The following is a 254,532-nucleotide window of genomic DNA, read 5'->3' on the forward strand; positions in this document are numbered from 1 at the left end:
AATGAGAAGTTGACTGCTTTAGGCTGGGCTGCAGGAAGGATGTGGCTGTGGGTCAGAGGTAAACACAGTTCTGTTGATTACACACAAGCTGTAAACACGCACTTGTAATCAAATACACTGTCAATCACTGTAATCACAAGATTGTAAAAACATTATGTGGTTGTAAAACGCGAAGATCCTACATGTAAATAATGTTTTTGTCACTCTCAATACACTTTAAATTCTCCCAAGGATTCCATTCACAGTGTCAGTCCCCCGACCGACACGTGTTGCCAGATCCTTCAAGAAAAACATTCCACACAGTACGATTAAACAGGCCAAAATAAGCCTGAGCCCTGTTTCTTACGTTGGGGATTTGGATTATGGAGGAGGGAGAATTACTTAATTTAACTGATCAGATGTACTCCATCATAAACCTATATATTATGATAAACTGCAAATTTTTGAGGAGTTAGTGTTTTTTTATTTTAATGATACTATGTTTTTTATTATAATTTGTTTAGTTTATTTATATTTTTTTTTTTATTAGTTTTAATAATTCATATATTTGCGACTCATTACTAATTTATGAGAAAACTAGCCCGAGAAAATTATAACAAGCGGACATGGCAACACTGCCGAGGACGAAAGCAAAGCCGCTAATCAGTATTCGCTGCTCCTACTGGCTCTCTCCATGCTGATCTGGCCAATCACAGTGGATTTCTTTACCACGCTTCACGTGGGACTACAGTGATCTTCTTGAAAGCACAGTAGTACAATGTCCAAGGTTAGTGTGTGTCTTTTTTTGTTGATTTCTACATTATATTTCATTACATTATACTTTATACGTGGCCAGCAACGTTTTCATTATGTTATCGCGATGTGTAAAAATGATTGCGATGAACGGTTGTGACAGCACTGTAATAGCTTTCATTCTTCATTTTGAGCCAGTGTTTCTGAAAAAGAAGATGACAAGATGTTAATTTTGTTGTCATTCTTGCTTGATATACAAAATACATAATTTATTATTGATGACAGTTAATATGTGTTAATATTTACAATGTTCATTCATGCATACTACCAACCTACAACTGCACACGGAGCATCAGTTCACCTGCTGTAACTACTTCTTAACATACTGTAGCAACCAGTTTATGCCCAAACAACATATTTACTACAATGTTTGTTACTACTGTAAAATTGTTTTCAGTTTATATATATATCTTATTCAAACAATGTGAGATAGATAGATAGTGTAACATTGTTAAAAAATATAATTCATTTGCAGAAGTAATGTTATGTAATTGTTCTAAACATAATTAAAATAAAATGATTTCTTAACAGGTTGTTGCTGCAGTTCAATCACTGTAAAATGGGGGTGCTGTCAGCACTGATGCGGGGGCTCGTGAGAGGAGCTGACAGAATGGCTGAGTTCACGAGCAAGCGCGGGCCCAGGACATTCTACAAGAGCAGAGGCGCGAGACCCACTGGAGTCCTCACCGCCAGCAGAAAGTTCATACCTGTACAGGCCATGATACCAGAGTTTGTGGTGCCCAGTCTGGAAGGATTTAACCTGAAACCGTATGTGTCATACAAGACCCCAGCAGGGACGGAGCAGCCCATGACTCCAGAGATGCTCTTCAATCAAGTGCTGGCCCCACAGATCGAGAGAGACATTGAGGAAGGGGTTTTCACTGAGGAGAATCTTGAGAAATATGGATTAGAGAAAACACAAGAGGGGAAGCTGTTCAAGCTGCATCCCAAGAACTTTGTTCGTTAAATGGACTTTGTGTTTCAGTGATTTGCTGATGGACTGTCAACAAGTGTGTGATGTTTTCTTAAACTTTTCAATGAATGTTAGTCATGGAAAATTAAAAACATTTCATATGAAGCTCTTCATCTGGAAATTATTAAAACTACTGGAATGAAAATTGTCCAACCCTTAGCAAAACTGATATGTTGCTAGTGAATAATTTTGTAAAGCAAGGGTTTTCAAACGGGTTGTGGTCAATGGAAATGTTTACAGAAAAATAAATAAACAGATTTAAATAAAAATGAGAAAAATTAGATATGAAAATTAGATGAATAAACTTCTGATTAAATAAATGGATTCAAATAAGTGAATAAAATAAATAAATACAGTACTATAACAGTGCAATGATTAGGAAATGAAAACATAACTATGCAACTTAAAAGAAACAGAATATTTTATTAATAATTGTCAAATAAGTGAATAAAATAAATAAATACAGTACTATAATGTTGAAACATGAGCCGAATCCACAGAAAGGCAGGATGTTGTAAATCAACTCCTAGCACCACAGTCTGAAGCAAGATAACTAACCAACTCTTTCACAGAACAGCTTTCACATTTAACACCATTAGAACAATTATTGACATTTTCAATTCGAAGAAGAGATTGTCTAATTTGGGGCAAGTAATCGAAGCAATGGACAGTCTGGACCTCACATGTAAAGCCATGAGTAAACAAGATCGTTGGATTGACTTCCCCCACCTAGCAAAACCAGACTGAAATTCCTAAGGAGACTTTTAACCCCTCTGGTCTTCACAGGACATATCCTTTCTCCCCAGAATGGCACAGAGAATGCCTTCCAATGCATATATGCACCAAAATGAACTCAAAAAAGACTTCTAAATGGATATCAGTCCATTGCTCAACTCCATATCATACATGAAGCCACCCATTTGATTATAATGTTTCTAATCACTTATTGTGTATGTCTTTTTAAATAACTCTTGAATAGCTTAAGGGATCATATTCATGCTTAGTATGTGTGTGTTCGAATATTCTTGCTTGGAAACGTTTCTGACCATCATTTATTTGTCAAATGTATCATATTCTTGTTATAGGAATCATGTCCAAATTATACCCTGCAAGAGGGGGAAAATTCGGACCTCGAGCTTGATAAGATAACATATGATTTATTGAATGGGTGGGACAGACAATGCAACACCCTGAGAAAAGACAATATCTAATTGGTCAAGACAACATTTGAGGTGTGCCAAAAGGCCAGTTTAAATACTCAGGACAAACATCAATTATGCTTTTAGCCTTTGCTTTTTTAGCTTAAGCTTTTAGTCATGCTTTGTCATCATTTTTAGCGTTCTTCGAGCGCCGTTCCAGCGTGCTTCGGCCTGCACGCCTGCTGCTACTTAGCCACGATGAGAAGAAACACCACCTAGTCTCGTCAAACTTTACTTCTTTTCTTTTCCGTTTGAGAGTTTCTTGTTCTGAGTTAAGTTTTGTAACGCCGTGTCTCCGAGTCTGACCTCGAGTGCCCGTCTGAAAATTCAGCCAGCCCACAACTCCGCATTTTCAGCCAACGCCCAACCACGGGCTTCCCAAGACGTCACTTCAACGACTACTGAACTTCCAGCCAATCAGCAACTTCGAGGAAACCCCCTTTTCAGCGACAACAAAGGGAACCCCGTTAAACAGGCAACGCAAGTAACCTCCAGACTCACATCTGTACTGGTGTTATCTTATATAAATTTTAACCTCATTGAGGAACTCAGTTGAGGTTTAATTAAGTGATTAATGGTTGTTCATCATGTCTATGCAATTTCACGTATTGCTGTAAACTTGGGATTTCACGTTTTTCATTCTCTTAAACTCACTCTTTCCTAACGTTCTATCCTCCTGCAACTTGTGTGAATGTGTGAGTGCGTGTGCTTATGCGTTAGATTAGTTTATATGTCTTAGATTTATCTAATAAAGCCTTATTTATATTGAAAAGAGAAGTATCTTGTGTTTTGTGCTCACAAGTTAATGTCTTAAACCGGCGATCTTGTTACTGTGCTAATTAAAATAGTGTTTTCACTATACTTTGGATAGTAATATCCAGCGCAGATTTGATGTTAAACGGCTCGTTCAGTGAATCGCTGGCCGTTTCATTGATCAGCCGTGAAACAGTGATTCTGTTCAAATTCCCTTTAAAAATCTTAAATGATCCCTTTGAGCTAAATTGACCTGTTTCCCTTACAAGTGTAATGTTTAGGTGATGTGATTATGAATTTGAAACTTAAATGTGAAAGTTTATTTTAAAAGTATATTTTCCAAATCAAAAGATCATAGATTACATAATAAAGTAAAAATATAAAATTTGATTATTAAATAAATAATAAAAAAAAAAGAAACTTTTGATTAAAGAGTAAATAAATAAACCAGTAATATGGTAATTAGGAAAAGAAAACAACTAAATAATGTCCAAATAATATTTTAGATATATAATAATATACATTTTTCATAATGTAAGTAGAAACTATATAGATGCCTCTTAAATTTTATGATGGGAGTCTCATGCAAAGGTATAATCATATTTGGGGGTATTTAAAAAAAAAGAAAAAAAAAAAAAAAAAAAAGAAAGGCAAACCCCTACCTTAGAAAAACACAATTTTACAAAAGAAATTCATTTAGACACTTATAATTATTAAAAGGGTTATGGCTTATTTGTTATAAAAGGTCTTTGTCTGGTTCTCAGTGTAAAACTAGAAAAGGTCCCTTACATTTTCTAGCTAAAATATATAGTCAAAAAAATGACACTCGGTTGAAATAAAGATAAAGTATCTCAAAATTGCATATACTGAATGCTAAGCAATACTGTAGATGTTACAGCAACACAATGCATTGAAATGTGCAGGTCCAAATATCCTCAGCTTTTTAAAGCCCATCATATCGGCTGTGCTCAGGAAGAGGGGTGGGTTCAGACGGCTTCTGTTTTTCCTCTGGGCTCCAGTCCCATCTCCACACGTGCATCATGTGGTCGTAGAAGGAGCAGCTAGCCATCAGGCAGGACAGAGACTGGGAGTCTCTAGCAGGGCTGGTGAAGGGGTCTGGAATTGAACTTTTTTCTGGTAATGAACACTGCTCGGGTATGTACTGCCCCGATTCATCCTCCAGAGAGGTGTCAAAGCTGGCAGTGGGAGATTCATACTGGATCCTGAGATGGCCTCCAGACTCTGTGAGCCCAACGCTGGTTCGGGGAGGTTCTTGAGGAGAGGGGGGTGTGGAGTTGCTTAAGGGGAGTCTGGACCAATCTGCTCCATATGCTAAGGAGTTGTGTAGAATATGGGAGGCCAGAACTGGGCACGGTGCATCTTGTCCCTCTACGAACATGAATATTAGGGACAAAAACAAAGCGTAAAGAGTAGAATTCAAAATCAAGAATTATTTACAGTTGTTCAAAAATTAGGGGTTGGTAAGATTTTTAATATGTTTGAAAGTGTATTAAGAAGTGTCTTATGCTCACCAAGGCTGAATTTATTTGATCAAAAATATATTTAAAATAGTAATATTGTTAAATATTATTACAGTTTTTCTATTTGAACATATTTTAAAATGTTTTTTATTTATTCATATGACGGCAAAGCTGAATTTTCAGCAGCCATTACTCCAGTGTCACATGATCCTTCAGAAACCATTCTTATATGCCGATTTGGTGCTCAGGGAACATTTATCTGAAATAGAAACGTATATCTGCTTCTTTTGATCAATTTAATGCATTCTTGCTGAATAATAATAATACAAAAAAATTCTTGACTCCAAACTTTTGACCAGAAGTGTACATTTTGTAATTTACAAACAAAGGGGCAGATCAGTAAGTGTAATTCTTACCCATAGCTTTCTGGCAGTGGAGAATGTGGAAATCATTATGCATGCATGCAGCTAGCAGCAGGTGCTCTTGACTGGGGTGCCACTTGAGTCTCCACACACCTCCACCCACTGCAGTCTCACTCAAGGGCAGCTTCATGTTCCTCCCGTCCCAGAGCAACATGTTCTCATCATAGCTGCAAGAGGAACAAAAACATTTTTCACATTTGTCATGTCTTTAATTTTTGTGAGGTCAGATGAATTCACCGCTGGCCAACAGGGACCATGTACTTTTGCGTCCATTCATTTTTAATTTTTTAACCTAGAAATGAAATACAGAAAATGTGTTTTTGTTCTGTAATGGTTCAAACACTGATGAATAGAATAAGTAGACACAAAATAATTTTCATTATTCAAAATTCATATTTAATTTAAAAATCGTAAAAACGATATAAAGCTTTTTTGTATATAAATGCTGAATTAAGTTTCTAGCTTTTTTTTTTTTGCGTCTATACTGTATACAGACGCCATAAGCACCCTCTTGTGCTACTGACGTGCAAACTGGTAAACTATTGCTTTTTGATATTTTTATGATCTTGATAATTTTTCAAAGCTAAAAACATGATTTTTTTTTTTTCACACAAAAATACATACACAAAAAATAATGACTCATAACTCCAAAACTATAGCAAAGAGAGTCATTAGTTTGATAAAAAAATATATATTTTTAGGGAAAAAAATATAATAGCTCATAAAAGTGTAAGAAAAATTAGTGTGCCCAAGGGAAATATTTCATATCTTTTTTATTTGACATTTAATATCTCAGGAAAGAAATAAGGTAGGTGAAAAAGTATCTTTTGGCGATATTCCCCAATATGTGGGCTGTATGTGAACAAATTTATAAAATAATCAAAAGTTACAGTATTTGGAACCAAAGTAGCCTTTTTCTAAGCCCCTGACAGTTTTGAAATTGAAGTAATACCTCGCACAAATTTAGTCAAAGCCCCAAACAATTACACTGGTTTTATTCTACTCTGAGAGATCTTACAAATGACATATGACATATGACTATCTGAGCTGTATGATGTTTTGGGGGGGGTCTCGGGTTTAAAGGATTAAGTTAGAATCCACTCAGCGCTCAAAATACCACAGTTTGGATCAGTGTTGCATGCTCAGGAGTCTCATCATAAACAAAGTGTAACATGATGTAAATAAGAGATTCATTGTACAGTGTACAGCTTCACTGATTATAACGGAACTTTGTGAGATCGCAATAAACTGAAACAAGAGAGCTTTTTAGTGATTATGAGTGGAGTGCTCTTTGCTTTCTTTCTTGGCTACAATCCATTCATGAGACTAAGACGAGCAGTGACCGCATACATGCTGCATTTTTAGGAGTGACATTGACATATAAATGCAGCATTTATATGTGGATGTCACTATCATTGCAATGATAGTGATAACCATAATAATAGACAGGGCAAAAATATGTCAAAATAGATGTAGGCTACATTAAGGCTAGAGCACCCTCATTATTTTTTTTTAGAAGTCTCAGTGATTTGATTCTTGAACCGGGCCTGCCTGTATCTGGAGAAGTAGGAGAAATGGTCATTTTAGATATTTCTATATTATATTTCTGTATTTACCATATTAAAGCCTCATGTGTATAGCGCATTTAGCATTTAAAAATACAACAACCATTCTTTTTTCATTCTGTTCGTCATGGTTAAAAACGAAAAATGAAATAATGCAAAAGTACAACCCAAAAGAAAGATGCTTGGCTTGAAAGTAATGTCACTACTGACAATAGACAGTGGACCTTTTTTGCCAATGAAATTTCACAGATGTGACCACACCTTAATACAGCTGCTGAGGGAGTGACTGTAAATTTGACATCTCTCTTTTGACTCACATAATCAGTTTCTCTACAGTGTTTTTTGTATCTTTTGGAAAGTCATGGAAACACATTTCTTGTTGGAGCAAACTCCCATGTACCCTAGGGGTTTTTGACTGAGCAGCACTTACCTTCCTGTGGCTAGTATGTGCTCGCGATGAGGATTACTGTGTATGCTGCATACTCCCATAGTGTGTCTGTGACAGGACAGCAGTATTTACTCACAATGACTGCATAAACACCATGAAACAGTCATATAAAACATATTGAAGTTAAACAGTAACTTAATAAAGACTAAATGTAATGTAAAAACAAAAACATAGCTATTTCCTGACCTCTTGCTGGTGAAGGAAGGGGAAGAGGGACCCATTCTCAGATACTAGATGTTATGTTTGAAGTAATAAATAGCTGTTTCATGAGGTACACAAAAGTTAAGATGGTCAAATCAGAAACCATGAATGATGTTGACATGATTTTCATCGATTAGAGTTCTGCTTTTAACACCATATTACCAAACATACTGATCAGGAAGCTGCTTCAGCTGGGCCTTTCCACTAACATCTGTACATAGATTATGGAATTTCTCACAAATCATCCACAATCTGTCAAGCACGGCTCTCAACTCTCCACCACTCTTACACTCAGCACTGGCTCCCCACAAGGCTCCGTGCTGGGCCCACTGCTGTACTCTCTGTACATGCACGACTGTATTCCTTCTCATACCTCCAATCCTATAATCAAATTTGGGGATGACACTACAGTAGTAAGACTAATTTCAGGAGACGACGAGTCCATCTACAGAGACGAGGTGCAGTGACTGACAGCATGGTGTTCTGCAAACAACCTGGTACTGAATACAAAAAACAAAACAAAGGAATTTATTCTAGATTTCAGGAAGTGCAGGCTGACCCTCCTTCCATTTTCATAAATGGGGATTGTGTGGAAAGAGTACAAAGCTTTAAATTCCTGGGAACCCACATATCTGTCGACCTCTCCTGGTCTGCATCCTAACATATTGCCTCACAGTGTGGTATGCTGGCTGCTCTACAGAACTAAAGAGAGTCACTGATTCAGAGCAGAAAATTATCGGCTGCCCTCCTCCCTCACTCCAGGACACTGCAAACACCCGCTATCTTTCAAGAGCAAAACAGATTGTCACAGATTGTTTACATCCTGCCACTTTTTTGACCTCTTGCCCTCAGGAAGACGCCATAGGTCAATAAAAGTACGGACTTCCAGATTCATGAACAGTTTCTATCTCGATGCCATCCATACTCCTAATCAACACACATAATGTCTCTGCACCCCTAGTTGTCATAGTTTATTTATTAGTATATCTTCCTCTACCTGTCCTGCATCTGTAATTCTGTTTATGCATTTGTGCAATATACAGTACAGTATCAGTATAATTCTATTTATTGATTGTGTGTATGTATTTATGTTAGTGTGTTGTGTTATGCAGTTGGAAGGGCATTCAAATTTGCATTGTATTGTGAATGCAATGACCATAAAGGCTTCTTATTTCTTATCTTATCTCAAATAAATACATTTACATGAAAAGATAAATCAATGCGTGTTATTTTAGTATTGTTTATATCCCATTACAGTATTTATTAATAATTCGCATTATTTTATATTTTCAATTTTAATTACAGTTTAGTCATTTTTATTCCTTTTTGAATATTTCCATTTAGCTTTATTTTTTATCTTTCACTTTATTTTAGTTAGTTGCCAAGGACACATTTTTTAAATTCATGTTTTTTTATCTAATATTTATATTTTATTTAATTTCAACTTTATTTCAAAGAACCAAAATGATTTTAGTAGTATTTAAATTAACCACACTGAATCAATGACCATACATGCAACAGTTCCACAACGGTTACCCTCATACCTGAATAAACAATCTGTGTATCCCAGTAACTAAATGCTGATATCCAGGCTTCGAAGTCATGAGCTTTCCATTGACACACAGTGGTTAAAGTGGCTTCCCCCAGAGACAGCGCTGTGAGAGAGCCGCTCGAATCACTGGACACCACACGCACATCACTGCTGCAAAAACACAACAGTAACCATTACATACAGAGACAATGCAATGCCAAATCATCAATCCATCAATGACAAGTGCACCTTACCTCTCACCTCTCCCTGTGGACCAGTCTAAAGACAAGGCCAGTCTGTCAGGACCCAACTCTGTGCTCAACTCACACTCCAGAACGCAGGTGCCCTGCTACTGGAGACACAGTCCAGACAGGCAGAGGACACTTAATGAAGTACAAATACAGCACAGCAGTAAAACATCTTAACACAGTGTCCAATGCCTAGTGTTTAAAGCAGTGGTTCTCAACCAGAGTACCTCAGCAAACCTCCATGGAGGCCGTAGGATGACTTTAAATTATAATTTACAGTTTAATTTAAGCTTATTGCCACATCAGTTTCACAGGCTATTTCATGGCAAAGATTATAAATTAGAAAAACAATATTGTAGTTCACAATACTAAATAAAATAAACATAAATAAATAAAAACAATTATAAAACAAAGTATTAATGCACATAACATTCTATAAGATACTTTAAATTTACTTTTCTGGGTCCGACTTTAAATTATATATAGTATTATTAATATATTTAAAGGAATAATTTACCCAAAAATGAAAATTCTAACATCATTTACCTACTCTCAGGTTGTTCCAAACCTTTATGAGTTTCTTTCTTCTGTTGAATATAAAAGAAGATATTTTGAAGAATGTGGGTAACCAATCAGCTGTCAGTCCCCATTGACTTCCATAGTATGAAAAAAAATATTATAGAAGTCAATGGGGACCAGAAACTGCTTGGATAACAATATATTTAAAATATTTTCTGGTGTGTTCAGCAAAAGAAAGAAATTCAAAAAAGGTTTGGAACAACTTTGAGGGTGAGTAAATGATGACAGAATTTTAGTTTTTGGGTGAACTATTCCTTTAAAATAATAATTAATGTAATGCCATAAATAAATGATGACAGAATTTTTGTTTTTGGGTGAACTATTCCTTTAAAATAATAATTACTGACTTAATAACTTTTTTTGCTTGATATTTATTAAAAGAGTTAGGCTGTACATTCAGGAGTTCGGGTTTTACATTTCCAACATAATTCCAGTGGCATTCTTTAATTATTGTAAGTTGGAATAATAATTGGTGTCAATGGTCCTTGAATGTGCAGTTCCTCATGCAGCATGAGTGATTTGTCACCTGAGATTCCATAAGCTTGTACAACTGGATTTCTCCACTTGCAGTGGCCATACCCAACAATGGGCGTTCTGATATCGGCACGTGACACCTGAGAAATAAAAAATAAAAATAAAAAATAAAATAAAAATAAATGGAAACACGCAGAATTCACGTGTATTGGCCAGGTCAGTTACATAAAGCATTTAACTCCGCACCCACACCATTGCAGGCCATCTGTCAAGGGTCTTTTCTCTGCCTCAGCCTGCATAGGACAAGCGGTCTGGAAAATGGATGAATGCCATCATAAACAATACACATATACACAGCATGCATGCACAAAATACAGTAGTATACATACGGAGTGTGTAATGTTGTATGTAGGTGAAGAAGAGTGAATTGTAGTGAGCAGAATGAAGAGTGAGATTAACTTACCATTTGACATCGAGTACAGCAGGGGTGTCTATCCGCTGAGTCTCAGTCAGTGGAGGGATGAACGATGGTCGCGGATTACAGTCAAACAGATACAGTCGACCGATTCTGCTCGGGGCAGGAGAATCTTCCGCGGTTTGCTGCAAACAGAAAAACACCGTTTCAATCTAGAACTGACCAGTTGATTCCACACAATACCAGAAACTAAAGCCGAAAATATTTAGCGTTAAGTTACCTTATCATCCCCTTTTTGAAGTTGGTAAATCCCACATGCCAGAACGTGAGACCACTGTGGTAATGGGCACCACTCCACGGTATCAGCGCTTAACTCCGTGTCAAACACTTGCAGGGTTCGGGTTCGAGAGTGCCAACCCATTTAAGCGGCTCGGCATCACATGAAGCAGCTTAGAATGGATAATCACAGTAACTGACCAAGAAATAACTGTACGTGTTACTGTCAGTCTGTGACCCCTAACGTAACACACATGTAGCACACTAGACCATCCGTCATTATATTTAAATTTTTAAATTGACATCATTTATTTCAAATATGTCAAATATTAATTTCCAGGTCATAAACATTTCGTGAAACTTCGCCTTTTATCATTATTACGAGGTAAACAGGACGCGAATGGCACAACAACTTCCGGGTGGCTGAAATCTGACTGGCTGGGCGTTTAAATTGCGCACTTGTTGTTTATGATGAGCGGTTCCTGACTGACAAACACGCAGTTTTAAATTTTTATGTAATTTTACGTTAAATCAGAATGGAACAAAACTCCGAGTCCAAATCTGTCCTTTGCACGTTGCTGGATAAAAACGATCAGTCCAAGTATGTGTTTTTTACGCAGAAGCGATCAGCAGGAGACATAAGCATAGGGTGAGTAGACACGAAATGTCAAGCAGTGACAGCAGTTTGATGTGCTATACTCCATCTAAAACTACTTTAAATAATACTAGCCTACGTGTTTTATTTGATGTGTAATTATTATAAATTAAGGTTAATTACACCAGTTATTTTAGTATAACATACTGCTTTAGTATTTACATATAATGTTTTATTGATGCTTTTATATTAGTTTCATTTTAGTATTTTCACGCGTTTTCGTCATTTATTATTATTATTTAAATATTTATATTTAGCTTTAACTTATTTTTCATTTTTAGTAATTATAGTAGTTAACTTAAACTTACTTCAGGTGGTTGCTAAGAAAACATTTCTAATTTTTGTTTGATTTTTTTTTATTTAACAGATATATTGTATTTTATTTCAATTTGATGTATAACTGTATATCTCATGATGTCCTATATCCTGTAGATTTACCAATGGTGAAGATGTTTGGAAAACATATCTTTCAGAGGAGAATCCGTCTCAGCTTGTAAGGGTTTTTTTTTTTTTTTGGATGGCGTCTTTCCATATGACAGATTATTCCTCTCTTATAACAATAATAAAATGCTTTTATTTCTTTACAGTTTAAGAAGTTTTCATTAAAATCCACAGAGGATTATACCTTCAAACTCAAGTGAGTTGCAACTTGATGAGCAGTTAATAAATCAATAATCTGATTTCTTGGTTGACAAGATCTTGTGTCCTCTCTGAGAACCGTCTCTTGTGTGTGTGGACAGATCTGCGTGCAAAAATGGCAGAGCATTTGTGAAGCTGCAGGAGGACAGTGCTGTGCTGCATTTAGGAGCAGAGCCCACAGACCTCAGTCTGTCACTGTCAAAACTCACTGACTCAGAGGGAAAGACAGAAGTCAAGGATCTGCTTTTTAAAATGGCAGACAGCCTGCAACAGCTAGAAAGTCAAGGCAAGCAATTATTATAATCGCTAATTTTCTAATTAATAAAATCCTGCTTTGCTAAATGTTCACTGTTTTATCATTTTTAGGTTCTACATACTCATTTAATCCAGTCAAGAGCCCTCAGAAGAGGAGTACTGGTAAGTTAAGACAGCACCTTATAAGCTTGTAGTTGGATTTAAATCACTGGTTTAAACATCCAGGGAGCCTAATAATTCTTAAAATTGTTTTGTTATATTAACAATATTAATTAAAATGCTAAAAACCCCTGACATTATATTTTTGAGGGCTTTTTCAAAGTTTATTTTATTACAGCAGAAGTACCAGCTGTATACTGTATATCAGAGTTCTATCAGAATTACTTTTCTAATTGTCTAAGCTCATTTAAAATGAGTGATGACATGTTTTTGTTTTAGAATTTGAACCTAGGAAACAGTACAAGGGTCCAGTTGTAGCAGTTAGAAAACGTCTTCCTGGGGATTCTCTCATCAACCCAGGAACAAAAAGGTGAATATTTTCATTGACTTTGCATTCCAAACTAAATAAATACAAATCTGTCAACACCTTACAGGGGGTATTCTGCTCACTGACCATTTCTGTTTATTTTACAGAAAGAAACCTGCAACAGGTGTGGCCTTTGACGATGAATGATGTCAACACAGCCACATGAATTGTACCTTTTTAACCAACTCAACACTATCTGTTTTTAAAATGTAACTCGCATACAAATCACAATATGAGCTGTTTTACGTAATCATGTATCTGTTTAAGGTTTTATTTAATAACATTGCGAAATGATTTCTTTATATTTTTTTCCTTTTGGATTGTGTTGCTAATAAAAATGGTATTTTTAAATAATTGTGTTCACTGAAAATGGTATTTTAATCAGTAGGCTAAATAATAAAAATAATAAAACAGTCAGAAAATCAATTTAACAATTTATTGATTTAATTAAAAAAAACACCAGTTCACCCCAGTTAGCACAAGATTATGGAAACAACAAAAGTAATTAACAACAAGCTGATAAAGTCCAGTAAATCTTGTTACAAGGGAATCCACCTGAACATAGGTATTACTGGATGAAAAAAAAAAACATTCATAAATATTGAATCATATTCACATGTACTGAAGTTACATTCCAAAGCACTGACTAGAAAGATAAAACTAAATCCCCCCCTTAACCATAATTCTATTTTTATGATACAGAACCACACTCATGTTTGCTGGTGTCTTAAATCACTGCACTGTAAATTTCCAAAGTGAAAAGCAGCTTGCATTGAACTTTAGTTAGGCTGTTGAGGTTCTCCGTTAGCAGGAAATATATTCTGAAGTGGCCCAGAGACTTTTGATCATTATGTAAATAAGTATTCATTAGGTCAGTTTTCACATAGCTGGTCACAATTAATTTACACATTTCAAAAACTATGTTTCATTTCCCTTTGGTCATCATACAAGAAAATGCCCGAGGGCCTCCTTATCGGTCTTTGCTTTCCTCTCTTTGAGCTCAAAAATATCGATCATACTCTTTTACGCAGCAATGTCAGAAAAATAAGACCATTATAGTACTAAGTGCCGACAACTGTGCAAGAGTCAGAGATTAAGCACGGTTAAGGCCCGTTCACACCAAGCACGATAACTATAAAGATATCGTTCTCAATATTAAATAACAGCAAAGTCCACACTACAACTATTACGATAAAGTCACAGAGAAACGATATCGTTGGAATCATTTTCAGCATGATTTTCTTTTTCCAGCTGATGAACAATACAAACATTGACAGCCAATCAGAATCCATCTTGCTATAACGAGCTCGATAATTTAAAGCGGCAGACACACGTCACGTGCGCTTAGAATAAACAGACGATATCGTTCGCTGGTGTGGACGCTAATATCGCGAATACCGTTATCTTTATGGTTATCGTTCTTGGTGTGAACCGAGTGATAGGACCTAACCCTCATGTACATCACTGACATGAAGAAGAAGCATCATTTCATTTCAAACAAACAATATAATTGACTATTTTCAGACCAAAAAACGAAACATTTACACTCGTTTTACATTACAGCGCAAAAGGACAAAAAGTCGAAACCTCTTGCTATTCAAGAAACATTTCAAGGGTTCTCATAAATACAATAATTAAGAGCGATGACCTGATTTCTGTCTATCTGTAATAACAGTGACTCAAAGTTCACCTTTGGCTTCACAGTGATTGCACGACAATTATTATGAATTATTTCTATTGACATCTGGTGCAGGAGTTCTTTCAGCTGACATCTGGTATTATGCAGCTTTTAACCATTAGCAATAATGCAACAGAGACAGACACCGGTATCAATTACAATTAATTTCAGAATTCATTCATCAAACAAAAAGTGGGAAAGCCCTGGTTCAGGAGACAAAAGTCAGCACAAAACACTTATGCCGTTTACATTCAATTACAAGACCATAAACATCTCCGTAGCAAGGCTGGTTCAGTCCGGTTCCACTAAAGGCCTTTGAATCGGTCACAAGTCATTCACTACTGAATGTCCGATTTAAAAACTTCAATGAAGGTGCACAGGTACATTTGCATTCTTCAACAAGAACAACAGGTCTGTTCAACACATGTAGGCATAGTAAAATTTCTTCAACCCACAACACAACAGGCTTGTCTTTTATAGCATGCTCACCGAGTAAAAAAAAAGAAAGATTGGTTTCAACTCAACGTGAGGATAAACAGTCATAAAAGAACAAGTTGCAAAGGCTGAACTCATACAAGTCCTATTCTTTGAGGCATGATTATGTTACGACAGCAACACTACAATTAAAACAATTCAGCATGTGATCAGTTTAAAGAGAGTAGGACCATATTTAAATTTCGAGCGATATCAGAATAAACCACACGGCCGGGTCGTATCTAAGAAAAACATTCTCTTTAATTCCCATCCAGCAGGCTTGAAGATAAAGTACAGTAATACATGATTCCATAAACCATCATCTCCGAAACAAAGGAGGGGAGGCCGTGGATAGAGTACCTCTCTGGCCCGATCAAGTTCAGGCACCGACTGTGTCTGCATCTCTGTTTAGAGTTCCCAGAAGAGCCGTTCTCTGCCTCCGCTACTGAAGTGCACATGGAAACAAAAACAATCCATTCACTGGGCCAGAGAACTTGAGAATCCATTACACAAATTTTTTAACATACAGCTCCGTCTGTGACTTGTTTTTTAACATTAACCTATGTTTCGAACTTGAGGCTTGTTTTTTAACATCGCTCCGTCTGTGACATTACCTGTGAGAAAGCAAAATGAAAATGATTAGAGAAATATTTTAAATAAGGTAGTTTAACAGTCTTGTAATAATTGCTGAACTTCTTATTCATCCAAGAATCCTGAAAAAAAGCAGCAAAACCATTTGATTTGTGATAATAGAAAATATTTCTTGAGCACCAATTATAATTATAATGATTTGTTAAGGATGTTGTGAAATTGAAAAAGCGAGTAATGGCAGCTGAAAATTCAGCTTTGGCATCATAGGAATAAATTACATTTTAAAATATAACAAAATAGAAAACAGTTATTTTAAATTGTAATAATATTACTGATTTATTGTTATCTATTAATTTATTTTTGATCAAATAAAAGAAGCTTGGCGAGGAAAAGAAACTCCTTTCAAAAACAAAAATCTCTAAACCTTTGAACTGTAGTGTAGTATTTTTAGTATTTATTAATGGTACTATTTTGCCCCATTTTTGTCTTCCATTGTTTTGCAAAAGTTAGTTTGTGAGATACATTAAAAATTCAAATTCATTTTTTATTCATTTTACTTTTTTTGACATTCCAACGGCCACAGCCTGATTCTAAATCCATAAAAAGCTCACTTGATATTCTATCTTTTTTTTTTTAATAGAATAAAGCTTTCTAATTACAAATGTCTTTATAAATCACAACCCAATTGGGCTGGTAATAAGAGTAAGAGTAATAAGTCTTATGCAGACTGTGCCAAGCTGATTTAATTGAATTATCTCATCAACTTGAATGTAGTTTTTATGTGCCTGTGTCCCAAGTCTTACCCTCTCTTCCTCAAAGCTGATCAGTCCTTCATCATCATCACTCTCAAGTTCTTCTGGCTCTTCACTTACGAGGGTGCTGAGTTCTGTGTTAGTGGGACGAGGCCTGAGGATGCTGAGCAGCCGCTGCAGTGGTGACTGACCAGCACTAGATGGGGAACTTTCTTGCTGTTCTAAGTTATCACTTTGCTTTTTTGCAAAGTTGACAAAAACCTAAGAAAAGAACAGACAGGAAGAAATGACTACTTTTCCTTGTAACAGTATGTAGTTTTTGGATTCATGTTTCATATATTTAGTTAATCTTTTAGATTTTGATCAACTGAATCATTAACCATAATTTTAGCCAAGTAAACTAATGTCTATTCACTTTTAATAAAGACATTTTTCTTACTCTTTTACATTTCTCAAGTCACTGATGTATACTTACGTTGTCCAAAGTTGTCTGGCTGACAGAATAATCTTCGATGTTCAGCACCTCCACCACCTGCTCCATTTTGCTGAAGACCTGAGCCAGAGAGATGTTCTCTGACTTCAGCTGGTACTGAATCTTTGTGTGGTGCCTCTCCATGTGAAAGAATATGCAGAAGTTTACAATTTTTAACTGCAAGTGAAGCAATCTCAAAATATACTCAAACGTATGCTTAGTTTTGTCAGCACTGCACAAAAACACTTTGCGAGAGCTTCCTGCGTCTTTGAAAACTCATCGTCTTATATACAGTATTACAATCCAAACTGACAACATAGAGGTACTTGTATACTACGGGCATCTGTTTTGGAGAAAGCTGAGCTGATGCACAGCAGCTATATGAAATATCTACATTTTAAGGACAAGAGTTTGACTGAAACGTACCTTTAGGATGGCCTCTGGAAAATTCCTGTTGAAAAACCGTATCACTTCCTTGATGCTAGCTATGGTCTTAGTTCGTACTGTTATCATGTATCCATCCCCAAATCTGAAAGAAAAAAAAAACGGTAAGCCGACCTTTTAAAAGAACACTGCACTCCCGCGTCACACATTTTAGTGGCTGAGACTTTTCAAACCTGTTTTTGAGATGCTGGATGCTACCCAGACACTTGAACCTGCCGTTAACCATGATGCCCAGTCTCGTACACAAAGCTTCACACTCCTCCATACTGCAAACAAATACATCAATATATCAGTGCTATTAAAATTAAACAGAAAAAAAAAAATAAGATTTATATAGTTACCACACCTGTGTGACGTCAACACCACAGAGCGTCCGGTTTTGATGATGTCAAGAATCAGATTCCATAAGAAACGACGAGCCTTTGGGTCCATACCTGTGGTGGGTTCATCCTATAACAACAAACAACAGACCTTTTAACAGGAAAAAAATGCAAAAACTGTCCAAACCTGTATTTTTGTCTTGTTTTAAGGATGTTTTGATATTCCATACTGGAAAACATATTAATTTTATTTGAAACAGTTTTATTAACAATGTTTTGTGTTAATTAAATTTTTCGAACCCTGCTGGCTAATAGCTTTTTTCCTGTTTTAAAAATAAATCCAACATACTTTTGAGATGTTTATGCTTTTAAAATAGTGTAAGAAAAATTAAGAAAATTAAGTCAAAATACTGATTAAAAATTATTTTTCTGAAGCAGTGAGTGTGGAACAGGATAAAAGAAAAGTGTGACAGGCAGATCTAACCAGAAAGATGAGAGAGGGGTATCCAATCAGAGCAATAGCTGTCGAGAGTTTGCGTTTGTTTCCTCCACTGTAGGTGCCAGCAGGTTTGTCAGCATACTTGGACAACTCCAACTTCTCCAGAGCCCACTGAACCACCCAGGACACAAAGAGTGAGTGAATTAGAAAGCGAGACATAAAAAGGTGATATTTTATTTTTAACAGCAAGAGCAATGAATTTCAAACTGCAGTTAATAATTATAGATTGCTAAGTGCTCTTGCACTTTTTAAAACTGATTTTAAGAGAGCTTTCAGGAGCTCTTATCCACACTTGACTATCACTGATAAGTGCATTTTTACAGAACCTTTTACAGAATGACATGTGACTACACCAAGTGTGTGTTTCTGTGTGCTCACCCGTTCCTCATCTTTCCAGGGGATGCCGCGGAGGCGTGTGTACAGCTCCAGATGTTCTCGAGCAGTCAGGTCATCAAACAGAGCGTCAAACTGAGGGCAGTAACCGATGCTCTGCTGCACATGTAAAAGCTCCCGCAAGATACTGCAGGACAATGAGAAACTCACTCTGACCAAGCCATTCACATTAGCAGTATATACGCAAAATAAAGAACAAAAAGGAAATATAAAGAAGCTTTAAATCAACAACACAGAAATGTATTAGGGATAAGTGGTTTTATGCTTAATAAAATTACCAATACGGTAAAAACAATCAGCTTCATTCAAAACATATTCTATATTCTGTCGAAAAATACCTTGAATTTTTAACACTGAAAATTAATCAGTAGTGTTGTTAGCATAGCAACATACCAAAATTTCCTAAATAAAACAAAATAGCATAAGATAGTGCTTATTTATTAACATTTGTTGGAGTTTTAAGCTTAAAGAAATACAAATAGAGTAAAAGCAATAAACATATTTCAAGATCTACTCTACATTCTGCCAAAAATACGTAATGAATAGAGGCAACATGCTAGCATTAAATCTTCCTTACAAAAAGTCAATTAAAAATAATTTACTTAAGAAATAAAATTGTATAAGATTTCTATATTCTGGCCAAAAAATAGAGAATGGTGAAGAAGAAGGATTTAGAAGTCAAAAGCGGTCTGAATGTAGCACCTGTGTTCCTGAATAAAGGCCTCTCCCCCTGTTGTGCTCTCATCTCCTGTCAGCATTTTGAAGGTGGTGGTCTTTCCTGCCCCGTTCACTCCCAGCAGCCCGAAGCATTCCCCAGGACGGACCCCCAGACACAAACGGTCCACCGCCAGGATCCGGCCCATCTTGCGAGACTTGTACACCTGTGAGGAAACACAAGCTCTGAGGATCTTCTGAGGACAGAACGATGCGTTCAGGTCAGACAGACAGGGTTAAGGGAAAGTTTTAAAATGTCATGGAGTGTCCGACCTTGGTTAGGTTGTCGATCTTCAGCATGTCACTGTCAGCATCTCCCCTCAGCACTCTGCGTCTCTCACAGGCCACATCAACATCATCATCCTCAACTGGCTGACAGTTGACAGGCATTCTCTCAACCAGATGAAAACGGTGACCTTTAGAGCACTTTCATTTTAATCTGCCACACACATACTATATACAGTATCACACTCACTGGGCTTTCCTGAGGAAGTTGTACTGGCAAAGAATTGTAATGAGAAAGCCAACGAAACCCTCAATGGTCATTGCCACCAGTCCCCGTGTCACAATGTCCCATTCAAATGGAGACTTCACCTTATCAAACTGGCCTGCAGGGAAGAAAATGCATTTAACGATCTAAAAAGAGCAAAGAACAGTCATCAACAGTGCCCTGAGATGGAGGACGCATAAACACACCTATCTTGGCGTAATACTCATTGATATATTCATTATAGGCCATCTCCATCAATCCATGACCCAGGTTATAGTTGGGAAAGATGAGAAAACAGGACTTCAAATAGCTGTTTACCAACTTCAGATCCTGTGAGATGTAAAAAAAAAAAAAATCAAAAGTATATTAGTGATAAAATGTTATATCGTTGTTAGATGATTTTAATAATTGGATACAGTCGAAAAGAACACTGATGTGGGACAGGCCACCATTTAAATAATTTATGTAATAGAGCATGACATCAAAATAATACATCAAAAAATACATTTGCAAATAAATGTACAGTATATTTGTAGCTCCCCTATATATATATATATATATATATATATATATATATATATATATATATATATATACACACAGGAAATTAATCTATTTACCAAAATTAGTTATCTATTTATGCACCAAAAAAACTACCTATTTATACACAATTTATACACATGGCATGCCATCAGTGATAAAAAAATTTCTCTGTCTGACCTACCTTGTCATGCTCGAAAAGCTGTAGAAGGAAAGTGGCCACCGTGGCTGTTATGCCGATGAAGAGATTGATGACTATGAGGAAAACATAAGCTGTGCTGGGCACCTCAAACCAGAAAGAGGCTGGATACATAATGGGGGTTATAGACCAGCTAGAAAGAGAAAGCGAATTGTCACATTTTATGAAAAAAACAAACAAACTGTATTTACTGTCACACTGTCTGATTGAGTCTTCATACAGAATGAGCTTACCCGTAAAGGAGGAAGAGAGAGAGCACTGCTGGGAAATTTGTAGGTGAGGTGTACGCAGGAAGGTCAAATACAAACAAAATTAGGACACAGCATGTTGCTGGAACCAGGTAGTTCAGCTAGCAAAAAAAGGACAAAAGAAATCTGTGTGAAAACCATTTTAGCCCTCACCAAAACCAAATCCCACATAGTCTCTCCTTCATCTTACCATGTCCCATATGTAGTTTGCTAGCCAGTAAGTCACAGGGTCACATCCACTGACAAACTGCAGGTGTTTGGCTTTGGTGGATTTTTCTGCTACCAGGAAGACCACAAAGCTTGCTGGCACAAAGGACATGGCTACAATGATGAAGATGGCAATAACCACATCAGTGCCCTGGAGCCTAGAAGAAGATGAAAAGCGGATATGAAATCAGAAATAAGCAATGAGTGTTCGAGGATTGGAACAGGAAGAAGAGAGAAGAGATTAGGACTTACAGATAATCCAAACTAAGACTGGCACTGGTTCTGTTCATTGGATGATTGGTCACTGTGATGCCTGTGAACACAAACAGTATTTTTAGTGTAATTAAACAATCTTCATGAAAGAAAACAACAGAATGAATATGACTTAAAAAGAATTCAGTGAAATGTGCACAATTACAGAGAAAAAACATAGTCAATCAAAGTTTTAGGTCAATGTTTCCTAGATAGTTACCTGCAGCTAATTCAGACTCACCGTATGCAGCAGGGTTTCCTTTACTACTGGGCAGATTGGCTCTGAGGATGGCATTGTTCAGGACATTTAGGTAAGTGGGCATACTATGATACCCTTTGTTATTGTAAAGCACCTGTAGAGGAACACAAAAACATTCAACTTAGGATGAAAAATATTAGCTCAAAAAATATGTCCGCTATAAAGAGTAAGGATGCTCTGACTTACCTGTGAGGATCGCCTCACTGCTATTTTGCGCACCATGGGTGGAGTTTTTCTCCCAAAGGATGCTGGGACAGATTTCTGAATGTTTCCTACAGTAAAGCCTCCATATCTACAGGATAAGACAAAAATCATAAAGTTTTTGAGTTATTGTAAAAAATACATATATACATATATACACATTTATAAATGTGTCTTATTGATCTTATTGTTCATGATTCATTAATGCATACGATTTTAAAAAAAAAGTAGTAGTAGTTACATTGCAATTTTTTTTTGCCTTCATCCAATTAAAAACCAATGGGTTGAAACAAAATCACCATAGATTCTTTTCTTTTTTGATAATCAGTTTAACTCGTACTCTGACAAGAAAATATTCAGTATTCAGCAAATTGGTCAGCTCCATCACTTTGCTGGCATTGCAAAGATGCTCATTAAAAAACGTTATTGAACTTGGCAGCAAACCCACAAATTCAGAGTAAGCATTTCACATGCAATACTTTTTATATAAAATCTTAAAGGTACAGTAGAAAAACAGCCATCTTGGTTGCTATGCTACTACTATGAAATTAATTAGGAAATGAACTAAAACAATTAGGAAATTCACTAAAATACGATCCCATCCCTTTGACAGCCTTTCAGAAGATTACCTGTGTAATCTGAGACGATCAGAGGTGTAAAGGAGATATTCTGACACATTGCGACCTGTGATGTCCACCAAGATGTCTCCGGTTACTACCTTCATAAGGGGCGGTCGGCCCCCGACTCCACTGGGGCAGGAGAAGCCTGTGCCCTGCATGGAGCAGATACAGCGTACCGGCTCCCGGATGGTCAAGGGCAGAGTCGGGGGAGATGTTGCCATCTCTGTGGGAGCACAGCAAGGTGCAATAACAAATGAGTGAAGGAATCCATATTACACAGCTTAATGGAAAAAAGAGTCAGCACCTAGGATGTTTTAGAATAATCTACATTATTTAAGGAAATACATTTTTTTTTTTTTTTTAAGTAGTAGTCAGGTGTTGTGCGGAGGAGTTGTTTTTTTGTGTTTTTTATTATATTATATAAAGGTGTGTATATTTTTTGTGTATATATCTATTTTTATTTCTTTTATATCTCTTGGCTGCCAGCCAGTGTAGTCATAGTTTTTTGTCTTGTGATTAAAATTTTTATTAAATTTTGTTTTATCATGTTATATTCATTAACTTTACTCGTTACTCATTTTTATATATTAATTATATTGTTAGGTATTTATATTGTTCTTACACTGCTGTAAGATGTAAAAAAAATAAATAAACTCGGTTCCCACAAAAATATATAGCAGTACAACTATTTTATTAACATTTCTTGAACACCAGTTCTACATATTAGAATGATTTCTGAAGGATCATGTGACATTGAAGACTGGAGTAATGACTGCTGAAAATTCAGCTTTGCCATCACAGATATAATTATTTTTTTAATTTATTAAAATAAAAAAAACTGTTATTTTAAATTGTGAATTTAATGTGAAAGTGCAGGAGTATCCACTTTCAGTTTAGTTTTGTGTTGAGCTTTGTTGAAACAAACTCAAGCACGTTTAACCATACACCAGTCTGTAAACTCTGACCTCGGACAGTAGTGGGAGGAGCAGCAGTGTAGTTCCAAAGGCCATCTTCAAAATGTGCATCTGGGTCATCTGAGGGGGCAGGAGATGGTGGAGGGGGCACAAAATTTGACAAAGGCACACCCTGTGTGAAGGAATCCAGGCACATAGAGTCAAAGTAGCGGGCTGCCAGGGTTTTGGAGTTGTTGGCATATGGATTCAGGGATTGGGCCAGTTGGTCCAAAGTGCTATTAAAGGGAGTCTTCAATACACATGTCGCACCAACTCCAGAGGGTAAACGCAGGGTGTTAACAATCCTCTGTGGACTGGCATCTGGAGAAAGTTTACTCCTGGAGCAAAGAAAGGTTGATAGGGATTGAGAGAGAAAATATCTGTGTCTGCATTATAATGCAAAAGAAGCCTGTAGATATTTAAAGTGTTATTTTGCTGTACATTGACCTTGTGGCTGACCTATACTGAAGCCGGTCTTCATTGGCATAAGGGATGAAGTTTCCACGAGGCTGTGTGTAGTTGTGATACTGAGATGGAGACAGAATCAGTGGGGGGAGGTCACCTAAGAGCCAAAGAGAGAACATCAGAACATCCTTCACTTACAGTAGGTCTAATTAAGATCTGCATCATTTTTTTGTGCCAGTTAAACAGATAAACACTGCTCTGATTAAATTATATAATATCTTACATTTTTAAAAAGATATTGCCTTCTAGATTAGTTTCATTGAGAGTTAGTGGTTCTTTGTTATATTAAATATAATTAAATAAATTAAAAAAATGTATGTCGTATACACTTCTGTTCAAAAGGTTGGGGTTGGCAATATTTTCAATGTCACCTAGGCTGCATTTATTTGATCAAAACTACAGTAAAAACAGCAATATTGTGAAATTGTATTACAATTTTTAATATTGTGAAATATTACAATTTAAAGCAACTATGTAATTTAGTCCTGTGATGGCAAAGGTGAATTTTTCAGCATCATTAATCCAGTCTTCAGTGTCACATGATCCTTCAGAAATCATTTTAATATGCTGATTTGGTGCTTAAGAAACATTCTTTATCAATGTTCCTTATTAATCATGATTCCTTTTTATCCATGATACTTTGATCCCAAAATTTTAAACAGAAGTGTATATAAATTTTTTTCCATTGAATTTCCAGCAATGTTGTGATATATATACAGTTTACCATAATATGTACCTTTATACATCTTATTTAGATATCCTTACATTCATTAGAAAAACAGCATTCCAACTGCTCTGTGTCCTTCTTACCAATCTCAGGCACAGATAGAGCTACAGTCATTGCCACACAGACAAAGAATGCAGGCAGCAGGATCTGTGAGAAAATGCCCTTGGTGTTCCTCTTCGCACAGTGAAACCTTTTCACGATCAGCCCGTGAAACTGCCGGAGTTTCAGCCACCAGCCCTCAAGCTTAAGGCTGCCCTGGTGCTCCTGTATGGTCCGCTCCGGAGAGGATTCTTCATCTGGAGCACAGAGGGTATATAGTACACTGAGGGGTAGGTAAGCATCTTATCTTTATCTGTTACCTCCAGGCCTTTCAGAGATGCATTAGTCTCTGACAGACCTCTGCTTTAAACGTCCAGGTCTGGCAAAAAGCACTAGAATGCACAAAATGTTCTTTCTAAAAGCCTTAAAGCTATAACTATAAAAATAGCTGTTTCCTAGTTTGTTCCTTCACAGTCTACAAACTACCAACTGAGCTATTAATGAAGAAAAGTGTCTACAAATTTCAAGTAATTAAATACATAATAATACAAATAAATTATTAAATAATTATCAATAGTAAGGTGCCTCATTTAATAAAACATTAAAAAAATATTTAATACAAATGATCTGTAATTAACAATTAATTAATGTTTAACTGCCTAATCAGCTTTGAATGTTCAGTTTTTTTTTTAGAAATTTGAGAACTCTTACAGACCATAATAAAAACTGAATAAATTTATCCTAATAACATAAAATGACCAACACTGAATAATAATAATAATAATAATAATAAAATAATAATGCATTCAGTTTTTTTAATAAGGAAATAATTTATGTGAAAACGAAAGCTAAATAACGTGTTAATATATGTTAATGTATGTTTATATTAAAAAAAATAATAATATGGTAATAATTTGTTTCTAATGATCAGTTCTAGTCACTTCTGAATGTTCAGTTTTTAGAAATCACACCGCACAATAAAACAGTTACAATGTCTAATTTAATAAATGTGTTAATATCATAAAATAATAATTTAATTAATTTGATTAAATAATAATAATCATAATTTATATGCTATTTTCCTGACCTCTGAGACTGGCTGAATCAGGGTCTTGGCCATTGTCAAATAGTGGGCAATAGTCTCCATAGAAGTCAGAATAAAGGCCCCGTTCATCCCCTCTTATTGAGCCCAGAGAAGAACCGGATTGTAGGGACGCTTGGCTTGGGCTCAGCCTGGAGCACATCATCAGGTTACTGAGCTCCACCTCTGGGCGGATCACGGCAGCAGCTGGTGCCCCCTCACACTGCGGCCCCCCTAACAGATTAGAGGGCTTCCCAGCTGATGCTCCACCAGGAGAGTCCTTCATATCTGACAGAGAAAACGAGAGGGATACATATGAAATGTGAACCATAAATAAATTTTCATGGCTTTAGATGCATCTCTACAGAATTCTTCAACAGATCTATCTGACCATCTAACCTGCATCGCTGTTCTCCTGTGATAGATCTTCTTCTGATACCTTCAGAAAGACCTCCTCCAGTGTGGTGTCCATCACACCAAAGCTGGTCAAGGCCAAGCTGTCCAAACTCTGTTCCAGAGCCTGAAGAAAATACACCCAACACATGTGCCCATCAGTGAACGCCTCATATTCAATTCCCTAAAGATTTTTACTGATATCAGATTCTGTTTTTCCAGTGTTCTAAAATGTTTGTGTGTACCTGAAACAGCCTCTCGAAACAGCCTTTCCTGACAGCCTCAGACGGTAGGACATAAGAGAGCTCAGTGTTGGAGTCAGACACCAGCAGACAGGACGCAACGTACTGACGGATGAACTGTGTCACTCTGCTCTCTGAACATGGAGATATCGAAGAGGCGGGAGACTGGCTTGACTGATCTAAGAACAAACAGAAACATTTTGTTGGGTCATGGCAGATGAAACAGCAGAAGAAAAACTAGGAGATTTTTCATCTGCTCTTTTGATATTTAAAAGGAACAAACAATAAAAAGAGGAACAGAAGAACCATATAAAAAAAAATGATGGAGATAAAACAGATACAACAAAATTTTCACAGAAAAACGACCAGTATTTTACATTGTAAAACAGATACTTACCAATAGATTGAGATAAAAAGTGATAATTGATTTGATATATTAAGAAAAAAAATCTTTTAGTATTATTTATATACTATTATAGTTTTTATTAATATTTCAAATTAGCTTTTAGTTTTCTATTTTCAGTTTCCATTTTAATTTTAGATACATTTTTAGTAATAGTGTTAAGTTTTTTTTTTTTTTGCTTTTTTTTTTTTATTATTATTTAAGTTTATTTTAGTTTTAGTTAAGTTTTATTTTTCAGTTAATTTTACAGCGTCAACTTATTTCAGTTGGTTGCAAAGACGTTTCAAATTTTCATTTAGTTTAAGTTTTTCATCATCTAACATTTAGATTTTATTCAGCATTATTTCAATTTTTTTTTTTAAATAGTTTTAGTTTAATAACCCTTGTTTATAATATTTTAATACAATATATATATATGGGGAAAATAGGGAATCAAATAGGGAAATAACTTGAGCTGGACTCAAACTCACAATGCCAAGATGAGACATTAATCAGACATTATTAATTAAAAATGTGCAATTCCACAAATGAGAAGACACGTATCCTCACATATACCTGCGGTGTGTGAGTCACTCTGTTTCTTGACAAGTGTAAGTTTGTAGCCGTCTCCATATGTGCTCTTGAGGAACAGGGGGGAACCGCAGCACTTGAGTTTGCCATGAGAGATGATGGCAATACGGTCTCCCAGCAAATCCGCCTCATCCATGTGGTGAGTGGAGAGCAGGATGGTACGACCTGCTCACACACACATTCTAGTTTTGGACTGATCATATATTTGGTAACTGATTATCCACCCCAAACTTTTAAATAGTACTGTTTTTGTGATTAGTAATGATAAGATCACCTTGTTTATATTTAAGAATGAGGTCCCAGATTGCTCGGCGGGCATACGGGTCGACTCCTGCTGTGGGTTCATCCAAAATCACAGCCCGGGACCCACCTACAAATGCAATTGCCACCGACAACTTCCTCTTCATCCCCCCAGACAGAGTCTGAACCAGACTGTGACGCTTGTTGGACAATTCGAGATCCTCTATCATCCTGTGAATTCCAACACACAGGCTTTATGAACTCAAGTATGGGTGCGACTGAGAAAGTGTAAGGGCAAAATGCGAGTGTGATAACCCACTTATCCATCTCCTTTTGGATATCTTCTTCAGCCATGCCCTTCAGACGCGAGTAGAACCACAGGTGTTCCTCCACACTGAGCTTGTCAAACAGAACGTTGTGCTGGGGACACATGCCCAAATTCTGCCTGATGCGCTCCATCTCTGTGCGGATGTCATGGCCGTATATGGTGGCAGAGCCAGAGGTGGGTGGAAACAGTCCCGTGAGTATAGACCTATAAGAGATTCATTATATACTAAATGAATTTTCTGCAGGAAACATTAGTTTCATACATACATCCAATTTTACGGTTGTAGTGTGGCATTGTCAGGCAATAACAAGCACAGTATGGGTCCAGAACCACCCTAACACACACTAAGAAACACAATATCCTAACACTCACATAGTGGTTGTCTTCCCAGCCCCATTGTGTCCCAAGAAGGAGACAACCTGGTTTTCATGTAGGTTTAGGCTCAGCTTGTTTAGGGCCAGTTTGCTGCCTGTCTTGTAGACTTTGGTCAGTTTGTCTATGCATACCACCAGCGGCAAGTGACTGGGTTCTTCTTCAATTCCACGAGTTTCCTCTAAACAACAAACAGACATAAATTTAGCAACATAACATGCCTAAAAATATCTCAAATTACATTATTTATTCACAAAACTAGCTACCTTTAACAAAGAGTTAGTTAGTTTTTTAAACAAAAAGGATGGATATGGAACAAAGTGTACCTGCGCGTCTGTGTTCCATAGCACAAGCTTGGTCCTCCTCCATCACACTTAGCCTGGTGCTGCCACCCCATGGCCACTCCCACGTCTCTATGCGGCCACTTCCTAACCAATAGGATTTCTGCAAGGGAAAATACCATGGCCTGGGCAGTCCGTACATTCCTGAGAGAAAAAAAAAATATGGAAAACCCAAAAGCATATACTTTAATTTTGATGCTGTGTAACATGAAATTGGGCACTGTTTGCACTGTACAATAATGACATCACTGCAGCTTACCTGGATGCACAGCCTCTATATACCAGGTCAGCACACCATATACAATGGCATCAATGGTGAGCATAACCATAGACAGCAGGAGGTTAAAGTCATCGCCCTCTACAGGTGACTGGTTGATAGTGCGCCACTGGATTCCAACTCCAGCAACTTCATACAGGGCAAAGTACTTCGATCCCAGACCGAATGCTGTGGTAGACATTAAAGACTGCACACACATGGAGGAAGAATCACTCATGAGAAATGTTTACTGAAGATCAATAGACTATCAAAATGGAACGTGAAAGGGATTCATGGGATGTCTTCATACCGCTATACACTTCTCAAAGGCAGTGATTTTGTCATGAGCCACCTCTTCTCTTATGGCCACGTACATGTATGGCACATAGCTCAGAAAGTAGATGATTCCTCCACATGCTGAAGCCAGTTTGGCTTTAGAGTACAACACAGACACTAGGAAACTTCCCAAAAAGAAAGTGGAGAGAACATTTACATAACATTAACAACTTTTTGACTACTTTTCTTTGTTGAAAAACAATGTAAATTGAATAAAGCCAGGTAGTGAGCAAGTAAAATTCGTATTATGGCTCCAGTACCAGAACATGATGGTGGCGACGGCATAGATTGTGAGGAAGAGCCAAATGATAAAGGGATCGCTGTGGAGGAGGACCTTGCCATATTTCAGTATGACAGTGAGGGCTGTCACTGAGATCGAAAGCTGCACAAAGCCTGTGATGAACCAGGCCACCCAGTGCACTGCATTATTCAAGCCCATCATCTTCATCACCTGCGGAAAAACACCTTGCATCAACCATAGCACCACTCTCGATCTCTCTGAAGTCTATCAGCAGAGGAATTAGTTTGTTTTAAAAGAAAGTTCAGTCTATTCTCTCACCTCTTTCAGTCTTTGCTCCTTCTCTGCTACGATATGCTGGATCATCATGGCCACAGAGTAGACCCAGGATATGACCATACATAGAGGCATCATGTGCTCGATAACAAACAGGAAACTGCAAATGGAAACACCTGTTACAACTCCTCACCTCCACAAGTTGATATGCAAGCACCTGTAACTACTTATCACCTACACAAAAACATCACTAGCATTAACTTCATTCATCAAGGATGTATTACATTGATCATAAGTAACAGCAAAAACATTTATAATGTTACACATTCTATTTACTTCAAAATGCTGTTCTCTTGAACTTTATATTCTTCAAAAATTAAAAAAAATTTAAAAACTATATAACGGTTTTCACAAAAATATTAAGCAGAACAACTGTCTCCAACATTGACAATAATAAGGATGTTTCTTTAACACCAAATCAGTATATTAGAATCATTTCTAAATGATAAAGTGACTGGAGCACTGCTGAAAATTCAGCTTTGCCATCACATATTTCATAATATTACTGTATTGTTTACCATATTACTGCAGCCATGGTGAGCATAAGAGACTTCTTTCAAAAACATAAAAAAAAAAAAATTACAAACCCCACAATTTTAAGTGATGTATTTTGTGTATGTGTGTCTGCTGCCTTTACCCAGTTTAAGTTTTTTTTTTTTTTTAAATAAGCACTTTTGTTTTTACAAAATGCTGACAACCTAAACCTGCAACCTGGAGATAGAATCCAATTCTAGGTAAAGTGAGTGCTTCTGATCTAGGAGAAAGTTCTTTCTGAGATACTTAGAATACCCTTTTTAAGGATACCTAAAAGTTTGCTTACAGTGGTTAGACTTCTCTTCAGCTGCTTTTTCCCCCACAGTATTGTCTCCAAACAAATGATACAAAAGGCCAAAACACCACAGATGTTTACAGTTTAAGAATTTCTAAATTGGCTTTCCTTTAATAGTAGTAACACACATTAAGGTTGTTTTTCCCTAAAATATACCCACATTTGTTTGGTCTTATAAGTTTTAGAAGCATCAGAAGCATTACAGCACAAAGTCAACTGCCCTAAGATGGGTTTATGATTGTCCTCTTTCCCCTGAAGGAGACTGACTAATGCTGCGTCATCTGCAAATTTAATGTGGAGTGGAAGCAGAGCGTTTGTGAATTTGCCTGGAGCGAGGGATGCTTTTTTTTATATATATACACAGGTATAAGCATCTGTGTTCTTTCTAGCTCCGAGATCATTCAGATACTACTCCATAATGTGTATAACACACACTAATGCAATGCAACTGAACATCGATTCACTGTGTCTTAAACAGTGTTTTAGACTATGAGCAGTCAGACGGAAAAAATTATGAACACAAAATGTACAAAAAAGTAAAGACCAATCTCACTCGTCTCTAGTGTAGCATGGATAGGGAAACATCTGCACGTAGTTTCCAGGCTCAACAACATCATGGCCCACAAACGTGTTAATGATTGCCCGCTCAATCATATCTAAAAGAGGAAGAAACATGGAAAATGTCAACACCCCATCAAGTAAACATGCTGAAGCTGAATTTACACACAGCAGCTTTACGCTGTGGAAAAACTTTGATCCTCTTGCCTTTTCTGAGCTCTTAAATAAGTGCAGCTTCCAGAAACGCCAAGCCAGCACTTTATTGACTGTTGCACCAAGCCATACATAAACAGATACACATTTCACCAGAATAACTTTCATTTTGAATAAAACATCAAATTCATTTTACTTTTCCCATGCGGATTCAGTACTCTGTGGATGTTGTTTCAGAGCAGGCGATTTATTGCTTTGTCAACAGTTTTGTAAAGAATTCTGCACAAATGTCAGAACTAACGCTCAGAGGTTTAGTCTACCACTTTCTAGATGAAAGCTAAATCTTTCAATGCCAATAAAATCAAAACTTTAAAGTGCTCACAGCTAAAGTAGATTACAAATTGTATTTTTTTGGGAAAGGACAAATTCCTGCTTTTTTATCATACCTTGGATCCACACAAAACCGTAAAGGAAGTAGAATTTGCCGCCTGTGTTCGGCCCAGGGCGCCAATAAGCTCGGCGGATTTCATTTGTTTTCTCTGTGAAGCTGGAGTTCTGTCGAATCTTATACATAACATGGGGTGGCAGAGATCCATCTTTATTGGTCTGGAAAATCACACCTAGAGAGAAAGCACAGATTAAACATATGGCTACTGGCTACATTTAACAAGGTATGACTAGGGGCTAAATGAATCATGAAAATGTAGTTTTAATGGGAAATGGATGGGTCAGTGTCTCAAATCTTGTTAAGAAATAGCTGAGTCATATTTCACCCCAAAATTACATGAAAAATCATTCACATAAAAAAATTAAGCCTTCATTGCATTGTGATATCTTCAGGACAATTTTATCTCCCCAAATTCTCATCACAATAAATGCATATATTTAAACATATTTTCAATGATGCTTCTCATTATCACAATAAATATTACTAAAATGTACAGTTATAGGATTTTTAATAAAAAAAAACAAGGAAGAATATGGTAAGCTCAGAGGTTCTGTAAGATATGTTTGAAGGTGCTCTTTGGCAAGGATACATTGCAATCCAAAAAACAATGATCCAATGCAAACTTTTAAAAAAAATCCTTCAACTGGGCATTTCACAATAGAAAACTTTTAAACAAGAGTACCAACAGTGAACACTGAGGAAGGCACTTGCGGCTGAAACAAGTGGGTTAGCAGCCCTTTATTTTTTGTACTCACTCTTTTAAAATGTTTTCTATTATGAAATAGTCTGTTGTTTGTGTTTTTTTTTTTTTTTTTTTTTTTTTTTGTGTGTTTTTAAGTATTTATATATATATATATATATATATATATATATATATATATATATATATATATATATATATATATATATTATAACATAGACACATAAACGGACTATTTCGAACTATATATATATATATATATATATATATATATATATATATATATATATATATATAGTATATATATATGTGTGTGTGTATGTACACATAGGCAAATAATTGTATCAGTCATAAAAAAATGGCTTAATTACTTATTTCATTTTCTAAGCAAAATATACATTTATATTTCTTTGTTTAGATTTGGGAGGGAATTTGACAAGGTGTGTTACAATCACTTTTTTTCACAAAAACTTTTATGAGATCCAGTGATAACTCACTTGCAAAGACTGAGACGTTGTCCTGGTAGGCCTGGTTCAGTGTGTAATTGACGATGCTCTCTTCATCAGGGAAACCTCTGAAGATATCCACACTGACCTGAGGCATTTAGAATAAGCTTTAGTTTTTAGATAAAAAAATGTTGAAATTAAATGAAGAACGCAATTAAATGAAAAAAGGAAATGATGTTTTCATGTTCATTCTAATTCCACCTCAAAACATATTACAAGTTTTTTTTTTAAATGGATATATAAGATAGGATTAGTTAAATCAAATTGTTCTCCTGACCTTTGACATGAAATTTGTCCAGCCACAAGCAGCATTATCGATGGTGTGCAGCTGCTCCAGTAGTGTGGTTGTGTTCGGCAGGGTGAAGTTCTCCTCCAGCAGACTGTTCATCAGCTCACTGTCTGAGACGTTCAGCAGTTCATGGTGCCTCTTCAGGTCTGCAATGAACTACGACATACGGACAAAACAAAAGAGATCAAGCACATGCACAACACAAAGTGCTTTTCAAACTAAAAACTCTTAAATTAGCAGCTGAAAGACAGAACATTACCTGCTGGAGCCAAATCAGGTGATTGTTCAATTTACCCTCCTCTAGGAAGGCCCTTAATTCAGCTGAGATGTTGAGCCACACACGGGCATAATGAGTCACATTCCCCACAAAAGCAAACGTCTCATTAGCCTAAAGAGAAAACAAAAACAATCTGATCAAAATCTTTATAGCTATCCCAAATGATTCTCTATTAATTGGGTACAACCTAAATTAAATGAAAGAATGTCCAGCACAACGTATTAGAAGGTCATTTGGATTCAAGAGTAATTAATCTGCAATTTTTTATTGAAGAACGGTTTGGGCTGCAAACCCAGTTGCTACATTATAAGATTTTTTTTCAGCCTTGAAACACCTTAGACTTGTCTGGACTTACCTTTTGTATGACCTTGTCCACCTCTGAGCCAATGGGAGAGTAGAGGATTTTGGGATTTGTAGTCATGAGATGGACAAGTAATCCCAAGTTTCTTTGTTCTTTGCTGGTAAAGCCCAGGGAACTCATATTGCCCTGTTTCAGAGCTTCTGGCTCAATAATCCTGATAAAACAATAAAGATTTAATAAAAAAAAAAATTGTAACACATCGTAACACTCATATACACACCTGTTATTCCCGCAAAGAATGGGCTGAAGACCTGCCCACAACTGAACAAAGGCAGAAAACTGTGATCTAGGGTTTTCAGCCTCTGCTTCATTTCCTGCGGCTCTGTCTCCTTCCTCCACAGGGCTGTCTGTTGTGTTGAGACCCCATGTTGTTGTGTTGGAGCTCCAGGATGTGGTGTTGGTTATAGGAGGAGGCTGGTGGCCTGCACAGGCCCCTTTAGGGAGCAGTCTGGCCAGACCTGACAACAAATCCACATCCCTCAGGAGCCGTTCTACATCTGCCAGGTTCTTCAGCAGAGCGCCGAGATGGGATTGATCCAAGAGACCAGACATGTTAGACTGCTCCAGACGCAACTGAGGAAGGAGGACAGGAAAGAGTGCCATATAGAAAAAAGGGAAGAGGAGCAATACTTAATCGTAATAGGTAAAAATGTACAGTATCAGAGTGTTTCTTCAACTAATGGGCACTTTTGGCTCTGTAGACTTATAAAGTGTCCCCTTAATAGTTTAATTTGTCCACTAATAATGTATAACTACATGGGAGAAGTCTTTTTTTCCTTTTCATTTTTCCTGAAAGTAATGAAAATTCCTACCACGTGTGTTTAATAGCACTCTGTGACTATTTTTAATTACAGTTGAAATGATATTTTAACAATAATAAATGGAATAAAATGTCTTTCTAAAGCTAGTTTCACAGTGAGCATTTCTATATCCTAAAGCACACTATAAATAAATAAGCACTTTTTGCATAATTTAACAAAATTACAGCTTGATTGGAAATAAGTACTCACAAGTAAAATCAATTATCATTGATTTTTCTTTTTTCAGATTAATGTCTCATATTTAATCTCAAACATGCTTTTCACTGACATTGTTGTCTACCTGCTACAACAAACACACCAACTTAATGAAAAAATCACTGACATTGTTGTATAAATGATATGACAAAGTTGTTTGGTATGACAAAAATAAATAATTTTCACACAGAAATATGAATTGTTAATTTCTTTATGTATATGTATGCATGTATAGGTTACCTTTAATAAAAATTAACCCCTGAGACATAAAATGCAAATACCACATTGTGTCCGGTTAAGAAGATGTGCTGTTCTTCCATGTACCTGATCAAAGACTCTCTGTGTATCAATCTGATCTCTCAATTCTTCACTCAACTCCTTAAACATCTCGGCCCTCTGCTCTGCCTCTCCACCACAAACAGTCGTTCGATAGGCCTGTAAAACTGCTTGTTGTTTCTCAGGGACCAATAGGATTTTGCTTATCTCACTGTTCTCTCCTTCCCCACAAGTGAGTGTTTCAAGCACTGCACCAGTCAACAGAATTCCCAAAAAAATGTAAGAAGATTTGTGAGGTGTCGTCATTAAACTGAAGATTATGATTTTTGCGGAATGAAATTGCAAAAAATGTTTTTAACATTTAAAACACTTTTAAAAGTGGAGTAATGGACCGACCTCCATCTCACGCAGAGCTTGAGGATCAAATTTTTGGCCTCCTCCACCTCCAGTGATCCCCAGCGCCTGGGACAGGACTTTGAGCAGAGCTTGACGGCGAGCAGCTTTAGTGGGGTCTCTCAATGCCTCCTGAATCAGACTACGCCAGCCTCCAAGTAACTGCTTCTGAATATGAATGAAACATTCTGATTGTTTTATAATTGCAAGGTTATAAGCAATTGCATGCCCTAATTGGAAACTATACTACTATCTATATATAGCAGGAGCGTTTTGTCCCTGTTTTGAGTAGGCCATGTCTTTGCAAAACAAATTGGCACAAGAAATTAATCAACAGTAATTTCAATTGGCCCAGCAGCATGAAATGTAACCAGAACCTAAGAATTTATGAAAATATGAACACACCCCCCACACACACAAAAAAAATCTGCCACTGATGCATTGTGAGATCACACCTAACCATCTACGGAATCTAAACGAACAGTATTAGTTTCAATATGTAAACATTTTTTATGGCTGTCAAAATGAATATTGTATAACACATGTATTATTATATTCAACATTTTCCATCCATTAACCATGATAAAAATCTGATAGAATTTCAATCCGATATTTTAACCTCACAACCTCTCTCCAAAACCTCTAACACAAAGACATAACAACAAATCAGCAAACAGAGCAAATGATTTACAGGCAGAAAGCATTGCTGATACTAAAAAAAAGGGCTGGGAGACAGACAGATGATTCCTCAGGACTATCTGTCAAGTAGTAGGTACATTATGTATGTGGTATTCAAAAAAGTTGCTTACAGCAGCTCAACAAGTATGAAATATGAATGAGCTGGCACTGCATTAAGTAAAGTGTGGGACAATTATTATATTATTTAATTATTGCAGACTTGCATTAGAGTAGGTTTAGTGCTTGCACTTTTTGTGCATTTTAATGGAGTTTAAGAAATAAAGAATTAGAGTTTGTTATTTTTAAACCACATTTACTTTTATATTTAGTCAATTAGAAGTTACTGTTATACAAAATATGACCCCAAACTTTTGAACAGTAGTGTATATACACACATGCACAAGGAAATGTGTGTGTTTTTGTCATTCTGTACCTCCAGGTGTACAAGCTTCTCTCCAGGATTGTGGAGTTCATGCTGTCCTTCATCTATTTCTCCTACCTTTGAGCCCACTTTAGGATATGTCCCAAAAATGAGATTATACACCTGAACAGAGTACACACACACATACACAAGCACAGATTTAGAAACTCCTCTCTCACACATATACAGTACTTAAAATAGCCGGAGAAGAGAAGAAACGAAACTCCCTCAGGAAAATTTACATTTCATTCGGAAACTCACAAGAGAATATCTCAACACTAGAGTCTACAGAAAGTTATCCCAACACATTAAAGGGTGTTACGCTGGAGCTCCTCTGTCCTAAAGCATTAGATTCTATCGCACATCCTCTCTCTCTGTTGTCATGGAGCAGAAGCATTAGTGGTGCTGCAAACCCGAGCTGAGACTCCAAAGAGGATGAAAGAGGAAGAAGGCTCAGAGGAGCATGACGCTGAGTCATGATTTGGACTTCAAAAGCACTGCTGTCTGACCTGGGTTGGAGGAAAAAGGAAGTTGAGGTGAGAAAACAGACCTCTTTCAGGTTGATGGGGGAGGAGAGCAGAAGGCTGGCGGTGTCGTTTGGCAGGGAAAGGTTTCTGATCAGGAACTGCTGGAACATCGACTGGTTCCTGAGGACACTTCCCATGGTAAAACCTGAAGCGGAGACATTCACACTAATTTTTCATCAAAATAGTTTTTATTTGATGCAGTTGAAATATGTAAACTACCATTCAAATGTTTGAGGTAAGTATTTTTTTTAAGGAAATTAATACTTAGCAGGGATGCATTAAATTGATTAAAAATGACAGTAAAGACTTTTACATTGTTACACAAAATTTATTTTTCAAACTAATTGCTGCTGAACTCTTTTGAGCTTGCTATTCATTAAAGAATTCTGAAAAAAAAAAAAAAAAAAAAAAAAAAAAAAAAACACCGACTAGGGTTTCAACTAAAATATTGAGCAATACAAAATTTCTTGAACAACCAATCAGCATATAAGAATGATTTCTGAAGTATCATTTAACATTCTGAGGGATACTGAAGACTGGAATAATAGCTGCTGAAAATGCAGCTTTGCCATCACAAAAATAAATCCATTAATAAAGAAAACAGTTATTTTTAATATCTAAAAAATATAAAAAACTTTTTACTATATTTTTGAGAATGTAAGAGATTCTTTCAAAAACTCTCCAAAAAATATGACCAACTTCAATTGAATGGTAATGTAAGATGATTGATTCTTGAGCTCAATATTCTTAATGCAAGTACAGTATAAAGTAATCAATGTGATTATTTAGGTCGTCTAAAGGCCATATGTGTTTAAACTATGTACAGTAAATTTGCAGGATACATCGAACTTTGGTAGGCAGAAAAAGAAGAAACTTTTTCAAATCAACTTCATCTGTAGTCTTCTGCATTCACATTCATACAGTATGAATGAAAGTGAATGGAGCACAAAGTATGGCATTTGTCCACTGGTGTGTAAGAAATCAGCTCCATAACACTTAAAACAGCAGATGTCTGCCGCTTCGGGCATGTATGTGTAAAATATACTCCTGTATGGTTGTTTTCAGTGTGGTCTGTTATTCCCTTCAATACACGGCCAAAAAAATCATCATGTTAATGCATGATTACAGTTGGAAATATACAAAAAGTTACTTTTTAATGCCAAAAGTATGCATATAGAGTCAACAGAATATACTTATGTTATGCTACCCACTGCTGAGCCACATGAAAGCATGCATTTGAAATCTAATAACAATGAGATCTAAACACTAAATCCAGCAGAAACTGCATCACTATTTTACTACAATAGTGATTTGCTTCTAATTTCTAATTTGCATGTAAGGTTATGGTCAAGGTTGGTGTATGTATGTATGTATGTATGTATGTGTTTCCTGACCGTGGCTGTTGTTGTAGTGGCTCTCTAGAGGGCCTTGTGCTGAGCTCAGACTTTCAAGGTGCTGCTGCAGTGACTCCAGCTCCTCTCCCAGACTGGGCCTGTCTGACGTAAACAAGTGATTCTGCTCCACGACTTCGCTGATCCTTTCTAACAACTGAGTCACACTGAAAAACAGGAGGAAAAATAATAAGAAGAGAGGACTATACTAAGAAGAAAGAGGCAAATCATGTGAGCAGAGTAACCAACTGAAAATAAAAAAAAATAGCTTAGACTAGTGAGGTCCAAACTGGCCTATACCGATTAATTATTTAGATTATAGATGAGAGGGGGGAAAACATATTAAGGTATTTTACCTCAAAATTCCACATTTATAACCAAGTTATTTTACCTCAAAATTCCACATTTATATCTCACACCATTTTTGAGTTTTTTTGGTTATGATTTTTAGGATGTATTTATAAATTATTTTCCTAAGTTGTAAATAAAAGAAAGAAAATATTATTTCAGTCTTTCTGCTTCAAAATGTCATGTTTAATTCAATGTGTTACTTGCTATTTCCTTGTAATTATTTGTGAAATTACTAGAAACCCCTGAGTGAAAGATTGTTTGTACATCATTTTTTTCCAGTGTAGTTTTGTGCTGGTGTTTACCAGCAAAATTTGGAAAACATCTGTGGTAAAACTGATCAAGGATTTTCAAAACCCAAGAAATGCTGGTGACTAGTCATGCTGAGGTCACAGTTATGTAGTTATATAACTACAATCCATCAAAAGATCAACATCAAAAGATCAAATCATATCTAAGCACAAAGATAAGATCCATTACACAATCTAACAGCTCGTAAGATCACTAAAACAGGTGGTGATGGTGACCGCTATTCACAACAGAATCCATTAGAGCTCATCTTAGTCATCAAAAGAGAAAAAAAAAAATCAGAAACAGAGCGTAGGTGGACTCACGTGGAGTTTTTATACTGCAGGAAGCCAAACTCATCCCGCTGACCATCCGGACACAAAGACTGCATGATGGGAATGATGCCCGCCGAGGTGAGAGGGGCAGCGCTGTAGAAGGCTGGACAGAACCGGGGAAAACCAGACCACCAGGGTGGAGGGATGGAGAGGATGGAGGTGACAGAAAATTGAAATCCAGTATTGCAAAGAGGTTTAAATGGTTTTGACGAAGGTGCAGTTGTGTTCAGATGTAGAATTGGAGAGGGATATAAAACAGAGCAGTGTATGGATGGAATGTGAGCGTGTGAATAAATGAGCGGGATCGTAGGATGTGGGATAACAGAACAAACAATGGCAATGATATTTTCCAAGGTCCACGGATCAAAGATTTAGGGAGAGATTAAAAGACAGGGAGAGAAAAAGAAGCAGCCGTCACATATCAGAGAACAAACACAGGGTCAGAGAGGGTTTCAGATGTCAGATCGCCTCGATAAACTCCACGTGGACTTCAAATGATTCACTTCATCACACACGCAGAGGTTTACTGGACAAGCTGTCACTGAAGCAGAGAAAAACTAGCATTGCTGTGTTGCCTGGCTATTCTACACCCACATGCTGCCAGTCACGTCTTTTAGAACACAGGAATGGACAGCAGTGTTTAGATGACTCACTTCCTCACTGCAACCTGCTCCTGTGCACACTTGATATGGAGTCAAATCTCAGGGATGGGTAAATGATCATATTTGTCTCTTAAAGGCCAAAAACACTGTAGAAGTGACAACTGTGGATCAGGGCTAGCTCAGAAATCATAATTACATGATGTGAGTGATTCTGGTAAGAATAAAATGCACACTGATAATGTTGTATTTTATAACAAAGGGAGAATTTTTTTTAAATCACCAGATAAAGAGCAAAATAATTAGTTATTTTATGTATTCTCATGATCTACTCATGCTGTTCCAGAGAATGATGGGAAGTGTAGTTTGGTGATGCCTTAATAAACAGTATTTTTATTTTAAGCAAAATACACTACCACTCAAAAGTTCGGGGTCAGTATTCAGTATTCAGTTTTTTTATTGTGAAATATTTCTACCATTTAAATTTACTTTTCTATTTTAATATATTTTAAAATGTAATTTATTCTAGTGATGGCAAAGCTGAATTTTTAACAGCCTTCAGTGTGGCATGATCCTTCAGAAAACATACTAATTCAATTTCGTGCTCAAGAAACATTTCATATTAGTGTTGGAAACAGTTGATTGATTGATTTGGAAACCGCAAAACATTTTTTTTTCAGGATTCTTTGAGAACAGCATTTATTTGAAATAGAAATCTTTTGTAATATTATAAAATGTCTTTACTGTCACTTTTGATCAATTCAATGCATCCCAGCTGAATAAAACAATATATATCCCAACAGTACTAACTTGCTTCCTATATGATTTAATCGATGTTATCAACAGTCAATAGTTTGTCTAATGATCACAAGGGCGGTGATATTTGTTCACTTCACAATTCACACTTCTTAAGTGTACTTCTACCTAGAAGGTTACTTAATGGTAAGTGCTGACTCATTTTTCTTCCCTAAGTGTCACTGCTGCATGTGGCGATGGCATCCTCATCCAACAATGCCCGCTCTTTAAAAAAAAAAAAAAAAAAAAAAAAAAAAAAAAGAGCCCTGCTGCAACATGCCACGTCGCTTCACCCAGAAGCAGCAGAGTTAGCTAAACACCGCTTGCCATCGGCACCTGACGACTCTGCAAAAAACGTACCCCGATTGACATTAACACTGAGGCGTGATATATTTCTGCTGTTCCAGTGACAGGTTGTCTGCTCACAAGAGGTGGCTGTGTTTATGGCCTCGGTTTCCTAACTCTTATATATCTGACATCTGCTCCCGCTCCACAAAGACAGCTGAGGATTAAAAGAGCAAAGATCGGTCAGGGGAAATAACCTGATGGCTCAGTAAGTGGATGAATTCAGTAAGTGTGTGTGAGAGAGAGAGTGTCAGACAATTATTATAACAGCTCATTGGTTGAAGAATACAAATGTGTCGTTGTGTCAAGACGAGGTGTTTGAATAATGTGTTGTCATAAGAAAGATCTTTCATTCACATTAACAGTGGATTGTGGATTATGTTAGTGCTCACAGAGACATATGGGGGCCCAACACCTAAACCTCTTACACCAGGCATGACGCAATAAAATGGCAAGCGATAAAAGCTATGCTAATCCTAGTTTCTGAAATCAGCCATAATGACGACTAGAGCAGCACTGTCAGTCTTGTGCTTGCTGAATAAATGTATTAATAAAAAGAAGTCTTACTGACTCCAAACTTTTGAACAGAAGTGTAAAAAAAATATTAAATAAAAAGGGGCTTGTCTGACTTTGATGTTGTTACTTTATGTTGCCATTATTATGGAATACAAAAAAAAAAAAAAACATTATTACTGGTCTTCAATAATAATAATAAGTTTCTTTAATGCATTTATGCCAAGAAATGGAGGATTTATGCTGATACTATCTGAAAAGTAGGGCATTACCAAACTGTGTGGATGTACAAATTTCATATCGCTGGAATCTTGATGCATCACACCTGGTTATGTTTTTTTTTTAATACATCATGTGCATGTGTTGTGTGTATGTATGTTGACATATGGGAATGCTCCAGTCTGCACATACTGCTGGAGTCATTTGCGCCCTTTTACAATTAGATTGATGCAGTTGATATGACAGATACACAACAGCAGCACGTTAGACACATAAGAGTCCATGAAAAAACACACACTCACAATTAGAGGACACACAGTGAAATGATCCCACAAACTCAAAAGAGTCAAGAAATTCCGCAATACACACAAACACACACACACACACACAAAAAAAAACCATTTTGACTTACACACTGGTCCAGCATGCAGTTAACATGCACGGTGAGGGAAAAAAAGAATGAAAGACAGAAGTAGAGATACAAAAGTATTGAGGACAGATGACAGAAAGAAGCAAAAAAAAAAAAAAAAAAAAAAACATGATGTGATTTCAGCACTGAAAATAACAGACATTGTGATGACATACAAAAATGAGGATGTTCTGAGAAAAAAAAAAACTACATGGCTAAAGCTCTGTCTAACAGCCAAAAATCTTTGCAATCAGTGACAGATTAGCAAAGTTGTATGAACCACATAGAAAAATTATATGTTTTTATATACCACGAACAACATTTATAAGTATAGTTCACCCAAAAAAAGAAAAATCTGTCATTATTTTATCACCAGACCTGTATGTATTTCTTGTCTTCAGTGGAACACAAAAGGTTATGTAAGGCAGAATGTTCTCCCTTTTCCATACAACGAAAGTTCAACATTCACTTTTGGCAAAACCTGCAATCTGAATGTACATGAATGAGCACAAGATTTAAGAGCTAGAATAAGATTTAAGGACTGTTTCCCACACAAATCTATCTTATTGCTTCAGAATACTTGGAATATAATGCAAAAGTTATTGTGGACTACTTTTATGATGCTTTTATGGAGCTTGACATCTTCGCATTGCTTAGAAAAGAAGAGTCAGGACATTCTGCAAAGTAATTCCTTTGGTGTTCTGCAGAAGAAACAACCCCACACAGGCTAAGAACAACATGAGGGTGAGCAAATGATGACAATTTTTATTTTTGAGTGAACTGTCCATTTAATTACTGATGAAGGCTAAAGGACCCAGTCTAACTAATTCAGGCACACAGAACATTATTGCAGTGGGTATGTGAACTTCATAAGAACCCCAGGTGACAACTGAAGTAATCTGACCACTGGAGGGCGAGAATGAGGGTTGGGGTACGAGCCAACTTACTCTTCCTTCCTTCCTTCACATCCTACTCATATTCTTCTCTCTCTGCACTGTTTATGAAACTTACCTTCTTTCACTGGAATGGCTGGCTTCTTCTGCCGCAAGCCCAGGAGTATGAAGAAGAGCACCAGGGGGATGAATATCTCAAACGCAAGAACCCACTGCAGAGATAAACATACAGAGAAACAGGTTATGAAACCCACACTAGCCACAGTGACTGCAGGTGGTTATATACATACTGCGTAGTTAATTCACAGTTGGAAGTCTGATGTGTGTCACAGTTTAACTAGGGCTCATCAATAAAAATGGCCCACTGGACCAGGGGCAAGTTCGTTTAAACTTTCCATCTTGAGCACCAAATCAGCATATTAGAAAGATTAATGAAGGATCATGTGACACTGAAGTAATTTTTGATCAAATAAATACAGTAGTAAATATAAAAATCCATTACATATTTTTCATAATGAGGTCAGTAAAATTGTTGGCTGGCTCAAGAGGATAAGCAAGAAAAAAATCTCAAGTTGAGCCCTGCCAACTGATTGAGTCCAGTGTCAGGGATTGATCCGGTAAATACAGACTGGCAAATTGGAAAGTTTGCTTAACATGCAATATTTGCTAGTGGGTTGGCTAACACACCTGCTAGTGCTTCCAAACAGCCCGTTCCAACAATTATTAAAAGATGTGGAGGAGAAATGAAAGATATCGTATACACACACACACACACACACTCCACAGCAGGTGGCTGCTTTCAGGCACGTTGTTTAAAGTGTGCAAAGTACAGCAGAAAAGCTGCATCTCCCAACATTTACCCCTGCATTATTTCCACTACTTCTTATTTGCTCTCTCCCTCTCCCTCTCTCTCTCTCTCTCTCTCTGCAGGAGGCCTGTCTTTGGACAAATCTGAACTGAAGTTACTGAGAAATAAGCTGTTGGTTGAAGTGTTGACTGTGATTAGAAACTCACATGGTAATAGCTAAGGATGTTATTTATAGCTGAACTGAGATCAGCCTTTTATTCTTCCTCCCTCTACGAATGCTTGCGGCTGCCATCTGTGTTTGACCGAGAGAGGCTGATCTCAGATCAGTATCTAAGGGCATCCTGTCCTGACCACAATGTGACTTTCACTGCAGCACAGCATCACCACAACAACACTAACCCCACATCCCGTCTCTGTTGACAAGTTACAAGAGAAGGTGCAGAGGTTTTTCTCTTGCTGCTAGACATTCTCCCCATCTCTGCAATTTCTGAAGGTCACAACAAACAAGAAGCTTCTTTTACACGAATCTCTCACAATACACAAAGCCACATCTGACACAGCACACAAAGCTTTGCATACGAGACCCTCGGTGCTGAGCACGAAGGGTGTAAACACCAGCCCTTGTTTCTTTCTAGAAAGTCCTGTGGCTTATTAAAGTGGCAAAGAAACATTTTTTTCACTCACAGTCAGTTTTGAATTATAATTTGTATGTTAGAGGCTGTTCATTTATTATGTATGGAGCTATTGTGTCTGCTTATGAGCACTGCTCCTATTCTCAAGTGAAGTCAAGTCTATTTGCATAGCGCTTTTCACAATACACATTGTTTCAAAGCAGCTCTACAGATCGAACTAATTTATTGTGATATATATCTTTACCGTCACACATCACATGGTACAAGATTTTGGTCATATATCACCCACTGTTCTGCTAGAAAGTTATACATAATTTAAATGTGGAAGACAGAATGGGCATGCAAACAATCAATCATTGAGTTATGACAGTATTTTGGCACAAGTTGCTACTGTTGGACAGCATCATATAGTAGGGGGGAGTAGAACATCTGGCTGGATCTAGAAGGCCCTGGTACCAAAATTTTGTGACCTTAATGAGAGTGATGGATTATAGTGGTGGAGAACCCTTAAATGTCTTTTGTTTTGGTTATAATCTTATTTGTCTAAAGTAAATATGCAACAACAGTTACACTACATGACCCAGATTTTTGCACAGATTTACATTCTGGAGAAGTTAAGATTTAATTGAAAATTGCATGGTGTATAATGGTCATAGATTTTTTTTAGCTTCAGACTATAACTGCTTTTCCATGGTCGGATCAAACGGTGGAGGATGTGAAACATGCTTGATATTTTAGCCCGATTTTAGAACACATATTGTTATAGCAACATGTAGTTTCTACATGAAATAGTGAAATGTTTTGTGCTGTTGGACTGCATTTCAACATCTCCTGGAATGCTGCTCAGCCAATTAAATTTGAGGACTACCTGTTGTATTAAAAAAAAAATTTAACTGGTAATTTGTCAAACATGTAAATTATGTAGGTAATTTTAACTTACTTATAGAACTATTGTATAAAACTGATATCACAATCTTCACAGGCTGGTAAGTTTTTTTGTTTTTTTTACGTTTTTATCAGTGTTCACCAAGGCTGCATTTATTTAATCAAAAACACATTAAGAACAGTAATATTTTGAAAAAGGATTACAATTTAAAATACCTTTTTAATTTTCCTTTTAAAAATTACATTATTTCATGTGATGACAAAGATGTAGTTTCAGCAGCCATTTCTCCAGTCTTCAGTGTCATACTTATATTTATTAACCATATGTTATTGTTGTAATATCTTACATCTTTCCACATTCCATTGCATTATTTGTCTATAGCACATCTGCACATACAATATACTGTTTAGTGTTTACTGTCTCTTTGTCTATAGTTTTTTACATATTTATTTTTACTCACTTATTTTTATTTTGTAATCTGTATCTTGTCACAACCTGTCTGTGTACTGAAGATTCTGTCACCAAGACAAATTCCATGTGTGGGAAAGCACACTTGGCAATAAAGCTCTTTCTGATTCTAATTCATATGGCCAACGTTGAAAACAGCATTTTAATGCATTTTAATGCACCATTATGCACTAGAACAGTCTAGTCAGTGTCTTTCAGCTGTCCCCTCTTTATACTTTATCTGCTAAAACACACTTTCCATTCACCAAATGACTGAATTACATCTTTGTGCCACTGTCCACAAAGCACAGCATCCATCACCAACCAACAGGCAAATAATGCAAGCTAAAACACTTATTCTCCAATAACAATGCATGCTTAGAGATATGAGGTTTTCTGTCAAGTAAATTTGAGATAATGTAATTGTTTTTACTGTGCGAGAACTGGAGTACGGCTCATATAAACCTCCATATACACCTCTTTTCTCAGCCCATCTCTCCCCAGACAGCTCATATGAACAGAGCCTGCATAATCACATAAAACTCACATGCACAAAACATCATTTAGCATTCATAATTACATTCTACTAACCAACGCATGCAAACAGGCCCCACAGTCACCCGGGATCGAGACACAGAGCGCTATTTGTGTTTGTGTGAGCTGTGTTTTTGAAATGGGTATGTTTTGTAATTATTATATTGTGCGTGATCAGAAAGTCTTGTGTTTCAGTGAGAGTGTATTTATTGCTTAAAATGGCAGCAATAGCACCACTTTCCAATAAAAATTAAGTTAATTTATTAATTATTGGAATCATTATTGATGCATACGTAATGTAGTAATCAATCACTTTAGCAACACTTTTAGCCATTTTATGACCCATCCAAACAGAATTTAGATTCCATCCCTGTTTTTATATCTGTAAGTGCAAGACCTGGACTTTAGGACACAAACTATGTAAAGCTGCTTTAGACAAATGTGGCTGTTAAAAAAAAACTAAAATGAGTAAGGTGTATTAAAGGCTTCATCTAAAAGGTAATGCAGTTTCTCGTTCCTTCACTCTATCCTCACACTCCAGGCAGCCAGGGCTTGAAGAATGGGTTTGTGGTCATTCACACTGGATTGATTACTCTGTTAATACCCGACAGCTCCAGGCTATAGACATATTTCTCCTGAGACTCACCGGGACATTGCTGCATTTCCATCCCAAGCAGGTTATACAGAAAACATTCCATCCAGACAACCAAAAAAGGACAAGGGACCTCAATACAACATGCAATGCTTTGTTTTTCATATGAATAACTCAACTAGATTACACCCAGATATATAATATCTAATATTTCAGGCTCTGAGTGAAGATCATTAAAGTTTATCTGAAAATGAAACCCATTTCAGTCAGTCACCGACAAAGAAAGCTGAATAAATATTTGTGGATTTGTTCAAATCTCAATACAACATAACATTCAAAAGTGATCAACAAGTGCATTAAGAGCTGACATTTCACAGTGCAGCTCCTTTGCAAAACTATCTCTGAAATCAGACACACCCATCCGAGTTACCAAACCACTGAATTTATTTATATTGCAATTATAACTTATATTTGTTTGCGATTACTGGATTAGGATTTAAAAAAAAACAAAAAACATTTGATACATTTTATGTGTGGGATTGAATGGATTTCCATTTGTGTGCCAGCTACAAATCCTTGGAATTAATGGTTTTAAAAGATTATGCTTAATATACAAATGAATCCAATAAATCTCTCCTAAAATGTCCTGAGGTTTGAAGGCAGTTACCCTCAAAAGATAGATTGATGTTATATCATATCGGCATGACATTTCGGTACCGTATCAGAAGCACCAGATAGTCATAGCAAAGATGGAATTGACCCATTTTTTTTTTTTTTGAAATAGCCTTTGTGCACAGCCAGTCCTGTACTCGTCCATAAAATGCATTGCACAAATTCGAACATTTGGGTTGTGATGCTCTGTTGTAAACAAATCTTAACAATGATTCCTAATTGCATCTACTTCCAGAAAGCCAAAGCGCTTTCGCACAGAAACACACAGCGTCTCCCTGGCAATGGCTGCCACAACACTACTACGGTTCCTGAAACCACGCCGTCTTTCTTTGCATGAACATTTGGGCAGCATTACGCAAATATTTCCACATCGTGACGTAGACATGTGGGGGCGTGTCTGAACAAGGTGTTTAAGCCCGGTCTGGATCAGCCTTCTCTTTTAGATAGAATAAATCCTTTTGTGGGAGACTTTGAGCTTTGTAACTCTGCAGATCGTATACATGCACAAACAGCTACATAACACATTAAAAAAAAGGAAAACAAGAATCGCCTCATATGACCCCTTAAAAATTACTGGTTTTAGTTTTTTAGTGATTTATTTTTAATGTCAAAAAAAGTAAACTATATTATCCCCAGCAATATATTAAATTTTTGATATGTAGCCTAGTACATCCTACTTTACCTGCACACAGTACAAACACATGTAAAGCAATATATAGTATTTAGCAAATCTCAGCTGTCTGATTTTTTATTTCATTGTAAAATGTAACTATATCACCCAGCTGTTTATATTAAGTTGGATACATAATTATGTCAAATTTTTTTCCTCATATGTTCAGTATACTTGCAATGGGATGCTCTGAAACAACGGATATTTTGAAAAGCAATATATAAATACATTGGATGTGAATTAAATTGACGTGACTTTATTTAGACAAAAATCACCATTTATTGGTAGGGCCCAGAATTGTTACAATGGGCTATCCCTAATATTAATGTTATCCATTATTGTGGGAACTCAGATAAACACTGGAAAAAAGGGAGTGATGAACGAAATTGTTTTTCTCAAGGTCAATCCTCTTTATCCTGTCATCCTGCGCACCTCTCACTCAGTGCTTAAGGTATCACTTTCAAAAGACTCTGTTCTTCATCTACTGTGACGTTAGGCTCTATTCAGAGATCCTGTTTCTTTTACTCACAAAGGCAGGACTGTGCCTCACCTTATTGTGTATGTAAGTTTCTATATATGTGTCTGCTTATGCTATATGTGTCTGCTTTGCTAATTTTGACAGACCCGCTTAGAACTGATTAACAAAGCTATAAATTATTTGCTCAGAAAAGTGGAAATAAAATGTAAAAATGACACATAAAATATATACAGATGTAATTGCTCAAAAAAAGTGGAAGTGGAAATGTACAAAAAAACAATTATACAGTATGTTAGATTCACACACTGTATAAACAGCTCACCTAATTTAAAGGTTAATTAACCTCTGTGTTCTTTCAGTTGCTAATTCATCTCAGTGTAATGACTGAGCAGAGAGTCATTACAGATGAACCCGTTAGCTATAAAAAGATTCTGAAAACAGGAGTCAGAAAAGAGGTGGAATGAGACAAGGCATTTATATGGATGTGTTTAAAATTGTATGTAGTCTTCCCTCTCTGTGGGATCAGTGTGCATGTGAAATAAACAGAGTGGGAGTCAACACGATTTAAACAGAAGGCTGGAGATTGCGAGCGAGCAAGAGAGAGAGATTGAGAGAGAGAGAGAGAGAGAGAGAGAGAGAGACAGAGAGACAGAGACAGAGAGAGAGAGGAGAAAGGGTTAAGTACAGGTCACTGGTAGGTGGTGTCTTTATATTTGTTAACTAGCTTTACAACAGCTTCCCGTCGCTCAGCACGACCATAAAACAAGATAACACACATAATGCAAATAACTGTTTAATGAACACCCAGGAAGTACAATATATTGTAGAAATATTTCTTAAAGTGAATGATGCACTATTATTAAATAAAACACAGTGAACAACATATCTGTGCAGTTTTTATAACATAAGTGGGTAGGGGCGAGGTGGACACTAATCAGAAAGACGCACAATAATTGCAATTGATAAATGCAACGAAATCTGCCATTATGATTTCTACGTTATTATTATTATTATTATTATTATTATTTAATAGAGAAAAAATGTAATGACCAAAACACAGGTAAAAACTACACTAACCACAATCCTGAAGTGGATCCAGTCAGAGAATTCGCCGTAACCATAACATCAGCGCTCACTGTGACAGACCACGCTACCATGAATTGTCACTATTGGGAACCTCGAATATCTTTAACGAACATTATCATGATATTTTGTCTGAACTCTGAATGCTAGGGTATGGCAACTGCCCCTGGAATCAACAAATGACTTGAGCTGAATAACACTATTGCTTTCTGCTGAGCAGCTTACAGCTCAATTAATCTTCTTTTTAATAAAATTTGCACTATTAAACTGAATCAACACTGAACTGACGTAAGCTAAATATAGACACTATAATTTTCTGTAGAGCTGCTTTATAGTTGAACTCTCATAACTAACCTCTGAAATTTGTTTTCAACATTAATACCGTTATTTTCTTTCTTTTATTACTGTGAAGCTGCTTTGAAACCGTATGTATTGTATAATGTGCTATATAAATTTAACTTGACTTGACTTTAAGTCACACATTTTTACACAGTGTGAGGGAAAATGGACACAGACAGAAAGAAACATTGAATACAAAATGAGGCAGACATTCATGAAATTCCAGTGGGCATTCAGTCTTTTGTACCAAGACAGGTGTAAGGTTGAGAAAGGGCATATTTTCTAGAAAGGGGAAAACGGAACCCAACTGTGCCACTTCCTTTAAGGGAGAGAACGATAAGGGGTGAAGGACAGCATGTCAATCCCATAATGAAGCCTGAATAGATATGTAACACATACCAGAACTCAAGGCCCAGAGTCCATGGATGACAAAGCAGCTGTAATCTACTGCAGATCTGAGTGAGAATCAACCTCCTAACCTAAATACAATCACCTACTGGAACAACTCCACACTTTCTCAGCTTCCTTTGTTTATAGCATTTAAGTCAAATTTAACTATGAAAAAGAATGGGAGAGAAAGCAAACAAAATGAAAAAAAAACAGTGTTTTGTAAAAGAGGAAAGAACATTTAAATAAGAGAGGACTGTTGAACTCAAATACACTTCTTGATGATGATGCTATTATGTTATTATTTGTGGGCCTTATAGTCAAAAATGTAAAAATGGTGTGACTGTCCAGAGACTTTAAATTAGAAATAGGCTGAAATTAATGAGAAACAAAGAGAAAAAGTCTTCGTTAGTCCTAATCTTTGATTATTATTTTGATGAGAAGTTAAAACTTATACCAGCTAATCAAAGTGTGCCATCTACAAAATGCTATACATTTCATAGGTAATTGAAACTGTTTGTTTAAAAACATTCTTCAAACTATCTTCTTTTGTGCAGAAGAAAGTCAAAGAGGAAAAACCTTAGACGACAGTATTAGGGGTGTGCAATAATGACAAAATTATATAATGACTGGAATTTTGTCTATAGCGATAATTAGACGATATTTTGCTGAGGGTGTTGCTGGTACCTTGGCAGGTTTAGGACGGCTGTAGACTGCTGAATCCCAAACCTTTAATATTCTTCATTTTCTGAGGTGGCTAGTTTGCATGAGTAACAGAAATGAACTTTTCCAATAAGTTTAAATTGATTTTTACCTTTTATGGACAATTTTTTCTAACCTAATTAAATGTATGCATCATCTTTTGTGTCAAATTCTTAAATTTAAACAAATTCAAATAGCAGTATGGAATTACAAATTTAATAATCTGTTTTACATTGTGAAATACATTGTATTTAGCATTTATAGATGACATCAGATGAATGCTTCTGTTAAAGTTTGTAGCAAGAGGTTCCAGTCAGTTCCTGTTCGTTTTATTGTAAATCAAATAAGCCAGATTACTGAAACAATCACCTTTTGTCATTAATACTCTTGGTGCCCCGTCCCATTCTTTAAATAGTTATGATGATTGGATTAGGACTGGTGAAATGGGGCAGGTTGCTATACCTGAATACTTTATTTGCATGCTTTGTGTAAGGTTGTCTCCTAGGTGTTTTGACTCCATTTCTAAGCACTGCCCCTAAATGCATATAAACTACAATGTAACACTGCCTTATGCCTGTTTCACACATACTCCGTCTGCAGTGCGTATGCGGTCCATGTACATTACGCATGCGGTGCAGAAGCAGCACGGACTCATTGTGCTTTCACACAGGACACGTTTGCAGTTCACATACATGTTCGCTACTGATTCGCGGCTGTTTAGGACACAAACACAACATTTATCCACTATTTAGATTTCAAATCCAAACGTTGTTACTGAAAATGCTTTTTCAGCATTGTGATCCTATTTTATCACAGTACAGTAACAATCTTTCATAAACTCAATAAATAGCTATAAACCACGTAGCCTATTATTCATGCATTTGACTTCTAGGTTTGTATAATAAGTTGCTCAAGCAAGTGGCAACACATTTCAACACAGCATATAGCCTACTTTTCTTACATTAAAAGTATTTATCTAAAAGTGCACTTTTCCTTGTTTTAAACCTAGCCAAAAAGCCACGTGTTGACTGTGAAACACAGTAGACTTTAATTATTTAAATTTATTGTGAAATTACTACATTTCCGTGTCAATCCATGTTCATTTTTATCATGAACAATGCGCTGTCACTTTAATTTATCATGTGCAGCACAGCAAAAATAGACTTGGTGCATAAACGATCTGCAGACACGCAAATCCTGGAATGCACTGACGGACTGCAACCGCGTGCAGTGTGAACGCTCTAATCCGTTAACATGGGTGCGTTAAAAAAACCCTGCAATGCATACGCACTGCAGACTGAGTATGTGTGACGCCTGTGTGATATTAACTATATCAGATGATATAAAAATAAAAGGCATATAAAAGTCATAGTTTTTAAAAGACATTTTTGCCCCCTTGTCTTGAATTTTTGAGGAATTCTAAATGTATTTTAATGGACTAAATCACGCAGAAGTCTAACCTACATCTCACAGTATATGTGTGCACTCTCTTGGTGTGTTTTTGTTTGGTTTTTACGATATACTTGATAATTTCCAATTACATTCTTTTAAATAACAATTACAATATTATCGTAGACCATATATATCGGACACCCCTAGACAGGATTTTCATTTTTGGGGGACTTATCCCTTTAAATATCTTTAATGTAGTTGTGATACTAAACTAGTTTTCAGTAGTCACTTTATATCAGTACTTTGAATAATAAGTAGCTTAGTAGTTTAGCAAGTTACAGTTTCAACTTAGATTCCACAATATCGGTAAGCACTGTACAGAAAAACATAGTAAGAAGGGGGAATCTCAGTGGAATCTCTGCCCATCTCTCTACCACAGATCTCTTTCATTTTCTCATCCTTATTCTGTCACAATTTTTCTATGCAAGCAACTCTCAGTCCTTTTCTTTCTCTTTCTCTAATTCATGGCCTCATTTCTGTGTAAAACAAAAGTCTGTCCTAGTCTCTCCCACACAGCATTCTTGAGATTGCAGACCGCTTTGGTCTGTCGTTGTCCCTAATCACATTCCTTCCCTTTCTCCATCCTTCAACGCCACCGAGGGAGATAATCCCTCTATCAGGCAGAACTTAAGATCGTCTCGTGTAGAATAGGAGTCTCTTGGAGGACAGAAGAGTTTCAAAAACTCCTTTCCCTGTAGTTAGTAGTTTTTATTCTAATGGCTCTACGGCCCACAGAGCGTAGGCTGCACTGTAATAATGAGTGCAATTGTACAATCTGTCCTCACAGGATTCAATCACAATGAGAACAGGATTTTGGACGTAAGAGCAATTCAACAAATCTTATTTCCATTTTGAAACAAATAAAGATGAAAGGCAAAAGTAAAGAAAGATTCTTCTTTGAAACTCAGTTTTAACCCATTTAGTTCCTGTATTGATCCATGTAGGATACATTTCGTACATACTAAACCCTCGATAAAATGACCTAGGATCTACTCACAAAAATGAACAATGTCCAGGGTATCTCAGTAAGCTGTCGACAGCAGAAGACAGATCTACTGTAACTATCATTTTTTGCCTATGGGAAGTCAACTGCATTGTTCTGGTTTGTGTCTATAACATCTGTGCTGTTGACACATTAGTCCCTCAAGGCTGTTTCCCACTCTGTAAGTGCACGAAGGAGACAGCAGTGAAGACAGCAGCTGTCATAGGCACACATTAAACCTCATGCCACAGCCTAATTAGAGGAGTAGCATCATTTATTTGAATGGTGGCATATGAGATATGCCCAAATCGTGTACTTACGCACTATTCTATGATGTTTTTTAAGTTTTGTTAGTTTTTGTAGTGTGTTAAATTTTGTAGTTTAAATAGTGAGAGTTGTGTTTTAAATACCCGAATGATGCACTTAAATAACCGAAAAAAACGGAGTATGGAATGTTGGACACTTCATGGACTCAACTGTCACAGTTTTAATTATGTAGTGAAGGGGGAGGGCTATCAGATTCTGTTTTCAGACTTTAATTAATAAAATAAACCTATAATTCATACACTACATTGTTGAGTACATAGTGCAGAAGTACATAATGTATGAGAGTAATGACTGAAAATTCAGTTTTGCCATCCCAGGAATACAATACATTGTAAAATATATTAAAATAGAAAAGTGTTATTTTAAATTGTAATAATATTTCACAATAGTACTATTTTTACTGTATTTATGATGAAATAATTGCAGCCTTTGTGTTCCTGTGCAGCATTGTGCTCCCATTACACCTGCACAACATGACTCTCCTGAGAAAATGTATCATCTTACAACCAGGATACTGACTGTGAATCGAAGATGACAGGATCAGTTACAAACCCCTGAAAGTAGACTGTCCTCCATATAACATTTCTCTCTTTTCTGACTCTGTAATCTCCCTCCTTCAGCTTTTCTCTTCTCCACTAATTCCATTCAGCATGTTTACTTTGTATCTGGCTTGATTAATGGGAAACTGCAGTCTTCTTTTCCTCTGTTCTCTCTATTTCTAAGTGCTAGGCTGTGTAAGGAGAACATCTTGGCACATAAACATGCTCTGCAGAGAAAAGCACAGAACAGAAAAAAAAGGATACTTAAGTAGCCAGAAGAGAGCGAATGAGCCAGGAATATCATGGTTCATTAGCTCATTTTTGATGTGTGATGGCTGGGAAGAATAACACTAGCCAATCAATGACAGAGGCCTTCTGGGAAGCCCTTAACACTTGCAAGCTTACAAGATCTGCTAAGGTTTGAATAAGACTGTAGTACTCTATGTTTTATCACAGTTACTTTTAAATACACAATAAATTAAAATGAAAATACACATAAATGATGAACCTAGTTAATAGAAATATATCTAAATTCAAAATCAATATATATCATATATATATATATATATATATATATATATATATATATATATATATATATATATATATATATATATATATATAATGTTATATATAATATATATATATATATATAATATATATATATATAATGTTTTAAATTTAATATTTGATTAAATATTGGGTAAATAAATAGAAATAAAAAGAAATCTCTAACATTCAATTGTAGGATATCATTTTAATGCACACTAGAGAAATATCAACAAAAAGTCGCTCTGCTATCTATCAACAGTGGAAGATTTATGGAAGAACAGTGCTATTCTTCCATAAATCAAAGCATTTGAGAAACATTCATTTGATTGGTCAAGACTGTGAAGCAAAATTCTGTCTCTGAGGTCTCTGCATGACAAATCACAAAATTTAGTTGAAAAAGGAACATTTATAATAGATGAAAATTTCATGTTTATCAAAGTGCTAAACATTTCACGAAATGCTTTATACATGAGGACAAAATTAGCAATTGCACCTCATTTCTATAAGAACACACTATTTTTCCTCATGAGGAGGGCAAAGAGGAGAGAGACAGAATATGAGAGCAGGAAGAACAAAGGAAGAAAAGAGTTGAAAGAGCAGTTGAGCAGTGGGAAAAGAGAAACTGAGAGCAAGTGTTCTTGAGAGTGAGAGGCCAGTCACAGACTTCACATTCTCCTCATGGAGGATACATCAGGACACGTAAAAGGAATATTGAGGCTGTTTTCTCTTTGATGTTAACACAAAATAAATGAAATTTGCCTTAATAAAATTAATAAATTTGGCTCATTCATTTAATGACAGTCTTAAAGTTTAGATCTTAAACTGTTAAGGAAAAAAAGCAGTCTGTTGATTTTACATTAAATAAATCCCCACACTTAAGCCCTATTCGGACAGTAATTGTTTCTCATGTGAAGAAGCAAGTTCTGTAATCCTTTTATGTCTCAAATTGATGGATGTCATTAAAAATGTGAAGATTAGCAGAAATAAGTTAAACATAAAGCTGCTTGGTTTATATTTTTATTCATATAACTGTACATAATACATATTTAAACATTTTATTGGATACCTGTTGCTGCCATAAAAATGACCATTTCAAATGTTTATGTGCTTTTCTTCTCTTTCTTCTTTTTGTTCTTAACAGTTCCCATTTGCTGTGGTGGAGCAGTTATGAAATATTGTTGTTGTATACTTTTCAGCATTTCAGTAATAAATATGCATTCAAATTACAGCAGTAGTTACTGTACAGGGGTTCGGCAGTGGTCAAAAAGGATTTAAACAATGAATTTTGAATCAATTTCTTCTTGTAAACTCAGAGATATGAATTTTATGCGGGTGGTGGGAGAAAAACACTGACATTCTGGATTCGGACAGAAAATCACTGACTAATGTAAATGCTGAAAATAGCTTATGTTCCCATGAGAAACAATTACTGTCCAAATCGGGCTTTACACAACAAAAGTAAACAGATCCACACTTAAAAAGTAGACTTTCTTTCTTTGTGATGGATAACATGTGACTCACACAGCAGAACAGGGAGAAGAGCATCAATGGAAGGAACATACACGCTTACACACACAACCACACACTGCATGCACACATAAACTCTTGATATCCATCATAAAAATCTCACAAACGCAAAAACAGATCAATACGATGCTTTCGTGACACTGTTTGATGGACGGCTTTGATTCATTTCTCTCATTTTCCAGGAACTGGGACGGGTGACAGTGAGAGAGTAGCATTTTGAAGCATTTAAAAGATAAATGGAGCAAAGAAAAAAGGGTTGGGATTCTGCATTATTTTTTGCGTGATGATTAACGGTCACACAAGATAACTGGGATTTAAAAAAAAAAGTTAATTGATTTTTAACAGAATCTAAACCCAGTATACATGGGTTAAAAGGAAAATACACCTTTAAAAAGAAAACATATTTAAAAGATTTTATTTTATTATACATTTTATATATCTTCAGTATAACACAATTGTCCATTTTCACAAGTTCAAGGTTATTTCGATTATTTCAGTGTTAAAAAGTAAATCTGAAGTAACTGTACTTCCTCACTGTGTAACTACACAAGAAGAATGAGGAAATGTCTCAGTATTAACAAGAATCATAAGTGGGGTAGTTCATTGTTCCTTTTTATTATTTTTACTTCTATTACTGTTTTACTATAGTGCCTCATTTTAACTTCTGTTCACAGTAGGGTTAGGCAAGTCTATAAAACAAGTCTATAAAATTAAATATTCAACTTTAGTGCGTAAACTACTTAAACATCCTGTAATATTTGAGCTAGGGCATGAATAGCAACTCAAATCAACATGTTTAGTTGTGCTATTTACCTTTATAATTAACACAAAGGGGACACCTGATGTCAGATTATGGAATCATTCCATATGTTTAGAAGTCAGAAAAGGCAAATACAAGTCAGAAAGGTTGTGTACTGAACCACTGAAGTCACTAGCCAGAGGGGCTAGACCGAGACGAAACAAACTAGCACACGCATAATTTAACCTCCTCTATCATTAATATTAAATGAAAGATGTCACATCAGTGTGGAGATGCAATGTGTGTTTAGCTGACAAACATTCAACAAGGACACATTAAATTGATCAAAAGCGACAGTAAAGATATAACATTACAAAACATTTCAAATAAATGCTGTTTTTGTAAACTTCTTTCTATTCATCTAAGAATCCAGAAAATAATGAATAATTTTTCCACAAAACTATTAAGCAGCTATATTCAACACTGATAAGAAGAAAAATTTCATGAGGACTAAATTAGCATATTAGATTGATTTCTAAAGGATCATGTGACACTGAAGACTAGAGTAATGGCTGCTGAAAATTAAATTTTGCCATCTCAGGAATAAATTAAATTTGTAAATATTAAAATAGAAAATAGTTTTAAATTGTAATAAGATTTTTTAGTAACTTTTTGATCAAATAAATGCAATCTTGGTGAGCAAAAGAGACTTTAACAAACCTTAACAAATCTTACCAAACCCAAACTTTTGAACAGGTCTGCTTCACTTTATGATATTAAAAAAAACATGTGTGTTGTTTTGTATGTTTTTTGTTTACTATCAAAACTTACATCATAAAGTGTGATGGAATTCTTGTAAAATTCTTGTGATGGAATAAGGATAAAGAAATATGGTTCAAGGGGTCCTATTATGTGTTTTCACTTTTTCAACTTTAGTTAGTCTGTAATATTGCTGTTTGAGCATAAAAAAATATCTGCAGAGTTGCAAAGCTCAAAGTCCAATAAGGGGTCCTATTATGTGTTTTCACTTTTTCAACTTTAGTTAGGTTTTCACTTTTCTCAGCTTTAGAAGCTCAAAGTCCAATTCAAAAGAAGATATTTTATTTAACAGAAATCACTTTTCAAAAACTACAATGAAAAACTAATTTGGGCTACAACGCATATTTTCCGGGATTCGTGATATATCGATGAATAGGACGAGACTTGGTTGAGCTGCACTAGAGAAGGCAATGAGTGTTATCACAATGTCAGAGACACGCTAGCTTTCCCACGGCAGACAAACTTAGAGTGGTAACAATCATCCGGGTTTAAATCGCGCTCAAACTGATTTGATTTTGACAATATTTACACTGAAGTTCGGAGCGGCTATGGTAAGGGGCATGACATTTCCCGACCAGTTGCCGAGTGCTGCCAATCACAACACACAATGACCCAGCTAACCAATCACAGCACATCTCGTATTTCAGAAGGCGGGCCTTTATCTGATACAGGAACTATTCGAGCCGTTCATGCCAGACTGGGAGAGAGGTGTTGTAATAATGAAAAATATGTGAAAAATAATAGTATGAGTGTATGATAGTATGAGAGCCTGTTCAAGTAAACCCACAAAACAGAATCAAGACTTTGTAAAAGAGCATAATAGGACCCCTTTAAGGATTGACGTCAGGTATTTTCTTGTGTAAAGGGTACAGTATGTAGTGACAGACAGTTAGCCTAAATCATTGTTCAGCTCTTGAGTCAGTGGAAATACAGGCTGGTTCTGAACCAGGTTCAGACACTTTGCTCCAGCATAAGAATAAGAACTATTTTGGTGGAAAACTTCAAAACTAACCCGGTTCTCTCCATCTCTCTCTCTGCCCCAATTTATGGCTCCCTGCCTGAGCTTGGTTTTACAAGGTGAACACTGCTGCAATAATTATTATTTAAGCGGGACTGTCCCTGCCTTAAATGCTATTCAGGCACACATTGAGAGGCGTGAAGATCAGGGTTTTAGCTGATCTTGTTGCTGAAATAAAAGATAACTCATTGCCTCTCCAGTTCTGTACTCCACAATCCCTCTTTCCTGTCTCACATCATTTCATGCCCCGTTCACATCTCTCTATCACCTTCACAAACACACTCTTTCTAAAACCTCTATTTTCTCACTGGATCCTCTTTTAACACACTGCCCTGTCCTCATTACAGTCCTCTCTCACTCCAGCACTCATGTCATTAACCCTCGCTTGTCAGCACCGCACTGACAAAAGACGTTTCCATCCATCAACTCTCTCCTACCTAAACCTTGCTCCTGCAGAATGGCTGACCATTATAGTACTCTCTGCCTCATTCCTTTTCTCCTCTATCTCATGTTTATTTCATCCAATCTTTCTTCAGTGCCGCTTTTCTCCCAGGAGTACGGAGAGATCTCAATAATTCAGGAGGCTGTCTGAGCTATGCTGGGCTAGCAGGACAACAATCACTGGACACGGGGAACTTTCAGTGCCCCACTTACTCCATAAGCAGACAGATAGTCATCAATATTGCTCCAAAACACATGATCTACAGTAAACTGTCCATGAACATCTATGCTATCCTTAATGCCGCTTTTTCTTTATGCAACTGATGGATGAGTCACAAAGCTCCATAATCACACAAAATGTTAACAGCATTCACGTCACATAATCATCCTACTGTAGTAAATGTTGCTGTGCAGGACAGTTTAATGTACTGGTTTGCTGCAATCCCACACTAACCATTTCACATCTAATCATATTAATCTTCTTGCAAATGTATAACTGATTCAAAAACTAGATTTGCACATATCAGTGCACAAAATCACCATGCGAAAGTTTTAGGGAAGGTGGGTGGCTTTGGTTCTTCATAAATGTTGCTCTTCTCTGTCGCTGTGTTTAAAAATGACAGTGTCTGTCATGACACTGACAGACAGGAGAAACCATAATCATAATTTAGTAAACAAACAGGTCTTAGAATAAAATAGCACATGCAAATATTATGATGACATCCTCACAGTGCTTCTTATTTTGAACAGAACTGACAGTTAAAATCCTTTTGTATTTTATATGCTCTGTTGGTGGTTGGTGGGGTAGCATCACCCAGATGGATATAATGTATGTATGACGTAATTGAATCATTTTGTGCTTGCATATATGATTAGTCTTCCAATGACACAGGCTCAGTCTCAAAAGGGGCTCGCTAGTGCAGCATAACTTTATTGCTTGCTGAATCAACAGTCTTTGAACACTTAATATTTCTCATGGATCTTCCCATTTATTTTTCATCACAAAAATGGAACACTGTATAGTTTGCCAAACTCAGATTACATTTCTGCCAAACTACAGGAGCACTGGCGTACTCTATATTTCTCACAGCACTGAAAGGAATCTAATGCAATAATGTAAAAGGAATAGGGCTTTCTGTAATGATACAGTAAATGTCATATTTACATTGTCTTAAAACACTTATGGTAACATAACTTTTATATTATAAAATATAATATTATTATTGCACAAATCTATGATGTCTTCTTAGAAAATCTGAGGCCCACATTTAGCTAGCATTTAAGTAGATGTTCTTAATGGAAATAAATGTGTTACACTATCATCTGCACATACATAAACTACTAGTGAGATCACAGCATAAAACCAGATACTGTGATTCCATTAACGTACAGCCTGAATGCATAATTCAGACACCTGACATTACGATAACTCGCTCTCTCGTTGATTGTCAGGTTATCAGACTGCTGTCTGTGTCTTGACTCTTTCTCGTACTTGCTTTATCCATCTATCTATCTCTCTGTCTATCTCTGTCTCCATAGATACGCAGACAGTTTTACCCATCCCTGCTTCAACCAATTGTTCAGGGATTGATGCTCGCAGGCAGGAAGTAGGCCAGTCCGTGATGCACTTGGCATAAGGTAAAGGCAGCCGGTGCATTAAAAGACCAATTTTGGGTTAATATTTATCTAACCTTCAAACAGGGACCGTAAAACAATCCATAACACAGACTATGAAATGTGTTTTTTTTTTATGGGGTAGGAGGTGGAGAAATCGCTTTGTTAAAAAAAAGGCACCCAGTCTATTGGGCGAGAGGGTTTAAGCAGGGGTCCAGACTGTGACTAAAATAGTCGCAAATGTGGCAAATATATATAAATAAATAATAATCATAATAAAAATTGTAGCAGCATCTTATTGGCATCACACAACTAGGGCTGGACCAGAATATGTGAATATATTCGTTTGGTGGGTTGGCATTCAGCTGTGAGCAATTAATCCTCACGTTCAAATCAACATATCAGTCTTAGATTGCAAACATTAGGGGAACTGACATAAATAAAGCTGTTAGCCACCGACTGCACCCCCATCAACTGCCCAGTAAATCATAACTACATCACCAAATCAGCAATAACATATCTTATAGATGCACTGTCTCTGACAAACATCTGAACGCACCTGCACTCCACCACCATCAAACAACACACACTCATTCTTGACAAAGGGCTGACAGCATTTACCACTGACATATCAGCAGTGAGTAATCAATAAAGGCAGGCAGTCAGTGGAGAGCTGAACTCACTGGACCTCATTCATTTAGCATCTAAAGGACAGAGCAGGCTGAAACTTTTGCTGACTAGCCACTTCCTAGGGTCCCATCAATCTACAAAGCCTTCAAACTCCTCCTGAAATGGACCTATGTGACGTAACTGTTACTATTCTTACTGGGGTGATCCTTACCTCCAGGGAGCCTGACGTCTGCTGCAAAGGTACTGCAAAATGCTGCTTCTAAAAATAACATAATGGAGCAGCAAATATCTGGCTTGTAAAGATAGGAACAATGCTTAGTAATTAAGTATCTTCTTGAGGTCAAAATGCTACTCAAAGTAATGTAGCTTATTTCCTAATTGAGTGTTAGGACGAGCCCACTTCTTTTCAATACCAGATTTGGATTCACACACTAACATAAAATGCTGCTAGATTTAGTCATACAATATATCACTCCCAGAAACTCCCAGTTATGAGCCAGTTTGCTCTAAAGGCCGGTTCATGTCAAGAATTATATATACAGTATAAAGATAACTGACGATAACCATATTTGCATCGACCCCAATGCACAATAATGTTCTGCTTATTACACTAAGCACACACTGCAGTTTTGTCAAGCTCTTTGAAGCTGTAAAAAAAAAATTATAATAATTGTAAAAGTGATTCCAACGACAGTGTTCCTCCATTATCATTATAGTTGTGGTGTGGACTCTGCTATTCTTTTAAATTTAGAACAATTTTTAAAACTATATCTTTATCATGATCATTATGGCCTTGATGTGAACAGGCCTTAAGATAACATTCAAATATTAATGCTATTATTCAAATCATCTAAATTAATATGTTGCAAATATACACAAAGTATATTTTTCAGTACTACATTAAATTATATTGTAAATTTACTAATGAAAAAGAATCTATTTAGTATTTTTATTATTTTTTTAAATTCTAGTACAAATTACATTACCAGCATTCTAATTAGTTTGGGTAAAGAAAGAAAGAAAGAAAGAAAGAAAGAAAGAAAGAAAGAAAGAAAGAAAATTACATTTTCCCCTCCCACAATGTTATTCTACTCCTACAAACACACCAAAATTAGGCCTGTGGAGATAAAAATGAAAGAACTACATGATTACACTTTCTTTCAGTAAGAATATTAATTTGTTATCTGGTATAAGACTGCTGTGCAGTATTTCAGTCCTTAAAGCAAATGGATGATATTTCCTTATAGTTTACCTATAAGGCCAGTGACATGTCATAAGACAGAGTTTTAGCACATGTCATATTTGTTAAAGTGCATCTGACCTTTAAAGGGGGCTTAGCTTGATTCAGTACATAGGAACACACTGATACACTACTTTAGGGATTAATTTGATATTTTTTCTTAACATCAGAAGCAGGTAACAATCTATCAACCTGCTAACAGGTTGTTTAGCGGCACCTCAACTTGCTAGAGATGTGTGGTAATAGACGAACTTACAGGCAACAACCTGTTAGTACTGTAGATAATCGACTGACAACACAGCTTCCTTTCAGATAAATGGTTCCGCACACGCTGTTTAAGAAGATGTGAAATTTGTGAAACATTTAATAGGCCAGATCGTGTTAACACTACAGGAAGCCATCTGAGAAACATATAATTTCGCTTGTAGGCTCAATGTTTTGCAATACGTTGCCCAAACGTGACTGACGCCCGCCTGCTCGTGCATCTGTCACGATGTGTTCAAAACAAAAACCTATCAAGGCCTAAATTAAAATAAAAAGTACACGCGACACGTAAACAGAAACACTCTTACCGGTCCTCTCCGCTTTAAAGTCACGTTTTTCCACAGGAGAAGGTGTAGCTGGTGAAGAAATCCCATTTTCGACGAGTTGAATGAGAATGAAGTGGCAAATTATAATATATTCATCACAGTGTTGTTGTTGTTTTGAGAATCCGCTCTATCTGCATTTTGCCGTCCCCGGTGTGTGACAAAGCCAAACATCCTGAATTAAGAGGGCTGGGTTTCTGAACAAAATGCTCTTTTGGTAGCAGCAGATGTAGATATTCACATCTCATTGAGCAGTGGGCGGAGATACTCCTGTCAGCTTCAGCCAAACGTAGCGAACGAGCGCCTCTTATTGCTATAATAACTTGAGCGCATTGAGCGCGCGACCGATGTGTCAGATAGATCAGATGTGATTTTTATGATAATCTAGCGGCTGCCTCAGCTGGATTACTGATGCGCTGCTGAATCCTCATCATTCTGCGACGCCTGGCTATTTATAGAAACTCCATCGATGTGAGAACATTTTAATCTCGCAATCTTTAGCTTTACTTCTGGGACTGAGGTAATCCCTTCTATCTGGACAGACTTCACCGAGATCACATTTTATTTTGTGGCTGTCGTGGATTGCATGAAGTCTGTGATCTTTCATCAGAGTACTGAATGTGCTTCTAGCAAGTTACCCTTGAAAAGAGTTGAGTGAGAAAAGCGAATAGCACCCTCTGCAGCACAGCACTGGTTTCAACAGATGATTGACCAGTTCCCACGGGCAACACGATTTATAAAGAAATTATAAAGAAATCCATTATTATTATTGAGTTTACAGGGTATGGTGGTTTTGCTGTTGTAAACACTAGTGTTGCTGTTGTAGAAAAAATTATATTTCTGTCTTATTTAAAATAGAATTCTATTCTAATCCTCTTCTGAATTTATTAATTTATTTGAATGATGATTAAAAACAGGACTTCTTTCTTAAGTCAAGTGGCCAACAATAGTAGCGTTTTGAAACCTGTCCAGGGACTTCAGAGTGCTAGTAAATTGTAACATTGATTTTTCCCGGTGTTGCTTTATTAATATTTAAACAGGGGCATTTGCTTCTTATTCCAACCTTGATTTCAGCATCAGATTTCATTAGGTTACTGAATATTGTTGGAACGCCCTTCCAATTCAGTATTCACAGGTTGCTATCAAGTTTTCATCAAGTCCTCTTATTGTTGTATATTTTCCCAATTTTTCAAATGAACCAATTTGTAAAATTTCATGGGTACATTAAAAGCACTAACCCACTTTTCTGAGACTTATTTGTTGAGACTGCCGCACCTGAAAACCCCAGGAATTTTTCCCACAGAAATCTAAAATGAGTCAGAGAAGCATGCCAGCTCACTCTTGCATCCGTAGGGTATAAGGTATATATATGCCACCAGGCTAAAAATCAGTTTAAAAAACTGTTGTACTTTTCTTTGTGGCCATGTAGTTCTGCTTTGTGGTTCTTTCTTTATAATCTCTAGTACTGCTCATCCTCGATTAAACACAAACCAGGAGGATCTGGGGTTCCATGAGTCCTTGCAAAGTCTCTGTTTTTGTATGGTAGTTTATGTTAAGCATTTTTGTTAATCCAACTTTATTGCAAGATTTTGCATATCCGTCTGTAAATCATTAGCATTTAATATTCAATTTACCCTACTATGTTTTATTTTAAAAGCTAATAAGTTTTTTTTATTATTATTTTTTTTTTAATTTTCCCAAAACTTCCTAAATATTATTTTTGGTGCAGAGAAACACCAAGGTACTGTTCTACAAAATTGCTCTAGTGCATAAAGATAATGCGCCAGAGTCAAGAAACCTTCTGGATATTTCAGTGTGGTTTTGATGCATTTTCCAGGGGTGGTTGTGTGAAGGAAGGCACCAGATTGCCTAAAATGCCAGTATACTGTAAGTTATGCAAAGTGTGAGTGAAACCATGCAGAGTGATGATTAACTATTCCTACATGTTCACGCCATCACGTCAGATCAGTAATAGTCATTTCTCTAAAGAGTAAATTGATTTTATTCTGTCTAAGATCTGTGATCAACTCACCTCTTTCTCTTCACAGATTTCCTGTGCTTTTTCACAAAAGAACTACTGACTTTGTTTTAATTTGGACAGATGCAAAATCAAGACAATTAGTGCTCTGAAAAACTTCTCTTAATGTGTTGATGTGAAAATCCTGAAAGGGAACGTTTTAAATTAATCTTTTTGGCAGGTAGAAATTCTTGTAAAGAATTTGTATTTTATTATTTAAGAAGAGTAGATGATCAGATTTCTGATGAACACGTAAAATACATAAGATTCTAATAAGAGTTATGTTTAAAAACCCATCAACATTTTGTCCTGGGCCCTGGGTAGAGGATCTCCGCTTACTCTCATCACTCATCCCGATTCTGAATAGAATCGAAAAGATCTGATCTGATTTTTCTCATAAATGCTTTAAAGTTTCACTTTCATTTTAATTTTTTGCGTTTAAATGGCGTGTAAGTAAAATGATAATGTAAACGCTTATCTACAGATTGTCATTGAATCTACTGTCATTAAATTGATTTAATGACACAAAAAGACGGTCACTTGTCCCCACCTATTGGCATATTGGTGTATCCTGCAAAAAAATTACAAATAAATAATCACATTTACAGATCATATGAAAACCAACTTGATCAACAAAATAATACCAATGCAAATACCCATACTACTACATTATAATTGTAATGATTTTTGAATGAAATCTGAAATGTAGTATTAGACTATATTGTCATGTAATAAAGATGAGGACTCACTAGTTTTGTATTTTCTGCAGCTTCTAATGATTCCAAACACAATCAGATGAATTTGAATAAATATAATGGCACTTAAAAATCCAAGGACTACTCCAAAGTTGTTTGATTCTATATAAAACACACAAATATACAGAAAAAAAAAAACACAAAAAAATTCTAAATAATTAAATAACAGCAATTTAAAAATGTGGCTGATCCCATAACTTATTTATTTGTTTGTTTGTTTATTTATTTATTTTTTGTCCTTCTTTGTAGACCTACAATGTTCTGAAAAAAAATGTTGAGCATAGTCTATTACACTTACAGTACTATTTTTGCTAATGAGCTCATCCTCTGTTAGAATCTTGGATGTCTTTTCAAACTCTTGTGCTGCACCACACAAGTGTAACGGTTCCTCTTCCACGTCTTCTCTTCTACTTTGCTGCATACTACTTAAGTGCATTAATGTTATAATTACAAAGCAAAGACTTGCGTATCTATTGTGATGTTAGCAAAATGAACATACATTAATATAGTTCTCTCAGTACTGATTGCATCACAGTTTTGTAATTTGTGTCATATGTTCACATGTATCTCAGTATTTGTGTAGAAAAAAAATACAATCATCTGTGATGAATTGTAGAACGCTGATGCAGATCTGTTTAATTATTCCAACATAATCTGTGGGCTATATATTTTTTCCTCTGAATGCATGCAGTCTCATATTCCTCTCCATCAAAACCAACATGATTATACCTATATATCTGTCCAGTTTCATCGTCCCACTGACAGTGGCATATCCACAGATAAGTATGTACATCTGAAACAGAATTTAGGGGTGTATGGGGGGAGAAAGTTTTAAAGAGACCTGTGAAAACGTGATGTGTTTCTATATTTCTCTTTTATACTAAGAAAGTTACAACAAAACTTGTGTGTGTGTAACTTTTCTTTTTAATGTCAAAAGACTTTTTCAATTGCCCATCCACTTTATCGTGATAGGCATTAATATCTTAAAATCATTAATATATTAATATCATTAATAATATATTAACATATTAATATCTTAATATCATTAATAATATATTAATATCATTAATATCTTTCTCTTTAAATTCAAGAGTTTTCATCCAGTTTTGCTAGGGAATAGGTTAAACACCATGTATATATCTGTGATAGCAAACAAAAAATTAGCATAAATGTGTTTGCACAATGTTTGTGGCCAAAATGGCAAAGTTGACTAAAGGGATATAAAAACAGATACTTTATAAACAAATATATTTCCACAGTGTCTGTATTTGACACTACACACCGAACAACGTCAAGCCGAACCCACGAATCGACTGTGCGGGTTCCATTATCTTCCCTGTATTCAGTTATGTTGTCGATTGTCGATTACTTACGCCTACAGTGTACGACAATGGCTGACAGCACGGATGAAACAGTAACTGCTTCCAAACCAGAGGTATTTTACAACTATCGGGAGAGGATTAAATGTTCCCCAGAGGAAGATGCGCAGTTAGAGAGACAACATTTCTGGAAAGTCATCAATGCATTCAAATACTACAGGTAAACACTTGATTGCTGGACCGTCAAAGTCCCATCTGCTCCACACAGCCACTGTTCTCTATTTAAGCTTTAATATTATTTAACCCTCTGGCATTGTTCATTTGTGGGTCACGCTTGTGTTGTTCGCGTTCAAAAGTGAACGAACACCTTTTTTCGTTATCAGTAAAATCAATGTAATATATTTTTGTTCAATAATATTTCTTTATTTTTTTTTCCTTTTTCTGAGAGTTTCATGATACTAATTAATATTTATGCAATAATTATGATATATTTCTCCCACTGAAAATAATAATAAAAATCTATTATTTTATATTACTTTTCGATCATGACAGTATTTCATGTTAAAATAGAGACAGTGCCTTTTAAACGACATGGGGGTAAGTGATTAATGACAACATTTTCATTTTGGGGTGGAGTATCCCTTTAGGTACAGTTTTTGAAGGCAGATGAGTGCCATCTGGTTGGCGTAAAAAAGAAAAACATCTGCAATTCCATGGTTTAGCCGTTATATTACTACAGTATGTACCTCTATATAAAAGGCTTATAAATTTTCTAGTTGTTTTTAGACATAAATACTTATTTTGATTAAGTTGTGGATTTGGATATATATTTAGACATTCCCAAAGACAAGATTTTTTTTGTTTAAAAAGTTGGTTTGAAATGTCGGTTTTTGCATTAATTTTACTAGTCAAACCTGAAAACATTTTGTTACACAACATCAACATTTAACAAAATGTAACAGGATTGCTTTATCAGAGGTTAATCGATCTGATTTCAACCTCTTATTTGAGTCTTTTGGCTCAAATTTGCCCCATTGTTACAGCCACATCAGTTCATTTGTGTGTATAATAGTGTTATGTGTGTGTGTGTGTGTGTGTGTGTGTGTGTGTGTCTGTGAGTGTGTATAATTGAGTGTGTGAGTCTGTCTATTGATTTTATTTAACGCATTAGAAAAACCATGCTTTGTGTTACAGTCACACTAGTTATAGTCACAGTTATAGTTATGGTCACACATATATGTGTGTCTGGGAGGGGCTGGTGATGTAGTAAATTGTAGATTGTAAAAAAAATAAAAATAAAAAATTAATTTCCAATGGCGGGCTAAAATGGCCGAACAACACCAGAGGGTTAAAATGAAAAATATCCTTATAGAATTCTGTTATGAACCCCACTGCTTATAATGTTTTGATTTGAAATTTAAAATAATGCCCTGGTCCATTAAACCTAAAGTCCATATATTCTAAAATCAACTTATTTGTTTGTTTATTTATTTATTTCCTTTAATTTCCTTTTTTTCCTCTATCCTTAATATATTTAATGGATTCCACTGTGTTCAGAATTCATGTTCATGAGCGTGTGAATCGAGCCGAGCGGCAGTTCCGATGCCTTCCAGATCACCACCAGCAACTTCTCACAAACTTCCTTCCCAATCTGAACAAGATACGCTACTGTGTCGACCGAAACCAAGAGGTGCTGCAGGCCATAGTGCACAACTGCCTCCATATGTTTGAGAACATGGAATATGGACAGGATGTAGGTGGCAATCAGTGGCTGTAGGTCTTACAATTAATAATGTTGTAGTATTTTTTTTGTTTGTTTGTTTTTGTGATGACAGAAGTGTTTTTTTTCTTTTCCTTTGTTAGTTGTAGTGAGGCTATTAATCTATATTGTTTTCTCTGCTTTTCAAAGGGTGACCCAAGAAAGGTGCGGCCCTCCTCGACTTTTGACATGGACAAGCTGAAGTCAACCATAAAGCAGTTTGTCCGTGACTGGAGTGAAGCAGGAAAGGCGGAAAGAGACAGTTGCTATAAACCTATTATAGAGGAGATCCAGAGACTGTTTCCTCCTGACCAGTGGTAAATATATTTGATAAACGTATACTTTGTAATTCTTCGAAAATCTTCTGATTCTTTTATATGCAATTGGTACATGGCTTTAACTACACTGCATAGGCATGTACAGTATGCCTGTACATTACCATTCACAAGTTTGTGATTAGATAGTTTTTTAATGAGGTCTCTAATGCTCAACAAGGCTGCACTTTGCAAAAATGTAGGTTGCACACATGATGGCAAAGCTAGGAATGTGCAGGGAGACTTAAGATATAAAGTTAAGATACAGTGACTTGGTAGGTTATGTTTTCTCATTAAAATCATACAGCTTAATAGAATGTATGGGAATAGTAGGGAATAGCAATATGAATATCACTTTTTTTGACGTCATGATGAGAAATTCATAAATCAGTAGATACACTACCATTCTTTACACTACTTTTTTTAATATTCAGCAAGGACACATTAAATTGATCAAAAGTGACAGTAAAGATATTTCTAAAGCCACAGAAGATTTCTAAATGCTGTTGCTTTGAATTTTCTATTTATCAAAGAAACTTGAGAAAAATATATCACAATTTCCACAAAAAACGAATGTAATTAAGTAATGGCAACTGAAAATTCAGCAAAGAAATCTAACATAGGAATAAACTGCATTTTACTTTTAAACTGCAATAATATATGTTTTTACTGTATTTTTTAGTAAATAAATGCAGCCTTATGTTAAAATGGGCTAAATTTATAATGATTTATAAATGATAAAGAAATGATTTCGACTCCTTGTAATATTTCTTTCTACAGTGACGTGTCTCAGGTCAGAGTGTTAGTGCCGGGGTCGGGTCTGGGTCGGCTTGCATGGGAAATCGCTCATCTGGGCTATTCGTGCCAAGGCAATGAATGGAGTTTCTTCATGCTCTTCTCCTCTAATTTTGTACTGAACAGGTACACTACATTAACATCTTCACAATTTAAGTAGAACTGTTTACATCAAATGATTAAATATCAGAACAATAGATATATTTATATATTTATTAAATTTCTCTAAATTTGGGGAACTGCCTCTATTAAGTATTAGTGACTAATGTTGAATTGTGTAACTTGGAGGCATACGGTAAAATACACTTTAATTTCTGGTTGAACTTCTAGGATTGTGCATATCACAATACTAACTACAAATGTGAAGCAATCAGAATGATGGTATATGACATCTGTATTAACGAGGAAGCTAACTGATATTTTGTCTCTCAGGTGTGATAAGGAAAATGCACTGACTCTGTATCCCTGGATTCACCAGTTCAGTAATAACAAAATGTCCTCAGATCAGACAAGACCTGTGTCCTTTCCCGATGTCAATCCACAGAGTCTCCCAGAAGATTCAGACTTCTCCATGGTCGCTGGAGACTTCCAGGAAGTATACAGCGACCCTGGTGACTTTTTATGTTTATTTTAATAAACATGTACATAATTATAATTTTCACTTGAAGACAATAAGACATCTGGAATTTTAACATTTAAAGCTTTATCTTCCATACAGAAATGTGGGATTGTGTTGCTACTTGTTTCTTCATTGACACTGCCCACAATGTTCTTGATTACATTGAAACCATCTGGAATATTCTAAAACCTGGTGGTGTCTGGATAAATATGGGTAAGTCACAGATTCTGTAGAATCATCTTCAGTCAAATTTGATCTGTAAACGAAAGGCTGAAAACAGGTGTGGTTGAAAGCTTTTTGTATCTGTTCTCAAAGGTCCACTTCTTTATCACTATGAGAATATGGCCAATGAATTGTCCATTGAGCTGAGCTATGAGGAAATAAAGGCTGTCATTTTAAAATACGGATTTGTCCTGGAGGTAAATAGTTAAACTGTTTATCTAAACTCATTTTTCCTCCAAGCTATTTATTTAAGTGTAAATGATGTTGTTATAAACTGTATTTCTTCCTGCAGTTGGAAAGAGAGTCTGTTCCCAGCACGTACACAGAGAACGACCGATCCATGCTCAAGTACCTTTATGACTGTGTCTTTTTTATCATACGGAAACCTGCAGAACAGTTGATCAATGGAGATCAGACACCTAAAGACGGCCAGACTGAGGATTCTTTACAGAAAGGAAGCTCAACATGACATTTAGAAGGGAGAAGCTCTGGACGAATTCACAGACATATGGCCTAATAATAAACTGATGCTTTTAATCATGAATGCCAACATTATAGCATATTCCTGGTAATACAGCAAGTCTGGAGCTTTATTATGTGCTGAATTATCTTTATATTTACCAGAAATGTTATGTTTTGGTGCTTTGCATTCGTATTCCTCAGGTTTTAGGTGCTGCTTCAGACATACATTTCAGTGTTTTCTTGCAATTATTTACATTATCAGCGTTTCTGTGTCCAAAATCATATTTAGAGTCTGAATATGAGCCTGCTCTGGATCTTGCGCAATTACTCCAGCCTCTCCTAGGAAATATGTTGACCATCAAATTGTATTAATTGGCAGCACTAAAATAAAGTTGTTTTAAACTTAACAGATTTTTCATGATCTTGTACATATACACGATAATAAAACTTTTACAATCAAGAAAATGGGAATATTTTTTCAAAAACATGACTGTTTGTTCTAAGCATTTGCTTCTGTTTATTATTCATCCCACAAATTCCACAATAATTGTTTGGAAGGTAGTGAATAAATTATGACGCTTCTTCTAACAAACGTTGTAGTTTGACCTCTCTGGCCACAGAGGGCGCTGTAGTCAAACGCGCTTCAACTTCAGACACAACACAACTGTCGCAAACGGCTGAGAAATTGAACCACTGCGTACTAAAAAAAACAAAGTCTTGCCGCTTTTTTATTGAAGCTAAGGTGTGCATACATTTGGTCGCACACATCATGACCAAACGGAGAGCAGAGAACGTTTTGCCTCCCGAAGTCCTCCACAAAAGATGTTTTCGTTCTCTCTCCGACAACGACAAACCGTTCGGAGGTGTGAACGTGATCCAAAACGCAAATCCGCCCACGTTATTATCAGTGGCTGGACAACGCTGCAGGAAAAGAACGAGCTATCGCGAAGATTCACTGGATACAGATAACCTTCCGCGGAAAGTGGCTGCAAACAGGAGCGCGTGCAAGTCTAGAACATTCGAGGATGATGATGATGCTGGTAGACCTGTCACGCGACGGTCATCCCGCGCGCTCCAGACTGAGTCAAAAAAACAGACAGACGAAGGAAATAACATTACTGCACGAGACAAGGTAAAGTTTCACACAAACTACTACAAGCACCTCAGCGCAAACTCGTGGTGTGTGGCGTCAGGTAGAATAATGTGCAATGATAGCAGATGAACATGTGGTGGCGCTACATGACTATCTATCTATCTATCTAAATTTCTGTTTAACTTAAAGACTATTAAACGTAAAGGTACTTTAAGTATAATTAGCATGTTCTGTTAAACTTCACCCTTGTTGGTGCAGGTTGTTGCTGTAGTAAATTCAGCCCTGTTTGTATCCCACTAGGTGATGAACTCAGATGAGGAGCTCTCTCCATTCAATTCCTTCCAGTTCTGGCGGGTTCCACTGCCTGAGTTGGATCTCTCTCTCCTGGAGACTGAACCCTCAGCTGGGTCCTACATAGCCCCTTCCACCAAAGACTTGGAGGCGATGGAAACGTGAGGAGATCCCTTATGCACACAGTGACATTCTTGTTAAGATGTCGTATAGGTGTTGCAAAATTACCTGCCTGGATATGATGCGATGATTCCCCCTGGTCTGCACTAGATGAACATAAAAACATAGCCTTGTGCTGTGTACAGTGTGCAGAAGCTTCCATTCTGGTGGAAATACATGATAGTCACATGACCTCATATTCCTGTCCTACAGAAGTCGTGTTCAGAAGTGTGAAAGCATATTTGACTAATCATTAATGGTTTTTTTTTTTTTTCGTTTTTTTTTTTTTTTTTCAGTATAGCTGTGAAAGCAATTATATGTCAAGGTGACGCAAACCCTTCTTTTGCTTGGACTGAGCCTGATTTGTTTTATGTTTATGGTGTTCATTAAGTATATTCTTTAGGTGTTTCATTTTTGTAAACTTTAGGGCCTTGTTTTTTTCCTCTGAACAACATTATGATTTTGACACCAGTATGTGTTGCTTCTGATCTTAGTAGAGACAGCAAGTGCTTTGTATGTTCCAGTGACCAGAATCGTAATTGCAGTGTTTTTGAAATTGCTCATCAGCAATAAAATGTATTTTTATACATATTGGCTTGCAATGTCTTTGGTGACCTGTTTGATTTCATGATTCTTACTTTTGAAGTAGTAAAGAACTACTGTGAACTACAGTGTTTGATTTCTTTGACCATTCCTCACCAAGAGGAAGTGAAATATACCTGTTTTCACACTGTTGTGTCAGATACTCATGACCTTTGACCTAGGAGGATTAAGAGCTGAGAACATGCCACCTTTATCAGAAGATTGCATCGCCTGTGATCAGCATGTAGAGATAGTCCTGCTCATCTGCTAAGCTAAAATAAGCATGCAAGTAAAATGCTACAATGATAAGCCAAGTTTTGATACTTTGTCCTATTTGGGTGCTCCTTGTGCAATATGTGGAAATGGGATGTTCATGAAAAATGAAAATGTCTTGTTACTGTTAGCACTTAATCAGAGACATGCTTTAACCTCAAGGACAAGTTGAAAAATATAATTTAATGGATCTGTTCAAGTCCCAGTATCGAGCCCACTGTAGAGGTTGTTGTCCTCTTTCTAAACATAGTCTACAGGACAAACTTATTTTAACTGATGTGTGTGCAGTTATGTTGTCAGGCTAAGTTCTGGGTGGCACAATTCACACGATTGTTTGATCATTTGTCAGAAGATTTTTTTTTTTTTTTGACCTTGAAATAAAATCAGAAATGGAAGCATGTGAGAATCAAGCTCTACCCCTCAGATAACAGATGAAAAGTTTATTCTTCTTATTATTATTAATAAGTAATTACATATTTTCTCTTAATATATTTTTATATTTGCCGTTGTAGAATGTTACTGCTATGTAAAGTTAAGATTTTTTTTATGCACTATTTTTGAGTGAAAATCTATTTGAGTTATAGCAAACTATTTTTGCTATAATTCCTGAATGGGATCAGTAAATAAAAATGTAAATATGTAACTCTTGTCACGATCGACATACTGTAAATACTTTTATACTATGTGTTTGATATAAATTGATATATGAGGCCCTGTTATGAAGACAACTACATATTTAAAAATAATGGCAGCTATCAGCTATGATTTCATAAGATATTCGATAACATTAACATCAAATTATCAGTAAATTTGGTGGGCCTTTCGGAAGCATGCAATGTTTCATTCGGTTTTTGACAGAAGGAGGCGCTATAACAGTTGGAATCAATTTACTGTACATACAAGTAATACATCTAAATTGTACGAACTGGTGTTAATTATATCACTAGTTAGTTTTATTTCAAATGCGAGTGACCGTGACCTTATATGCAAATAAACCCATTGACTGCTATTTGCAGCTATGTTTGATGATTATTATGCAGTAATTAACCTTTTCATAACTAAACATTTTTTCCTAAAGAAAGGACCTCGTGATTGAGGTCTTGCTAGACGTCGGTATGTCTATTAGATCTCCTTAACTAACTTTAACAGCCCCCGCTCATTTAGTTAGTCATTGACGAACATATTTTCCCCTTTCGCTTCGCAGCTTTGAAACCGATGCGTCATATATAACATTTTAAGCGAGAAAAACTTCAGTCTCATAGTAGTATCTGATAAACATTTCGAAATGAATACAGGAAGAATGAAGTTACATATGTTGTGCAACTATTACTGGTCTCTCTTGAATAAGCACGAGCTTCCCAGAACGAAACACAAGTTCACAGTAAAGTTCCAGTTGCATGTCCACACTCGACACTTCACAGCCCGTGGTAAAGACCACCCACTTCCCAGCTGATCGCATCTCTTCTATAATGCGCGCTTAATGCAGGAATTTAAGAATCCGCTAATTTTTTGGAAAACATGACTGGGAAAACAACGCTATTACACAGGTAATTAATCAGCTATGCAGAGCATTAGCGTATGTTATCTAAGTTAATAGCTGCCTTGTTGTATGAGACGAAAAAGTTTTATCCCAGAAGGCTTTACTCCAAGGCACGTTAAAACTTGTGTTTGAGTTGTCTCTTTCCCCATTCCACACAGGACTGTTGTTTTGTATGCGTAGTTACAGCAGTTTGAAGCCTCTTCTCGTTTAAATGCATGTATGTATTTTTGAACAGATTGAGCTCTTCAGGTTGTACAGTAAGTGAAAGTGCTGTATGTTTCAGTCTCTGTTTTGGGCGAGGACCCCTCCACTCTTTCAATGCTTTCTTCGGCTAGATGGCGGTATTTTAAGTTAGGATTTTTGTTTCCCATCTGTGTCTGGTAATTTCACCTAATAATTTCCGGAAAAGGATTTATAGACGTAATTTTCCACCTATCACTAATGTATTTTTTTTCTTTCATGACTGACTCACTCAGCTGTGAAGGAGATTTGAGTAGAAATGGTATGTTGCATCGCACAGACACACACACACTAAGCTAAGGACGGCTCTGGTCATAAATGCATTTACACAGCTATTATAACTGTATACTTATATATATACTTATATATATACTAAAGTGGGTCAGAGCAGGCATAACTCAGTTATTTTATTGTTATTTTAGCATTATTTATATACTATTGTCATATTTTTAAAATATTCTGAATTAATTACATAGTTTCAGTTTTAATTTTAGATTTTTTTTTAGAAATTTTGTAATGTGTTTTGTCATTTTTATTACCTTTTAAAATAACTCTATTTACCATTTCAGTTTTTAACAATTTTAATACTTAAGATTCAACTTATTTTATTTCAGTTTGTTGCCAATGCAACATTTCTTATTTTTTTGTTATATTTTCATTTAACTTTATTTCAGCTTTATTTCAATGAACATAAATGACTTTTAGTTTTAGTTAACAATAACAACAATGCTTCTAATGTAGTGGTTATCGCGGCTCATATTAGTAGGCCTATATAACAAACTTTCCCTTCAGTCTAGACGCAGTTGGATCCAGGCCAATTTTTGCAAGAGAGAATGTGTCAAATTTCTGCCAGTCTCACGTGATCATCACAGGTGTGCTTAATAATCTTGGTCATCATATCTGCATATTATCTTTTAGCAATGATAATGTGAGTTTATCAGGAGCTGTTGAGGTTACTCATTTTGTCTTAAAAGATCCAGATGAATTGCAGCTTTTGCTGTTTTGCAGGTGTTATCCAGTGTGTCAAGTGTGCCAAAGCTTAGTAAGGTACTATTTTTTGATCATCAGTACATTCATCCTCTATTTTTTATTTATTTATTTATTTATTTTATGTAAAGCTTACAGTCATGGAAATTTTAAAAGGGTGGTATTCAAGTCTGGAAAATTCTTGGTAAAGTCATGGTAAAATCAGTTCACTGTTCACCGTTCAAAAGCTGTCGGAAACCTGAATAGTTTCAGCAGTCTTGATGTGGTGTCCTTTAAATTGAAGCCCATTTCCACCACGGAATAAAAATTAGGGTTAGAAAATAAGGTAACGTAAAGTTTTTTTTTTTTTTGTATTACATGGTGGAAACTAGCTTCCATACCTTTATCTCTCTTCTTTTCTCATTCAGCTTGGCTCATGTAATTTCTTTCCTCAGATGTTGTTGTGGGAGGTTGATCGCGGAGCATGTGGGTCCTTACTCTGGCTTGCTGGGACATGGCCCTGGTCCTGACTCTACTGATGAGGAGGAGTGGTACGTACTGCGACACACCAGCGTCAGCCCCACTGATGCGTTTGGATTGCTGGACTTCCAGGCCAGCACAAAGCGCACATGTCATGCCAAGGTTGGTGCATATAAGGATGAGTAACTTTATTGCAAACTTTCTTGCAGGTGTGTTTATGTCTAAAAGTGCATTTATGATATAGAATTGTGCATAGATCAAACAGTAAAGTGCTATTTTCTCTACAGTATGTGCGTCTTTCCAGTGACACTCCTCCAGAGCTCCTGGTCCAACTGATGCTGAGAGAATGGCACATGGAGATGCCCAAGTTGGTGATCTCTGTGCATGGAGGGACAGAGAGCTTTCCTCTGTCTCCACGGGTGTACCAGGCTTTCAGCACAGGACTCATCACAGCTGCAGAGAGCACTGGAGCATGGATACTGACAGATGGGATTAATACGGGTTTGTGCTTGTTTTGTCCTGTTTTTGCTAACACACTGTTTTGTAGTGATGCATAGTACATGTAACTTTTTTCATACTGAAGAACGTTTATATATATTCACTTTTATTTTAGTATTATTTAGTATTATTTATATGCTGTTGTAGTATTTCTTAATAGTTTAAATTGGCTTTTATTTTTATGTTTATAGTTTTCATATTTTTTATAAGTTTTAGTATATATATATATATATATATATATATATATATATATATATATATATATATATATATGTTTTTATTTTTTTATATATATATATATTCTAAAAAAAATCTATATTGCAGATTTTAAATGTTTAAAATACTTTAAAATTAAATGGATTGATTTCAGTTAGTTGCCAAGTATTTCTTATTTCAGTTAAGTACCTTAAAAGGGACCTCGGATGCCCATTTTCCACAAGGGTCTTCATAAAATATCTGCAACATACTTTGGTTAAAATTCCTCAATGGTTTTATAAAACAACACTGTTTTAACCTGGTCAAAAACAGCTACTTTTACAGCAACCTGTTTTGGTGCATGTCTCTTTAAATGCTAATGAACTCTACTCACCCTGCCCCGATTTGCAAATAATCATAAAAAATATAAAGTGTGAGACTTCCTTTTTCTGGAGGTGCAGCTGGATCATGAACAGAGGGTACTGATCCATCCTTGCATTTTAACTTTTTAGCAAACCCTGCGTTGAATTGTCCCTCGTTCAGAAAGCAGTCTGGAGTAAAATGATTTGCACAGACATAAAAAGATCTATTCGGTGGCTCGAGAAGATAGTGTACAACTGGCTGAGGGTGGAAATATGCAAATACAGGACAGTCCGTGAGCAGTGTGCTTGAAAATCAAAACAGCTTGATGATGGAGACTAAGATTTTTTGGGATTAAAAATAAAATGTGTATTTTTATCATTGTATGGTGGTTGTGTCCACACACTGCTAAGACACATTTTTATGCAAACACCATGTAAAAGTGAATTTTGCAACCCCTTTAAGTTTAAGCCTTTTATCTTCTATTTATATTTTATTTTATTTCAGCTTTATATTTCAATGACCAAAAACTATTTTTAATAGCTGTAGTTAGCAATAATAAAACTGGTCTTTGTTTCTCTTTGCATCCAGGTGTGTCTAAGTATGTTGGTGATGCTGTAAAAGTGTATGGGTCACATGACCAAAGGAAGAGGAATGTTGTAGGGATCACACCCTGGGGGATTATTGAGAATAACAGTGACCTTATTGGCTGTGATGTGAGTTTGACAATTCTACACTATATCATTGAATTATATTGCAATGTACAGTGGGATCTGAGGTCAGGATTCAAAATCAAAATCATTTAAACCTGGAGTTAAACAATAGTTTAGGATTTTGAAAAATGTAAAACAATGAAATGTTATGGTATAAAACAAATAATACAGTTAAGATTTTGTATTTCTGGGTCACTAATAAGTAAATTTGTGACATTGATCATGAGGTCAATTGATTTGTACCGATGGTCAGATGTTCTTCCATTGAAGCATAAGATGCTCTTTGGATCATTCTCAAATCCTGTTGTGAACATGATAATCAGGTTTTACACAAACACGTGAAGCTCATGCAGCTCATTTAGTACAAAAGGAGGACAAACCAAATATCTATATAAATAGAGAAGCATTTTTAATAGTGGCCTCAGACTTTTAAACTTTTAAACCCCACTGAATGTATGCGGTATAATAGAACAGCATAATGTTGTGTGTTCTGTTGCTTTGTGTATTGACCATGCAATAAAAAAGCAACTAGCAATGTAATTTCTGTTCATTTTTATTTTCTTATATTATTATTTTCTATATTTGTTCTGATTTATTTTCTGTATTATGTTATATATTTTCTGTATTTTGTTTTAGTTCAGCTATACTGATGTTGGGGTTTATTGTCCTAGGTTTTTAGGCACTACCAGGCTCTGGGTAATCCTCTGAGTAAACGTGCCAGTCTGAACGGCATGCATTCACACTTCCTGTTAGTTGATGATGGGACCATGGGTAAATCAGGTTGTCAAATAGACCTGAGGAAAAGGCTAGAAAGGCATATACACTTTCAGAAGATCCACCCTAGTAAGTGTTTTTGCTTGTGTCTACTCTATGTCAAATGTTTTTTGAGTTAAATGATATGTGTGATGTGTGATGTATGTATTTATGTGTGTATTGATTTTAGGGCTGCCTGAGCATGTGCCTTTAGTGTGTGTTGTAGTAGAAGGGGGTCCTGCGATCCTCTCAGTGGTGCTGGAGTACGTGCGCAGAAGTTCTCCTGTGCCTGTGCTGGTGTTCGAGGGAACAGGAAGAGCTGCAGATCTTCTGGCTTTAATCCACAAACAAACAGCTGTAGACAGGCATGTCTCACATAAATGTGGATGAGTTTAAATAATGTTTGGGTTCTGGTTCTATTATATTGAGTATTTGTCTCATTTGTCATAGAAAGTTGGATTTAGATATTAAGGAGGATGTCCTGCTGAGGATTCAGGAAATGTTTGGAGTGGAAAGACAAGAGGCGTCTGAACTTCTCAACATAATCATGGAATGCATGGAACATAGAGAGCTTGTAAGTTAAATAACCTTATTTTACATCTCGTTGGAATACTTGACCCTGATTGGTCAATTATGACAAATTTGTGTATAGTGGCCGCTAAACAGTGTCATTAACCAGTTTGAAACTGTGCTAGTTTCATGTCTCTTGAATCACTCTGCAAACATAAATATATTTTTTAAAACAGCTTAATTTCATTTAATTTAATTATTTAATTACATTTAATTTTTTTTTGTGCCTAGCCATGTGCTACCCATATCTGGGTCCCAATCACTCTGTCAGTGTTTATTTTCTTATTATTACTGACTCTACATTTTCTGTATAGATGATGATGAATGTCTTGATCTCTTTAAAGGTGCTGTATGTAAGTTTTTGACTACTAAAGCATAAAAATACCACAATATGTTCGCAGATATTTAAAAAAAAAAACATGCTAAACTAACATACTTGTTTATCTGAAAAACAATGCTACAGTCAGTTATTCTCCTTTGATACATGGGTTTCACAATTTGAGTTGAATTACTGAAATAAATGAACTTTTCCACGACATTCTAATTTATTGAGATGCACCTGTATGTGCTCACCAGGGTTATTATAGTTAACTAAAACAAAAAATGAAACTAAAATTAAACCATTAAAAGACATTTCCGCTGTCATGGTTTCAGGAGATACAGATCAGTTTGCAGATTCTAATCGTCAGTTCAGGAAATACCATTCAGTCCTCACTTAATCTTGAACTCCTCACTCATCAGCAAAGTTCTTGTCTTCTAAGCTGTGAAGCTAGTGCAACATATTCAAATCCCCTTCTGTATTTCTCTGGCTGTTTCCTCTTCTCCTATCTTCTTCCTCTCTCCTCCTACTTGGCGGTAAACACTGGTTGTTTAGTGTGATAAGATGCCTGCTGTGTATCGGTCTCTGTCACTATGCCGATAGCTCTGATGCTAAGCCTCCATCAAACGGAATGTTGTAGTTTACCACACCCATCCCACATCTCTGAGCTTCTAAATTGAGAGAGAACAGAATAATTGGAATGATGGCGCATGAAACATATTTCCATATTAATCGAGTAGAAGGGATTAATTTGGTCCCCAGGCACACAGATTCTTTGATTGGGTATGAATCACTCATGTGAAGACGAAATGCCAAAGGCATGTTAAGAGAAGAACATCTTCGCTGGGTGTCTTATAGAGTTACATGCATTTATATATTGGCATGGGAGGCTGGTGGTTCATACTAATACCAAACAAAATAAATAACTGCTGGCTATATTCAACATGACACAACAGCAGTGCCACTAGTTTACAAATCTGTTCTAATGCTGGCCATCTGTGTTGGTTAAAATTCGTTTTTCTTTATGGACTGATTTTTTTAATGAGGTCAAAATTAGACAGACAATTTTCTTTTTAGATCACTATTTTTGACTCTGAATCTGAGGACCTTCAAGAGGCAGATGCTGCGATCCTGACTACATCACTGAGAGGTATGTAATATTGTTATCATATTAATTAAATGCTGGATTAATGTGGTTGTTCACCCGAAAAATTAAAATACAGGTACCAGAGCTTCCCCTGAGGAGCAGCTAAATATCACGTTGGCCTGGGACAGAGCTGATGTAGCAAAGGACAACATTCTGGTGTACGGACAACAGTGGCAGGTGCAGTTGTGGTTTTACAGCCAGGATTAAGGTATTTATGAGTTAGAACAGATGTGTATAATCCAGTGCTGGATTTGGTAGGCGGGATCTCTGGAGCAGACCATGTTGGATGCATTGTTAATGGATCGTGTCAGTTTTGTGAAGCTGCTGATTGAGAACGGCATGTCCATGAATCGCTTCTTGACCATTTCTCGTCTGGAACAGCTCTACAACAGAGTAATTCCCATTTACCACTTGCATGAAGCTTTTATATCTGATATAAGTGGATATCTCTGATCCTTCTTATGATAAGTACATCTGTATTTCATAGCATAAAGGCTCTTCAGATCATTTCCTTCGACACATCATTGAGGATGCCAGACAGGTTAGTATAAAGTACAACCTTGAAGTTATTTCTGTTCTTCATTGTGTGGGGGTCAACAGGGAGTCAGACAATTATTGTTTGAATTTTTGTGGAAAAATTAACATAATTCACTAACTTGTTTAACTAAGTACCAAATCAGCATATTAGAATGATTTCTAAAGGATCACATGACACTGAAGAATAGACTAATTCTCACAGAAATAAATTTCCTTTTAATATATATATATATATAATATATATATATATATATATATATATATATATATATATATATATATATATATATATATATATATATAAACAGTCATTTGCAATTGTAATAATGTTACAAGTTTACTGTATTTTACAATATTATTCTTCGATCCACTAAGGGGTCCTTGACCTGAAGAAGTGTTTCCATAAGCATTTTCTGTGTTTTTGTAGACTCGTCTGCCTGCTGTTTATAGGATATCTTTAATTGACATTGGAATGGTGATTGAATACCTGATTGGTGGAGCTTATCGAAGCACATATACACGCAAGAGCTTCAGAGCCATGTACAGTCGCTTCCATAACCCAGCTAAGGTTTGTTTTCTTTCTGATTCATTTGAATAATTATTTTAAATGAATTTTAAATTTAATGAGTTTTTTTTTTTTTTTGGATAGGAGGGTGGTAAGGAGACTTCCAGTCCTTTCTGCAATGCCAGGAAATCCCCTCTAACTCCAAAGACCTCCCCATCTCGCTCCCATTTTCACAGAACTGCTCGGCCGTGCAGACAGCAGGTTCTTTCAACATCCCCATTCTGTTCACAGCCGCAACAATGAGTCATGAGTTTACAAATACATTCACAATCATTCCATTTATTAAAAACACACAGAATTGTGTCTTTGCAGGAGGGTGCGGTAGCGCCTCAGGACGTGAAGTCAGCCCCGAGCCCCGAGTTTGTATGCACTTTTAACGACCTGTTTGTGTGGGCAGTGCTCAAGCATCGGCAAGAGATGGCGATGTTCCTATGGCAGCATGGAGAGCAGGCTATGGCCAGGGCAGTTGTGGCCTGCAAGCTTTACCGTGCTATGGCAGAAGAAGCCAAGGAGAGCAATATGGGTGACAGCATGTCCGAAGAACTGAAGAAGAACTCTCTGTCAGTTTGCATTTTTCCTCATTCTACAGCTTGTAATACAATTAGAAGTAACCAAATTTCAAAAGATTAAGATATGTTTTAAGATTTTGAATTTGAAACTTGTCTACTATTAAAAAAAGTAGGAGAAAAAGAAAACAATGCAATGTGATTGTATTGATCTTTTAGAGAGTTTGGACAGTTGGCTGTGGATCTCTTGGATCAGGCTTTCAGAAAGAACGAGCGCATGGCGATGAAGCTGCTGACCTGGGAGATGAAGGACTGGAGTAATTTCACTTGTCTGCAAATGGCTGTCTCCTCAAGGCTCAGCCTCTTTGTGGCTCACAACTGCACTCAAATGCTCCTCACAGACCTGTGGATGGGCCGGCTCAACATGAGTAAGAACTCCTGGTTCAAGGTGTGTTGAATTGAGATGCTTGATGATTGTGTTTGAAAGGTGTATCTTACTCACATGGATCATCTTCTGCAGCACAGCATAGATGAACTAATGCAGAGTTCTGTCATCAAACTCTGGCGCAGGCCGATAGGTTCTAACTCAATCTGACATAATGACATCATTATTCACATGACGCAGCTGATTGGTTCTTTTTGTATCAGCAGCCAATGAGCTTGCTGCGCATTCAAATACATGGCAAGTGCTTGCTGTAGCATTTGCAGCGTGCTTCAGAACCTTCCACCTTCCCCAGCTCCACCTGTATAGATCTGCTACAGGGTGATTTCATATTGTTTTATATGGGGTTGTCTCATATATGTTATATGTGCAGCAGCAGTATTTCTTACATGCTCACAGAATCATTTCATAGATGTACTGGCAGTAGCAAGGCTTTGTACTTGCTCTGCAGCAGCAGCGGAGTAGCATATTTATTCCACCAAGACCAAACACATTGACATTGCCATTTATATTGCCATGCTAAACTCTCCAAGAGTTGTCATAGCATTTGTTGTCATCCTCTGATTTACAAAGCTGCAGAAAGGGTAGTTATCTGTTGATTTTGGTTGCTTTTAAAGGTTTAGTATGTGGTGTATTATTACATTTTCTTTCCCTTGACATTTAACAGCATATCTGTGACCCAGATCTGTGTTAATTTTAATGGTTGTTGTCCAAAACCACATCCTTTCTCCCCAGATAATTGCCAGTATCCTGATGCCTGTGGCCATTCAGATGCTAGAGTTTAAGAGTCAGGCAGAGATGTCCCATGTTCCTCAGCCCCAGGAAGCCTTGCAGTTTGGGTGGGACCCTGGAAACCCTGGGGCATCAGAGCAAGAAGGAGCAACAAATACAGTAAGGAATGTAGGCAGAGTTTATAGTGTGTTAGCTTGTTAGTGTGTGTTGTTAACACACTATAAACCAATTATGCTTTTGTAGCATGTTAGCCTGTTAAACCAGTGATGCTTCTTGAAACAGTGGCATCTCTACTTTCAGTTAGAAAAACTGCTGACAACCTATAAAACACTACACACTCTTTGACTTCTTATGGCACAGTGTGTATTTTACATTGACAGTGGTCTTTTTCTAGATTCAGGGTGATGAGGAGAGAGGGAGCAGATGTCTTTGTCCCTGGACCAGAAAGGTGTATGACTTCTATACTGCTCCGGTGGTCAAATTCTGGTTTCACACAGTAGGTTTCCCCTAAATTCCACCTTCACCTTACTTCATTCTTTCACATCTTCTCGCTCCAACTGTCTCTCTTTTCAACCTTCCATCTCTGAAGATTTGATTTGTCCACACAGATGGCGTTTTTGGTTTTCCTCATGATGTTCTCTTATACTGTGCTGGTGAGGCTGGATGAGAAACCCAACATTCAGGAGTGTTTGGTCATAACTTACATCCTGACCATGGCAGCAGAGAAAGCCCGAGAGGTGAGTGCTCTTAAAATCACAGCCCTCTCCAGCAGTTAAGAAAAATATACAGGATGAAATCATCAATGTCTGCTTTTGTCTGTAAATGGTTGGCCCTTATCAGCTGTTCAGGGCAATTAAAGAATAAAGTATGTTTTTGAAAAGTCTTATCTTTACTCTGTCTGACTCCCCCATCCTCTTGTTCTTCCACTGACTATATGTTTGAGTGGTTGTTTATTGTATTTTGGTTAGAAAAATTCTCAGAATTTTAATTCTCAGAACAGTAAAAAAATATTTCTAGAAAAATAAAGTACAACAATTAAAACAAAAAGCATTTTTGTCTTCTCCTTTAAATCAGCAACAGAATATTGCTAATATTTAAAAGCAATCTAATGCATAAGAGACTACATATAACTCGTAATGATTCTAGACATAAAATAACAAAAGATATTACCTTTGTCTAATTTAGCTAGGTTTTACCAAGTGACAGATGAATTTGTTCCACAGTACTGTACTTTTTGATTTCATCTATGGTGGTTAGTTACATTTTAATATTTGCATTTAGCATTTTTTTTCTCTGCTCTTCATGACCCTTTCAGTACAAGCCTACTACTTAATTCTGGTTCACAACCCACTAGTTGAGATCCACCGATTGACATATTAAGTATATTGTGTTGAGAGTGCTGTTATGATAATGTGATTTCTAGGTGTGGGTTTTGGAGCCCAGGAAGTTCACTAAGAAGCTGAAGGTGTGGTTCAGTGAGTATTGGAATATCAATGACTTCATGGGCATCCTCCTGTTCCTGGTCGGGGTCTCCCTCCGGTGGCATCAAGAAACACGCTTAGCCAGTCACATCGTCTACTCTTTGGATTTCATCTTCTGGTCTGTCAGGCTTTTGGACCTTTTTGCTGTCAATCAGCATGCAGGACCCTACCTGACTATGATCACCAAAATGGTGTGAAATTTAAATGTATCACTAAATAATTACAGTATACATGCAACATTTGCTTTGTTAGGTTTTTTGTAAACGCAGATCTTTTATAATACTGTGATACATTTTACAATAACAAATAATATAATTTAATGAATGTCTTTCTTGCACAGATGAGCAACATGTTCTATATCGTAGTCATTATGGCGATTGTGCTGGTCAGTTTTGGCACATCCAGGAAGTCTATCCTGTCCCCTAATGAGGATCCATCCTGGAGTCTTCTCAGAGATGTAGTCTTTCAGCCCTACTGGATGATCTTTGGGGAGGTGTATGCTGGAGAGATTGATGGTGAGTGAGACAAAAGGACACCATTCGTTCTGGTCAGTTCATCTGATTTGAATAAACCTTTTCCCATAGCTTCTAATGTTTGGTTGTCAGGTTATGGTTCACTCTTCATGTCTTGTGTATGATCTTCTCTATTGTTACTATTATCTATTAACATTTGTAAGATATTTCATGTTATTCTGATTCTATTGTGATCATCCCTTTTTGCTTTGACAGCCTGTAGTAAACCTGAAACCTGTGTCCCTGGAGCATTCCTCACCCCCTTTCTGCAGGCCGTCTACCTTTTTGTTCAGTACATTATCATGGTCAATGTACTCATTGCATTCTTCAAGTATGCACTTCATCTTCATCTTTATGACTTGGCATAAGCATCATTCACTACCACATTTTCATTTGTTTCCTAGTGTGATGGTAATTTGGTCTGTTGAGTTCAGATCCAGACATCCAGAGTGGAAGATTGTTGCAGGAGTCTGTGTTGATATATTGTTGAGTCTTGGTTGCTTTGTGATGGTTTAACCTACTTTGCCTTATTATTTACTTCACAGCAATGTTTACTTTGACATGAGCTCCATATCCCGTAAGCTGTGGAAATACAACCGCTATCGTTACATCATGACATATCAGGAGAAGCCGTGGCTGCCGCCCCCTCTCATCCTTCTCAGTCACATGACTCTGTGTCTCAGCTCAATGTGGCACAAGCACAGAAAGGCAACCAAACGGGGAAGAACTGGTCTGAGTAAGTGTGTGTTTGTGTGAATTATATTTGAACCATCGTAGCCCTCTGTGTTATGTCAACTCACGTCTTACATAATTTACATGATTGTCACAATACAAAAAAAAAAAACACTATACCAATACCAGTTTAAGGTCCTTTAATTAGAAAAAAAAGGTTCTTCAAAAAATGTTAAGAAGCATCTTTATTTCAAAAGATTAAAAAAAAAAATGTAGCATTCAGGTATTTTATTAAGTTTATAAGTGTTGCAACAGAACAAAGACACAAATAAAGAACATGTCTTTTATGATATCTAACTGCAGTATCAAGTGTTCAATAAACATTAAGAAATTTAATATTAAATTATTATACTATTAAATTGAAATATCAATATTAGTAGCGTAGTATTAGCATGGTATTCTTCGCTGCATGATTATTGTAATCCTGTCAGAGTTTGACTGAGAAACAGTTCTGTTTTCTAGTGGTGTACATGTTTGGGTAGAAATTATTTTTGACACAATTTCTTAATAATTTTTACACAATTCAGTCCAATTCAATTATTTTGGAATTTGCACTATAGTTGAATATTGACAATATGAGATAACATAATTATGTTTTATATAATTTCACAGTGTAAGTACATTTATAACTGATCCAATAAAAAGAGCATACCGTTGTTCCTCAAAATCATATTTTTATACACAATTTTATCACATATTTATTGCTGGTATATGCACAGAATTACTCCTGGCCCCTGATGATCTGAAGAAGTTGCTTGAGTTTGAAGAGAAGTGTGTTGCTGGATATTTCAGAGACAAAAAGGAGAGTCAACAAGGCAGTCAAATCAACCAGATTCGCTCTGCAGCTGACAAGTGAGTGCACCTCCCAAACCTCATTTGCATGCAGCAGTTACATCAGCTCTGTTTTAGTTAATCTCAGTTCTGTTTAGTTAATTTTCAGTTGACTGAACTTTGTAAATGAAAATATGCATCTGAATTTCCATTTAAAATTATTTGGTTTATCTGAATTCAATGGAACAAACTCAAGTCTTTGGTGTTTGTTTCTAGGGCTGAAGAGATGGCTGGAGTATTAGTTGAGGTTGCTGAGAAGGTCAGTATCATCCAGGACAATATGCGCACTTTAGACAGTCACTTGGGTCAGTTGCAGGACTTGTCTGCTTTAGCACTGGACACTATAAACTTCCTCTCAGCCACAGACAACCAGCAACAAGAGGTGGCCCGTCTTGGTAAAAGCCAGCCAATTACATGCCACCATGAGCAAGTGACTTATAGCTGCTGTCTCCAGATTGGTGAAAGTGTCGCCCCCAGCCAAGCATTTCAATCTCCAAAGCACTACCGCAGTATGCCACCTTCCCTACTCAGAGGCTTGGGGCCTGGCCGGCAGCGTCCTTCCCTGGAGTTGCCACCAGGGACGAGTGTCAGACCCTTTGAGGTCAGGAGCAAATGCTTGCTGGCAAGCTCAAAGGAGGAAGAGGGTAGTTTTAGGTGGTCACTACAGCATGGTGATTCAAGAGAAGGTGTACGCCATCTCTCTTTACCTCACCTATGCACTGGATGGAGGGACAAGGGAATGTATGGATCTGGGGAACCATCACGTGTCAGTTCTCCCACCATGCCTCTAATGGGAGACTTCCAGCTTCAACCCAGCCATGAGGAGTCTACAGAGGAAGAGGATGATGAGAATGACTTACATGCAATGTCCAGATCCTCCAGCCAGATGTTGCTACTTACAGATTCCCACAGTGATGGAGACCAAGCAGTGGGGGTCAGAAACCCAGCATTCTACAGGCTTGATGATGCTGGACACTTCACAAGACCTCAAGGACTTTTAGGCAGGAAATGGGCCTTTGATCTGGAGCAGAGCCGCTCACTCTCAGCCAGTGTGGAGACTATGGCCATGCCTGAATCGACGACATCGGACCATGGCAAACGGACACTTTTGATGCCACCCCAACACAGCCATGATCAGAGAGGTATCATGGATGCAAATCATAACCACAGATTAAATATCAATCTTAGTTTGTGTTTAATAATCTGTTAATGTATGTGACCATAGGGTTATCTAAGATCTTTAGGGGACAAAGATCATTTGGGAAAAAGTCCATAAAGACCAGAGCAGGAACCCCTGAGAATGTAAGACAACTTTCTATGTTTAATTTCAAGCAGTCAGATCTAGTGATAGACATATGGTTAAGTAATGTCTCTGTCTCTTAGGTAAAACTAGATGAAACATGGGGATGTATGCATGAGTTTGACCCACGCAGAAAAATGAAGAGGAAAGTAAAAGGCCTGTTTGACCAGGAATTCAGAACCTCAGTCAGTCTAACCAAGCTGAGTATGTTTTTATATATATATATACATTTACAACGACTAATTTCTGAATGGTATAAGCCCTTGATGCCCAAGAAGACAAATGTAGGGATTCTGTGGGTCTCAAGAAGGTCTTAAAAACTCTTAATTCACCCCTTCCACAAATTAAGGCCTAAAAAGATCATAAATCGTAGGCAGAAAGTCTTAAATTCATAAAGTCATCTCTCCTCATCTTCCTCATTTTTGTTTTGTTTTCCAATGCAATTATATAAATATCTTTGAATCAAGATGCATTTACTTAAGATGCAAAATGAAACAAGAGTTTAGAAACTGAACAAAATTAAATGAGTTTATGCTTAAAACAAGAACAAGTATCAGTGGGGTATGGAAGCTTGTTTTCCCTTTGAATTAAGTTGATATTTCTGAGCACATTGGCAGATATTTGTTCTTGTTTTAACCATAAACATGGTAATTTTGACCATTTTCTCATAAAACAAGACTTTTTATGTCATGTAATTTTTCATTTCTAGTAAATGGAGAAGTTGTATTTTCAAACTTTGAAATGCTGCTTATACGAAACATATACATTTAGAGACCATATTGACGTATTGTGGTCTATTCTATTTATTCCTTAATAATGCCCCTTTCAAGGGCATTTTATATATATATATAGTTAAGTATTGTTAAATATTAAGCCATTGAGCAGTGTACTTAGAATTTGTATGTCTATATTAGTTAGATACATTTCAGTATATTTCTGGACTTATTACCTGATATGAAATCACACCAACCTGCAAAATGATACTGGGATCATTTTTCATTTTATTTATTAGATGTTGACCAAGTGGATTTCACAAAATTGGCCCCATCATGGCTGGTAAGGCCCATCATAGTTCACCTATAGTGCTTGTTTCTTTCCTGTCTGTGAGACATTTGATGGGCTGAATGTTATGACCTCTCCTCAGAACACTGTGACCCCCGGGCAGCCACTTCTAAGCAGCTGGGCCACGTCTATCAGTCAAAGACCCTTGTAAGTTCAGTTAATGATCTGATGAGACATCTTAACTATTAAGAGCAAAGATTTCTAACTGTTCATCTAATTTCTCTTCTTCCTTTAGGGTAAGCAGTATGACACATGAAGGTAAGTTATTTGTTCTTTTATTGTAATTCTGTTTATGTTGCAAGCAAATGTCATGATTTTGGTGAAGGACATATGTGTTTTGTGCTCTGTCCATGTCTGATGTTAGTAAAGAGCTCTACATTTAAGCTGACTGAAGATTTAGGCCAGCATTACTCAGGTGAGTAGTAACTATACTTTATCTCCTCAAATATTTTGTTTTGTTATTCTGTGGATATGATGGATCTCTTTTGGTGATTTTTTTGTTTTGTTTTCTTTCAGCAATGGAGAGGAACAACCTTATGAGACTGGCTCACTCTATACCATTCACCCCTGTGTCATTATTGGGTAAATAATAAAACAATGGTTATTTAACCAGCATTAGCCAGATTCAGTTTAGTTTACATAAATGTCCTCCGCTCTATTCAGGTGGTGTTGAGGTCTGTATTTATACACTTGAGGAGACAGAAGCAGGGTCTTCACTTGGAGATCTGTCCTCTAGTATTTCAACCTGGATTCAGCATGGACGTACAGCTGTTCTTCAGCCATTAGCCCACCAGGAGGTGCTGGATGGGGGTCTGCGCAGGGCCACCAAAGTGGTGTGTACCTGGGCTGAGGGTGATGTGTTGAAGCTGGGCTCAGTGTATGTGGTGAAAGCCTTCAGGCCAGAGGTGGTTCGCATCTGGCAGAAAGTGTTCCCAATCAGCACTTCACTTCATCTCTGTCTACGGGTAAATTTTCTTACATTTTGAAAGAATTATAAGCAGTAGTGTAAATAAACTGTAAATTCTGCATTTGATGCATGTAACTTTCACACATAGACACACACACACACACACACACACAAACTACTGGTCAAATATTTGGAGTAATTAAAAAAGATTTATATAAAAAAATGTCTTGTGCTCACCAAGGCTGCATTTATTCAATAAAATATACAGATAAAACCGTAATGTTGTTAAATATATGTAAATATTATTAAAATTATGTGGCACTGAAGACTTAAGTAATGACTGCTTAAAAATTCAGCATCACACAAATTCTGATGGCAAATTGTAATAGCAATTACATTTAAAAATATATTCAAATAGAAAACTGTTCTTTTAAATTGTTATAATATTTCAATTTTTTTTAGCAGATTCCAAACTCTATGTAATGTAGTGTATTATTATTATTCCAAATAATGAATAAAAATAATAATAAAAGTAATTATTATTATTCAACATTATTCTCTCTGCTAACTAATTTCTCTCCAAACTGCAGGAAATCCAACAACAGAGAGCAGCACAGAAACTCATGCAGCGATTTAACCAAATTAAACCCAGCAGTGTGCCTTACAGTCCTAGGTCAGCATTATGAATCCTTTCTGTGTTATTATGATAACAAGAAGTTGATTTTACCATGACTTTGTATACATAAGTCTAAGCATGTGTATGTGTGCAGGTTTCTGGATGTGTCCTTGCTGCACTGGCGCTCTGACGGTCAGTGGTTGACTGTTGAGAAGAACATGGGTGGTCATTTCAGGAAATACAACAATAATACAGGAGAGGAGATCTCACCCTCCTCTGGTCTGGAAGAAGCGATACTAGCGTTCTCTCACTGGACATACGAGTATACCAACAGGGAACTGCTAGTGCTGGATCTACAAGGTATAAGATAGGCTTACTCTACAAGCCTGTAATTAGTATTATTATTATTGGAAAGTTGATGAATTGAATCTTTATTTTTGGCTGAAGGTGTGGGAGCAGAGCTCACAGACCCCTCACTGATCAGAGTTGATGATAAAAGGTAAACAGGTGCAACAAATGTGTAGTGTCCTAAATGTTTAAATATATTTGCTAAATTTTGCACTTCTCAATGCATTTGTTTACTCTGCTTCTAAGTAAAGTTTTCTCCTGCTGTAGTTCCTCTGGAGAGATGGCGTTTGGACCTGCCAATTTGGGCGATGATGCAATCCAGAGCTTTGTTATCAAGCACACCTGCAACTCCTGCTGCAAGAAGCTCGGTCTCTCAGGTGAGGTAACACTCATGTCACAGGTTGAGGGCTGAACTTTCAATACTCTTCTATTTTTCATTCCCTGCAGTTGCAGCTCTCGCAAATATATGTCCACATGGCATACCTCCATGTTTCCAACTTTTGAAGTGATTTGATCATTCGTTTGAAAAGAGCAAACTTCAAAATGAACAGGAAAAGCCGTCTAATTAAGCCTGAAGGTTTAGAAAAAATCTAATGAGGCAGAAATGATTTCATTTCCATGACAGCAAAGGCATGCAGAAGAGGGGCGTGGTTTCCTTTGTGGCATGTGGAGTGTTCTCTTTGATTACATATTTAATAGTTCTTTGTGCGTTTGAGAGTGTTGACTTTGATTAGATATTAATTACTGTCTCATGGAAGACATGTGAGATGGCTGTTGTTTGTATCAAGAGGGAGGCTTTGCTTCAGAAGTACAGGGATAAAAAATAAACAAACAAACAAAAATGACTCTGCCACATTTGTTAGATATTTCAAAGGTGCTTTGTTTTTATTCGTCTTCGTCCTCTCCAAGAACCACATCAAATCATAACAAATTATTAATGTACAATCCACAAATTTATTTTCGGATCGTAAGAAAAGCAACTCTCTGTGATAAATTATGAATATGCATCACAACTGAGTATATTGTGTTTGGCTTTTTAGATTTGAGGAGTTGTGGCAGCCAAAGGAAGTCAGTTCCTGCCTTTGATGAGACGAGCAGCACAGTTTAACCTCTGACCCCCACAACTCAGGAGACTTCAGCTTGTTCAAATCCTTTTTCATTCTCTAATCTCTGTTTGCAGTTTTCACAGACTGCATTTATTTATAAAATTTTAAAGAGCCGCTCAAGGTGACAAAACATTTACTTTTGTGTTGGTCATAGCTGAAGGGAAGTCATGTTTCAGTGATCACATTTTTCCATTTCACATTTTTATTCTTTTATTAGTTCATGTTTGTCTGTACCTTTTGCAGTTTTAATGGTTTAATGGTGAACTCCCCATGAGTACAAAAAATAATTCAGCATTTTTGTCATCTTCAAGTAAAAAAATAAATTAAAAAAGAAAGAAAAACACTAAACATATCCAAATCAAGATGCATTTATTGCAGTTGCTTCAATTGTTCAATTCTTCTCACCCCACTGGCAAAAGCTTTATCTCATGCAATTTTGCTTCCAAAGTCAATTTATTTCATAAGATTACTGTTTAAGGTAATAAGAATTGTTATTTTTTATTCAAATTTTATTTTTCCTAACCCACTGGCAATTTATTTTTATTATTATTTAAGCATAAAACAAATTACAATTAGAAACGTTGCAAAGAGCAAATACATTTTTGGATCTATTCTCTTATTTTACACACTTTTGCTCCTAAAATAAATGTAAATATTTTTCCACAAAGAACACAAGACTGATTAAGAATGAAATGAAATCGAACGAAGACGAGATTGCATCCATAAAATTTTCTTTATTTTTTATTTTTTTATCCCACAAAGAAATGTCTACAAAAGCCATAAAATATAGAATTTAACAAAAATCACTTAAAGTCCTTCGCTTAGTATGTACAACATGGAGGAGACACTTTAGGTCTCGATTAATCAGTACTTTTACATGTCCATTTCACAATGTTTGCACATCAAGCTCAACCCACCCCGAATCATACAAGTACAAGCACACATATTCAGTCCATTAAACAAAGTGCTATTCACCCTTCACTTATATACTCCAACTCACATATACAGTACATTCACACACACACTCACACTGTTGGCAAATTAACAGAACCCCCCCACCCTCCCATGCTACATGTGCTTTACTTGTATTGTGAACATGTGCTAAAGTTCTGTCAGTCAGAGCCTGTTCTCCATGAACAAGTTGGTTGTCTAAATATTCACACTTGCATCTGAATTCCACTTTTTGATTGCTTCTCAAGTAAACAACTTATACAGTAAAGCATCTACCCCATATGCCACTCAGCTTCACTTCACACTAGCTATGGCACTTGAAAAAAAAATTGTTTACATATTTATTACATAAAAAGATTACTAAGTACAGTCTTAAGGGTTTTGGTAACAGATGCTACCTGCTTTGCTGTTTTGTTGTTGTTGTTGTTGTTTTTTATCCAGGGAGACAAACAAATTCATATTCATAAATTAACAAAAATATTTAAGGGGGAAAAACTGAAATGTGTAACGTTTGCATCAATAGTTTTGTAGGAACTTCAGTAGAATAGCCATCTGTGGTAAAGTAGGCTTACCACTCAAAACCACACACAAACATGTTGTTTCCTTCATTTTAAGCGTATGAATACTATATGCCAAGTTGATATATTCATAGTCGATTAGCGGAATACAGTATAGGAGACTTTAATCAACAAATCTGTAAGGGCCGAAACATACTTAAAAGTACGCATGCGCAGACGCAAGCACTCCACCGTGAGCGGCGATAACAAACCTCAAGAGGGCGATAAAGCTACATTCAGATGTCTGTGACATTAAACCAGATGTTATTATTAAGGTAAGTTGTTATAAACAGACGTTAACTAACTGTTGCTCCAAAATAATAGAATTGGGCTTAAAAGAAAGAGCAGACCGTAACAGAAAAAAGCACAACTATCAGTGAAGTCGACCTTTCGTCCGCGTTCACGTACTTGCGTAGAGTATGTTTTGACCTTCAATGCCCCTACATTACTTTATTCCTACACAGTAAGAAATACTTTGTGCTTGCGTCTGTGTGTGCGAACAGAATGAACAGGGTATGTTGTGTTCCGTCAACACCAGCCCAGAAACATTCAGAGTAAAACTCCATCCCCCTCCCCATTGCCCACCCTCCATCAGCATCACATAAAACAAAACACAAAAGCCCAAAGGTTTCATTATTATGAACCAGCATGCAAGAGTAACAGAACAACAATAGGCTAATAATAATAATAATAATAATAAATAATATAATTATAATAAAATAAAAATAATCTTAGAATGCAAAGATGACTGTAGTAAATGTGTCCAGTTATTGCTACAGTACCTAACAGTGTTGAACTTCTCAAATAGATACAAATTCCTCAATTCACAGTCTAATACAAAAAAAAAAAAAAAAAAAAGAAGCCTTCATCATGTTTAAAATGATTTCTGACTGAATCCATTTTCTGTAATGAGCATAGAAATAGAGAGCAGCTTAGTTATGCTCTGTATAAATAATCTAACTTACATAAAATCCATTTAATTTCAGGAGATGCTTAATAATTACAACATTTAAAATTTGGAGCACAGGCACCGTTGCTAGTACGCTGCTGCACATTGATATTTACAGAGAGAGAGAGAGAGAGCTGTTTGCTGGGACGTGCGGCAAGGCCTGTTTCGCAGTCAAGCTTGTTTCACCTCTAAACAATGGGTATACTCTTTATACACACACACACACACACACACAAACACACACACACACACCAAAGCCTTGTCTGGGTAGGTTTTGTATGTGAAGAAACCGCTGTGATTGTATTTTATTCCCTAAAAACATCCATATTTTTTTAAAATAGTACTCTCTTTCTATTGAAAACATTAAAAGAGAAGTCCCTGAGATGGGCGGCAAAAAACAATTGCACCCAGAAATGATTGTCTTAAACAGGAAACTGAAGGAACTGGAAACATTCCCTAAAGTTGGGCTGAGAGCATTTGGTTCAGTAGGAGGACTTGAACAGGTAGTATGATTGCTTCTCAGCAGACTTCGTTTGTGCATGTATTTAATACCAATACCATCTGTAGTTATTGATCCTTCATTGTTGTTAAGTGATTTCAAGTGCATTTCCCAATATAAATGCATCAAGATGTACTAGAATTACTCAAATGTCAACTCCTAGCTTGTGTGCTTATTTTTTCCTTCATAAGAAACTGACATATGGCTTTACATCCTGTGAGTACAGGTCAAGAGAAGAGGAAAAGCACTCTCAGTATCTCCACCTGGTGGTATGAGATAGTACTTTATAAGCTTTACCTTGGATTTAAAAGGGTCCAAACCCAAACTGCCCTCGTAGAACTACTAGTTTTCCTACAGTAGCTGCATTTTGTGGCTCTGTTCTGCAGTGTGAGTAGTCAAAGATGATTGTCATTTACCACTTGCATTAAGATTTTACAGACTTTTAACAGTGGATTTAAGCAAGCTAAGTATGCTCAGCAATTTTGAGTTACAGGAAACTTCTCTGTGGATGACTGTTAATGCTTTTGTATTTAAATCTGCTTAGCTAAAATAGTTTCTTAACCAGCTAAATTCCAAGACAATCACTTAATCAAAACTATATTCCTTTTTATTCCCAAATGTAGCAATTTTGTGTTAACAAAGTAAATAAATAAATAAATACATAAATAAAACCATGAAAAATAGAAATTTCCATTTATCCACTAGCATCTGATTTTAATAGAGGAATTCCTATTTGATTGTCATCATTCAGGATTAGTTCAAAATTATTAATAAAAATTCCAATGGAATTTTGAAAGGATTTTTAAAAATAAGACAATGTTCCAATTGATCACTTAAATTCCTTCACTGTTTTCTTTGAAAAACCAAAATTTTGGAATTGACTGATTAATTTTTATTTGACTTCAGATATTCATCTTGAATTATGCGTATCTAATAAATATCTAAATAAGTTGATGTTCAAAATAAGCATTAGTGGTTTACATTTAGCATAAGGTTAAGAATACTAGACCCAGTCTGACCTGGGCATGCATGACATATTAGACATTATTGCTAAAGTCAGAGAATCTTCTGTGAATTTGTAGAAAAGAGATGAGTTTGACTTCATATCAGTGACAGTAAATGCATCCTGACGGCTGCAGCACCACTACACTAGTGCTGTATTAGTTTTGGCAGTGTGGCAGTAAAAAACAGCATTTTGAGGCATTTAGAGCAAACAGGATTATAGATTTGGAGCAGTTCTGAGGGCTTTCCATAAAGTCATTTGACCGGATTGTTTTTTTAGCAGTTACAGAAACTGTTATTGCAGCTATGACTGAGATGTTAATCGGCCATACAATTTTTGTAAAATATATATCTCTATACTTTTGTATGGAAAAGTATCCATTATCAATTATTTTTCCACTTCAGAAATCCTTACTTGTAGGATTAATGTTGTGGTGCTGTTTATACATATCTACATAGCCCAGACAAGGCTTTTAAACGTGACCAAACAAAGTTAGTCCCCCGTTAACCTTATACCAGTTTCAACTTCACATATTCTGTACAGGTAAAACTACAAAACAAATACGAAAAATTACATAGACAAGGTAAGGGCCTTTTAGACCACCGTTGTTTTTAAATTATGACTAAAATATTAACAGAACAAGATTTAATACTGGAATACCGCTTTGTACTAGAGAAATTACTACATTATCATTTTTGAATGCACTCCCCACCTTCTCATTTCAATATAACAATATTTTATATTAAAAAAAAGAAATAGAGAGAGAGAGAGAGAGAGAGAAGTCAAACAAATTAACTTACCCAATTTAAAGACAGCTAAATTGTCCTAAAGTCTGTACATTTCTGGTCAAATGGAAGGCGCCTTTTGCTGCTGGCGCATATATACATTCTTATGACTGTACCGGTGAAATTGAGTTGGATTTTTGAAGTGCAGGACATTCCTAAAGTTTTTTTTGTTGTTGTTGTGGCAGCAAAATCTGTGGATGTAGTGACACAGTGTTCATCCTCCGGGACATCTCTGGTTGGTGAATGAAAGACTTTGTGAAGAATGCGTGTGAACATTCGGTCATTTGGGGATGATGCCAGCGGCGTCAGGATTGAAGAGCTCCTTATAGAGGGGGGGGAACAGCATGTTAACTGTCTCTGGGTGGAGCTGCTGGAAGGCCTGAAGCTCCTCTGTGTGGAGAGTGCACAGAGCCGACAGCGTGGGGATCCGGCTTATCAGCTGCAGAAGGAGGTACAGAGGAATAAGGGTCACATGACAAAACAGCAATCTATTTGAGCTATATTAGTCATGTGATCAATTCCTGTGTGAACTATGTCATGGTCACTTGAGAGGTCCTACCTTGGCCAGCGCATCCTCGTCCAGATGGTTCTTTTGCATGATGTGCTGCAGGGCAAAGTAGATTTTCTCTTGTAGCTTCTGCACTTTCCTGGGCTCCATTAACCATGGCCGGTCTAGAAATGCGAGAAAATCATCTATTAATATCTGCTGGAGTGAAAATACTGCAGTAATACTGAGAATTCTGCTATTATGTGTAGGATTAAGTAATATTCAGTAAACATACTAAATGTTGCTTTGGCCACATTAATACTCAATGAACACATCTTTATGTTCCAACTAAGATACCCGACAGGTTTAATGAGCACAGCAGCAGAAAACAGGGCAATCTCCTCTTCCGTTAGCTGTAGTGAACACAGACTCTTGGCAAAGTCAAACACTGCACTGACCAGGTCGTCACAGCCTGCAGGAGGTAAATATGTCAGATTAGATGCTTAAATGATCACTAATAATTTACAATTAATGCAGTTTTATTAACATGATGTTCAGCTATTTTTATATCATGTACATTTGGTAAATGATGCAGAAAATGTAATATAAATGAGAGAGAATTGGAAGTAGTTGTACCTAGAGTTTTAAATATCTGCATGCCTCCATATTTTCCCTCAAACAGAACCGTGTTGTTTAGAGGGTTGAATGCCCGGCACATTCTGACCAGCACTACTTCTAGACAACCTGAGTATGTGAGAAAAATGTTAAGCAGGCCAGTCAGCATACAGTAGAAATATTGTATGTATATGTACAGTTGGTCATTCTGATTCATAGTGTGGATCCATAAAAGAGTTTAGCAGAGGCTGTTCCTCACCTGATTTCAGGAGTAATATCTGGTCATTCTGGCAAAGCTCCATGAAGCCAGTGATGCGCTTTGCAAACTCTACCACATACTGAATAGCATGAGTTATCTGCATAGCGCACTGCTGCCACAACACGTCCCGTGTCTGAAACACACACACACACACACACACACACATACAGACCCCATGGATAAGCTTGTCATCTGTAACTTCTTCAGGATAAATTATTGCATGCTTCTGGGAAACGTTTTTTCCTCTGTTAATAATTGCAGTAATTGTACATTTTTTGATGCACTGAAATAGATTTTTGATATTTTGATATTTTAATTAATATCATTGTTGATAATTGTTATTGTCTAATCACATTTGGAGTCTGGACATTTTTTTGTGTCTTATGCTCACCAAGGCTGTATTAAAATAATTTAAAATAACTGTTTTATATTTTTATATATTTTAAAATGTAATTTATTCCTGGGATGAAAAAGCAGTTAGAATTTTCAGAAGCCAGTAGATTTCTTATATTTCAATAGATTACTGATCCTTCAGGAAACATTCTAATATGCTGATTTGGTGCTCAATAAACATTTCTTCTTATTATTAGTGTATCAATGAAAACTGATAAAAAAAATTAAGATTCTTTGATGAAGTGAAGTTTCAAAAGAACTTCATTTATTTTTAATAAATTTAATATTTTTAACTGTGAAAATCTTAACAAGGACTTTTGATCAATTTCATGTATCCTTGCTGAATAAAAGAATTAATTTCTTTAAATGTATTTATTAATATTAATTAACTTTTTTTTAAAATAAGAAGGTGAAACAAAACAGTTTCCCTGAATTAAATGTAGACCTTTCTCTTTGTAGAGTACACTTTGACTCTTTAATTTACTTTTAAAAAGTAATGATTGCAATTTTCAGTACTCATGAAAAATCGCAACAAAAAAGGCAGAAATTTTAGTTTCCCATTTATGAAACATCCTGACGGAGCACACAGAATACTGAAAATGTGATATCAGCAAATTGCTTTTATGAGCTCTGCAATTCTCTCCCTGTATAACGAATCTTCATAGGCACTATTTCAAAGGGCTTCTCGGTAATTACCCATAATCCATTTGACACAAGGAAATGAAGAGGGCTTGTAGTACGTCTGACACCCTCCCCTATTGTGCTTTGAGTGTTCGTTTGCTAAATCCGTTAGCTCTCTGGCTTTCTCTTTTTCTCTATATCAGTGCAAAAGCTGGATAGGATCAGCTCCAGGGGGCTGAGATACTCTAATGAACTCTGATCTCAAGCGTGTAATCTGACTATGAAGAGGGAACGAAGTACGAGCGAAGAGGAGTCAGCACCAGGTGTAAAAGCATGCAAATGAATGTACGACTGAGAACCTGGCATTGTGAATGAGATTCAGGGACAGAGGAAGTGTTTATGCATGTAAACTGTGCTCTTTGCTCATTGAGGGAGTGACATCTCACCTTGCTTTGGTACATCTTGACCTCTTCATAGGAGTGCGTCTGCCAGGCTAGCTGCTGAAGCTCCTCCGCTGTGTACTGACACGTCTCCAGGTGGGACTTTATGATGTTCTGTGCAATTCGGTCTGGTATAGAGAAAAGCAGAAGTTGTGAAGACAGGAAATGACTACAGTTGAGTTTTAAATGCAGTGCAATGCAAGGAAAATCAAATATAGGACTACTATTTTTTGCAACCAAAGTAAATGTGTTTGATAGAAAGCATTTTAAACATACATACATTAACCATGAACTTGAAGAACTAATTCCGTACCTAATTCCCCCATGGACACTCCAGGTGCTAGCTGGCTGTCTTGATAGGAGCCGTAGGTGAAAAGGTTGGGAACAGGGGTGAGATCATATATTGGTTCCTGTTTGATCTGCTTCATTCCAGTCATGTCCAGTCCAGACTGATCTGGGCTGGCCTGTGTGGAGTCCATGCCGTAGTAGCCCCCGGGAGCACCGTTCGGCTGACCCTTGGGCATGTCTATGACATGACCATTGGCGTACGTCCCTCCAATCTCGTGGTTGAGGGTGCTGAGGCCGTTGGTGAGGCTAGAGGAGTAAACACGGGCAAGGGCCTCCGCTTCACCCGTCTGTTGCTGCCGCTGCTCCTGCAGCCTCTGCTGGTGTTTCTGAACCTCTGCGTACAAAGAGTCCCTCTGCTTCTTGGACATGCGGCCAAACTTAACAGCTGATATGGAGGAGGGCGAATAAAAATGAATGAGATGAGTCCAGGTTAAAGTGATCAATAAAATCAATCCAGCTCGCCGACATGCAGCTGATTATTATGTTTGTTTGTAAGAAAGAATATGATATCACTTACCATCCCGGGACATGCCCAGAGCCAGGCACTTTTGGAGCCGACAGTGCTGGCAGCGGTTGCGGTTCGTTCGGTCAATCAGGCAGTTGCGCTGACGGGGACAGGAGTAGGACGCATTGTTCTGTTGACTGCGCCTGAAGAAACCCTACAGTGGACACAACAACAGAAAATTTAGTTAAATTACTTGCAGAAAAATTATACAATTTCAATAATAAAAAAAAAGAGTAGCACAAAACTGTCACTAGGGTGGCACCATTTCAAAAGGTACTAATTTGTAAACTTTGGGTATTAATATGTACTTTTAAAGTACAAATATGTACCATTTAGAGGTAAATAAGGCACAGATGTATACCTTTTGGCTTTTGTAGGCTACAGCCCCAGTGACAGCTTTGTACTTTTCTCTGAGAATGCACCTATACTGTCTAGAACAGGGGTAGGCAAGGCTCTCTAGGACTGAACTTGCCTACCCCAGGTCTAGAATAAAAAGTTGTTAAAAATGATATTGTTAATCATCCATTCTCTGAAATTAAGTATTAATATTGAACAGGAAAACTGCATAGGATAAGTTTATCTTGTTTTAAGAATGCTCACATAGTTTTCCTGCAAAACAAAATCAAAATTTCATGGATGGCTGGAATATCTATATGATGCCTAACAAATGCACAGAAGAAAAGGCACATCTTTCACTGACCTTACAGCCTTCACATGTGATAACTCCATAGTGGATGCCTGATGACTTATCTCCACAGATTTTGCATGGTATGACTTCAATTTGGGCTGAAAACAGACCGAAATAAACAAAAATACAGTTACATAACCATATGCCTTTGTTTGCTTGATAAGGACTGTGGGATGCACATCAGGGCTTCTCTCAGGTGACACAACGACCATCTTGATTCCAAGAGTGTCTTCGTTTTTAGAATGGATGAGATGTACCCTTTAAATCTGTGTCAAGACACTTTGACATTTTGTAATGTGTGGGTCTTTGAAGACAAAAAGGAAACATTAGGCCAGCTGAGAGATGCGAGTCAAAGTCCAAACCCCTTGCTGCATTTCTTTCAGGTCCACCAGAGTGGGATCTCACCTGTGCTTTTGTCAAAATTTCTGCTTCCATTATCCATTTTAAGCATGACGCTTGAGAGATTTCCTTGATGAAAACAACCTTGCACATGTATAAGGCAAAGGCAGGAGCAAGCTACACACTGAATTACGTAACCAGAATATGGCAAGTTGTTTAATGAGAAACCAAATACAAATACATGGCCATGAGGCTCAGCTCCAACCTCCCCTTCACTTGCATGTGTCATTAGGAAATGCAAAAGAAAAGATAAAAGGAGAAAGAGAGTGAAGGAGAGGAAGACAGAGAGAGAAACCCATCTCCCTGCTGAGACTGCATACTCACAATAAAGAGATTAGCCACCCAATCTAATCCTAACTTATTTCTACACATGCTTGTTCCCCTGCTCTCAACTGGCTTATCTGATGCAGCAATTCTCAATTAATCTTTCCTCACTCAAACGCAAATTCACATAGCCTATAATGACATAAAAAATGTACAAAGAAGAACAAATGCTATATTTCTCTCTTACTATTATGGGTAATGTTATTCTTGTACATTTGCATTTAGTTTTTGTTTTCTTTAGGACCAAAGAAACACGCAATAAGTCCAAGCAGGTCGCTAATGAAACAGCAGTCTCAGATGCAATTCCGATATAGTTTGGAAGTAGAGCCAACTGCTAAGTGAATTCCATGCAAGATCCATCACTCACAAAATAACTTGCCAAAAATGACCACAATATTAATAGTCATATAATGTCTAATGAGCATTATGAGCTAAGATTTGACTGCAATATTAGTTTACACACATTTTTCTTTAGATTAAATAACATGGAAAATATGTATCTGAACTATGACTCCAGATAACCAAAACGGTTAAATTTATTCATGCATTTTTCATTTAGATTTTTTTTGACAATAATTTTATATTTGAGTTTATTTCCATCTCTGCACAGTTTACAGGAAACTGAATTAAAGAATAAGATAATACATAAAAACAAATAAAATCAAACATTAAATGAATTTTAGTAAAAATAACTTACAAAATGTATAAAGCACAAACGCTATTTTTGTTACCTGCCAAATTCATTATTAAGAGCAGCAGTTTGCTTTGGATAAAAGAGCTAAATGAAATGTTACTGTACTTGCTTGAATGTGAAGTGAACATTTTTAACTGCAAAACAAACTAAGACCCCTTTAAACTTGAAATGTTCTCTTACCTACAATATCTGTCTTCATTTTCAGACAGAAGCACTGCAGATGCAAACGCACACCTGACTCGAGACCGCAGTGTGAAGCTCAGAGGTTTGGAAGTGTGAGTGCATCTCTGGTTATGTGCGTGCGTGTGTGTGTGTTTGTGTCTGTGTATGAGTGTGTGTGCTGCTAATCTGACTGTGAGAATATAAACTCAGAGAGGCTGACCAGTGTATATATTATACGCTGACCATTTTGTATCTTGTATTTATATTTTGTATATGCATACACGTTTTATGAATTATATATGAATATGTGATTGTGTGCAATTTGTGCAATATTTATTAATATATGAAAAGTTAAACATACACACATATTCTGCACGCAATGTAATGGGATTAACACACACACACACACACACACACACACACACACACACACACACACACACACACACACACACACACATATACATTAACTAGTGCTGCTTGGTTAAACTGTCGCTAGTCTGGGCTGTAGTTCTTCCTGTCTCAGTCTAGCACACTAGACTTAAGCCACAGTGTCTGTGGGTTTGGTGGTTATGGGGATGGGTATATGCCCCAATGACCCTCAGTTACAGGGACCACAAACAAGGTCGTTTCCATGGAAATGTCACCTTAAATTGACTACCCTGTATGAAATGTGAAGCAGTATTGGCAGTATTGGCGCGATGCAAGTGTTTTTTGTTAGTTGCAGCCTGATAAAGTTATCATTTTCACGTCCTGCGGCATGTTTTTTAAATAGCAAATGCATTTGCACCCATGGGCGTGCTGGTCTGAAAACAAGGTGTGTTCAGGTGCGTTGTTGGCGCATTGCTATTTTGAGGCAACTGAAATAGACTGCACCTTTGACCAACTGAAACCTGGTCTAAAGTCAATGGCGCAATTTTTCATTTATTTTTTGTTAATTAAAGAGCGCGTTAGTAATATAGGTGGGTGAACAACACATGTACTGTACACTCTGCTTATTACACACACAGGGACACGCAGCAGTGCACAAACATGCCAAATATTAAAAATGAAAGGATTACAATGTAAAAGATTATTATTGTGCCCCGTAGATCGTCTACTCGTGCGTGAGGTTAACCTTTCCTCTCTGGAGAAGCGTTCAGTCTTTCCTCTTGCAAATTCTCATGCCACAAGGATGCTGTTTCGTGTATTTAGCTTTGATTTGAAATAAAACAGTGCATCCTTGTGGCGCAGTTAAACTAAATAAAACTTGCAACTCTTTGTTTTGCTACCTAATTATATGTAATATATAATTATTATTAATATTTAACATACATTGGAAAGGTTTATGTGACCTCTCGCGAGATCTCGGCAAAAAGTCTCACATAATGCATAATGGGATACACTTAGCCTATACAATTACCGCACCGGAGCAGTATTCGAGATGGATATAGTGTGCGTTAAGGGCACTGCGCTTCGGATTTTTAAAACCTGGGACAGTCATGTGCACTTAATTCCTTTCACATGCACGCGCTCTCAAGTGGCCAAAGTATTCTCATAGATTTCATCAAAAATATCTTAATTTGTGTTTTGAAGATGAACTAAGGTCTTATAGGTTTGGAACGATACCAAGGTGAGTAATTCATGATAGAATATTAATTTTTGAGTGAACTATCCCTTTAATTGTGCAGCCATAGACGAATAGTGAGAAATTATACAACAACTACAAAAAATACCTCAGTAAATGTAATTGAGTATTTTTAATACATTTCAATGTCTATTTATCAAATTGGTTTACTAAATTTTACTATTTTTTAATAACAGGCAGACAGATTAAAAGAACTATTAATTATTCCATCTTGAGGCACTAATATTATCATCTGCAGGGACACAGTAAAACATGTGAAAATAGTTATTTTAAACTAGCACACCCTGTCCTTGCTTTTAAGGTCACATAATACAGAGTGGTGTTTTCAGCAGTGTAAAATGCCCTGTTACTTAAATGTTCAGGCTTTGTGTGTGGTAACGAGGACTGTGAGTTCTTCGCGATTGGCCCCAGACTCTGAAAAACTGGACCGGTTCCCCTCATGACCCACTTTGACCAGTGCCAGAGCCAAACTGGGTCAAACCAGCATTGAGACCTGAACCTGTTGTGAACACATTCATACAAAAAATGGTGTTGTAAATAACTCTGTTAACCTTAAACTGTACACAACAGGCATGAAATTATTTATAGCCCTTTAAAAGCAGGGCGCTGGATCACTAGGCCATGGCATTATTGACCATCGATAAAATATGCCATGCTGCATGTGCTTATGTTGTGTTAGAATCAGTTTAATTACTATTATCAAGTCAAAAATTGAATCTACGAATGCATTACAGATGAAAGTTGAGAAATGTTCAGTTTATGTGTGTTGAAATGGTTTGTAGGTTGAGTGTGAGTGTGTGTGGGTCTGAATGGATATATTGGATGTGTCTGTTTGTGTAAGAATGGCCACAGGGCCTGTGTGTGTAGACCTGTCATATGAAATAAGGAGACGTCCGTGTCTGTGTCACTGTTGCCAGGACGACCACAGCCTCCCCGGGTTTGTGGGTAGGTATAGTCTGCCTGTATAGTCTGCCTGTCAGAGCAATTATCCACACCACCATGAGATTCCAACAGGACATGATGTCATCGCCATCCCTACCAATACAACGAGGCTGTACATTTGTCATTGTGGTATCTGTACTGATTTGACTTCCTTAAGGGATTAAAAAACTAAAAGGACGAGATGAAATATGTAAATAGAAAAACCTAGAGGGATGTTAGCGATGGATTTAACTACCTCTTTAGATTTGTAACATCTTAGTGTTGCTAAAACCATTACAGATTTGCAAATTTGTTTTCTATTTAACTACCCCAAGACGTATGCATCTATCAAAAAGCATCAGTGCAGAACCAATGAATCAGAATTAGTGTACACATTATACATTCATAAACAATGCTATTATTGAACAAAAACAAGCATGGTTGTTTGCGCAGGCTCCTTGCCCCTGTCCGCTGTTACGCATAAGGGTTAGGCCTATCAGAGGGTTACGTAAGTGAGGGAGTGCAGTGCTGGCGATTCCATGGTTAAGAGGAGCTCAGCCCTGCAGGCTTAGCTGAGGACAGACTGGAGCTGCGGAATACTGCGCATGCTAGTCTCACAGTTAGCGACAACAGCTTAGCACACACAGGTTACTGAGTGGGAACAAAACAAAAATGTTTTATGTGTATATTGCATAAATAATGTTCATACTGCACAAATAAGAGAGTGTGTTATTTAAGGAATAGTTTACCCAGTGAAAATTCTGCCATTATTTACTCACCCTTATTATCCAAAACATTTAATGTTCTTATATGCACATATGTAAAATAACAAAAAAAAGGCACTATAAGAGTAGCATAAATGTAGTCCATATGGGATGGACTTTTGAGATGTGTGTGGCTCATACGCAACACACAAGTTTCTAAGCTTTAAATTAACGTATTTTGTGTTGGTTAAGCAAGTGTTTGTCAAGTAACATTACAATAACTTAGCAGCACCCCCATGTCGGGTTTAAGAGTTTAAGGTTAATAATTAAATGATTACGGTCGATCATGGAAATGTATGTAAATTGACATCCCTATATTCAAGAACTCTGAGGACATATGATAATGATGACGAAATTTTAACCAAAATCAGTCTTTACTCAAAAGTAATTTCCTGTTTTTCCAATAATTTTTTATGGTTTCAGTTGAAATGTAGCGTATGAATCCTACAGAACATTTTTATGATATTTTGGTGCTTTTTTTGTAATTGTGGAGCTTGACAACCTTATTCACTTTCATCATATGGAGAAGAGTGGTCAGCAAATTTTTACTCTATGTCCAACAGAAGAAAGTAAGTTATATGGGGTTGTAACAACATTAGGGTGAGTAAATGATAGAATATAATTTTTAATTTATTTTTTATTTTGAATTTATGTGTTTTATTATTATTATTTTTTTTTTTAGTGAACTATTCCTTTGTGTGTGAGTGAAAAAAGAGCCACACACACACACACACACACACACACACACACACACACACACACACACACACACACACACACGTGGATTGTATAATTGATTCCTAATGATATGAATCCCTTTTCTGTCCCAGGAGTAGTTCCCTCTCTCTCTAAATAGTTCTTTAATTAGCTTCATTAAAGTGGATATGAGTACCCCTGCAACTTAATTTATTATAACACTTGAACACCCGTACACGCTGGAGAAAGCCGATAAATATTTGCTGTCGATACCAGCTGTCTGGGTGACAGATGTGTACCAACACGGCCCACAATGCAATGATTTTGTAATTCATAATTTAAATGATAATATCATCACTTGTGTTCTCTCGATTTATAATGGAGTAATGCACCAACAACTTCCTTCTGATTTCTGTCTGTGTGTGTTACTTATTTTTGTGTATTAGTTTGAGATGATGATGATACTTGGCAGTTGCCTCAATGATACCCACAAACCTTGTTTGCAGCATTCCTTCAGGTGAATGTACTGATAGTGACACCGTCTTTTAATTTTAGCCTGCAGATGGAAGGCCATTTGAAGTCTTTGTTGTAAATCTTGCCTGTATGCATATGATAAGATGTTGTTTTGTCATCTGGCATCTGGCCCAATGATATTCCAAAGCCTTGTTGGGATATGCTAAACAGTGATACTAATACATTGTGTAGGTGGGAGATTATCTTCAGCACTCACTCTTGTGAGCATGTCGACAATCCATGTTTCTTTAATACAGACAAACATTAGAGGATGCAGTCATACTCATAATGCTTGAGACTGTCCATCCCAGACAAATGTGCATGTGTTTATTAAGGTCTAGGAGTGAGCTGGGGTGAGAGGGTTGTGTAATGGCAGCTTGTCAACATTAGGTGGCACATTGTCCAGATTGACAGTGGCTTAAGGGGTAGTGGTTGCAGAGGGGCAGCCTGCGACAGCATGTGGTGTTCATCCATGTTTTACATAATTTCCTTCAGGGAAGGACTCTGAGATGAAGGCCCTGGGCACTTACTAAACAGCTTTCCCTGCTAAAAAATAATTAGGACAATTCCACAGGGAAATCCACTTTTATTCCACCTTTTCAACACTCAGTCCTTTAAAATATTTAGATGTATGTATTTGACCACCTGCATTATCTTTACGTAAAAAGCATCTTAAGTCTTCAAGTTTCCAAAAGACCAGCTTCTGTACATGCTGCCTAACAGGCAAACTACCCACTCCATCCGTATGAAACTCCGACAGCAAAACTAATCTTCCGGACAGTCTCTTGGCTCATTGATATAATCCTTGACATGAAATCCTTAGCATTTAGGTTCTAGTAAGTCATGTAAATTAGGTAATTATTAGCATATATTGTTTTGAAACTCAGGTTTGTTTAATTATCCATGATAAGAAAAAAAGGCCCTGTAATTCTGTTACCTTTTCTGTCTCAGCACATCTGTTTAGCACATTGACATTTATTAAAATTAATTAATGTTTATAGACTAACATATAGTAATTGGGTTTTGTGGTACATTTCAGGTCATTATGATGAAGTCATCCGCGCCACATACTTGCGCTGTAGACCTTTTTATTCTTCTGTGTTTAATGTTGTGCTTTCTGTGCTAGTATTGTCTAACTTTATCACTGACCTTCAGATACATATTTGACAGCTTATTTTATCTTTTAAAACCATAAAAAAATACATTTCTGTTACTTGAAATAAAATTAAACGTTGAACTAAAATATACTATATAAAAAAAAACTTTGTAACAATTTATTTTATATTAGATTTCTAACTATTAACTAGTTGCTTATTAGCATGCCTATTATTAACAAACTGTCTGTTTATTAGTACTTATAAAGCACATATTCTGCATCACCATATTCTACATCCCTAATACCTAAACTTAACAACTACCTTACTAACAATTAATAAGCAGCAAATTAGGAGTTTACTGAGGCAAAATTAGAAGTTAATGGTTTGTTAATAGTGAAAATTGGACATTAAAATAAAGTGTGACCAAAAACTTAAACGTATTTTAACTAAGCAAGCTGCAAAGGCAATATATATATATATATATATATATATATATATATATATATATATATATATATATATATATATATATATATATATAAATATATTAGTTTTGTATTTATATATATTTTTTGGTATATTAGTTAAACTATTTTTGTAAAACTAACTACAGTTACACTTACAATGAAAACAAAAAATATAAACAATTGTATTCAAATTATTTAAAAAAAAAAAAACTAATAAAACCAATAATAGTATCTCAATTATGGTAAAATAATACTAGCATTGGCTTTCTATGCATCTCTATACATTTGTGAATGAAAGAGTAGACTGTTAGAAAGTGCTCCCTGCTGTATATGCCACAGTTTGCTGGGATTTTATCTCTAGTGCAGAATATGTATTTGTTGATGAGGCTGCAGGCATTTCCCCATTGGCTTGTCATCAGCTGTGCCAGACTCAGGCATCTTTGATCTGAGATGTGATTGGCCGCCTCAATAAGGCTACAGAAGGGGACATACTGGCACACATCCAACATCTGAAGTATATAAAGCAACATACATCTGAAATTACAGAACACTATTCTACAGTACATAATATGTGTGTTCAACCAGTCACTGTATACTTCAATAGTGAAGCTCATTATTGTAGCATATTTGTTCAAGAGAAACTATTAGGAAAATATACCAATAAAACATATACACTATCATTCAAAAGTTTTTTTTTTTTAGGTTTTTAAGTCTCTTATCCTCAGCAAGGCTGCATTTATTTAATCAAAAAAACAAACAAACAAAACAATAAAATGAATTTAATAATTTTAAATAATTGTTTTCTATTTTAATATCTTTTAAAATGTAATTTGAAAGCTGAATTTTCAGCAGCCATTTCTACTAGCCTTCAGTGTCACATGATCCTTTAGAAATCACTCTAATATGCTGAACAGTATAATTTTTGATCTGTAGTTTGTTTATATTTCCATGTGTCCTAGACATCAGGAAAGTTAAGGCAAACATTTTTTTTATTAATTAATTAATTAATTAATTAATTTGTTTATTGCTTTAAGAAATTTCACAATGTAACAACAATGACAGAAATACAATTTTGAATTAGTGCTTGTACTGTATTCAAAAGGTATTGAATTCAGCTCAATTAAATTTAATCAAAATTCGGGTTTTTCAGTCAATTTGCCACCTCAGCTTCCAATAAACATGAAAGAACCAAGGAACCAACTTTGTACACAAGTTCTCAAACATTATGAAAAAATTTATTAATTTACGTAATACTTAAATTGATTCTTTCTTACACATTGTGTGTAAACATGGATACAAAAACTGTTTTACCAGTCTTTAAAATACTGTGTAATATTTTATATTAGCATGCTTTGGGGGCAATTTGTAATACAGAAAAAAATTCTAATAATGCAATAACTTGGCAAAGCTTCATAGCAATATCTCACATTATATTGGAATATTATTGCATTTTTAGCCTATTCACCTGTTGTGTCTCCCTAAGAGGTGAAAAACACATGCACTAATACAGTGAGATACAGCAGAACCCTTACTAGCAAACAAAATAGAGAATCCCACTGTCAGCGTGAACCTCAAATAAATTCACAAAATTTAACTAGTGGAACCCAGAAAAAAGAAACAGAATCTGTGTAAAAGTCACTTCTGATACTGTGGGTGTAACAGGCACAAGGCACAAAAGGACTCACACTCCATCAGTCTGACCTTCATGACCTGCCCACTCTCCACCAACACACCCTCATTGACCTCATCAACCTTTGACCTTTCCTTTAAGACACTGACTGTGTGTATGTCTGCGTATGCAAAGCTGGATTAAGTGAGTTCAAGTGTTTTCACTATGATAAGCAATCAGCAAGACACGACACAAAATGCCTTATTACAGTCTCAGACATTATATATATATACCTACTGGTTGTATGTACGCATAGTAATCATATTGCATCTTATTACATATTTTGACAAGTGTTTATAGGTTGTTTCTAGCTGAAAGTTACAGTATACTGGAGCACACATAGAGCAAGGTCTGTCACTGTGGCCCAGTGGGTTATGTGTGTGTTTGTATGTGTAAACTCTTAAAGTGGGTTAGTAAGTCACTCAGCCTAAGGGAGGCATAACCGTGTCATATCTGGGTGTTTGGACAGTGTCCTCTCTCACTCTTTCCCCTTCAGAATTACATAATTCTACATGATTGGTCAAAGGAAGTATATATGGATGTGCTGTAATGCTGAAGAAGGAGGTTATTAAATTTAATCTATTAGAAAGCATACACTGTGAAAAATGTTTTGTTGAGTAACTTTAAAAAATGCTTCAAGTGGTATTTTTAAATCAAAAGATGTTATTCAAAAATAGCAAAAGTGATATTCTCTTTCAAATTATAATATTAATATTTGATAAAACCCATGGTTAATTATTTAAACTGAATGCCTCCTGTGTTGGCATGCATCTTATTACTATATTTTAAAAATATCTGTACTTATATGTTTATTGGTTTGGGACACCACATTTTTTTTTTTTTTTTTTTTTGTAAATATTACATGGGATGGAAACATCTGGTGCTTTCAGAAGTTAAATATAGATTTATATTTATAGTTATAAATTGGCCTGATATTCATCAAAATGCCTGTTCTCTAAATGTGGATATATCGTAGCGTGTGTGTGTGTTCTGCATGCCTCTTTACGGCTTTCCTCTCAGGACGGGATGGTAATAGCTCGCCTCAGGCCACAATTTAAATCCATGTAACGAGGTCCTTCCCCAAAGTGGCCCCAGGAGCCCCTCTCTGAAAGAAGCAAATTGATCACAATCTAAAGGCCTCTCTTCACCTGAGAGCGCAGTGTATCTCTCTCTGTGTCTCGTTCATCTGCCTTGATCCCTCCATCTCAGTATCCTTATCTATCTTGCTCTTCATTTAAATATCTTTTAAGGGCCTCTGTTTCAAAAGCTTGCACAAATAGAACTTCTGTTACATACCTTTTTCGTTTAACATTTCCTCTCAATACCATTTCTAATGTAATTTTCCTAGAGGATTCCTTAAAACAGATATAATCACATTTGCATGCTTCAAAAATCTGGTTCAAATAATTCGCTGTGTAAGAGCGCGTATGTAGTCAGGAGGAGAACTGTGAAAGTGCAATGAATCTGAGCTAATGAGATTTCAATGTATATAAACTGAGGTTTTAAAGTCACTGAAAATACTAGATTTTAAAAAAAAGGAAATTAATAAGAAATATTTAAGATTTTGCACAAACAGGTTGTTAAATAAATAAGCAAATTTGATTGGCATTGATCATGAGACTCTTTGTACAGACGTCAGATGTTCTTGCTTCCACTGAAGCACAAGATGCTCTTCAGATAATTCTGAAATCATGCTGGAGAACGCAATCTTCAGGTTTTACACAAACTTGTGGGTATAATGCAGTTTGAGTACTGCTGCCATTAAAGAAATCAGGGGGAATAAACTAAGTATTTTTAAAATTCAATTTATCACAAAATATGCTGATAAAATAATAAGTAATTAAATATTTTGTTTTATGGCCCTATTATGGACCTCGCTGTGGACATGTCTGTATTGACATGTATGACAAAACAAGTCTGTGCAAACAGATTTTCTGATGCAACTGAAACTGAAAGAAGTGGAAACTAACTGTGAGCAGACGGCACACTGACCCATACACCACACAGGAGAGAGAGAGTTCTACTCTAGATCCAATTTCTTTTACATAACTATGTGTTTTAATTCTTTCTACAGCGTAAACCAAAGTTTCTCTTTCCCTGAGGTGGAACAGCCTTTTAGCCTTTCAGCAGAAAGCTACTTTCTGGACACTATATATCACAGTGAATCTGACTTTTGGACAAAACTAGCATGATTTTAAAATCCTTACAGACAAAAATGAGCATGTTTAGCATACAACCTCATTGTCATGTTTGAGAATGGTCTCCAGTGATGTCAGCTCCCCAGACCCCTCCTGCACTATATCAAAAGCCCCAGGTGCCACTTTCCAAAGCACACATTACTGAATGAATGAACACCTAGTGAAGGGTGAGACCAATCAAAAAGAACTAATAAATCTGACGAGCAGCAAAGCAGAGAAAACATGCAGTAATGTCACTGCTGCAATACCACAGAGAGGGCAAAATGCAAACATTAAATGGACATATTTAGCCTTACAGTTCAGTCTCTCTCAGAGCTGCTCTCTCATGCACACACAACCATCTCAAACAAGGGCTCAGCAAACAGATGACACACATTCCTAGACGATACTCAAGATGTGTTCACAAAATCACTACAGGGGACAAAAGCCGACACGCTCACATGCAGAACGAGATGTCAAGACCTCTGGTTGACGTTATGTGGCCAACTAGAAGGTTATCTCAAATCTCAGTATGCATCCAGAATTTATTATTTAAAGTGTAAAGGCCTGTAAAATTGGGTGTAGAATAAATAATGCACAATAATAAATGTATTAGGACTGTGCTTCTGTGCAACTCTGTTTCTGCCTCACTTTAGGGGATTACATCTCTTGGTTTTCTTTGAGTAATCTCTCACAGGTTACATAAGTACAAGCCATTAGTCAGCAAAGTAAAAAGAAAAAAAAACTAGCAGCTACAACAAACAACTGACCAGATGATATTAGTACCAATACAAAATTGAAATATCAGATACCTTGCAATTTCATGGTTATATCTATATCAAGACTTTATTGTCTTTTTAATTCATTGAAACACAACAGATGTAGCTGTAGCGGCTGGTTATTGCTAGTTTTACCTAGTTATTGTTGGCCTACTGCCTGGTTAGAGACTTGTAATCCATGTCTGCGATGTGGTCATGTGTATGGTGTCAAAAAAGCAATGCTGTGTTTACTGATACGCCCCTGAACTTCTATATAAAAAACACACTTGTTTGAACAAAAACCAAAACTTTGGTAAGCAATATTTACACACTTACATTGATGGGACAAAAGATTTGTCAAATGGATCCTCTGCTTTACACAGCTATAATATATATACACATGGTTTACAGTTTACAGTAGGAATAAAGCTCATGGTTGAGCAGGCCATGCATATTGATCCTACGCAACATCAAGCAGGTCGATGGAGAGATGGCCTCTCACTCTGGAAGCCAACGTGACGCTAAAAGCTATTGGCATTGGGAGTTCATGCGTAACTGTCTCTCTTTGTGTCTGTGGCTCAGAGTTTCAGGGGTGCAGCAAGGACTAAAATGAACATGGACAAAGCAATGCAGCTCAGAAGAATTTGTGGAAATTATGGACAGATTTGAAGTAAACACAGGCCAGATATGTTTCTTTGCTGTCATTAAAGACAAACAACTAAAACAGCAATCAAGACATGTGTTGTGTTGTACATGTGTGTGCGTACAAACGCAGTTTGAATGTGATCTGCGTGTGACAGAGTTGTGGGAAAACTAACACCAGCCCTGAAGCAGCACTGTGCACTGTAATGGAGAAAAAAAGGTTTGGAGCGGATGCAGAGCTAGAGTTACTAGCTTGGGTACCACAGTCCATCAGATATATGCATTGGAAGACACTGCAAGTCCATCTCTGATCAATCAAGCAACCTGATGTTTTGACCAATAGGGCACATGTGTATACAAATGACACCCTAAAACATGCAAACAACAAACTAACTAGTGCACTAATGATGTTAAGTACCAAAAACACTTTTTGTATCATTTTCTACCTTTTATAAAAATATTTTTGTACAATGGATATCTAATAAAAATATTGTTTCTAATTTTTCTCATTATATCGACTAAAATTTCTTCTCTGTTGTTGAACCACACAAAATGCATATAAAAGAATAATTATAAAAATAAAAAATGTTGATAATAATTATCTAAACTAATTAAAACAAATAATAGCAATTGTTTCCGTCCTGTCACTTAAGTAGACAGTAATCTAGTCTAAAAATTCATTATCTGTTTCTCTAAGAATATATCATATTTCTAAAAGAGATCCATGCAAACCTCAAAAGTAATTGGACATTTTACAAGATTGTGTGTAGATTGCATGTTTGCAAATTGTTATTTGCAAACATGAGGCCCGTGCTATAGGCTGATGTCAGTGTCGGAGAGTCAGGCTCGGTGAGAGGCCCCTGATACTGATGTGATTCATTCTGACATGGTCCTTTGGGGCACAGAAAGAGAAGCAGAGAGGTGCTCTTGGGGGCATGTATAGGTTGTGACACAGAGATGGAGAACTGAGTTTTTGGTGTTTCCCAGGGCACGCGCACTAAACTTATTTCTTTGCAATGAAGAAGCTAAAAAACAGCTGCCTAGAAATTTACAGATTATAGGTACTTGTGAAAAGTCAGCATATATATATATATATATATATATATATATATATATATATATATATATATATATATATATATATATATATATATACTGCACACAATGCATGTGCTGTATTTGTTTAAATATTTAACTATTGAAACCAAAACAGAAGAAGATTGGTTAAAATATAGGCTACATGTATTTGAACCAATCAGTTGTCTATCAGAAAAATATTTTAATCCATATTTTAATTAGCAGTTCAACATCTTTCTTTCTTTCTTTCTTTCTTTCTTTTTTTTTTTTGTCTAATTATCTAAATATATATTTCAATGCAATAATAAAGACCTGGAAATGAACTGTAAATGTAAACTGTATATGAACATGATTTTATACATTCTTAATTTTTTAGAAAAAGGAGGCTTATATCTATTTCAAAATATAATCCACAATCTAAAACAGAAATTAAAATAACCTTGAAGTATTTTAATAAATAAGGCAGAGAATTAGTATGTTGCACTTTAAACCAACTACGACATGAAAGTGTTCCGTCTTTATTCAAATTAATTACAAGCCACATTCCTCTGTACTTTTTACACATTATTATTTATATAGCCTAATATATCTGCTTTTTTTAAACAAAAAGTCTACAAACACTTCTACTTTCGTTAATGCTTTCGTCATTTTATTACAGGTGTAACTGCGATGAGTCCGAAAAGCGCGCGCTGCTCCACGCGTGTATGAACTCGGCTCGCGCGGACATTGCTGCTGCACTTCGACGCTTTCAGCGCGCAGCGGCGCCTGACTGACGGAAATGGGTCAGTAGAACGCACGACACGAACTCCACTTTACCCACGCCGTGGTGGTCTGCTTTAAAACACTTCCCACATCACTTAAAAAAAATAACACGAATAAGTTTCGATGCAGCTGTTTCCCCTGCTAATCTGTTAACCTGTAACACCTATAGAAAGAAGCTGCAATTACTCACACGCACAATGCTAAATTCAATTAAAAGCCCAAGACTCAAAGTAAGATAAATAATTGGGCAATTACCGTGATAAGTCTTCATAGGCTAAAAATAAATAAATAAATAAAATGCGATCTTTAGGAAAGTTGGAGTGAAGTTGTCTCAAATGAAGAAGTCGCGTGCACTCCATCAACACGAGACTCTCCAGGGGTCTAAATCATAAATAATATAATAATAATAATAATAATAATAATAATAATAATAATAATAAAAACAGCTGACCAAAAACAGATTTTAAAAAATCAATTTACACGTTAATCTGACAGATTTCTGTATCATAGACCGCATACGAACCCCTTCACATCAGTATGACTTTATGAAACAGACAGCACATGGATGATGGACAAACTGTGCGGACAGAACTCTGGGATGAGAATAAAAAGACACTGTATACTTCATTATTCAAATGAGCTGTCACAAACAGTTGTATTCCTACCTCGCATAGTGGTGGTGACTCGCTCCCGAACGCGTCAGGCATGAAGAAACAAACATAAACCAGAGTAAAAAAAAACAAAAAAAAAAAAAACACACCGGACAAAATCCTCGGTGGTGAGGTTTGGTCTCGTCAAAGTGGCAGACTACTGTGCAAAACCATTCCAGAGGTGCGTGAAGCGGTGCTCGGACTCTTCAGTTGTGCGGTAAGGCCAGCATGCGGGTTTTCACATGACATCTGCAAGCGCATATACCCAACGGAGGTTTTCACTGCCTCCGTGAGCGCACGGGAGAGCGCACAGCAGGCGCACGGGAGCCCGGATTGGACTGACACTTTTCGCTCCGCCCACTTTCTAGCGTCTTCAGCGGCATAAGCAGAGACGGACACTGTGCGGTCTGCGCGTACGCGAGCGCGACGCGGACCATGAGTTCGCGCACAGATATTTTTATTCATTAAATATCGATAAACCTTCTTCTAGTACCTATCACCTTATTAGCCTTTTTGTTTTTCTTTAATAGATTGCGTTTACAATTATATAATTAGTAGTTGTAGTAGTAGTAGTAGTAGAAGCAATTATTATTGGTAGTTTGAATGTTCCAGATGAATTGAGTTGCACTGCATGGTTGGTCATGACGGAGTAAAAATGTATTATTATTTCAAACAAACTTTCAAAATCTGTATGGCACTATAAGGCTATATAAAACACAACTTCTTGTCAAAATGTATATTTTATGATTTAGAAATTTTACTAGAGAGACACTCTCTCTCTCTCTCTCTCTCTCTCTCTCTCTCTCTCTCTCTCTCTCTTTATTTTTTTTCTCCAGTGTGCAATATATCAGCTGAACATTCAGACAACAGCAGTAGTAGTATTAAAGTAGTAAAATCAATCTTATTAATTAAAGTTTTCTCTATGGCGCAAAAAGTAAAAAATAAATTAATTAAAAAAAATTGCATAAAATGGTTTCATATTTCTATACATTTGGCTGATGAACAAATAATTATACTTTGTTAAATCACCCTCATCTATAGCCATCAATTTAAACAGCAAACAGGAGTGTGTGAAATTGCCCACTGCCTGTGTCTGCATGGGGGGAGGTGGAGACAGAGACTGAGCTACAGACCCATCCATGGAAAGGCAGAGACTAACTGCCCAGAGCGCATCACCACTGACCTACATCCCCCACCCCCCACCCCCCACCCCCTTTTTTATTTTCCATTTCCCCTGTATGAAAAAACTCATAATTGTGATGTAATGACAAAAAGCAAGCATGACAATAAAGCCAGACCAGTCCATTGGAGATTGTAAGTCACTGTGGAGGGACAGCACTGTTGTTGAACAAAAAGCTTTTTTTCTGGCTATTCGGGAAAGGCCTGAGTGTTGCAATAAGAAATACATGTAACCTGTGAAGTGGAATAGATAGGTTATAGTGCGTTTAACCTTTGTGAAATCAACATGCAATATTTTGCAATATTTTTATTTGACAAAGTTGTTCATAAACAGAATTAGAAATCATTCTGACTTACAATCAGAATTTGAACCAAACAGATATTTTTTTTTTTTCAGGGCTGCAGATTTACAGCACTACAGGAATATGTTAATTATCCAAAGACAAATGCTGCCATATGGTGCCTGAAAACTAGTCAAATTAAAAGTAAACATATTTGGCACTGTACAAAGGCTTAAGAAAGAGCTTGTTGTGCAAAGTGTGTATTCTTTTTTATTCTTTGCATTGGTATACTGCTGTCAAATAGCATAGCTCAAGAATGCCTAAATTGTGATGTTATTTCACATAAGTACATAGTTTTCCTCACAAATGACTAACTGTACTGTTGGTCAGGCAACCTCATAGTTAGTCATTATTTCTAAGAGAAGACATGACTGAGGTCTAAAGATAGAAGCAATAAATGAGTTGATAGATCTCCCTGGTTTTAAGGTTAAAGCATATTTGTGCAACTCCTTTGTCCTTGAATCGACCATCAGGAAGTTAACTTAAATATAATTGGATAACTTTCCATTGAAAATAAAAATTAGGGCACCATTTCTCAAAGGGATTCCCATTAACTCTCAAATGACACATGCCTTTAAATTGTATTCTGGAAATAATCAGGTGTTTTTTGAAAAGAGTAATTTTTACTGAGAAATTGATATAATATCATATAGGCCTACAGAACATGATGCTTTTTTATATATGTGTTAGGTGCGTTCATGTTTGAATCTCTTTTTTATCACTGTTCAACAAGATATTTAGGTATATAGATCAGAGTTCACTCGATAATTGTCTCCGCTTGCTAATCTACATGTCAAATGTCAACATGCTGAATCTCAGACAAAATCCTCGCTGTAATGAGTCAAAAGAGAGAATGACATTGGCTTTCGGTGAGAGAGAGAGAGACAGAGGGGAAAAATACACTTGAGAAATTTACAGAAAGATACCACAAGTGACAGAGGCAATTTTCTGGGAAAAAATTACTTCATCATAATTTCAATCCCAAAAAGAATTGGAAAGAAAGCCCTGAAGGAGCCGTCGTGTCACCTTGAAAAATGGCAGTGGAAAAGATCACTAAACTTCTCCAAACACACACACACACACACACACACACACACACACACACACACACACACACACACACACACACACACACACACACACACGTATACATGTACACAAACACACACAATCAAACTAAATATATTGTTTCCTTATACACAATTTTATTCTTGTCCTACACTGCTTTGCTACTTTTACAGAGATGCTGCAATTTCCTAATATCTTTTTTTTCTATACACAGTTACATTATAAAACTTGACAGATCACTTATCGAAAGTATGGTGAAAATAATTAGAAGTTTTGCACACTAATAAATGATCAGATCTAGTATATGGAATCATTTCAGCTGGATGTCAAAATGGCTGAACTAAAGCCAAAGGGACTGTTTTATAATTTTATTGCTAGACTAATAAAGTTGGAGCCCATCTCATCTGTATCAGCAAGTAATAAGCAGATTTCTCATCAAAGCTCTTAATAAGACCAATCGTGCAAAATATAACTGCTTTCTCATCAACATAATACAGAAGACTGCCAATCAGTTGATTTTAATTAGATTTTTTTCTTAATCCATTTTTTTTTCTGCTTCACTCTCTTCTAACAAAGCTATTAAGATATTAAAACTAATGTTACATTGAGTATGTAGGTTTTTTTGTATGACACATTAGAATATCCTTGTATGCCCTGAGGCAAACTCTTAAAATAATTTCTCCTGCTGATTTAGTTTTCAGAGCCTAATAAATGTTGATGTTGGATATGGTAAGAGAGACTTTTGTATAGAAACACTGCTTTTAAAATTCTTGCTTTTGAAAATGATATAAATTCAGCATATACTAACACAACATAACTACCAGCTTCTATATCTACTATATCTACTACTTCTTCAGTAGCCGGACAATACAATGCTGCATGAATGAGAAAAATGTGCTCTAAAAAAGCCACTAAAAGATCTTCTGTCATCCATGACAACATTGAATATTAGACCACTTATTCATGGAAGTTGCTCAACTTCCAAAACTCTCATATTGCAGCGTGGACTCGTTCTGTCTTGTTTCAGAAATGCAACTGACACACATAGCTGCATCTCAGTTATCAACTGTAGAGAAAATTACTTTGGAGGACTTCAATATTAATATTATAGTAATATTGTAGCTGTTTTCATCTTGTTTTGTATGTTGAAATAGACTATTCATAGCTGAAACCTATATGAATAGTTCACCCCAAAATGAACCATCATTAACATGGTTTTTTACTTCATAATGTTGCTTCCAGCTAAAATTTGAGTCCTCTATCAATAATATTGCTTCCTCCAGTGAAAGAGTCTTCTCATCTGAATCAGGAGAGAAATATGCAAAGATCAAGCACAGTTCACAAGTAAAAAAAATAAAAATGAAACAGTCAAAATCTGTTCTATACAAATATGTCTGTAGATTTTTTAATGTGAGAGAACAGCAGAAGATTACCTATTTCTCTGGAGGGAGTGTTATTATGGATTATGGAATTTTTGGTCAGAAGCAAGGGTTTAAAGTTAAAACATTTTAATGATGAATTTGTTTATGGCAAACATGCAGCTTTTTGCTTCTCAAGACGTTAATTAATGGACTGGGGTCATGTGGATTTTTGTGGTATTTTTATCAGCTGTTTGGACTCTCATTCTGACGGCACCCATTCACTGCAGAGGATCAAATGTATGTGATACAATGGTATATTTCTCCATATCTGTTCAGATGAAGAAACAAACACATCTACATCTAGGATGGCCTGAGGGTGAGTACATTTTCAACAAATTTTCATTTTTGGGTGAACTATTCTTTTAAGATAATATGCTATAGAGGTATAGATTATTAAATCATTTTAACTCATATTAATATTTTTATTTATATACAGCAGATATGGGTATTATTTATTAATTTATTTGGTGAGTAGCCATGAAATATGTGGTATAATGTACAGTCAGGCAGTCAGTCAGTCATTATTGCAAAATAAAACTCGACAAGGTGATAAGAAAGAGATTAGAAATCCCAATCCAATTCAAATCCTAATTTTTTTTGCAGTTAGAGTCACCCGAAGCGACCGGATTCTGTGTCAAAGTGTGACCTCCATGTCCTACATAAGCCAAGTTCAAACAAATCGACACTTCTCCGAACTTCTTATAGTCTACCACAGATATACACTATTAACTAAACATTACTTATTCATCCACGGACATAACTCGCAGTTAATAATTCACACCTACATACCTGATTTGCGCAATCATTTTTAGGGGACTATTATTGCATATTGGCCTTTCTATGACTCTAAAGGGTTGGATCTAATAGGGGAGACCTTCACCTCTTTACACCCCCAAAGAGGAAGTGTCTGATGAAGAAAGGCTAATGGCTGCAGTACAGCCACCTCAGGGGCTGAAGACTGGAGTTAGAGGGGTTGAGGTAATGGAACATACGCCTGCAGTAGCTGAATTATTCACTCGATCCACTGATGCACTACACACACACACACACACACACACACACACACACACACACACACACACACACACAATACTGGCTGTCTGGAGTGAGACTAAGTTACTCTCTCTTCTCTGATGAGAGTCTTCCAGTGTTTTAACATCCTATTTTTTCACTTTGATGTCTGCCATTTATCTCCCATTTGTTAGTTCCTCAGATTGTCACTGTTAAACTCAACACATTCCTGATTATGTTTGGCCGATGACCAATCCAAATCTTCTGGCATGATTTTAAACAAAACACAACATCGTTACAGATTTCAGCGCTCATTCCCTCCTGCCTTTCTTCTCTCGCTTATGAAAAACATATTAAGTTGATGGGCATCTTGCCTACGCAAGCTGAGAGTTAGGCTACGTGGACAAATAAAGTAGCATTACAATACAAGAGCACAGACAGACACAAAGGAGAGGCTACATAGCTTCCCTATTGTTCGGCTGGGAGAGAATGGAAAGGCTTACAGACTGCTTGTCTCACGAGCCAAACAGGAAACAAAGGGGAACTTGTTGCCAGTGTTGAGGAGAAATTACAGTAGTGTCAGGATGCTTGTAGGGATGTGGGGGGCACCATACTCATAAATGCACAAACAGAGACATATTTACTGTAGCAAACATCCGAGTGCAGCTGACAGCTTGGACCGTTGGCGGATTATGGGGCTTCTCGTGGGAGTCTGAGTCTCTGAGAGCCATAGGAAGAGGATGATGATGTCTTTCTTTTATCATCCTTGATATAAATACCATAAAAGTGAGGAATATTTTAGTGATGCAAACGTGGTACAACTTTTGCACTCTCTGAAGACAGTAACTGAAGGAATATTGTGTTATAATTTATCATCTCCATACAGAAACCCATTGACCTTTGCCCTCTGAATATTGGCATCATGCTTGGACCCCATCATAAATCACATGGGCATTTGGAGCTCACCAGAGTCTGTGGTCTCGCTATATCCTCTTAGCGTCAACCGAGTCAATGTGTCACAATTTAATCTTCACTAGAACTGTAGTGTAGAAGTGTACGCTGGGGAGTTTGAGGGGGACTGGTGTGTGCCATGTGTGTGTTTCTAATGACAGTGATGGGGTGGGGTGGGGGGGTGATGAGACCTTCTGTTTTGAACTCGTCTCTCCCTCCCTTTCGGCCCTGGCCGGCTTAATCCCGAGTCTGGGAGAGGGATTACAGGGCACTCGACCATACCAACATCTCACAACAGACATCAAATCTTAGTGCACACATCCAAGATTATGTATATAAGCAGTTTAGCGTATGATGGCTGTAGGAATATTATAATCTGCTGGGTGATAATGATCTTTTATACAATTAGATAGTGCTGAAAACACACAAGCATGTACTGTAAACATGAAGACAAAAACAAATAACACACAGACTGTTACTTTTTTCCCTGATCAAGTTTTTTTCAATGTTTCTTGTAAATTCAGCTGGTTTATAAAGCAATGGAAGAGGTTATATTTGGACACATATTCCTGACTTAAAATATATGAATTGTATTGAATTAAATGCTGAATATCAAATCAAGTGGCTGCAAACAAGTAATTCTAGAGCTTTTCTCAGAAACTGAACTTTTTCTTATTATTTTAACCAGCTGTCTTCAGTGGATGTAGAGTCAGTTCTTATTTACACAGATTTTTAAATTTGTAATAAAGTCACTATAATAAAGTCACTATACACTACTGCGTTTAATTTATGCTTTATATAGAAAGGTCTGGATGAATTAAAATGGATTAAAAGTGACAATAAAAATTGTTTAATAATTACAAAATAAATCTATTTAAAAGAAAAGCTCTTCTTTTAAATATTTTATTCATCAAAGAATCTTGAAAAAATATACCATGGTTTCCACAAAAATATTAAGCAGCTTTTTCAGCATTGATAATAAGAAATATTTTAGATATCAGAATAATTTATGAAGGATTTTGATGCTTTTAGTAATTTAGTAATAGCTGCTCAAAATGTCCCTTTAACATCACAGGAATATAACACATTTTTAAATATATTAAAAATACTGTAAAACAGTTATTTTAAATCGTAATAACATTTTACAGTATTACTGTTTTTATTGTATATTTGATTAAATGAATGCAGCCATTCAAAAACGTACTGACCCCAAAATTTTGAATGGTAGAGTATGTTCATTACACAATGCGAAAAGAGGGAATTTTGTGTTATTGTGTTATTTATGAATGTATTTCTGTCTCTACCTGATTCCTCCTTCCCTTCTGTAACGCTGACTGCCGGGAAGATCATTTGCCATCTCAATTTGTCTTTGTTAAGCAGTTGCAACAACTCTAACAACTTTGTGTGTGTGTGTGTGTGTGTGTGTTTGGTGGGGAGAGGAGGGGGAGGTGAAAGGGATGGAGAAAATCACTCAGCTTTCTTATTGAAACAAACTACACACACGCATGTTTATTATGTATATAGCTGATTCACTAGAACAACAATAGCAAATTTGACATTTTTGATATTGCAAACATGACAAATGGTGTGATATCTGAAATAAACAAATTTGCGACATCATACAGAATTATTTTTCAAGTGAAAACGCTTTCATAATCTTACAATGTCTCTTGCGGTAAATATTTACTTGTGGGTTTGTATTTGTGGGAGAAGGAAATGGGAGGGTGGAGGGGTTGGGGGGATACACAGCTCCATAGGATATAAGCCTTTATTTCTGTGGCATTATGTCTGCTTTAACGTATTCCTCAAAACCGCACACACTTTTGTCTGATTCTGCATGCTCGAAAACATCTTTTTTACACACACACATGCACAAGCACACAGAGACGCAGACTAATACACATTAATACAGTCCAACTGACTCATTCAATACGTAAAGAAACTGAATGCAGAAAAGCAAAATCTCTTTGACAGTCCAGCCTGGCTCCTTTATCCTCTTCTGAAAAACATGGGTGAAATGTGCTCTTTAGACTATATATTTGAACTTAATAGGTCATGTGACTTGAACTGAAGTGCATTGCTTCCTCCAAACAAGAGTTAGGCTGTTGTGTTTGCTGCATCCAATTGTGTCTTGCTTCATATTATGTTGGATGTCTTCAGTCTGGATGCTTGATTCTCAAAGGGACAATTCATCCACACAACTACGAGTAAACAATTAAAAAAATTCTGTCTGTTTACTCACACTCATGACATTGCAAACTCACATTACTTCCTTTCTGTGGAAAAAAGAAAGGGTTTGTAGGATGTTCATCTTGTTCTCTCTTTCATACAACGAAAGTGGATGCAGACTGAGACTGTCAAGCTCCAAAAAAGACAAAAACAATAAATCCACCATAAAAGTGGTCAAAACAACTTGTTTACTGTATTCCTAGCTTTTCCTTTAACATCATATCAGACAGCCATAGTCTCCATTCAGTTTCATTGTATGGAGGAGAGCAGCTTCTCTTTTATTTTATTTTATTTTATTTTATTTATTATTTTTAAAACTACCCTAAACCACCCATCTCACGTCTTCATCTGTGGACAAACTCTACATTTGTCTGTTTTGGTTTCTCTCTCTCTTTAAATTTCACATCATTATGCTTCACTTCACTTTTCTGTTTTTCCTAGCCACCTCACTTTCCTCTCCACATTCTCACATGTTCCACATCTCCTCTCCCCCTGCAAATGCTCTCTCTCTCTCCCTCTTTCTCTCTCTCTCTCTCTCTCTCTCTCTCTCTCTCTCTCTGTGAATGGAATGGTGGCTGTAATAGTGGGATGTTGGATGTAGGTCATCAGGGCAGCTTGGCTGGCTTGTGTCTAGACTCAGTCTTCAGGGCATGAAGTCATAGAATCATGCACATTGACCAGCACAGTCAAAACTCTGCTGCTAACAGTGCCCACACACGTGCACACATACACACACAGTGTAGTGTGTAAGAGAGAGTATTTTATGATGATTCTTACAAACTGCTTGCACTGTCTGATTTGCCAAAATGTCATTAAAATAACATGTGATATGTACATTAGGATTGGGCATCTTGGGGTCTTAATCTTTAACAGCTTAGAAAACAGCCACTGAAGTTGCTGTTTAGGCAAATATGCATGCCAAATTTGGTGACTGTTTCTGCACAGTTTTGCTCACACACACCCTCCTCTGATGCCCCAGGTGAGACGCAAATGAGCATTTACACTATGCTTATGTATCTGTCAAACTCACTCAACACTCAAACCAGCCTTCCCTGTATATGCAATGGAAGCTGACATAGGATTGAAAAAATGTAATTGCGTCTTGTTAACTCATAATTATAATATGTGTTTGAGTCTTTTAATTTTGAGATATAAAATTGGAATTGTAAGATAGAAACTCAGAATTGCTAGATAAGCTCAGTTCTGAGAAAATAAAATTGAGAGCAATAAACTCGAAATTGCGAGAAAATGTCTGAAATGTGAGATAAAATGTCACAATAACCTTTTTTATTTTTTTTATTCAGTTGCAGAAACGAAGAAAAAAATCTGAATTACAAGAAAAAAGTAAATGTGTTTTTATGTTTTATTTCAGAATTGCGAAATAATTGCAGTTGTGAGAAAAAAGTCTGAATTGTGATATAAAAAAGGCACAATTACCTTTTTTTTTTTTTTAAATCGTGTGGCAGAAACAAGCTACTGTAATATACATATTGACAGCCCAGAAGAAATGTACTTAAACTTTTCTCTGTGTGTGGTTTAAATTTTGGTAAAGTGAAATATGAACTGGGAAAAATACTCACCTTATTTTGCGATACAGAAATAAGCTGATTTCTGTGAATATGCCAAATCAAACAATATGTTTGCAATAAATGACCATAATATAATAACAAATATAAGTTTGCAGCATCATGCAGCATAACAGACTATTTTTGTATTGCTAAAATAACTGGAAGTGGATGACAACGGAAGCCTTACACATTCAAGGTACAAATGGCTGCACCCGCTCTTATGTTAAAATAAGGTGGATAGGGAAAGTACTTGTAACAGATCTGCCAAAAATGAGGTAGGTTAAGCCCATCCTGAATTAGCAAAAATATCTAACTGACTGATCTGATTAAATGCATCATCACTGTAGCTCAGCTGTGGCTCTATCCATTATTGTCATCACGCAATATCCATCAATGCTTGTCACACCTAATATCAGTCTGTAAACTCAGTCAGTACAGTTACTGCATGCAACATGTATTCTCTTCACCCACAAAATGATTGGCAGACAGTGAGAGTACAATAGCGCTCATATTCACAGCTAATATTCAGTGAGTGGAGGTGAAATCTAGTGGCCCAATCTGCATGGCAACGTAGTTTCTAACTATAACACTGACATTTTAATTTAATTTATGTCTGTGGGGTCCTGGTTTTGCATACATTCTGGGGACCAAATGTTCTCACAAATATCCAAAAATCATCTTAAATGTCGGGACCAGTCAAAAGTTTATATAAGGAAAACAGTTTCACATTCATACAAAATATTGTCTTAATATAGAAAAATACTAAATGGTTTCATTTAAAAAAAATGTTTATAATAAAATAGCTAGATGAATAAAGGCTTTTTAATATTTAGATTTTCGAAGTGGATTTTGTGGGGGTTAGAAATACTACCAAACTGTGATGGAAAAACAAATGCGTGTGGTCTAATATGTGATGACTAAAATGTGATCAAAAGCCTTAAAAAATGTGATTTTTGGTATGTTATATTATTCACCATTCCTCTCTTCCCCCCAACTCTCGCTTTCCCACTTGCTCTCTCACTCTTTCTCGTCTCTCATGGGTTGCGATGGTAAAAGCTACAGTCTGGCATACTTTACGATATTTTATTAATGGCTATCAGACACTGTTTTTTTCTCACTAATGGAAAACCCCTAAGTGACCTTTCACCCTCTTACTGCAGCATAACTAAGAAGTTACAATGTCCAACATCCATCAGCTATATTCAAAGGTGTCACATCAATTTACAAATATATATCCATATCTATAGCTATATATTTTGTCAACATATATGGATAATCAGCATATATGGAGAATTTAGATATATACATTTTCAGTAGAGCTATTTACACAACAATTCACTTTATGTCCCATGATTCCATGCCCTTTGTAGCATGATGGTGACCACATTGTTAAAGAATATGTTTGCCACAGCCATGACTCAGATGCAAATGTTAGAGAGAAACAGCTGAAGGGAAAGAAAGCCCTCCATGACCCGTCAAAGCACATTACCACACGTGGACTGCATGCTGCATATGTCTGTGAGACTATATTGTCCTGTAATATTCTGTCTGTTTGTTGATTACATTTAATTTTTATTTCATCTGACTGCATGCATCAGTGATATGATTATGGAATTTGTGGCATAACATTTTCACATGAATTTGTGAATTTTGTATTTCCATATGTATGCATTTGAATTCCGCTGATCAAATAAAAAATTCGTTAAACTGTCGCGTTCTTTAACTGGAAGTCATCTCAGACGCCTTGCTCCTCCCTGCTGCCACCTTGGTAGGCTCCACCCTCTCAAGGGAACCCCCAGGCAGTGCTGTCAGATCCCTTCATGCAACTTGCCAGGGTAGCTAGCCGTTAGCGGATCTGTGTGTAGGTTTAGAGCTTAGCTGTTAGCGCCAGGTTTAATTATAGATTACAATGAGCTACGAGCATCCACTCTCTTTTACAGCAGGCATGCTTGGTCATGCATGCAAAGCCTAGAGCCAAAATGACACTGTGTTGTAAAATTCGTAAGGAGGTGGAAGTGAAAAAACTAGAACCTTACATGCCCAATCTGATTAATACCCACATGAATGACTTTACCTGAATGTTTGCCTCATTTATCCAAAATACAGTCATAATTATACAACAGGTTGTATTAAAGCCTTCACATTATCACCAGATATCATTAGTAAGACCAAATCAAGGACTAAGCCAGCTTATATCTCCATAAATCATCACCATTTATAAGACTTTATAAGTTTTTATGAGTGCCATCGTTTACTCAGCCATACACATTTAAAAATAAATCATTATCAAAATCATTAGGCTACTGGATATTCATCCACCTATATCCTGTCCCTCACTGTCTCCTTTTATCTATAAAATCCTGTTCTATCACGCTCATGTTTGCCCACATTTGATTTGCCCTCTTGCTTGAAGCCCCCACCCCCTGCATCCACCATTAAACTTTAAGATCTCAAGCAGACTATGCATATTTCATCTCGGCATTTTGCAAACAAAGTTTAAATAAAATATAGATAAAACAAAGGTCTGAGACCCTGCATGTGCAAGTGCATCCCTCGTCCCCTCCCTATCTTGTCTCTATCCCTCTATCTTTATCAACAGATGAGTAATAAGGGTTCAGAGGTAGTCGTCCGGCATTTTATCAAGCTGGGGAACATTGTATTGCTCCCTCACGACGAGCCGCTGAGCTGCCACACTGACGGCTATTACATGCATCAGCCATTGTGCACCATTATTTCTGAGATGCATTTATATAATTTGTCCATCCATTAATAGACAATAACACACAGGCCTTGGCAAAGCAAATCATATAATCACTGTGCAGAAAAGAGTTTCCATTATGTTTCAGAGAGATGAGAAACAGAAAAAGAAAGACTGGGGGAAAAAGAGACAACCCTGTGGGTCTTCTTCCATAGAGTATAAAACAGCTACTGTATTTACAAAACAAACAGTTAATAATTGATGTCATGATGCTTGGTTTTTATTCGTCTTTTTTTAAAGGTATACAGCTAATTATAAAATACATCACTTGCGAATAGGCTGAGAAAAATAAAGAAATAAATCATGCTATGGATTTTATTCTCATATTTGAGCATGCAGTTAAAAACAGATTAGATGGGTGATTTAACTTAATTTCTTTTCGATGTGATTCCAAGTAATATGATGGCCTTATACATCTATTCATGGCCTTTAAACATTAAAAAGACATGATTGTCATTAAACAGGGCTAAACAGCAAATTATCAGTCTATTTATGTTTTCCATTAACCACAATAATAAAACATGATCAGTAATTTTTCAGCTTAAAAACGCTACAAACAACAAAAACCTACTGTATTTTTTATTTTTCTGGTTAACCACTGTGCACTGTTCTGTATTATACAGAATGCATGAATGCCTTGTACAGTACATACACATTTTTAAATGATAAAAAACAACAGGCTTATTTGATTTTTTATTTTGATTTTACAAATACTTTAGAGATAGACGTAGACAATTTACACCCCTGACTCTCTCTCTCTCTTTCTCAAAATGTCCACATTTGTGAAAAAAAATTCGAGTAGTTTGCATCGCTGGATATAGCTGTCGGTCATTTAACATTTCTATTGTAAACGTATTGTTCAAAGTTGACTAATATTAAATGATTTTCAGCTTCATCTTACCTCGCTTTCTTCAACGTTAAACTGACGCCTCGCGCTCTGCTTCTGTCAACAGTAAACTTCACCTACTTTGATTTGATTGGCCATCTCAGTCATTTTGACATTGACAAGCACTGTTAGACCACTGAGGCTTTGATCTGAAGTGCGTAGTATGTGCAGTGGTCGCACACACATCCATAGACTAGCCCAAGTTAATTCTCACACTAACAGTATTTATAGCTCCTAACAGGCTGTGTGACTATGAGAAGTTAATACCTCAAAATGTACCTCAGTATGCAATTTTCCCTATTGCTCGCGTGCCATCAATTATCCCTTGATTATGCCGTAGGTTGCCGACCCCTGCCTTAGAGTGTATGTTGAGCGCTCTGGCCCATTTCGGAACTTCCAGGGGAATTTCCACCAGGGGAATGGCCTCCTCCTGGGCTTGGTCTTGCAGAATTTCTATTGGTGATATCTGTTCGGCCACTGACTGGTCGTCACCATCTGCCTTCACCAGATTTTATAACCTGGACGTCCCTGCCCTGCAGGCATCGATTTTGTCCACTTAATTTACTTACCCCCTTTTGTAAGTGGGAAAGGTTGTATTATGTAGTCCTCAGCCTTGTCCTATTGGCTTGGGTTTCATTATTAGCTCTTGCTTACTGGAGCCCTCAGTATGGGCACTCTAGGGCTGGGCTTGCAGAGCGGCTTTGTTCTGCACTTTCTTATAGCATGGCATGTTTAGATGCATTCCCTATAGCATTATTAATGCAACGGGAGAGACCGTTTGAAAGGGAATGCTCCGGTTACTTACATAACCTTGGTTCCCTGAGATAAGGGAATGATCATTGCATAGGGTGCTGTGCTATAAGGCTGCACGCAAGTTGACGACTGTCGCTTCAGTCAAAAGTTTCTAATGAAATTGCACTCAGAGCCGACTTATATAGCAGTCGGCTCCACCCCTTTTGGTGGGCTGAGTGTTGTTATCAGTCAAAAGAGTCTGATGCCAGAGATAAGGGATATATATATATATATATATATATATATATATATATATATATATATATATATATATATATATATATATATATATTTCAGTTATTTTTCTCACAAAAATGAGAAATGATGTAGCTGAAATGAAAAACTTAACAATTAACAAGTACAATTTTTTTTTTAAATGGTTTTTAGTTTTAGTTAAACTAAATGATAATATACATACATGATAATAAAGTTATAATAACCCTGGAAAGAGCTGAATACCAGTAAACTAAACTGCCTAGCTACTAAGTTAAAAAACTTATCGCATTTCAGTCTGAATAAAAAATGGATTAATGAAAATGACATGAAGATAGATAGATAGATAGATAGATAGATAGATAGATAGATAGATAGATAGATAGATAGATAGATAGATAGATAGATAGATAGATAGATGGATGGATGGATAGATATTCATCAACTTCAAACCAAAGGCAGGAGAAAAACATGCCCATTCTGAGGAAGTCGTAGCCTGCAGTGATGCTAATACTACAGTCTATGTGTGACTCAGACTCCAAACTGATCAAACTCTGTCAGAATCATGAATGACCTTCAGTTCCTCTGTCTGATGGACAAGACTAAACATGCCAAAGAGGCCCACAGCAAAGACACGCGGACAACAAACAACACCAATTCAACCATGTTCCTCCAGGACAGTGTGTGCTCATGTGATCGCAGTTACTGTAACAATAGTGATTTTCGCTCAATAATTAATGGCTGATGTCACATGTTAAAGACCAAGCATTTAATTTGTTTTGCAGACTGATGCTTTCTTTGCTGAACCCACAGGGGATCTTCCAGCTATGAGATGTAAACTTCTCTCTATAATTCATGGCTCTCTTTATTAGAGATATCCTCACAAATGATGAAAGCCAAATTTCTGACATAATGGTCAACAATAGTGCTTCCTTCTGATTGTGACTTCAAGAGAAAACCTTGGATTAAAACCATTAAAAACAATCACATACTTCAGCAGCCCTTTGAAGCACTCGACCAGACAACCTCTTCAATCAGGGGAATATATTTCGAGTAAAATCATGAATGCAGTCGAAGGCTATATTGTTTTTCTTTGACAAAAATTTGAGTTCATACTGAAATCCTTCACTTTATTTAGATATCATCTGAAACTTCTGTAACTGGTCTGAGGAAATCTGAAGAGCAGAAGAATTAGCAAAATCTCACTGCTGCCAAGGAGAAACCACTGAGATAATAAGGAGATCTCATTTGTGTTTTTCTTTCCTACAGGCAGTAATGATACATACTCTGGCTGAGCTAACTTTATCTAAAAGTCAATGTGCAAATTACTCATTAGAGAACTCTCCAAACTCCAGTGCGGTGCAAGCACAGATACGAGTGTTAGTTTAAATGAAAAAATAAAATAAAAAATGCTGCAAACGGTTAATGCCACAGGACATTTGTGCAGCTAACGTGGAGTGAAGTGTTCATTGATTTTGTGTAGTGTTTGCAAAGCTCGCCTTTTAACTGAGCAAAGCTTGTGTTTTAACGGAGAGGCATTGATGGAGGAGTGTGTGTGTGTGTGTGTGTGTGTGTGTTTGTTGTGGGGGTGAGGGGAGGAAGTGGGTGTGGCTCTGCCTCTCACTGTCATCCAGATCATGATTATTATGTTGGCAGGATCTAAAAGATTAGACACATCAATAGTTTATGACTCTGTAGAGAGTCTCACTCAACTCCCACATCTATAAATTACTAAACAGGGGCATTTACATCTCTGTTTCTCAACAAACTTCTTTCTCTCCTTCTTTCTCTCTGTTCTTTTTTCTCTGTTCTTTGCTTTTGTGCCTTTATTTTTTAAAACTAATGTCCCAATGAACTACTGAAGCTTTTAAAGTGATATTTAACCTTACTGCAGGGCCACTCCGTTACTTTCAGTGTAGTTAATGGTCCTCTTTTAAGCAGAAAAAAACATATCATTGTAAAAATGTAAGCACCTAAAAAGAAAGACATAATTAATAGATGTGGTCTGCCGATACACATGAATAATGCTGCTTTTATATTCAAGAAAATTACGAACTATACCCATTGGGAGAGAATGGAGGGAGATCATTAACTGCAAACTAGAACCTTTGCAAAAATCCAGCAAATTTTTAATAATTTATCCACATAAACAAATAACACATGAATAAAGAATATTTTTAAAAGAAAATTATTCTGCCACCCAAGCCACAGGAGCTGTGCTCACTTCACTTTCTATGCAACTTTTTGCATCTAGAGGAAAAAAGGTGGAAATAAATAAATAAATAAAAAACAAAGTTTAGATTGAGCATTATTCAAATGAAAATAGTTAACTTTGCTTTGCTTAGTTTGCTAGAGCATTTTTCCTCATTGTGCATAAGATCTCTTTTGTCAGAGATCTTCTGTATCGACTTGCAGAAACCTTCTGAGTGAGAGGTAATATTATTATAAACTTTAGTGTGCTGTGGAAAAGTTTCATTCAACTCATATCTGAACATTTAAGAGATCATTTTAGCTTCGGAATTGACATTACAGGAACTGAATGTGTACATAAACATGAACAGGAGCAGGAAAACATCTGCTTATTAGATTTTTCAATCCTCCAGAAGAATAGCAATCTGAAAATGATGGGTTTTTATTATAAGAAATACAACTCTGAGACTGACTGTAATCCATCACTTTGAAGCTGGACTCATTAGTATAAATAACTGGATGAGATATGCAATACAAGAAAATATAGCATTGAAAACAACACTGATTTGGTGAGATTTTGATCTAAAGCTAATAGAAAGAAATCACTTTGGGTGAATATTCCTCAAGAATTTAGCAATGCAACATCTTTCACTGTAATTTCTTCATTTCGCCTGGTGAAGTGTGCGTGATGTGTCTGTAGGTACAGGTTGGGTCATCCCCCCGTCACATCCTCCTGGTTGTGATGAATGGCGGTTACATTCGTGTCAGCCTCACACAACCTCGATTTCCTGCTGTGTCTCGGACGCACAGGAAATCAAGGGCATTCATCAGCTGCAGTTAAACACACTGTCAATTATGTGCGGCATTATGTGGGTGTGTATTTGTGAGGGCGGGGGAAGGGTGTGGAAATACCCCGCGGCACTTATACCGGAACGCCCATGGAGATGCATAAACTAACTGGAAATGAACAACCGAGTTATAACACACATTACACTTGATTTAATTTGTGGAAAATATATTAATGTAAGTGTTTTGGGTATAAGGTTGCCTTCTGTTACACTCTTTATGTATGACCTGTCTTGTGAATAAAATATAAAATAAAATAAATAAAATAGTCAAACAGGGCCAATACAGAATTCAGTCTTTAAACATACAGACTTAATCCTGGTAATTTCTATACTAAGAAAACATAGGCAAATGTTTAAATATATACATTGTTCAGGGTCATTTCCTCCTCTTAACCTTCAGTACCCCTCCCAAAAACCCATAGCAGCTGCATAATTCAAACAGATATAGTGTTTTATTAATATGCCTGAGAGTCATGGGATGGTTGGTTATCAATGAGGTGTCCCATCATCCTCATACTGAGCTTTGGGTAATCGCCCATGAAAACATGATGCTCTACCATTGTACTTATCTAAAAGATGCATTCAGACAAATTGCCTACAGTTATATCCATTTACAATACATTAATTGGAAGGAACAAATAAAAATAAAAAAACTCAAGCATATACATAACTCTACACTGAAATCATGTTATGAGAGCAGAGTTTGAAATCGTTGTTACTAATAGTTGATATACTGTAACTGAATAATGATAGACACGTCAGTTTTTACATATGTGCATTCATACTCATTTACAGTATACAAAGTAAACAAAGACAAATACTTACACCTTCAGTTCCAATATGCACAGTGATGACAGCTACATTTGAGTGTTCTATCTGATCTAATCCTAAAATTTAGTTTTGTTGCTTTAACCAAATGTATCTAGGTTAAATCAGTGATTTTAAATATTATTGACTTAGATGTTACCCGATGAATCACCCTTTTTTAGTTTAACCTTTTTAAAAGTTAAAATCTATTTTTTTTGCCAATGTTTTTCTATTCAATCTTCACAAAACTTTTTGTACTTTTGCAAAATTTGTATTAATGTACTAGGACAGTGATATTAAAACAATAAATTCAGTATACACTTCATTGATGATGCATACTACAGGCAAATAGATGTGCCCAGAATATGAACACAATGCTTAAAGTTTCAAATTTTTCCATAGGAAACCATTATAAAGTAATTATGCAATTTAGCACATTGCATTCATATTCTGGCCTCATCTGCTTATCTATGTATATGCATCATAAATAAGGTGTAAACTGACATCGTTCCTTTAAAGGGGTCATATGATGCTGCTAAAAAGAACATTATTTTGTGTATTCCAATTCGGCGATCCACAGTGCAAAGTTGATGTATTGACGAAGCGGATATCGTCCTCTTTTGGAAGGCCAAACAAAGTAGTTTCTTTTTCACAGTGAAACACACAGCGTCTATACGACATGGCAGCGGCGGCAACAACAGTACTACAATGAGAATAAAAGGTACGCCTTCTTTCTTTGCGTGAACATCTGGGTGGCGTTATGCAAACCTTCACACACACTGATGTAGAGATGTGGGGGCATGTTAGAACGAGCCGTTTCAGGGGGGCATGGATGAGTCTAAAGTTTTACAAAGAATATCTCTTTGGATTTGAGACTTTAGTCTTTGCAACTTCACAGATCTTCTTTATTCACCAAGAGATTGTAACACTCCAAAGAGAAAGGAAAAATTGAAATTGCATCATATGACCGCTTTAATATCACTAACTACATTAATCCATGTGCCGTTTACAACGTCCCGCTTTTTACGGATTGAACTACTTCAGCGAGTGCTGATCACAAGTGGCCAAAACTTGCAGTATATTCACATATCTTTGTTGTTTTCTTTTGAAAGGTGAGCTAAATATTTGTGGCTTGAAACAGATTGAAAATTGACTGGCCTGTGCTGAAGTTCTATGGATGTTTTGCCTTCCAGGTCTCCGTGGCAGTGACGTGACTGAAAACTATGGATTACAGCAGGACAGAAGACATAATGTCACTGTGTGTTCCATCATATGGCAACATTAAACAAGACCCTATTTCAGTCTAATTCTAATATTTCATGTGCTTGTAGATGTTGCACCAGAGAGCACTGCTTACACACACACACACACACACACACACACACACACACACACACACACTGTTTGTACACTTTCACACACACACACACACACACACACACTGTTTGTAGCTATATATGTCTTGATATAATTGAGCATATAATGGATCCTCAGAGCTTTCCTACAGCCAGAGGCTTTTATGTTTAACTCTTATAAGTATCACTGGTTTGTTTGCACCCAGACATCATTTCATCCATTCCTACACCTCTTTTTCTGCTTCTCTCCGTCTATCCTTTTTTTTTCCCTGAGCCTCTCCAGTGTAAACACTCACTTCTCTTTTCACAGGAGCACAGTCATTACGACGTTTATAATTTTTTCATTATACCACCATTTACCAATTACCCACAGCACATGTTCCCTGCTCTAGATGTCATTAACCTCTCCCAAAACTCTCTTCTCGCCCCGTTCCTCAGACTGTCGCTCCGCAAGGGGAAGGCTGAGTGTGCCGATCTGCTGGACTGATACGGGAAGAGTCTCAGCGAAATCATCGGAGTGCTCCTCGGGTCTGCGGCTCCTAATTGCTGTGTGCCACAGGGTCCTTATGAAGCAATCAAGCAGGCAATCTCAGAAGACGCCTGTGCCGTAACACGTTAACAATCCTTCCCCCTCCTCTCTCGCACTCTCTTTCTCTCTCGTTCTCTCACCTCTTAGTGGAGCTGGGCTACCCCAGGTCCCAGCTGCAATTAATGACCTTGCTTGGGACCGAGCTAATAAAATACAGACATGTTTAATGACAGAAAGAGACAATGGAAAACACCAGAAATCAGTTCCCTTTATGGACAATCAAATAAACCAACAAGTTAATAAATGTGATCGCATCCACACACACACATACACGCTCTGGGGCAAATTCACTGAACAAGTGTGCCACTTTTGTGTGAGGTATTTTAACAAAAAAGGTACAGAGTGCTTGTGGTAAATGGATTTTCTTTTAAAAAAAGAAAGCTGTGTATGTTTTCTTTTAATCATGGCAGCAGTAATTCATCAAACAATGATTAAATGATGGAGAATAGCGCTATAACTGGGCATATATCCAGACGTGTGTTGTATATGAGCACACTTTCTGCATTTTAAAAAGCCCATTCAGGTTCCATGTTCACAGTTGTGAAGAGATGATGTGCAGTCCAATCCAGAGATTGACACTTCAGTCTGAGACTCCTGCTGCACCTAAAGCGACAGCTCACCCAAAAATGACCTTTGATCTTTCATTGCATGAACAAAAGTTCAGAAATTCATAAAAATATGTTCTTATGTGTTATGTGGGAGAAACGAAATATTGAAATCTGTTTGGAATGAGTAAATGATGACAGTAATTTTATTTTGGGGTGAAAGATCCCTTACACATAAACATTCAAATGATACCCATAAGAAATTGACTTGAGACTTCAATTCAGACTAGATACTTGTGATATAAACATTAATAATTAATTAATAAATAAATAAATGAAATAGTGATATGAGCTCTATTTAAATGATATTATGTGAGAAGAAAGAGAGCACAGAGTATTCTGGATCACTGAACTCAGTCACTGCTAAAAGAATCAGTATCTTATACTTTTTTTTTTTTTTCTTAGATAAACAAGGAAATCATAGTAAATACTTGTGATATATGATTGTTCAAAAGTTTGGGGTTGGAAAGATATTTTTGAAAGAAGTGCTCACCAAAGCTGCATTTATTTGTTAAAAGATTTGTTAAAATTTATATGTGAAATATTATTAAATATTAATGCATCCTTGCTATATATATATATATATATATATGTGTGTGTGTGTGTGTGTGTGTGTGTGTGTGTGTGTGTGTGTGTCGGACAGTGAGCAAACTTGAGCACTGAATAACATTAAACTATCTATTATAATGGCCCAAATAAAAGAAGAGTCTCTGAAAACAAATAGCTGGACACCTGCAATGACCCCAAATCATACACATTATCTCCCTTGTCTTCTGTGTGAATTTGGCTCTGTCTGTGGGACAGGTAACTCAGAGTTCAGAGCTGTGTTAGGTGTCGGCCAGCCACTCCCTCAGCCACTAGACACACCCGGCGGGGCGTGAGAACAGACCAGCTGCACTCTACACTGGACCGAATCAAACCCAAACACCAGCCTAGAATTTCATCTGCCTCTTGTTTTGGACCATAAATTTGGCAGTGCCGTCGTCTCTGTGAGGGAAAACCACTCTTTTGTTCACTCCTATCACTCACATTCTGCTTTTCTCGTCTCATTGTCAGCTGAAAATGTAGACTAGAGAAGTTCTGTATCGCTCACTATTCTGTTTATGAAGTCCCTGTTTTAAAAGATTCCCTCACATGCAGCACAAAGGTGGCTTTGTGGCGTCTATGTGAAGACACGTCTTTTTACTGCCAACATGTTTTGATGGTGGCGTATGCATGAGCCAGAGTCAGACGACACCCCTGGGAGTCCCCAAACTGAATTGATTTCCTTTCATTTCAGTTAATCCAAACTTGCACCTAGAGCGAGGATAGTTACAGAGAGTCTGTTCCAAACAATCACACGCATGATATTACACACTCTTTCCTCATCACATCTTTTCTACTGTGGAGTGGATTCATGAGATTAAATCAAACAGTCTAACATATCCTAATAAAAACAACTTGAATTTATAAGGATATAAACTTACTAGTGCATGACATTTTTCATAAAACAGTATAACACTTTTTCCTTAAAGGCACATGCGAATGTAGAGCAATTTAAGTATCCTACGAACATAAAATTATTGTTTTTAACAAGCTGAAAAATACAGTTTGTTTTGTATGAGCCTTCAACTCATTAGTTACTTTCTAAAGCAAATCTCTTTTATTTGAGTCACCAAAGTACTGTGATATTGTACTCTGTATAACTTCTAAAGCCTGACTTGGCATGACTTTCTGTCTATTCTCTCAGCATTCAAACATATGATTCCAGGAAGCCAAGTCACTACCTGACATGAGAACAACTGATAGATAAGTGGTACACGCAGGATGTGATATTATTTATCATAATCAACATTATGGGGTAGGATAAATAGGGATTATGGGGAGAATATCTGAGATCTCTGATCAAAGCATAAAATTAACAATACAATCAGCAGGATTTATAGGGCAAATAGATTATGCCACAAGTAATATGCATTATCACCATGAATTTAAAACATACAACAGCATCTGCAAGTCCAGAATGAAGAATGCACATGAAACATAATAACAGTTTATTTTTAGTTTTTTTTTTTTAAATTAGCGGTTATATACAAAGAAAAACAAAAAAAAAAAAACAAAAAAAAAAACATTCATTTAAATTGTTTTGGCTAATAAATTAATTTCTATAAATTAAATTCCATTAACAAAGACACATTCTGTAACAATTCCTATAGAAAAATAAAATAAAATAAAGGCAAAACAAGGCAAGTTTATTTATATATCACATTTCATACACAATGGTAATTCAAAGTGCTTTACATAAAAGGAAGTAAGATAATCATAAAAAAATAATCACAACAATAAAACAAGGAATTTTTTTTTCAAATGATTTAAAAATTCATTTAAAATTCATTTAAAACAGTTAAAAATGGGAAATGATTTTATATAAAATACAGTGCAATCAGTTCTGAAGTACTGTAGCACAGTGCTCATTCAATAAATGCACAGCAAAAACATGAGTTTTGAGTCTAGATTTAAATGTGGCTAATGTTTTAGCACATCTGATAATAAAATAAAATAAAATAAAATAAAATAAAATAAAATAAAATAAAATAAAATAAAATAATCTCACAGTCTCTACTAATATGCATTTAACTGCTCTAGCTCAAACTTGGCATTGTGTAGAGCTTTTATAATAAAATAATGACAATACTCCTCCTTAGTAAGTGATTTAGGATAACATCTGGCACATAAATAAATGCAACATATGTATAATACATTTTAAATAAAAATATCTGAACATTCTAAATAAATGTGTGGTTTTTTAACTAGATGCTAGGTACTTTAACGTACAAACTCATCATTTAAATGTGATTCATTCTGATATGTGAACCTTTTCTAGAAAGAAAACACTAGCAAGCCAAACTAATTGTCATTATAATGATTCAGCTGAGTAGTCTCGTAAGGGTAAACTAACACCACTCACTATCACACCACACTGCTGCCCTAATGAGAACTTTCACCACTTAGGAATAAAGCTTGGGGTGCGGTGACTTTCAACAGGGGACAATAGAGGGATAAATCGGCGGGACTACACCAAGTTAGGCTGGCCTGGTGTTTGAAGACCCACAATATCACCCCCGCACCCCCTCAGGACCTCCAGAGCCCAGTGTCCCACGCTGACCGAGGGGTCTCTTCTGACAGAGAAGCAGACCGTGGTTTCCCAGGATGTGCACGCACTTGTCATGTAAATGAAGAAGTCTCAACCAATTAAAATAATTGCACCGCATCGCCTTGTCTTCACTCTATGCGTCCAAGAGCGAGGGAGGGGTGCATGAGGGATGCGGCGATGGGACCTCCACTCTCACCTCTCTGTCTCAGTCTACTCATTTCCTTGTGAAGAAGATTGAAATCCTGTACATAAGAGTTCAGAGAGGAGATATTCTTGAATATATGAAAGAAAAAAACAAGAGAGAGAGAGAGAGAGAGAGAGAGAGAGAGAGAGAGAGAGAGAGAGAGAGAGAGAGAGAGAGAAACCATATGGATGGTTCACTCTGAGACCTCTAAAAAATAAAAAGAGTAATTGTGTGTGTTTGGGGGGGCCGTGGCACAGCAGGTGGTGGGACTAATGGAAGCCCCTGGCAGTGTAGCTACAGATTGAGTGAGTGAGTGTGTGTTTAGTATGGAGAGGGGGTAATGGGTGGATCCTTTATGGGCTGGAACCGCTGATGTATCCTTATTGACAGAGCTGCTTCTCGGCTGAACAAGGGAATCTGCGGCTCACGGCCACTGCCATGGACAAATGCACGAGAGAGAGAGAGAAAGAGAGAAAGAGAGAAAGAGAGAGAGAGTGACAGAAGCAGTGATGGAGACTAAGGAAAGCCAGGAGGCAGATCTTTAACACACCATGTCCTGCAATGGCTCTCATCTAATCCATTTCCCTCCCCTTCTGTACCCCCTACCTAGAACACACTGGTTGTTACACACTGCTGCAGGGGATCTATTCACCTTCCATAGCCAAACACACAAACATAGACGCATGGGCACACACTGAACAAATTGTTGGGGCAGAGAGGTCCAGCATCAGACCTTTAATGCTTCTAGTTACCCAAGAAAAACTGAAAGTCCTTTCATTGACATTAGCCTTGTGCACATTCATAATACACAACACATAATGCAAACACATTCACTCACATCACACGGCAATGTCAAACACGCACAAATCCATGAATTAAAGAGATGGTGGACCCAAACATGACTTCAGTTCTGTCATAATTTATTCATCAAACCTTGTATCCTCACCAAACACTTTCAGGTCCCATTGACTGTCACAGTATTTTGGTCCATACCAACATTATTCAAAATAGCTTCTTCTGTGTTTCACACAAGAGGATTGGAATGACATGAGGGTGAGTAAATGGTGACAGAATTTTCATTTTGTGTGTGTGCGTGTGTACTATCCCTTTAAGATAAGCAGACCATTTACCTACTGACTACAGCTTTCTCTTCATTCCCTTTTTTCCTGACTCTAGACATGAACCTGAGTACCATATATGCAAAATAATTTTATGTGCTCTAATATCTCATCTGCATTTTTGCATTAAAATATGTGCTTAAAGAGACACTGCAGGCTAACAGAGACCTTTCCCTGGTCACCACGTCAACAAATGTCTTACTCTACTCAACTCCTAGAGGCTGTATTTTTAATACCCATTAGTACATCACATTCTTTATTTCATATTGTTGACCATAAAATGGTTTCAGAAGCATTGTTCTAGAATGAAATATATACATTATATCATACTATTCAGTTGTAAAAATATAAATGAATCCAATTATTCCTAATTAACCCTTTTTTGAATGGTTTCATTAAAATTTATTTTAATAAATATTTTGAAAAAAAAAAAATCATTTACATTAGCAAATAATAAGAGAATGTCAGTAATAAATCTCAATGTTTTTTAGAATGAAATTGGCCTCAAAATCTTAAAATCATGTAATACACAATGCTAAACAAACTTAAAAATGCAATACCACTGAGAACTGTGAATGTTGAACTGTCATATGAACAACCAGTCTATGATTTCGCTGATTTAAGTTTCACAGCTAGCTGTAAGCTAAACTAAATGTGTTTGATTCACTAAAAATAACCTAATTATTAGAATCATTTGTTCAAGAGTCAGACTAGACTGGTTGCCCTGTTTGTTTTGGATTCACCAAAAGATCCAGCTCTTCAGGATACTTTCATAGCTGGCATGCTGTTGGTGGACACTGGCAGACAGCAATCTCAAAGCTTTCTGATTTGCTAAAGAAAGCATGGAATGCAGTCAGATTTTTTTGTTGCTCAATCATTTTGTTTTTTATAGTTACAGATATCATGAATACACTAAATCTACTGAATAGATTTGTCATCCTGCTTAGCTTGTTAATTAATGTATAAGGTATTCTGAGAAGAGTTTTTAATGGCTGAGGGAGTTATAAAGAACTGCATGAAAAATCAATAATTCACACAAGTGCTTCTGCAATAGTTAAGTCTTACATAGCTTCCAGAAGCTTCCAGCCCTGATCAAAAATAACATTAACTGAGGCTGAATGTGGATGCATTTGCATGTATTTTAATGACAGGCTCTTTATTTCTGTCTTTTATTGAATGAAAGAGGAAGCTTATGCAATTGATGTGTTTGGACAGCATGTATAGTTATGAGAAGCTATGTTTGTGAGATAATATTTATGAGCATGTGGATGTTGCTGTGTCAAAACAGAAAGATGTATTATATTTGAGTAAGCAAAGAAAGTATAATTTGAATAATCAGTAACGCACAGATTTATTCAAGAATGAAAGAATGTAAACATTAAAACACGCATTCATATGCAGTACTTTAGTATCCTTCAGAAACATACACTTTCAATAATTATATAAATAAATCAAATAAAATCCTGATAGATGGAAGAACAAAACAAAAACAGAAAGGTCATGAATATGGAATGCATCATTTTCCTTTTGATATAAATATTCATCACACAGCGATTAGGATGTCATGATGCTGTTATTGGTTTCAACATGATTCTGGATTAAAAAAAAAATAGAAAAGAGGAAGAAAAAGACTCTCAATCTTGATTAATCTCATCAGGACATCATCAATAATGGATGTCTCCAATCACGAGAGTGGGAACTTACTCTCCTGCTGCGTCAAGGACTCACCACTCAGATGGGGTCTCTACCTTATAGATCTGCACCCCACAATATTCAACGGCCTCTCACACTGCATGGGCAGCATCAGAGTGTGCTGACAGACCCCGCTTCAGACATAGACTACAGTAAGGGATGATCTCACAGGGTGCCTCATTTTGTTCAGATTGATTTACTCTTTCTGTGTTTTGCCCTCTGGTACAAAAGTCATGGAATAAACCGTTAAATCTTAAGCCGTTCAAAAATCATGTTTGTTTTGATTAAGCACAACAGTGAGCAGCCAAGTGTTTTTTTTTTTTTTTTACATAGGGATTTAAAACAAGAACTGAAAAAAGAAAGAAAAAAACAGCTCTAAAATGAACCACAACTTTACAGCCTTTCATTTAAAGAATATATATATATATATATATATATATATATATATATATATATATATATATATATATATATATATATATATATATATATATATATATATATATATATATATTATATATATATATATATATATATATATATATATATATATATATATATATATATTATATATATATTATTATAATATATGTGGAAAAAGACAACAACTGTGTACTTAATGTCTTCTATGAGGCAATGAACAACAAATCTATAAAATGTAATTAAATAAAAAAAAGGGTATGAAAGAAAAAGAAGTCAGAAAAAAAATTCTTACTGACCCGAAATGTTTTGATGGTAGCTGTATCATTATTATTGCTTTATTATTTCTAGCTATTCAATCATTTTTGTGGTGGGTGCAAATAGGAATCTACAAATCCTAATTATAGGACTGCAAAAACAACAAAAATTATACTAATAATTATACTTGAGTCCAGATGAATGAATGAACAAAGAGCTCTAAGGCCATTCAAAGTTCAAGAGGTCAACTGTAGGAGAAGCTATAGAGAGAATGACTGACAACCCTGCAGTATAGTCTAGTAAACTGAGATCTGCGGTTTGAGTAAAACTCTGCAGATCTGATGCTGAATTAGTCTCAATCCCTAAGCCACAGATACTAGAGATGCTCTGCCCGTTCCAGCACACCCCCACCCAGCGTGCACAGAGTTTGCCTGCAGGCCTCGGCTGACAGACAGATAATGTAAAAGGAAAGGACTGAGCTGAAAGAGCCAGAATGGGGTTTCACTGCTGGCTTGTTGGAGTGTGCAGTGCATCACTCTCCTAAGCGTCTAGACATTCCTCCACATAAAGCTCACGCTGTTCAACTTAAAATCTTTCCACACTTCTTTCTCTTTGTATCTTCTGCTTGGTTTTTTTGCCCTGCAGGTCCAACATGTTACCATAAGCCACATTGTATATGAATCTCATTCTTCTAACCTTAAGTATGTGCATGTGACAATCTGTAAAAGTATACAGACCCATACTGTTTGTATACATGTTTCAGCACTAAAAGGCACCAAATCTTGTATATAGGTTATATATTTTTAACAATCATTTGCACCATGATTCATGACTTTCAAGTGTCTCAATGATGTCTGTCTTTTCTACCAGTAGAATATAAATGAAAATGAGTCAGGAACTGAACAATATATTCAGTGACTATATATTTACCTAAAAGCTGACAAAGACAGGCTAGTCACAGTATTCCTCTCTCATCTGGACACAGGAAAAAAATGGTTGCCTGAGACAGATGCAGTTAGAAGAAACAGTTCAGTATTACAACATCATCACAATACTGCTCAATCCTAGAAGGTGATTTACCAAATTATTAACTTATTAACAAACTATTGGGTTAAAAAACAACTTTAAGAAAGATCCAGAGTGATTTAGACCTGTTCACAACTTTGTGGCTTGGTTGAGAAACTGAAAAATTGATTGCTTGCGATCCAAGAATGTATGTTGCAAAGAGAATATTTCAGCCTAAATTGGACAGAAGATACATATCAAAGAAACAATAATTCATATTTCCTGGCAGCATTGATGGCTGGAATGTTGAATAGTCTCACATAGGCAGCTGTTCTCTTGTGTTGGGATTGTTCAGTCCAGTATTAGTCAATAATTGGACAATAATTCTGTTTTTCATTCCATTCCATTTCATGCTCCTTTTGTTTCACCTCTTACAGAAATTAAGAAAAGAAACAAATAAACATACTGAACATACTGCACAACATTGCTTAGTTCGATGTATTTGTTTTACCACTGTCTCATCTCTCGTTGCCTAAAGCAGAGCATAAGTAAAAATTACCACATCTTACCCCACTAAATAAGAGGACTTAACACAGAACATTACATATGTGTTCTAAAATCCCTTCTGAATAGATCTGATAGTCTTTATTTGTACCCTAACATGACAGGTCTCAAAACTTTGTTTTGGTTACTGGCGCATTTGGGCTTTTTTTTTTTTTTTTTACTTTGTATAAACCGTGAAACTGTGATGGCAGCAAAGCAATAGTGACATATGTCTGTTCTGTTTTTTATTTTTTTATTGCATGGTTTAAATTTCACATGACAGATTCAGACACTAACAAGATCAAGAAAAAAAACATCACACCTTCCTCAGCCCTTAGAGGCCTACAAAAGTGTTGTCTGTGGTCTGATATCCATTTAAATATGAACAAAGACAGCAAAACCCTCTGCTGTAAGTATATGCAGTGTTAAAAATCCAAATGCCAGCGCGCTCTCTTCACTGGGGCATATTTAGCATTTCTGTGTCCAGGAGCAGTAACATTTATGTGCAGAAAAGGACACGCTGAGCCACTTTCCTACAGGCCCCCAGGACCTGCCAAAGGGAAGCGTTAATTCGCGCCATTACGGTTCATTTGCTTATGAGATTCCCATGTTGAATTTGTATAATGGGCTTTCATGTGTGGTCACTCTCATAAGTCAAAAGTGGGAGAAAGTGGAAAAGGAAGGAAAGAAGAGGTACATGTTCATATCTATCTATCTATCTATCTATCTATCTATCTATCTATCTATCTATCTATCTATCTATCTATCTATCTATCTATCTATCTATCTATCTATCTATCTATCTATCTATCTATCTATCTATCTATCTATCTATCTATCTATCTATCTATCTATCTGCCTGTCTGTCTGTCTGTCTGTCTGTCTGTCTGTCTATCTATCTATCAGCAGTGATGCATTAAATTAATCAAAAGTGACAGTAAGGACTTCTTCATACTACAAATAAATAAACAATTTGAATAAATCCTGTTGTATCTATTCATCAAATAATCCTGAGGGAAAAAATCTGTTTTAAACTGTAATAATAATAAGAGGAACAATTACATGAGCACCAAAATAAGCATGTTTTCTGAAGAATCACGTGACACTAAAAACTATAGTAATGGCTAGTTTAGCTTTGCCATCACAAAAATACATTTTAAAATATATTAAAACATAAAATTGTAAAAATGTGTCTTGATTTTATTGTTCTTACTGTATTTTTGATCAAATGCAGCATTGATGAATATTAGTATTTTTTTTTCAAAAGCATAAAAAAAAATCTTACTGACCCCAAACTTTTGTATGGTAGCGTATACAAATACCTAAACATTTGTTAAAGAATTACACTTATTAATATCTTAGGTTGCATTAAAGGATCTTTTTTCAGCACTAATGTCATCTGACAGAGGTAATAGGCAATTAGTGGTAGTGTAATTTAAATAAATATAGCCCTCAGGTTCTCAGTATATAGAAAGCATATTCAGCAGACAGTTCACTCTAAAAAATGCTGTTTTTTTCTTTTCCCCCAAATGCTGGGTTTAGCCTGTTGGGTCATTTTATTGGGATATTTTTTAAATATTTTTACCCAGGAGCTGGGTAGTTTTTCTAGTTTAAAGATCATACAAGTATTACTTTTATTGGAAAAGGCCACTCAACATTTTTCCACAAAAAAAAAAAAAAAAAAAATAGCTAAGTGTGTGAGTCCCATTTAACATGTAGCAGGTGGCAAAGTAATGAAGCTGAGAGGTGGATGTCGATATCAGATTTGCTGGGCAGCGTTACATGCAGGCTTTCGGTGTATTGAGCAGTAATTAGGTTAGAGTGACACAACGAGACTATATAGGTTACCTCATTATTCTGCTACAATATCTTCCTGCTCTATACTGTCCCAGGGTGAGAGGGGACCCACCCTTGCTCTTCAGGATCATTGTTTCAGCTGTGCAACCCAGTAACATTTCTGTGTGCTGCTGAGCCAACCATCAAGGGCGTATCCGAGCTCACACCTGTGTTCCATCACCTGTAAATACATTTCAAGAAACCACATGAGGATAATGAACAGAGCTGGATTCGAACTCCAGTCAGATATGCATAAAAGCAAATGCGCTATTTACCAGACACACTTATAATGACCATCCATCACTAATCATGCCCAAATCTAACAAAGATCATTACATCACGCACCAGCAACAGACAAAACACCAGCGAAGGGGGAGGTCGGAGATTAAAATTCAGCCAATTCTATTGGTATACATAAATGCACACGCTAGGCAGACTGGGCTGTCCAGATTAAAGATGGGCGTCTTAACTTGCCATAGATAAAGCACCAGGAGAGGCCAGATTACCAGTCAACTCATCACTAATTACAAGCAGCCTACAGGCAGAGAGCACAGTAGATTAACCAGCCCTGCTGGCACCGGCTCCACACTCTCCCCTCAGACTGAATTTAATTACTGTACACACCAACACCAGTCTGCTCATGCAGAAAGATTATTTACTGTACGGTCTACCTTACTTTTACACTGTAGTATCAAAAGAAAGTACTGATGCACACACTCCTACACAACTTAGCTGTCATTCCAGAATATACTGCATCATATATTAGTCATATTGATTTTGACAGCATCATAAATGGCTTGTTCTCTGGGAAGTGATTAAATATTTATTTATTGGTATCCCACATATTTTCCTCAAGAGTAAAGACAGAAATCTAAAGAACCAAAGTAGAATCTAAGTAGTAAAAGTTTTTTTATTTCGCTCTCTGTATAATCTGTCCAATTTCCAGTATCGCACAGATACAAAGACTCATGAGCATTTTAGGCAGCCTGACAAAGAAACGGAGAATGAGACCCATTATTTCATATGATTTGATCCATGTAAAGATGAATATATAAAGGCTCCATGGTGAAAACAACATGCTTTCTTTTAAATGCACTTAAGCATTACATTTTTTGTTTGTTTGTTTGTTTTGCAATTTGATGCTGCTTGAATTATGAAAGTGTTTTAGTCATTTTTAAAATAATTTATTACCTTTATTTAGTAAGGATGTATTAAATCTATTAAAAGTGACAGTAAATACATTTATAATGTTACAAATAATTGCAAATTGTTGCTGTTCTATTCATCAAGCAATCCTGAAAAATTACTATGATTTCCACAAAAAAAATTAAGCAACAAAACTGTTTTCAACATTGATTAGCCCCTGGCTTGCTTACTAAAGCAAGCTGGTGGTGGATGAGGAGACCCCCCCCCCCAACACACACACATTGTAAAGCACTTTGAGTGTCTAGAAAAGCCCTATATAAATGCAATTATTGAAAATGATAAGAAATGTTTATTAAAATATATTCAGAAAGATCATGTGAAACTAAAGACTGGATTTTAAATTATATACTATTTTACAATATTACTATTTTTTTTTTACTGTATTTTTATCAAATAAATGCAACCTTGAGAGCCTTCTTTCAAAAACATAAAAATATCTTACTGAAGAATATACTAGTAAAGTAAACACACTGGACACATACGGTGACACGTTTGCACAGTACCAAAATAACTTGCAGACCAGAAGACCAGTCACTTAGAGACAATACTTCATTAAAACACAAACAATAAATCCACAACCTCCTGATCCGATGAAAGAAGATGTTTGTGATTGTGTATAGTTTAAATGAGTATAGAACCAGCAGTGGTGACTTAGTAAGCAAGCCAGGGGCTGATTAATTAAGCATGTGTACAATATGGACTCTTTTTGTAATTAGTACATTTAATGATGGCTACATGCTTCCAATCAGGCAGTTTTAAGGCAAATCATCTGCCTGAACTTGGCACTTGGATGGGATCCCCACCCCCACTCACTCTGTCAATATGATCTAATGTGATTCTGACATTAAGAAGACTTAAAGGAAGAGTCGAACACATAATATATAACTGAACTAGCACAACTAGTCTTAAACAATGAAACACAGAGAGTACTGATGATCTATAATCTCTAAAAACTCTTACGTGTTGTCTAGCACTTAATGTTGACATAAACACATGAGGGCGCACATTTGGGAAAGATGAGACAGTGGTGTGATCATTGGAAAGAATCCATGCACATGTAACATGTTAATGAAAAGGAAATATTCATATTAAGGGAAAACAAACTATTGAGAAAGTGCTCATTAGACCTTATTAATAAATGCAAGTGCTGGTAATTAGCGAAAGGACCTTGAAGCCTCTGTTTATTCTTTTCTTTTTACTGCTTCTTTTAGTGTTTGTTTATTTGTGCTTTTTTTTGTTTTTTTTTTGAAGTTGATTCCATGCCGTTCCCCCGCTTTCAGTGCTGACCTGATCTCTCCGCCCCTCCACTTCCTCTATGGACGCAGCCCCATCCTTTCATCAACATGCTGCCGACCCACTCTTCCCTAATCCCAGTGCGCAGAGGAGAGCAGCTGGTCCAGTTGCTCTCCCTCTGCAGAGAGTCCTGGCTCTGGCTCTCTTGCTATCCTTCCACCCATGATTCTCTCCATCCACCCTTCTCAATCAAAGGCCTAGAGGCTTAGACCCACTTCCTCCTAAACTTACGCCCTCAATTTATAGCTGACTGACATGCTCCTTATGCACTGAAACTTCTACAGGCTTACAAATTTTCATAAACAATTCATGTTTAGCGAGATTATTTAATTTTTTGCTTTGTAAACAAATTGTGATTTTGTATATTTTGTGATAATTGTATATTTCTTTAAAGGAATAATTCTTATGGAAATTGGATAATACAATTTTGAAGAATTAATGAATTGGTGTCATTGTAATAAAAAACATTTTTGAAAATGATATTTTTTTGTAAAAGTAACACTTTAGTAAAGGGACCAGTTCTCACCATTAACTAGTTGCTTAATAGCATGCATATAACTAGCATATTGGCTGTTTATTAGTACTTATAAAGCACATATTCTGCACGACCAAAAAAAAGGAAAAGGCAAAAAGTTATAATAATAATAAACAATAACAATAATAATAAAATCTATAATAATAATAATACAATTTAAAACTTAGTTATAAATTTGCTGATTAACTAACATAATCATATAGTTATATATTTTATAGAATTATACTTTAATTATGACTTCTGAATGCACACTGATTTCAGAAAGATGATTGCAACTCTGACTCGTTCATCTGATTTCTATGCTTTAAAATACTGTATATTCATCTGTTTATTTTGCTATGGCTCTTTTGTTCTGCTCTTTTAAAGCATCACCTTGTGCATCTTTTTAATGTAATATTGACTTTGTATTCAGGTGGTATTAAAATAAGGTTACAAGTGATAAACGATCAACATAAATACTGTTGGTTGAATCAAAACAGAAGCAAATATTAATCCAACCCAGAATATGCCTATGATTATTTCAAAGCTGCAAAATATCCTCTGGTTGACCAATTAAGATACTGTAAACGACAAATAAAATCAATTCAAAATGAACCTTGGTTTATGTCCACAAACAGGAATTTACTGGCACAAACTTCACTTGTATTTCTTCCTTACATCTCTGGCCATTTAATTATTCACTACATGCCCGTATAAATGAACATGAAAAACACTCTCAGATGACTTTAAAAGAGTAATAGATATTGTAATTGCTACTTAAAGAAAGTTTTTTCTTCTCTTTCTACTTTTTTGCATTGTAGCATCTGACATCTTCTTCTTTCATGTCACTTCATTACATTTAATTTATTAATGTCCAATACTTAATGTGCCAAAAATGTCAGATTCAAAGCTGTGAAAATGGGGCACTTTTTTTTCTGCTGATAAGGAGAGGCTCAAGCTGTTTGGAGCCTGTTGTTTTGGCTCATGGGGCTGAGAAAGAGGAGAGTGGAACAGAGGAGGGTGCAGTCTCTTTCTCTATCTCTCTCACACACACACACACACACACACACACACACACACACACACACACACACACACACACACACACACACACACACACACACACACACACACACACAAACAGGCAGAAAGACAAACCCATCATGCCAAAGGACACAATTTCAGACCAACTCACTTAAAAACACAACACATCTCTGGCTCCAGATGCACGTTTGAAAGTTTGCAGGTTTGGAGTGGCCAGACTGAGGCCTCGACAGTCGTTTTCTACGGAGAATAGTACAACTTTCCGATGAATAAAAGATCTGAAACATAAATAAAACTAAAACAATCATCTAAGTGAATTGTGAAGAAGTGTTTGGGTACATTTCCACTAACACACATTACGGGTGACGGTAGTCATTATGCAATAAATCAACACTAACAAACACCCTCCATGGAACCCAGCTAAAACTCCCCCTCATTAATCGACTGGCTCTCAGGGTTTGTCCTTGACATCTGTCTATCTCTCATGGCCACTAATTGATCTCCCATCGATTATCTTTTGTTACTAACACATCACAAAATGAGAGTTTCTCCACTACAACTGAGATAATAACATGCTACGGGTTAGCTATCACAGCTCTTTTCAGGTATTATAAAAATATCCTTGTTTTTTTTGTTGCTGTTGCTTGGTTGACTCATGGAGTAGTTAATTAAAGGCCTACTTTACATCCCTTTGATGTTGTCCTCTAAAACCCATTTATGCACATCTATAGCCACGAGAAGAACTTCTCTGTACAAATGAACATTATCTAATTCATTTAACGTGCACAGATATACTGAGCACATAAAACCCTCAAAAACGAACTTGTGATGTTTTTGTTTTCTTATACAGTTCAGTCCTTTTCTTTATGTGTGCTTTGTGCCTGATATTATGTCATTAAAATTAATTAAACTACAAATTAAAATCTTCAGTGTGCCAGCAATAGGAAGTGAAGAGGCTATAATCATTGTTAATCGCAGGGCAAAGAGCTCCCTCAGGGACACTGAGAACACAATGTCAAGCTCTCAGCACTAGATATTATTCATTTTTTAGGTAATAACTCATTTTTAATAAGACATTAGCATAGGCTACATACCGTTAAAACAGAAGCATATTCAGGTGTGAACCCTATGCTAGATGTTATTTAGATGTTACTTCTGTATCTGTTAAATTCCACTTTTACTTGTTCTGTAAATTATTTACTTTTGTAGAGGGTCATTAAGCTAAACTACTTGTATACTGCAATTTTATATTAGAAAACTTAATTTAAACACTTCAAAATTAGCTTCAAAATCATAATATATTTTGCCTCAATTACAATTATGAATGTAGTACTAAAATCCACTGAAAAAGCTTTAAGTTTAACCTCAAGTGAACAAGATTGTCAACTTGATATCCAAGTTGACAAAATTGCTTTTTTAATATTAGGAGTATTAGAATATGTTGGAAACTGAAAACCGATCAGTAATGTTTTGCTTTCCAGCAAAAGTATATATGAATTAGAAATGATGGCTGTATCATTTCCAGATAAACAAAGTAAACAACGTTTGGTGAAGTACATTTATCAATTAATGAAAAACAAATATAAAATACATTGCTACAAATAAAAATTGATTGTTCTTTTGTTGCAGGACAAGTAAAATTGGAAGTACTTAGCCCAACACAGCAACTTGAAAATGTCATTTTTTGTTAATCTCTTCTATTATTATCCATAGTATATACATACTGCAAAACATCTTTTGTAAATTTGCTGAGAGTATGACCTATAAAATTCTGAACTAATAAGCTAGACAATAGCTGGGCCCAGAATTCATACATGAATAAATCAAAATAAAGATGCATTGCTGAAGTTTTTCTGTTTTCATTTTTTCTTTCATTTCCCTGTGTTATCCACAGACTAGTCTGTCTCTATAAAGACAAATACTTATAAAAACATAGTCACTCAGCTGTCTCTAACATCTCACGCACACACACAAAAACTATCGTTACTATAGTAACGTCAGTGAAGCACTCAATGTTCAAGAGCCAATTTTTCGTACCATTTGCCCATTTCATTAATTATATCTTTGTGCAGGAGAGTACAGAACAGCCCCCCAAACACACACATGCACACACCCCTTCCCCCCACCCCCCTCCTCCGACCAAATCCTGAGCTATGGATGTAAGGCTGTCCTGTCATGGACAAACAGTAGCATTGTTTGGGGCAGCCGGTCCCAGCCTCCCCCTCCCTTCAGCAGAGTCCCAGGGCGCTGGCGGACAGAGAAACAAAATGAGCGTCTTCTCTAATGAGCTGCTGCCTGTCAGCTACAGTTAGGCACTCAGCACAGAAACAGAGAGAGAGAGAGAGAGAGAGAGAGACAGACAGACGGGTAAGGCCTCTTGTTAGGGGACGTTACAGTGGCCCACGTGTTGATACGTAGGCATGCTTTCTCATGAATTTTCCATCAGCCTATTTGAAGACACTCAAGAGATACTCAGGGACAAAATTAATTTATTGTTATACCTTCGAATGGTAAATGAATTGAGGAAATGGACTAGTCATGAAGCTGTCTATGTAAATGCACAAACTGTTATCATTACAGATACAGTCACACTAAAGAGAACTTGTATGACTTTGACATCAACTCACTTAACTTGTGCAAGATAAGAAACCATGAATGTCAGATTATTGTTTTTCCAAATAAAAGTATTCATATGTTGTGATTTCATTTAAAGTTACCAGAAAATGCCCCAAAATGTACTCACATTTGGTGTTTGGCGAGTTAATTTTAGATCATGGATGTGGTTTGTGGAGGCATGACTTTTAAAATTTGAATAGATTTTAAAACACTAGAAATTTGGCAACGTTGGATATGGTTAGCAGAAGAAAAAAACTGGGCATTATACGCTAAATGACTGAGGATCACATTTTACCAGACTTTCAAGTTGCTCAGAACACAACTTATTAGCTCAGAAACGTGTTAAGATGTAAGGAGATGCATGACAAATAGTAATAAAAAAATATTCTAAAATTGGCTCAAAACATCAAAATAATATATGATTGATATATAGCCCCTCACACAATACACAGCTTTCTCTGACTTGCAGCAAATAGTATTGACTCGGTCAGACTGAAAATTGGGGTAAAAGACATGTCATGTACATTTAAAAAGTCCACAGTTATTTTTGTCATTCACAACATCACGAATTACAACTACTTTCTTCAAGCTGATTAACTCAGTGTTAGGAAACAGTTGGTCACTTTTAAACTACAGTTTGTTCAAAGTTACCTGTACACAAATTACAACTAAGAAACTCAAAGACACCCTACTTGTGATTAACTACTAAATTAAACACAAAGCAGAGCCCTGAATCTGCTATTTTTTTATAAGTTGATTTAGAGTTTCATGAACCATTCAAAATAAACTGTTTTACTGTAATGAATCACGTTTCCAACACTACATTTGCGAGAGAGTAAAAAGCAGGTGGTTTAGAAAAGCATGTTAAAAAATATAAAGAAAGAAAAAAAGTAGCTTGTTACTGGAAAAGCTAAATTGTTTTGAAGCAAATGAACTACTGTACAGTCATGAAAAATGTATTAAAGTAAAAGCGTCACTATACTTGTCAGTTACTCCCCAACAATGCTAATATTTTTAAACAGTGTATTGTCGGACCACAAATATGTGAAAAATAGCAATATTGCAAAATTGTTGCATCAGAAAAACTGTTGCATGACTGCAGTTTACATGCTTTCAGTAGCGAAACTATAAAAGATATCAGATACTGACATACAACCTGCTCCTTCATTTACATGTGAGTAGATGTTGTAATCCTAGGGGAGCATTTAACGGATGCACTACAGGCTTCATAAATATCTTATGAAGGAAACTTTAATGCCATCAAGAACAATAGCTCAAGGTACTGTAGAGGAAAATCAGTTTCAGTATCACAGTCTGAGGAACTAGCGAATACAAATGTGCCTGAAATAAAAACTGCAGCTTTCATCATCAGTGTCTGCAAATGTTTAAGATCTACAGCATATCAGAAACTGAGATGTGCAGATCAAGGCCATGTCAGTCTTCACGTATTCAACCATGAAAGGCATATGCTCTATGCAAAGACTAAGCAATTAATGTTGAGTTAAAAATGTCATCAGAATCCAAACACGTCCTCTGGTCTCACGAGGCTGTCTAATGTGTATCCTCACACATGTGTGTGTGTGTGTGTGTGTGTGTGTGTGTGTGTGTGTGTGTGTGTTGGCTGGGGGTTCAGATGTATGGACATTATTTACAGTGGCTGGGTCCTGCTGGGCAGTACATATGTTTAGTACGTTTCATTCCCGCCATTATGAGAATGTGCAAAACGGCGCTCACACAATGACAGCCATCTGTCTGTCTTTGCTCTCAGATGACAAGAGACGGTCAGTCACTGAAACAATCCATCTCTAAACAGATCAATAATCCAATGTCATCTCAAATAAAGCATGCTTTGACCAATCACCTCCCCAGCTGATAACTTTCACATGTATTGCTCAACCATACACAATAATCTTAAATATTGGTTGCGGCTGAAATGGCGCAGCAGCAAAGTCCTGATCGGGCCACCTTGAGGGTGTTAAAGGCTGACCAGCCATTTTTCAGTAATTGTGTTAAATAATTCTGAGGCCAGATGATAAAAGAGCTTTCAATCAGCAGGAATATGAGCACAGATGTTTCATTAAAAAAGGCTCCCAGTAATACCGTGTCTGTCATACACTCATCATCTGCAACACACACCCAGAATTACATCTAAACCTTCTGTTCCCATACTAGAGGTTAGACAATACATTTTAAAGAAGGCTTACGCAAACAGGGGAGGCTGAGGATGGTTGGGTGAACTGTAATACTTTAAGTTTAACCAACTAGAAACATGTTTAACCTTGTACAGGTAATGCATTGTATTCTATTCTATACTGGTATGCTTTAATTGTTTGATTTACAGTTTAGTTTACGGGTTAATCATTAATGATTAATGGTGAATAGTGTAAAAAAATTTATACATAAACACATGGTAACACTAAGAAAAAGAGTTTTCCCTCAACTCCTAATTTGCGGCTTATTAATAGTTAGTTTTTAAAAACACTGAAACATCTTATTGACTTTTATATTAATATAAATAAACATACTTACATAAGTATAATTAATAATATAAGATAAATAGCACAGAAAAACAGGAAATAGTTAATAACTTAAAGTTTAATGTTTTGTCTTGTTGATGTTTTTTTTGTTTTTGGTTTATTGATGAAATATTTGTGCGACAGTAGGCTTTGGACAGACACATCTTAATCCTGACCTTTAATATTTCACGACCCCTTCATCAATATCAGACAGCTCGGTAAAGAAGAGGTACAGTTTGCTCTGGTTTGCGATCACTTCAGTCACGATTAGTGCTGAACTAGAGTAGAAGAACTTTTATTTATCTTGAGTTATCAGATGTAAAATGCTCACCTACTGTATATGAGGTGAAAGCTGTCTGTATGAAAAGCTCTATCAAAAGAGACAGAGGCAGATGATGGACAGAGATATAGTCTCTAATGGCTTGTGGATCACTGTAGAGTACAAAGAAACAATACAGTGAAACCTGAGAGTGATAGACAGGTTGCCAAAGAAAGACCAGATGATGCTGTCACATCCTCCTCTCAGATTTGCGGGATATGCAGTATTAGTTGTGCCACAGTGACAGACAGAAAAAGTGAAAGGGCAAAGTTCAGAGTAATTAAAAGAGCATGCTGTTGTTATTTTGACTAATAGATTTACCAGTTTATGTTTTTGAGGCATCATGGGTAATCAACAGAATGTTTGTGGATCCAAACTAATTCATCATATGATGTTTTTTTTAAATAACAAACAAGACAGAAATAACAAACTGAAAATTGCTACATAATATTCACAATTGTCAATCATAATTTTCAATCATAAGTAAGTTTTTATGCAGTTTGTTTGCGTGCATTTGGAAAACATGCTAGCAAACAAAGGTTTATTAACATTCATTTGCATTTTGTCTAGACGCGACATCACATTTATCCTTTTGTTCTACATAACAATGTATTGACCCAGTATCAGCAGGGGTAACATCCCCAACTACAGTGCTAGAACATGAAACATTATTTTGTCTTGGGGAAAACATGTGGGAATTCTTTACTATTTAAAGTATTTTTCACATTTACAACCACAGAATGTATACAAATTGCATGTTGGCTGAATGCATGACTGTTGCATTGGCCACAGAAACTAACAAGCAGATGAAGTCAATGCAGGGTGGACTGGTTGGACAACATGCCAAATAATTTCATTCTGACTTTGTTAATTACCAACGATAGCACCGTTAGTGACACAACAGAATAAAACTGAATAAAAAATGACAAATCTTACAAATTTTGGTAACACTTTTTTTCTCTAAATGTTATTACATTACTTATTTGTCTTAGTGAAAGTAAATGTATTAATATTTTCTTTATTTTAGAATATCATGATCAGACTATTTTTATAATATAAATACTGTACATAGAAATAAATACATAGACATATTGGATACTAATGGACCAGGCAACCGGTCCAAACATTGCAATACACTTATTGTTTACTTGGCATCCCTTCAGCCAACAGTCCACACTACAGTTAGTGCTCTTTAAACTCAACACTTTACACAAAGACAGAGCAATTAGGGCCCTAATGAGAGTGGGTAGATGGGGGAGGGGAGTGATGGTGAGGGGCATGAGAGGGGATGGAGGTGAGGGGAGGACAGAGAGATAGAAATCTCTAGATGCACTTTCTCTCTCATTACCAGACAAAAAGGCTGTCTTATTCAGCACCAATAGCCCATTGCATCATAATGATCCTCGCATGATGAGTCACTGATAATCTTAAACGCTTCATGGTGTGCTAATGCGATTTCATTTTTCTCACCAGTTACCTGGAATCGAGTGAGAGATCATTCTCATGACCAGGTCAACCAATGTTCAAAAGTTAAGCAGAATCAGTGTTCAACAGAAACAGAACTGAATTTAGGGAAAATCTGATGAATGGATTTAAAATGGTAAAATGAGATAAACAGAACTGAAATTATTATTAGTAGCTAAAGTAAAAATTTGTCAAATTATTTAATAAAAAAACACGTGCAGGGCAGGGCATGTGTAAAACACTGGACTGTAAATGAAAGAAGGTCCACTTGACCCTTCATTAAGATCAGTCTTAAACTGTTACTGACCCTACCTTAGCAGCTGTTGCCATCCACCTGAGCTTTTTTTTCCCCCTTTGTTCTTTTCTAAAGTACTGTAATCTTTGGAGATTTGATAAGATTGTTGTGTTTTGTAAGATTTTTTTTTCTTTTGAAAGGAATGAACTTTTTTCAGCAAGGACGCAGTAAATTGATCAAATGTGACAGTAAAGACATTTATAAATGTTACAAAATATTTTTTATTTCAAATAAATATTGTTCTTTTAAACTTTTTAATCAAATAATCCGGAAAAAAAAATCATGGTTTCCACAAAAATATTAAGCAGCACAACATTGGGTAACAGTAAGAAATGTCTGAAATTCTGAATATTCAGCTTTGCCATCATAAGAATAAATTAAATTTTAAAATATTTTAAAATAAAAAAGTTATTTTAAATGGTAAAATATTTCACAATAAAATTTTGTGATAATATTTTTTACTTTATTTTTCATCAAATTATTGCAGCCTTGATAAGCCTAAGTCAAAAAAAAGTCAAATACATTAAAAAAAAAAAACCTTACCAACCCCAAACCTTTGAACGGTAGTAAAATTTAACATTTTCTTGAATTTCTAACATTTTTAGCTGATAAAATTGTTTGGTCACAGTTCATTCCAGCCCATGTGATCACATCTTCATAGCACTTTTTACCACATTATACTGAAAATCACAGAAAACTCTAGGTCATTTTGTTGGGATGTTCTGTAAAGCACGTCCGAGTTAGCAACCATAATCAAGGACAACAGTGCTTACCAAAGGGTCAGTTCTGTGGAAATCTGCAGGCAACGATTCCATGTGGGCCTGCTGACTACCCATAACACCACCCAAACCTGTGACACTTTCTCAAATGGAGAGATCACACCGATGACCAAAGACACAATCTAATGTCTGAATTTCACAGCTAGCCTTTTCTCGTGGGTTTCTGTTGGGTCCAGTGATGCAGTTGAGTGATTCTCGTTTACAGTTTTGGCAGGCTATTCACTGGCATTAAGAGCAGGAAGACCCTCTCTTAACGAGCAGGTCACTGAAAGCCCTCTGATTAACCCAATTAAGGCTCCTTCCCATCACTGAGGAGTGCCACTGTCCAAATCAGTTTAAGCACAACATTTCTTCAATACCAGCCCCTTTTTCAGCTATATCACCCTCAGCATGGTAATTAAATTAATAATATGGCCAAATTGTTTTGTTTTACTTGGTGTTGTTCACTTAGTTTAGTAGTTATTCAGTAGATTAACTAGCAAGCAAAACAAACAGCAAACACATTTCAGAAATGCATTAGATGGATATAGAGTGACAAATGCTTCTCTCCTCCTCTCGGTGAGTGGACATGGTTTGTCGTTTCACACAGACCTCCACTCCTCACACTTCCAGTCACAGCAAGACAGTTCTCTGTGTTCTTGCTGCCTGACTGTATCAGTGAGACAGCTCACTGCCAGAGAGCTGAGCTACTTCACAATTTAAGCCACGTTTGGCCCAATCATTTTTCAGTGTAAGGGAGCCTTGTGTAAGCCTGATCTTAACCTGTATTGGATGATTCTAAATAATAATAATAATAATAATAATAATAATAATAATAATAATAAATAAATCCTGGATGCATCATAAATGTGTTCTGTACAAATTGTGTGAAATATTCAAAGTCCTTTGAAGCCATACGACAGAAGAATGGAGAAAAATGAAAGTCATTATTCTTAATTATTCTTCATTCATCATTATACTTATTAAAATATCTAATTGGCATGTTCACAAGAGGTCGTGAGAGAAGAATAAAGGATGGAGGATACAAGTTGCAAATAAAAAAGAAGATCATCAGAGTACGTTTTACAAGAAAATATAATTTCAGTCTTTCTACTTCAAAATTTTGCTTTTGATTTAATGTCGCTTGCCGTTTATTTGTAATTATTTGTGAAATTTAGCAAGTCAAAATTGTTTCAACTGTATATAAGACTTGGAATTTAGTGCATGAGTATCTTCATTACTGTTTGTACAGTATATTTTATGCTGATTTTGCATCCTTTTTTACACTTGAAAGCACTCCATTAATTGTAACTGCATAGAAAAAGAGAAGATTTACAGAATACTCAGAATTCGTCCTTTTGTGCACCACAGAAGAAAGAAAATCATATAGGTTTGTAACAACACAAAGAGGAGGAAATGATTGCCATTAAAGGGTGAACTGTCCCTTTAATGGACATTAATCATCAAGGTCTCTCTTGACCCTCAAATTTTTATTTTCGTACTTAGTATGCAGATGACAAGATACAGCACAAACAATCTTCATGAATATACAATCATACATTTTTAAGTATGGAACAAATTAGAATTCATAAATCCGGTGCTGAAGGATAAGTCATGGTGCAACGTTTTGATTTATCATCGCCTTTTGACTTTGGAAGGAATTATGCCAATGAAATAAAACCAGCGACTTTGGCAAGGCTGCCTCATAATCACTGAGACACAGCTCATGATTCCTCCATCTCATCATCCTAACACGTCTGTGGATCAGTATCCAATTATATCCCAGGATGCACTGACATCTCTACATTCACTGGTATGTCCTCGGGGTCATTTCTTTGGAAAGTCAAGCACTGCATTCCTTTTCATATACCCACGATCTGGTTGGTAAAGAAACAGACAGTGAGGTTCATTTATGTCTTCAGAAAAGTGCAGTGTAGCAGGACAAAATGTTTTGTGATGTTAGAAAGATCAATTGCTGCAGAAACCTGCAGTAATCTATACGCAGTGATTTATGACAGGAGATAAAATTCAGGCCATTCACTGATTCAGCATGCAATGATACAAGTTTAAATGACACATTATAGTGACTAATTGGGCTGTATTGTGAAACAGGTAAGCCCTTACCTTTTCTACAGGTGTTACTGTAAGATTAGAAGAAATTTGAGCAGCTTTAGCTCACTAGCAGAGCAATCACTACAGCCCAATAGAAAAGCACATTCTCTCAGTGTCACAAGACTGAATATGACCACAGATTAAATTACTTTAAGGGATAGTAACCAATAATGAAAATGTATCATTCATCATTTACTGTTCTCACAATTATGTTGTTCAAACCCATATGTACCCATATTCATGATACTGTAAATGCATGGAACAAAACAAAACAAAATAAAATAATAAAATTAAATATTAAAATGGAAAAATAATCACTAAATGTAACAATAATTTAATCTATAAAAAATTATGTGAAATGTCACATCTAGTTTGTAGCAGTTACATTTAATGAACGCCATTGAAAAGCACCCTTTGGCCTGTCATTTCCCAAGCAGGCCTCGCCACAATGGCCGGCCCGACGAAGCGAAAAGAAATAGTATTTTGAATCATGCTGCTGTGGTCCGATGAACATCCCCGCTCCATACTCTGAGCAAAGAATGCACAGTGATGTCACCGGGAGGCAGGGGTAAGTGAGAAACGCTGTGATTTAAGGACAGGACGTGGTGGAGGGAGGGAGGAAGGGGATGAACAGTGGGAGCAGTGAGGAGGAAAGAGAGGGGGATGAGATGGGAATGAGAGAGGTCTGTGGGCTTCTGCTGCCACTGCCGTAATGGCCCAAACGAGGTGGAGGGGAGAGCAGTGGAGTGAAGCCAGGGGTGAGGCTGTGGTGACTCTGATTCAACGCCATATGAGCTGGCAACTTGTCACAACTCAACCCATCACACAAACACAGACAAAGACACATTCCCATTATCCTACACATCAGATCAGCCGAACACGTTACCAGCACAAGGGTGATAAACACATCAGAATCAACCAGCATTCCTTGTCCACACCAAGCACCATCATCAGGTTCAATGATAATCAGTTACACGCTCTCTAAAATGCTTATTACAGCAATATTCATCATAATCTTGATCTTTTCTCTTACAATCAATCAGAACCATATTTTCCTTTATCTCTCTATTCATCCATCTATCTATCTGTCGATATATCTATGGATTCATCTATCGATCCATCAAATCCATCTCTGTCTTACTCACTCTATCTGTCCATTCGTCTATTCATCCATCTATCCATATCTTACTTTTAAACATTTGAGTCAAGATTCATAGTTTCCCTGGACCAACTTTGCGCTTTTCTAGCTAAAATTATGGTTTTATACTTTTCTCTCTTTTTAATTCAGTTTCATTTTTTGTTATCTGTATTTGAAATTCATGAATTGAAAAAAAAAAATCAGTTTAGTTTTGAATGGAGACAGACTAAGCCTTTATTCATGTATTTCCCTTGTCTTTCCTATGAATATTTATTCAGATTAAAGACAGGTTGGTAAAAATAGCTGAATATGATTATTTTGTGGGCATATGGTTAAAGGAAGAAAAAAATCTCTCCTTTTACCAGGGAAATAAGATGAGTCTGAAGTGACTATTTAATCTCTTTAAGCATATGTATTTAAACCACATTTGAAATAATATTTGAAATATTTGATATATACAAATGACAAACCATTTCAAGAAAACAACAGTCTGAAACAGTGAAATGATTGTAACCAGTGTAGAAAACCAATCTGTTTAAGTCACTGAAGCTTTTCATGTAAAATGACCACGCTATAGAAAACCGATTGGAACCTATGCAGTTTTTCACTTCATTCTCAGGGTTTTGGACCTCGCTTTACTGTATCATTCTGTGAAGGAACATTTTGGAAATTCAGTACAGCTGATCTCAGTACTGCTATTGTTCAACATACTGACTGTCTCATGTACTGAACACCAACAACATGACCTTTAGGTCATCTCAAGCTTACCCATCTCCCTTCATCACAAACAAATAACAACACCTTTTCTGCAATGTTGGCACACAAATGCAAGTGTTCTACCTCCTAAATAATAGATTGCATTATGTAAATGATATCTGAACAGTTCTAAGAGGGTTATCAAATTCAGTCAGAAATATTCCAGAACATGCGCACAGACTTTTGACAGCGCGTGAAGAGTTTGCAAAGGCAGATGAGAAAGAGGAGGAGAAGAGGAGGAGGATAATGAATAAAAAACTAAACAAAGAGAGGGGCAACATGTGGAAAGCAGATCTGATCTGGCGACATGTATATATTTCACATTCGGCAAACAAACAAAAGGCTGGTAAATAGCAGGAGAGGAAATGCGTGGTTATCCGATGCCACCGCTCTGCGCTTAGCCCGCACCTCCCGGCTAGGGTTTCCCTGGCAGACAAAGAGCCACCAGCGCATTCTGCCGGCCTGCCCATAAAAAGCTGCACTGAAAAAGCCAACACCTCTTCCCTTCGGGGGCTCCACAAAACACTTTTGTTAGTCGATATTAAAACATGTTGCAATATCAGCCCTTGTGTCACAAAAGAAACTTTATCACACACACAATGATGTTGCTAGTTGGCTGGTGTTTAATATATAGGCTAAGCACATCATCGGGGGAGAGGGTTGGTAAATATGTGACTGTATGGTTAGTTGGAGTGAACTAAGAAGAAGCTAAGCTGTAATGGGACTTATAAAGGAACCATTCACCCAAAACTAAAATTCTGTCATTATTTGCTCACCCTCATGGCGTTCCAAAACTGTACAATTTCTAAAGTATTTCAAATAACACTGGACCTCACTGACTTTCATAGTATGGACAAAAATCAATCAATCAATTTATCAATATTTTTTTGTTTTTCCATAGAAGAAAAAAAAGTCACAAAGGTTTGGAAAGACATGAGGTTGAAAAGATTATATATATAAAAGTCAGCTAGTTGCCAAAGAAAAATTTCTCATTTTAAAATATGTAAAGCTGGAATAATAATAATAATAATAATAATAATAATAATAATAATAATAATAATAATAATAATAAAACTACACATACATATTCTTTAAAAAATCAAAAATTTATAAAAATGACAAAAACAACTAAATTACTTACATTTTAACTAAATTAAAATAAACATGGAAAATATCAAAATAAAAACTAATTTAAAATATTAATAAAAACTTTAATAGTATCTCGATTAAACTAAAATACTGGTCACAAAATGTATTTTAGGATCCAGAACGGTTATGTTTCAAGTTAAAAATATTGTGCAAGGTTTGGATGAAACATGCAAAGACAGGCTGAAACAGAAAGCAGCAGAGTGGGCTTTGGTGACTGCACGGTCTCTGGACTCACTCACCCAGCTGGACAACTCCTCCCGATTTCTCAGACCCAGTCGGGGGTCTGTCTCCAATCGACACCACGAGACAAACTGTCCCTTTACTTCTCACTCTACACCGTGTCCTTTCTTCTCTTCTCAGCTTATTTCCCAAAGACCTGAGGCTCTAATGCTTCTTTCTACTCCCAGAAAATGGAAACTTAATGCCTGGGAAAAGTGCAAGAAACAACTTGAGGTCTGTTTTATGTCATACCTATTGTTTGTTGCTATTAGGTAAGACAAGTCAATTTACTACAGCTTTGCTACCTTAAAAACAGTTGATGGTCACATTCAGCTGTCTGTAGATGGGAATCCTGGCCACATTTCTTGCTCAAAGCTAATTGTAGGTTAACTTGCTAATTTGACCTCCAAATTATAAAAAAAGAAAATAAAAGGCAATTTAAACAAAGTTTTATTTTTTATATACGAGGAGCAAAGTTGTATGTAATAACCATGAATAAATTTATGTTATTGCATAGGAAATGCAGACAATTCATTATACAAAAACAAACATTTCAAACAAATACATGTATTGGCTCAAAAAAATGAGCTTGATGAGTTGAACTGTTACAATGTACAGTATTTAACAGACATTAAAGGGGTCATATCATGCTTTTTCAAATAATTTTTTCCCTGAGGTCCACCTACAATGTTAGTCAAGTTTTCTGCATCAAAACAGTTTGTCATGACAACCCATGTCTGGGTTGGATGTACAATATTGTCAAAAGGTACAATGCTTTTTCTTAATACTCTTAACTTATATTTAACTCTATATGAATATTAATTTTCCAATGATATGACCCCTTTAATACAAGTATTGCATTGAGAATACAAAAATGCACTCCACTAAGCATAGTACCATAATTCAGTGTTCATACTGTTCCCAAATTAACATGATTCCAAAGTCAAGTCCTTAAAATGTAGCATGTTACTGATTGGTCAATAAGCTGATGGATTTGCTGCAAATGTATCTAAGGTGTCAGAAGGCATCAGATTAAAAACTAAAGGCATTTCTAAGGTTAATACATGCTGTATATAAGGAAATGTGTAAATGAAATGTAGGGTGTGTGTAACTAAACCAAACTAGACTAGACCCTTAAACAAGCTTATCTTTTATAACCAGTAAAATTGTATTGAATAATACAGTTGTTGTTGTCCATTATATCAAACGTAAAAGATTATCCATATTTTGTTATTGATTCTTTTTTAAATGATTGACTGCTGTCCTTCAAGCAGACTAAATGACATATTCACAGTGTTGCCATAGCTCAGTCTGCTTGCCATTCAGGATGGCTTGTTGAAAAGCAAGTACCTTTAAAGCTAGATAGACATAGCTGTTCCAATAGCTGTTAAGAAATAGCTGTTATGGATTTTAGTTGTTTTTCTTGTGTGTATTTTGTTTTGTTGATTGTGGTTATAAATAAATACAAATAAAAACAACATATTAATTTCACTGGCTATTTGGTCACCAATATCTTATGCAAAGTATAACATAGAGCACTCTCTCTCTCATAACTCTGGTCACTGTGGCTGCTCTTTGAGCTGCTCCTTCAGGATGCCAGTCTCTGTGGCCCTCCACACGTGCAGGGCACTGCTGGAGGTGAGGAAGAGGAAAAGGATGAAGGCTATGGGAAAGCCCACAGTGTCCACCATACCTCCAGCCAGGGCACTAAAACTCAGTTTCCCCAGGACCTCCAGAGTGGCCAGAAAACTGTAGTGGGTGGCCTGAACAGAGACAGAGAGAGAGAGAGAGAGAGAAAGAGAGGGAAATACAGAGAGAGGTTTAACATTAACTTTTGACGATTTGTGTGATTTTCTCGAGAACAATGAAAAATGGAGAGTGAATTATAAAGAAAGAAAGAGAAACATGTTTTGCTGTAAGGCTAGATTCAGGTGTTACCCATGTGTGAAACATGCCATTCATTCACAGATCTCTACATTATGAAATGTTTTCAAATCATCAAAAGGTCCTGCACTTAATTATGCAAGTGATCTTTACATTAGGATGCACCGATTTAAGAAATCTGGTCAGTAACCCAAATTTTTATTTTATTTTTTCATCGTATGGCTGCAAAAGAACTTATATTACAATTCTATAGTACTTTGCCGAAGTAATTTAAAAAGAAAACATTAAAATACTAAAATCACTGATGTTAAATAATACAAGTGAATTTAGACATCACAACATAATGATGCGAAGTTTTGTTATTGTTTACTAAAACTGAAACTAAAACTATAATAAAAGTCTTTTAAAATAAAATCTAAATATTAGATGAAAAAAAATTAGAAATGATGCCTTAGCAACTAACTGAAATTAAGTTACAATGAAAATACAATTACTTAGAATCAGAAATAAAAACAGTCAACGCTAAACAGAAATAGATCAACTTTAAGTCAGCGTCAGATGATGATAAAAATGAACTAAATGTAAGAATAGAGAAAATGAGCAGGCACAATAAAATATGCATAATTAAGTACATATTAACATTCAATTTAAAATAAGTAACAAATTTATCTAATATAATCTGATAACCAATATACATTGTGCTTCCCTAATTTAAATGGAACTTTTTGCCTTCATAGGACATGACAATGGTAACAAAAGTATGTGCACAACTGAGATGTCTGCTTTTGACCTTTTTCACATGTGTTTCTTTTCAATGTAACTGATGACTTTATAACTTGATTCTTATTAATCAATTTTTAACTTTGCCTTACATCAAAACAATTCCAACAAGAGGAAACTTGTTTAAGGTGTTCAGTTTCTCCCTCAGGGCCTTTCTACAAACATTCACAGTATCATTCATAGGAACATTTCAAATGAACCTATAGTTTACAATCCTCCTCCTGATTATTTTACTCTGAATGTGAATCTGGAGTTTTTCCATTGCCTAGGGACCGAGGGAAAACATACACTTCTCTTATTGTTTAATGAGCTTTGTCAGTGCCATTAATTCAACACTATTGAGCTGATGGAGTGACAAATTGCTGAGAGAGCAGTGAAAGATCACATGCAAGCAGCGCAGGGCCATTTAAACAGGACAATACAATCATGTCAAAGATAAACGAGGGGATGAAACAAGAGAACATGGGAGGGGAGAGATATCTATGAACAGTGAGAACTACAGTTTATCATCTAGGGGACACATAAATAAACAAACAGAGAGAATGAACAAATGAGCTAACAAGGACAGAAATTAGGCAACACAAGATTAGCGGGACAAAATAGGAAGCTGATTGTATGGTTTGGATGCACTCTTTATTGATAGACAGATAAGCTGTCTTTACACTGTAAAGGTAACACAGAAGCACCAGCTGACGTAAGATAAAATGACAGTATATAGTTTGCAAAACACACCGATCGCACCTTTCATTAGGTGTGCTTTGCAAACTACAGTTGTGGTCAAATTTTACATACACTTTGCAGTTTCTGCAAAAAGTTCATTATTTTACCAAAATAAGAGGCATCATACAAAATGCATGTTATTTTTTATTCAGAACTGACCTGAATAAGATATTTTACATAACAGACATTTATATATAGTCTACACACACACACACACACACACACACAAAAAAAATAGTTGAATTTATAAAAATGACCCAGTTTACATAGGCTTGATTCTTACAAAAGTTTACATAGGCTCGATTCTTAATACTGTGTTGTTACCCTGATGATCCACAGCTTTTTTGTGATAGTTATTCATGAGTCCCTTGTTTGTTCTGAACAGTTAAACTGCCCGCTATTCTTCAGAAAAATCCCTCAGGTCCCACAAATTCTTTGGTTTTCCAGCATCTTTTGCACATTTGAACCCTTTCCAGCAGTGACTGTATGATTTTGAGATCCATCTTTTCACACTGAGGACAACTGAGGGACTCATACACAACTATTACAAAAAGTTCAACAAAAAGAAAAAACATACATTAAGAGCCAGGGGTGTAGGGGGATCCAGGTAACAACACAGTATTAAGAATCCAGTGCATGTAAACTTTTGTAAGACTCAAGCGTATGTAAACAGGGTAACTTTTTATCAATTCAGCTATTATTTTCTCTTGTGGACTATATGTAAACGTCTTTTATGTGAAAGATCTTATTCAGGTAAGTACTAAATAAATAAAAAAAAAAACATGCATTTTCCAAGATTCCTCTTATTTTGGAAAAATAATTAACATTTGCATTTACTGCAAAGCGTACATAAAATTTTGGCCACAACTGTATATACTGTACAAGAATCACTTTTGTGAAATGCATCTGCTGCTTTATTCCCATGCGCAAACAAAACACAAGACAAAAATAAACAAAAATCTTTGTTTATAGATTTGCAGCATGGATTTCATAAGTCACCACAGCTGTATAAATATCTGTATAATTATCAGCTATTATTGTAAATATGAATTAAATATTTTTTTAATTGTCGGTCATGCTCAGTTCAAACATACACACAAGACCATAGCATCTCATAAACTGAAGGCCAAAATAAATCCTTGATAATTACTCTTGCAATGAATATTCCTATAATAAAATCCACTTCATTCATTCACAGGCACACTACACATTCATAGTTTTGGGGACACTGAAGACTGAAGTAATGGCTGTTGAAAATGCATAATATTCATAATATAATGTTTTACTGTATTTCAGATTAAATAAATGCAGGTTTGGTGAGCATAAAGAGACTTCTTTTCAAAAGAAAAGTCTGTGACCATCACACCCCTCAAACTTCTTTTCTGTTGAGACTTTTGCTGAGAAGAATTTTTTGATAACTAGGGAACAGACACGAAAAATAACAAATCGTCTTGAACTTTTTTTGCCCACATGAGCACCACGGTTCAATGTGTCAGAGTTTGTGAACTACTGTAACCACTGTGTTACTGCAACAACCAAAGATCTAATCTTGACCAATTATAATAAAAAATCAAAAAATCAAATGACAAATCTATGAATGTGAATAGACTTTCTGATGCATATGCTTTGTAGGTGATTGATGAGCTGAAATGGGTTGACATGCAGAGCTAAAGAGAGTGTGAAAACTGCTCAGATCTCTGATGGAGCTATTGACTGACAGATAAATGAGCTTTTGACTGCTGTGATATGCTCACGTATGTGGCAGACAGAAAACACTCTCAGGCTTTCTGCAGTATACAGCCTGTTGTGAGACTCTACCTGTCAACAACTATCAAAAACTGTAAGATGCGTGTTTTGTTGTCTTCAGAGCTTGACTGCTGAAACTAAAGAAAAAACACAATTGATTTGTCACGCTGTTGACCTTAGGTGAACACGTGTGATGCCATTAAGCAGTCTGTCCTGATCTGTCAGGGAGCATGAAGAGCTGTGGTCAGTTGAAGAGGGTGGCATGTGATACCTGTATGCTCTCCTCAGCTCTCTGTGTGCAGTTCATCATTGTGGTGAAAGTCAGAGTGGTGATGAGACCAGCTATGAAATGCTGCAAACTCAGACTCAGCACTGCCATACCTGAGGGAGAAAGAAGACGTGTCCACATTAATACAACATACTTCCCTACATACTGCCCATGCTTTAGGTCTGCATCAAAAAGCCTCAGATCATAAGCAACTCACAGCGTGTTCCTGTTGCAGACAGTCCTCAAGTTATAATTTGTGACTTTGAATTTACATACTGCCAGTAAAAATGCATCGGCTTAAATATTGCACTGAAGATCTTATAATGTGTTCTTTGGCTTACTTCTACTCAACACTGCCATACCCGTGTTAGAGGGAACAGGACTTTACATGCTAGTTATTAAACTGTGCTCTCCCAGACTATTATTTTTGCAGACAGAACCATGTCAAACTACTAGCAATTTAACTTAACATACACTCAAATCTGACTCTATATGATGCCCCAATTGACGCTTAGAAATCAGTATTTAATTCCCAGTAACATCCACCTAGAGCATGAGACAGACAGTCTATCATTAATGCCTCAAATCAATTATTACCAGAAGCCCATTTGCCAAAAAACAAAAAAAATCATTTCACAGCTTTCACATCCGGCTCCATCTGAATTATTCACTGGAAATGTTTAGTTCTGCCTAACAAGACTTCTCCATTTCTTATCCAGGAACCACAGGAAGGAAAATCATCTCTTCTGAGGCATCCAGTCTCATACAATATTGAAAAATATTTTCTGTAGAACTTTAGAATTTTTTTTTTTTTTTTTTTTTTTTGAGGGGGGTTAGATGGGGTGCAGAGTTGCTTTGTTCCATTTTGTTTGGGAGAGAAGCAGAAAGAGAGATGGGGAGAGAGAGAATAAGGAAGACAGAGAGACGAGGGAGTTGTCAAACAGAAACTCGCTGACAAAAACATCTTGACTAAAAAGCCACGACATCCTGGGGAAGAAGTAATACAGTGGCAAAAAATACTGAGTAAAACAGCTAAAACGCAAGAGTTTCCCCATTTCCTTTTTTTTTTTTTCATTTTCATTAAATAAACATTCAAAGCACCTGTGAGAGAAAAAGACAATGTGAGAAAAAAAGAGAAACAGGCAGAGGGTTCGAATAAGGGTTTATTCATTTATCAAAGTGAGCTGTGAGAATACTCAAGGTAAAATAGCGTTGGCCTCCGTAGACAGAAAAAGAAACGCAGATCCACTTATGCAAGTTGAACCGGGAAGAGAGTATGTTTGACATAACTTCTGTATGATCACTTCTATAGAGCTCATGCATAAAATTTGGCTTGAATTGTGCTGAATCCAAGCACTAGGACTATAAAGACAGTCATCAGATCAGATCTACAGGAGTCTTACAGAAGATTCGTGGAATAAAATTTCAAGATAATTTTTCAGAAAAGAGAACACACTGATCTGAGGTTGGATCAGTACTGAAAGTTTGACTTTGGTAAGATATCAGCCTCTGGTACTTGGTTTTTATATTAAAACAGACAACTAGGGCAACAAATAAACAGCCTTGAGCAACTGATAAAATGAAACCAAGTCTGTGAACAGACTCAACTTGTGACTAATTTGACCATTTTCCCCCCTTTCTAGTGAAAAAAAACAATCGTTGTGTAACTTCAGCAATTATATTTGCATAATATTTGCTTATACATAAATATTATCTATAAAAAAATTTAATGTTAAAATATAAAAATACCTTTATAATAAACAACTTTCTCCAATTGTCAAAACAAGTACCAAAGAAGTTTTTGCCATTGTGATTTGATGATCTCATATATATATATATATATATATAATATATATATATATATATATATATATATATATATATATATATATATATATATATATATATATTTTTTTTTTTTTTTTTTAAATAGACTTTGAGCTTTGATGATAATTAAACTCTGTCATATAAAGACTGCAAATGTCTTACCTTTTTAAATAGACTTTGAGCTTTGATGATAATTAAACTCTGTCATATAAAGACTGCAATATCTGATCAAATGTGATTATTATTTTTAGCTTGGGTTAAACAAATTAATTTTACTTGGCAACAGCAGCTTAATTATGATTTTGTTTCTCTGCTTTGCCACGGGATTTACATCCCGTGGTAACTAAGGATTTACACAAGCTCCAGTCTGGATCCAGAACACCTGAGAAGAGATGATGCCATCAGAGGACCTCAATGATGCTAACCCAGAGGACAACATACAGAACTACCACATTTTGCTATAAGTTTGATTGCATAATTGCTGTTAATAGTTTAATCGTCTGTTTGTTTACGTCTTTTTATTGATTTTTCTGAACATTTCTGCTATATGCACATGAACTGACAGTCACCACTGATAAGCTACTACTAAATATTGTATAGAAACTTAATTTTCTGTAAAGTTGCTTTGTAATGATTTGTATCGTAAAAAGCGCTATACAAATAAACTTGAATTGAATTGAATTGAATTAGCTTTGTTGATTTTTATTGTATGTCATATAAAGACTGCAAATGTCTTACCCATCTGGATTTTATTTATAGTTAAATTACAAAATTAAAGACGTTTTAGTGACATTTATGTTAATACTCTCCCTTTTTATCACATGCTGTTGCTTAATGCAGCATTTAGAGTTTTATTCAGACAAACTCTGCCTTAACACCTGTTTACTCTGTGCAAGGTACTGAAATGGACACTTTAGCCTGTCAATGGAAAACGCTGGAAACCAGAGATAGCCTCGTGGATGCTGAAATTCAGGGGAACAGTAGAAAGGACAGAAAGCTCTGTTCAGAAGAGAACAGGTCGATTTCACTTCTATATATATACATACATACAGTATGTACAGGTGAGCTTTCTAGCTCTTATGAACAAACTGTACCCCCAAGATGCACAAGGCAGTAATAAACATGTTTTGATGTCCGTTTAGTTTCTCCCTTCCTTTTATTTACAAAGCAGTGGACCAATGAAGTACAATTACTGCATAATGAGCAACACCATATTAAATTTCAAAATAAAATAAAATAAGTCTCTACTAATTCCAATGCTGGAACATCACCATGTTTGTATACATTAGTGTGTACAGGTATGTGAATTTCTCACCTTTCATCAAGGCCGAGGGCTCCAGCACTACGAGAAGTGAGCTCTGGAAGACCATGCTGACAGTCCGCATCATAAACACACGTCTCATCAGCAAGCCAATACTGAGGACATAAAAAGAGAGAAAGTTCAGTTATATTATCTCAAACTCCACAAATATGCAATATAATGTAATGTCATGAAATATAGACCACAGTTAATTTTTTTAAAGAAATTAATACTATTATTTGTTGGGGACACATTAAATTAATCCAAAGTGAGAGGGAAAGATATTTATAAGACATATGCATATGTATAATATGTGTATAATTACATATAATGTGTTTTGTTCTGGTGTGGATGAAGTGCATGTTGTTGCTTAAAGGATGTTAATTGTTGTAAACATAGATACTGTGATGCAAGAAAAATTTCAGACTTCTCTGACAATAAAGTGCTATATCATAAGACATTCGCAAAAAAAATATATATATTTTTTTGAGTTTTTATTTTCTATTTATTAAAAATCCTGGGGATTGTTTTTTTTTTACCACAAACATATTAAGCAGTTTTCAACAGTAATGATAATAATAATAAGAATAAATATTTCTTCAGCAGGAAATCAGCATATTAGAATGATTTCTGAAGGATCATGTGACAATGAAGACTGGAGTAATGAGGGTCAACCACATAGGACTGCCACACTGAGACACTCCTGTACACATGCTTACATACAGTGTGTGTTTGCACACTCAAATCAATTCTTTAATAACAGTTAAGAATCCCTCAGGAGAACTTCCTTCATGACATAATCAATAACACAACAAGATCCACAGCCACAGGTTGATTAAACCCCTGCTAATTAGTGACCATCACACCCCTCAATTTTTCCCAGCTCCAATCAGAACACCCAGAGGGCCCTGTCAATCAAACACAGGGTCTGGAGTCATGACTTCTACAGCGTTTCTTTTCACATCTATTATTTTTAATCAGTAATGCATAACAGTTAATATAATTTTACATCATGTTCTCTGAAAAGACTAGCCTACATGTATTAAAGCTTAAAGTGGTCAGACAGCATGATTAAGGACCAGGCTCGAGTTAAGCACTGGTGACAGGATCTGTTGCATGAAAATTAGTTTAATTTGTCCCTAAGGTTGTAAAAATTAGTAAAAATTGTGTCTTTACATAAACATCCTTTCCATGCGAACAGACTCTGAGGCCTCTGACAGAGAAAGCGAGTGGAAAAAGAGAGAAGGAGATGCGGGTAAAGGTCAAATGGACTTTAAGAGAAGAGTAAGGAATCGTCTGTCATCTTAAACCAGCCTTTTAGATCTAGATGAACCCAGGCAACAACAGCAGCCGGTCAGACAGAAAGCCAATCTGCCATCATTCTCATGTAAACACCCTCCCTGCATCCACTCAATAACACTCTTTCATATTTCACTCAGATGAGACGAGAGAGAGAAAGAGAGCTGTAAGAAAGACAGACAGTCTTAAAGAGGAAAAGTTAGAGCGAGAGAAGGGTGCGAGAGATCAAAAACGAGCCTAAAACAAGCGTATCACACGAGCAGTTAGGCCCGATAAGATTCGTACTCTCAGATTGCTGATGGCGATCAGTGTATGGGGGTCAGTTTTTGGCCACTCAAGCATTTCAGATGGGGCCTGGATAAGTGTCCAAATTAGCTTTTAGTGGCCCTGAACAGACAACGGCAGAAACCCAATCTGTGGGAAGCAAGGACTGAATGCAAGACTGTGTCGAATGAACAAGCCCCCTGCGTGTGAAACTTTACATTCCTCCCCATTCATTAACACTGCCTTTAGCATAGAGAGAGAGAGACTAAAAGAGAGAATTTTTTAAAAAAAGATGAAGGGACCGAGAGAGAGGGAGAGGTTACAGAGAAAGGGGAAAAAAAGAGGGATTAAAAAGGATAGGTAAGAAAATTTGAGCAGATATTTAACTCTGATTGTGATTTTATCATATGTTTTAGTCCCACTGACCTGGTATTTGGAAGGATTGTTCATTTATGCACAAAATTTATGCTCTGCTGAAACAAGATGTGCAAGGTGTGATTGTTTGGATATTTGCTCAGAAGGAAAGTTAGAGACTGGACTTCTTGCAACATTGATTAAATACTAGGCTAGCTGGGCTACCTTTGAAAGGTTTGTGGTCAGCAAGATTTTTTAAAACATTTTTAAATTTTATTTTATGCTCATCAAGGCTGAAATGTAAAATTGTGAAATACTATCATAATTTAAAATAACTACTTTCAATTTTATTATAATTTAAATTAGTGCTGTCAAATGATTAATCATGATTAATCGCATCCAAAATAAAAGTTTTGTTTACATAATATATGTGTGTATACTGTGTATATTTATTATGTGTATATAAATACAAACACATGCATGTATATATTTAAGAAGAATATGTTATGTGTTATATATTAAATATATTTATATATAATATAAAAATATAAGAATATAAATATATAAATGTTTATACATGCAAATATTTTTCTAAATATATACTTTATGTGTGTGTATTTATATATACATAATAAATATACACTGTACACATACATATATTATGTAAACAAAACTTTTATTTTGGATGCGATTAATCGCGATTAATCATTTGACAGCCCTAATTTAAATAGAACACTCAAGTCATCGGTGTCACATGATCTTTCAGAAGTCATTCTAATATGCTGATTTGCTGCTCAATAAATATTTCTTGTTATTATCAACGTTGAAAACAGCAGTGCTGCTAATATTTTCAAAAGAACAGCATTTTTTTTTAATAGAAATCTTTTTCACAGAGACAGCAGACAAAGGGTGACGTTACTCTGTCTTTAAATAGACCAACATTACATAATATTTTTTACACCAACGTAAGCGTCAAGTGCAGAAGCTCATGTAATGCATTCCAGTGGTTTATAAAACTGCATTAAAATGCATGTTGTATCATGATGCCATAAGGTAAAGCAAACCAGCCTGGAGAAAATAGCACAAGTCCAGTATGAAGAGTATCATTTCACTTTAAACTCTGATACGTGACTGGATGTCTGCCCTCGAGAAATAAAGACAGAACCACTGCATATGTCTTTCTCAAAAATTTTCTTCCCCTTGCCTTTCTCAGAACACACTAACGGGTGTGTGGGTCTATTGTCAATACCGTTCGAGGAAGATAAGCGACTTCGGCTGCTCTTGGAACGATTTAGCAAACCAAACTCTTATCTTAACTATTACAAGACATAACTGGTAAAAACCGGTCTCAGGTCAGTAGACAAGAGCAACGTATCAGCAACAAGTATATCTCTATTCAAGCAGTCCAACTTTATGCATCCTGGAGGCCTTTCAGCTCACACCTGAGCCTGTTTTACTCTCAGCTCCTACAAAAGGCTGTGTTTACTTCCATTACTTCAATCTCTCTTTATCTCTCACACACACTCTCTCTATCTCTTTCTCTCTCCTTCTTTCACGCCTGGGGCTGAGATGGGTGGAAAGATATAGTGAGAAAACACTGAGAAAAAGAAAAGGGCCATGTTTCTTTCACAGAGAGATGGTGGGCCACAGAAACCGATAAAGCAAGAGGGGGCATTGAAAAAGGTGTAAGAAGAAAACCAAAGAACAAAGTTTTTCAATGCCATTCCTGCAACATTAATGGCAAAGTGTGACTAAGCTGGAAAGGGTGTTGCAGCTAGAATTGATTCAGTTTCAACATCGTTTTATAAAAAATAAAAAAAAAACACACATACACACAATCTACCTGTACTGAGAGAGCAAGAAGCCCCCGATTGATGAGCCGCAGATGGAAAATGCCATGGCAACCACCCCGTTCCACACCCCGAGCTCTCTGGCTGTCATGTGATGGTCCAGCAGGAAGAGAGGAAACATGGTGATGGCCCCCTGTTCTCCTGTAAAATATAGGATTACATCAGCACATACACACACAAAGTTCAACAATTGTAAATGCTCTTTTGACCGGATTATTGAAAATGTGCTGGATTCTTATCACATTGCATCAGAATTTTTTCTCAAAACTGTTTTTAAACTACTGATAATATCCACACATCACAAGACAAACTTAGTCAAAACAAAACACTTGTTATCTGAAAATTGTGAGGAAAAAATTATAACCTGAGCAGAGGCCATGTTTTTCGCACTTTAGTCCTTAAAGGATCAGTGCCTGAATTGCCTTCCAGACATTTTTTTTTTCCTGAGAGCTTGTCACTTAAATTTGACAAAAACAAAATCTGCCAGTGAAAATGCTGCCGATACATCGTGACGAGTCCTGCGTCGCTGCATGATAGCGTGTGCACAGAGGCCTTGCTAACCCACCGCCGTGTATTATTTAACGGCATTGTCATTATTTATGGAGTCTGCCTTCAGTTCAACAGCGAGACAGCCCGCTGAATGACAGCTCTGAGACCGCCGTCAAAAAGAAACTGCGCTTCCGGGGTCCCCGGGATGAAACCGGTGAGAAACAAAAACAGAAATTCAAATGAAAAATCAGACGCTTCTGTCGGAGTTCTGCTACGGTCTCTGACAGCGCCACGTGAGCGCTTTGACATCACTTTCTTTGAGGGGGATTGAGTCTGACAGTAGAACTAAATTTGTAAAAGATGTTGTAAAGTCTGTAATGTGGTGGCAACAATGAACAATGGGACTCGTTTTTCACATTCAGCACATCTTTTCTTCATATAAGGCAGCTATAGTGTATGCCACCCAGGTCCAATGCATTCAAGGAATAAGGATGCAGTTTTACATGAGGGTGAACACATAAAAGCCAGTCACATTCACTTTGCAGTTTGCCCACAAAGCATTAAAAACTGCTTGTTAGTTTGCATATTATGTTTTGACTAATGTCAACACAGTCAGTTATAGCCTAATCCTTGGGAAATCTGGCAAAGTTCCAGCATAGCCATAATTTATTTGAAGACCATAGTAACCTAACCACAGAGGCCGCTAATTACCATAGTAAAATCAAAAAGGCTTCTAAACTACACTTAAAGTGGTCATATGATGCCATTTTGGTTGCACTTTATTTTACAGTACGTGTACTTATATGTACTTAAAGTGTACTTACAGTGTATTTATCTAAGAAAGTTCTGGTAATACAAGGTAACTACATGGGGTAGGGTTATGTTTAGGGGTAGGTTCAGGGTTAGTACCTAGTTATTACATAGTTATTGTAATTACTAAAATAAGTACATAGTATGTACATGAGGAACAGGACTGTAAAATAAAGTGCTACTGACTAAAGTCTCAAATCCAAAGAGATATTCTTTATAAAAGTAAAGAATCAACCCTAAAACGGCTCGTTCCAACACACCCCCACATGTCTACATCACGATGTGGGAAGATTTGCATAATGCCGCATATCAGTTCACGCGAAGAAATGTTGTGTAAATTTTATTGTGGGTGTTTTTTTTTCTAGCTTTTGGTGGAGTGTCTTTGTGTTTCTTTGTGTTTGGTAAACTACTTTGTTTGGTCTTCCAAAAGAGGACACAACCAGAAATCAGTGGTTAAGTTATATTTACAATACTGTTCCAGAACAGTCGTACCAAAATATTTATTTGTGTGTGTGGAGCTTTTTTTGTGGAGGGGGGATGTTTGTTTTTTGTGTGGGTTGAATATGATGATAATGTCTGTTTCTATAAAGTGGGGCAGTTCCAACTTTGCAAGGACAGTCTGTCGCTTCTGACTCACAGCCTGTAAGTAAAAAGAATTTGCCACTGATGATTCAAACGTGAGTTTTGAGCAGTGTAGAGTAGCGCTTGTTGTTTGTCGTTTCTCCGATCACAAATGCAGACATGGTTTTATGTTTACACAGTGTGACGTGTAAAAAGACAGTATAAGTCATTTTAATCAGTAAATATGTCCCCACTGGATGCAACAAATGCCTGATTTGTAATGGGTTTTATTGGTTTTGTCTTGTCGCGGCGGGACACACGGCATCACAGTATGGTGAGGGGCATAACATTTCCATCACACGCTAGAGGAATTCAGCCAATCACAACGCACTGGATAGCTGGCCAATCAGAGCACACCTCACTATTCAGAACGATGAGCTTTGTAAAAATTTACGTGTTTCAGAAAGACTGGGCATAGAGGAGCAACAATAATGTACATTATGTGGAAAATAATGTTTTTTTAACCTTAAACCGCATAAACATTTTATTACACCAAATACACAAAATAATGTTCTTTTTAGCAACGTCACATGACCCCTTTAATATATTCTATTTAGAATAGTATCAGTTTAATATTTTTTTATTAATAATATAATTTGATATAATTAAAAAACAAAAAAAATTAAGAATTTCATAGTTTCATATTACTTAAGATTATGGAAAGACAGTATGAATCTGCATTTCCACTCAAATAAAAACTACAATAAAAATTGATAAAAAATTATGTAAAGGGAATACTACAGAACAAACAGTGTTCATTGTGTCAACATGGTAGTGTAAATGTATACAAAATGCCAAATATGATCAATGAAAAGTTCTGATTCTGCAGATCATCTCATATGTGCAGTTTGGATATGTGCTTCAGCGTTCTGCCTCAGACTTTTTTTTTCTCCTACACTGCTTCAAACTAATTATTTTTTAAGCAGGGATTGAAAACAAACAACAAGGCTGCTTATTTATGTCTATAAATAATCTCAGAGCAACAATTGTCCATTTCACATGGGATTTCATTAGACATCCACGAAAACACAGAGGAGGAAAGCAGAAGAGGGGAGGCACTGGGAGGAGAAAGAGGGAGAGAGAGAGAGTGGGGAGAGATGCTGTATCAGTTCACCTCGGTTAACAACGAGAGATAATGGGGAACAGATGAAGACAAAAATGGAAAACAGATTCAGGATGAGATGGAACGATTATTCAAGTCTCAAAAAGCAAACAAAAGCACCACAAAGTATCAGTTATTTTTGTATTTACTAGCGTTCTTCCCTTCCAGTAAGTTGTTAACTGTCAGTGAGATTAATTTGAGAAACAATTCAGTCTAATTAATGGACAAATCATTGAGATGGGTTTTATAAATTACATCAACCGATTCATTGTAAATATCTAACTCAAAATTTCACTCAAAATATAGCAGATAACTCCATTCTCACAAACCCCCAAACAGCAAGAGAGTCAAGAATTTTAGTGAATGATGATTTACATTTCAGTCTTTTCCTCACACTATTATAGAGGGTTTGCAATACAGTGGATAAATCACATGGATATATATATATTTTTTTAGCATTTTAAAGCTTGACAGCTCCAGTCCTTTTATTTTTTTTTTGCATTAAAAAGAAAGTCCTGGATATTCTCCAAATATTAGTCTTTTGTGTTCCACAGAACAAACAGTAGAAAGCCATACAGATTTGGAGCAACATGAGGATGCAATGAAAAACAACACCTCAACTAAACTTCAAAAGTGTGTGAGAGCCAACGAGTGTGAGATGCTGACTAAAAGCAGCAGTATGATACATCTCAAACTCCCCAGAGTCTTCAGCATGGGAACAGCCTGAGGATCCTGGACCCCTCCCAGTTCATGTAGGTCACTGTGCCGTGTGTATCTGCATCTGTGTGTACTTGAGCAGGTCACACAACTCCATTGTAAATGCTCCTCAACCAACGACAAGCCCCGTACCAAGTCTCTACGGACCTCTGAGGTTCAAATCCGCAAAGGTCTAGGTTATTCCCTTTACATTCTGGGACACAATGACATAATTGTTTGGATGAAACAAAAGCATCGAGGACTATCACTTGCACCGTTAACTATGTGAATGCGAGCGAAGATACGGTGGTATGGATAGGGAACAGAGACGCAGCCTATTCAAAGTGTGATGTACTGTAAGCTCACATATCTAAACAGAATGCTTTTTAATGTTCACACCCGAGTTACACAATGGTCCTGACAATGGGAAAACAATGTAGGTCAACTAAAAGACATCACATTCTTTACTCATTTTCTTTCTTTGGAATTTCTGTGTTCTCCATCACTCTCTACTCACGCATTTCCCGATGCCCCCTGCGCTCCACCATCTCTCTCGCTCTCTTTCACTCTCTCTCATAGTTGACCATGTGGTGGGTGTTCATTAATTCATCCCCCCTGCAGTCCTCTGCGTTCCCTCTGGAAAATATTTGCCTCCTGGTTCGCGTCACCCCTCCATCCCCCCACATGCCCCTCCGTTCACTGGCCCCTGCTGTGCGGGACAGAGAGAGGGCAGCATCAGGCGATATACATGCATCTATGTGTGTATGAGTGTGTGTTATGTATATATATATATTTAATATATATACAGAGAAAGACAGCGAAACAGAGCAAAAATGGCTTTCTACTTCCATAGAGAATCCAACTTTAACCCCCAAAAGTACACTCCCGCCTCCAGCTGGACTCTTCCCAGGGAAGCTCCACGTCTGGCCCAATCCCAGCCCCCTCCATCCCACCACTGTCTACCCCCCCACCAATCACCCTTTATCAACGCTTGCGCTGAAATAACTTATATATAACATATTTTGGTAACAGTCTGTGATGCAATACAAGCACTAGATGACATGCAACAACATTAAGTGTAGTGCAATTGATTTGTCTTCTTAGTAAGACACTTACTTTATTCTACAATCCAATAACTACTGTATTAAAAATTTAAGTAAATAACAAGGAACTTTATTTTGTGAACTTTTGTGAATATTTATGATCATATAAAGCTAAATGAGAAGCAAGCAATAAATAGAAAAAAAGGCAAACGTCCATTTAAAGGCATGTTGCATTCTATGCACAGATTAACGATTATAACTTAAAACATAATTTTCTTAAATAAATACTTTTGTTGTTGTTTTTTTACAGAAAAACTCCTAAAGAAACTTACTTAACAGCATAAAATATTAGGATGTGTTTTTAGAGAATAAATCTTGAATTCTTCTTGAAAGTTTATTTTCTTATACCACTGGCAAATAGTTTTTGTTGTTTTTTGCTTTAAGCATAAACTGCACAAAGGACTGTTAGATTTATGCTAAAAATGTTAACGAGAATAAAAAATGGAAAATGGAAAAACAAACAAGTATTATCTTATAAATGCTTCTTATTTTAAAGATGTGTATCTTTGCTGAAAAGCAAGACACAAATACTACATATAGTAAGTATAGTAAGAAAATTGAGTTTTACAATTTACTAGCACACAGATGTTAAACTAGTAAACTAGTTTGTGTGCTGTTTAATAGTGATTATGATGATGATCGGAGGAAAAACCTTATAAGACAGATTAAGAGGGGGGCTGCCGCATGTCCTGTCTGCTTTCGTCTGCTGAAGCTCATCCGATTACAATGCCAACTCTCTCTCTTTGCCAGAGACACATACACATGACACACAAAGCTTGGTTTTCTGATTAAATTGTTCTGAAAAACATACAACACTTAAATGAAGCGACACAAACAAAATACATTAACATAAATAGTGTAGCACATATTTATGTATTCAGTTTTCAATAAAAAATATCACAGACACAAAGAGACTATAATCCAGACATAATCCCCTTCTGGTGCCAAACACTACATTCAGCTCATTGAAAGTGATTCATTAGCTGCTATTTATGTCTATATTCCTGATTCAGATCATGGCACAGAAGTTGGGCTTAAACGTTGGTGCAAAGTTAAATGAAAGATATCAGTTCCAGTATACAGACATTCTGAACTCAACTGGGTGACCGATCTGTGTATGGTTCCTGATGTTTAGTTGCTTCAAAATATTTGAGAATAATGTGACAGTAAGCATGGAAAAGAGCAAGACTGCCATCTTGTGGAAAAACAACACATTACCATGACTTAGTTTCAAGTTCATGGTCAGTCATGGTGAAGAACTGGGGGGAAAAGACTTCCAAACATTTATAACTTTCCAAACACCTCACCATTCTGACACCGTATAAATAAGACAGTCACTTTCCTGGTAAGTAACATAAAGAATTTCTATGTACAAGCTTACTTATGGTGACACAGAGCACAGAATTAATTTACAATCAGTTTTTATAAATGCAAATTTTTTTTATAGTTTTTATCATTTACAAATAGTTTTTATTAAAACGTATTTATATCATATGTATAATATTTGTAAAAGTTGGAAATAATATACACACACACATTTCAAAAATAATATCACATTTTAATTAAACAATTTAAACAGGAAATTTATCTATACAATGTCATAAACGTGGGGCGGAGGGAACGTTATAAATTTTGGGAAAACCTGCATTATATATTTATTTATTTATTTTGCAAATATTAAACTGTATGAATAAAGTCTATTCAGTACACAACTACAAAACAACAGGTGTGTGTCAACTAGGGCTGCACAATTAATCGAATTTCTAATCGCGATTACAATTATGGATGCCACAATTACGCAATCGTACAAAATGGCAATTAATCGTTCAAAGTCCACTTATGTTATTCTGCACACTTAAGATGTTTTTTTCTTTCTACATGTTATCTTAAGGGTTTTTTTCCCCCATTGTTTTAGTTTTAGTATAACATTATAATACCATTCATATTTTTACTTTTTTTATAATTTAAAGAAGAAACCAATCCGATGTATAGTTGACATTTGAGCCTTAATACTATAGAAAAGCACTAAAGGTTTTTCAGTTAGAGTGTTTCAGCATGTTTATTTTCATATAAAAATATGGCATGCAGTTGCATCAAACAATGGTATAAACATCATTCAGTGTAAATTGTGATAATTGTTATTAATAATCACAATTACAATTTCAAGGGAATAATCGACAATTATGATTTTTGTCATAATCGTGCAGCCCTAGTGTCAACTTATTCAACAAATTAGAGGGAAAAGTAGATGTACTTTGCGATCTCCAAATCATTCAAATCAACCCTTCTGATGTTAAATTATGACAAATATCTTACCTAGTTTGTAAGTGAGAACATAGAACATTGTCCATGGCGTTCCTGGGACAGACAAGAGCGTCCTCCACACCTTCCATGGCTGCATCACATCCTTTGACCCTCTCCGCCCTTCTCCCTGTCCCCGCGGAGGCTCTCCATCCAACACTGGGGCACCCCACACGAACAGAGCAACACCACCGTACACGCAGGCCAGCAGTGTGAACATCCAGCCCCAGCCTGCAACATCAATCACAGCCAGGAGCCCCCCTCCAGCAAACACAGACCCAGCTTTATACCCCACCACCTGCACGGTGTTTCCTAGACCCAGCTCCCCCTGACCCCTGAGCAGCCGCACAGCCGCCCCGTCCGCCGCAATGTCCTGCACCGATGCCAGCATGTTCATAGAGAGCAGGGAGCCCGCTACCCCCATGTACTGAACATCAGGTGACATGGTAGCGCTCACCAAACACGTGAGGGCCAGACCAGCCACTGTGCCCACTAACCAGCAGCGCTTGGTACAAGTTCGGTCCACCAGAGGGGCCCAGAGTACCTTGAGCACCCAGGGGAAATAGAGGATTTTGGTGAGGCTGATGCGGGTGAGGGAGTGGCCGGCACCACGCAGGTACACCGGGAGCAAAGACGACTGCAGGCCATACGGAATGCCCTGGATGAAATAAAGGAGACCCAGGAACACCAGTTTGTCGTTCATCATTGAGAAAGGCAGGTTTGGGGAGCCTCAGCTCATGGCTGTATTCTGTAATCAACACAAGTAGAGTGTTTGACATGGACTTGTCAACATAAGTTAACATAAGGGTTTCAATTTAAGACATCAGAAATATGAAGACTGGATAAAACCAGGTTTTCAAAAATAATTTTGTTGATATATTAAAGGGCTTTTACAGAGGGGATTTGGGATATCTTTTTTCACTCAATGAATCAGGGAATACTGTCAACATCCAGAAACAAATAAAATCTTTAAAAAAAAACTGATAGGAATAAAACTGAAAAGTCTGGTGTATGGAAGTGCTACCGAAGGGGATATTTCTGACAGTTTCTTTCACATGGTTTCTGCAATAAGATTTCTTCACATTTTGAAAAAATGACTTTTAAAGATATGTATTGTATTTGAAATCAGAAGGAAATATCTTGGATGTTTACTTTCCGCTAGTTTGAAAGAAGACATGTTATGGGAGCAAAATAGACCAAAACCTCTAAATTGACAAGTGCATGGTATGTTATTGCCAGTAGTGTCTTACCTCAAAAACACAAACTAGCATTGCAAAGAGTGCTGAGTGGTTCATTCATTTATTGCACGTCATTCATTCATCTTCAACTTCATATACAACATAAAATAATATCACAGCTGGATATAACTGATCAAACTAATGCAAGTGTCATTAGATATGTTTTCATTTACATCCTGAAAACTACTAACTGTTAGACACTAAAATATAAATAATAGAGATTTAAACATTCAATGACGATTTCATTTTCATTTTCATATTTCATAGTCATAAACAGTCCATTACTGTCACAACATATGCTCGAGGCACTTGAGGGAGACTTACAATTAGGATTAAGAACCACAGAAACTATGTATATAGATATGTACAAATAAGCACAGCAGATATCTTACTGTATTTACAGGCAAACGTCTCCTTCACCCGCTGTGCTCGATGCAGCATAACCTCTATTTTCCAACCCTCGCTACTTCCGCGGGAGCGCTTGACGTAACGCACTCTTTCAACCATTCAGCATAGTGCTCCTGAGCGCTCACAGCCACTAAATCAACAGCGCCACCCGTCATTACAGCGGTACTGCAGCGTATGACAGTAAGAATGTGAGTAAGAAATCGCGCCCTCCCGTCTCAAACTTTCTCTCTTCTATCTCTTCTCCTACCACTGCCATTGTTCCAGCCGAACACGTTTCTGACACACAGTCTAAGTCGTAATTTGTCATCCTCAATTCTTTGTGGTAATAGTTTCTATAAAGCCTACTGCAGATTTTAGTTTATAAACCGCCTTGCATGGTAATTTTTGGAGCTATCAAACGATTTCCTTGATAAAGGCACCTTTATTCAAAAGAAATATAGCTTTTGCTTGAATCAAATGGTAATTATGATACCATTTACTTTTACAATTATTTTTTTTAAAACATTGCAAGCATTGTTCGCTTAAAAATACACATTTTCACATCGTAAATACCTTCTCAACAGGCACTGAGACTGCACAAGAGACATGAAATGATAAAAGATTTTTGAGGACTAGTTGGGGTTCTTCGGATTGCCACACTTTGCAGAACCTTCTGGAGCACCCTTTGAAGGCACCTTGAAAACTTGAGTTGGTTTATAAATTAGAGCCCAGTGAACAATGCAAACCAACACGACTTTAAAAATTAATTGATACACCATACCATAACACGCCACTTCAGAGGCTTTGCATGAATTTACATAGACATATAAATTTAGTCAAGTTTTTATTTATCAAAAATGTTTTTCATTCTACTACAATTGTTTATATGGGGTGTGTAATTAATATAGCTGGTGGGTCTTCCTCTGTATATATTCATTATTGACCACACAAGGCTAGCAGGATTGTCTCATAGTCTCCTTTGGTGTCATCCTAAAACAAACAAAACACAATCTTTAACAATTGAATCTATACTGTATGACACATAAATTTATGTTCATGTATTGAAGAGTATAATGATGATGATGATGATGATAATATTTAAAATTTGCTAACTGAGATTTACCTGGATGTCCTGGTAAAGACTCTTGCCAAACTTATTCTGGTACTCTTGCTTGATTTTGGCCAAGTCTATCTCAGAGCGGCTCACCAATATTCTGGTCAAGATCTTGCCTTTATAACCAGAGCCCTGTGAAAACACAAAGTCACACTCAGTGGTTCTTTTAGTTTTTAATTCATATATATTCATATTTAAAACATATATAGATATATTTAATATAAAAAATATATTATGCCAGTTAAACTTGCCTTCATTGCCAGATTTAGTTTATCAGCAAAGAAAGCAGATTTGTTTCCAGCACATTTCACTGTTAAAAAAAAAGATAAGTCACAGTGATAAGAAAAGATAAAAATATTTATTTTGGAAATGTCATGCAAAAAACGTCTTCTGTTTCATTGCTCAGAACTTAAAATAACATAGTCATATTATTGCATACAGTAAAAAGAAACATTAAAATAGCATTCTTGTCATACTGTAAGAAAGTAGTTTAAATCTTAAAAGGTATGGTACATCTAAGAGGATCTGCGGCATTTCCAAGAAAAGTTTTCAGTGAACTTATTGTGTTTCATTCCATTTTAAAATGCCGTATGTAATGCTATGGACAGCTATAAAGGTTTAAGTGTCTCACCAACAGCAATCAAGCAGGTCTCAATATCACCCTTCAACTCCAGATCAATGGCTTTTGCGACATCCACTTTACTGTACTTTGAGTACAGCTGAAAAACTAAATATAAAGAAAAAAAAATGACATTATTATCACTAAGGTGGATTTTGAAAACAGGGAGGTGGAGGAAGTCAACCATACCTCTCCTCAGGTGACAAGCATTCCGTGAAGTGAGGATGTCAATGAACACGCCACAGTCTGTGCCTTTTCTTTTTTCTCCTGCCTCATATAAGGCCTACAGGCAGAATCAGAGGTCAAAAGACAAGTACATACAATGACCAACCACATATACACAATACAAGTTTAATTACCCTGGCATCTTTGTCAGCCAACTCCTCTTGCACAACCTTGTCTTCACTTCTGGTAGCCTGTGAATTCAAATAAAAAGTTTAACAATGAGCAAAAGCACTTTGTGCCAATTCAAGTCACAAATCACTCTCCTAGTAAGTTGCAGAATCAGATGTGTTAGACATCAAAAAAATGCAGTAATGGGAGGGGCAGAATTGAGAAACAATATAAGAGCAAAGCCAACCTTGCAGAGAGCAAGCAGGGCATTCCTGAAGTCTCCACTTGTCTCAGACTTGATCGCCGCCTCTAGATCCTTCTTATATTCTATAAATACAAGTCATAAACTCAGTTTTCATATATACTGCATTCACATACCATAAACCATGAGTGTCTCTTGGGGGGCCACTGTCCTGCAAAGTTTAGCTCCAACCTGAATTAAACACACCTAAACCATCTAAGCAAGATCTTCAGGAATCAGGATTACTAGAAAGTTCCAGGCTGGTGTGTTGAAGCACATTGGGGCTAACCTCTGCAGGCTGTTGGCCCTACAGGAGCAGGATTAACATCATGCCATAAGCATATTTAAAGGATAACTGGATGATAAATAGCAATAAATGTTACCTTGTTTGAAAACCTGTTTAATCTCTTGAATCTCTTTATTGGTCCTAGAGGCCAAAATCTCGACAAGTGTTTCTTCATCTGTGCCCAAACCCTAAAGAGAAAAAGACTTTAAATTATACAGTCCATGTCAAATCTTGTGTGTAAGAAGACATGCAGGTCTATTGGTGGTCTATTAAAATATCCACCAGATGTGTTGTAAAAACATGAAGTTTCTCTATTCACAGTCTGAAAATAATGTTACCTTCATGGCACCATGGAGCAGAAAGGAATCATACTGAGCTGGAGTCATCAACAGGCCCAGAACCACTTCTTCCAGCTCACCTTTAAGAGCAGCTTTCAAGGCTACATCCAGAGGCTGTGCAGAGGAAAATAAGTGATTTAGGTGAGGGAGGATCCAGACAGCAAATATGTGTTGATTTCAGGTCCAGTGAATGTGATACCTTGCCGACTGTTTGCTGGTAAGCGGCCTTGATTTGCTGGCGCTGGGCATTGCTCCTGCGGACCAGTGTTTCAATGATTGTGAGCTCATCCACACCTGAGAACAAAAACTTTTGTCAACAGAGCAAACAGATGCAGAATGCAAATATGTACAAGTATTTTATTCATCTTCATTTTTCCAAGATTCATATACCAACCTTTTGCCTTAATAGCCTTGTCCAAGACGCCTGCATCCATAGCTGCATCAAACTGAGCAAAGGGCTTCACTGTGCCCTGCCCCTCCTAAAGTCATGAGAGATGCTTATTAAAATCCTTTAAAAATAGTCTACATGAAATTACAAACTGACTTACAGCAGACCAGTCTAAGAAGTCTATTCAATAAAAAAAAAAAAAAAAAAAACCAAGAAGCAAATTTTAGGAAGGAAACAGAAATATTGATGCTCTTGCCCTTTAACAGGATGAAAGTGGCTAGAATGGGGAGTGGAGTACATTCCTATCTCTGACTCATTCAGTCTGGTTTGCTAAAATTTTCCAGAAAGTTTAAGAAACTTACTGTGATGTCTTGTACTGTGTTGTCTTGCATGCCTTGATAGGCAAGCTGTTCAAGAAAAGCATGGATGAAGGACATTTTGGCACCTGGAACTCAACAGCTAAACCTACAGTACATGTCAGAATATGTTAAAATACATACAGTATATCAAACAGCAGAATCCTTAAAAAAGAAAGAAAGAAAAATTCGCAGAAGTACAGTTTTCAAGAATTAATCATATACGTTTCCTAGCAGTTTTAATGAATCTTACAGGACGCACATGATTCACAAACAGAACAGAACTGAACATTAAAGTCTGACATGCGTCAGTCACACACACACATACTGAAAACAATTCACAAAACCAGGATGTGGAATGTGCAAAGTTTTTAATAACTTCTTTAAGCAACACTATTGCACAACTTTGTTGCATAACTTGCATTAGCAACTTTGTTCTTTTTTTTATTATTATTCTCATTTGGCTTTTATTTTTCAGTAAACGAAAACAACGCTATCATAAATATGTATAGCCTATATTAAAAAAAAAAAAAACCCGAAAACACTATCGGAAGTTAGACAACGTGTAAGAAGTAAAGAAAATCCCAGTTTCCCACTTACCAAGACCGAATGCACAGCAAGCAAGCAGGAGGAAAGTGTTCAGCTTTATTTATACTCAGAGAACCACACCTAGCAACATCAGCTTAACTGGTGCGTTAGAGCTGGGCGTCGAGTTTTCTCCTTCCCGTATATGACACCCGCCTCCATGGTACGCAAAAAAAAAAAAAAAACATGGCCTGCATTTTCTCTCTCTCTCTCTCTCTCTCTCTCTCTCTCTCTCTCTCTCTCTCTCTCTCTCTCTCTCTCTCTTAAAGTTGCATTCAGTAATTTATTTTCAAATTCAGTTTTAAAACAAGAACACTGACATCTGCTGAGTAATAAAAGCTTTTTTATTTCGCGTCATGGGAGCAGAATATTCAGGTGAGATCACATGACCATGCTTTAAATTTCTAAAAGGGTATAAATAATCGTGGCTCACTACAATAATTGCAAAAATCTTACATTGAAGTCATACTATACAGAGTTCACAACCCGTACGCATTCTAGATAGATGAAATATGAAACAAGTATTGTTATTTAGGCAGTTTTTGATCACATAATCCAACTCACTTGAAATGTATCATAATTCAGGGAACTCAGGAGGCATAGGCCTAGATTGGCATGGCAGTCATACATGAATAGTAAACAACAGACAGCCATTGTCTTACCTCATGCAACATTTGAATCTGACATTGGGTGCAGAGAGTCTTCACAAATTCAAGGCATGTCTAGAGCAGGCTAGTTAAAAATAGTGCAAAAAACAGAATTGTGTAAATTGTGTCAGTTAATTTAATTTAATTGTGTAAAACCAGAATTAAAATTTTCTGTGGGCATGCATGCAAAAATAATAATAATCACATACAGCTTTATCCCAAAGCATTGCAAACAATACAAAATAAAGTTAAAAGAATATAATTAAAGTGAAAAATGAAGTTTAGAAATTAATACAGAAAAAAAAAAAATATGTAGCCTAATCAAAAAATAAATTCAGGGCCAAATTTAATGAAAATTTGATGGATTTGGTTTTTCAAGTTATTTATTTCTTTTTTATTTTACTATTATTATTATTATGCATCTACTTAGTTATTAATTTACATTAAAATTTCTGGTTTGGGCCTCCATGTTACACACCCTTCAGCCATGAATGTATATGTTCCCAGGAGGAGAAAAAGTAGAAATGCTGTTGCCAAAAGTATGCAATGTGAATTCTCTGGCTACACACCATGAAGCATGCAAGATGTAGGCAGCTTGCGCAATTTTTGCAAGCAATTTATGTGAAGCTTTTTATGACATTCATTTACCAGCACTGTGTTGAGCAATTTTTTTTTCAGCATGGCTCAGTAAATATGATAGCACATTATGATCATATACTGTATCAGATTGAAGAATTCGTTAAAGAAGGTCAAGGAAGAACAAACAGAGACAAGCAGTGCTTCTGAAGTTCCAGCTCTACTTCATTCTGCTATACACACCAACCAAATGATGGCAACGACGAGACAACATACCTAACAATTCACATTCCTTAGACAAAAGATTGACTGTTTTAGAAAGATACAGACAGTCATTGCTGTTTTTTAAATGCACCTGTTGATCTGTTGAGACACGCATTAAGGAACAGGACTGACCTAACACTGCCCAAACAGATCTTGTCATGTTCGCTGCCTATTACATTTTTCCAGTATTTCCTAACACCTATTCTTGATCATGTAAACCTCTAGTCTAAATTGGCCTTCTTCTTTATTCGACTTGTACATGCATCTAATATATGGAATTTGTGATGTTCAAACATTTCTGACTAACATCTGTTAGCACATCCGGGTATATTGATTAACTAGTTGCTCAATGTGATATCCATATGTAGTATGATTTTCAAAATTTGCGCAACTCAGCGAGATCACCTGGGTATATTACAACAAGTGTAATTCATTTGACAGCTGTAATTTATATTACAATATTACATATATTATATAACATAATTTTTTTTCCACTCAACTTATTAAAACCCAGTAATAATTTACAAAATTATTCAATAGGACAGATGACTAAAATGTTAAAGCAAAAAAGAATGGGAAAATGCTAAAAATGCAACAACAAAACTAATAATTGATTATATGTACCTTTCCATATAGAAATAGTCTGTATTATATAAAGCACTATATGAATAAATATAACTTGACTTTAATGTAGAATGATTTAATATTATAAAATGCATGCAATTTTACTGTAAAAAGTAAAACTTTTTTAGAAGTTACAAGCACACATTTTTTATGATTATTTACAGAAGAAATTGATATTAAATTAACAAGGCAATGCATATATTTTTTGTTCTTCTCAGAATTCTCTGCATTGTTTTCTTTCATAGACTGTATGCATATGAATACTGTATTTCAGATGGCATTCTTTTACTGCCATTTAAATTTTTTTTTTTTTTTTTTTTTTTTTTTTTTTTTTTTTACTTTTTATTTAACAATGCAGGTGCATGAAGACAGATACTAGGCAGGTCATGAGAAGATGATGTCTGATCACATGGTTCCCAATTCATGAAAAAAAATGTAATACATTGTAATACATTATTAAGGAAAGACAGTAATTCACAAACCTGACAGATGACCACAGTGCAGGTTTTCCATTAGCACTGTACTAGAGAGATAGACCTGTCTAGATCTAGTTACAATCTCTATCTCACACATTGGAAACCTGATGACAGTCTGCAGCTTGTGTCGGCCATTCAAGCAAACTAATCCCACCTGAAACCTCATCCACTGAGGTTAATATTTAACAAGCGTAGAGAGTTTGGTTCCTCACAAAAACAAGCATCTTTCCAGTTTTTCTCTACTTGTGTTTGCCGTCCAGGTCTTCCTACAACTAACCACAGTCAAGTGTCATTTTGAATCCAGGTAACCCCTCTGATTTACTAATTCCATATTTCTTTAATCTGATTTGTAAAGTGGTTAGTGGTGATTTCACTGATTATCCTAATGTTATATGTCTGATTCACCAAAAGTTACTCAATGGAAGTTTTTCTGTCTGTTATAGCCAGAGCTAGCTTTTGTTTATAAAGCGAAAAGTGTGTTCACACCCTCACTGCTTAATCCTGGTTAACAAATGGTAGCTTTGCTTTTACACACAAGGTTTACACTTTTTAATATCAAATACACTGGGGGATGATTTTACTGTTCTGATCAATAAATTCAGATGGATAGGGAGCATAGAGACCATTCCTAAAATCTGTTGTGGAAGAGCTATCATTTAAGTTGCATATACCTTATTGAACAGCATTGCTCAGTTTGCATGTTTGAGAGTGTGAAGGAATCCTGCTGGTGTCCTGTACAGCCACGTCTGAGTGTAACCCACAAACAGTGTTTCAGTGTATCAGTGTGACATGTGCTTTGTAACATTTCCAATCAAAACAGAGATACGAACACTCTGGCATCATGTATGGCAATTCTGGAGCAGAAAATGTGTCCATGTCTTTGAACTTTATGGGCAGGAAGTTGCGTAACCACACTGTTGCCCCAGCAGCAAAACAACGTAAGTAAATATCACATTCACACATGTGCCTACTCCTTCCGTTCATCTTGAGTTTGATATATATATATATATATATATATATATATATATATATATATATATATATATATATATATATACACACACACACACACACACACACACACACACATATTTCCCAAGTACTCAGTAGTCTTTATCAATGTTCTGTTGACCCTGTTAACGGGGTGATTTTAAAATGTTATTAAATATTATTTTATGAGAGTATTAATTTCCAAAACCATACCATGATGACTAAGAACATCTAATTTTCTTATATCAGGCTAAAACACAGTGTTTTCTTTCAATATTTCTAGGTGCCTGGGAGACCACTGACCTTTCTCGATATCAGGATGATCCAGTGGTCTCCACCCGAGTGGTACTTTCTCATCCCATTGTATCATCAGAGGAACTGCCAGGCAGTGTGCCTGATCTAAGAGAACAGGTTCAGTGGCGTAGACCATGTAACATCCATAATACACTCCTAGACCAGAATAAAGATAGAGGTGGGTTGAATGTTCCTGTCACCTCCCAGAATCTAAATATAGCCGTAACTCTAAATATTGTCTAATATTTGCTTAACATTTAAACTAACACCTAATTAATCTTAATGGCATATGAATCTTAATACTATGTAGCTACAGTAATTTGATCTAATTAAACTTTTTACCTAATTCTGTAAACTTAATTTTAAGAAATTAAAAAGGCACAAAAACCATCTTGACATACACCAAAATAATTTTTTTTTTCTTTTTTCTTTTTTTTTTTCTTTTAAGCAAGCACATCTGGAACAAGCGTTTCAACGTGATGTGTATGCCACTGAAAATGTTACAATAAGAAACTGTATTAAAAAAGTGAAAATAATCTGTGTTTAAGTACTTAAAGGCAAAGAAAACTCTCTCTTTTTTCTCTCTTTTTTGTGGAATGCAAAAGAAAATTGGTAACCAAACAGTTTTGGGTCTCCCACTGACTTAAAAAATATATGCATGGAAGTCAATGAATCTCAGAACAGCTTGATTACCAACATTCTTCAAAATATTTTTCTTTTTGTGTTCCAAAGACAAGTAAAATATATTTACAGGTTTGGAATGACATGACGATGAGTAATTGATGACAGAATTTTCATTTTTGGCTGGATAAATCCAAGGTATAAATACGGATGTGTTTTGGCATGTACAGACATGTTTAGGTAATTTAAAAAGTTTATTCAGTACTATTGTGGAAATATTATGATAGTTATGTAATTGTTTATTTAATAAAGTGCATACAGTAATTACTTTGTGCTCAGCCCTCACTTAATTGCATATTTAATTCAAACACCTTAATCTGTTAATTTAGTTTTAAATAAATTATAAATAAAAAATAAAATAATATATATATATATATATATATATATATATATATATATATATATATATATATATATATATATATATATATATATATATGTAAAATTGTAAAAAAAAAAATTCATGATAAAAATGTAAAAACATGATTTAAAGGGGTCATATGCTGCTTTTTTAAAGATCATTATTTTTGTTTATTTGGATTAACAGAATATGTTGACATGCTTTAATGTTCAAAAAACACATTATTTTTCAAATACTGTACATTATTGTAGGTCCTCTATGCCCCGCCTTTCTCAAATGTGTCGTTTTCTACAAAGTTCCTTCCTCTGACAAGCGCAGTCTGCTCTGATTGGCCAACTGACCCAGTGCATTGTGATTGGCCGAACACCGCAAGAACTCGTCGGAAATGTAATGCCCCTTTCCATAATCACGAGTTTCATCTTTCAAAATAAATGTAATTGTGGTTGGTAGATTACTTAGTTTTACCCTCAGTTCAAGTCCGAAAGGGGAACAGAGCTACTTTCGGAAGGCCAAAAAAAGTGCTTTTGCTTTCGCCTAGATACACACAGCATCTCCCTTCAACACTAACTGGTGTTACTGAAACCACGCCTTCTTTCTTTGCATGAACATTTGGGTGGCATTACGCAAATATTTCCACATAGTGATGTAGAGATGTGGGGGCGTGTTTGAATGAGCCGTTTTAGGGGGGCGTGGCAGAGTCTTAACTTTGATAAAGAATATCTCTTTGGATTTGAGACTTTGCAACTTTACAGATCTTCTTCATGCACCAAGAGCTTGTAACACTCCAAAGAGAAAGGAAAAAATTAAATCACATCATATGACCCCTTTAATAAATTTTAAAACTTGAATGGTATTGTTTAATTAGATATGTGTGTTTATCTGACCATATAAGATAAATGACTCAATTACCAGTCTAGCTAATTAACCTTGTTACTGTACATCTACTGCACTCTGTTGTCTGGCATTTACTTGACAAAAGACTTTCACTGATCGATCCCCCATGTAGAAGAAGTGCTCATCGAGGCTTTGTAAAATAAGTTCCAGACTCCAGAGCCTAAAGAGTGAAGTGTCACTGTAACTGCATGTTAATATTTGAAGGTGCAGCTAAATGTGAGGTCTCATGGCTGAGGAAAGGTAGACTCAGATGGAATACGTTCAAACGCTGGATCGGCACAGACTGCCACCGTGGTCCAAAATGCAGTGGCAAAGGTAGGTCCCGCCAGTGAAGATTGGGCATACTTAAATTCTGATCGAAATTCATTAATTTCAATCCAATTTTAATCACAGCACCCAATGTATCTTCTATGAGTGCAAGTGTAAGACATCCTGAAGATAAGGCTCCAGTGGATGTCAAGATGTTTATCCCATACGACTCTGCCAAGCTATGCATAACCCAAGTATGTAGATGTCACTCCTTCATGGACTATTGTGTACTCTGCATTGTTTTCTTGTTATGTTTATGAATAGATTTATCCATCAGATGTAACCTAAGCCAGTGTGTTTTGGTCAAAAACACATATTATTTTTGTTATCCAAGAGTTGTGGTTTGCTTCTTGCACTAGTCAGATATCCGTCACTCCCTCTGTTGTCCTGGGGCCATAGGGTGGGGATGAGATGCCTCATCTGATGTCATGTGATGTTCGTTCTTGCAGAACCTGATTTTACCAAGTGCGATGTGTTCCTGGATCAACATTGTGATTAACCAATCAGATATGAAGAACCAGTAAATAGTTTTTGTGAGGTTTAGGCTTATAATCAGTGTTTGGTGCTTGTTGCACATCAGTGTCGTTCATTTATCATTTCCTCTGATTTTAGGGATTACTCATGGCTGAGGTTAGGCTTAGGTGTAGGGATATGGTCAAGACTACATTTTTGGATTAAAATGATGTTCCAGGGTTAGCAAAATCAGGACACCCCTTACCAAAAAGTAGTATACTTCAAGTTTATTTTATTAAGTATACTTAAGTGAAGTTCAAGTATATTTAGACTTTTTGTAAGTATAAGTCAAGTATACTTAAATGTCATTTTAAGTATATTTCTGAGAAGTACATAAAGCCCATTTCTGAGAAGTACATAAAAAGTAAACTAAAAGCATACTTTCCTATTTTTAGGTTAAAATAAGTATACTAATAGCACACTTGAATAAACTTCTTTTTCGTAAGGGATGCATTGGTTCTTTAAGGCCCATTCATGACCTCACATTACTGAACAACTCAAAACCCAGAATTCATACTAATTCTCAGAAAGACAAATCTCAACAAGTTCCAGTATACACACCTTGTGTCATTTTTGTTTAGTTTGCCAAGTGCAGAGCTGTTAGCATTAAAGAATGTACCCATTCAAGAATGTAGTATGCAGGCAACTACAACAGTGTTTCCCAACTTTTTGACATAGGTACCTTCATTAGTAAGGCTCAAGTACCTCTTCGTCAACACAAAACCATAAATGTGTTACTTTAAAATAATACTAGACATTATTCAGTATTACAGTTAAATTTATTAAAGTGGCCACAATGATTCACTTTTACGCAAAAACAATTGATATTGTGGCATAAAAAGACTCACTAAGTTGCTTTTTCTTCAATAAAAGCTTTAATGGTGAACTATTTTAATATGAAGTTTAACAGTTCTAGGGGACGGTAATGTAAAAACATAAAAAATGAAATGGCCACTATGTATTTTAGTGGTCTATTTGACTGTTCCCATACCAACAGATAGCAGATGATATGATTGCAATGAAAAGCAGACATCAGGAGATGATTCAAGAACTGGAGGAGAACTTTCTCACTGCATCACGAGAGAATCAGGTGATAAGCTTGTTTACTGATCATTCAGTCAGACAGATAATAAGGTGATTTGGGTGATTTTATGCTTAATTTATGTGTGTGTAGGAAAAAACAGCTCTTAAAATGAGAACGTATTACCAAAACAAGCTTAACACCCTGAAGAGAATCCTAGATATTTACCAGGAAAAAGTGACCAGAAAAAATGCATACTGGGAGGAGAAGGTCAGGGTGAGTCACAATCATCATTATATTGGTTTTACTTCTTCATTTTCCAAATTCTCATTGGCTTGAACTTAGTAAATGTAATTATTAATTCAAGAATAAACTGAAATGCATGATGTAATGTGTACAGTATAGCAGTTTTATTATATGTCTATTTTCTTAATTATTGTGTCTATTTTTACTGGGTAATATTTTATTTTCCTGGGATCAGACACTAGAAGATCTAAATGAAAAACTTAAGGGGGAACACAAAATACTTCAGGAGAGGAACCAAAAAGACTTGGCCTCATGGGATCAAGAAAAGGTATCAGATTGTGGTAACACACGTGTGTGTGTGTGTGTGTGTGTGTGTGTGTGTGTGTGTGTGTGTGTGTGTGTGTACATACATACATATATATATATATATATATAAAAAATGTATATATACTGTGTGTGTGTGTGTGTGTGTGTGTACATACATACATACATATATATATATATATATATATATATATATATATATATATATATATATAATATATATATATATATATATATATAAAATGTATATATACTGTGTGTGTGTGTGTGTGTGTTGTATATATTAATACATACAGAGAGAGAGAGAGAGAGACTAAGAGACTAGCATCAATGGAATCAATGGAAACTTTTACAGAACAAGATGATGGAATTGTTCTCTTCCCGACTGGACCTCCTTCACAACCACCAGGCATCAAGTAAGAGCTGTATAATACTGTGCGCTGTTTACAGGATTAAAATGACAGATGTCAATTAAGAATCAGTCAGAATAAGTGATGAATGATGTTTGAATCTCTGTCTATTTAACAGCACTGCAGGAGCTGCATTTGGCCAGGGCAGAGATGGGGAAGGTCCAGGAGATGCTCGAGACCTTTCAGGAGAAGAAAGAACAAGAAAGCACATCTGAAGAAAAGGTAGGAAAATCAATAAAAACATCACTTCCAGCTCTTAAGAACATCTTCATTCCAAAATATTCCCTGCAAAGAGTTAGAAAGCAAGACATGTTGTAGTATTTACCAGGCACTCATTTTTATTATTAATGTGAGGCAATGTATGAATTCTGTGAGATTGAACTGTTGCTCTAACTCTGCTCTGCCAACAGGACAGTAGTGACTCCGTTGTACCACTAGATGGAGCACAAGCTCGTCTGGAGATTTTGAAGGATAACCTCTTGAAGAGGGAGAGAGAGATCTCAATGCTCATGGAAGGACAAGACCATGTGACAGACCCTGTTGAGCTGTCAGTATATGCTCGCCTCCTCAGTGCTGTTATTCAACAGGTTTGTAAAATACTGAGTTTTGTTCCACAACATAAATTGCACACAGTGATACCTCAAACATGAACTGACACAGTCATACCCCAAAAATAAAACTGTGTGCTTTAAAATGATAAATGCTAATTTTACCTTAAAAAGTCTAGCCTACAAATTAATAATGACTGAACAAAACAGCTTTCTTGCATTTTTTACTCCAGGCTCATTATGTTTGTGCTGAGCTGACAGAGGCTAGACAACAGTTTGACCAAATGGCAGAGGACAACCAAAAAATTCTGGCAAAGATAAAAGAAAGTCTTGACCAAACAGTGGAAGAGTCCTGCCAGAAGAGCCATGAGGAACAAGAGGATGCACAGCAGAAAATGTGGGATCATGGCATGGTTTTTTAAAAGTCAGAATATAGCTTAAGTTAAAACTATCAAACTTTGAATGTAAGCATTTGCTAACTGAATCATACATTATAATTCAGGGCAGAGCCACAGGTGGGGGACGAATCACAGGCCAGATTACGGCATCATGAGGTCATACAGGTGGCTTTGGAGTGCATCAGAGCAGGGGATAAACCAACTGTCATTGGTAAATATGATAAACTGATAACTGTGAATGAATAGTATTCTCTTTTTGGATGCGTAGAAGTGGGTATAGAAAAGAATAATCCCCATTTAAAATAATCACATTTTGTTGCTTTGCAGCCTGAAATGAAGAAGAACAGTTTTTGTTTTATCCAGCTGTATTTACTCAGTGCAACTTATAACTTCCAAGTGGAAGATATAACACCAACATGTCAGAAAAAATAAAAAAGAATCCCTGTGCTGGAAAAAGGATCACCCCCTCCTGACTTGTATAATAAATCAGGTGTAGCTATTCACCTTCTCAATGGCACACAAAGCCAATTGACTTTCAACTGTGATCAACTTTGGTCATTTTGATTAGCTCAGCATGAAAAGAGATTTCCTGGAGTGTTTCAGTCCTTGCTAGTGCACCTGAAGCAAACAATAAACTATGGGTGGCAAGGCACTGTCAAAAGATCTCTGAGATAAAGTTGTGGACAGACACAAGTCAGGAGATGGATACAAAAAAAAAAGAAAAGAAAAAGCCACTCCTTAAGAAAGGCCACATGCACTCATGACTGAGCTTTGCCTAAACGCACCCTGAAGATTCTGAAGCAGATAAAATTTAATTATTTGGCCTCAGCCCCAAACGATTCACCAAAAGGTGAATGTCCTTGCAATGGCCTGTCAAACCCAAACTTAAACCCCATTGAAAATCTGTGGAATGACTTGAAGACTGCAGTCCACAAACGGTCACTATCAAATTATTACTATAATTTTAAGATTTATTTTTGCCTTTATTACGATAGGACAGATCATAACTGACAGGAAAGGTCCTCGAGTTGGGATTCAAACTCAGGACGCCCGTAGTGCAATGCCGCAGTATGTTGGCATGCTGCCCACAAGGCTATCGGCTCTGATTGGTCACTATCAAATTTAACTGAACTTCAGCAGTTCTGCAAAGAAGAGTGGGCAAATATTGCAAAGTCTAGATGTGCAAAGTTAGTAGAGACATATCCCAACAGAATAAAGGCTGTAATTAAAGGAAAAGGTGGTTCAGCAAAATACTGACACAAGAGGCTGATACTTTTTCCAACTCAGTGATTGATTATTATTTTTTATTTTTTTTTCTGACTTGATGTTATATCTTTCATTTGGATGTTATAAGTTGCACAGAGCAAATACAACTGGATAAGAAAAAAACTGTTCTTCTTCATTTCAGGCTGCAAAGCAACAAAATGTGATTATTTTAAAGAGAGGTGATTCTTTTCTATACCCACTGTATATAGCGACATCTTTCTGTCTTATTTCTAGAGACTGACACGACTGAGGCATGGACAGCAGAGCTGGATGAAAGAGTCAGAGTACGGCACACACACTTTTATTCTGCACTCGTTCTAACTCCATACTGACGTTTACTCTCTTTTTAGAAATTTGAGGAGGATTTCCGAAAGAATGGATTCTTAGATTCTGAAACTGATAAAAGTGTGGGGCAGCAGTTGTTGTTACTGCAAACTGAGGTGACGGCAGCTAAGAAAAATATATCTTTCAGTATATAATCCAAACTAATATTAGACTCTCAAAAATGTCATAGAGATTGAATTGCATGAAACGAGTTTTTCTTTTTTGCCATTTATGGCCTCATATTACTTGTCTGTCTCTCTAGTTGAAGCAAATCAAAGATGAAAACAAGAAGATTATTGAAAACTACACAGCTGAAAGAACCTTGAGGAAGAAGTACTACAACATGGTGGAGGACATGAAAGGCATAGTATATCACAAACATACAGTCTGACTAAAGACATAAAAATGTCTTTATATATAGGAATTGTTGGCAGATGCAACATGAACTGGAATGTCCCTTTTGTGGGTATGTACTATTTATTCTGTGTCTTTCAGCCAAATGTCTCCAAGACCCTTGACCGCTTTCCCAGCATTCTTTTTTCCTATTTTAAAGTTGTATTCAAATCCAACAGTGATACGGTTGAATGCCAAAAGTCTGAAAACCAACTACAGGCATTTCTTTAACCATTTTAAGGGGTTTTCATTAATTTGCTCGGCTTAAATGTGGAATATTCTTGATATGCACTAGCATTCCACATTTTGGGTTTTTAATGTTTTACAAAGAATTCTCTTATTCTCACCAAGGCTTCATTTACTTCATCAGATATATAGAGAAAATTGTGATCTTGTCAAATATTATTACCATATTATTATTACAATAACGGTTTCTATTTTAATATATTTTAAAATGTAATTTATTCCTGTGATGAAGAAGCTGAATTTTTTAGCAGCCATTACTCCAGTGTCACATTTTGATGCTGTTATTATAAATGTTGAAACGAGTGTGCTTGATATTTTGTGGAAATGATAATACATATTATTCAAGATTCTTTGATTAATAGAAAGTAAAAAAAAAAAAAAACATTTATTTGAAATAAAATAATTCACTTTTGATAAAATTTAATGCATCCTTGCTGAATAAAAGCAGTAATTTCTATAAAATTTTACTAACTCCAAATTTTAAAATAATGAGGTGCAAATATCTGAGCTCGCATTGAAAATCTGGGTTTACTGTATGTCTATACCTGGAAAAGTTTGGCATAGAATAAATCAATAAATGTAAGATTCTGCACTACCTCTAAGTCAATAACCAAATATGCTATCTCTGAAATTATGTTTGGTCTTGTACAGGTAAAATCAGAGTATTCTGTCGAATAAGGCCATTGACTCGTGCAGAGCAGGCAAAAAGATATCACATCATTGTCGCTTGTCTTGATGACTACTCTGTTATCCTGGAGACCCCTCGAGGACCTCGTGAGTTTCAGTTTGACAAGATCTTCAACCCAGAGTGCACGCAGGAGGAGGTCTTTACGGAGTCCAGTGGGTAAGTGTGATACCCAGATATACTTTACATTCATTTTGATGAAAAAGGAATTGAACTAAACTAAGAAATAAAAATTAAATAGAAATTAGAAATTAAATGAATAGCTCAATCAAAAGTTAAATTCTGTCATCATTTTCTCACTCTCATGTTGCTCCAAACCTGTATGACCTTCTTCTGTGAAACACAAAAGGTGAATTTGTGAAGAATATCCTGGGTACTCTATTCAGTTTACTGCGAAGATCTACATTATTTAGAATTTTCCCTTCAGTATTCCACAGAAGAAATAAACTGATATGATTTGGAATGACATGAGAGTGAGTAAATGAAAAATACAAAATTGTATTTATTTATTTATTTATTTTTTCTTTAGTGAGATATTCCTTTAAAATAAACAAAATGTGAGATTTGTGCAGATTTCCCAAAGATGAAGATGCTAAGACACTCATTTTTCCCAGGCTAATCCAGTGTGCGATTGATGGATTTAACGTTTGCATTTTTGCGTATGGCCATACGGGTTCAGGAAAAACCTTCACAATGGTTGGAGACAGAGATCGGAGGAACCCAGGAATCATTCCCAGAACGTTCACCAAGATCTTTGAGATCATCCAGGATAATGAGTCTAAATTTGAGTTTAAGGTACACTTAGTATGTATTTTTTGAGCTGTGCTGATGTACAATAGTCTATAAACTCCTTTCTTTTACTCGTCTTCAGGTTTCAGCCTACATGCTGGAGCTGTACAATGAGCGCCTACAGGATCTCTTTGTGACCCCCACTGAAGCTTTCAGCAAGCGAATCGAAATTAAGAGGGACAGAAAGGGGCTTGTGTTCGTCCAGGGAGCAGAGACAAAAGAGGCAGCCAGCTCTGGCGAACTCTTTGCATTATTTGAGCAGGGCTGTGCAAACCGCCACATTGCAGCCACAAGTATGTGCTTAATGAAACTTTAAAAGACTTCAGTTAAATGGTTTGGATTAATTGCTTTAGTTACACTCAGTATGAATGCATGGTGAGAACATGACTACCCGGCACTGATGCCAACATCATAACAAAGAAGGAGGCCCTTGAGTTTAGCATTACAGCTATCCTTTGTAATTAGGACAGTGATATATTTAAGATGGTGAATTCTACTCACTTAACTATAGGGGGCTCCAAAATCACAAAAATACATGCAGTTGGTCTAAAGGGATACTCCACCCCAAAATAAAAATTTTGTCATTAATCACTTACCCCCATGTCGTTCCAAACCCGTAAAAGCTCTGTTCGTCTTCGGAACACAATTTAAGATATTTTGGATGAAAACCTGGAGGATTGAGACTTGAGACTGCCAAGTAAATAACAGTGTCAAGGTCCATAAAAGGTATGAAAGTCGTCGTCAGAATAGTCCATCTGCCATCACACATGCAGTCTGGGTTATATGAAGTGACGGGAACACTTTTTGTAAGCGAAGAAAACAAAAATAATGACTTTATTCAATAATAGTTGATAAAGGAATTATTGAATAAAGTCGTTATTTTTGTTTTCTTTGCTTACAAAAAGTGTTCCGGTCACTTCATATAACCCGGACTGCATGTGTGATGGCAGATAGAGTATTCTGACAACGACTTTCATACCTTTTATGGACCTTGACACTGTTATTTACTTGGCAGTCTATGGGACAGTCTCAAGCCTCCAGGTTTTCATCCAAAAATCTTAAATTGTGTTCCAAAGACGAACGGAGCTTTTACGGGTTTGGAACGACATGGGGGTAAGTGATTAATGACAAAATTTTCATTTTGTGGTGGAGTATCCCTTTAATACAGTCTCTGTGCATCATCTATGCATGCATCCATTAATTCATCTATCCTTTATTAGATTAAACAAGTTTACACAAGCAATTTTTACTGTAAAATTCATTCTGAAATATTTTCATTTTTATTATATCTTTTTGTAGAGATGAACGTAGAGAGTTCCCGCTCTCACCTGATCGTTGGCATCATGATTGAGAGCCGGAATCTGACCAATGGGAGCGTGAGTTTCGGGAAGCTCAGTCTGGTGGACCTGGCAGGAAGTGAACGAGCAGCAAAAACTGGTGCCAAAGATGACCAGCTGAAGGTTGTTTTTGAACAAATAAAATATAAGAGCTGATTTAACATGGCCCCAAAATGTTTTGAACAATAATGAACAAAAATCTATTTTTTCTGCTGTTACTGTGAACATGTAAAAATGAATGCACTTGCATAAACAAAGTTTGACCAAATACTACTTGTCATCTTGACTGTTGTTTAATAATTTAATTTATTTTTTTTTACTTTGAAAAGTTTTTCTGTTGTTTTTCTACTTTGTTTAACATCCTTAATATTTTGTTAAGGCAAAGATGTTTTTAAGAGTAACTTTAAGTACTTTAATTTTTATTCTCCCCCACTTTAATCCAGAATATTTTTTTACCCCCAACTTTTGTCTTGGATTTTGTCTAATACCTCTCACAACAAACTGTTTGTCCCACGTTTTGTGTATGTTTTTTTCCCTAGGAGGCAAACTCTATTAACAAATCTCTGAGTGCCCTTGGAGATGTCATTTCAGCTTTGTCAGTAGAGCAGCCTCATGTGCCCTACCGTAACAACAAGCTGACCCAGCTCATGCAGGACTCACTGGGCGGCAATGCCAAGACCCTCATGTTCCTCAACATCTCTCCCTCTGACTGCAACCTGGACGAAACTCTCACCTCTCTCATGTGAGAGCCAAGTACCTTCCCTGTACCTCACATGCACAAACTCCTAAATAAATGGCAGCATGAGGCTGCTCCATGCCACTGTCAATTTAAAATACTATTAATATTGAGTAATATAATCAAGTTAACTGCACTGACATCAGATGAGAACAAAATTTGAGAGCAACACTTTGCAAAATCGACACTGTAAATGAACTAAACTGAGCTGAATAATGACACTATTGCCTTCTCCCTAAACTGAGCTGAATTGAACTTTTCATATATAATTGGACTTTGCAAAATTTACATCAAACATTAAACTAAACTGAGCTGAATAATGATTTTGACAACATTTTCCTGTTTATTGTTAATGTGAAGCTGCTTTGAAAAATTCTATAAATTGTATAAAATCTATATTTTATAAAGTGCTGTAAGTCGCTTTGGATAAAAGCATCTGCTAAATGCATAAATGTAAATGTAAATAATTATGACGTAACTTGACTTGTTAATTGAGTCCTAAAGTCCTTTAAATATTCCTTTTATAACCAAGAAGTTGAAAATTAAGTTTTCTTTGTTTGTTTGTTTTTTGAAGATTTTTGAATTTCACTTCATATCACTTTAAGCCCTAATAAGTTAGTAGACCTCAGAATATTGAGGAAATCAGTTCCATAAGTTCATAATTAGCTCTCAACTTGAAATATTGAGCAAGCTAACCCATACAATTTTGGAGCATAAAGACTACTTAATAGATTTAAAAAAAGTTTTCAGTTGTTATACAATGCACAGTATATACAGTAATACACACTTTAAAATAAGTTTGTCTTACAGCTATGCAACTCGGGTGAAAGCCATCACCAACAATGCTCAGAGGAACGTAGACAGCAAGGAAATCGCTCAGCTGAAAGAGGTGTGTAAATGATTCATCAAAATCACACCTTTTTATTGGTGAGCACGTTCTTCTTTTATTTACATTCTCTTTTTACTTCACAGGTGATTTTAAAATTGAAATCAGGTCAGCCTGTGGAAGAAGACGTGTAGATTTCCATCATATAACTCTAAGGATATGGCTGTTTTAAATATGGACCGTTTCTACATATGCATGTTACATAATTTTATGACCATCTCTCATAACATTTGAGCATTACATTTAATGAATAAATAAATAAAAACCATAATCATCACAATTATATTTAATTTCAGTACATTTCAATAATTTCAGCTGCAGTTATGACCCTTTTTGTGTATAATACTTTGCTTTATTGTATAATGAGTTTTCTTTGTACCCATAATTCAGTGTGTGTCCCTTCTCATCCCTTTTTTAAGTGTGCATGTCAAACTAATGCCGATGGCAAAGGTGGGCCAGACAAAATGTTAACGATTACAAAGGGGGGTACATATTTCAACACACATTCAGATTTGATTGATTTATTTCCCAAATTGCATTAACTGCACTAAAATATGAGACACCAATGTTTCAGGAGTTTAGGACACAGAATAGGACACATGCTTACTTGATAACTGTTTTATTTCCTATTTGGATTTATGTATACGTTTTATTTAAGAGTAACTGTTTTTTTCCCAGCATAGTTAGATGCCAGTGTTTCCTGTCATAGCTATGCAAAGATTTGATTTCAAAAACAGTATCATAGCTATAAAACTATATCTTATGATTTTACATCTCTATTTAACCTCAGAACAATCTCAAAGTAAAAAGAGCTGTTAAAGTCTGATTTTGTGGTGGCTGTGCTTAAATTTTTATAATCTTAATTCAAGTGATGAAGGATTTTGAGAAGTCGGACAGTAATCAGTGTTAAATACTACTGTGAGGTTAACCCTGCCTGGTTTAAATGTTTCCAAATTATTAACAGTTGAAAACATTTGTTAGAAATTTAGAAAAGTAATCAAAAAGTAATCAAATGTAATCAGTTACATTACTTTAATAAAATGATTGAAATAGTTACACTACACTACTGACCCCAAATTTTTAAACATTACCTCACATCAAAACCAGCTCATGCCTTATTGTAAGATACAAACAGATCCGAAACAGTCAGCTCTCTTCACAAACTTGAAAAATTAAACAAGTGGTAAATGCAATTTTTTTTAACTATCCTTTATTCTATTACATTCTGTGATGTTAAAAAAATAAGAAAGTTGAGTAAAATGATAGAGACTTGACAACTTTACAGTATTAGAAATATCATGAGACTATAATATTATATAGTATTATATAATGTAATATATACAATATATAATAACTATGTAATAAACTATATTATATAGTATTATATACATTATATTAAACTGGATTACATTTTGTTAATTATTATAAAAAAATATTTGTTCATTAATGCAAAATCATCACTACCATTAATTCTGATTCTCTCTCAAACTTATTCAGTTTATTCTAACGCAAAGCAGCTTTTCAACAGGCAGAACTCTTCAAACCTTCAGTGTCACTGAAATAATTTGAACTTTAAGGCCTTATTTAACACTTCAAATAACTGTGCTAAAAGTACAAACAGTAACTTAGATGCTTAGCTATCATGTATTATCACAAATATTGCAGGGACGTGCTCAAAGTACACAATTACGTGCACTAGCGTAATTGTTTTATTTTGGACCTCATAAAGCATTTTAGCACTGGAAGATTTCTTTAGAAGAAAACTCCAACAAAATGCAGGATGCTCCCGTGACAGAACTCACTGTTTTCTAGATCAATTCCAGAGACAGTCTGACGTCAACACATTACTGTGACCAATAATGTGAGAACCAAATAGACTAAACTCAGAGGGAATGAAGCCCACTGTGTATTGAAATATGAGCTCACTTTGTGTGGATACCACCCACCCACTGCAGCCATTTTTGGACTAAAAGTACACAAGCTTGTAAATTTTAGCTTGCAAACTGCAAATCTGATATAATATACTTGATTTGAAAAGACAGCATAAACAGTAAGCAGTTTGTCTTAAATTTCTTTCAGAAGTCTCCGGTTGCACTCACTTCTGAATAACTCTGTATTTCATTTAAACAAAATAATTTCCTGTTTTATGGCAATTTCCTGATTTTCCAAAAGACCAAAATTAAAAGAGGCCACATGAAGAAAACGTTTAGTTCTTTCACCATCGGTTTTACATCTTTTAAGCTCTGTGTCCACATCTGTGGATCGAATTGTGTATTACAGTATTTTTGGTTTCCTGTGTCTGTCTCACAACAAACCACAAATCACAGCTAATGCAGATCCAATTTCCCCAGGATACCGCAGCACAGCTAAAGAAAGGGAAGTGCATGATGGGAAATTGTTTTGTTTTTTTCCAGTAAACACAATGTTGTTTTGATTGGCCCTTTTGAGTCTTCACCTATCTCCTGGAGGATTTTAGCCTGGACGTCTGGAAACTTGATCACGTATAAAATTCTCCACTGCAAACCGGTGATGATAGTGTCAAAACCTACGAGGAAAAAATGCATTGGTTATGATCAAAATCTGTAAACAGCCTCAAGACACACGTCACAATTAACAAGTAGGCAACCAAATTGGCAGAAGATGTGGTGTGTGGTGAAAAAACACAACGTTCTCAGGCTAAAATAATGAAAATGTGCAATTTGAGCTCCTTATGGGGGTTTGTTAAACACTCTTTAATGACCTAGAACTACCAAGATGCATAAACTGAAACAGGGATTAATAGAATGAGCCAAGAGCAGATGAAAAGCATACATTTAAAGCATATTCTCAGAAGAACTCAAGGTCTGATTCTGGTTCTGGATGTAAATGCATGTTTTTAACAAGCAAAGCTATTAGCACAATAACATCTCATGGAGGAAGACTGCAGCCCTGGAAGGCATGTGATTATGTCTGGCAGTGTCTCAAAGTGCTATGAAACATGTCAACACAGTTTATGTATTATTACCTAATGTAACAATTTGCCTTGATGCCTTCACACATGCTCATAATTCAGGATATGTAGAGAGAAAAATCTTTTTTCTGTTCTGTTTCTAAAGGTACATTATAACCTCCCTGTCCTCACACATTGCTATTAGGGCATCAGTGATGTCCCGGGTGCAGTTCTGTACAAAAACACTGCGAATGAGACTTACAAAATGTTTTAAATGTGAAAAATTGTTTATTAAAAACAAACTGTAAACCTATACTCAGCTTTGAATCACATCTACATCCATATTTTTTCCGGCAATGTGCTAATAGTTACTGGGTTACTGATCACTGGATATAAAATACTAACATAGCATATTGTTCAAAATATCGGTGTCAATACGACATTGTTTTTTTTAATCATTTGAAATAGATTCTGTATGTTAAATCTTCTAGAGGAATGCATTTTTTTGTCTCATCGGTTTATTTAAACATTATTACTAAGGGTAATTATTATCAAAGGTGATAAGATGTTCCCTGATGTTGCACTCCATTAAGTTGTTCATTCTATCAATGTACTGGACCAGCTTTCGCAGAGATGGACTGGGCAGGTAACGGAAGATGGGAAAAAAGTCTGCCAATTTTTAACTGGAATACATCTCCATACTGAACCCTCAGGTTTGTTAATGACAAATGTGTCTGTTCCCCCATCTGGAAAAGGTTGCCCATTAGTGGCCAAGGTCTGGGACCTGGGAGCAAGCGGCAGCCCGGTTCTCTCCATCCACCATGGAGAGCCAGCAAGAGCAGAGCAAAGGCACAGAGGAACAAAGTCACTCCAGTCGTATGGGAGATCATCACCTCAAGATACATGGCATAATCTGCAAATGTGATATATTGATATAACTATTATTTAAATATAGAGTTTTGACGTTTAAAGCATAATACACCATTCTATTCTAAACTCTCAATCTTTAAATAACTCTGAAGAAGAACATTTAAGAAAACGAAAACTTTACAACAGCAATTATCATTGAATGCATAATGTTTACGTTAAGATAAAAAGCATAGAAACTAGACTGCGCAGAAAAAGACAAAAAGATGCCATAATATTAGTGTATGGCATCTACGCTAATATAAGTCGGTTTCTCTCTTATTCTGAGGTCACCGTAGCCACCAGATCCAGTCTGTATCCAAGTCAGATGGTGGATCAGCACCTAGAAAGGACCTCTTCAGCCCTGAATGTCAGTGGAGACCAGGACAACTAGAGCCCCAAAAACAGATCCCCTGTAAAGACCTTGTCTCAGACGACCACCGGGACAAGACCACAGGAAACAGATGATTCTTCTGCACAATCTGACTTTGCTGCAGCCTGGAATTGAACTGCTGGTTTCGTCTGGTCAGAGGAGAACTGGCCCCCCGACTGAGCCTGGTTTATCCCATGGTTTTTCTCCATTCTCTCACCGATGGAGTTTTGGTTCCTTGCCGCTGTCGCCTCTGGCTTGCTTAGTTGGGGACACTTCATTTACAGCGATATTGTTGACTTGATTGAAAATTATTGCACAGATACTATTTAAACTGAACTGAGCTGCATGATGACATCACTGAATTCAATGATGAACTGCCTTTAACTGTCATTTTGCATTATTGACACACAGTTTTCCTAATTAATGTTGTTCAGTTGCTTTGACGCAATCTTTTTTTTTAAGCGCTATATAAATAAAGGTGACTTGACTTGACAAATAGGTAATCTAAATAAAGTAGTGTGCATATCTTACCTTTGAGACCACTCTTTATAGATCCTGTGTTTACTATAATAAACTTGCGAAAAAGTTGTACCAGATGAAAAATGGCTGCGCACCAGGACTCTTTAAAAGCGCGTCTTCATGACTGCAAAACCACAAACTAATCTCAGAAGCAGAGGAGAACGCGAGAGGGGCGTTGAGATGAACGATTTACAAGCATACATGAACTGAGCCTGAATGTAAGCCAGTGACGTTAAAAAATAGCCTACTGAAAATGTTATTTAAAAATTCAATGTGTTTCCACACGATGGCAGTGTCCTAAAACCTACACTTCTACTTCTGAACTTACAGTAGGCCTACAGTACAGTGGCTATTACAAATCGAAACAGACTCGATCGCTCGAACGGTTTACAGTTATTTGACAGTCTGTGATAATGAAATATTGCTGGCAGCTGTGCATGACTGTTTGTATGATGACAAGGAGGGTTTTAAAATTATATAATAAAATTACTTCTGGTTTTCATTTGCGCTGTGAAATCTGATTAGTAGACATTGTCCTAACAACAACAATAAAAACACGCAAATCATTATCCTTAAAAATAAATAAATAAATAATTAAATAAATAAACGTAAATCTACTTAGGTTTGTCAGTACAGTGAACCAACAGTAATTTTATCCTTGTGGAAGTAGATTTGTCATAAACGAAACTGTAATTCAAGTGTCTTTCTTAATTATTTAACATGTGGTATAAAGGAAAAGGGAAATGACTGAACCCTGGGTCAGCTTTCCTTATCACTGTGGGTATTACTTAATTTAAGTAAGTACAAATTAAAAAGAAATACAATTAGCTAAGCAAACGAACCTAATTTGAGATTGCAGTTTGTATTTACAATGTTGCTTTTAAATGTGTTTTGTTCAGTGAAACTGAAAGAATAATTTAAAAGGTTATAATTAAAGGTTTTTCGTTTTTGTCTTAATCTCTAAAAATATTCTTCTTCTTCTTAGATTGCTAAGTCATTTTGACAACTATCAAAGTGTCCAGGCACAAAAAGCGGGATCATTGTTTTTATTTCCTCCTAGAATCTTGATCTGTTTGCAATAATAATTGAATTAATTTGATGAATAAACCACCACAGACATGTTCAACCATAAACCTTTTATTGCATGTTTAAATAGCACACAAATGCATTTTACACAAAAATATTTACATTTTACACAAAAAATAGTGTAAAAGTATTAAAGGGGTCATATGACAAATAACATTTTGTTGTGTATTTGGTGTAATGCAATGTGTTTATGTGGTTTAAGGTTCAAAAAACACATTATTTTCCACATAATGTACATTATTGTTGCTCCTCTATGCCCCGCCTTTCTGAAACGCATTGTTTTTTGTGGTTTTAGTTTTTATGAAAAGTTATTTTTAAGATGATTTGCATTCTATCCAGTGTGTTGTGATTGGCTGAATACCTCAAGCGTGTGACGGAAATGTTACGCCCCTTAACATACTGTGATGCCGTGTATCCCGGCGTGATGAGACAAAACCAATAAAACCCATTATAAACGAGGCATTTGCTGCATCCAGTGGGTACTTAATTACTGATTATAATGACTTATACTGTGTTTTTATGCATTGCATTGCGTATTGCGCCGCGTAAACATAAAACCATGTCTGCATTTGTGATCGGAGAAACAACAAACAGCAAGCGCTAATCTACACTGCTCAAAACTCGCGTTTGAATCATCAGTGGCAAATTCTTTTAATATAAAAAATTTACTTACAGGCTGTGAGTCAGAAGCGCCAGACTGTCCTTGCAAATTTTGAACTGCCCCACTTTATAGAACAGCCTTTGAGCACAGACCTATTGTAGGCTACTCTGCAGGTTCAGGAAACAGTCCTCCATAAAATGCGTCACACAGTGTCACACACGGTGGGCTGAGTGAGCAGAGGCTGGCGGGCTTGAGAATGGCACAGCCGGCGGATTTGACGAAAGAGGGCTGGACTCCGCTTCGTCCACGGTGAAAGCCGATCCGTCGATCCACAGCATGAAGTTGATGTATTTCTTCAGCGACCAGCATGGATCAGCTCTAGGCATGACGAAGCGGATATCGTTCTCTTTAGTTTTGCTTTCACAATGAAACACACAGCGTCTCAACAACATGTCAGTGGCGGCGGCAACAATAATACTACAGTGAGAATAAAAGTTATGCCTTGTTTCTTTGCGTGGACATTTGGGTGGTGTTATGCAAATCTTCCCACAAAGTGACGTAGACATTTAGGGGCGTGTTTCAACGAGGCATTTTAGGAGGGCATGGAGAAGTCTTAACTTTTATAAATAATATCTCTTTGGATTTGAGACTTTAGTCTTTGCAACTTTACAGATCTTCTTTATGCACCAAGAGCTTGTAACACTCCAAAGAGAAAGGAAAAATTTAAATCGCATAAATGACCCCTTTAAAATTTGATTTGGTTCCAAATTTAATATCTAGTACAAAAAGAAACTCTTTGCTTGAAACTATCTTCGTGGTGGTGGTCCACCTCTTCCTCTTCCCATGCCTTGACCTGGTAGAGGTCCGCGGGCAATACCTGGCAGAGGCCCGGGTGGCCTGGGACCTGGAGGACGAGTGACTGGAGCCCGAGGATTTGCAGCAGCCAAAGACACATCCTTCTTAACATTAACCCCTTTGCCAGTGGCTGCAGCACCTGGCTTTCCTGTCACCTTTGGTGACTTGCTAAGCTGGTCAGCTGGTTTCTCTGTAATAAAAATGGCAAGTTTGTCACAGAAACAGGAACTTCATTGTGAATGAAAACACTTACACACTCAAGTTTGAATATTACAAGAGTTTGGACATGTCTCCTACAATGTCTGTACCACTGGTGGAAACACTAGTTGAATGAGTTGTTTAGCCCACTGACCAGTCTCTTCAGCAGATGGAGGGGGAATCAGGGACTTGTTAGGCAGAAGATCCTCCAGGTCTTTCATCACCTGGTTGGTGCTGTCCTTGTTGTTCCTCCTGTTCTTCTCCTCATCTCTTTGCAATGATGGAGCAGAAAATAACCAATTGCTGACACTGCTGATGTCAGACAACTTTACCATCATTTACAAAAACTATTTACCAACCATTTGCATTTTGCGTTTTAAGTCCATGTTAGAGTTCTGATACGCTTTGGACACAGCATTCAGATAATAAATAGCCAATCTGTCAGAGACAAGCAAGACAGATTTAAAGCAAGTAAATAATATAACATTTACCTTTATACTTTAGGTGATTAGGTGAATACTCACACCATGAGCAAAACGGCAGGCATGATGAGGCCCGGGTTGGATGCATAACTGAAGATGTCAGCCATAAACGGTGGTAAGTCCTTCTCTATAGTCTCCATGATCACATCATACATCTGATCTTTACCACTGTGGAGAGAAGTGGATTACATATTGCTCAGGACATTTATAATTCAACAGAAAAAATGAAATAAAATATTTCTGTTTGAGTGCACATTATTTATTTTTTGCTGGTCTAAAAATGTATGACATTTAAAAACAAGCTTGTTATACTGAAGAAATATGTTTTTGTAACATTAAGACATATTTGTTTAAATTAACCTCCAAATGATACACATTTTCTGTTTATTTAATCACTTTTGACTTTTTATAATAAGTATTTTATAACATTTCCTGTATTATTTTGTCTATAATTATGGAAGCCCATTTCCACCACAAAAGAAAAATCATGCTTTGGTAAATCATAATTGAGATTAAAAAGTAATAATAAGATAAAAGTTCATAATTATGAAATAAAAGTCAAATTTAGGATATACTAATTATGAAATATGTCAAACATTTTTGTCATAATGATGACATAGTATGTCCAGTTTTTTAGCTTATGGCATAGTATGGCATAATTTTGACTTTTTATATCATAAATGACTTTTTGTCTCAATTTTGATTTCTTGTGTCAAAATTATTACTTTTTATCTCATAAGTTTGACTTTATGTAAATCATAATAATTCTGATCATAATTTATGTAAATCATAATAATTATGATTTACTAAAGGTTGATATTTTATAATAGGCTTCCATATTTAGTAGCTGAATGCGGATGACAAATCTATTCCTCTCAATTTAATAATCTGTTACTGTTCAGGTTTCCCACATTTCCCCCCTTTTTTGGCCTTTTTGAATACAGTGTGTTTTTTCAAGTATTAGCAACATAAATCTTGTCAAGGTTCAGTAGCTACCTGAAGGGTCCACAGTCAAAGGATGGTGGCAGGGTCATAATGGAGTAGATCACAGGCATGAGACTGAGAAAGAGGACGAGGAGGAGCAGTCCCATGTAGAAGTTATTAGAACGTGAGGCTTTGAACACTCTCTCATGGGGAACATTACAGGACATCACAGCCCAGCACTGGTAATACATGGAGCTCAGCAGACGCAACACATTTATGCCCACCAGCCCAGGGGCGTAGAATGCACCCATCTTAAAAAACAGACATATGTGAAATCATCACATTGTCCATCACGGAGATGTTGTGTTTTCACTCTCATGATCCACTTACCAGATCATTCCCTGGTTGAAGATGAGCCCAAGGACATTACCACTGATGTCAAATTCTCCATAAGACGGCTGCAGAAACACAATCACACATCGATATGCATAAATATCTGTGTAGACGACAACACAGGAATTAATGTCACAGTAAAAGATACCTCTCGCTGTCTCTCTCTCTCTCTCTCTCTCTCTCTCTCTCTCTGTAATTAAGTGCCCTGAATGGTGTAGTGTGTCTCTCTGTGACTTTGGTTGTAAAGCAGCCCTATCACCTATCCTGCCACTTTCTTATGGTGTTCGGTTGACCTCGGATGAGTGAGTAGTATGTGACCTATATCGGGTGACAGGAAAATGAGGGCAACAGGGCAAAGTCATATAGAGCAATCATTTCTGAGCATGAGATTATCCTTAATGTGACATAACAATCACAGTCAGTCAGGCTGCTACCATCTACTCTGTATAGCTAAAATGCCAAGCTTAAAAACTACAAAAGTGCATCTGACCGAGGTCATCCTGTTTTATGGACTGAGGCTTGTTTACACAATGTTACTCACAATGTGAGTAACTTGAATAACAGCAGGGTGTAAGGATGAACTTACAAAGCCAGCTTCCAGATCCCAACACCAGCAATAGTTGAGGAATCTAACAATCACAGCTCGTAAGAAGTCTCCTATCAAAATGGTTAAATATGTCACCTGGATATCAGATACGGTGAGCTTTACAAACTCCTGTGAGGAAAAAGAAATGGTTCATTTTAATCCAATAAAGCCTACAGTATCATATCTGATACATGAATTTCTAATCCAAGGTACTGTCAGCCTCTACAGAGTTAAAAGGTTAACTCTGGTGCTGATGATACCTACAATACCAACTTCTGTCTCCCAGCAAGGACCCCTGATGACATCAGCTGGGGAGATGTTTGGAGGGGGAATGTTTTCTGTGACATTATGGTGTAAGGTGTAGTTGTCATAGTATTCTTTAAGGGCCCAGATGGTTTCATTTTTAATCTCTTTCTCATTATCAAGCTGTGAACAAACAATACCAGAGAAATTATTCACATAAAATGTTACAGGATTAGTAAGTAACCATTTTGGCTCATCCCTAAACTCTTAAGTAGAGTAATACCCCCTTTTTACTGTTTATGGTTACTAGACGATCTATGGTCATACCTTTGCATTGACTTCATCAAACAGTGCAAACAGAAAAGTGTACAGGTTGCCCAGAAAGAGGGCGAAGATTCTGGCCAGCTGCCATTTTAGGGCGATTCGAGGGTGATATTCTTCCAGCTCGGATATAACTTCAAATAGAGGTGGACACACCAAACCCAAGAGTGACATCACAATTTCAACCTGAGCAAAGAATAAACAGAGTTTCACAATTCAATTTTTTTTTTTTTTTTTTTTTTTTTTTGTAAGTCATTGCATTAAAAATAAATTACAGTGCAAAAGAAAAGGGGTACCTCATTTTTTTGAAGCCATGTCAATTCATTCCTGTCCTTTTTGGCAAATTCCTGTGATCTTTTGACCACATAGTAGATGAGGTATCCACTCCCACCCAAGCAGCACAGGATGAGAATGTTGGCTATGACACGTAGAAAACGACGGAGGTGAATGTTCTCATCCTTTAGGTTTTCCTGCTCATCCACTATAGATTCCTGAGGGAATAAGACAAGGTTTTAGAGGTTTTAGATCAGTCAGATCAAGGTTTTATATCAGTCTAGCTACACAGACCAAACAATAAGGTTTTATTCTTAGCATAGATCACCATTCTTTGATACTATTACTGTCATTAACCTTGAAGCTTGTGGTGGTGGAGGCGAATTTGTTGTCAGCTGTCTCTGGGTTTCCTATAAGGTAATCCCAGCTAGTGAACAGCTTCCAGGAAAAGGTGAAGGCACCTTCCTCTGCTCCATCTCCTCCTTCATTGGCATTTCTTGCCATTCTAGAAGAAGGAATGTGATTTTAAAAGAGAAAGATAGAGGTTATGCAATGTCAGCTGATTATCAGAGCATTGTCAGTGAGTAAAATGCTTCATAGAACTGCTAATGTAGTCATTAGACTCACGTTCTGATAACCACCATTAGGCTGTAGCCAAATATCCCAACACCAACCAAAAGATATGACAAGGGTAACCGGAACTGCAGGAGTCCAATACTGCGTTGATTATTGTAATAACCATAAAACATAATGGAGTACTTGCAATAACCCTGTAAAAATGTCAAAAGTTTAATCCAAATAAGACAATAGCAAACTTACAACCTCTTTTACTCAGAATCCAATAGTAAAAAAAATAAACTTACTCCAAACTCAAACAGGACAGAGAAGTCCATGGCACTGTCCTGCTCATCTCTGGGAACTGTTTTTCTGGCAATGGAACCATAAGGCATGCCCATCAGTACCTACAGAGAGAAAGACACAGACTGTATTAGTGTAGCTTTTATTTCAACATTGTAAAAACATCTTCAACATTGAATTATATGTGACATTAAAGACATTATAGTTATAAAAGATTTAGTATTTCATATTAAATGCTGTTTGTTTGACCCTTCATCAAAGAATCCTGAAAAATTGTAACACGGTTTCCAAAAAAAAATATTAAGTTTTCAACACTGATAATAATAAAAATGTTTCTTGAGCACCTCATTTTTTTGCCATCACAGAATTAAATTATATTTTAAAATATATTAAAGGGGTCATATGACATTGCTAAAAAGAACATCATTTTGTGTATTTGGTGTAATGCAATGTGTTTATGCGGTTTAAGGTTAAAAAAACATTATTTTCCACATAATGTACATTATTGTTGATTTTTATATATTTTATATTGTTCTTTCTATGCCGTGTGTTGTTGAGATTAGAGTGATGCAGTGTAACGGTTTGTTGAGAAGGTATTTGTTGAATCCATTATAAACAAGGTTTTTGATTATAATGACTTACTGTCTTTTTACAAGTTGAATATCGCGCCGCATAAGCATAAAACCATGTCTGCATTTGTGATCGGAGAAACGACAAACAACAAGCGCTACTCTACACTGCTCAAAACTCGCGTTTGAATCATCAGTGGCAAATTCTTTAGATATGAAAACGTACTTACAGGCTGTTAGTCAGAAGTGCCAGACTCTCCTTACAAAGCAGGAATTGCCCCACTTTATAGAAACAGACACCGGCATTGTAGGCTACTCTCCCAGAAAACAGTTCTCGTCCTTTGTGAAATGCGCTGCACACATCTGAATATTTGGGTTGAACTGGGACAGTTCTGGAACACTATTGTAAATACAACTTAACCACTGATTTCTAGTTGTGTCCTCATTTGGAAGACCAAACAAAGTAGTTTTGCTTTCACAACAAAACGCACAGCGTCTTCACAACATGGTGGCGGTGGCAACAGCAAGAATCAAAGTTACGCCTTCTTTCTTTGCGTAAACATTTGGGCGCCGTTATGCAAATCTTCCCACATCGTGATGTAGACATGTGGGGGCGTGTTAGAACGAGCTGTTTTAGGTAGGAGTGGTTGACTCTTAACTTTTATAAAGAATATCTCGTTGGATTTGAGACTTTAGTCTTTGCAACTTTACGGATCTTCTTCATGCACCAAGAGCTTGTAACACTCCAAAGAGAAAGGAAAAACTGAAATCGCATCATATGACCCCTTTAACATATAAAAACAGACATTTTAAATTGTAATATTGTTTTACAATATTACTACTTTTACAGTATATTTGATCAAATATGCAGATGCAGCTTTGGTGAGTGTAATAGACATCATTCAAAAACATAAAAACATCTCACTAACCCCAAACCTTTAAACAGTAGTGTACATTGCCTAAAGGTGTATTAACAAAGACATCAGCATTGCATCTCACCTCTGGAATAACAACAAGTCCAAACACAAAACCAAAGAGAACAAGGTTTAGCCCATACATCCACCGGAGGAAAATGAAGTAGGAGGCAACAGACGACCCAAAGTGACCTATGAAAGTGAAAGAGATGAGAAGCGATTGAGAAACACGCTGAAAATACAGATTTTGCTAAAAAAGAATAAACCGAGATGAACAAACTTTCCACTTCTTTAATCCGACTTTCCCAAGGAATGCAGGCTGTCTTGAAGTTTTCAAAGTCTCTATTGAATTTGATTAATTTCTGAAAAAAGGAAAGGAAAAAAAGAAAAAAATGTTTTGAAATTGCATTTGAAATAAAACACATCAATATGGAATATGTAGTGCTGTACCTTGGTCATCATGACTTTGAATGCATAGAGTCTCCTTCCTTTTCCTTTGCCCAAAGCCCCTTCAAACTTCTCCACAAATGCCTGGGCTTCTCTAACACGTGATATAAATAGAAATTGGTATTGGCATACAATTAAAACTCAGTGGTATTTCAATTCAAAGTGACTCTGTTTTCCCACTTGTATTATCAAAACAACTGTTCTTTTTTTAATTTCAGTTTTCAACAAGGCATGAGTATTTCTCCCTGTATTTAAGTCACATCACGTTACTATACATGTGTAGACGGGCCAGTCAACTGAGTTACTGGCTCATTCTGCTTGCATTACGCAGCATGACCGTTCAGCATTGTGCAGTAAGCACCAGAGACAACACCAGGAAAAATATCATGTTTCACTCACAACCTTCACATTCTGTAACTTGAGTATACAACCAATTAATTAACTCATCAATGCATAATGAATGGGAATAGTGCAGATGGGATGGACACAAGATGAATTAATTCATTAACTAGAAATATGTGAGCGTTATAGCAGGCCAAATGGATATACCTGAAAAGGATAGTTCACCCATCATGTCACTAAAACCTTTTTTTTTTTTTGTTGAACACAAAATAAGACATTTTGTCTGCATTTTTTTAAAATATAAGTCAATGGAGTTCAGGATTTCTTTCGACACCTATGACTTTTACTGTATGGGGAAAAATGTTAGAAAACTATCAAAAATATGTCCTTTTGTGTTCCACAGAAGAAAGAAACAGGGTTATTATAGCTAAGTAAAACTAAAATCAATAAAAAAAAAAAAACGTATGTTATTGAAAATAAAATAAACGCTAACTGAAATGAAATAAAATATAAAAAAAACGTAACCTTGTTTTATTTCAGCTAGTTGCCAATGAAACATTTCTGATTTTCATTTAGTTTAACTTGTTGTACTAAAAATAATAATAATAATTATTTTCTTATGAAACCGGAAAATATATATATAATATATATATAAAAATTACAATGATATCTCAATGATACTAAAATAACACCGATGCATAGAAAAATAATATTGCAACCACAGCAATTAAACTTTTGTGTAATATCTGAAGCTGTTCAAAGCACCTCATTATGGCCTGTTGTGGACCATATCAACATCTGCTTAGTGTTTGTTTGGGTATGACCTTGCGGCACTTTGTACATGGGATCTCTGAAGAGAGTTACACCCAAATATACATGCAAAGACTGCCCTCAAGAAACACCAGCATTCATAAAACAGAGTCAAGCTCATGAAAGTGTGACATGCTTCTCACCTAACATAAGTTAACTAGTAACTTTGCCAAGTGAATGTCCCCTTTGTGGCACAATTTCTTACCCTGCAGCTCCCAGGGCCCATGTTACTGATGCTTTCTTGGGCAATGTGTCAGTCTCTACTAACTTTTGAGGGCACTTGTCCAAACTCTCATTTGTCACACACACTGGTCAATTCCACTGGGCAGTCTGAGGTAACGGTTCAGACAGAGGCCACTAGATAATGAATTCACTGGCGTAGACTCTGTGTCAAGTGTTTTATCACAAAGTACAATCGAGCTTGTTTTGGATGATGGTGATTCTTTTTGTAGCCTTTAAAAAGCACCGTCATACTGATCATTGTTCAAACAACATTCATGCTTCCTAAAACATTTTTTTCAAAGCCAGCAAGAATATGAAGCCAATAAGAGCATTAAAAGCCATGAAGATGCAAGAAAGCAGAAGCACTGCAACTTGTAAACTTTAATGAAGCACATATACAAACAGGAAACTCATGCTGAATAAATGAACTTCAGTTGAGGTAGTGGTGACGGACACAAGAGCCAATAGTATCACAGCACAAGCAATGAGAAGGAAATCCGTTTTACTTCAGGCACTTGAGTCTCCTCTTCATGCGCCAGGGTTTGTTCCGAAGTGTCACTATCAGCTTTTTCTTCTCCTCCACTTCCTCTTTTAGTCTGGCCATCTCTCCCTCAGACATAGACTCATCTTCTGAATTGTCATCTGATGATGAGCCGCTGTAGAACAAACCGAGACCCGAGAGTCAGCAGTCAGTGCTTAAAGTCCAGTTTAACAGTATATTCCTCAAAGATATTGTTGTTTTGGAGGATAAAATTGGTTCTAGTCAAGACAAGTCAAGAGTTCTAGTGGCAGGATGGCCATGAAAAGCACTTCCAGATCATCAGTTGGAAGGCAAAAGATTAAAAAAGAGTGAAAATGTCTAGCTGAAACCAAAAACAGCTGATGACAACAATACTGCATTACATTGGTTACTGACAGGAATATAAATGTCCACCTTTATAATACACTTTTTAAAAATATTTAATTATATCTGACAAATTTTCTTAATAATTTAATATTCAAATAAATCAATTTTTATATCACAACAACCACAAAATTATGATAACAACACTTTTTCTGACATTTAGAGGTTTTAGTTGCATGGCTGCATTCATAATCACATATTACATAATATGAATAGCTGAAAGCATTCAAAAGTTCTTTTATGGCATTAGATGTGTATGGCTATGTTTTAATTCAAACTGGAGGTAATGTGGAGTGTTGAGCATGGAGAGGGAGGCTAGAGAATACTGCACCTGCTGTTTTTGCCTTTGTTCTTTTTCTTATCCTTATCATCCTGTTTATCTTTCCCTCCTTTTCCTGCTGCTTTGCCATTCCCCTTCTTCTCTTTGTTATTTTCCTCCTCTTTCTCCTTCCTACTTGCTCCTTTTTTTCCTCCTTTTCTTTTATTTCCCTTCTCTTCTTCGCTCTCCTCTTCGGAGTCATCTTTTTTGACAGCCCTCTTCTTTGAACCTGCTGCTTTCTTTCTTCTTCCTTTCTGCTCTTCCTCGCTCTCCTCCTCACTTTCTTCCTTCTTCTTTCGGCCCTTTCTCTTACGCGGAGCCTCTTCCTCCTCTTCCTCACTCTCCTCTACGCTATCTGCCTTGGCTTTCTTTCCTCGGGCTGCAGGCTTCGGTTTATTCTTGCCTTTTGCTCTTCTTTTTGAATCCACTGAAAAAAGAGGGCAAATGTGTTCGTTGACAAAATATCAATAAGAATCATTTAAAAATAAAACGATCATGCATATTATAATATTTAAATATAAATAATACATTTTAACATAATTCAATTATAATTTCAAGTATTATAAAAACCTATATTATAATTAATAATATAATGATAAATAATAATAATAATTTTGTCAATAAAATAAATTGATAAATTGAATAAAATAAATAAATACATTTTAATAAATAAAATAAAACCATCTGTAAAACTTACCATCACTTCCACTATCATATTCTGCATCAATTTCCATCCCGACTGTAACACACACACACACACACACACACACACACACACACACACACACACTGTATTAATAACCAGGTCTTGTAAAATTCTTTTATTTTAAATACTTTCACAGTAAATCTAAAACAACTGTTTAACATCCTTTCATATATGATACATTGTGTTAATCATTAAAACAATTAGCATAAATGATTTAAATCTGATAAATAAGGGGCATCATTCAAGCACTGACAAGAAAGGACAACATGCTTATCAATATTAAAAACCATCAACAGAATATAAATAATATATCAGAACAATGAATAACAGTTGCAGTTAGTTACCCACATTATAAATACGGAGACTGATGCATCTGAAACTGGTTTAAATAGTACACTAGTACACACTGAATCAAAATTATGCCAGAATGATTCTCTTTTAGTATTAAAAACTACTTACCATCATCCACAGTTATCGCAATATCATTTTTGCTGCGGGGCATCTTGCTGGTTTGAGTTTAAGTCCTTCTATTCAGACTTGCAAGGCATCTAAGAGCTGATGACACACCTGACTGTCAACAGGCGCTCACTCCTAAAGAAGGAATCAAGTGACTCCTTGACTACAGTAGTCCAGATCTAAAGCCGTGCTGTGAGAGCCAGGAAACAAAACGGCAGTATACGGGCCAGATCAAAGATTAGAATAAGCAAGATACGTAACTCATGATACGCAAACACAAACAGGTTGCCTAAATAAAGTGCTGTACATATACAAGTTACCTATGCAAGTATCAGACTCTCAAAAATAATATGAAGCGCTGATTAAATTGTTTCTCTTTTAGAAAAAGTCACAATTCTTCACTAACTGTTCAAGTTCAACATGTTGTTCAATAATTGTTCAGCAGCCGAATACCATTAATTGTTTTGAGTTAATTATGTACAAGTGGTCTACTACAATAACATCCGGTTACAGAACTACAATCACAAAGATCAGATGTCCAGCATATGAAAGAAGTTTCTCAGTGCTGGAAGCAGGTCAGCTACTACATGATATTGTGAAGACCTCATCAAGGATCACAAGAAGGTTCACAATACAAAAGTTGTTAGTTGTTATGAGCCCGATGCTGTCACTATTCTTGATTGCCTGGCAGATTCAGGAAGAGCTGTATCCTCAAATGAACATTGGCTACCTAAATAAAAAAATAAACAAAATCTCAAATGACTCCTGTTAACACTTAATGAAGTCTGCCCATGAATTAGGGATGAGCATTTGCATTGTTAATGAAACTTATGTGCCAATTCTCTAATAAGTAATAGTCAAGATTTGAAACAGGGATATCATAAGGTTCTTAGGACTGTAAGATCAATCTATTTTCAAAGAATGTGCTAAAATGATATTCTCAATGTTTTTACTATCCTCTTGTGGATTGGGAAAAAATGCCCTCACATAAATGGTACACAGCGTAACCCCAAACAGAGCAGTGTGGGTCGTGGCATGACAAATGAGCCACATGCATCTTCGCTGCCAAATCTGTGGCTGTAGAAAAATAATCCGAGACATTAGACACCCCTAGAGCTGAGAGCAGATTTGAGAAAACAGTATGGAGCATGGAAATGTTTTGGGCCACCTGACATGCTCATCAAGATAAAGCTGCATGGATTGGAGAATGGAGGAAACAATGAAATGGAGAGAAGAGGTATAAAGATAAGCAAAGCCAAGCTGTCAATCTTGAGTGCTTAGAAATGATTTTGCTTTCATATCTATGGGGACTAAAGATGTACTTTGACCCTAAAGTGGCCCTTAAAAGGCATCTGGGAACTTGAGTCTCACTTAAAAATGTAGGAAATCTGCAAAGAAATTATGCTTTTCTTCTAGATTTGCTTTAGCTTTACTTTTAACAAGCTGTCTGTCTTTTGGCTTAATGTTTTACAATGTGATTCTTTCCATTTTAATTTTTTTTTTTATCATTCTGTTTGAAAACTGTTATTTTCTGTGAACAACTCAGTACTGCAGGTAAAGATGATTTAAAAAAAAAGATTATTAAAATATGAGCACACATACTTTTTTGATGGGGAGCCTGTGCCCCAGTACTGATGAAAGGTTAGAAACGCCCCTGGTTCTTATTAGTCAAAAAAAGACGCTTACGTTAACGGCTGTAGTTTAATAACTAGTTGCAATTGGCATGTAAACTAACAATCAAGCAAATGTTTTTAAAACTAAAATATAAATATATATATATATTAAAAAAAATCAAGAGCTAGTTTGACCCTAGTTTGGCCTGTGTGTAACAAGAGCAATCATTTCTCTTTCACATAGATACTTATCATTCTAGAGTTACATAGCCACCAAGCCCTTGAGATTCACTGTGACATTCATGGTATGTGCTGCAGGCCTGGGCACAGGATTTATACTGTATCAGCGAGAAATACAAATGGTCATAAGTGCCAAATGTTGTGCATGCAACAAACAGATTCATCTATTTATCTGTTTACATCTGTGCTGTTTATCTCCTGTTTGAGTGAGAGTTTTTCTGTGGCTGCTGTGGGTGACCTGGAAGATGTCCAGATGATGTGCGGCCCCGGGATGCAGGGGGTCTGGTAGTTGTGTGGGTCGAGAAGACGGGAGGTTCAGAGTTTTGAGTATGCTGACTCTGTGAAGGGTGAATAAATTGACCGTTCTGTCCAGCTTCTCTGTGATGCCCTGCTTCATCTATGCTGCTGCTCTCTTCATTCACTCCGGAGAAAGAGGATGCAGAAAGACCTTTCAACTGCTGTCTCACAGCAACACTGATATATAGAAACAAGGGCATGTAGTCTTAAGACTGTGGCCACCTGCTGACCAAACACAGCACATTAACTCTTCAACATCAATGGAAAGTTTCTCTGCATTGGTTCCAAGTTGCTGTCTTGTGCACTGACTGATGGGAGCTGTGACCCGTTCTGTGTGCTCTCACCCAAATCGGAGGCACTGCTGCTGCTGTGTTGTTCTCCTGCTTTCCTTGCCTACTCCAGTTCACTGGCAGCTTTTAAGACTGCAAATGTGTTCCTTTTCTTGTTTTTCTCATTTTGCTGTAAATACAAAATTGGAGAATTCAGTGACATGACTGTAAATGACCAATGGATTTTGTAACCGTAGTAGGCAGATCTATGTCCATTGATAAAATTAAATTGAATTAAACTATATAAAATATAGTCTATGTGTTAATACTAGTACTACTACTACTACTACTACTACTACTACTATTTATTAGCTCAATGTTAGTGCTTCCATCTAGTGGTGAGTTTACATAATGTCATCTGCCCATATAACCCTGTTTAAAATGAAACGTAGGAGACATTTGGACTTACTGTTTGAAGTGTCTTTTTCAGTTCCATGTTTACCCTTTTGTATGTTTTAAAAGTGGACTGCAGATAATATATCGCAATTTATATTGCAGATAATATATCGCATTTTTTACAAATGTTTTTAGGCCTACCGTTACAATCGTCGTCCTCACAAGAGTACTGTAGAGGAAACACATATTGATGTAGGCTATTTATTTAGACATTCCCACTTACACCAAGAGCAGAAGAAAAGGCAGCACCAGTCTGAACCAGGAAGGGAAGTCTGACTCCAGGGTCTCCTGATTCACATCAAACATGCGGTTTTATCCACTGCAGGAAAAATATAATATTCTAGGACACTCTTCTAAAACGGCAGAAAACTAAATCTAACCTAGTAAAAGTAGGTTTTAAACAAACACGTTATGAAATGTTTATTTTATTTGTTTATTGCTATAGTGCTGGTCAGTCTGCAGTTCTAAAACCTGACACAAAAGTATTTCTTAGCCATGGGATGCATTAAAATTGTGCTTTTCATTTTATGTAAATGAAGGTCTAATGCTGTCAAGAAAAGATACAACATTTTGGCCATCAGTGACTTGTTTACAGAGCATGCTACACTGCTGCACAGGTAATATGTGGACAGAGTTCCGCCAGGTATTGTTGGGGAAATAAATAATTGTTTTTATAAGACAGCTGTAAAACATATTAACTTGTAGGCTAAACATTTTAATGCTTTCATTTTATATGTTTATTTCTAGCTTTATTTATTTATTGCTTATACTAATGTGCTCACTGGCTGTATTTGCAAATCTTTAAAACAAGCAAAAATAAATTAACAAATAAATAAATGAACAGTCTTCAAATAACGGTAACTGCATTTTGTGCTGATTTTGAGGAAAAGGATGTGAGAAAATTGTAGACTTGCACTCTGCTGCACTCTAGTGCTAAAGATTTGCCATTGCAAGCCTTGGCCCGTAACCATACCCACTTTTTTAGTGTTAATTTATACATACAGTACATGTAGCTATAAATACATACAAGCCTGCTATTTTAAGTCTAATTATTTGTATTTATACTTAATTCAAAAGATTAAAAGTTGTCACCGCACTGAACAATTTCAGAAACATCAAAATACTCAGTTCTTACATAATCAGCACCATTTTTAATTTATACATAAACTTTGCAAACCTGAAGGGTCCACAGTCAAGAGAGGGATGAATGGAGACAATGGTGTATATAGCTGGTAGTGTAGAGAGGAAGATGATGACCAGCAGCATGGCCATGTAGAAGTTATTGGAGCCTGAAGCTTTGAAGACCTGTTCCGCAGGCACATTACAACACATCACCGCCCAACACTGCAGGTACAAGTGAAGCCGGAGAAGATTAAATGCTGGAAGACATGGAGTGTAGAATGCCCCCATCCTGATACACACATACACAATGACAAAGATGCGGTGAGATTTGATGGTGTGCTGGTTTCATATGAAAACCAAGAAAGTGCTACATAAAATGGAGATAGTTCTCACCAGATCATTCCCTGATTGAAGATCAGCCCCAGAACATTTCCACTGACGTCAAACTCTGAATAGGACGGCTAATGAAGAAAAGTGCACTTCAGTTATAAATGAAGGGGAATCACTGATACTGACCACTGCATGTGTTGTGGATACTCACAAAGCCATACTCTAAATCCCAGCACCAGCAGTTGTTTAAGAATCACACCAGTATGGCACAGAGGAAATCACCAATAAGCAGAATGATGTAAGTCCTCACTGTATTAGAAATGATGAGACATACAAACTCCTGTATAGACACAGAGGATGCTGACAGTCTCTAAATTTTTGATGTAATGCATCATAATATTAAACACTTGATTTTTAAACTCTCTGGTTATTCTAGTGATCCTAGTTTAACCTTGTTTTATTTGTTCAAACATACACTCAATGTCTGTTTAATATACAAATGCTTTAAATTAGATTTAATTATGCATACTTGCTGAGGGTAAAATCAATGTCAACGCATATGTAATTTGCCATTTATCAAACTGTATTTAAAATACAGTTACAGTAAATACATATATAAAGGCTATATATATATATATATATATATATATATATATATATATATATATATATATATATATATATATATATATATATATATATATATATATTAGGGCTGTCAAATGATTAATCACGATTAATCACATCCAAAATAAAAGTTTTGTTTTACATAATATATGTGTGTATACTGTGTATATTTATTATGTATATATAAATACACACACATGCATGTATATATTTTAAGAAGAATATGTTATGTTTATATATTAAATATATTTATATATAATATAAAATATAAGAATATAAATATATAAATGTATATACATGTAAATATTTTCTAAAATATATAATTTATGTGTGTGTATTTATATATACATAATAAATATACCCTGTACACATACATATATTATGTAAACAAAACTTTTATTTTGGATGTGATTAATCGTGATTAATCATTTTGACAGCCCTAATATATATATATATATATATATATATATATATATATATATATATATATATATATATATATATATACTGTATATATTGCTTACACTACCATTCAAAAGTCTCTTTTGCACATCATTTATTTGATCAAAACTGATAATAATCATATAATATATTATATACAGGTCCTTCTCAAAAAATTAGCATATTGTGAAAAAGTTCATTATTTTCAATAATGTAAAGATAAAAAATAAACTTTCATATATTTTAGATTTATTGCACACCAACTGAAATATTTCAGGTCTTTTATTGTTTTAATACTGATGATTTTGGCATACAGCTCATGAAAACCCAAAATTCCTATCTCAAAAAATTAGCATATTTCATCCGACCAATAAAAGAAAAGTGTTTTTAATACAAAAAAAGTCAACCTTCAAATAATTATGTTCAGTTATGCACTCAATACTTGGTCGGGAATCCTTTTGCAGAAATGACTGCTTCAATGCGGCGTGGCATGGAGGCAATCAGCCTGTGGCACTGCTGAGGTGTTATGGAGGCCCAGGATGCTTCGATAGCGGCCTTAAGCTCATCCAGAGTGTTGGGTCTTGCGTCTCTCAACTTTTATCTTCATAATATCCCACAGATTCTCTATGGGGTTCAGGTCAGGAGAGTTGGCAGGCCAATTGAGCACAGTAATACCATGGTCAGTAAACCATTTACCAGTGGTTTTGGCACTGTGAGCAGGTGCCAGGTCGTGCTGAAAAACGAAATCTTCATCTCCATAAAGCTTTTCAGCAGATGGAAGCATGAAGTGCTCCAAAATCTCCTGATAGCTAGCTGCATTGACCCTGCCCTTGATAAAACACAGTGGACCAACACCAGCAGCTGACATGGCACCCCAGACCATCACTGACTGTGGGTACTTGACACTGGACTTCAGGCATTTTGGCATTTCCTTCTCCCCAGTCTTCCTCCAGACTCTGGCACCTTGATTTCCGAATGACATGCAAAATTTGCTTTCATCCGAAAAAAGTACTTTGGACCACTGAGCTCAGCAGATGGAAGCAAGTCTCTGTAGCCCAGGTCAGGCGCTTCTGCCGCTGTTTCTGGTTCAAAAGCACACGCCTGTGCACGGTGGCTCTGGATGTTTCTACTCCAGACTCAGTCCACTGCTTCCGCAGGTCCCCCAAGGTCTGGAATTGGTCCTTCTCCACAATCTTCCTCAGGGTCCGGTTACCTCTTCTCGTTGTGCAGCGTTTTTTGCCACACTTTTTCCTTCCCACAGACTTCCCACTGAGGTGCCTTGATACAGCACTCTGGGGAACAGCCTATTCGTTCAGAAATTTCTTTCTGTGTCTTACCCTCTCGCTTGAGGGTGTCAATGATGGCCTTCTGGACAGCAGTCAGGTCGGCAGTCTTATGCGGTTTTGAGTAATGAACCAGGCTGGGAGTTTTTAAAAGCCTCAGGAATCTTTTGCAGGTGTTTAGAGTTAATTAGTTGATTCAGATGATTAGGTTAATAGCTTGTTTAGAGAACCTTTTCATGATATGCTAATTTTTTGAGATAGGAATTTTGGGTTTTCGATGAGCTGTATGCCAAAATCATCAGTATTAAAACAATAAAAGACCTGAAATATTTCAGTTGGTGTGCAATGAATCTAAAATATATGAAAGTTTAATTTTTATCATTACATTATGGAAAATAATGAACTTTTTCACAATATGCTAATTTTTTGAGAAGGACCTGTATATAATAATTTCAGTTTAAACTTTTTAAATATATTTGTTAAAATGTAATTTATTTATATGATGACAAAGCTGACTTCAGCAGTAATTGCTCTAGTTTTCAGTGTCACATGAACTTTCAGAAATCATTCTAATATGCAGATTTGTTGGTCAAGAAACATTGATAATAAGAGATGTTGAACAGTTGTGCTTCTTAACATTTTTGTGGAGACCCTGGTGCATTTTTTTTAGTATGTTTTGATGAACAGAAAGTTCAAAAGAACAGCTTTTGAAATAGAAACCTTTTGTAACATTGTAAAATTCCTTACTTTTGATCAATTTAATGCATCACTGCTGAAAAAAACTAAATTAATTACTTATTAAAGTTCAATTATTTAGATTACTTAGTTAATATTGAATGGAAATTTGTCATACAACTGAAATGTATAAATTTTAAGTCATTTCTGCAATTCTGTGCCACCATATCCTTAAGCCCCCCATCCTGAGAAGTTTGTGTTCCTCCAAAGGTTTCTTCCTTATCTTACCTAAATGCTCACTGAAGGTTTGTTCACTGGAATTCTATACTTTGTAATGCTGCTTTGGGACGTATTGTGTTCCAATTGTAATGAAATTTGTATTGTGAAAAGAGCTATACAATTACAACTCAGTTGAACCACTCCTCCCCAGTACCTGTCCCAGCAAGGCTCTCTGGGAACATCAGCAGGGTGCATTATGAGCTGAGGAGCAGTTGAGTTGTCTGGCACAGTCACATTGTACAGATTGTCATATTCTTCTTTACAATCTCCTCCTCTGCCCTCTTCAAAATATGTGACAGTTAGGAGGATAAATGACCTTCATAAGAAGATGATTCATTTAACACAGAGAGCTAGAATGATGGAAATTGTTATTTTTTGAACGCCAGAAAGACTGAAGATGGGATTGTGAGCACTTTAGTCTTTGTTAAATGGAGCTGTACCTTTAGTTGGATGGCATCCATGAGAGCGATGATGAATGTGTAGAGGTTCCCCAGGAAAAGGGCGAATATGCGTTCCAGCTGCCATTGGAGGGCGACGCGTGGATGATAGTTCTCTAAAGTGCTGATCACATCGAACAGCATCGGACAGAACATTCCCAACAGAGACATCACCATGTTCACCTGAGGGTATGTGAAACCATGCAAAATTCATTTTTATTGATTGACAAGAAGGTTTCTATTGCACACTGTTACATGAGTCTGACCTCATTCCTCTCCCACCGGCCGTAGTTCTCCAGTCCCTCCAGAGCAAACTTCTGAGACCTGCGCACTACAAAGTAGATCAAGTACCCATTCCCTGTCAGACAGCAGAGCACCAGGAAGTTGGCCAGCTCTCTAAGGAATCGTGTCAGGTGGATGTTGTCATCTTTTCTGCTCTCTTGCTCCTCAACAATGGCCTCCTGTTAATGTGCTGAATTTATCAGATTAAAGGGATCATGTCATTCTTTTTATTATTATTTATTTTTCAAATAAAGACTAAAGGGTTTCCCCCCTGTTGAGATGTTATTTGAGTTTTTATCTTGTTTTTAGTTTTTTTATTTCATTAACAATTTGCACCCTTATTCTGGCTCTTAATATGAAACAGGTAAGGTATAGTGAATGATAAGATGTAACAATGAATAGATGTAAATGTGCATATTTATTTTTCAGTATGTTTGTCTGATATGTCTGTCTTTCTCATTTCTGCCACATAAGAAAAAAAATAATTTTGGTAAGTCATTGTATATATAATATGTCACATTAATATGACATAAAGAGTTGATTTTGTCATAATTATGACTTATTATTTCAAACTTTTGTCATAATTGAGACTTGCTGCTATTTTTCTTACGTGGTGGAATTGAAATTTTTTCAGCACCCTGACAGTATGTGATCTTTTTTTTTTGTTTTACTCTGTAGGATGTTATTCAGCTCTGAAACATATATAGAATGTTTTTATAGTTCTTTTTTTGGAGAACTTTATTTCAAATTATAAGACTCCTTTATTATCTACAAAGTGGATATGGGTCCAGCACAAAGAAAATTAAGAGAAACACACCTTAAAACTAGTGGTGATGGAAGCAAACTTGTTGTCTGCTGTCTCAGGATTTCCAGTGAGGTAATCCCAACTAGTAAATGTCTTCCAACTGAAATTAAAGCTGGGGTCATCTCCGCCACCTTCTTCATTGGCATTGCGGGCCATACTGTTGGGTAAGAGTGAGAAAATCAGTAAAGAAACGTTTTGTCTCTGGACTAAGTGGTAGAAAGGTACTTCTAGACACTCAATAAAGGTTTGTGATATGGACTATCATCACTCATGTCCTGATTACCATCATGTAGCTATAAGCCACTGTACCCACTCGCACTAGAAAGTAGGAAAGGGGCAAGCAGAATTTGAGCCACCCAATGGCCCACTGGTTATACTGGTTATAGTACTTAGCATAGCCCTGAAATAGACAAATACATGTTTTGGACTTGGATGCAACGTAAATTGTGTATAAGTACATGTTGGAGTCGGTAGGCTTTTGTAATGTCTTTGAAAGAAGTCTCTTTTGCTCACCATAGCTGCATTTATTTAATCAAAAATACAGTAAAAACAGTAATATTGTGAAATATTATCACAATTTAATATAAATGTTTTCCATTTTAATATATTTTAAATTTAAATTTATTTCTGTGTTGGCAAAGCTGTTGCTTTAATGTCACTTATAGTAACTTATTGATAAATATAATGCATCCTTGCTGACTAAAAGTATATATTTCTTTAAAATAAAAAATCTTACTGACCACAAACTTTTGAACGGTAGGCATAATCATATAGACTTACCCCAAAATCCCATAAGACTGTAAAATTCATAGCACTGGCCCCTTCATTTCTGAGCACTGTCTTCCTGGGTATACTACCATATGGTTTCCTCATAAGTGCCGGAAGGTGAATGAGAATGTGGCAGGTAAAATTTTTTTTAAAAAAGGACAGTTTACATTTAATGAAATAACTTTTCATACTGTAAATTGTAACTTTGATGGACTGAATATGTTTCTCACCTCTGGAACCATTATTAGCCTAAACGTCAGTCCAAATAAAATCATATTGATGCCATACATCCACCGCAGAAATATAAAGTAAGAGGCAACTGATGAACCAAAATGACCTATAAGAAGATAAAAATAGAGTTTGTTTAGAGATTAGGGAAAAAACAGCAGGAGAGAGAAGGAAGCTCAAACTGAGAAGTGTCACACTTTCTGTTTCCTTTATTTTCATCTCCCATGGGATGCAGGCAGTCTTGAAGTTCTCAAAGTCTCGTTAAAACTTAATCCATTTCTGACAATTAGAGTAATAAAGAAAAATAATGATGACTCTAAAACTGTAGAAGGATATATTCAGTTCTATCAGTTTTATAATGATCATCTCCTCACCTTCGTCATCACGACCTTGTAGGCATAGATTTTCCTGCCTTTGCCTTTTCCCAAAGCCCCTTCATATTTCTCCACAGACTCCTGAAACTCCCTGAGACAGAACACAACTCGCTGGCATTATGAAAGCTGGTGTACACGTGCAAAAACAGCAGTGACAGGACGCACCTAAGGACAACTAGTTTTTTCTTCATGGGCCAGGGTTTTCCTCTCATTGTGGAGATTAGCTTTTTCCTTTCGTCCACTGCTTCTTTTAACTTTTCCAGCTCATCTGGGGTCAGAGAACCCAAAACTCCCACTGCCTGATTGTCCTTTGATTTGGAGTCAGAGTCCGATTCAGATTCAGATTCTGAATCAGATTTGGACTCAGATTCTGAGTTGGGAGGGAGGGAGAAATAAATGCAGTTATGTTGAGTGGGACTCAAATATCTGAAAACCACAAATGGGATTGCATTTGCTTGGTATTTTTCTAATTTAAAAATATAACATTTCCATTACAAATTATATTAAGAGCAAAACAATTTATGAGAAAAGCCAAAATGAAAAATTCCTGAAAAAAGTTTAATTTACTCTATATTGATTTAATGCAACATTTTTAATAATAAAATAAGATTAAAACATGAATATTAAATAATGTTCCTTATTTAATATAATAATAAAAAAAATCCAATAAGCTAAACATATTTAGATACTATGATACATACATATTTAGATACATATTTAGAACTTATTTAAACACACATTCCAGGTTTAGTGTTTAAAAAAAAATGTAAAAAAAATTTTTTTAATGTGATTTCAAACTTTTAGACTTCATCTAGTCCATAATATGGTTATAGTTTGATACATTTATTGATTTATTATAATGGGTGTAAAAGAATACAAACTTACGTAGTCTCTGTCTTCTTTCTTTTCTTTTTCTTTTTCGTCTTTCCAGAATTAGTGTCTTGGTTCTTTAATTTTTTGTTGTTTTTCTCTTTACTGGATTCTTCCTCAGCCTCCTCTTCATCTGTATTCTTTCTCCTTCGCCTTTTTCCATGTTTCTCGCCCTCTTTCCTTGCTGTTTTGTGGCATTTCTCCGGTTTTTTCTCTGCTCTTTTATTGTCCACCACAGTCATTCTCTTCTCTTGCTAACTTCTCTCTCTTCTCCGTTTGCCATCTCGGAGCGTCTGCTTCTCCTTACCTCCCTTAGAGTTTTCCTCCACTTCCACATAGTAAAATCTGAATTCATTATCCTTTCCTCCAAAAATATGACCAAAAATATATGATAAACATCATCAAAGTATGAACGTATAAAATACACGTAGAAAGTATTAATCATCTTTACCATCACTTCCAGATGCGATAAGTTTATGCCGTGGCATCCTCCTCCTAAGTGGCCTTCAGTCTGTGCATGTGGTTGACATCACGTGTGTGGTGTGTCCATGCATACTCTTTTTTTTCTTGTTTAATAAAGAAAGGGGGTCACACAGTAACAAGCCAAAATAGAGGATGATGGTCTAATGACTGACTATAGAAAGTGCAAAGAGGGAGATAATAGATGATGAGTGCTGCAGGGTAACCAGAGTCTTTGTGAGCTGTGCTTTCACTTATAGTGCAAAAGTTACTCTAAAAACTCTAAAAAGCTTGATTTCGCAGGAAATGTTACAATCATTATAAAACCACAGCATTAAGATGTTAAATGAATGACATTCATGTAGAAAATAAGATTTTAGATAATAAGATTGTAAAAGAATACATACATAAAATACAAAATGGCATGCTAAACTACTACAGAGCAATGCCGTGTCACTACAGTATATCTAACAGTGTACAGTATCTGGCACATAAGAGCCAAAGCTGCTATGCAATAAAGACTTAAAGCAGAAAGTCTAGAAGTGTCTCCGGAGAAATTAAAATGAAGATAAATTTTACTCATATATGCCTGAGGTGCCCTGTGAGATTGTGTTCCACAGAACGGAAGAAGCATAGAAATAGAGATATTATTAGATGAATGGGAAAGGAGACATTGGGTTCTATAAATAGATCTTGATATGGTTGCTGTATTTATAGATAACTGAATCTCAGTAAGCTTGTTTATATTTGTCCTTATGGTTCTAAATGATCCCAACAACATTTAATAACAGGAATTAGATAACAGTATAGCATGGTGCTATAGTAACACAAGGGTCATGGGTTTGATTCCTAAGGTATGCATGAACTGATTGAAAAAAACAAAACAAAACTTGAATGTAGTGTTATAAGTCATTTTGGATAAAAAAAAAAAAAAACATCTGCCAAATATATAAATATAACGTAAACAGAAAATATTAAAAAAATAATAATAAAAATTACCCTGTCAGAAACGTTACTGAGACCAGAAGGTAGTGGTGACCTTGTGGTTAACGCTTTGGGACGCTACTATTCCCTAGTGTTGATCAACCAGTAAAATGGAGAGTAACTGAGCGAAATTTGTCATTATTACATCCTTAAAATAGGCATTTAACCTCTGCTTGCTCCAGGGATTTCTCCTATTTCTTTTTGCAGTTAATGTAAAGAAGCTCAATGCATACGATATAGCTAACAAAGAAGTGAAGTTTAAGTATCTCCAAAGCACTGAATCCAACAACAACAACAACAACAACAACAACAGTATTTGTTCCTTCATTGCGGTTACGGATCTGCAGTAGGTGGCGATAATTCTCCTAAGGAGTTAATCGCCATTAAGTAAGAAGAAGATGTTACACATCCTGACCACCTGATGTCACTAAAGGTAAACATTTGAGGCTGTTCTATTGAAATGAATGAGAAATCTAGGGAAATTCAGATGATGACAGGCTACATTGGATTTTCAATGTTTGACCCATTTCTTGAGCACATTACCCTCCCAGTCAGCAGGTATTTTATTCATACAGTGTATTTGTGCATAGTATATCAATATCTGTGTGTCTGTGTGTCATCTCATTGGGTTGAGTGTATATCTCTGTACTTGTGTTCTTGCCCTGCAGAGAGCCAGATTGTTTTCCTCGGCTAAGTTTAGAAGCACCGTTTGGGGATTCCATCTTCGGAGAACTGACACAGGCCATAACTATATTCTGAGCATGTTTTCTTCTCTCTTCCTCATTCTCTCAGCCACTGGCACACCTTTGATCAACACAAAATGTTCCATTGTGGATGCTATTTTTTTCCCACTCATGTCCTAATGAAAAAGGTCTTTCAGATATGTTAACAGTCTCAGAACAGGAAAATCAAACATTTTTGACCATCACAATCAAATCTACAGTACATGTACAGTACAAATAATGTTAATGAGAATATAAAGAGCTATTTAGTGTCAATAGACAAAACTAAAATGATGAGCTGGCAGCTTTCATTTGTACAAAAATCTGTTGTGAGTCACAGTCTAACAGCGCCTCATCCTTAATGTTGTCATCAGAAAAACCGCCATCAGGTAATCATGTGAGCCAATAATGAGCTGCATTCCATTACTCTGAAGAATCCTATAGTCAGGATATTTAATACACTCTGGGTGGATGAAGGATTATATTTATAGAAGGGCTGGTGCCATGTTACTCTCGCGTTTTCATTCAGCCCGTCTTCTTGGATAGAATTTTAGCATGATTCATTTCTATTTTGCACTCTTCTATATCCATTTGCTCATGGCAGGAACAAAACACTTGTGACAGGGATATTTTAGTACTGAGCCTGTGATTAAATCTGGATTTACTAGTGTTGCCTGGTTTGCTTGTTTACATCTCATTGGTGATAAAGGACTAAATATTTTCACACTCACGCCTGCTGACTGGATTATACTGTGTTCAGCCAATTTTCCTCTGAAAGTTTGTTCATTCAACAAAATTGTTTTGTTATTGAACTTGGTTATAAATTATTTTAAATGGAATCAAGACATGAATAAAGCTGTAGAGTTCGTAATTATTACTGTATTCAGTAGCCTTTGACTGAAGACGGATCAATAAAAATGATTTTGCTTAAGCGGAAAATGTCAAATGCATAGATGTAATTGCTGAAGCCATATTTTGAAATATCAACAGCTACAAGCAGGGTCTTTTATGTAAAAGCAGAATGAAAACACTGATACTATGAAAAACTGTCAGAATACTGGGTACTTTTGAGCAAATGAACAAAATTTCCCTTGAGGAAGAACACAGTAGAGAGGTAGAGAGGGAGGGCGCTGACATAATGTCAAAGTATACTTGAAGCAACTACAAGGGAAGGAAGAAGTTGTCAAAATAAAGTGGGACAACTGACGGAAATCAAGACTGGTTTTAACAGCGCATCTTATCGATTTAAATACATTCCATCACTCTAGAATACTACCTCATGGGTACTGGTATTACCTCACTGCAGTGTTGTTTTAAAATATCAGTGTTTAATTGGTTATTATATATATATATATATATATATTTATATATTCATTTTAATTAATTAACATTTTAGTAATTTTGTGTTTTTGTCATTTGTATTAGTTTTTCATGTCTATAGTATTTTATTTTAATTTTCTTTATTTTAGTATAAATGAAAATGAGAAATGTTGCCTTGGCACCTAGCTGAAAAAAATATTTTATTTTACATTTATTTTCAGTAATATGCCATGTTTTTGTGTGTGTGTGTGTGTGTGTTTTAGTTAACAGTTTAACTGTCAAAACCTTGCCTGTAGAGTTCTGTCATTCCATAATAAAGTATTTTGATTAACAAATGACTATATTGCCTATAGTCTAACAGGTTTCATTCCTGTCACCTCATGAAGAATACACAGAGTATTTGTGTATGGGTGTTTCTGTGGAGATAATGCAATATAAGCTCATTAGATCATCACTGCCTTAAGGTGAAAACACACTGAGTGTTAGTGTTCATGTTTCTGATGCTGTTATGGGTCAACACACTTGAGACAATGGCACCAGCAGCTGATAGTCTATGACTATTTCAACTTTATGACCCAATTGGCAATCTAACAAACACGTTATGGCACAGGAGCATACTTACAACTACAAAATACACTACAAAAAAATAAATAGATAAAACAGTCATGATTGTGATTTTTGTGTTTCAACTCAGTATTCAGTACATTGGGAGCTTATTTATCACTTGTATGAGCATAAATGTAAGGAAGAAAATCCAAGTTACTATTCACCACAGTTCTGGTTTAAATGTATAACTTCTATTTATCCACCAGTGTTTCAAGAAAATGCACATCTAAACTTTGCAGAGCTGTTGGCCACCAGGAATTGAGTTTGAGACCACTGACATATACACAAAATGGACATTTGAAAGCTTCAGTGAAATGCATAATGTAAATGCAGTGAGGTTCTGTAAGCTCAAGAATGCATGCAGACAAGGCAACATGTTTGGCCTGAATAGGGTGACTTACTGTTATCTGTGCATTGCAATAAAAAATGCAAAAATAAAATGTTTGTTTTTATTGTTCTTGTGTTTGACATGGGTTGGGACATCTAAGCAATGACAAACCAAAAACATCAGTTTAAATGTAAAACATGCCATAGATTAAGCCATTCCCTTGTACAGCATGTTTGCACACAACACACACATGCAAACAACACATACAGTGAAACAAAGTTCAAACTAGTTCAGGTAGGTTTATTTTCCCTAAATTTGCCGTTTTTAAACTCATCCCCCTCCTCCACTTTAAACTCTTCTTCTTGAAAAACAACCAGGCAGCTTCTGCCTTTGCTTATGTGCGAAGCCACCCTCAGGATACACAGAGTTGGGTTACACTACTGAAAGGAATCTCTCTCACTCCAACTCAAAGGCTTGTGGGTTTGTACATGTGAGAGTTTGTTGACTGACACTATAAGCTGTCAACATTTCCAGGTACAGAATTGATACAATGAATGAACTTCTTGGAAATATCTTAACAGTTCCTCAGTGGATAATGTATACAAGACGTCTTTTTATGCAGGCTGCTCTGAGTAGGCCTCAAACTTTTTTGTTGAATATATCTTTATTTCGAAGTCATATTTTCATTAATTCTTTTTATCTTTCAACATTTATCTTTTCCTATCTATAACCTCAGTTTCATATTATTTCTATAATTGGAATTAGTACGTAAATGCGTTTCTGACACCTCTGTGCAACATTACAGTCTGTGTGAAAACACCACTATAACAGTTCCTGTGCTTCCTTTGCAGTACAAAGATGGCATCAAAGTGTCAACACATGCCAAAAGTTGTAGTGCCAATAACAAAAAGAGCTGTGATAAAACAGAGTGGGACAGATAACACAAATTGGTGACTTGTAAATGTTAAAAGTACCTAATAAACATTAAAATACCACAGGTATAACAGAATAAATAGCTACTTAATGTCCCAGACTCCATTTCATGAGCCTAGGTGTCTTCAGGCTTGGGAGACTTTCATCAGGAAGGTATGACTTCGTCATCAGTGTAGGTGGCAAACCTTAAAAAGTGGATTGTGCCCCTCTTTGACTACAACGCCCCGCCCACGAGCGTCGAATGACCAATGAACTCCTGCCTAAAGAAGGAAACAAACAGAGTGAAAGAAGAGAGAGCTCGGGAGTCGGGAGAGGACGGGAGAGGAATTTACTTATTTACATCACCGACAAAGCCTCGGGAGGAAGACAAACTCCTTTTCGAAGAGTTCCCGTTCTTTAACCCGACCGATTAGATTTTAAAAGCCTTCAAGGTAAGCGCTACAACGTTTGTTTGTATTTTATTTAGGCGATAATCGCGAAAGGTTTGACGATGTGGTCACGGAAAGACTGGCTGACCCCGAAAAAAAAAGGCAGCGATTAACGATCACCGATTCAGGACGTGTATCAGGCCGGGTTAACCCGCTAGCTCGGATCTATAAACGCCAGGGTTATTCGAAGTATCGAGCTTTTTTGTTCGACGGGTGGGTCCCTAAAAAAAACAAAGTGTCCCAAGTTGTCAGCAGCAGCGGCACCTTCACGAACATCACAAGCCCCAGAACGTGACTCGCCTGGGCACAGAACACAGACACCGACAATCGCCAACTTTTCTTCGCCTTTTTATAATTTAGAAAATTATAAATCGATTTGGGATTTCTCTTCTTAATTCCTTTTATAAATGCCGTGTTTCAGCAATTGTTTTAAGACACATAAACCCAACGGATCATCTTCATTGTGTCGTGGGTTGTTTATTGTTCGACCGTGCCTGTATAAATTCAAGGAAATCTCGTTTAGTTGTTTGCGTTTTCGTTCTGTATGATACTAACGTTAGTTACTCAGACGAACACCTGGCTAAGCCAGTTAGCTTTTTGTTTCGGGCTTGTTCAAAGGACAGATTGTCTGTCTAGGGAGGAAATCCTGGAGCAAAAGGACAAAGAGAGAAGATTAAACAAAGCCAGTGCTGTTCTGTAGTCGCGATGTTTGCGTTTGGATGTGTCATGTTGATATTTTATGCCATGGTGTTTTTGGTTTTTACTGGCCGTTCTGGTTCATTCTGTTCTCTCAAATCCACCCAGTTTATCTGTCTGTGAGATTCGACAGAAGTAAGCTGACTATCTAGATAGCCAAGCGCTTAAGATACCCCAAAACGACGCTGTCTAGATAGTAAGCTCGCCAGGTTTTGAGACATATCCACTTCATCTTCATCTAGACGGTTAAATGACCTGTAATTCTCGGTTGAGTGGTGGTTTAAAGTTATGTTTACCGCCAGCATCGACTAGCACTAGTGTCCGTGAGCTGTTATTGATCGGTGGTGTCCATCAGCTGGTGTTTCGGATGGCTGAACACGTGAACACCGTCCTAACAGCTTCTGTGCTTCTTCTGCTTAAAATGACAGATTAGAGATGTAACGTTAGGCTTAATGTCTCACCTTTATTGCCTCCTGAAATTGCATATCACGCTTGACACCCACTCGTTTGGTTAGTCATGGTTGGGTGGGAGAGCTTGTGTCGTGCTGTTTAATGTGTAGACTTTATTTAGAGATACAGACAGACGGATGAGAAGCGAGTTCAGTTCCGTTTAGATGTGGTTTAGAATAGATACAGCAGAACTCGGTATTAGTCCGGTCAGTCGGTTGACGAGTGTAATTACTCTGTCCTGATGAGGGTGGCTGTGGAGCTTGTCTTATTTTTGGCTGAGATTAAACAAGGTTTTTTAATTATAGGGTGTTCGGTGTATCCACGCTTAGAGACTTACAGAAGTTTTTTGAAACCCTTGAGCTTTAAACGTGTACAAGGAAACTTTTTGCTAATTGAAAATTCTACACATGAAGAAATGAATCATAGTTTTGAGAAATGTCATTACAATGATGTACATTTACGTAAGATAAAGACAGTTTTCTAGAAAAAGCTCTTTTATTCTACATTGAGTATGTTCCCCTCATGGGTGCCACCATATTGCGGTCACATGACTATAGTGTTATTACTAATAATAGTATGCACTTTGCAAGAATTATTTTTCCTTACAGAGTATGTTAATTTGGTATGTTAGTATTGTTTTTTTTTAAGTAGGCTACATTTGCATGTTTTCAACTGTTTCAATCTAATACAACTTTCAATTGGTTCCTTAATTTATAATTAATTATATATATATAGATAGATAGATAGAGAGCACAATTAGCTGGTACTTTACCAAAAATAAACATTAAAGTAACACATACTAGGTATAACTCAATAGCACTTTTCATATCTGTTGACAACAGTCCCAATCTGATATCAATAGCTTAAAATATCTGTAACTCATTAACTTACTTGCTACAAGTAGCTACATTTATGAGCTAAACAAAAAACAAAAACTTAAAAACAATGATCTCTTCCACTCATTGCATGTGCTTGTAAGCCAAACACAATGCTGTCATTGTTAACAAGACCACTCTTGTTTCCATTTTCTTTTGTGATATATTAGCAATGGCCCAAGAGACAAACCAGAGTCCTGTGCCTATACTGTGTACCACAGGCTGTGGTTTCTATGGCAACCCCAGGACCAATGGCATGTGCTCGGTGTGCTATAAGGAGCACTTAAACAGACATCAAAGCAGTGATCGCAGTCCCATGAGTCCCCTGGGTAAGTCACACTGGAACATTAACCTGTTTGTCTAACCTCCCAGATAGAGCTTTCTGTGGTTACAGACCACACAAACAACATGGTTAAACTATGATATAAGGGTTCTCATTCAGTGCATCTCTTGGAGACAGTGATATTATAGTTGCTACAGCAATAACAGTCCATGGTTACTGCTTGCAAAGCATTTCAGACCCACCAGCACCCAGTGACAGCATGTTATTCTGAGCTGTTTTAGAGCTTAATTCTTTTCTTGGTGTCTAGCACAATGTTGGGTCCTCCCTGAGAAATTGTAATGATAAGCTGCACATGTTTTGTAGGCAGCACTGTTTGGTCACAGGTCTTTGTATAGTGTAGCACAGCTGTACCTGTGCACTGTTTGTGATTTGTGTCTTTGTGTTCTGTTGGACCAGCTTGCAGCCCCTCAGCAGAGGCCTCTGCTATACAGAGACTAGAAGCCAGCATAAACAAAGCAGAGCCTTCACCTGCACCCAGCACAGATACCATGAGAGAGTGAGTACTTCACATGTGTGTTTGTTGTTAATCCTCAGAATGAGAAAGAATGCATTCTATGTTCAGCTGCTTGACGTTTGAATGATCTCTGGTGTTTCAAGAAAAGCCAGTGCATAAACCCCCACCTGTTTGTTTTTACAGAAGTATTCCTTCCACCACCTTACCAGTCACACAACAGATGACAGAAATGAGCATTTCTAGAGAGGAAAAGACCCTGTCTCCTAAAGCTGAGGCTTCTGAACCAGGTAATTGCAATGAAATATGATCAAATACATTTTAAAGTAGAAACACAAAGCCCCTTGTTTAGTCTTTAGTGTTTCAAACTGTATAGAGTATGTCTCCTAAAGCTGAGGCTATCTCTTTGCGATGGACTCACATTCTATATATATATATATATGTATATGTGTGTGTGGTCTTTAGTGTTTCAAACTGTATATATATATATATATATATATGTGTGTGTGTGTGTAGCACTGGCACACACGTTAACATCCACTTACATTCCTTTTCCCTCCGCTTTGCTTTCGCTATAGATAGACAGGTGCACATGGCATTCTATTCGCACGGACATTATATTCGTTCACGCTTTATTTTCCGGCCATAATACATACTCGGACATTCATACATCTTGTAAGTTTATGGTAAAGGTTTAGTTAAGTTATTGGATTGTGTTCTATTGTATGCCATACCTGTTACATGTTGAGTGTTGTCAGATTATGGGTCGGAGGAGCCGGCGGTTGACCAAACTAGTTAATCCTCAGGGGTAGACCGATAGTGTTTGTACGTGTTTAGAGTGATCACTTGTGAATGTTTTATATCCTTATCTCTCTGATTTGAATGTTGTTGTCACATATGGTAATATATTTGTAGTATATGTTTATTTAAATGTGAATACATATACCATACTCACCTGTTATTGGTAAGCTCCTATAGGGGAGGAGCCTGGTCTTTAGAAAAGTGCCCAAAATGCTGAGACTTGGTCTCTCGGTAGGCTGAATGAGCTACTATTGTGCCACAAACAAATCAACACCTGTATAGTATAAGCATATTGTGGATACGTGTATATATTTTTGTGTTGGTATGTTTTTTTTTTTTTTTTATTTTTTTATTTTTTTTTTCTTTTTGTTTTTTTTTTTTACTTTGGTATTTGTGGTTGTTTTGCGCTACTTCACTGTAAATAAACACCACCATTGCACCATAGTGCATCTGTGAGTTGGACCATTTTTCGTGGGAAGTCAAACACACTTTTCTCTCTCTCTCTCTCTCTCTCTCTCTCTTTATATATATATATATAATTTATTTATATTAATGTAAAAAAAATATATATAGCGCAATTGTGTAAAAAGTGTAATAAATTAAATAATATTGTCCGGAAAATATTTACTTTTTATAAAGTTTAATCAGATAAATTTAGTAACATTTTTCACAAAATTAAATGTAGTTTCTTACGGTGTAAAATGAATGCTGTCAACAGAATAAAATAATTGCAATTGATTTCATGATTCTCACCATCTTTATTAAAATTGTTGAATGTAATCTTAAGTGTGCGTTAAAATAAGTTTGTTAAAACAACAACAACAAAAGAAAAAACAGTGCGCCATCCTGTTGCTTTATTGCGGGGGGGATTTTTAATGTCAGTAATAGGATTTTTCAAAAATGTCTTGACGAATGTCAATAGACCAAAACTATTAAATATTTACATTACTGCAGCTACAGCAGGAAGTAAGATGAACTCTCCTTCATCTGTTTTATTACTTATTATCACCATTAAAGTATGCAAGGAGTGTTTCTTTATAAGACTAAATATCTAGGATGTGAGTGTCAAAGGAAGCAGTATCATGTTTGTGGTGGTTGGGCCTTTTTTTCAGCTCTTCTTTGGACTAAAATGGACTTTGCTGCAAACAAAGCTCTCTTTGGGGCTGCTCCAGTTTTAGTGTGAGCTGTTTACTGATGACGGTCCTAAGTTCATGCAGTGTTAAGCACTTCATTCCAACAGAAATTAGGACTTTGGGGCTTTGTGGCAGAGCCTGTTTTAGGGAACAGCCCTATAAAATTGCAACCATACTCAGAAATCTGTCTCAGACTGCTTTCAGAATCCACCCATGCCACAGTGCAACAGTTTCATTTGAATCAATTTTCCCTCCATTCTTCCCACAGTCATAACACAGCCCACCTCCTCCTACTCCCCCATCCCTGTGGCTCAGGGCAGTGATGAGGGCAAGAGTCCAGATTCCTCCAAACCTAAGAAAAATAGATGCTTTACCTGCCGTAAGAGAGTCGGCCTAACAGGTGAGGCTCACTGATTGATCAATCTGATATTAGTGTGTGTCTGTAAACAGAGGACTTATGTTTTCATTTGTTTTACAGGTTTTGACTGTCGATGTGGTAATCTGTTCTGTGGAATTCACCGGTACTCAGACAAGCACAACTGCACGTACGATTACAAGTCTGAAGCCGCTGCGAAGATCCGTAAGGAGAATCCCGTAGTGGTGGCCGATAAGATCCAGAGAATATAAGCTTTACCCTCTTTCTCCAAGAACATTGGTGGATAAAATGGACGACTTGGAAAACGGACTTGTGTTTTTCTATCAACTTAAAAAGAAACCGAGAGAACTGTTCCGTCTGAGGCTCATGCATGAACGATCTTGACAGATTTTGGTTTTCTAATAGGTATTAATTTTTTTCTTTTTTTCGTTTTTTGTCCTCTCTGTGGTGTTTTATGCTAGTTATTCTTGCATATTCTTTTGTTCACTAAAGCATAGGACACCTTTCAGGAAATTTTAGCTTTTATTATATATTTTTTATTTTTTTGCCTGTTCCCGCCCTCATGCAATGAGAGTGGCAGATATTCTGTGCCAAAAAGTGGCTGTGTAGTTTCTGAGTAAGTAGGCTTCAGCCTTTGACTTGTTATCATGAATGATGCCGGATTTTTAAGAGGTGTGTCAAAGCTCTACCCGGTGATGTGTGCGGGTGTATTGGTCTGTTAAACTGCAGTTTGTCATTACCATCTGTTCTAGCAAAATCAGTTGGAATGTGAGGCCGCCCAGTTAATACCGTTTATTTAGAATTATTTTAGATTGTGAACTTGCTACTGTGACATCATCCCTTTTCTTTGTTTTTGAATGAATGGTTGAGATTCATCAGAAGTCTTTTTTTTTTTTTTTTGAATTATTATTATTCATCTGTTGTAGACAACTGTTTTCCCACATTCTAGAACCAATAACATCCATTCTGCGTTTTAGAGTTTCAGATGCCTGGGAGTTTTATTTGTGTTAATTATGTGAGACTTTTTGATAAGACTGTAAGGTGGTACAGTCTGTTTCCGTGTGAGCGTACTTGTGTGCACGGGGGAAATTTGCACACAAGTCCTTCTTCCTGTTGTCAAAGTGAGATGAGCTAACCCTCCTTTAGACAGTGCATTCATAACACCGCAATAGTATAGGCATAAAGTCAGACCTGATTCTGTGAAACATTGTTCATTTTGTTTGTTTTAAAATGCACCCACAATGCACCTGTCATTTTTGTGTGTCTGCATATGTTAATGTAAGCGAGTCCGAGTGCATGTATTGTGTATAAAAATGTCTTTTCTTCTGTAGGGAGTGAGGTTTCCTAAAAAAAAAAAAAAAAAAAAAAAAGATATCTGTTGAGAGTATGTATCTGTTTGAGGTTTAATTTCAGCCTTTAGTTATATGCAAATTTGTATGAAAAAACCTTACTATGTTCATATTTATGTGATGCATTTAAACCTTTTACCTGGCATTAAAGAAAAAAGTATTGTAAATAAAAATATACAGAGAGAAAATATACAGTCATGTTGTACTGTTGTCATTTTGGGGGAAATTCCATGACGTCATGCAGTTAATTGTTTTTGAGTAATTTGTAAGCATTCTTATACTGAATAACACACAGCAGAAGGCCCAAATTGTAATTTCCTGACAGCCGAATGATTTTTCAGATGTCGTTTGTTTCACACACCTGTCCCAGCTGCTGACGCAAAGACATCCTGTTTTCACGGCAGCTGTCCTGACCACCTTTAGCCCTTCTGTACTCGCAACCAAAGCAGATTTGACAATCCTGCCAGACCTAGTAACAGCTGGAGACGCTGTGTCACCCTCTAAGGAATGACAACAGCTGGTGTGAACCCTCAGTCAAACACGCAGGACATTCAGATATACTTTTCCTGTCTTGTCTTCAAAGTACATCTCTGTCCCTTAAAGGAAAATCTTTTTGTATAACAATCCAATCATTTGGTGTTATTGTCATACTCTTGACTAATCAGCGTCTGCGGCCCGCTCTCTGTATTTTTACAGAGGGGGCTGGGTGTTAAGCCGGTCTGGGTGGATGACATCACAGTGACGGGTGGTGACAGATGTTGAGGGCAGATGCCTACGCCACAGAATGTTAACAGGCGTCAGAGGGAGGGGCAACCAAGGATACAAAGAGATATATTGAGGCATAGTTGAATAAAAAGGTGAGCAGATTGGAAAAAACAGTGTGGCTTAGAATTCCGTATCACGAGCAACAGTAATGACCTGTAGCTGCATTAAAGGCAGGATGTAGAAATTGTTCAGCAGGAGAGCAGATGGGTTCTCACACTGAGTTCAGCGTGTTCTTCCCACATTAAACCTTGTGTGAGTTAGAGGCTGTAAACTGGCTTCTCAGTCGTGAGTTCAGCCGAGGAGAAGAGGGTAAGGCTCACAACAGAGACAGGGGACCTTAACGAAAGAGTTTTGTATTAAAGGAATGAAGTGTGAATGGGCATCATGGTCATAAGAAGGAAAATGTGGGTTTTGGGAAATCTTTAGAGTGAGGTAAAAATAGTTAAAATGGGAAGGAAATGTACTTTTTTTGAAAAATATATTTTTTTAAAGTAATTTTAAAATCATTTAAATCAGTTTACTAGTCTGGGGTTCGTTTGGAAGCTTTAAACTGACTAATAATTAATTCAATCAAAAAATAAACATTTTTAAAAACGAATTAGTTTACCTGTATGTCATTAAGTGACATCAAAGAACTGTGAATGTGAATGAGGGGTTAAATTATTGAAATTATTATTATTAAATTATTAAAATCTCAGAGTGTACTACAAGAAAAAAAAATTAGGCCAAAAGGGGTTCAGATGACAAAAAATGTTTAGGAATCCCCGATTGAAATGGTCATGTAAATGACAAGTTAAAAAATATTAAGGAATAAAAATATAACACATTACGAAACTATTCATCAACAGTTACAAAAAAAGTGATTTTCTTATTCAGTATTTTTGTCTTGTTTTCCAGTACAAATATCTAAACATTCGTAAATCAAGAAACATTTACATGTGACGAAAAATGACTTAAGATGTTAACAGGGACATCCTTAGGGACACACTTGTTTACACTTTGAAATAAGTCTATTTCTTACCCCACTGGCAAATGTTTTTTTTTTTTTTTTTTTTTTTTTAAGTTTAAAATCCTGAAATGCTGAATGTGTAATTTCTGCTCAATTTCAGAATGTTTCCACAGTTCTATCTTGAATTTCTCAATCAGCTATTCAAAGTGATAGAAAATGTGTGATGAGAATTTTAAGGTAACTTAGCTTTTCAGTTTTAGTGAGGGTTTTTTTTTTTTGGTATTTATTTATTTATTTATTTTTAAACTGTGTACAATGAACTAGAACGGCTGGCCTGTCGCAAAGCCTAACCAGACTATGACAGATGCAGTGAACTAGGGCAGTGAGTTCCAACCGTTATCTCACACGATCTCTCTCGACCTAACAATACCATGCACAAATAAACACTCCAATCCGACACAATTCTCAATTCATACTCCAAACATAAATGTTTTCCCTTTTTCAGCTTTACTGGAACATTCCCGTGCTGTTCCCTGCTGTTTCGTGTATACCAAACTTTTGTTCCTTGAGGCATAGCCAGGAAGATGGTACAGAGTAAAATCACCCTTTAACTTGTGTGTCTGGGTGTGGCTCACAAAGCTGCTTGTGTACCTCAGGGTAGATCACAGAAAGTTCATTCACTCAGTCAGTCAGATCACATGAAGAGAGGGGATTATGACAGGTATGGGAACCCTTTGACTCATTGAATTTTAATCATCATCATCATCATCAGTCAATTATCTTCCTACTCCATATTAAACTATTTTATGGGCACAATGATTGGTCAGATTGACTGTGTTGTTAAGTGCTTATGTATGCCTGTCACAAATATTTAATGTACCTTGTGTGGTCTAGCCAGGAAACTCCCAGCCAGACTGATCCAGCTCTGTCTGATTCAGCACTTCTAAAGAGAGAGGCGGTAGGAAGTGGGCGGGGTTTAGGCGGGTATTATGACGTCACTGCATATGACTCAGGCTCACCTCATTCTCCATTCACATGCTTCCACCGCGTCTGTGTGCGAGGCTCCGCCCACTCACATGTGCTTTACTCATGCCTGTGTCTCATTGTCAGCGCCTCTGTCTTTCACTCCCATGTTTATACGCTTTCCCTCACTTCTGCTTCTCTCTCGCTCTGAGACACTTACTTGGATGTCTGTGGTTCAAGCCTTTGTGCTAGAGCGCAAAAGCAGACAGTTTTGAGGATTCATTTCATTTTGCTATTATTTTTGCATTTAAAGGGATAGCTCACCCAAAAATTAAAATTTGATGAAAATGTATTCATTCTCTGGCCATCCGAGATGTAGATGAGTTTGTTTCTTTATCAGAATAGGTCTGGAAAAATTTAGCATTAAATCACTTGCTCACCAATAGATCCGAATGGGTGCTGTCAGAATAAGAGTTCAAACAGCTGATAAAAACATCACAAAAAATCCACAAGTAATCTTCATGACTCCAGTCCATCAATTTACATATTGTGAGGTGAAAAGCTTAATAGTAAGAAACAAAACCATCAAGATGTTTTAACTTCAAGCCATTTCGTCCATCTAAAATAAAATTCCATGATACATATTGCTTTCTCCAGTGAAAAGTCATCTTGTCTGAATTAGGAGAGAAATATGCACAGGTAAAGTTTTCAAGCACAAACAAATCCAAAACATTTCTGTATCAAATATGTCAGTGGACATTGATGTTCTAACAGCACCCATTCACTGCAGTGCATCCATTGTTAAGTAAGTGATGCATTTCTATAAATCTGTTCCAATGAAGAAACAAACTCATTTTGTGTGAACTATTCCTTTAAAGGGTAAGTTCAACTTAAAATGAGAATCTCATTAATTACTCACCCTCATGTCATTCCAAACCAGCAAGACCTTCATTCAGAGAAGAATTGTTGAATAAAGTTATTATTTACTTTGCGCACAAAAAGTATTCTCTTAACTTTGTAAAATTACTGTTGAACCACTGATGTCACATGGACTATTGTAATGATGCACTTACTACCTTTCTGGGCCTTGAACATTTCAGTTGTGTTGCTGTCTATTGGGGGTCAGAAAACACTCAGATCTCATAAAAAATATCTTAATTTGTATTCCGAAGATGAACGAAGGTCTTACGGGTTTGGAACGACATGTGGGTGAGTAATTAATGACAGAGTTTTAATTTTAGGGTGAACTATCCCTTTAATACTTAATATAATACATGGGGTTATTATTCAGTAATTCCATGAGTTACTTCTTAAAGGGATAGTTCACCTTCAGTTGCTGGTCCCTATTGACTTGCATAGTGCTTTTTTTTCTTTCATACTATGGAAGTCAACGGGGACCGGCAACTGAAGGTGAACTATCCCTTTAAAAAGGGGCATTTTCCCAGTTCTTATCAGCAAGAATATATAGCAAAGAATGTGTCCCTTACATTTTCTTCTGTGAATGCAGTTGTTTTGGTTTGTAAATATTTCTGTGAAAGACACCTAATTAAACATATGTTGAAGGTCCATGACTTCTGTCTCCTGATTAGTCATTAGATAAAAGCAAGATTTGCTTGCTAGGCAATGTGTTCAGGTTATGTTCCAAACACACAAGACCAACCTGACTGACAGAGAGTTCAGAACTGGAATGTTGGCATTGTGGTGCAACAAACTTCAGCTGAAAAAGATATAAGCTTACATGGCATAAAATAATAATGCATAAAAATATTTAAGATCATTTTAGAAATAAAGTATAATCTACAATACTAACTAAATCATATATATAAATCATGTTTACTGAATTTTATTTATAATATAATTTAGTCTATTGTATAATATAATATAGTATAGTATATTTTTATTTTGTATATTGTGAAAATATGAGTCAAATACTACTCACACTCACGGAAGCACATCATAATTTATGTTCTATTCTTTGCTAATATTAGTGTGATTACCTGACATCTTCGCTAAGGCAGTAGACTGGTGTAAGAGCTGCAGTGTAAAG

At 36.3% G+C, this 254,532-nt stretch overlaps 13 protein-coding genes and 1 pseudogene across 25 annotated transcripts; 7 read left to right on the forward strand and 7 right to left on the reverse strand.

Annotated features, from left to right (window-relative positions):
- The first annotated feature begins 685 nt into the window (after positions 1-685).
- Positions 686-1,870, forward strand: LOC109081586 (39S ribosomal protein L41, mitochondrial). The gene is made up of 2 exons (XM_019096572.2): positions 686-766; positions 1,324-1,870. Exon 2 carries the CDS (start codon positions 1,352-1,354, stop codon positions 1,757-1,759), a length of 408 nt encoding a protein of 135 aa, XP_018952117.2. The 5' UTR covers positions 686-766; positions 1,324-1,351; the 3' UTR covers positions 1,760-1,870.
- Positions 1,871-4,427: 2,557 nt separating this feature from the next.
- Positions 4,428-11,656, reverse strand: LOC109081587 (diphthine methyltransferase-like). The gene is made up of 11 exons (XM_042757388.1): positions 11,362-11,656; positions 11,130-11,266; positions 10,719-10,806; positions 9,620-9,714; positions 9,322-9,536; positions 8,329-8,334; positions 8,121-8,197; positions 7,820-7,857; positions 7,616-7,681; positions 5,615-5,787; positions 4,428-5,106 (listed from the first exon to the last, which is right to left on the reverse strand). The coding sequence occupies exons 1-11, from the start codon at positions 11,500-11,502 to the stop codon at positions 4,661-4,663; spliced, it is 1,482 nt and encodes a 493-aa protein (XP_042613322.1). The 5' UTR covers positions 11,503-11,656; the 3' UTR covers positions 4,428-4,660.
- A 115-nt stretch (positions 11,657-11,771) lies between these two features.
- On the forward strand, positions 11,772-14,009 carry LOC109081585 (protein PAXX-like). Its single transcript, XM_042754615.1, has 7 exons — positions 11,772-12,006; positions 12,445-12,505; positions 12,600-12,649; positions 12,753-12,937; positions 13,018-13,068; positions 13,345-13,435; positions 13,540-14,009. The coding sequence occupies exons 1-7, from the start codon at positions 11,894-11,896 to the stop codon at positions 13,577-13,579; spliced, it is 591 nt and encodes a 196-aa protein (XP_042610549.1). The 5' UTR covers positions 11,772-11,893; the 3' UTR covers positions 13,580-14,009.
- A 2,825-nt stretch (positions 14,010-16,834) lies between these two features.
- On the reverse strand, positions 16,835-64,998 carry LOC109081573 (ATP-binding cassette sub-family A member 2-like). Of its 5 annotated transcripts, none has more exons than XM_042754604.1 (49): positions 64,355-64,998; positions 43,791-43,884; positions 42,783-42,785; positions 39,891-40,002; positions 38,932-39,095; positions 37,561-37,682; positions 37,023-37,133; positions 35,915-36,076; positions 35,567-35,788; positions 34,447-34,799; positions 34,221-34,380; positions 33,848-33,976; positions 33,577-33,744; positions 33,291-33,387; positions 32,092-32,265; positions 31,488-31,590; positions 30,091-30,205; positions 29,792-29,982; positions 29,506-29,656; positions 29,199-29,403; positions 28,925-29,083; positions 28,599-28,779; positions 28,218-28,430; positions 27,933-28,129; positions 27,644-27,823; positions 26,689-26,864; positions 26,450-26,570; positions 26,057-26,338; positions 25,014-25,226; positions 24,186-24,300; positions 23,751-24,076; positions 22,795-23,008; positions 22,151-22,256; positions 21,947-22,058; positions 21,706-21,766; positions 21,437-21,611; positions 21,232-21,347; positions 20,984-21,131; positions 20,466-20,589; positions 20,246-20,377; positions 20,043-20,164; positions 19,758-19,936; positions 19,041-19,182; positions 18,648-18,782; positions 18,190-18,293; positions 18,017-18,109; positions 17,826-17,928; positions 17,403-17,540; positions 16,835-17,188 (listed from the first exon to the last, which is right to left on the reverse strand). In XM_042754604.1, the coding sequence occupies exons 1-49, from the start codon at positions 64,418-64,420 to the stop codon at positions 16,850-16,852; spliced, it is 7,608 nt and encodes a 2,535-aa protein (XP_042610538.1). In that variant the 5' UTR covers positions 64,421-64,998; the 3' UTR covers positions 16,835-16,849. The 5 variants fall into 5 exon arrangements, with proteins under 5 accessions (XP_042610538.1, XP_042610541.1, XP_042610531.1 ...); XM_042754607.1 differs by having other exon boundaries at positions 24,198-24,300; positions 35,915-36,079; XM_042754597.1 differs by having other exon boundaries at positions 35,915-36,079.
- Positions 64,999-68,444: 3,446 nt separating this feature from the next.
- On the forward strand, positions 68,445-73,038 carry LOC109081603 (carnosine N-methyltransferase-like). Its single transcript, XM_019096587.2, has 8 exons — positions 68,445-68,680; positions 70,018-70,213; positions 70,370-70,536; positions 71,314-71,454; positions 71,761-71,939; positions 72,047-72,160; positions 72,263-72,366; positions 72,462-73,038. Exons 1-8 carry the CDS (start codon positions 68,490-68,492, stop codon positions 72,636-72,638), a joined length of 1,269 nt encoding a protein of 422 aa, XP_018952132.2. The 5' UTR covers positions 68,445-68,489; the 3' UTR covers positions 72,639-73,038.
- Positions 73,039-75,844: 2,806 nt separating this feature from the next.
- On the forward strand, positions 75,845-94,849 carry LOC109081602 (transient receptor potential cation channel subfamily M member 6-like). Of its 8 annotated transcripts, none has more exons than XM_042754655.1 (40): positions 75,868-76,949; positions 77,046-77,071; positions 77,602-77,681; positions 77,818-77,856; positions 78,231-78,417; positions 78,543-78,756; positions 79,900-80,024; positions 80,693-80,864; positions 80,965-81,139; positions 81,225-81,348; positions 82,741-82,813; positions 82,887-82,987; positions 83,069-83,203; positions 83,298-83,351; positions 83,775-83,915; positions 83,997-84,113; positions 84,225-84,472; positions 84,638-84,866; positions 85,596-85,760; positions 85,987-86,088; positions 86,201-86,329; positions 87,016-87,264; positions 87,414-87,588; positions 87,802-87,916; positions 88,131-88,321; positions 89,037-89,169; positions 89,365-90,290; positions 90,374-90,450; positions 90,532-90,652; positions 91,461-91,504; positions 91,593-91,657; positions 91,746-91,768; positions 91,875-91,925; positions 92,027-92,092; positions 92,174-92,475; positions 93,008-93,090; positions 93,188-93,393; positions 93,481-93,532; positions 93,649-93,758; positions 94,422-94,849. In XM_042754655.1, exons 2-40 carry the CDS (start codon positions 77,069-77,071, stop codon positions 94,487-94,489), a joined length of 5,670 nt encoding a protein of 1,889 aa, XP_042610589.1. In that variant the 5' UTR covers positions 75,868-76,949; positions 77,046-77,068; the 3' UTR covers positions 94,490-94,849. The 8 variants fall into 8 exon arrangements, with proteins under 8 accessions (XP_042610612.1, XP_042610606.1, XP_042610589.1 ...); XM_042754648.1 differs by having other exon boundaries at positions 75,868-76,576; positions 76,853-77,071; XM_042754641.1 differs by having other exon boundaries at positions 75,869-76,576.
- Positions 94,850-95,204: 355 nt separating this feature from the next.
- Positions 95,205-119,291, reverse strand: LOC109081606 (nuclear receptor ROR-beta-like). Its single transcript, XM_042754685.1, has 10 exons — positions 119,002-119,291; positions 103,600-103,685; positions 102,912-103,053; positions 102,360-102,779; positions 102,053-102,174; positions 100,593-100,725; positions 100,355-100,462; positions 100,068-100,190; positions 99,791-99,903; positions 95,205-99,670 (listed from the first exon to the last, which is right to left on the reverse strand). Exons 1-10 carry the CDS (start codon positions 119,006-119,008, stop codon positions 99,512-99,514), a joined length of 1,413 nt encoding a protein of 470 aa, XP_042610619.1. The 5' UTR covers positions 119,009-119,291; the 3' UTR covers positions 95,205-99,511.
- Positions 119,292-168,842: 49,551 nt separating this feature from the next.
- LOC109081604 (major facilitator superfamily domain-containing protein 3-like) lies at positions 168,843-189,059 on the reverse strand. 2 transcript variants are annotated; one of them, XM_042754703.1, is made up of 6 exons: positions 188,439-189,059; positions 186,815-187,547; positions 179,671-179,818; positions 175,926-176,026; positions 172,787-172,896; positions 168,843-169,148 (listed from the first exon to the last, which is right to left on the reverse strand). In XM_042754703.1, the coding sequence occupies exons 2-6, from the start codon at positions 187,503-187,505 to the stop codon at positions 168,945-168,947; spliced, it is 1,254 nt and encodes a 417-aa protein (XP_042610637.1). In that variant the 5' UTR covers positions 187,506-187,547; positions 188,439-189,059; the 3' UTR covers positions 168,843-168,944. The 2 variants fall into 2 exon arrangements, with proteins under 2 accessions (XP_042610637.1, XP_042610635.1); XM_042754701.1 differs by having other exon boundaries at positions 188,430-189,059.
- Positions 189,060-189,255: 196 nt separating this feature from the next.
- LOC109083873 (annexin A1-like) lies at positions 189,256-192,840 on the reverse strand. The gene is made up of 13 exons (XM_019098614.2): positions 192,700-192,840; positions 192,106-192,208; positions 191,750-191,834; positions 191,555-191,649; positions 191,356-191,469; positions 191,115-191,205; positions 190,738-190,817; positions 190,517-190,573; positions 190,347-190,440; positions 190,170-190,265; positions 189,790-189,848; positions 189,548-189,670; positions 189,256-189,414 (listed from the first exon to the last, which is right to left on the reverse strand). The coding sequence occupies exons 2-13, from the start codon at positions 192,178-192,180 to the stop codon at positions 189,361-189,363; spliced, it is 1,023 nt and encodes a 340-aa protein (XP_018954159.1). The 5' UTR covers positions 192,181-192,208; positions 192,700-192,840; the 3' UTR covers positions 189,256-189,360.
- A 2,711-nt stretch (positions 192,841-195,551) lies between these two features.
- On the forward strand, positions 195,552-209,451 carry LOC109079792 (kinesin-like protein KIN-14E). Its single transcript, XM_042754715.1, has 10 exons — positions 195,552-195,575; positions 196,092-196,209; positions 196,545-196,733; positions 205,141-205,333; positions 205,789-205,969; positions 206,046-206,256; positions 207,263-207,423; positions 207,840-208,042; positions 208,847-208,925; positions 209,009-209,451. The coding sequence occupies exons 2-10, from the start codon at positions 196,113-196,115 to the stop codon at positions 209,054-209,056; spliced, it is 1,362 nt and encodes a 453-aa protein (XP_042610649.1). The 5' UTR covers positions 195,552-195,575; positions 196,092-196,112; the 3' UTR covers positions 209,057-209,451.
- Positions 198,667-204,630, forward strand: LOC122144046 (kinesin-like protein KIN-14I). The gene is made up of 13 exons (XM_042754696.1): positions 198,667-198,806; positions 198,885-198,994; positions 200,311-200,403; positions 200,488-200,610; positions 200,816-200,908; positions 201,260-201,320; positions 201,433-201,536; positions 201,725-201,901; positions 202,096-202,259; positions 202,365-202,471; positions 203,761-203,810; positions 203,877-203,966; positions 204,113-204,630. Exons 1-13 carry the CDS (start codon positions 198,680-198,682, stop codon positions 204,239-204,241), a joined length of 1,428 nt encoding a protein of 475 aa, XP_042610630.1. The 5' UTR covers positions 198,667-198,679; the 3' UTR covers positions 204,242-204,630.
- A 6,334-nt stretch (positions 209,452-215,785) lies between the features above and the next one.
- LOC109079722 (transmembrane channel-like protein 2-B) lies at positions 215,786-225,833 on the reverse strand. Its single transcript, XM_042750360.1, is given in 19 exon segments — positions 215,786-216,381; positions 216,544-216,657; positions 216,745-216,827; positions 216,914-217,039; positions 217,868-218,106; positions 218,182-218,253; positions 218,775-218,903; positions 219,039-219,200; positions 219,345-219,524; positions 219,635-219,829; positions 219,969-220,116; positions 220,239-220,381; positions 220,475-220,573; positions 222,038-222,144; positions 222,233-222,314; positions 222,403-222,493; positions 224,280-224,429; positions 225,009-225,423; positions 225,694-225,833. Coding segments are annotated over 19 exon segments (2,811 nt in total). The 5' UTR covers positions 225,731-225,833; the 3' UTR covers positions 215,786-216,142.
- A 2,164-nt stretch (positions 225,834-227,997) lies between these two features.
- On the reverse strand, positions 227,998-238,042 carry LOC109079711 (annotated as a pseudogene).
- Positions 238,043-243,175: 5,133 nt separating this feature from the next.
- LOC109083631 (AN1-type zinc finger protein 5-like) lies at positions 243,176-250,002 on the forward strand. The gene is made up of 6 exons (XM_019098408.2): positions 243,176-243,337; positions 245,526-245,684; positions 246,095-246,194; positions 246,336-246,439; positions 248,352-248,483; positions 248,562-250,002. Exons 2-6 carry the CDS (start codon positions 245,528-245,530, stop codon positions 248,708-248,710), a joined length of 642 nt encoding a protein of 213 aa, XP_018953953.1. The 5' UTR covers positions 243,176-243,337; positions 245,526-245,527; the 3' UTR covers positions 248,711-250,002.
- Positions 250,003-254,532: the final 4,530 nt, after the last annotated feature.

Source organism: Cyprinus carpio, chromosome A5 (genome assembly GCF_018340385.1).
Source record: "Cyprinus carpio isolate SPL01 chromosome A5, ASM1834038v1, whole genome shotgun sequence".
NCBI lineage: Eukaryota > Metazoa > Chordata > Actinopteri > Cypriniformes > Cyprinidae > Cyprinus > Cyprinus carpio.

Coding starts and splice junctions, on each gene's coding strand:
- LOC109081573 (XM_042754597.1), bottom strand. CDS start 64,420: ATGGGATTTCTTCACCAGCTACACCTTCTCCTGTGGAAAAACGTGACT. Junction 28,130..28,217: donor ATCCAAAAGGAGATGGATAA/GTGGGTTATCAC, acceptor TGGAATTCACAG/GATGATAGAGGATCTCGAAT. Junction 22,257..22,794: donor GATCGTCTCAGATTACACAG/GTAATCTTCTGA, acceptor CTTATCCTGTAG/ATATGGAGGCTTTACTGTAG.
- LOC109081586 (XM_019096572.2), top strand. CDS start 1,352: ATGGGGGTGCTGTCAGCACTGATGCGGGGGCTCGTGAGAGGAGCTGAC.
- LOC122144046 (XM_042754696.1), top strand. CDS start 198,680: ATGTTAATATTTGAAGGTGCAGCTAAATGTGAGGTCTCATGGCTGAGG. Junction 198,807..198,884: donor TCCAAAATGCAGTGGCAAAG/GTAGGTCCCGCC, acceptor TTTTAATCACAG/CACCCAATGTATCTTCTATG. Junction 200,909..201,259: donor CCTCATGGGATCAAGAAAAG/GTATCAGATTGT, acceptor AAACTTTTACAG/AACAAGATGATGGAATTGTT.
- LOC109081604 (XM_042754703.1), bottom strand. CDS start 187,505: ATGATGAACGACAAACTGGTGTTCCTGGGTCTCCTTTATTTCATCCAG. Junction 179,819..186,814: donor TGTTCTCACTTACAAACTAG/GTAAGATATTTG, acceptor TATATTTTACAG/GAGAACAGGGGGCCATCACC. Junction 176,027..179,670: donor TTCTTGCTCTCTCAGTACAG/GTAGATTGTGTG, acceptor TTATGTCCTCAG/TATTGGCTTGCTGATGAGAC.
- LOC109083631 (XM_019098408.2), top strand. CDS start 245,528: ATGGCCCAAGAGACAAACCAGAGTCCTGTGCCTATACTGTGTACCACA. Junction 245,685..246,094: donor CAGTCCCATGAGTCCCCTGG/GTAAGTCACACT, acceptor CTGTTGGACCAG/CTTGCAGCCCCTCAGCAGAG. Junction 246,440..248,351: donor AGCTGAGGCTTCTGAACCAG/GTAATTGCAATG, acceptor TTCTTCCCACAG/TCATAACACAGCCCACCTCC.
- LOC109081587 (XM_042757388.1), bottom strand. CDS start 11,502: ATGGGTTGGCACTCTCGAACCCGAACCCTGCAAGTGTTTGACACGGAG. Junction 9,537..9,619: donor TCCACAGGGAGAGGTGAGAG/GTAAGGTGCACT, acceptor GTGTTTTTGCAG/CAGTGATGTGCGTGTGGTGT. Junction 7,858..8,120: donor GGGAGCCAGTGCTGAGTGTA/AGAGTGGTGGAG, acceptor ATCTAGTATCTG/AGAATGGGTCCCTCTTCCCC.
- LOC109081585 (XM_042754615.1), top strand. CDS start 11,894: ATGGAACAAAACTCCGAGTCCAAATCTGTCCTTTGCACGTTGCTGGAT. Junction 12,007..12,444: donor GCAGGAGACATAAGCATAGG/GTGAGTAGACAC, acceptor TATATCCTGTAG/ATTTACCAATGGTGAAGATG. Junction 12,506..12,599: donor AGGAGAATCCGTCTCAGCTT/GTAAGGGTTTTT, acceptor ATTTCTTTACAG/TTTAAGAAGTTTTCATTAAA.
- LOC109079792 (XM_042754715.1), top strand. CDS start 196,113: ATGTATGGCAATTCTGGAGCAGAAAATGTGTCCATGTCTTTGAACTTT. Junction 205,334..205,788: donor GTCTTTACGGAGTCCAGTGG/GTAAGTGTGATA, acceptor CATTTTTCCCAG/GCTAATCCAGTGTGCGATTG. Junction 205,970..206,045: donor AGTCTAAATTTGAGTTTAAG/GTACACTTAGTA, acceptor ACTCGTCTTCAG/GTTTCAGCCTACATGCTGGA.
- LOC109081606 (XM_042754685.1), bottom strand. Junction 102,780..102,911: donor TCTGGGCATGTCCCGGGATG/GTAAGTGATATC, acceptor CCTCCATATCAG/CTGTTAAGTTTGGCCGCATG. Junction 100,726..102,052: donor TCAAGATGTACCAAAGCAAG/GTGAGATGTCAC, acceptor TGTGTGTTTCAG/ACACGGGACGTGTTGTGGCA.
- LOC109081603 (XM_019096587.2), top strand. CDS start 68,490: ATGTTGTCGATTGTCGATTACTTACGCCTACAGTGTACGACAATGGCT. Junction 70,537..71,313: donor CTGTTTCCTCCTGACCAGTG/GTAAATATATTT, acceptor TTCTTTCTACAG/TGACGTGTCTCAGGTCAGAG. Junction 71,940..72,046: donor GGAAGTATACAGCGACCCTG/GTGACTTTTTAT, acceptor TCTTCCATACAG/AAATGTGGGATTGTGTTGCT.
- LOC109081602 (XM_042754637.1), top strand. Junction 78,418..78,542: donor AGCGCACATGTCATGCCAAG/GTTGGTGCATAT, acceptor TTTTCTCTACAG/TATGTGCGTCTTTCCAGTGA. Junction 89,170..89,364: donor ATTCGCTCTGCAGCTGACAA/GTGAGTGCACCT, acceptor GTTTGTTTCTAG/GGCTGAAGAGATGGCTGGAG.
- LOC109083873 (XM_019098614.2), bottom strand. CDS start 192,180: ATGTCCTTCATCCATGCTTTTCTTGAACAGCTTGCCTATCAAGGCATG. Junction 191,650..191,749: donor CAAGGCTATTAAGGCAAAAG/GTTGGTATATGA, acceptor TTTTGTTCTCAG/GTGTGGATGAGCTCACAATC. Junction 190,818..191,114: donor TAAACAGGTTTTCAAACAAG/GTAACATTTATT, acceptor TTGTATTTATAG/AATATAAGAAGGATCTAGAG.